The 246,165-nt window shown below is 37.0% G+C and overlaps 2 protein-coding genes and 1 non-coding gene across 4 annotated transcripts; 1 reads left to right on the top strand and 2 right to left on the bottom strand.

Moving 5' to 3' along the window:
• The first annotated feature begins 14,524 nt into the window (after positions 1-14,524).
• Positions 14,525-129,057, top strand: PTN (pleiotrophin). Of its 2 annotated transcripts, none has more exons than XM_002818493.5 (5): positions 14,525-14,892; positions 101,839-101,954; positions 103,134-103,307; positions 105,424-105,585; positions 128,323-129,057. In XM_002818493.5, exons 2-5 carry the CDS (start codon positions 101,840-101,842, stop codon positions 128,376-128,378), a joined length of 507 nt encoding a protein of 168 aa, XP_002818539.1. In that variant the 5' UTR covers positions 14,525-14,892; position 101,839; the 3' UTR covers positions 128,379-129,057. The 2 variants fall into 2 exon arrangements, with proteins under 2 accessions (XP_002818539.1, XP_009241544.1); XM_009243269.4 differs by having other exon boundaries at positions 14,554-14,892; positions 128,326-129,057.
• On the bottom strand, positions 69,328-69,403 carry LOC112134477 (small nucleolar RNA SNORD81). The gene has a single exon (XR_002915899.1). It is a non-coding gene; the product is annotated as a small nucleolar RNA SNORD81 (small nucleolar RNA).
• A 60,989-nt stretch (positions 129,058-190,046) lies between the features above and the next one.
• LOC100453945 (large ribosomal subunit protein eL18-like) lies at positions 190,047-190,794 on the bottom strand. The gene has a single exon (XM_054560781.1). The coding sequence runs from the start codon at positions 190,647-190,649 to the stop codon at positions 190,047-190,049; it is 603 nt and encodes a 200-aa protein (XP_054416756.1). The 5' UTR covers positions 190,650-190,794.
• Positions 190,795-246,165: the final 55,371 nt, after the last annotated feature.

Here is a 246,165-nt window from a genome sequence, read left to right as displayed (position 1 = left end):
TGCTTGTAGATGACATGATCCTATATCCAGAAAACCGCATTGTCTCAGCCCAAAAGCTCCTTAAGCTGATAAGTAACTTCAGCAAAGTAATCAATGTGCAAAAATCACATGCATTCCTATACACCAACAATTGATGAGCAGAGAGCCAAATCATGAATAAACTCCTAATCACAATCGCTACAAAAAGAAAATACCTAGGAATACAGCTAACAAGGGATGTGAAGGACCTCTTCAAGAACTACAAACCACTGCTCAAAGAAGTAAGAGAGGACAAAAACAAATGGAAAAACATAACATGCTCATGGACAGGGAGAATGAATATCATGGAAATGGCCATACTGCCAAAGTAATTTATGGAATCAATACTATTCCTATTAAACTACCATTGTTATTCTTCACAGAATTAGAAAAAAACTACTTTAAAATTAATATGGAACCAAAAAAGAGCCTGTATAGCCAAGACAATCCTAAGCAAGAAGAACAAAGCTGGGGGCATCATGCTACCTGACTTCAAACTACACTACAAGGCTTCAGTAACCAAAACAACATGGTACTGGTACCAAAACAGACACATAGACCAATGGAACAGAATAGAGATCTCAGAAATAAGACCACACATCTACACCATCTGATCTTTGACAAACCTGACCAAAGCAAGCAATGGAGAAATGATTCCCTATTTAATAAATGATGCTGTGAAAACTGGCTAGCCATATGGAGAAAATTGAATTCCTTACACCTTATACAAAAATTAACTCAAGATGGTTTAAAGACTTAAATGTAAAACCCCAAACGATAAAAATCCTAGAAAAAAATCTAGGCAATACCATTCAGTACATAGGCATGGGCAAAAATTTCATGACAAAAACATCAAAAGCAATTGCAATGAAAGCAAAAATTGAGAAATGGGATCTAAGTAAACTAAAGAGCTTCTGCACAGCAAAATAAACTATCATCAGAGTCAACAAACAACCTATGGAATGGGAGAAAATTTTTGCAATCTATACGTCTGACAAAGGTCTAATATCCAGAATCTACAAGAAACCTAAACAAATTTACAAGAAAAAACCCAAACAACCAAAGTGAGCAAAGGACATGAACAGACACTTCTCAAAAGAAGACGTTTATGTGGCCAACAAACATGAAAAAATCCTCAGCATCACTGATCATTAGAGAAATGCAAATCAAAACCACAATGAGAAACCATCTCACACCAGTCAGAATGGTGACTATTCAAATGTCAAGAAATAAAACATGCTGACAAGGCTGTGGAGAAATACGAACGCTTTTACACTATTAGTGGGAATGAAAATTAGCTTAACCATTGCAGGAGACAGTGTGGCGATTCCTCAAAGATCTAGAACCAGAAATACCATTCAACCCAGCAATCCTATTACTGGGTATATGCCCAAAGAAATATAAATCATTGAATTATAAAGATACACACATGCATATGTTGATTGCAGCACTATTCACAATAGCAAAGATGTGGAATCAACCCAAACGGCCATCAATGATAGACTGAATAAAGAAAATATGGTACATATATACCATGTAATACTAGGCAGCCATAAAAAGGAATGAGATTATGTCCTTTGGAGAGACATGGATGGAGCTGAAAGCCATTATCTTCAGCAAACTAACATAGGAAGAGAAAACCAAGCACCACATGTTCTCACTTATAAGTGGGAACTGAACAATGAGAACACCAGGATGCGGGGAGGGAAACAACACACACTGGGGTCCTGTCCAGGTGGTGGGAGGAGGGGGAGCATCAAGATAAATAGCTAGTGTATATGGGGCTTAATATCTAGGTGATGGGTTGATAGGTGTGACAAACCACCATGGCACACACTTACCTATGTAACAAACCTGCATGTCCTGCACATGTATCCTGAAACAAATAAAATAAAATAAAATGAAATAATATAAAATAATAGAAGACAATAAAGTACAATAAAATAAAGGGGTATAAATAGAACCGCCAATGGCCCATATGCTGTAGACTCTGGGCACACTGCCTATGGGTTATCCCTGCTCCACAAGGAGCAGCACTGGTTCAAAAAGAGTTGCTTTCTCTCACCACTGGCTAGCCCCTGAGTTTTTCCTGGGTGAAGCCAAGAACCCTCTTAGGCTAAGCCCCAATTTTGGGGCTCACTTGCTCTGCTTCATTGAGGCTTCATCTTTTCCTTCTACTCTATCTACGCAATGCAGCCAGAATGCGACATTTTACAAATGCAAATCTGATATATAGTATTCTCTGGCTTAAAGATATCAAAGCATTCCTATAAACATAAAATTAAGTCAACTTTCTTAATAATACTGGCAAGATCCATGCTTATCTTTTCAGATTCATCCCCTACAATCTCTTGCTATGCATGTTATATAATGAAAAAAATGGCAAATCTATAAGAAGGAGTTAGTTGTCTTGTTTCAGTTTTGATTACTTTTTCACACATATGCTAAGATAGAAAGGAACATATATGCATATATATATATGTATATATATATAGACTTCTTTCAATTCATCCTTTCATTTTCTTATCTAATTTTCCACTGTAATCTCTATCAGTGTCAGCTGAAGATGTCAATCCATTCAATATAAACCAATTAGTCAGCAAGGTAATATGAGTGCTAAGAATTTAACTTCTTATAACAATTATTATTCATTTGCAGTTTGAAAAAAATGCAAAAATCTGAAAATTATATGCCAGAATGTATTATGACAAGATTTAGACATGAGAACAGGTTGTAATTAAATGAGGTATTTACAATACTTTTAATTTTCAATATACCAAGACTCACATTGCATACTGGATATGTACTATATTCATCTGAATTCTTGGAAAGCTTTTTTCAAACTATTCAGAATTAAAATAAACAAGTTGCAAATTGTGCATGCTCTGTTTTCAAGAGAAGAAAGCCTCAACACAAACTGAATGTGAATGGACACTGAAAGGTAACCACTCAGAAAGCAGCTGATTGGGGCACTCAATTACCACTAAATAATTCAGCATCTCTAATGGAAATCAGATCCAATGTTTCCCCAGTGAAGGAACAGCCTTTCTCAGTTACCCAATGCTCAGCTAGCTACTCAAGAGCTTTAGAGAAAAACAATAAAGTAAAAGGTAAGAAATATTTTAATGGTATTCACATTCTCTTGGGTGCTTTCCTGGCAAGAAATTCCCAACTTCCTAGCAGCTGCTGCCATTATGGGCAGATGTGGAAAGTGAGAGAAAGAAATCAATATTTAAATCTGAAACAGCCAGAAAGTTCAAGGAGGGGTGCCAGTATTAACTGGTTTGTGTATGTGTTTGGCCTTTCAAAAAAACCCAGTCTTAAGAGGAGAGAAGACATTTTAAGTAAACAACTCATTAGGAATCACACAGCAAGGTTTGGTTAGCTCATTACAAACACATTTAATTTAAGGAAGAATATTCATGTGAGACTTTTGTCTAGAAACTTCAATAATAGAATGAACTGTTGCATAAAGTAATGCATTTTTTTTTTCTCTCTCTCTCTCAAAACAGGAAGAGAATATTGATTTCCCAGTCTTGGCCACCAGCCCCACCTCATCTCACTGTAAGTATTGAGATGAATGAATTTATGTCTCTAAAAGCACTAAGCAATCTTCAAGAGAGTACTGCTTTATAAATAAAAAAGCTTTATTATTATTGGGTAGAAATGTTAGTGAGAAAGTTGGAACTCTTATCAAAGGGTGTTGGTGCCCCGACATTTGCTGTCAGCTCTGAAAAGGTGGCTGTGAAATTCATTGTATCCAATTCTGGTTGGCTTGGGGCCCAGCATACAGTGGGATTTCTGGCCAATGGCCCCATGCAGTGGGATGGCTGGCGCCTGGCCCAGGGATTAGAGTGCTTTCATTTCTTTGTCTCATTGATATTAGTCACAGAATCTCCCTTTTCATTTACAACCCAACACCCACCCCCACCCCACGCCACCCCATGCAGGTGGGGGACAAGGGGGTGCAGAAGCAGAAGTTGCTGCAAACTCTGAGCTTTTGTACCCCAACAGAAAAGAAGAAAATGTCCATTTCCAACTCAGCTATCCAACATCTGTATGTATTTCGTTATGCATATTTACCAGGAAGTGGATAGTCTGTTATGTCCTTGAAAGAAGAAGTGCCCTAAAGATATAAGATACTGCAAGTTAACCTTGGATAAACAAGGTATTCAGTATCTTATGGCTTCTTTTTATTTCTCCCTCTCTCTTCCTTTCTCCTCTTTCACCCTCCCTGATGAACTAGTGACTATTTTGAAATTTCATCTCAAAGAACAATTTGGTGAACATAATTTGTGGGCACATTTTCTTCAATTCCTAGATATGTGTGTGTGTGTTTATGTGTGTGGGCGTGTGTGTGTACTCTTTGGAAAAAGCCATATATATCATTTGTTGATAACTTTCCTTCGTGTCTTTCCTTTACATGTGCATGTGTGATTGTGTATTTGTGTGCATGTATGTGGTATATGCTTTGTAAAATCCATCAGTAATAATATGCCCTAGAGCCACATTCTGCTTGAGTCTTGGAAAATGCTCTGCTGAGTTCCATAGGATAAACTTTGGTCTTGAATAATAATAATCTTGTCTGAGATATTTATGCTCAGAAACTGAAAGTAATTTCCAAAATAAAACCAAGAACATGAATTCCTAAATAGCAACTGATCTAAAAATAAACCACAGAGCTCCAATACATCATAACACAGTGACCAAGCTTTCATCTCTTTGCATAATTCCCTTAAAAATCAATTTATATAAAAATAGAAATATTAATGCTTTAAATAAGGTCCAAGTTGAATACATGTAGATAACCTTGCTCCTTTTCATTATATTACAGAATTGCCATTAGTGAGAAATCTGTTAATTCCAGGTACAAAATACTCCCATTTTCTGGAACCAGCTGAGAGGTAGCGGGAAAGAGGGAGAGAAGAACCCTTAGATACCGCATAAATGCCCTGATGAAAAGTTGTCATCCTCTTCATTAGAGGATTAAACTTCAGCTTCTTCAGCTATGTAGTAGGAATACTGATATCTAACCTTACAGGGCTCATGATGTGCATTAAATTATAAAATGTATGTGAAAGACTTTGCAAAATTTACATTATTCAGAGAAGGCAGTGGTGTTGTAGTACTTGAAGATGTCAATATTTAAGGGAGTGTGTTCCTGCGACTATATCTTTAAGGGCTTCTATGTTCCTAAAATTGTAATAAAATGTCTAGTTTCATACTTAGAACAGCAGGAATTTTTAATATTGCCAGTCCGGTCATATTTTAGAGTAAAGAAAATGAAGGTCAAGAGCCATTAGTGATTTATCCAAAGTCAGAAAACAACTCAACAGCGGATCAAGGGAATCCTACTTCAGCTGATTTTTAACTCCAGATTCTTGTATCTGCATGCATTTCAAAGGACAACTCACTGTTTGTTTTTTTAAATAGTGATCTCTGAGAGAGGTAGTGCCATATTGGGCAGCTCAGTGTGGCCAAGTAATCCTAGAAAGGCTTTATAGTTTAGGGAGACCTTGACTAAAGGGTAGCGTTTAGGTACATGTGGCGGATCAGGAAAGCCCTTATAGGTATGGAAAATAGTAAGAATCTATGAGGCCTGAAAAAGCATGTTGTGTACAGAGGCCACTGGGGAGAGTTTCCTGGCTATGAGAAATAATGCACTGGAGATTGTACAAAAAACATGTGCATTAGTAAAGGCCAAATTTTAGATAATGCCTTTCAAGTAAATTTTGCCTAATGCTATAAATGTTTATATTTTTGAAAGAAAGACTGACAGGTTCTTAACAGATTTCTTTTCTTTTATGCTGACTCCATGCTTTATACATCTGCCAAATTAATCTTCCTAAATAGAACTTGCATTGTGTCAGTCTGTATTGGAATACTCCCAAGTCACTGCAATGTCCATAATAAAACAAAATTCAAGATCTGCCGCAAGGTAAACTTCACCCCACCTCACGTTTGCTTCTTGATCTGATCCTTTTGCTTCAGCCAAAATGTTCTATGAACCATTTCCAGAACTTCTCCTGGACTTCTGGGGCTTCCTAGTCTAGAATAATAGACATCCCTGACTCCATTCATCACATTTTTTCTAAACCCATTTTTCAAAACCCAGTATAAACTCTTCCATTTCTATTGAGTCTTCTTTCATTTTCCCTAATCTTTACTTTGAAGCTTTTTCTTTGGACCAAGAAAACAATCTATCACTGTAAACTCATATGCATTTGTCAGTAGAGCCATGTATGTAATCTCTTTGAGGACAGAGCACATGCTGTCCTGGATGAGCTAGTCCTGAAGCAGAATCTCAGTGGGCTGACTGGCCAGGCACTTACACACTGCAGACATCCTTCCTGGTTGATACCAATTGAATATCTGTTAATAATAGGAGTTCAGAATCTACTTTGAGAAATGAACAAATAAAATCGATTTCTTAAAATGAAGAAACTACTTTCGAAAGTCTCTGGATTTAACTTTTCCTTAACAGAATGTATGTTTAAAGGATTTGTTACTTCACAACATACTTTTTTTTTTTTTTTCTCTCACATGAATGAAGTTCCAACTTAACGCAGTATCTGGCCCAGAATTTAATGTGGTATTTTTAAAGATTCTTTTTAATTTGATAAGTGACAATACAGTGTTTGTTAATTACCAAGCAGCATTATAAACATGTTAAATGTTTAATTTTTAGCAAACTTACGGGACAAGGAATGTTATTATCCTTACTTTACAAATGTTTACCCAAGGCACAGAGGGGTTAAGTAACATACCAAAAGTCACACAGATAGTGTAAGTAAAAGGCCTAGGCTTTGAAATCAGCCAATCTGACTACACAGTCAATTTTATTTTATTTTTTTAGAGACAGGGTCTTGCTATGTTGCCCAGGCTGGCCTTAAACACCCGGACTCAAGCAATCCTACCTCGGCATCCCCAGTGGCTGGGACTACAGTCTTGGGCCATAGTGTCCAGCTTATTTTATTTCTTAAATAAATTTTATTGAGATACAGTCAGGAATTTTAGTTATACATAATAAAATGTACCCATTTTAAGTGTACAGTTTGATGACTTTTGACAAGTGTATATTCCATGTAGTCACCACGTTAGTAGACTATTTGGTAGTTGTATCAATTTCTCTCCCCCTCCCCAGCTTACAGTCCCAGGCAACCACTGATCTATGTTTTGCCGGTACAAACCCTTAGGTTTGCTTTCTCTAGAAATTCTTATAATGAAATCAGCATATACAGTATATGCTCATAAGAGTCTGGCTTGTTTTTCTCTGTGCAGTGTTTTTGAAGTTAATCCGTATTTTTTCATTTATCAGTAGGTTATTCTTTCACTGATGAATAATATCTCATTGAATGGCTCTACTAAATTTTAATAATACATTCATCAATTGATGGATTCCTAATTTGGAACTATTATGAATAAAGATGCTATGGGCATCTATGTAAAAACCTCTGTTTGGGACACATATTTCTCTAGAGCAAATACTTAAGAGTGAATAGTCTAACATCTCTAGGAAAATCTAATCATATGGTAGGTGGATGTTTAATTTATAAGAAGCTGTCAAATGGTTTTCCAAAGTGGCTGTACTATTTTACATTCCTACCAACACTTGGGATTTCCAGTCCTTTTAATTTTAGCTCTTTGAGTAGGTGTGTAGGTGGCAGCTCATTGAGGTTTTAGTTTGCTTTTCTTTGACAGGGCAAATGAAGGAATGCATTTCTCATATGCTTATTGGCATTTACATGTTTTCTTTTGCAAAGTGTCTATTGAGATCTTTTGCCTATTTTTTGTTGGATTGATTGGTTTCTGATTATTGGGTTATGTTTGTTAGACATGTATTATGAGAATATTTGCATTCTCTGGATTGCCTTATTATGATTATTAATTAATTAATGTATTTCTTTTTTTTTTTTGACACAAGGTTTTGCTTTGTCCCTCAGATTGGAGTGCAGTGGTGTGATCATAGCTCACTACAGCTTTGAACTCCTTGGCTCAACTGACCCTCCCACCTCACCCTTCCTAGCAGCTTGGACTACAGGCATGTACCACAACACCCAGCTAATTTTTTCAAAAAATTATTTTTTTGTAGAGATGAGGTCTCGCTGTGTTGCCCAGGCTGGCCTCCAATTCTCAGCCTCAAGTGATCTTCCCGCCTTGGACTCCCAGAGTGCTGGGATTACAGGCGTGAACCACTGTGCCTGGCCTATTATGTTTAATGATGGCTTTCAAAGAGCAAAATTTTAATTTATCAATATTTTACTAACAGTTTGTACTTTTTACATGCTAGCTAAGAAATCTTTGCCTACCCCAAAATAACAAAGATTTTCTCTTATTATATTGTAGAAATGTTATAGCATTTGCTTTTATGTTTAGGCCTTTAATTCATTTTGAGTTAATTTTTTTCTATGATCTCAGAGTTTATGTCTTTCCATATAGTCACATCATTTGCTGGACAACCTATCCTTTCCCCATTGAAAAATGTTTGATTCTATTTGTGAACTGACCATTGTTTCCCATTGTTCTATAAGTCTATCTTTATGCCAGTACTGTACAATAATCTTGATCATTGTAGGTTTATAGTGAGACCAAGTAGAGTCCTCTGGCTTTTTTATTTCAAAAATGGTTTGCCTAGTCTATGTCCTTCACACTTCCATATAAATTTTGGTTTCAGGTTGTCAATTTCTATAAAGGCACTTATTGGAATTTGGCTTTAATGATATTTAATCTATAGATAAATATACAAAGAATGTATGTCATAACAATCTTAAATTTTCAAATTGCTGAATATGATGAATCTCTCTATTTAGGTGTTCTATAAGTTATCTCAGAAATGTTCTGTGGTTTTCAATGAATAAGGCTTGAAAATATTTTGCTAAAGTTATCCCTAAGTATTTCTTTCTTTCTTTCTTTTTTCTTTTTCTTTTTTTTTTTGAGACACAGCCTCACTCTGTCGCCAGGCTAGAGTGCAGTGGCACGATCTCGGCTCACTGCAACCTCTGCCTCCCAGGTTCAACCAACTCTTCTGCCTCAGCTTCCCGAATAGCTGGGACTACAAGCAGGTGCCACCATGCCCACCTAATTTTTGTATTTTTAGTAGAGACGGTGTTTCACCATGTTGGCCAGGATGGTTTCAATCTCTTGATCTCGTGATCTGCCCACCTCAGCCTCCCAAAATCCTGGGATTACAGGCATAAGCCACCAAGTATTTCATACTTTTGATAATTGTTCATCGTTAGAAATATAAATAAAATTGATCTTTGTAATATTAACTTGTATCCACGTAGCATCATAAATTAGTTCTAGAAGCTTTTCTGTGCATTTTTGATTGATGTCTATGTATATACTCAAGTTATCTGAAAATAAAGCCAACTGTGCCCTTCCTTCTCATTTTTTTTCTTTTTCTGGACTTATTTTATTGGCTAAGATTTCTCATGCAATATAGAATAAAAGTGGTAAGAGTGGCCATTCTTGGCTTTTTCTTGATTTTAGGTGGAAAGTATCCTTTAGCTTTCTATGGATATCTTATCAGAACAAGAGTAGTCATTCATATTCTTAAGTTGATGAATTTTAAATTATGAATGGATGTTGAATTCTGTCAGATGCTTTTCCTATATATATTAATATATTCCCTTTTCCCCCTGCTTAATCTGTAAATATGAATTTTATTTTTTACATGTAAAACCTAACTTACTCTCCTGAAATAAATATCTAATATGACACACAGTATTATACTTTTTATACATTAATTGCATTGATACGATATTTGTTAAAGACTTTTGCATCTATGTTCATTTTATATTTTGCTCTGTATATTTTGTTTTCTTGTAATGTGTGATCAAACTTCTTTTGATATTTCAGGTCTAATTTTCTGTGTAAGTCTGAATAAGGTCATTGTCCAAGACCTGCTCTTTCAGAACCTTGATTTTAGAAGTTCTCGACAAAAAATACAAGACTGAGGGTCTTAAGTCAAGCTGCTTAGATGCATAAGACACTGATAAAGTCAAAATTTATAACTTTTTAGGGAGAAATTGTAGCAGGCATTGTTTGCTTCCCAAATTCTGTTTGCCTCTTCCTTGTGCTGACATAGTCTGTATGGCTATGTGACTAGAGAAGCTGACCTATTCTGCACTAGAATTTGGGTCTATTTTAAACCTTTAAAGCCAAATATGATTGGAGCTCCTTGAAACCATATTGAAGAGCATTGGGCTGCAAATTTGTAAATGCAGAGTCAAAAGATAGAAAGACTTCAGTTCTTGAAGACTTGGAAGCATTGACTTTATCAATTTGTGTTGTTTGTGAGATAAATTCCTAAAATTTCTAAGCCATTTTTATTTGCTTTATGTTTTTTAATAAAAAATCATAATTATTATAAAATATATCTAATATAGAAGTAAAATTTGTAATCTTGTCACAGCAGTAAAAAACAAAGTAAAAGGTTTGTTTTTATTACCTTTCAAATATTTCAGAGACGGGGAGAGAGATGTATTAATGGGGCTTCTAGAACGCTGTGGAAGTTTGATGAACTGTCCTTTTACATTCTAGGGATATTGAAGAACCTGGAGTGGTAATCAAGACTCTAAACATCCTGTCAAGTAGGCAATCCAAGAGACAAGCCGACAAATTTTTCATCAGGTTCCTTCACCTTTTTAAACTTCATGCTGATCACACTTCTCCTTGCATTTGCCACTGCAAAATCAGCAGCCTCATTTTCAAAATACCCTTAGGAGATGTTATAATTTCTGTGATTTCAAATCACCTTGCATTAGTTATATTTTGGCCTGGTAACACTCATGCAAGGGGCATGTTCATTACACCTGGAGAGGCTGAGAACTGACATTAGCAAGCCAAAGTCACTGCTGACAGGAGCTTGTGTGGGCAGAGAAAGTGCTAAAGGGCAAGTTTGGAGTTAATTATTTCGCACAAGAAACAGGAACAAGGGGAAGACTTTTGGGGAGCGGGTTAGTGCAGTAGCCTCCTACTGGGCTCTCTGCTTCCACCCTCATCCTCCTGTGCTCTATTCAACACAGCAGAGAGGACGTTTTAAATCAGAGTCAGGTTTAGTCACTCTTCATGGCTTCCCACTTCATTCAGAGCAAAAATGAAAATCTTTACAGTGGACAAAGGTCTTAGGTGATCTGGCCCGTTACTTCCCTTAATGCTTGCCTCCTCGCACTGAGTTCCTGCCATGGTGACCTCCTTTTCTTCCCCAAAAGACTTGGGGCAAGGTCAGACCTCAGAGTCTTTGCCTTTGTTGATACCTTGGCCTACAGGCTCTTCCCCCAAATATTTACTTGGCCAGCATCCTCAATTCTTTTAAGTCTTCTGTCAAATATCATCCCAAGGAGACTTTTCTCCCCCAAATTGACACTTTATCTTCCATCATTGCCTTATTTTTTCATGTTACTTATCACATCTATTAAAAAATTTTAATTGACACATTAAGAACAACAACATAGGGCTGGATGCGGTGGCTCACGCCTGTAATCCCAGCAGTTTGTGAGGCTGAGGTGGGTGGATCACCTGAGGTCGGGAGTTTGAGACCAGACAAACCAACATGGAGAAACCCCATCTTTACTAAAAATACAAAATTAGCCAGGTATGGTGGTGCCTGCCTGTAATCCCAGCTACTCGGGAGGCTGTAGCAGGAGAATTGCTTGAACCTGGGTGAGCCGAGATCATGCCTTTGCACTCCAGCCTGGGCAACAAGAGTGAAACTCCATCTCAAAAGAAAGAAAGAAAGAACAACAACATAGGCTATCTGAGAGTAGGGATTGTCAACAGTTTTTCTTCATGGCTCTATTAAGCTAAAGACTTAAGTTCTTAAAGAATATTAGCCTAATGAATGAAATAACTTGGACTCCGGAATCAACAGACCCTTGACTATGCCCTAGGATGAAGTTTGGATTTGAAATTGAGTATTTCACTGTGGATTAAAAAACATTCTACTTCAACTTTGATGAAAATGCTGGATTGAATTAAATTATGACTAATCTCAATCTCATAAATTTCTATTTATTAAAAAAAAACACCTCTCTTTAATCTGTCTTTGCATTTTTAAAATACCATGGTGAATAACATTTGGTTTTCTTAACCTCAGCCCTGTTAACATTTTGGGCCAAATAATTCTTTGCTGTGGAGATGCCAGAGGCGGTTAAACCAGAGCAACTCCATCTTGAATAGGGGCTGGGTAAAATAAGGCTGAGACCTACTGGGCTTCATTCCCAGGAGGTTAGGCATTCTAAGTCACAGGATGACATAGGAGATTGGCACAAGATACAGGTCATAAGGAACTTGCTGATAAAACAGCTTGTTGTAAAGAAGGCGGCCAAAACCCACCAAAACAAAGACGGCCACAGAGTGATCTCTGGTCGTCCTCTCTGCTCATTATATGCTAATTATAACACATTAGCATGCCAAAAGTCACTCCCACCTGCACCAGGACAGTTTACAAATGCCATGGCAATGTCAGGAAGTTACCACATATGGTCTAAAAAGGGGAAGAACCCTCAGTTCCGGGAGCTGCCAACCCCTTTCCAGGAAAATTCATGAATAACCTACACCTTGTTTAGCATACAATCAGGAAATGACCAAAAAGATGGACAGCCAGAAGCCACTGGGCTGCTTTGCCTATGGAGTAGCTAGCTATTCTTTATTCCTTTACTTCTCTAATAAACTTGCTTTCACTTTACTCTATGGACTTGCCCTGAATTCTTTCTTGCAACTGAGATCCAAGGTGTAGGTCGCCCCTACCCTTGCGGCAACCAAGACTATCTCCAGACATTATCCACTTTTCCTGGAGGGCAAAACAGCTCCCAATTGATAATCACTGATGTATGTAATTTTAGTATATACCCATCTGAATAAAGGGTGATATTTTTGATGTAACATATGTAATTGAGTAGAAATCATGGGAATCTCATGCTTACTTTATCAACCCTATGGAGAACACCTCAATCAAGCCAGCATTGTTCACCTAACTGGTAGCTAGCTGTATGTTACATTCGTATATGTTAAGATAAAGCTGAAGAACAGAAAGAAAATGGATAGCTCTTTGTTCAATGCCTTAGAAACTTTGCCCCTATGGAGTGTTAATAGAATGCTGAGACACCTTTTTCAGTAAAGGGACTGGGAAAACTGCTAATAAAAATAATACTGTGCATTCCTCCACACTTTATGCAGGTGAAATCCGATTAAAACAAACTCTGCTTGCTTCATACGGAAGTGGAATCACAAAAGGAAAACAGGTAACCTGAAGCCTGTGTGTAGGAGAAAGGAACGCAGCTTCCTTATTTAGTTATTTCATTTGAGAATTGTATGTGGTATATGTATGAAGAGTTTGGGAAGGGGGATAAACTGCAGGTGTGTAAGTGCATCTCTGATGCCATTCCTTTTGAAAAGCTTGATTGACTGCTTGATTGAGTTTGTAGAGCCACGTCTTTGGTTCCAGCTAACTTGTCCAAGGGACATTTCTACAGGTAGCAGTCAATATAAGAGCCCCAAGTCCCTAAAAACTACTTGCCACAAGACGATGCTTCTAATCTGGGGGTTTAAGGATAGTTCTAAGTAAACAAGTTGCTTAATAAATATTTGTCAAATTGAAATGAAGGGATGTAACCTCAGAACTATGAAAAATGCGAGTCTATTTTACAACCAGTTTGGGATGGATGCCATCAAATGATAAGCTGACCAGTAAAAGTAGGTAAAAGGAGCTAGCCAAGGAGCAGGAAAAGCTGATAAGTGGCAGAAAATCTCGAAATTTACATTTCGAAAATGTTTGGGTGAATTTGTGTAATACATCTTAATCCTTTTACACAATACTTTTATCTCATCTATATCATAAATATTTACCTATGCATTGCCTTAGTGTCTTTCCTCTATTGAATGAAATGAAAATTCCAGAGACACAAAGCCCAGCCTCCAAGTTTTACAAACCTCAGAGTTTGAGCTACATTGACGAATCCTCTAAATTCTTGGGTGTCAAAGGCATGTTACTAAATAGGTTGCTAAAGTCACCAAGGAAACCGAAAAAGGAAAGAGTTCTCCCTAAAGGTAAGTAGCACTTAATTGGGAACTTTGAGACGTCTGCCACTCTTTGTGACAATTGAGAAAAACTACTTTGTACATTTTGTGCTTTGCAGGTGAGATGTGACTGACAGCTGGGTAACTGCCTCTGTGTGTAGGGAGGGCTTTCGTGGGTGGAAGAAGAGGCTGGTTTGAAGAGAGTGCTTTTCCATTCTGAATATCATTAAAGAATTGTGAGGGGCCAAAAATGTAACTAAAATGCCATAAATTGTCCATTTAAAATATCCTATTTGGCAAAGTGGCTTTGCACTCATCTGAAGAATAGATCATGGGTGGAGTTTGGAAAAGAAATGTTGTGTTTCGTCTCTGCTAAAAACAAAACAAGGTATCATCTCATGGCCTCTTGGTTCAAATCCTGTTTCTTGCTCCGCGGGGAGAGACTGCCCCTGGAGTATTCAGCTTTTAATAAGCTTCCCAATCAGCTCTCGAGTGCAAAGCGCTCTCCCTCCCTCGCCCAGCCTGCGTCCTCCTGGCCCGCTCCTCTTATCCCTCCCATTCTCCATTTCCCTTCCGTTCCCTCCCTGTCAGGGCGTAATTGAGTCAAAGGCAGGATCAGGTTCCCCGCCTTCCAATCCAAAAATCCCGCCAAGAGAGCCCCAGAGCAGAGGAAAATCCAAAGTAGAGAGAGGGGAAGAAAGAGACCAGTGAGTCATCCGTCCAGAAGGCGGGGAGAGCAGCAGCCGCCCAAGCAGGAGCTGCAGCGAGCCGGGTACCTGGACTCAGCAGTAGCAACCTCGCCCCTTGCAACAAAGGCAGACTGAGCGCCAGAGAGGACGTTTGCAACTCAAAGTAAGTGAGAGGAATGTACGATTTCTCGGAGGGCTCTTCGATCGAGTTTGCTTTCACCCTGTGCCACTTTTCTGGGTGCCAGCAGATGATGGTGGTAGGGGTGAGAGAGGCTGCCTGGTGTCTTTGCTGATAGGACTGCTTTCAAAACTGACTTGCTCCAGAGGCCAAGGGAGGCATATTTTTGGGATTTCAGGTTAGGTTAGTTCGGGTGTGCTTAGATAAGTGAAATGAAAGAAGTTTTTGTGATGTTAAGCATGCATTTGGACCGTGTTCCAGCTACTAGCTGGAGAGCCAGACAGGGTGGGCTGGGGAGTGCATCTTTGCTTTTTGTAAAACCTGGAGCTTTAGTAGGTGTGTCTCTGGCTGGGTAGGTGGAAAGAAAGTAAGGCAGCCTGAACAAGCAGCTCTCATTTTCCCAGCCTCTCTCTGATTCTCTGATTGCCCCAGGCCCGCCAGCCCATGACTCTTAGCTGGCATTTCTAGGTAAGCTGTGGCGTCTTGTTTCTCCCAGTGCTAGCTGACATGGAACGTCTCTCACAGGACTACTGGCACCCGTCTTCCCACCTGACAGCCCAGGAATGGTTCCAGAAATGGTTAAGTCCAAAGTTTAGAAGACACACCTGGAGTCCCATCTCTCATTTGAATGCAAATTTAAAGAACTGCCCTGTACATAGTCCCTTAAACTTTTAATTTGACCCACATAAATTTAGGATATATTTGTTACTAATTTACTAGATATTTAGAGTTTCTGAGTTGTTGTTTCTAATAAGTTAAGAAAATATTTTTTGAGAGGAATATATTCAACTCCTTTCTTAATAGATGGAAAGTGAAACCTCCTCTCTCCTCTCCATACACACACACCCCTTTCTCCATGACATAACATGACACAACACACACACACTTACAGGAAGACACACATGCAGTTTATATACACTCTAGTGTTAACTCACCCTTGTGTCTGTTAAGAGCTGCTTTGTAAGTTTGGGGACACATTCAGAAAATAGGAGGGGTAGGGGCCTAAGAGGAGAAAATGTTAAAGCTCCAGTCCTTGAGCATCTCTCATTTTAAGAGTTATTAGGCATTTTGCTTTAGCAGCTTGAGAAAGGGGTGATGTGTGTGTGTGTGTGTGTGCGTGTGCATGTGTGTGTGTGTGTGTGTGCTGGAGAGAGGGGTCTGGGAGGAGATTCAGGAATTACCAAAAAGAGCTTTTGAACTAATAACATAATGAAACAATTTTATGATCCTAGGCAAATGTGGAATTGATGAAACAGCAGGGCCCATTTTAGCCCCTTAATTATCTGGGAATGCATTGATATGTAGAATTATTGAAAGTTAATGACAATGAAACAAAAGAGAAGTCTCCCAACACAGAAAATAAGGCTGTATTTTCCATCTTCATTATGTTTCCTTTTAAGTAAATTATGCACTTTAAAGGCCAAGTCATTTAAAAAATATCGTCCAGTTAAATTCAGAGGAAATTAAAATGAATATTTTTTTCTTCCTTTGGGACATGAGTTATTTCAGACTGGCAATATTTGTACTTTTTCATTTAAATTAGAAGATGAGATTTTAAAAAATTATATTATTTAAAAAAAACCTCTAATGCCATTATTTTGTGCTTTAAGAAACTTGGGGCTTACGTTCTCTAGTTGTACTTTAAATAAATAGAAGGTGATCTTTTTTCTGCCACTGCTCATTGGTTCCCTTTAGGACATCTTTTTCTGCATTTAGTGAAAAACCACTATAAGGAACTCCCACCTGAAGCCACATATAACAGCATTAGGTGCTGTGTTCCAGCTGTTTGCTTCTGGTTGCAAATGCATTATGTTCTCAAAGGTAGAGCTTGAGATAAATAAAAGTACTATTAGATACATGACTTTTTAATTATGACTTTAAATGAGATATTATAGATAATTAGAGTAATAAGGTATACCTAACTATATTTATAGTCTAATGTATTATATGTATTATATATAATTCTCTGTTTTTTTTAGACCTCTTTGCATGAGATCATGAGATTTGGTTTAATAAATGTATTAATTTATTGATATTTTCCATGTGCCTTATTTGGGCTTCACATATAGCAACACATAACAAGTTCTACATTTCTTTTTAATGAGCATTTTCATTTTTTAAAAAAATTTCGGTCAAGCCAATGGCCTGGTTTAAAATTTCATAAAAACCTAGTTGTTGAAAACAACAGAGAGAAATAAGATCCCCAGATAGTTGAATCACTTTTTTTAGTAAAATCAATCTTAGATATCAAATATTTTAACTTTAAATGTTTTATTTTTCCTTTGAAGATATTTTTGCTTTCTCACTTACATGGCATTCTCACATGAATTCTGATCATATTCCTATTTGTGATGTGGCGTTTTTAATTACTATTCAAAAATTTCCCACAAAACTGAGTTTACCCGGCTTGTTGAAAATGGTGTGATAAATTTTACAAGAGATTGAGGGCCTGAAGTCAGAATTCAGAATACAAATTCCAGTTCTCTAAACAATTATGCTTTTTAATATGGCAGCATAATGATATGGGGAGTTGTTCTTGACTTCTCTCCGGAAGGAGGTGTCCAGACTGAGACCACCCAATGTGATGAGTGCAAACGTCCTCCACACCTGAGTGCACCTCAGCCCAATTTGAGATGTGCTTTTCTCTGGAGCATGAGGCTGAGTGGGAGCCCTCCAATGGCTTTTGTTTCATGGCTTTGCTAGTGATGTTGAGTTGGGCTTCTCCATAAGGGTGAGGAATGTTTTTTTCTCTGGCTTCTGTTCTAAATGAATAATCGAAGAGTTTTTGCCTCCTTCTGGCACAAGGTCATGTCACTGCTGTGGGAGGGGAAGTAAAATGATACTCAGATATGAACTTTCTTTTTATGAGCTGGGCTTGCTTTTTTCCATCCAGAGTCAATTGGCTTAAGTGGAATTTGGGCCATGGCCTCATGGAAAGTTGTTTTTCCTTCTGATGTTTATGGACAATTCAAGTTTCCACCCACTGGGCTCTTTTTCCATCCACTTCAAGCCAGTCTAGTGTGTGGCATAGTTTTCATGGTGTCATTACAATATTTCTAGATTGTAAAATATAACAAGCCTCTTTTTCTTTCTATTTTGGCATTTAGTAAATAAGAAATTAAAACAGTAGCTTAAAAGGGTAGCTATGATGAAACATTATCAGACGGTATTATAAATATGGTAATATTGTGGACTTAATTATGTAGATCACATTCACCACAAATCCCTATTTCTTCAGGGTGGACAAGGAATACAATGACTCCTTCACATTTGAGATATTTTTAGGAATAAAATTTAATTCATTTTTCTAGGCTTTATTTATTGAACCATTTTTTCATAGTGGGTTTAGATAAAGTGATATCTCAAACAGAAAAAAATCATATCCAGTTCTCTAAAAATAGAATTGTTAGATTTTTTTTTTTAACTTCACACATGGTGTAACAAAAAATCAAGTGCTGTATATTAATCTTGAAAAAAGTGAGTCATAGTAACTGATAATTGGGCTCTTAATTCTAAGAATTGCTCTTAGCAAAAGCTAAAACATCATTTTAAAGCACAAATAGCATTCTGTGTGTCTAACCCTTTGCTCCCTTTTCTTCCTGCTTTTACATTTACCTATTTCTCCCCCCCTTTTCTCTCATTTCTCCATTAATTCGGTTGCCACTATTTCCCACCCAAGGTCCCAGAACGTCTTGCCCAATTCCCTCTTGCTATGATGGCATACATTTCTCTATGTACGGATGTACCAGGAATGCCTGCCCACATGTTGGCATTCTTGGAAGCTTGGATCTTCCTAGCTGATGTTTTCAACACTAGTGCCCTCTCTACTGATTCAATGGCATTTTTCCCCCATTTTTTTTTTCTTTTGATTCAAGACCATGGCTAAGGGTCAGGCAACATTTTTATCACTGCAATGTTGACCTCATTCTCTTCTCAGTTTCCCAACATCAATGTAGCGGCGCAGCTGGAGTTACTCATCTCCATCACATCCTCCCGGGGTCCTACTCCAACAATACAATTTTTCTTGCTCCTATGGCCAGCCAATTTAACAATATTTATTGTACATATGTTGGATGCCTAATACTACATTGTGCTGGACAATGTAGCATGTTTAAGAAATAGAACATGGTGTCTGTCTCCATGGTTTCACAGTATCTAATACTTTGTGTTTGGTCAGTGGTGTGAACTTGTGAAATTCTTTATTAGAAATGTATTTAAAGGAGATCTCAATTAAAATCCATTATAGCCTCACCCATCTCTGGAAAAGATGCTTTAAAAGTCACAGGTTGCTAATCCCAACCTTTTATGATTATCTCGTACTGTAACCTCCTTGATATGTTATTGTCTTAATGTTTTCCTAATTTCTTTGGGCACTCCTTTTTTCACGTTTTGTTTTGCTTTTTCTTTTCTTGTCTTCCGAATGTGTACATTTATTTCCAAATATTTCAGTTCCCCGTCTTCCTCTCTCCTCTCCAAATGCTTTAGTATTGTCACAACTCTTCTTTGAGCTTTAACTCCTTCACAAGGAAAATTCTCAAATCTGAAGATAATTGAAGGAAGATTCTCTCTAATGAGCTCTAGACTCACATTTTTAATATTTTTTCAATGAATACTGAAGGAAATCATTCAGGCACAATTTTATTTGGAGGAGAAGATTGAAGTAAAGGACTTCTTGTTATTTTATTTTTATCCCTACCAGACTTTTACGGATAGTGACTGACATACTATATGGTAGGTAGTGTGATGAGGGACACAGGACAAATAAATATGTCTTCAAGCAGCTAATGATCTACTCAATACATATGTAAGAACATTAAAACACTAATTACTACAACACAGATTAGAGGAAGATATGTACAATTGTTGCCCTAAGCAGTTCTAATGACAAAGGGATCACATTTTTATGAGAAAAAGGAAAGTGGAGCTCACAAAAGACTAAATGGTACGCAACATCTATTTCAAAAGCATTATGTCTGTTTGTTCCTTTAATGCTGTTTATTCTGGAAGAGAAATTGAACTCCTAATTCCTTTGTGTTTTCATTTCACATTTGCCACATAACGTAGCAGAAACAAATTATTGGAAGTGACATCTTAAGAATTCAGACTGAGTTTATTTAGAGTCACTATAATTTTTAAGACATGGCACTCCCTGTAGATGTCCTTTTCAGGAAAATTTATATGAGAAGAGAAGAGTGTCCTTTAATGAAAACATATACATGAAGGGAAAGAAGGCAAATCCTTGTACTTCAGCTGTGGAATTTGGGTGAAATCTTGAGTCAGAAATTGAAGGCACCAAAGGTTTTCCAAGGCAAATGCCCCCTCTAGGTGGAACTATATTTCTTCCCTTCTTTTGTCTTCGAAGTCTCCCCATCACCCCTTATAGTGACTTCAGCTCCTCCTTTCTCACCATTTGACACCAGCCCCACCCTGTCCAACCTGTGCACCCTATTAAGGCAAGGGCTGTCTCTCATTCTCTCAAGAACCCTAGCGTATTTAGCATAGAACCATTGAAGATGGCAAATGAGTGAGAAAATAAATAGGCAGCTCTAAATGCCATTCATTCTCTTTGCCCATGTTGTTCCACCCACCTTGACCATCTGTGTTCTATGCCTAATCCCCTTGCCTTACCAAACAACCTGGTGCCAATTTCCTGTTTAAGCCCAAGCATTCCCATTCTCAACTTTGAACTTCCAGAAACTTCTCCCACTCTCTTTCCTTCACTCCCTTCATTCCAAATGTCATATAGGCTTGCCAGTTCTCTAGAGTGTCTTCCTAATCATATTTCACCTTGATAATTTTAAACTTTTCATAGTTTCTGATTCAAGACTACCTCCAGAATGGAGAAAACCTTACTTACCTCTTCTTTAACAAACCATATTATTCAAAGTGACAAAGCTAGTCATTTGAAGCATTATTTTCATTATAACTTCTATGTAGCTATAAGGCCTTTTTTTCAGAATGTTTCACATTTATTTTTTCATCATATTTTTGTAACTCTACTCAGGTAGATTGAGTGGGATTTTTAAAAAATAGATACAGAAATGCAGGCTTAGAGAAGTTAAGGGGGCCATATTCAATGATATACAGATATGAAAACAAAAGTCTTAAAATTCCTAGTTTGAGTTATTCCTCTGTAATATAATGCCATCTCTTTCTTAGGCTAATAAATAGATTTTATCTCCCATTTGTCTCTCATGTCAAACTCCAAATCCAATGTATGTACAGTTAGAGGTCAAACAACCTATGGCAGCAGATCCCTGTCTTCAATGTTTATCAGATTAACTAGCGTCATGTGTAGGTTCCAGCTGCCTGGAGCCCATCTTCAGAGGTTCTGATTTAAGAGGTGGAATCAAGGAGCCTGGACATATGACAGGGCATATGGATACAGATGATACATTAGAAGCAGTAGCCTTAACGGGTCAATACTTGAGCTCCAAGGTCCAAAATATTGAGGTATAAACCACTACACTTCTTAGTAGCTCTGTGGCCATGAGCAAATATTGTGGTCTTCCTTACTTCAATGTTTTCATCTCTAACATGGGAGCACATACTTACCTTCCAGGATTGACGTCTGAGTAGTAATTGAGAAAATCAATGTGAAGTACTGAACATAGAGTCTGATTGCTGGGAGTGTTTGAGCAGGATGGTGAAAATGATGATCATGGTGAAGCAGCACCAGATGCAAGTCCTCCCTTCTTCCCGCTCCTGAATTGCTTTTCTTTCTCATGCCCACTTGGCATCTGCAACAAACATACAAGCAAAATCCTAGGTGGAATTCCATGCTTCTTGAAAGGCCTCGCCCCTCCACATGCTCATACCATTTTCTTCCTTCTCTCTAAATGCAGATTGAAAATCCTTTCTTCTGGAAGGAAACATACGGAACATGTGATCATGCTCAAGGCCTGGGAGTTGGGCAGGCAAAGTCTCCAATACAGAATCTTTGACCTTATCCATTCCCGTAAGGTCTAGGAGAGCATTTTGCATACAGGAGACTCCCAATCCAAGAGACAGGCACCTTATTGCTGACCTTAGTGATGCTCATAACCACATTCTTTCTGACCCCTGCTGATAGAGGCTTCAGTCCAGGGAAGGAGTTAAGGTTTGGAGTCAGGAACCAGCGTCTCACCACAGTCCACCTGTTGTTTGGTATGGGCTGCTGAATGCGTCACTGAATCTCCTGGAATCTTAGGTTTTTTAGCTCTAAGTGGGAAATGATGATGATGATACTTGTTTTGCCAACCTCATAGGTTGGTGGTAAAGGTCAGTGGTCACGACGCAACATCTTTAAGCTCTAAACTGTTATACTGAACGTGAACTGAACTTAATAAAGTCAGTGGGGCAAGTTCTGCCTTTCTGGTTCCCCAATCCTGCTATTGTCATTGTCATTTTCTTAGGACACCCAGAGATTGCCTAAGTTGCTTGAAGGTAAGTTTGACTGACAAAGTGAGGAGGAGGTAAGATGTGTGACAGGAATGAAGAAAAAGAAATAAGTCATACTGAAAAAAAAAAAAGCGAGAAGACATCTTAAGTGAGGCTAAAATGAAACAGGCATGCTTTCTTTTACCTCAGATTATGTTATAGTTCCTTCTGAAGTGTCTTAAAAGCTACATGTCACATTTTTTTAATTGGTTATTCTCACTAAATATAAGCCTTAGTAATTGGCTAGCAGCAGTTCATTTACGTGATAGCTGGATAACTGTGCTTCTCAAACTTTCATGTTCATACCAGTCACCCAGGGTTCTTGCCAAAATTCAGTAGGTCTCCAATGAAATCTCAGAGTCTGCTTTTCTGCCAAGCTCCCAGGTGACTGTAGTACTGCTAGCTTGGCGACCTCTCTTTGAGTAGCAAGCCACAACAGTTTAATTCAACAAACTTGAGGGAACAGGAGACAAATCAGAACGCTCCAGTCATGATGTCCATAGCTTAATAAAAATGATGAGCATCATTGTCAGTATGTTATATGCAAAAGCCTCTAAAACTTACATCTTTGTGACCAAATAATATTTACCATGTATGATTATTTATGAAAGAAAATTGCGAACGCCTCCTGATTTGCTATTGACTTCACTGAAGTTCCCTTAGGTGTAAAAAGCCCCTGGCCAGATGTTGCACTTGGGCCTCCTTACCAGTGGTTCTGCTGGGGTCTTTCTTGGAGAGGGTGTAAGTGATCCAAATGTTGCCTTCTTCATTTGCTTTAAAAACTAATGAAAAGTGTTTAGAAAACTTCGTTCTTAATATGAAAAAGATATATGTAATTTGTTTACTTAGTGTTAGAGTCTTCCCTTCTTTCACATTTTAACATCTATAACTGCATTAGACTCTTTCCTTCCATACCACAATGGAACTAGACCAGGAATCATCCATCTTTGTGACTTCCTTGAAGACATTGGGGCTGCCCAGAGAAACAGCCAGGGCTTTTTGCTTCAGAGTCCAGATTTAATTAATAAGGAACATATTGTAGTAACAGTCTTAGGTAACACAGAAAATCTTCACTCAGGGTAAAACAAATAGAAGCTATCTTAGTCTGTTTTGTGTTGCTATAAAGGAATACCTGAGGCTGGGTTATGCATAAAGAAAAAAGGTTTATTTGGCTCATGATTCTGCTGGCTGAAAGTTTCCAGACTGGGCATCTAGTGAAGGCCTCAGATGGCATCCACTCATGGTGGAAGGTGAAAGGGAGCAGGCATCACACAGAAAGAGAGGAAGCAAGAAAGACAGGAAAGTCCCAGACTCTTTTTAACAATCAGCTCCCAGGGGAACTAAGAGTGGGAACTCACTTACCCACCCTCCCAAACCCCACCAGGGAGGGCATTAATCTACTCATGAGGGAATCTACTCCCATGATCCAAACTCTTCCCATCCGGCGCCACCTCCAACATTGGGAAATCAAATTTCAACAGAAGGTTTGGTGGGGACAAACGTCCAAACTATAGCAGAAACCATATAAAACTTTAGAACAGTGTTTTCATAATGGTTTTCTTATTTGATGTGAATATGGCTTTTTTCAAGACCTAGCCATGGGATCTTTATGCCCAGTAGCAGAATTATCTCTGAGGTTTTAACATATGGTGGCCTTAATTTGTGAGCTGATGAACACCAGATTGTTGGCTTAAAAAACATACTTTGCATCTTGAAAGAACTGGATTTCAAGGGTCAAGTCAGCTCCTCAAAAAATATTTATTACAAAAAAAAATTGCCCTCTCTGTGCAATGTATTTCTTTAGATATGTTCCAGGGAATTCAAATGAGCAAGCTGCTAGAGGAGAGAAAACAGGTAGTTTATTAGATTATTTTTAACAAGTGTCTGTGCTTAAATCTTGAAACAATAAAATAAAGCCTTTCTTCCCATTATCTTTTCTTATTTACAATATACATTTCATTATTGAATAATGTTTCTGGAAATATGCAGAATCTCAAATATAGCTCAGTGCAGGTCAAATGTGTGAAAAGTTTGATTAATTTTAACCATGTGAAAAATAATGAAATATTGTTTTTTTTCCATTATGATGTTTCTTATTAGGAAAACACAAATGTACCTGAAGAAACACATTATTTTTCCCGTTCCAGAAAAATACATGTTCGTGGTACAAGATATTCAAATTTTATAAAAAAGAAAACTTACTTATAATTCTTAAAATAGGCACCACTGTTAGCACCCTGATATACCTTTACAGTTTTTCTGACGTAACTTTTAAAAGTAGTTAGATGCATAATTGGGTGTCCTGCTTTTTAACAGTGTTACTGATGCATGCAATATGTTTTAACAGCTATGCACATGTTAACATGTGCACTTGATTCTACCAAATGAGCCAATTAAGATGGAAATTCAATTTATTTAGCTTGGTATGGGTAAATTAGAATCATAAAAAATGCTAAGTAAATTAATGTTATGAATGCTCATAAAAGAGCCAGCACTGGAAAAATGCAAGCAAACAAACATCTCATAAAGCAACAAACAAATAAAAGTCTTTGTCCCTGCAGATGTGCTGTTTAGATGGGAACAAATAATCCTGGAGAACTCAGTGTGTGCCAATTAAAGGTCAAGCTGAGTACACAAGGTCTTTCTTTCTTACCCTAAAGGACCCTTCCATATATCCAAGGGTAAAAGTCTCCCCAGGGAAGACACAGATGCCTGGTCCCACCCAGGTTGGATCTAACCCCTTAGCTCCTCTCAAGAGCCTGAGAAGCTTTGGAGTTGCTGTGGGGCCCAAGGGAGTGGGCCTGATGCACTGCAGGTGGGTAAACTGCAAGATCAGCAAACCTCTTTGATGCGTGTCACTCCAGGGCTTGGCATCCTTCAGGGAGTTATTTGCTCTGTTATTATTTGGAATGACTAGTGAACAATTGGCTCGAGTTTAAAGTGAGTCAGATCAAATTTGGGTTTGACCACCACATTCCCGATCGCAGAGGAGGAGTGAAAGTCAAATGCGTTTAGTATCTGTGCCAGTATTGGGATTCCCACCAACTTTGGCCTGAAGTGATTTTTAGCCTTTTTAAATTGTGGCTTTAGTCTGATGGTTAGGGAATGACAGTTTGCCTTCTGATACGTGATATCTGGGGATTTGAAGATGTACTTGAAGGCTGTAATAAATGAATTTGGTTTGGAGAAGCAGATTAGAAGCAATTCAGCAGGAATAAGGCGGTAGATGTGGATTTCTACCAATTTCTCTCTAAACAGACAGATCCACATTTCCTAAAAGCAGGCTGACTCTGTGGGTTTCTAATGTCTCATCCAGTGACATTCTTTCACAAGATGTTAAATGGAAGCCCTTTATGTCAAAGGCAGCAAGACCAATAAGACAAAAGAAACAGCATTGGACTTGAACTGAGGCTTTAGAGAAAACATACAAGAATCCCATAGATAGAAGCCCCATTCCTGGACAGAGGAACTTCAGACCTCACAGAAAATTCTATTAGATAGCATTGAGGCTTCTGCCACTAAAAAGGAAGTATTGAGCATGCCATAGGGTCCTCATGGCCCATTTGGCTGTCATGGTGTATCCTAAGGAGATTCCTCTAGGGTGGATTTGCCTTCTTTGTTTTCCACATCTCCTCGGCTCCAGATGCCTCTTGCCATAAAAGTCCCATGAAATAACTCCAGCTCTGTGGAGCAAACCTGGTCCTCTTCTTGTTTTTCTCAGAGGGAGTGTTTCAAGACAAAGCAATATCTGCTGTTTTAGTGAAGAGTTCCTTCCCAAAACAGGGCCTGAGGAATCTTGGGTACAGAGCCCGGAGTTGGACAATCTGGTCCCTGAAGCCAACTCTTCCATAAACCTTTCTACTGTCTAACGCATTGTTTTCATTTATGTCCTCCCCACCTTTAGTGGCGGATCATAAAAGCAGGAGACTGAAATGTGCTTTTGGTGGGCTGGAGCACATCAGGGTTCTTTCAGCCAGGGCTTTGCTGCACATGTGCCTTCTAGATTTGGGGGCTGGTTTTCTGCCTTGATTGCTATTTGCTGTAATGTGTGATGTTCAACATTCTGTTTCAGTTCAGAAAAAAGTTTAGGTTGGGTATTTCTCTTCTTTTTCTCCTTCTCCTTCTCCCCCTTCTCTTTCTCCTCCTCCTCCTCCTCTTTCTCCTTCTCCTTCTCCTTCTTCTTCTTCTTCTTCTTCATTTTTTTTGAGACAGGGTCTTGCTGTGTTGCCCAGGCTGGAGTGCAGTGGCACGATCTCAGCTCACTGCAACCTCCACCTCCTGAGTTCAACAATTCTTTTGCCTCAGTCTCCCAAGCAGCTGGGATTACAGGCGCATGTTACCACACCTGGCTAATTTTTGTATTTTTAGTAGAGACGGGGTTTCACCATGTTGGCTAGCCTGGTCTCAAACTCCTGAGCTCAGGTGATCCACCCACCTCAGCCTCCCAAAAGGCTGGGATTACAGGTGTGAGCCACCGCACCTGATCAACTGGCATTATTTTCATTTGGAGGTTTCCATAAGAAGCTACTTCAATTGCTAATCTTGCATCACTGTCTTTTATATTTAAAGGAAGCCACTGTATTAATTTTGAGTTTCACTGGCTATGTTTCTTGTTGCTGAACCTCATTGTTTGTTCCTACGATTGCGTCTAGGTCTTTCACTTTACCCATTCCTGAATATGCATTGAGTATGGATATTCCTGAAAATGATTGCGTACCCACTATATGCCAGTTGCATATAGTACTCAATCCATGCTTATTGTTGCATAGAATTGGAGTAACTTTTTACTAGTTTCTATTCCTCTCTTGTCCCATGTCTGGACCTCCAGAAACTCTGGCAAGGATTAATATTAACTGGATGCCATAGTGCAAAATTGTGACATAAGTAATCATTTTCTTTCGCATCTGCAGCTTTTTTCTTCTGCTCTGTCCTTTGTACTTAGGTGATGATTCCATCATCAACGCTCAGGTACCTGGAGCCAAGCTCCTGCAGTTGTCCGAAGGCATACCTTGTCCTCTACCTTCACCCTGGACAGTGGGGTCCCTAACTTCCCTTGCTGTGTTCTGAGGACCCATGGCAATAAGTCAAAATCAAGACCTGCCAGCACCTCTAAGACGTTGTTCCTGGGAACTACCAAGAGCAAGGAGACTTGCTCCCTTATCACCAACTAGTTCTAGAAGCTGAAGGCCTTGCTTTCTGTTCTTATTATTTCTCATCATTTAAAATTTCTGAGCACAATTCACCAGCATTAATAATACTGTCATAATAGCTAATACTTATTGGAGTGCTTTCTATACAGTGGACAGTTCAATACTAGAACTTTACATTCAGTGCTGGGTTAAATGCTCCCAACAGCCCTATGGGGTAAAGACTATTTTTCTTACTAAATGAGGGAACTATGTCTCAGAAGTAACTTGTCCAAGATCAAAAGCTAGTAAAAAATAGAACTGAGGGTGTAGTCCAAATATTTCTAGCCACAAAATTCTTAAACGTCGTACTTTTCTACCTCCATTCCCCTATTCAATGTCAAGGGTCCAGTGAGTATTTGAAGATATTTTGGTTCACGATTCCTTTCTTCCCTCTAGCCAGTATCCAGGAATATTTCTTCACACTATGTTACTTATTTCTACCTCCTTATGATCAAGAGATTACCATGTCTTGGATAAGGAATGCTGCTGTTAGATTACCCTCCTTGATTGCATATGATTGCCCATTGTTTCATTCCCATTGTTTTCTCAAACACCAGTTGGCCTGGCATGGCGTTTCAACATGCCTGCGCTGAGGAAAGGGACTGCTGGGAGTACAAGCAGGAGGGTGTCTAGGAGCTGCTCAGTCTGTTTCTCCAGCCTGCCATCACCTGACTAAATTGTTTGTTGGATTGCTGTGTTCTGTCCCTGGGGGAGGCCACAATGCCGGGTTTGTTTGTGTTGAGAGTCTCTGGCTTTGATTAGCAGCTAGCTCCAGTGCAGCTGAACATACAATAGGGACCAAAGGATGGGAAAAAAAATCCTGCTACAGTTTCCCATTGGAAAGCATTCACTGTCAAGCTTGGACATCCAACAGTGGGACACAGATGAACAGAGGCTGGGAAAGGTTAGGTGATGGATTCTCCATGCCCTGCAGCCTGTTGTGTGTGATAGGTCATTCCTTTACATGAGCCTTGAGCCTCTATTTCTCTAAAATGTCTTTTATGATTCAGGTTTGAGACTGGTATTGATGTAGTTTGACAAGGGGAAAAACCTAGAAAGCTGCAAAGCATGAAGGAACCCCAGGATTACAAGAGCTAGGGTAAAAGCAGTGATCTATCTTAAAGGGCTAGTCACACGGTAAAAATTTTTAAAAGGGTCTTTAATCTGGCAGTATGGAAGAAGTTAAAATAACTATAGCTATAATTCTACAGCTGAAACAGGGAAGTAAGACATTTTTATTTTATAATATGGTTAGTGATTTCCTTACCAAACTGAGAATATAATTTTTATTTCTTCTCACTGAATTAAAGATTCACACCCATCATCCAGTAGCTGAATAACAAGGTGTCCCCCTGAAGTCAAGAGCATCTCATATATCCTTAGAGGGCTGCTTCAGTTGTCAGGATTTTTAATCAATAGAACATCTGTTTGAGACACTGGGCATGTTCCAACAAGACACTGTCCATGATCCTGACCTGTAGGCATCTTAGTTTCATCCTCATAAAAGGGACAAAGCAGACTTAGAGCTAGAAAATCAATCAAATGTAAAATGAAATGATAAAAGAGTGGTTTGGTGGTTTTTTTTCAGAGAAGGAAGACATTCTGGTCTGGAGTGGAAAAGGGTGGCTGCATGTAAAGAACAGGATTTTCTTTTCTTTTTCTTTTAGAGATGGGGTCTTGCTATATTGCCCAGGCTGGTCTTGAACTCCTGGCTTCAAGCGATTCTCCTCCTGTTGCATCCCAAAGTTCTGGGAAAGGGTAGGATTTTCAAAGGCAGGGTTGCATTGTGTATGGCAGAAAGACGTGGGGAAAGCATCCCAGGTAACACATGAAGAAAGAGGAAAGCCAAAGAGATGATCCAAGGCAAGACCTCAGAGACAGAAAACGGAGGGGCCTGATTTGTGCAAAGAGTGAGTGGCCAAGAGTGGAAGCAAGGGTTAGAAAAAAAATGTTAGGAATGATAGCAAGACGCTTCAAGTGAAAGCTAAGCTGCCTGAATTATATCAAATTAGATAGTAAGGAATCACTGAAGGTTCTCCACAACAGAGAAGAAAAGAATTGGTAAAAGTAAGGCATAAAAATATTATTTTTAAAGAAGTAACAGATCAGAGGTGGAGAGAATCAGTTAGGTTTTAAAAAGTAATGCTTTGTGTACCACCCCTTACCCCACCCCTTGATCCTTTTACATTCTGGAAATCCTGTGTATACTTCAATGGTTTGCTTAAATACCGTCACCTCCGAGAAAATTTTACCTTTATTGCCCTAGTTAAAATGATTACTTACCCCTTTCTCTGTTACACAACTTTCTATGGTTTCCTTTTATAGTCATTCATGATTCATTCATTCATTCATGTGTTCATTTAAAAATATGCAATGCACACAATGAGCTGGGCTCTATGTTAAGTATCAGGAATACAGAGATGAATACGACACAGTCCCTGTTTTTGAATAGGACAGTCTAACTGGGGGGAGCAGGCAGGCACATGAACAGCTAATCAGTGCAATTTCATTCAGTGCAATGAACTAGATATGCATTTGTAAAAACCAATTGGAGAGACATTTTAGTCAGCTGAGGGTGGATTCAGGGGAGGCTTCCAGGAGGTGGTGTCTCCTAACTTGTGTTTAAAGATTGAAAAATATAAGGAAGAAAGTGTGAGTTCTGGTAGAGGCAACTGTGTGAATGCTTACTCATTCTTACATAACAGTTACTTTAAATGACTATCTCTCCCCACTTCACTATAGATCTCTTAGCCAATACTTTATACAATAACACATGAATGAATAAATAAATGAATTGCTGATGCCTTGGTGTAAGTAGGTAGTTAAGACCGATTCTTTCTGGACATACCATGAGGTAAAATAAAGGCTATCTGTAGTCTAGACATTATAATGGGAGGTGAGTACATGAAGGGTGAGTAAAAAATGAGATGTTGACATTGATCAATTTGGGAGAATTCTAGTGCCATTGATAGAAAGGGGAAATCTAGGGGAAGAGCTGATTTGGGGCAAGAGAGTGTTGCAAGCCTGAAGAAATTGTGGAGAGACAGGATTATCCTAAGAACTGGGCATGAACTAGGTGCAGGCGTCTGAGGTCTCTGAACTGTGGACACCCTCGATGCCTGGGACGCCTTTTAATGAGAAGTAGCCTCAGGCTTGTAGCACTTGGTAATTGGTGACTGGGCTACCATCTAAGCTGTAAATTTCTAGTCTCATTACTGTACCTTCTTCCTCCTGAGCATTCACAACATACTTTCACTAGAAAATGTGGTAAGGCCATATTAACAATTTTTATTTTCTGAGAAACGTTTTTTATTACTTTGCTTCTTACTTTAAATGTTCCTTGGATGCATCAGCTCTCAAGAAAACTCTATAATCACGTCTAGACATTTCACATGCACATGGAACGGTTTGAGGCCATGTCTTCCAAGAGGCCAATTGGCTGAGGAGAGGCTTCTGTAATTTCAGTAACTGCATTTTAGATTTGCACTGATTCACTCATGCAGAAATGCCAGCTTTTTTCTTGAAACTGCTCATTTTCCTATGCTCAAATCAATGACCTTCTGCCAATCATATATGGAGTCATTATTTCTGCAGCCAGTGGAAAAGGTAGTTACTCATGAAACTCAACCCCAGGGTGACAGTGAAAGCCAGATTGTTATGGCTTGGTAAATATTGATTAAAATATGTGGAGAAAAACAAAATGCTGGGCTTCTATCAGAGGCAGAAACAGTCTCTTATGCTCCTTGTTGAAAGGGCCCCTGTCCTGGGTGGGTGTTTTGTGATGGTGATGTTTCTTCTTGCTGTCCATAGTCAACACCTCCTCCTCCTCCACGTGCCCTGCTGGGATGTGAAGACACTCCCTTACTTTTCTATATTTTCTTTATCTCACTCCAGGGATCCTTCTTTTTAGGGAGGGCAGAATCAGTGGTAAATGGATCATTTTCAGTTTTCTTCCTTTAAAATTATTTTTTCAGCTTTGCTAAAAGAAAAGAATGCTCAGGAAGTAAATATTGTCTGGTTTCCAATCCCCAGTTTAATTATCAGTCAGAAGAGACAGGAAATGTCCTGGGAACAGAATCAGACAAGTTCTTTTCTAAGAAAGCCATTTAACACAGGGCATATTATATTTAATGTTGTTCCAGATTCAGATTTAGTCAGCAATTCCTGGTCCAGATAATTTGGGGCCTGGGAGGGTAAAATCTTGCAATTTCACTGAAGCTTTGCCTTATCTGTTTCCTTTGACCAATCAGGAAGCTACTGCAGGATGAGCCTATTACAGTACAATTAAAACTCTTTTATCTGCAGATAACCCAATTGATATTTCGTACTCTGTTTCATACTCTGAAACAATTCATACTCTGTTTTGGCTTTCCATTAACAGCTGACATCCATGTAATATTTTACTATTCACAAATTGCCTTCCTATATCTCATCTCATTTTATCCTCTAAACAATTCTGTGAGATCCATTTTAGTATTATTACCCTCTCCATAGATGAGAAGGAGGAGGTTCCCAGAATGGAGACTTCTCCAAGATTTCTTCAAAAAGGGAGCGTGACAGTTGCCTCACTGACCTTACAGGATCTTTGGAGGGAATTATCATAGCTTGTGAAAGTATTTTGCAAAAAAATTTTTTTAAAGTTGGTGTTTTGTTATTTTCTGTGTGTAGATTATTTGGCTTAAAACATCAGCTTACACAATCGTAGAACATTGTCTCTTACAGAACAGTTTACCTGTTCTTTAGAATCTCATGGGGCTGTGGTCTCAAAGCGCCCCATACTTTATCTATGAATCAGAATTTTTAGATGAGGGCTTAGGAAGGTTAATTTGTATTTCTTTTTTTTTTTTTTTAGAAACAGGGTCTCACTGTGCTACCCAGGTTGGAGTGCAGTTGCTATTCACAGGCATAATCATTGCACACTACAGCTTGAGCCCAGGAATTCACTCCTGGGCTCAGGCGATCCTTCTTTCTCCACGTTCCGAGTAGCTGAGACTATAGGCATGCACCACAGTGCCCAGCTTAAGAATGTTAATTTTTAGCAAGGCCACAAGACTACTTTCAGACCCACTAAAGTTTGAGAACCATTTTGTGTGTGTGTAATATATTTGGCATGTATCTATTGAAAATATGACCTACTATGGCACTAGCAGTCTTCCAGAATTTGTTGGAATATAATAGATTCTATGTTCTAGACAAGCCTCTACAATTGGTTAATTTTGTATTAAATCACCTGAATTTTTCAGGCTTCTATTTCTTCATTTGTAAAACAAGGGACCTACACTAAAAGATCTCTAAGATCCCGCTAATTTCTTTGATTCAGTGTCTATGCTTTTCCTAAATTACGATCTGTGTATTCTCTTCTCTCTCTCCATGGAATCCTCTTAGGTGTTTAAGTTGGTGGCTCTGCAGCATCAGTTTCACCTAAGAACTCATTAGACATGCAAATTCTCAGCTAGTACCCCAGACTCTGAGGGTAGGGCCAGCAATCTGGCCCTTTAATAAGCCCTCATGGTGATTCTAATACATGATCAAGTTTGAGACCATTGTGATAATCCTGATTAGTAAATTCAAGCATATAACTACACAATTATAACATTTTGTTTTCTTAAACTTAGGCTATGGCTATGACTAAATATCTACTGCTGTCTGTCTCACAGGGAAAGACATTAAGAAAGCAAAATCCCTCTTTGTTTTTCATATGTGACTTCCAAGGGTAAAAACTCAACTTTCCATGTTTTGAAAGTAGCTTCTCTCATACATTAAGGTATTCAGACATCATTTGAAAGTCTGGCAAAGAAATGAAGTTTTAAATTACTGACAGTCTTCACTTTACCATAGTAAAATTAATTCACACCAGTCTCCCAACAACATAATTTATTAATGTATTAACTAGAAGTATATAAAATACTTAAACTGCATAAATACAAATTTCACTGCTAGCTGCTCAATCTACAAATCACGACATACATAACAAATTTGCTTTATAGTTGGTGACCCATCACATCCCTTCTTTCATAGTCTGTCTGTAATTGGTCACTGTGAATCTGTTATTCACTTTAGACACAGGCAACAAACCATGTTTGTTGCCTCCTTGTCTCACAATGATAAATTCACAAGATGTTTTTCAAAAATTGGTAACCCAAAGAAGAAATTGGCCAGCAAAGATGAAAGTACAGGCAAGAAATAAGAAATAATTTAACCCTGGAAGTGAAACTCAAATCAAACATAAGTGGAGTAACAGAAGTAACTGAAGGTGGGAACATTGATGCTGCTGCCACTTGAGTGCCACTTGAGAGACTCTCCATGTGTGGCCAAAGGCACTTAGTAAAGGCAAATTAATAGCTGTAAATAAGGAAATCGGATATGACTAAGAGGATGAAGGTGTCCTGAGGGAATTGATGCTGTAACTCACTTTAATGGATTCTTGGATTTATTTTATGACACTGAAAGAGTGAAGAATAAATGAAGATTTGGAAGCTAATCCAAATCTAGAAAGGTGTATGATGATTTGCCAAGGCACGGAAAAATGCTTACTCTGTATTGTAATGTGTACTATGAAAAAAGAAAAGCAAGCCGTTCTAATGACTCTTGATAAATACTTTGCAAAACCAAACACTTTACATCTCAATATTTCTAATGTTTTATGTGGCAGTATACTAAATAAATATCAATTTTACTATATTTTAATTTTTCTATACATTTATAATTAACAGAGTTTTTAATGATAGGTCATAGAAAAAAACATAATTTTCCTATTGATAATTAAGGTTGATCTTAAAACAAGGTCAGTTTTATGGTCCTAAACTACTATGCATAGCAAGAACTGCCTGTGTATCTCAAGTTTCAAATATAAACACTTTGAAAGCAAATGTATTACTCCAGAACTCATATGTCACTCCTAAAAAATAACTATATGAACTGATATGTTTTATATTTTTAAAATGGGCTATAGATGTCACCAGTTGAAAACATCCATCCATTGCTTCCCTCAATCAAATATTTATTGAATGCCCACATGTTTTTCTTTTAAGCCCTGATAGCACAGGAGTAAACACCTATTAGGTACCTGCTTTCACTGAGCTTTCATTCTCAATTAAGGAAAAGCAAATAAGTAGGCAAAATTTCAGCAAGTAGTAAGGAAGAAAATAAAAGAGGATAATGACTTAGAAAATGAGTCTTTGTATGAGGGAAAGAGGGGTGGTTTAGGAAGGAGAGTGCCAGGGAAGACCTCTAAGCTTCAACTAAACATGTTTCTGTTCCTGGGCTGAGATAAAATAACTGTTTCAGTGATTAAGTCCAAAGTTCTTACTTTGTAACTTATTGTACAATGTATTTTTGAAAATTAAATATCAATATTAAACATTTTTTTTACTTATCCTAGTCACATATGGCCTATTTTAAGTAAAACAAATTTTCAAAGCCAATAATTAATTTATAAATAGAACATTAATTCTAGGCTATGGTAACTTTCCATAATTTAAGCATTAAACAATATTTCATTTTTGCTGATTACATATGTTTAAATCTGGAGCCACATATTTGAATTCCAAAGGCTGTGGCCATAGCGCTACTGAGAAATGATTATTAAATAGTGTTGTGACAAGAAGAAGAAATTATTTCTGGTAGTGATTAAACAGAAGAAAAGCCACCCAATCTTCATATCAAGCAAAAATCACATTGTCATGGAAAAATTATAAACCTATATATAAAATATCTTTGAACATCTACCATCTAAGAACGTGGCATCAATTATAAACACTATTAGTGCCAGAAGAAATATTGCCACTAATTTTGCAATTAACACATGAGCATGAATAAAGACATTGGATTACCTTTTTTAGGTAATGAAATATGAACTGTGAGAGGGAGAAGTCAATATAAAAGATGTGGTTAAAAACGGTATTAAAGCCAAAGAAAGATGCAAACCATATTTGGTGTAAAGGATTTTATTCTTTGAAAACAAACATCTCTTTGATTCTTAGCCAAGCTGTGAGCAGGTATAATGCCTTCCCGTAAGCCAGTTTGACAACTGGTATTAACCTCAGAGCTTAGAGGAGAGAGTACGTGGTGAACATGCAGGGTCTTTGCTTGTTTAGCTGTGCATTTGTTATATAATTCAGTACCACCTGGAGCATGAAAACAAGCTTGGCAATAGCAAGGGAGCCCTAATAGCTGTTGGGTCGTTTCCTTAACTGTCCATTAGCCTGGATGCTCTGAATGGGACACCTGTGGACACAAAGTACATTGTTGAATATTCATTATACAGCCACAGCACAGTTGACCTCAAAGCTTACTTTGAGTCTGTGAAAAATAAAGCCAGAAGTTATAACACAGAGGGTTCTTCCAATCCCAGCTTGCTCGGCAAGATGAATAACCACCATATCAAGATGTGTGAAGAGGAATGACAAGGTATCTTGTGGGGCAGGTTGACAATGAGCTGCAGGACTAGAGAAGGCAGAGCAGGTTTCCATAAGGCAACTGCTGTTAGGAATAAAATTCAATTGACAAGCCAGTGTCAGAAAATCACGAGAAAGCGTATAATGCAAACTTGGAAAAAAATCCCCAAACCTATTATGTTATAAAAGTTCATTTTTCTCTATTCCGTATTTGGAGTCCTTTTTTAAAAAAAAATTCTAAATTTTGCTTTAGCTTTCTTTCTCCTATCTAAACAGATTCCCAGGGAATGTTTCCCGTTTTTATTTCTGTCAACAATAGCTTTAAGTTTGCCATGGAGCAAAAGTGCTCCAAATCTCTATAATAAATGCAAGTCACTGCATACTTGATTGTGCAAGGAAGAGTATTAAACTCTAAGAGGAAAACAGAGTACTAAATTTCCTAGAAATGTGAAATGATCCAGTTATAGCTGCACTACAGTAGATGAGCTAGTTAGAAAATGGAGTCTTCATTTTGAAGTTGACACTAAAATGTTCTGCTTTAGAGAAAGATTTTATAGTCCTATGTGTGGGTCTTACTCTTTCCATCAGGAAGGTAAGAAGTAAGTGTGAGCATTGGGAAGAGAGAGTGCCTGTGAGTGTGTGGGCGAATTATGGTGAAAGATGAGTAGAAACAGAAAAAATTAGAAGACTTTTATTCTCCCATGGTATAAAGGTATAAGATAATAATCACACAATTAAGGATACTCAATGATTGTCATTTAAATATGAATGCATATATGTATGTCTTCCAAACTAGCAGATACATATCGTGCAAGGGAATTTTGGAGCTAGAAAGAGAGAGAGATTTGTTTTCTGCCTTTTTGAATATCCTGGGAACATGGACATACAGACATGTGGCCTCTTAATTAGCAGAATACATGTGGAGGGGATTACCTAGGAGTATTGAGTATGGACTGAAAAACTGACCTAGACCATGTAAGACTCCCTTTGGCGCTTGGATGTTACACTATAAGCTACTTGAATGCTATCCTAAATGTACAAGACCATAAGGTCAAGGAGTCCCAGCAAAGTTGTATGAAGCTGGAGTGCAGGTACCCGCCCAGCGCATTCTGGCAAAAGTACTCAGGTCTTGCCCCCAGCTTCTGGGTCTCCAAGCCTTGGCAGTTTGTCCGGCTTCTTATCTGTACAGGTTTGAATACCCTTTGTGGACACACAGAGACATTCTGAGATCCTGATAAAATGGAAAACAAAACCCCACAGGGGAGACATCCTGGGTTTTCCATTTCAATGACTATAGAGGAAGCTGAATGGCTAAAAAACCATCTGCCAGCTGAACGAAGAGGACTGTGGTCTTGGTGAAATGACAAAGAGATGTTCGCTTTCAGCCCCTTGGAGTGCCTTGATTCAATGTCAAGTTTTAAGGAACGACTCCCCAAAGAACTCTCAGGTTGTGGGTATTAAATTAATGCCCTTTTTGGAGACTTAAGCTTTCTGAGAACAAATGGAAGAAAGTAAAAGATTACCCTTTGTAATATCTCACATTTACTAAGCCAGAGATTGATAAAGGCTTTATCTGTATGACTCAATTAGTTCTCACAAGAATTCTGTAAAGTGTGGAAACTAATTAATCCCATTTTACTGATGAGGAATTTGAGGCTGAGGGGTGTTAAGTAAACTGCAGAAGGTCTTTGGGTTTCAAATACAAACACTTTGAAAGCAATTATTTCCTATTACTCCAGAACTCAAGTAGTCAGCGATGATGCGGTGTCTGTTGAACTAGAGAGCTTAGGTCTTTTTAGGTGGACAAAAAGTAGAGAGTGGTGGATAAAGTAGAGAGAAAGATAGATGGATCAGAAAAACGTATCCCTACAGTAATTTAAAAAGGAAGAGACACGACAGCAGTCACTAAAATGCCAGAAAGCAGACAAAGAATCTTGATGTTGGTGATGGTGGTGGGGAGGGAGAGTTTATTCTACTTATTGAGGGCAATGCTTACTGCTTTTACATACCTTATCTCACTTGAGGCACTACTATTCCATTTACAAATAAGGAAACTGAAGTCTCAGGTAGGTTAAGTAGATTTCTCAATGATTTCAGCCAGTAATTAGCAAAGGCTGGATTTGAACTTAGGTTGTCTGACTCCAAAATCAATGTTGTGTTTACAGCTTCACGGTGAATGAAGGCAGACACCCAGAAAGATGGGGAAGGAGGATCATATCATTCAGATAATGCATGTAGTCATTTGTTCATTCACGTATTCGTTCGCAGCATACACATTTACTTGTCTCATCTTTCAAAGTCCTGGAAATACAAAGTTAAGTGAAACTTAGAGCCTACCATTTATTTTCTTAAAATTATATACGATGAGCACAAATATATAAAAAAGTTAATACTTAATGTGGAGCCACAGATGATAAAATGCTGTATGAAAGAATCTGAAGGATTCTCCCTGACTTTTCTGCTCTTTGAAGTCTCTACAATTAGGGCCAGCATGAGAGAGATGAAGTGCTGAAATACCTGGTTCATTCACAGCCTTTTCTTCAATGTGCTCTCGGCCACTAGATTACTCCTTTGTTTATCTATTTTTAAGACGAGTCTCACACTGTTGCCCAGGCTGGAGTGCAGTGGCATGATCTCAGCTCACTGCAACCTCTGCCACCTAGGTTCAAGCAATTCTCCTGCCTCAGCCTCCCAAGTAGCTGGGATTACAGGCATGTGCCACCATGCCCAGCTGATTTTTTAAATTTTCAGTAGAGATGAGGTTTCACTATATTGGTCAGGCTGGTCTCAAAATCCTGGCCTCAAATAATCCACCCACCCTGGCCTCCCAAAGTGCTGAGCTTGTAGGCCTCAACCACTGTGCCTGGCCATGATTACTCTTGTGAAGAAAGGGTCAAGTCTATCTTGTCTAGAAAATTTTCTTTCAGCCCTGTTGCCTACCTGGCCACCCACTCCTTGAACTCCCAGAGTACTTACTCATCCTGAACCTCACTCACCTGTCTTTGGTCACTCATGCCTCAGTTGATGCATCTTCCTGCAAAGACTATAAACTAAAATATTTGAGAGAGGGACGACGCCTTCCCCCACCCCCTGAAAAATAAAACCAGAGTTCTCTACAATGCAGTATTGTTTGCATATTGAATGCCCCACATATAATTATCATTTAAGTACAGGATTCTTTCCAGAAGGCCCTATACAATTCAGAGGCAGAAAGAAAATAAACACACGATCAAAATAAATACAACAAATGCTGTAGGATGAGAACATTTTACAGTTTCTGGGATGAAAAGGAACTCAGTAAAGTTCCAAAGTCTATAGGATTTCCCAAAGATGGCACTCGCCGGTATGTGGTCAGGAGATGTGAAGTATAGGGGTTGCCATATGGGGGATCTCTAGGATTCCTCCCACACTCTTTACCCACATACACCCACTTCTCAGTTAGAAAATTTAAAGGAGAAGTCATTATGATTTTGGAGGTGCTTAGGCATTTATAAAATTCTTGATATTAAAATTTAACTTTCACTAGCCACATAGGAAAAAAACCTAAAAATCATATTCTGATTTCTGCACCAAGGATACCCAGAGGTGGAGTGAAGAAAGCCCTCCATGGCTGGAGGCAACTCCCAGGAGCAGAGAAAGCAGAGCCTCAATCTGAATGGCCAGCCTCTGCTCTTCCCGACTTACTCAGGCCGATTTTCATCAAGCCTGACATATGGAGTGATAGATTCACAAACACAGCCTCATAAACACTCTAGGTGACTGATGTAATTTCTGATTAAGATTGCATGCATTTGTGGAAATGAGAGAGATGGGAAGAGAAAGAGAGAGACCACCAACCTGAGAGAACCCCACCTCCAATGGAGAGGCCGGGCTTGGGGACAGACAAAGCAGTTAATTGTGAGCAGTTCCACTAAGGGGCCTGGGAAACTCCAGCACTGAGGGGTGGCTGTGACCCATTTGGCACAGGCGCCACTGCCTTGCGTATTTCCACATCTTAGACAGTCAAACACCTGGGTTACCTCATGAGTGCAGCCCTGTTCTTAGAGATTTATGATGTTCACCAAACCCGGCAGCTGGCTAATTTGCTGGAAAGGTAATGCTCTGGCAGCCCAGTCTGCAACCCAATGCTCCCCAGGAGGGCTTTCCTCTCCTGCTTATGCTCTTGCTGAATTGCCTGGCCATTTTCTGCAGAAAGGAAAGTAATCTTCACTCTCTTTTGGGACGGCTCGATCTTCTGGTATCTGGCATGGGTCATTTTCAAAATCTGCCGCCTCCTGTTTGAAAGGCATGAGGCCCCTGTTATTAATGAAAGGTGACCTTGGCCTGCCTTTATAAAGTTCTCTTCCATTACACCACTTGACAGATGCAATCATGAAAAATGCTTCAGTCTGAATTTCTCAGGAACACTTGTTAGGCCTCCAAAGAGACTTTCTTGTAAGACTTATGTTCCCTGAATATGGACGACGCCCTCAAGATCAAAATTCTCAGGGTAGAAAATGAGGTGTAGGATTTGCACCTTGCTCCAAGTTTGCACAGAAATGAATGGAGAGACTGAGAATGGAGCTGAGGCAGTTTGAGTTCAGGGTCCTCAGAATTTTGATTTCTAACAAGTTCCCAGGTGACCATGATACTGATCGTCTGGGAAAAGTATTTCAGACCTGAAGAGAGAATCTTGGAATGAGCTGCCTCGAGAGCAACAACGGCCTTAAGAGATGATTCTATTCAGAGGTTTACTGACTATATTCAGTGGAGCCTGCGGATTCTGAGGAGGTGCCTCAGGGTAGATGCAGCAGGCAAGAGGAGATCACCCAGTTAGCACAAGAAATGATCAGAGCAGATATTTTTTATCAGATGTGTATTTTGGAGTTTTAGACATGGTTTTATTTGATAGGAGGTTTTTGCTACTTAAAATAAATTGAGGCTACCAATCTAGTACAGTGCATTTTATTTTCAATATGCAAATCCAGAGGCAGAGGCAGAGACTTAGGATCACAGAACTGCATACCGAGGCCATCCCAGCATGTAATGCCACCTCCCATCAGCTATACCATGGGATACTTTTACTACATTCTAGTGTCCCAGCTCCAAAGCCGCCCTTCTATACTCTACCCTGGAGTGCTGGGGATGTGACCCTGCAGAGCACATTTCTGTTTCTCAGTTGGCTCCACAGCAGGCTGTCAGTAAGGGGTGTGAGAGGGAAGCCCAGAGTCACTAGGTGGTTTAAGATCCTGGGTGTTCGAATCCAGCTAGATCTCCCCTTTCCACATTTCAGGAACTCCCTTTCCAAACAATGTCCCAACTTGCCCATGAGAGAATTGATGAAACTGTGACTTCAACTTAATTTGTAATTCTGCAACACACACACTTAAATGCTGTGCTTGCTGTTCAATAATACCAGCCCAGAGGTTACAAGAGATGAGATTCATTTAAGGCTACCACGTAAGTCCTCATCTGTGGTTTGTGATAAGAATTTGGACATGAACTTGCACTTTTTTTTTTCTGTAAGTGTTCTGGGACATTCAGGAGAATCCATCCCACACCACAGTCCTCACAGTCATCATTACTTTCGTAATGGTCAAGGACAGCAGCCATCTGGGCTCTTAAGGCACTTTCTTCAGTAAGTAATTTATCACAATCAACTACAGGTGTTCATTTGATTAATGGTGATACCATTGCATGGCATAATTATTAGCATCCTATTTTGCATTGGCAAGGAGCCCATCACCGTTCAAGCCCAAGAACACAGCCAAACCAATCCCTCTATCCTATCTATGAGCGTCTGATTCCTGACCTTGTGCTGGCTACCAATTTCTATGTGTCAGGATCAGCCAAGAAATACACCACGTCAATTACTTTAACAGAGAGAATGAACATGAATAATAGTTAACAATGTCTAAAGTTATTAATTATGTAACTGAAATAAAACATGGGGGAGTCATCTAGTATCACAAAGCAACATGGGCCGGGTGCGGTGGCTCACATCTGTAATCCCAGCACTTTGGGAGGCCGAGGTGGGCGGATCATGAGGTCAGGAGTTTGAGACCAGCCTGGCCAACATGTTGAAAGCCCGTCTATACTAAAAATACAAAAATTAGCTGAGTGCAGTAGTGGGTGCCTGTAATCCCAGCTACTTGGGAAGCTGAGGCAGGAAAATTGTTTGAACCTGGGAGTCGGAGGTTGTGGTGAGTCGAGATCACACCATTGCTTGCACTTCAGCATGGGCGAGAGGGCGAGATTCTGTCTAAAAAAAAAAAAACAAAAAACAAAACAAAACAAAAAAAAGCATCACGTAAAAGGCTGGGTTTGGACCTGAGAGATAATACCATAAAAATAGGCATAATGTATACGGCACATCTGTGTATACAATTTCCCTTGACTTCTAAGCCCATCCAGTCTCCTGAGAGTCTGTTATTGTGGCACTTTTCACTTGCTTCTGCCATGTAAACTTTGCATTGTGCTACACATATTTTTATATATATCTACCTTCCATCAGTTGCTGGTACCTCATTGGTGATCTTATTCGTCTTTGCCATATGCTGTAGTACGTGGAACAAAGTAAGTTAATACATGCAGAAAAGAACAATGATCCATGATACTGCTAAGGCCACTTTAATGAATGGAGTACTCAATGTATGCCCTATTCTGGAAAGCCTGTCTTGGGGTTGTGTCTTTTAGGGTACTATAGTGCCTTCTGGAAATTTTAGCAATGCTTCATAGTTTAACACTGAGCCACAATGACTCTAAAAATAGATATTTTCTTCTGCCTTTCTAATGAGATTTTCTAGTCTCTCTCATCACTCAGCAGCTGAATAATAGAATTATAGATGAAAATATAATAAATAATACATAAAATAAAATAAAATAGGTGAGATTATCTTCTGCTTTCCAAATGTGATTTCTCAGACCCTTCTCAGAAACCAGCACCTGATGAAAAAGGTTGAATAATAAACCTATGTCTGGCCCAGTCTAGTTGGTCTGTGCATGGTGAACATCCAATTCTGAGGAGATATTAAATTCCAAGGAGGTATACATTCTTTTGAATTTCTAAGTGGATTAAATGAAGCTTATCGGTACAACAGGTAGGATATCTGTAGTACATTAGCTCTTATAACCTTGTAGAAGATAAGCGAGGACCTTGCCTCATGATTTTCAAATTAGTTACTCGTGTGAGTTGAAATTTTAAAAACTTAGTGTGAATTTATTTAATCCTTTGATAGTTATGAAAGTGTTGGCTGGGAGCAGAATTTGATAATAAGGGAAAGAGTGAGTATAGGTCAATTTTTTAAAGTTGCAAACAATAACGTTTCCTCCAGCTATTATAGTTTAAACAGTGAGAGATCGATTAAGGGGGAGAGCTAGCTCCCACAATTACTGGGATAGCTGAATGAATAAATTCAAAGCTGGACTTCTGGGAATAGCTCCTAAAAACACACTGCAGAGCCACAGTCCTCACCTGCAAGCCGGATGCCACACACCGTGCCTGTGTCCCCGCATGACTCAGTTCCCTTATGAACGCATCTGAATGGCAATTCCCTAAGTCATCTGCAAAACAGTTGTGAGTGAGGCTGGGAAATGTAGTTGTTATTTCTTTTTAAAAGTTTGTTTCGTTTTCTGCTTTTTGCTTTTCCCTTTCTGCTTGCTGGAAGAGAGTTGGAGTGGATATTGAGCAAGCCGAGACACGATATATATTTGGAGGTGGGGAAATCAGAAGGCCCTCAGTGAAATGTCTCTCTGGAGACACATGTGGGGAGTGAGGGCTGCCAAGAGGGCTCAGATTCAACAAGATGGGTGGGGGGGGGGGGGGACCCGAAGGGAGATAAAGGAATCTACTAAAAAACCTGTAGGAAGTACCTAGAAGTATTTTGTAACAATACCACATTATAAAGAACACCTGGCAGAGTATATAAAATATTAAATATCACAGTATAAAATTATTTTACAGTTTTCATTACATTTAGTCTTTTTTCTTTTTTGTTTGACTATCACAAGAACACTATGTGGCAGGTAAAGAGTAGTAAATTAGTCTGAATTAGTTTTAATATCACCTAATTCATTCACTACCCAATTTGTATGTTTTATACATTTGTTGTATAGGTAGTTGTTTTAAACTGGAGTGTAACTTTATTGAAAATTTAAGAGTTTTCAATTTTTTTATTTTAAAAAGTGGCATTTTCTAGCCTTTTTCTTACTTTTTTGTCTATTTTTCGACCAGGTGTTGAAAATCTCTCCAGTGGTTAATAGCTTCACATTTTTCAATAAATATGAGAGAGGGGTGGAGGAATGATAAAAAAAAAAATTTAATGGCAACAATTTTCCAAAAGATAAATATTTAAGCTGAATTGGAAAGCTGAGAAAGTGTAGCTTAGAACCTGTGGAGATTGCAAGTATGCATCAGGTGAACGGGCGGAATAAACCACCCAGCAAATTGTCAACAGGCATAGTGTGTCTTTGTGCATCTTCTATTTCTCATTTTAGTAGGCTGCCGCTGCTTAGTTCCTTGTCTCATTTACCTGCTCTCTGTCACTGGTAGAAAAGGAGGTAAAGTACAATTAAGCAAAGCTGTTCTAAGAAATGTGCAGCGCGGATGGATTCATTTGAATGCCTCATTGCTGCACAGTCTAATTTATATTCATTTTCACTGGAAAATGATTACAACTGTATAATTAAAAAATTGGCTTTGCTATTGGCACTCAAAATTGACAGCAATTAATATCTTGTCCTTTAAATGTGGAGACATCACAGTTCTCTCATTGGCAATGTCAGGTAGGTTTTATGGATTCATTAGGGATTAGGAGTTGCCACCTGTGTCTTAAAACCAAGTCTATCAACTTTGTATGACATGGTCCATTGATGATATATGGGCATACCTCATTCTGTTGGGCTTCGCTTAATTGTGCTTCTCAGAGATTGCATATTTTACAAATGGAAGATCTGTGGTAACCCTGCATTGAGCAAGTCTATCGGCACCATTTTCCAAAAGCATATGCTCGCTTTGTGTCTCTGTGTCATATTTTAGTAATTGATACCATATTTCAAAATTTTTATTACTATTATGTCCTTATGGTGATCTGTGATCTGTGATCTTGCTGTTAGTGTTGTAATTATTTTGGGATATCATGAACTACACCTGTATAAGATGACGAACTTAAAATAGATAAATGTTGTGTGTGTTCTGACTATTCCATTGATAGGTCATTTCCCTGTCTCTCTTCCTCTTATTGAGCCTCCTTATTTGTTGAGACAAAATATTGAAATTAGGCCAACTAGTAACCCAACGATGGGACAGTGGCCTCTAATTGTTCAAATAAAAGGAAGAGTTGAACATCTCTCATTTTAAATTAAAAGCTAGAAATGACTACTCTTAGTGGGGAAGGGCATATCAGAAGCCAAGATAGGCCAAAAGCAAGGCCTTTCATGCCAAACAGCCAAATTGTGAATGCAAAGGAAAGGTGCTTGAAGAAGATTAAAAATGCTACCCCAGTAAATACATGAATAAAAGCAAAATAGCCTCATTGTTGATATGGAGAAAGTTTGAGTGTTCTGGATACAAGATCAAACCAATCACAACATTTTTTTCAATTCAAAGCCTAACTCAGAGAAAGGCCTTAACTCTCTTCAATTCTTTTTTTTTTTTTTGAAATGGAGTCTCCCTCTGTCACCCAGGCTGGTGTGCGGTGGCATGATCTCAGCTCACTGCAACCTCTGCCTCCCAGGGTCAAGCAATTCTCATGCCTCAGCCTCTCGAGTAGCTGGGGTTACAGGTGTGTACCACCATGCCCAGTTAATTCTTGTATTTTTAGTAGAGAGGAGGTTTTGCCATGTTGACCAGTTTGGTTTTGAACTTCTGACCTCAAGTGATCCACTCACATTGGCCTCCCAAGGTGCTGGGATTACAGGCTTGAGACACTGTGCCCGGCCTCTTCAGTTCTATGAAGGCAGAGAGAAGAGAAGAAGCTACCGAAGAAAAGTTTTAAGCCAGCAGAGATTGGTTCATGAGGTTTAAGGAAAGTAACCATCTCCATAATATAAAAGTGCAAATGAAGCAGCAAATGCTGATGTAGAAGCTGCAGCAAGTTATCCAGAAGATCCAGTTAAGATCATTGATAAAGGTGACTACACTAAATAACACATTTTCAATGTAAATGAAACAGACTTCTATTAGATGGCCTGCGGTGGTGACTCATGCGTATAATCCCTGCACTTTGGGAGGCTGAGACAGGCGGATCATGAGGTCAGGAGATTGAGACCATCCTGGCCAACATGGTGAAACCCTGTCTCTACTAAAAATACAAAAAAAGAAAAATTAGCTGGTCATGGTGGTGCGTGCCTGTAATCCCAGCTACTCAGGAGGCTGAGGCAGGAGAATCCCTTAAACTAGGGAGTTGGAGGTTGCAGTGAGCCGAGATCACACCACTGCACTCCAGCCTGGTGACAGAATGAGACCGTCTGAAAGAAAAAAAACAAACAAAAAAAACATGGTAACTTGAAGTTGAAGCCACTGCTCACTGACCATTCTGAAAATACTAGGGCCCTTAAGAATTATGCTGAACCTACTCTGCCTGTGCTCTATCAAAGGAACAACAAAGCCTGGATGATGGCACATCTGTTTATAGCGTGGTTTACTGAATATTTTAAACTCACTGTTGAGATCCACTACTGAGAAAAACTATCCCTATCAAAATATTATTGCTCATTGACAATGCACCTGGTCACCCAAGAGCTCTGATGGAAATGTATCAGGATTTTATTAATGTTTCCATGCCTGCTAATACGACATTCATTCTGAAGCCTATGGATCAAAGGGTCATTTCAACTTTCAAGTTATACGTAAGAAATACATTTTGCAAGGCAATAGCTGCCATAGATGGTGATTCCTTTGATGGATCTGAGCAAAGCAAATTTAAAACCTTCTGGAAAGGATTCATCATTCTAGATGCCATTAAAAACATTCCTGATTCATGGGAGGAGGTCAAAATAACATTAGCAAAAGTTTGGAAGAAGTGGATTCCAACCTTCAAGAATAAATTTAAGGGGCTCACGACTTCAGTACAGGAAGCAATTGCAGATGTGGAAATAACAAAATAACTAGAATTAGAAGTGGAGCCTGAAAATATTGCTGAGTTGCTGCAATCTCATGATCAAACTTGAACAGATGAGGAGTTGCTTCTTATGGCTGAGCAAAGAATGTGGTTTCTTGAGATGGAACCTTCTCTTGGTGGAGATGTGAGCATTGTTGAAATGACAACAAAGTATTTAGAATATTAATAAACCTAGGTGATAAAGCAGTGGGAAAGTTTGAGAGGAGTCGCTTCGATTTTGAAGGAAGTTCTCCTGTGGGTAAAATGTTATCAAACACCATCACATGAGACAGAGAAATCATTCATGAAAGAGTGAATTGATGTGACAAACTTCATTGTTGTCTTATTTTAAGAAATTGCCACAGTCACCCCAGACTTCAGCAACCAACTGCCCTAATCACTCAGCAGCCATCAACATCTAGGCAAGACCCTCTGCTAGCAAAATGATCATGTCTCATTGAAGGCTTAGATGCTCATTAGCACATATTAGCAATACAATATTTTAAAATTAAGATAAATACTTTTTTAAGACATACTGCTATTGCACACTTAATAGGCTACAGTGTAGTGTAAACATAAATTTTGTATGCACTGGGGAACCAAAAAAATTGTATGACTTGCTTTATTGCGGTGTTCACTTTAATTGCAGTGGTCTGGAACCCAACGTGCAGTATCCCCAAGGTATGGCTGTACATCAGTTTCCTCGGCCATTCCAGTCCTCCGGGTCACAGAGAAATTGTATCTAACCCTCACTCTTTACTGTGCTCTAGGATCTATTTCAGTATGTACTTTGCATCCTGTCTTTCTTATTTTTTCTTTCAGTCCCAGCATCAAATGATCATTTGAACTGGTAGAATAAGTGAACCTCTTAGGTTTAGAGGTAACTTAATTTTCATCTGGGCCTGTCAGGGGTCAAAATGTCAGTCTCAGACAATTTAGGGAAACCAAGTAAGTTTAGGGTTATCTGATTGATTCAAATCTTCCTGTCCCTGCTTAATATTTACAATCCCTAGAATAGTGTTTATGCCCCGGGGAACTTACTGAGAGCCAGTGTGCTGGGGGGAGATGGAGACATGAAGACTGGATCAAGAGCATCTTGTCCTTGGTCATCATCTGCCTGCCATAAAGGTTTAATCCTCACCACCTCTTAGGATATAGACTGTGATTATTACCAGATCACCCTACCATGATATTAATATCTGTCACAAAAATTCACCTTACCAAGCTCTGAACCCCAACACCCAATAGCAGCCTGGCAGAATCTACCACGAAAAAGAAAGAAAGTAGATGGATAATCCCTCAAGCAGTTTCAAAAAGTTTTAGTCATCCAAATTGAGAAACTAGTCACCACTGTAGTTTGTATATATGTATGTATGTACATTTGTATTTCTGTGACATAGTGATGTTAAATAGCAGGATTCATTCTGTACTGATTTTTCTTTTCCTATTGGTAAGTCCAGTTTTCCTATAACCTTTCTTCCTTTGGATGGCTAGGCAAAACCATAATTTAGTACTCAAGAGAGGGCGGAGCACAGGAAAAGAGAATAAAATTCATGACTTTTGAGTAACAATTCATGGCTTTTCAGGGCATAAAATTTAAAAAGATAATAAACAATGAATTGGCTCAGTGAGAAGTAGTTATTCCTCTCTCTGGGCTAGACAAAGATTCAGGCTGTAAGAAAATCAAGTCAGAAAGAGTAAGATTGCAAGGACATAGGTGTGTCTCTCAGTAGGGATCCTGTACCCTTCCCTTTGAATAAAAGAGGACAGCAAATAGAATCCTAGGTGCTTTAGAGATTTCATGAACAGATGAAGCTGTTTCTCCCTTCCAAAGAACAAAGAAAATCTTGTAATATCCTTTCCCTCTCACTCATGGCATTTAGCGTGGAACAAGCACAGGAGTAGAAGCAGCTGTGGAAGGGGTTGGAAACGGAGTACAAGGGTACATTCTGCCTCAGGCTCTGCCCTTCATCAGTGACTTTGGGCAAATTACTTAGTCTACCTTTCTATTGGGCAGGGTTGTTGGTATTGGTTTGTGTTTGTTAAAGCACACTATCAACTTGAATCTCAGAATCATAAGCCATATTACATACAGAAAACAACAAAATAGATTACTCACATTAAATATATGTATGTGTATACATATCTGTGGATGTAATGTATATTTATTAAATACATATATATAGTCATAGACATATTTAGTTTGAGTTCTTAATTATGGAGTGAATTTTAATGAGCTGTTTGTGGTCAGAAATAAAAATTTAAAAAATGAATTGTTGGAATAGAAATCAACGTGACTAAGCCAGCTCTTCATCCAACTAGAGGCATTCTTAAATCAAGTTTAGGTGGCCTTTTCATTAAAAAATTTGTGTAATGATTTCTTCTATTATAGCAAACATATATTGAATTACTCTCAGGTACCAGGTTTGGAAACTCAATGGTAACTTTACTAGTACAATATGAATAGGTACCTTTCTGAGTTGCCCTAAAAAGAAACTTAGTTTGTCAGGAACCAAACAGCTGTCAGATGCTGTGCTTCAGTGGGCCCAGCATGATGAAGAGTCAATGAGGAGGGACAAGAATAAGAATAAACTTTCATGGAGGCTGAAACTGTCCATAGGGAAGATAAAATGTCAACATGAACCAAAGCCCAAACTTTAAATTCGTTATTCAAAGTAGCTGCCACATATGCCACTGATACCTAATTGAATTTCAGTTTCTCTACTGAGCATTGACTGCTTCTGGCATGTATGGAAAATTGGCACTCTTCAAAGGGTTGCTAGTGGACCTCAAACCCATTATTTTCATATGAGGAATGCGAGGCACTGGCAGGTGAACTAACCACCCAAGATTGTGTGCCAGGGAATAGGAAAGCCAGCACTAAAGGTGGATATCCCTGTTTCTAGTGCAGTGATTTTCCCACCACATTTAGTCCTGGCTACCTAATAATAGGTTGCTCTCATGACATACTAACATGAATGTGATCTTTCCAAAACAGTAAGTCAGATTTTATTTTGAAGATATATTTAGCTCAAGGGTTGTCATATTTAGTGATGTAAAGATAAATTCTAGCAAGGAGGTAAATAAATTGTGAATACATTTCCAAATCTGCTGGAAGATGAAAACTCAGCTATTTTTGTTATCCTTGGTTCAGATTTTTCTGTTTCTACAAAAAAAAAATTTGGTGAGTTGAGCTGTGTTGGCTTTGGCATTTTTTCAAAGGGTTTCTTTCATTTTGCAGAAGACCTCATTTATTCCTAGCTCTCCCTGCTCCCAGGGGGTTGGAAACTCAGCCAGGGCATTTGATTTATATAATTAGCCTTTCGTGAGTATGGATGGCCTCTCACTCCAGCATGAAGTGAGGTGAATTTGAGGAAAAACACTCTTCCTTTATCCTTCTTTCTACCCTCCCTCCCAACTCTCATTCTCATTTGTAACCCGATTTACCAGAGAAAGCAATGATTCTGCAATCCAATGTGATCTCACCCTGTCAAAGCTTTCAACCAGAGAGACTTAGAGCCCATCAATTTCATAATAATGGGTGAATAATGACAGTCCCCTTGGTATTGCTCTCACCCAAATCCCCATTTAAAGAGGGCGACTGGAAGGACAAAGGCTAGTGTTTCAGGAAGGGCAGATTTAGGATAGATCAGCCATGGAAATCAGCATTGGCTCACATGTCCAGGACCTAATGAGAATCTGGCAGTGGCCCAAAATGAGTTGAATCCACTTTGCCTCTGCATTCTAGTCCCTTTTTGGGTTCTTTTCATGAGAATCTGTAGAATTATAAGGGGAGGAGGTAAGGAAGCAGTGCAGGGAGCGGGCGCTCACAGGAGTATTTGCTACAGATTCATCTCCAGTTCCCTTCTTATTATAGTGACAATGGATAGAATCTCTGATTATTCTATGAGGAATTCTTCCACACTTATTTCTATGTCCTATTTTGTAATTTGTGGAGATGCTCAAGTTCCCTGCTCCAGGTCGTGGTAACTCTGTATACTTGAAGTCCATAAGGTTGCCACTTGATTTGAGCTCATTTCAATTCGCCAATTTGACTGTCAGCCTCTTTATCTTTTTCCAATGGTAATACATCATCTTCTTCATGCATTTTCTTATATTCTCGAAATCTGACAGTCCTAGAAAATATAGTCAGAGACTGTCAGTAGAGATGAAATAAGAGGAAGAATGCAAAAAGTTATTTAGGACTAATGCCACATATCCTGATGAGATAATTTAAAAATCTATTTGAAAGTAGCTGGAATATGTCAATGAGGAAGTAGGGGAACTTTATTTTCTGCAAGAACAATCTTTATGCAGCCCTAATGGTGTAGATGATGTCCTTTTGGTAAAAGGAGAATAGTTTGAAAGGTGATAGAAACGGCTTCTTGCCCCACCATATTTGATCTGAAGCATATGGTGGTTACTCTGATTCATACAGAATGAAAATGCCTTGGTGTACTAATCTCAGAGCCAGCATTCATATGATAAAGACAAAATAGGTTTTCAGATATGATTAATAGGTTAAAGAAAGTTTACATCTTGTGGAGGAGGAAGATGGTGAATGCTATAGAATTATTGAGCTCTACTTAGTTTTGACGTTGATCTGAATTTAGTGCTGATTTTTATATTTTAATCTCTAACATTCTCAAACTGAGAGGATATACTCTGTGTGTGTCAGCTTCTGTGTTGTTACCAACTTGGTTGAACGTGAGGACATTGGCTAGTCTGATTTGCATCACTTTCTTATGTTGTGGTTTAGTTCTGAGCACATCGAATTGCCCAGCCATGCTTGTTAAAATACAGACTAACTGCATGACTAGTCTAAATAATATAGCCACTATAACTTTCTCTCTGCTATGTAAAATAATTTCCTTTAGATGAGTGTTGGACTTTATGGGAGTCCTCAGTTCCCAACTCTTAGCAAATGTCTTTTTTCTGTCAGCTCCCAAACAGCGCCACCAGGATGCTTAAAGAAGACAAGCTCAGAGGTTCTGTGGCTTTTCCTTTTGCTTCTCCTCTAGGTGCATACCTTTGTTTTAAGAAGATGTAAAACAGGTAGTAGGAATTCATTTTTGAAACTATTAACCCCTTATATATAACTCAGTTTGGAGAGATGTGCTATGCTGCTTTTCATCTTCTGAGTTTTTATTTTTGAGAACTTGCAGCTTGCATTCCACATGAACTTCCTTACTTCTCTCCATTTCTTTCCTTGGCATTCCTTCTGTTTTGCCCTCCCTGTTTTTTAGTTCTCTTTTTAGGCAATAAAGCTTTCTTCTTCATCTCCTGCTTATTGATGAATGAGTTTCATTCATCTTTTTCTCTCTCTTTTTTTGATGGGGAGGGGGAGCGGGGTGGTCTATGAATAGCTATAGACTTTGCCTGCTCCCATTTTTCCACTTAGCTATTCAGTTCCATGGAGACAGAAAGTGGAAGAGAGCAGCAGGGTGGGAGGCACCAGGGTCAGAGGTCAAGAGTGGCCACCTTTTGAATTAAAGTTTCTGGTTTGCACTGTGGATAACATATTGTAACCCAAAGTAACTGTGCAAGTACTTGGCTCAAAGCAAAGGGAAGGAGGAGAAAAAAGAAGGGAAAGATCAGAGGAAAGGAGAATAATGCAAATCTTGGGGTCAGTTAACAATATTTGCAGTGTTTTTTAAGATAGTGGTTGGTAACTCCGTATGGGAGTCATTATTCTTTGAACCACGCTGCATATCTTCCCAAGGGTTGGACTTGAAGTACATTGTGCAGTCTAGGTACAGAAGATTGCAGCTTTCCCACCTTATATGCAACTTTATTTAAAACAATTTAATTATGTGGCAAACTATTCTGCAATATCAAATCTTTTTTTGTGTTGGGGGGAATGCAACATATGCAATTTATTGTCACTTCTTACAGACTTTTCAAGACCAGCACTGAAGAGGCTATTAGTATCCTTTTGGGCGTTATATATGAACTTAAGCTTAGCTGGTTTAGTTTCTTAGTGGTTGTCTCAGAGTTAAATTGCAAGAGATTCTATAGAAATAGTCAACAAATTAAATTTGTTTGCTTTTTCATTTGTGCTGTTTAACACCCTAAATATAATTTTGATGAGAATTGGATTAACCTCAGAATCAAATTATGATTTTCCTACTGACTTTTTAAGGGGTTACTTTCCATTTTATTTGTCTTTATGCCAATAACACAGACATCTACAGTGTTTAATAACTGTGTGTAGAAATGGTAAATGATGAACACAAAAAAATTTATGAGTTTTTTTATATCTTAAGCATTTTTATATGCTAGGATAGTACTTGGTTTATATCAAATAATCTTAATGCAAATTGAGAGTCATACTAAGATAAGTCTCATGTGATTAGCCTTCTAGTTTTGTCTGGGGGAAAGGATTCCATTATAATAATAATTATAATCTGACTGAATCCCAAAATACAATGGTTCAACCTGAGTCTACAATAAAATAAAAGGATATTACATAGAAGAGTTCTTTCCAAATTGTATAGCTCATCAGAATTACCTGGGAAATAAAATTTTTTCTTGCTGGGTCTCATAACTGGTGATTCAGATGTGGAACTTATTTGTAAACTACTGTCACAGGGAATAAATCTTGCAAGTAAACTCTTCAAGTCTGAAACACATAGTGGAATTCAGAGCCATATACAGTAAAATTCCATTACGACAGCAACAATGAAAAATACAGTGAGAATGTTGTAAAACAAAACATTTTCATGTCTCATGCAGCTGGCTCATAGAAACAGTGCCTTATTGATATGATTACAATAAATACTATACAATGAATAAACATGAACATCAAATACTTTCTTTTTGAGACCATACAAGCAATAGTTATTGTTTGATGAAGGAACTAAATTGCATACAGTTTACATTGAGAATAGGGAAAGCAGAGCTGAACTGATAGACTTTTGAGTTATTTTGAGCTATTTATGCAACTGTGTTCTACCATTAAATGGCGCATCCTATATGTTCCAATTACCTCCCTACAGAAGAAAATGAGACAATTCAAATGTAAATGCCTTAAAATTATAAAAGCAGCGGATAAGTATAAGATGGAGTCCACTATTACATTGTTCTTAACAAAATTTCACTACAATAACAGCACTAACAATATTGGACAACTTCTGACATTCCTTGTCAAAAATCTTAACCTGGAAAACATACCCAGAGAGTGGAGAGTGGAGGAGGGCACTGATAGTTCCATAAAAGTCCTTGTGATATTTGGTATAAGTTGGTAATAAACCCAATTCTTTTGCATCCATTTCTGAATTCCTTTCTTCATTGCTTTGTCTAATCTATCCTTCTGATTTTTTTTTTCATTGAATTTTGGCTGATTGCTAGAACTGCTTATTTTTATTTTAAAAGCAACCACATTCTTCCTTTTACCAGTAGTTAAATATTATGTTACCATACTGACAAGGTTCATGCAACTTGGAAACTAGAACTTAGAGGACATGGTATGTTGCCTCTGTTTTGTTTCTTACTAGCTGTGTCAAATTCTTGATGGCATTTAGCTTCTCTGAGGATTACGTTTCATGTCTGGAAGATGGGGATAATACAAGCTGTCCTGTGTGCTTCACAAAACGGTTGAGATCAAATATGATAATATGCACAACATCTTTTTAAGTCACAAATTACTATATAAATAAAGTGACTTACTAGGGTTTACTTTCTTTCTTTACTCAACTGATTTCTTTTAAACTTCCAGATAATTTTTACTTTATACAGAAATAACTGTTAATGCTATTGATTTCATGAAAAGAATGCTTTTAAGATTTAATGTTGAAAAAACAATAACAAAAATAGTCAGTTACTAGAAGTCTTAAGGAACATATACTAACATTTTAATTAGTATTCTGAATTTTTGACACACAAGAGTAAAGAGGTTCACGGTTACCTCTACCTAGCTAGATCTTTGTCTTCAGATGCCAAGATACATTTTAAAATTTTTACATTAATCAAAAAGCAAACAAAACAGGATAAAACATGATTTTTCTACTGAGTTCAAAGAGTAAGCAAACTGTTAGCATGTTTGATTTTTTGTTTGTTTGTTTTAATCTGAGTTCCTAGAGTCCTGCTCATTCTGTGTCTATAAAGGAGCTCATTGATACTTTCCATGGGAATCCAACATTTAAGCTTCTGTTCTGCATGGTGTTCTGCACTGGGTAGGCTTGCTATACATTTTTTTTTGACTTAATATACGCAATTTCTCAGCTTGTCTTGGCATCCTAGGGCAAAGCTATGGACGCTTTGAGTTGTTGCTATACTATCTGAATTGACCAATATAGCTCATTAATCCTCTCTCTTAAAACATCTAGTCCAATCTTTACATGAACTGGTTCACCTGTCATAGTTGTTCACGATGTCAACTCTCACAGCTGTCTCCTTCCTGATGGATTTGTGAGCATTTACGGTAAGGTGCTATGAGCAGCCTACCCTGTCTACCATCTCCAGTGGTCTTTACACTGCCTTTGGGTTGCACGTGGTCACTTAGGGCCCTCTCTTTCCTGCATTCTCCCCATATCAGTCTTTCCCTATAGTCCTGCTTTAGTTTCTTATGCAACTCTATTCCCCACATTGCCTATTTTATTTTTCACTCTGACACATATTGCAAATTGTTTAGGAGACTCTAGTTATGTATGGATGTTGTTAGCAGAAGCTACGTTGTACTAAATACCATACTATACTCTTTATACGTTTTATCTCTGGAACCTAGGCCTGACTTCTTTGTAATTACCCAAACTATCCTTTAAGAGGCTGTTTGGACAGCATTAAGAATGGGGAATGAATGAGAATTCAGCTTAAGGTAGAGGTGGAAGGATGAAAACATAAAAGAGCTCATCCCCAATAAGATGGCAAGAATAGGTCAAATGAACTTTGCACCATATTCAGAATGAGATTTTGAAAATGGAAACTTCAGCTGGGCAAGGTAATACTCAGAAATTGGAGTTAATGATTCTTTGGGGCTGAAGCAGGGTGGAGTCAGGGGAAAATCAAAGCTCTGTGAAGAGAATTTGAGACATAGAGAAGATATGCCTTTGTGTTGTTACTAGGGGAGTTTGTTCTGCAAACCCCTATATTGTTTGGGAGACCCGCTGTGCTGAGTAGTCTGCCAGTTCCAAGCACCTCTTTGTCTCTGCTATCAAATTAGCTAATATCTGCTCATGTCTTCCAGGTTTGGCAGGCTTTACTGTGTCTGAAAACCTCCCTAACCCACCCCTGCCTCCCAAGGAAGAGTTAGGTTCTTGATCCTGTCTCTTTCCATGATGCCCCAATATCCTCTCTGTTACTGTCAGCTTGTTTGTCAGTTTCTTCCACCAGGATGTGATCTTTGAGGGCAGGTACTGCACTGTGTTTTGCTCTGTCTCTGGTCCCTAGCACCTGGGCTGATACCTACAAAGCACTTGATAAATATCCATAAGAATGAATGCATGAAGAACTAAGAGAAAATTAAGTTCATTTGAAATAGCTGATGAATTTTCATGCTTCTCAAATTATGCTGCTAGAATCAACGACCTGTGCCTTAGGCCCTAAGGCCACTCTGATGGTCACAAAATTCTGAGTCAAATGGGGTAAAAGATATAAAAATGTTTAAGTTGTGAATTTTAATGTAATACCAATGTTCTATCCATCTACCTGTTCATCTATTTATCATCTGTCTACCCACCGAGAAAGAAAGATTAGTGTTGTAAAGAGAGAAGTGACATTGCTCCCATGGCAGGCAGCCACTTCATCTTGGGCTTTTCTTCCTCATGGGCTTAGCCCAAAGACTTGGGATGAAAGCCCATAGGCTTTCCATGAAAGAATTTTAAACCTAGACCCAATGAAGGGGACTTTTGAGTATTTGGCATGTATGAGGATTTGGATCTTCCCTGGCCTTTTAAATGAGTAATGCCTCTTACCTGGGGGCTACCATGATTCTAGGGTCAGGACAGGGTCTCTGGCAAAAGAGTCAGATCTTAATTCTTTAGGGCTGATTCTCAAGCACAGAACAAAAACCAGGAGTGTACAATCAGAAAAGACAAAGATGTTTGTCTCTTTCACAAGGGCAGGCATAGGGGTGAGGAGTCAGGAAACGGTCTCTCTTGAAGGTTAAAGCTTGTACATTTGATGGAAGTGTGTCTTTCATATCAGAGCATGGTTTTTAGCACTTTCTGCCTCCTCTTTGGAAATAACTGCCCCTCAAATTTGGTGGTGTCATGAGGAAGTCTTCTTTTTATTGTGCACTGTGCCATTAAATGGTCTCAGAGGGGCATACCATGGGGACCCTATGGGGAGTAGTGCAGCACAGCGTACTTCAAGCCCTAGCTCTGTTCCTTATGAACCTGGCCTAATGACTGGATCTTTCTAAAACTCAGTTTCCCCGTTTGTAAAATGGGGACTAACAGTCATCCCCTAATGGAGTTATAGTAAAATTAACTGAGATACAAGCATATAAAACATTTAGTATTATGCCTGGAGCCAAAAAGAATAACCACCACCATCGACAACAACAAAATCCAATTAATGTTAGCTATGATAGTTGAGAGTTTTGTTGTAGTTAGACAACATTCATTTTAGGCACCGGATGCCTAAATGATGTGACCTCGGGAACTACCAAAGGCTGGAGGTAGGGCTAGGCATATTAGTGATGAACAGTATTCTGGCTGTGAATACGATGTGCCCATGGAAACGTAGCATGGGTCCATAGAGGAAGTGTGTAGGAATGCTGAGTGCAATTTTTCATTAAACCCCAGGGGTAACGAATATTTTCTTTGCTATCGGTACTTAATAAAACACTCTTTAGAGTGTTCAGTTGCTTCCAATTACTCCAAAGCTCACCAAGTCTTACCTGGAACTGATTCTCACAATGAGTCTAGCCCCGGCTTGGTGCTATTAACCAGGCCTAAAGCCATGTAATTTCTCCGAATCCCTGGCTATATTATAGATCTTGCTCCATTTCTTTGCTCGCAAGCTGAATTTTGGATAAGAAACCAAAACAGTTACTTTTTTTGAAATTCCTGGCAGGAAACCCTAACCCCTGCAGAGAGGTGATGCCAAGAGCAAAGGGAGTTGACAGAGTTGGATGCTTCCTGCTATTTTGGGCAGGAAGGCAGGAAATAGTCCTGCTTTACAATAATTATAGGCAACAGAGCTAGGAATAAAGTAGAGCCTCTATGGAAACAATCTGTTCTCAATACGGTGTGCTGAGCCACCAAGAGTGTGCACAGAATTTTGACCAGATCTCACTGTGTCTCAGTGACTAGCCACCCAGTGCCCATGCATTTTTTAACATGAATTATAAGAGGCTTATAACTCTTTAGTTATTTTTATGTTAAAACCTGTGGAAGGATCAGAAAATCTGCAAAAAAATAAATTTCCACATTAGAGAAGCTACTATACTAAATAGCTTGGAGTCATTTTTTCTGTTTAATATTTAATCAGAAACTCAGTAAACTTTTGGACAGTTTCAGGTCAATATTTGGCTAAGTTAAAAGAAAAAGAAAATCTAAAGCATATTTACTGAACTAATGAATACAGAGTTGAGGATTAGTTCAATCAAAATTTAATCAAAATTTGGATTAACACAAACCTCAGGACTGTCAAAAATTCAAGATTAGAAACAATAATGTTTTTACACTTAAGAATCCTTACAGGCTCTTAAAGTTGCGTGTGGATCTATGTTTTATCAATTCTTGTTCCTTAATCCTTGACCCAGGTACTTTATGTTGGAACTTAGTAGGACAGCTTCTGGTCCCTGTTCTTGCAGAGTGAGCTATTTCTGACACGTGAACAATAAGAGATAGATGTGGAACAAGCTTGTGACAGGGTTAGTGGGTGCAGACAGTAAATGACACCTGGGAACATTCCCCATTCCTGCCCACCATGGGAAAGCTTCTAGCCCCTTGGATATCCCCTTGATCTAACTTATCAGCTCTTCTAGATATCTTCTATTTGCACCTCCAGCTCTCCTCTCCTACCACCTTTATTCTGCTCTATCAGGAGGCTGACCTTCATGGAAAAATCAATAGATTCGTTTGCCGTCTGCCTTCTGCTTTGCTTTGGCCAATAGAGGAACTGTCGGGAATTCAAAGTGTTGGATAAGAATGCGCTTGGGCTATTTATTTCTCTCCCTCATTGCCTGTTTTGTTGTTATTGTTGTGAGTATTTACAGGTTGTTCCTCAGGCTGCTCTCTCCTTCTCTCTGTAGATTCTGACAATGACCCCTTCTAGTTTCCACCTCAGATCTAAAGGTGGTAAATCTTTTTCTGTTGCTCATCTCAGTATGTTCCAACATCTCTCCTTGGTGTTCCTTAACTCAGCTCATGCAATTTTAAATAATGCGTTCATGAAATTATCCTCAATGCATCCACTTGAGTATGCCATCTGCCTCTTGCTGGGACTCTTCTTCCAGTGCTGCTATGTAAAACTTCCATTCTGTTTAGACAGGTTTACTCACAGTGTCTTAGATATCCACAGTGGCTTCGCCACCTCCACATATGTAATGGCCTATACCCCTTTATCCCACAGACCATACCCAAACCAAATTTAACTATGCTTATGTGAGCAAAATGATGGTACAGATTTTTTGGAGAAAAAAAAGATCATGTACTATTTTATAACATGTCTTATTTTTAAAAGTATTTTAGTCAACATTATTTTATCTGTCCATATCTTATGCAAGCTTGTTTGGGCAAAGTCTGTTTCTTTCCATTTTATGAATTTCCCTGTGGCATCAACCTCTTTGCCACGCACACTGGAAAATGTATTTGCTGATTTAAATTAGCTCTGATTTGGAATACTTTTTGAATCTTTTGTGCATTCAAGTAAGCATAAAATAGCTCCACTTTCCACACTATAACAAACTTCCCAGACAACTACAAGCATAACCTATATCTACATAGGACTTCTTAGGCCATCCAATCTGCTTCGATTTGGGGGGTTTGGTGGAGAGCCAGGAATGTTAGGATCAGCTCCGATCCTCAGAAAAATAATGGAGCCTCTGTGTTTCACTAGTGTGCAATTATGGACTAAGTGGTGTGGTGCCTGGTATTGCTAAGCCAGAAATTATACAGAGTCCCCTCTGTTTCAACAAGCTTCAACTTATGCAGTGTGAAATCAGAGTTCTACTCTCCACCCCCTGCCACCACAGAAATCCCCAAACAATTGGCCACAATATAAATAGGGTGAGGGTTTTATTTTTAATCAGTTGTTTTTTAATAGAGCCTAGAAGGGAATATTCATTGGAATGGCAGATAATATCAAAGTGATCTCCTGGCATCTGGCAATTGGTAGAGATGTGAGCTCCAAAACCAAGTTGTCTCTACTCTTTCTCCTGCCTTCACTCTTGTTTCCCATTCCCTTAACTCTCTTCTTCCTTTGTCAACCTTTCTATTTATACATTAGTGTTTTAATATGTCTACCTGAATTTTTCTTGGTTTTGGAATTTCTCCAGGAGTATGGTATTTTGATCTTTTACCTCTCACAGTTTTTCTTGATTGCTTACAGAAGTATTTATTATCATGATTATTATAAATGATGATAATGGCAATATGGTTTACAACTTATCAGATAATTTCACATACGTTTATCTCACTTGCTACAATTCTACCTGAAATAGAGGACAGATTCTTTTAATACTTAAAGAGATGGAGATTCAGCAAGATCTGATGATTTGCTTTGGAATTTTCATTAAGTAAGTGAGAAAGAACTCTGAGACCAAAGGAATGAAATTTTCCAATTAAACTCTACTGCCTCTCTGAGGCATCATGCTACCCAGGCTTTTGAATCTTGTTCACTAATCAGTCAAGGTACTAGTGACCCTTCAAGTGACCCTTCTTTTCTGCTTCATTTCAAGCAGAAAAAGAGGTGGGAGCAGGGGCTGAGGCAGCTGACACTTCCCTAGCTAGGTTCAAGTTTCTTCATCCGTTTGCTCCAGAGCTTTCTGGAGGGCAAAGCTCCATTTAACATACTTATTGGCACTGGTGAAGTGGAAAAAATTAGTATATGAAGTACTGGCCAATACAAATATAATGTGAGCCACATACGTAATCTTAATTTTTTTAAAACCACGTGAAAAAAAGGAAAAATAAACAGATGAAATTAATTCTAACAATTTATTTTATTTAATCCAATATATACAAAATATTTTTTGCCATCTAACTCAATATAAACTTGTGAATGATATACTTTATATTCATTTTTTTCATACTGCTTTTGAAATTCAATGTGTATTTTACACTTACACCATGTCTCCATTCGGACTAGCCACATTTTAAGTATTCACCAGTCACATGGGACTAGTGCCTATTTCATTTAAAAATGAGGCTCTAGAACAGACGAGAAATTTCATCTTGGCCAGGCAGCAATTGGTAAGGTACTCCTAGCTCACATCCCCGTCCTCGATATTTCAGCAGAGCTACAATGGTGTCTGCCTTGAGAATATCAGATATATAATCAATATCAGATATATAATCAAAAGATTCATATGAAAGTCCAAGCAATAAAAAAAGAATACTTTGAATAATATCTACTATACTTCAAGCTCCACAAAGGCCAGGACTGAGCCTGTGTTACTCATTGTTCTACGTGTAATGACTGATTGAATGAATAAGTATGTTTGAGATATTTTTACATTCTTTTTCTGTTCATAGAATCTCTAAAATCTGATGTGTACTTCACACTTATAGTACATTTCCAGTCTGACTACTTACATTTCATGGGCTTAATAGCCACAAGTGGCTAGTGACTACTGTGTTAGACAGGAGAGATCTAGATTGTTGGGATACAAGATTGACTCTGTCATCAACATAAGTCACCAGATGGGTGACCCAGGGCAAGTTATTTTATTTCTTTTTTATTGTTTGCCAAACTCTCTGAAAGCATGAGTTCCAACTTAAAATTCTGTTAGCCACTTTATATAAAAAAAGAAAAACAAAACAGCAGTGATATCTGACGCCCATACCTAATCCCACACCCACTTAAAACAGCCATCTTTATTACTATTTCAAATAATTTGGCTAATAGAAATGGCATACATCTTCATTTGCCTTCTACGTATTTCTCCAAATGTACAAATACACATGCCACAAGGATACGTAGTTAGAAGTACTGAGGGGAGTTCAAGACACAATATATACTGGGCTTTTCAGTAACTGCAAGTTGGCCTGTTTTCTGGTGGCTGAGGTGGTTGGCGGAGAAACTTGCTAACAGGCCAGACTCTCTTGGTGGGGCATGAGATGGCCTGGTAGGGAGTAGGTGATTCTAATTTGGCTTTTGACTAGATACTTGACTGCCAAGCAAAGCAGACAGAGTCTAAATTTTAAAAGGAAACTTAAATGTCAGGACCAAGGCTATTGTCTATCATGATGCAAATTGTGCTCTGCACAAGGCTGCCCAAGCCAGAGAGAGAGTCGGGAGAACTTCTCTGTATGATGCCCAGTGTACTCCTGTGTGGGCTTGTGTTCACCTGGAGGAAGAGGTGCCTTCTGAAATTTTGTTCAAGGGCACTTCATGGGCCATCACCAGCCCTACTAAGGACCTAAGCAGACTGTATTCAACACCCGAGCTATGGCTAGAATGAAGAACTCCCCATCCAGCTAAGCTGCAAAAAATAACAACAACAATAATAAAAAGAAATCAGCTTGCAACTAAGGTCTAAAATATAGAAGCCTTTATATATCTAAATTTTTCCTAAATGAGTATTAGTCCTTTCTAGGAAGTAAAATAAAAGGGGAAAAAGACGGTGAAACTCTGTAAATACGTGTATAAGAACAGACTCAAGATACACTTGTAATACTCCGTCAACATTTTTTGCTTGCACGATATATCAAAACTTTTTTTCCTTCAATTTTAAATAATTCCATTTAAAAAGAGAGGTCATAGCACAGACAGTCTTTAGGGCAGTGGAACGTCTCTGTATGATGCTATAATGGTGGATACATTCTACATTTGTCCAAATCCATAGAATGTGCGACACCAAGAATGAACCCTAATGTAAATATGGACTTTGAGTGATGATGTGTCAACGAAAGTTCATTAATTATAACATATGTACCACTCTGGTGGGAGATGCTGATCATGGGGGAGGTTATGCATGTGCGGCGGCAGGGAGTATACAGGAAATCTCTATTTCCCACTCTGTTTTGCAGTGAACCTAAAACTGTGCTAGAAATAAAGTCTATTTTTAAAAAAAGTAAAGTCAGGACATGAGTTTGCCATCTTTATGATGCTGAGTATGGTAGAATCATCCACAGCTTCACATTCCAAGATAAAATATTTCTGTCTTCCTCAGCACCCTGCACAAGTAACTCCACTCTAATTACTAGCATTTCAAGTATGCTAGCCCAGAAACTTTGTCAATTGTATGAGGAATAACTTTTAAAGGTATTTAGGGGTGTTTGCTTTTTAAATTCTTCCTCAGTATAGTTATACTGCTTGGGAGGTGGAAGGATGGCTGCCCCCATATGTACACACACTAGCTTCAATCACCTGTGTCTCATCCCTTCAGTCAGGAAGTAGGAGCTAGTTTCACTCCATCTATTTATGGATTCTACCTTTTCTCTTTCATCTCTCAGCTTCACTGTTGAGCAGTTTTAGGCCTAAGCCAATTCAGGTGTTCAGCTCCATCACAAGACCCAACTTATGGTAACCAATTTAGAAGACCAGGAGTGGTTTGAGTAAAGGAAAGCCTTGTGGCTTGTTACATTTTGATAAGAATGCAAAATGGTAAGTGTCATGAGATGGCAACTATGTAAAAATGAATGAATATGCATGTGGGTAAAGGATAGAAGGTAATTAGAAATTAAAACAATTCTGATAGGGTGTTAGGACTAAAGATTCAGTTATTTTCTTTTTCAAGTTTCTAAAATACTGTGTTATTTCACATTTCGATTACTTTTTTTCCTTTCGGAAAATGACCCCACCAACATGGCAAAACTCACCCGCCCACTTGACCCTAAATGGAATACAGTCAGCCCTCCCTTTCTGTGCGTTCCACGTGGGTGAATTTCAGCCAACCCTGAATTGAAAATATTCAGGAGAGAAAAACAGACGGTTGCATCTGTACTGAACATGTACAGTCTTTTGTTCTTGTCATTATTCCCTGAACAATACAGTATAGCAGCCATTTACATGGCGTTCACATTGTATGAGGCATTTGTATTAGTCTGTTCTCATGCTGCTAATAAAGACTTACCTGAGACTGGGTAATTTATAAAGGAAAGAGGTTTAATGGACTCACAGTTCCACATGGCTGGAGAGGCCTCACAATTATGGCAGAAGATGAAGGAAGAGCAAAGGGACGTCTTACGTGGTGGCAGGCAGGAGGGCGTATGCAGGGGAACTCTCCTTTATAAAACTATCAGATCTCATGAGACTTATTCACTACCGTGAGAACAGCACAGGAAAAACCCTCCCCCAAGATTCACTTACCTCCCACCAGGTCCCTCCCATAACATGGGAATTACTACAATTCAAGGTGAGATTTGTGTGGGGACACAGGGCCAAATCCTATCAGTATTATAAATAATCTAGAAATGATTAAAGTATGCAGACGATGTGTGTGGGTTATATGCAAATACTATACTGGTTTATATCAGGGACTTGAACATTCATGGATTTTGGTTTCCACGGGGCTCCTGGAACCAATCCCCCACCAATAACAAGGTATGGCCATAGTTTACATCAGTGGCAATGAACATAAAGTAGCAAAATTCATGTGCATTTTTATTGGTTCAGGGCAGGCAAAGACTGACGGTTTCTCATACTTTATCAGAATCCTAGTTTTATTCTGCAGACACAAGGGAACACAGAGACTGAATGCCATTGGGTTACTAGAGGAGGATGCCAAAGGATCTAATTCTAATAAAGGTGAGGGGTTGAAACCCTAGCCAAGTTACATCTACTTCTCAAGTATGTCGAAAGAACCCACAGTCATTCTAATTTCACTGCCTCTGGCTAGAAATTTATGTTTCAGCAATTCAGATGGGACACTCAATTCAGAGTATGGCATTTTCATAGTATATGAAGCGCTTACGTCAGAGGACATAAGTGTTGCCTCAGGCTCACTTGGGTACTCTGAGTGTCTGACCACATCTGGGATGTCATTGGGGACGTCAACTGGCACTTGATACTCAAGTCAATACTGGTGGTCAAGGACAATGAGAGACCCATAGGCAGTGGTCACTAAAGCTGTAGATGCCCAGCCTGTGAGGTACAGGTGCCCAGCTGCCTTCATGTGAACAAAGAGAGATTTGATGAAGATGTGAGCCCTGCTCTACATTTAATTCTCAACTTTCATAAAGACTTTTGGATATTTAATAATATCAATCTCATAGAAGGAGAGAGCAGAATAGTGTTTACTGGAAGCAGAAAAGGGTAGGGGGAAGAAAGAGATAGCCAAAGGTAGGCTAAGAAATACAAAATACAGCTAGATAGGAGGAATAAGTTTGAGTGTTCTATAGCACTATAGGGTAACTATAATTAGCAATTTATTGTATATTTTCAAATAGCTAGAAGAGTGGATTTTAAATGTTCCCAACATAAAGAAATGAAAAATAAGGTAATAAATATGCTAATTACCCTGATTTGATAATTTGTTGTATACATGTATACAAATATCACATTGTACCCGATGGATATGTACAGTTATATGTCTATAGTAATAATAATAAAAGCAAAAAAGAAAAAAAAATTATAATGTTGCTTTGATACAATTAGACTGATGTACAGTTTCAATCAAATTATTTTGTGAAATGAAAATGACTTTAGTGCCATTTTTTCTGACAATAAACATGTAGTATAAAATATAGCATTTATAAAATGTATAAAATTTTGAAAAGTATTTTTAAATGCCCCACATTCCACAAATAACTTCTTTCAAAAAATGGGCATATTGCATGTGTGTGTGTGTGAATGTGTGTGTATACATATGTACTTTTTTTAAACAAAATGGGTTTGTAATATACAGACAGAATCAACAACTTCTTATGGGAATAAATATATATCACAATTTTTGTGCAAAACTATTAGTCATATTTTATAGATGTATTTAATGAATCCCATATTGGTTACTGACAATTTTTCATCATTCAGCTTCAATCATTTTGAAACCATAGTTCAAACTTTTACAAAACCAGTTTGAATATTGCTTAAAAAATATCTTTAAAATGTTCCACATTGTGTGATGAAGAGAAACGTTTGATGTGGGGTAAAAAACACTTATTTCAAGTAAAAATATATGTTATTTTTAATTTTTTTGAAATTGGAAGAGAATAGGAAAGCGGAACATAACCCCATGTTTTGCTGAAACATTTTAAGTCAGCCCTGAAAATAAAATGTGGTTTTGAGGGAAGTCAAAAGCCCTTGAATGTCATCTACTGGCCACCCCAGCTCACCTCTAAATTCTTGAAGTTGGTTTTGAGTCAGTCACATGTTCTGTGTATTTATTTCTTGCACTATAAGAAGAGATAATAATAATAATTTGTCTACTCTACTTGGTTATAGTAAGGTCTAGGTGATACAATGAATGTGGTAATACATTGGACACTCAAAAGCATTACTTACATATTATTAATATAACCATTATTTATTTATAATTCCATATGATCAGATGATCAGAGGAATTTGATGAACCTACTACTATTGATATTTTCTTGCAAATGTGTTTGCAGGAAATTTATCATATTTTTTACAGATAAAGCAAGCTCATTTTCAAGTTAACCAGAAGACCCATTAAAGTCTTAATCACAGGTTAACCCTTGTTTCCTAAAAGTATTTAGAACACCATTTGTTTTTATTGCAATATGATGTGGTTTGGCTGTGTCCCCACCAAAATCTCATCTTGAATTCCCACATGTTGTGGGAGGGACCTGGTGGGAGGTAATTGAATCATGGGGGCAGGTCTTCCCCATGCTGTTCTCATGATAGTGAATAAGCCTCAAGAGATCTGACAGTTTTAAAAGGGGGAGTTTCCCTGTAGGAGCTCTCTCTTTTTGGCTGCTGCCGTCCATGTAGGACGTGATTTGCTCCTCCTTGCCTTCCACCATGATGATGAGGATTCCCCAGCCATGTGGAACTGTAAGTCCAATTAAACCTCTTTGTTTTGTAAATTGCCTGGTCTCCAGTATGTCTTTATCAGCAGCATGAAAATAGACTAATACACCATATAACAAATTGCTATAAATGTAATGACTTAAAACAATTCTTATGATTAACTCACAGTTATGTAAATCAGAAGTTCAGGTATGATGTGATTGAGTTCTCTGCTTAGGGTCTTGAAACTGAAATCAAGATGGTGGTTGAACTGTGCTTCTTTCTGGAAATTTTGCAGAACAGCAAACTTACAAGCTGATTCAGATCATCAGCCATGTTTAGTTTGCTGCAGTTGCAAGAATGAAGTCCCTCTTTCCTTGCCGTCAGCTGTGGGCCACTTAGCTCATAGAGACCATCCTTGCCACGTGATCCTTCCATCTCAAAGCCAGCAGAATTTCCTTGGGCCAGCTCCCTCTCGCAGTTGAAATTTCTGACTTTCTCTGTCTCTGACCGCAAGACTCAGATTTAATGGCCTCATGTAATTAGGTCAGGGCCACCTAGATAATATCCCTATTTTAAGGTTGACTGATTTGGAAACTTAATGTCATCTGTGAAATCCCTTTACAGCAACACTTGGATTCGTGGTTGCTCGATCGATAAGCGAAGTCGTGTGTTCTTGGGAGTATCTTTTAATTCTGCCTAACAAACACCTGAAAGCCAAAGTTCTCTTCCAATGATTCACAGGACTGCTCTTTCCCTTTGATAAAAAAGAAACCCTCCAGTGTAAAAGTCATTTGAAAGATAAAGTGCTAGGGTGCTGAGAGATCACATTTCAATACCAAGGCTCTAATTTCATGACAATAGCTATCTTCCCTTCTTTTATTAATCTTGAGAATATGTTTAGAAATCAAATATACCAAGTTTGAATCTTGCTTTTACCACTTCTCCTGAGTTGAGTGACATGCTGAACCTGTTTGATTCTCTTTTCCATCTGTAAATGGTAATAATACTACCTACTTTGCAAGGTGATTGCGACTATTAAATAAGACTATGTGTGCATATAAACACATCTTACCATAGCACCTGCATATTAAGTGCAAAATAAATAGTAATCTTAACATTATTTCAGTGGGGAGGTTTATATTATTATCCAGTGTGGAGGCTTTTGTTATTATCTGATTTGAAATATTCTCCTGGTGTTTTAAAATTAAATCCACCGTCCAGCAGAAGGTATGATTTTGCCCCTGTTGTACTTTTACTGAAAATCTTTTCCCCTAATAATATCATTATTAATGAATATGTTATGTATAACTTTAGTTTTCTTGAGGAATAATAGGTCTAAAGTTTTCAAACTTCAAATAAAAGGCTTCTTCCCCCCAAATAAATGTTATTTTCCATCTCTACACTTGATCTTAGCCAAAAGACTGAGAAGCAATTTTTTTTCCATCTCTATGCAAATATTTATTCTTTGATTGTAAGGTCCTAATGCTAAATTTAAAAAACACATTTAGCTTTAGATAAAATTCAGTAACTACATCTGATGATAAAAATCTGTGCTGTTTTCATTGGAGGCCCCTGGAATGTGGTCAGATATCCTTTAAAGCATAAACAATAATTACAAATTGCATTTAACATATTAGGAAACTGGGTGGGCAAGGTGTGTTTCATGTCTCCGGAGAACTGAGGGACAAAATTGAGATGAAAACCAGGCAGAGCTCCTGAGTTACTCTCATTATTTTACCAAATGTTTGGCCAGGAAAATGAGGCAGTATAACCAATTCAGAACTTTGTTGCATCATAAAATTTTTGAAAGCCAATATATCCAAACAATTAACTCATCTGAGCAAATTATTCAGGGCAACAGCTTGTTTATTAAACAATTCATTTATTAAGACTCACTTTAAGACCTTCACCTCACTAAACTATTATAATGTGAACTTTGCTGAATCCTAATCAGTTCCCTGCTTTGAAAGATTCAACTTATACCACTTGAGACCTGACCCCACAGCCCTGGAAATATCCTATTTTACCTATTCCTTCTGAGACACTAAGATGTAGTCAAGATTATCCTCTTTGCTGCTGTGGTAGGTTTAATAAAATTAGCTTTGCTTAGTCAATAGATTTTTCTGGTTGGTTTTCTAGGGGAACTCAACTGTTGAAAGTAATTATCATATATGTCTTTTATGATCTGGAAAAAACATTATTAAAGAAAATAAGTCATCTAATAGCGCCCCCCCCAGCTTCAGAATGAACTGTACTATAGACATTTTGGAGCACATACAATGTAAGCCCTTTTTTTTCTTTATTCTTTCTTGACACAATATCAGATCTTTTATTGTCATCAAGTAATCAGAGAGAGAGTTCAAACTGAGGTGAGATCATCATGTATTTGTAAGACTTTTATATGGAACATTTTGTCATGTTGAATATAGGCACTGTTACACGTTCATGAAAACCTTCAAGTTTTTAGTCTAGGTTCTTTATGGATGAGGGTCGTATAGTATATTTTATATGTCCACAGAATCTTGTATATAACAGAACTAAACAAATTCTGGTTGTTGGATTAGGAGTTTAGGGACCAATTTAAGGTCACTCCCTTTTTAAAATTCTCTGAAAAAAAAAAAGCATATTTTGTCTTACTTATTTCACATCCTGGGTGACCCTAAGCAGAAAGGAACTCCATGTCATACCAACAATAGCTGACAAGCTTTAAATATACATAGTGATCAGGTTTGGGCCACTTAAATTACTTTTTACAAGTCCTCTGGAAATAGAAGTTATTTGAAAGCAGCACTATAAGTAGAGGTTAGCAACTACTTTCATAAATTGTGCATGTGAAATGCCAAAGGAGGCAGCAGAAACTTTTTACTAACCAAACAGCAAATATTACATCATTTGGGGGAACAAGCCTCGTTTATTCAATGTGCTGCTTTGTAAACATAGCACAGAGATTTCAATCTATGAAATGGGATAGCTGATGATTACTTTCATGAAGCACGAATGAGAGTTTTTACATAATAAATAGAATAATTAGGACTCAAATCAAGTTAAGTTCTTATCTGGCTTTGGTATTAACTATCTGTGTGGTTGGGAGTAAGTTATGCAATCTATTAAATCTTCAATTTTATAGTCCATTAACTGCAAATTAACAATGCCTGCCATGTTTATCTCACAGTGATTTTGTAGAATTGAGCAAGATAGAATCATAGCAGTTGGGGGCTGAAAAGTAGTTAAGGCTTATTTAGTCCAACTAAGTATGGAAACATGCTTTGAAGAAGAAAGTTTAGTACCATATATATGGTAACTTCTGATTTTTAACTCATTCTGAAACTATTCTTCCAAATATTTATGTATTTTCCCAGTCGAGGTGCTTGTCTCTACATTTGCATCACTCAGCCTGGTACCTGGTATTTATTATGCATTCACACTATAAATTTGTTCAGTCTAAATGAATAATTAAGTAAAAAGGAAATTATTTATCTTCGATGGATAGACTGGCTCACTTTTCTCCTGTTTTCCTCTTACGTGTGTTAATTTGGTTTACATATACATAAGTTGGATGTGATGTTCTTATTCTACCCCTCTGGGGTATTATGATAATTGGGGTGAAAATAGGAATTGATCATAAGAAAGATCTCTTACTGGAAGCTGGTAACATGAGTTGCTATCGAGATTTTCTAAAAGTGTAATGAAACAGTAGACCAGAGGGAGCAAGTAACCATGAATAGTGGGGTTTCTTTAGAGAGCTAAGGGTTCATGCCTTTATGTACTAATTTTTTCAACTATCAAACCTTGCAGGTATAGTCTTATAAAACGTATTGCAATACTTTCCCCTATTGCCTTATAAATGCCTTATAATGCCTTATAAATATACCTCAATGACTTTATCTATCTTAATATCAATATTGTGAAGTCTGTGGGTGCTTCTATTAGGGTAAACTGAGTTATTGGGAGTTATTTGACTCCACCCTAAATGACTCTAAACGAGGTGCATATGAGTTTTAAAAAATAATTTCCCCATGTTTTCTTTTATTTTGATTGGATACCAATATACTTGGCTGTAGCATTTATTTTCCTTCCTTCTATTTCCTATGTATGTGAAAACCAGATAACCAAGACTGTAGAATATACATAAAATTCAAAAGATAATGATTGATATTCTAAGAGTATCAGCCACATGCTATTGTTTCATTGGGTTTGGCTGGTCAGTCTTTTAAAATGCATTCACTTATTTACCATTTGCCATGTGCCTAGGCACTTTACTGGAGACAGGGGTAGAAAGATGATATAGGACACATATTTCTAGATACACGCAGTTGCTGGATTTACACTCCAGTTAAACAAAGATGTTATTATATGGTCTAAAGGAAATACTGTGATCTAGGTTAGCAACTACTTTATTTTTATTTTTATTTTTGAGATGGAGTCTCACTCTGTTGCCTAGGCTGGCGTGCAATCATGCCATCTCGGTTCACTGCAACCTCCACCTCCCAGGTTCAAGTGATTCTCCTGCCTCAGCCTCTTGAGTAGCTGGGACTACAGGCACACGCCACCATGTCTGGCTAATTTTTGTATTTTTAGTAGAGACGAGGTTTTACCATGTTGGCCAGGCTGGTCTCGAACTCCTAACCTCAGGTGATCCGCCCACCTTGGCCTCTCAAAGTGCTGGGATTACAGGCGTGGTCTACCGCGCCTGGCTTAGGTTAGCAACTACTTTAAATTCAGTTAAAATTTGCAACTGCAAGGTAATAGTCTCTAATCTATTTGAGTGTTAGTTCCTGCTTCATAGTCACATCAGATACATTATATTATAATTAGAGTTAATTCTGTATCCTATTATCTATGTATGGGTTGCTAGGAATTCAACCTCATTTCTCACTGAGAAAAATTAAGTGAAATTTAGTGTATAGAATCCAGCTCAATATAAGGAAGAACTTTCTACCAATTTGAGGTTCTCAAAAATGGAATGTACTGATTTGCTCATTAGCTTTGCTTTTTTATGTATACTTATCATTTATATATATATATTAAACTTGTAGTCAGGTAATACCGTCAGTGTATCCTATGAACCAATGTGAAACAAGTTACTTTCTAATATTTATTTAAGTTTTTGACTTAAATGTATTCAAATGCAGGATTTTAAAGTTATTCTTAGATGTTAATTTATTTCAAGTCAGTATTTACTTCATTGAGAATATAGTTAATATTGATTCTCTCACCAATGTAATTCCACATTTATTCCAATTTTATGTTCCTGCTTGAACTAGAATCCTTTTGATGTTTTTATTCTAATTATTAAGTGAAGGAGGGAATCTTCTATCAATTTCTTGTAGCCACCTCTCCAAGTTGACTTCTCCAGAATGTAGTCATCTAACAGTGTATGTACCTCATAATATTATTGCCTAACGAAAACACCATTATCTTAGTGGTATATTTTCAGGGTATTTGTCAAATAATTTCCTGAAACCAAGATACTCTATGGCAATAACATCACTATTATTAACCACTTTCTCACAGAACTAAATGAGGTTTATTTGGCATGATCAAACCATTTTGATCTTTTAGTTACTCTTTGATAAATTTCCATGGTAGTTTTAGCTTTTAGGCTAATTATTTCTGAGAAGGAGAGAGGTCAGTGAGCGGGAGCATTTGATGCTTCCAAGGAAAGAAAGTTAAAAAAAAAGAAAGAAAAATAAAAGACCTCTTCCTTTTTGACATGGTAACTGTGCAGAACTTCAGAAGACCGGGAAGGGTCTTCCTGAAGGGACAGGAAGCAATCGATTCGTACATACCATTATAAAATCTGATGCTCGGCCGGGCGCGGTGGCTCACGCTTGTAATCCCAGCACTTTGGGAGGCCGAGGCGGGCGGATCACGAAGTTGGGAGATCGAGACCACGGTGAAACCCTGTCTCTACTAAAAAATACAAAAAATTAGCCGGGTGTGTTGGCGGGCTCCTGTAGTCCCAGCTACTCGGAGAGGCTGAGGCAGGAGAATGGCGTGAACCTGGGAGGCGGAGCTTGCAGTGAGCCGAGATCGCGCCACTGCACTCCAGCCTGTGCGACAGAGACTCTGTCTCAAAAAAAAAAAAAAAAAAAAAAAAAATCTGATGCTCATTTTCACATTCATTTATCAACACTGCATGCATTAAATCATTAGGTAGAAGGAGATTGAGTAGGACTATGTGTATGAGGGAGGAGGATGGTGAAAATGAGGTCCAAATGACCATGTTAGAAGAAAAGAAAAGTGGGCTTTTAGAGGATACAGTGAGTGATCAGAATCACCGTGCCTGATTTTAGCATTTCTAATTTCTAATAAGTCACCTTTCTTTCTTTCTTTTGGCATATTTTTTAGTAGCAAATCTTACACCATTGCGAAAAGTATGGTGAAGAATGCAAATAATGTAGCAGAGTGGATGAGGATGGGTATCCTTATCAAACTATAAGGCCACTTGAAGTTTTAAACTAACCTCATGTAATGTTCTAGTTTCGGAAGATGTCACTAGGTCTCTAATGAAATAAGTTTGCCAGGCTTCTAACAAGATTTTTCTCTTTCCCAAAGCAACACTCTGAATAATCAATGAAGCCTTTCCTTGATTTCTTTTCTCGTTTTTTTCTTTTTTTCAGTTCTTCTTTATTTTTTTAGTCAATGAGCTCAGCCCTAAATGAAAGCTGGAGTTGTATGAACTGAATCGGCTGGAAATAGTAGCTGAAAGGCGTGCAAATCAAAGCTGGCAAGTTCAGCTCTTCCGTTCTTGAAGGAGTAGCTAACTTCAATCCAAATGGCTTCCTGGGCAATTGTTCGATTATTCTAGGGTTTTGTTCCTCGTATGGAACCAGGCATTAATAACCTATTTTTTGCCAGCTAAACGAAGAAAATACACATCTCATCTTTACCTTGCTGTGCCTTAGTACCCATGTGGACACTTCCTAGCAGTGTGGGAACTGTGTGGGATGGGATTTTACATCATTTGTGGAGTGGAGGTGGGAGTGGAGGGGGTAGCCTTCAGGCTCTTTGATATTTCCTGCTCCACTCTAGTCTAGCACACGACCTAAATTACAGACAGCGGAGAAACTAGGAGCTCTGGAAATCAAGTGGCCTCATCCTTATTCACTTTGGTACCTATGCTAAGGGCCAGGACTTCTAATATTTTTGTGGGAGATACATATGTCTCCATACACACACATACAAACCTACATTTTCTGGAGTAGAAATTATTTGCAATTTTGCTTTTGGAAATTATTTGCCTCCAATTAATTTATTTTTAGATCATCACTAAGTATATTGAAAAATCCTTGCAAAGAGAGAAAATCTAATCTAAAGATGACTTTTAAATATAGCAAACTTTCTGATTGTTAAATGTCATACTTTATTAATGTGATGCTTTGTTGTGTACCCATTTTTAATCACATTATTAATTCAACTCTTGGTATTTTCTTGTTTTAGTTACATCATTTTTTTTCTTTATATCTCAAATATTTTTAATGGCCTCCAAAAAGCCTAAGGGGCTGGCTGCTCTGACTATCATGGCTGATGGACATGATGAGGGAGCAAGTTCCTGACTCTCTGTTCTGCTTCTCTGCTACTGCTTGTACACCTACCTCCTCATTTTCTAGTTCAGAATAATAATCAGTCTTCTATTTAAAAATAATAAATTAAAGTCATCTATTTGTATAAGATTATGCTACAATATTAAAAACTCTCTGGATATATCGTATATACACATTAGCTAAGAAACAGGACCTTACTGTCATGGTATGCATTTCATTCTGTTGAGGTTTTACATAGCTCATACTTTTGTAAGAATACATAGCTTCTCTAAAAACAAAAGTGATAGCTCTCTTCTACCACGCAGTTAATGTTATGACAGGCAGAAAATTAAATACAGACTTTCTGAATGTTGTAATCACTGATATTTTCTATTCACATGAGCTTCTAGAACATTTAAAGCCAAATGTAGAGTAAGTCATTATAAATAGATTTGAGTACACACAGGTTTTATGTTTTGACCTTACTGTTTAATTTTGTGATTGAGAGCACAGGTGTAGTTTGGTGTTAAGCAGGCCTGAGTTCAAACCCTGTTTATAACACTTTGTAATCTTAGGCAAGTTACTTAAATTCTCTAACTCACATTTTCCTCACCTGTAAAACTGAAATAATATTGTTACTTTCTAAAGTTATTGTGAAAATAAAAGATATAAAGCTCTTAGCACAGGCAAAGTCTTTCATACATATTGGTTATTAAATGTTCCTATTCTTATTTCCCTTGGTCTTTATTTATTTTTTTTTTTACTTTTAAATTGTTCTAGAGTGCATATATATCTTTAAAAGTGTCTTAAACACTTATTTGAAGAAGTTGGGCCATAAATAAATTAAATAAGTCATCAAGCAACTAATTACCAAACATTGAATTTTTTTATTCTTAAAGAAATTGTGGTTTAGAAGAGTTTCTCAAACTTTCATGTGCAGAAATAAGAGTTCAGCTGGGGATCTTAATCTCATCAAAATGGAAATTCTCATTCAAAAGTGCTGGAGTAAGGCTTGAGAGTCTGCATTTCTAACAAGCACCTGGGTGAGGCCCACACTACTGGCCCTGAGAGTAGCCTTGCACAGCAAGAGGTTCTGAAGAGAGGTGTAGATATCATCCTTAGAGCTTTATAAAAGCACACAGTAGCTGATTTTCTTCCTTGAGCTCCTTGAATCATAAATGAAAGCAATGAGATGGTCTCTTATTTCTTACTCTTTTATGAGTAAAAGCTTTATCACTTTAACCAAAATCTGAAACAATCACATAGGATTCTATTTCTAAGTTTCTTTTGAGTGATACCAGCCCCCTTAGTTGGCACTTGGTTCCTTGACATTGGACAGTCTTTTCCTTTATGTTCTATGAGCTCTTGAAGACTTTCATTAGGTCACGTGGCATATTTATTAGGCTGTTCTAACATAACTTGGCTGAATAACACAGGCTATCCAGTAGTCAAGAAATAGTCTCTAAACCAATGTTATCTTAAATGAATGATTATTTCTGAACAGCTATATGATATTTTAACTTCACAATTTCATTAAAACTCCTCTCATTAAGGTTATTAGTGACTTTTTATTGCTAATCCCTAGGGATCACCTCTCTGAAGAATTTGGCCTTGGTCTTCATTCTTATTTTTTTGAAAATTTCCTTTTTTTTTTTGAGACAAAGCCATGCTCTGTTGCCCAGGCTGGAGTGCAGTGGCACGATCTCAGCTCACTGCAGCCTCTGCCTCCCAAGTTTAACTGATTCTTGGGCCTCAGCCTCCCAAGTAGCTGGGATTACAGGCGCGTGCCACCACACTCAGCATTTTTTTTTTTTTTTTTTTTTTTTGTATTTTTAGTAGAGACAGGGTTTTGCCATGTTGGTCAGGCTGGTCTTGAGCTCCTGGCCTCAAGTGATCCACCTGCCTCGGCCTCCCAAATTGCTGGGATTACAGGCATGAGCCACCACGCACAGCCCCAGTTTGCATGGATTCTGTTTGCTCTCTTTGCTTGTGTCTTATTTCTCCTCTGGCTGCTACCCCTAAGTCCCCTAATTCACTTATATAACTAAAATTCTCGCCTCTTGCTTACTTCTTCAGTCCTTACTCTATGTCTTCTTATTCGGTAGTCTCCTTGGGCAATACTAAATCCTCCTACTTACTCAAATATATTTTAACAATGCTTTAATTTCTATCTCCAGACTAGAGCTCTCTTCCAGAGCCATTATCTACCAACTATTTCAATCCAGATGTCCTACTGGCATCTTAAATTAAATGTATCCAAACAGAACTTTACTACCTTTCCTTAACTTTACTTACTTATGTAAGCCATAATTATTACTATTAAAAGTAGGGAGAGTAAAAGAACGTAAGTAATTAGATTTTCTAAGAATTAAATCACATTTAACATATGTCAGATGCTTAGACTATTTTCCTTAGTATAGCTCATAGCATGCATTACTTAGGGAGCCGTTTATGAACCCATATTCTGTATGTTGACAATTTATCTCTGGATTGAGGATCAGAAATCTGGGAGATATCCTAGATTTCTCCTTTCATCAAATATTCAATTAATTTGATAAGTCCAATAAGTTTATCTCCTAAAAAATTTAACTTATTTTCTTCTCAGCAACTTTTTTCAAAGTCACAGTTTAAGTCTGTAATGTTTGACCTGTACTAAGTCAAGTGGCCCTCTGTCAGCCCCTCTGGCTTTAGCCTCATCAACCTCCAGTCACTCTGCTTATTGCCTGCTGAGTGTTCTTTCAGAAATTCACATCTAATAGTGGCCTTTCTTTGTTCAAAATTCTTCATGGATCCATATTTCTTAAAATATAGCGTCACTAAATTTTTTACGTAACCCTTGTATATGACAAGCAAGAAACATAAGCTTAGTCTTTTCTATCTCTATAGCTTATTTCTTATTTCCAATTTTTCTCATGGATGCTCCAGCAATATTTAACTAATTGTTGACGTCTGAAATAGATCGCACTTACTCAAATCTACATCTTTTCCTGAAGGTCCTTCCTCTTCTAACTTAATCTGCTATATTAGACTAAACTCAAAATTATGCTCCTCTGGAAGCTTTTCTTAAATTCTATGAACATACTTGGGTAATTATTAAATTCCAATGTAAAAGAAAATTTAATACAGCAGTTTTCTAATTTTAGTGAATCTTAATTTCATCAGGAAATAATATTGAGTTTGATCAAATATTTTTCCTCTGACTGATTAGATGACCATGCGGTTTTTCTCCATTATTTCAGTATTGTATTAAAGTGGTAAAATACATGGACATTCAATTGTTAAATCAACCTTGCATCCTAGAGTAAACATCACTAGCTATGATTTATTAGCTTTAGGTTTGTATTTGTTGGACTTGGTTTAGTAATATTTTTAAAAGATTTTAATGTTTATGTTTATTAGGATATTGGTATATAATTTCTTGTAATATGTTTTCAGGTTTTGGTAACAGGTCAGGTTCATTCATACTGACTTTTTTCTACTCATGTGAATTTCTCAGTTTGTTTTTAAACTTCAGGTTATGATTCTGGATTGATCTGTTTATTTTATTATTATTATTGTTATTGTTTTGAGATGGAGTCTCACTTTGTCACCCAGGCTGGAGTGCAATGGTGTGATCTCGGCTCACTGCAACCTCTGCCTCCCAGGTTCAAGCAATTCTCCTGCTTCTGCCTCCCGAGTAGCTGGGATTACAGGTGTGCGCCACCATGCCCGGCTAAGTTCTTGTAATTTTAGTAGAGATGGGGTGTCACCATGTTGGCTAGGTTGGTTTCAAGCTCCGACCTCAAGTGATCCACCTGCTTTGGCCTCCCAAAGTGCTGGGATTACAGTTGTGAGCCACCCTGCCCGGCCAAGTTAATCCTTGTATTTTGAAAGTTTGTTGTTTGCAAATCCATTCGGTATTGTTATGTTTTTCAGATCAATATAAACCTCTCTAATTATAAAATAACCCTCTTTATTTTGTAAATTCTATTTTGAAGTCGAAATTGACTAATACTGTTAGAGCCACACCATCTTTCTCATGACTATTTCTGTGAAATAACTTCTCCCATCCTTTCAGATTCAACCTTTTAGAAAATATATATATTTAAAATAGATCTCTTCTAGATAGCATACAATTGGGTCTTGCTTGTTTATCTAATTTGACAATCTTGCTTTCTGATTAGTAGTCATTTTTTAAAAAATGAATTTGTGTTTAATATTTTAGTTTAGGTCATGCAACATGCTACTGCATCTATCTATCTGTCTGTCTGTCTATTTATCTATCTATCTATCTATCTATCTATCTATCTATCTATCTAGATACATATTTTTTGCCTGGGCATGGTGGCTTATGCTTGTAATCCAAGCACTTTGGGAGGCTTAGCCAGAAGGATCACTTGAACCCAGGAATTTGAGACCAGCTTCAGCAGCATAGTGGTACCTTATCTATATGAAAAATAGAAAAATTAGCCAAGTGTGGTGACATGTGCCTGTAGTCCCAGCTACTTGAGAGGCTGAGGTGGGAGGATTGTTTGAACCTGGAAGGTTAAGGCTGCAGTGAGCCATGATCGTGCCACTGCACTCCATCCTGGGTGGCAGAGTGAGACCTTGTCTCAAAAAAATTTTTTTTCTTGCTTGGGATAACATTGTTTGACTATACTACAATTTATTCATCAATTTACCTGTTGATAGACATTTTGGTTATTACCATTTTTGGCTATTACAAATAAAGCAAGCTGCTATAAACATTTGTGTATGCCTTAGTGCAGACCTAAGTTTTCATTTTTCATGGGAAAAGTGGCTGGGTTGTATGATAGGTGTATTTTAATATCCTTAAGGAAAATCTAAAATGTGTTCAATAGTGGTTGCAATGATTTTATGGTCCTACCAGTAAAGTATGAGAGTTAAAGTTCCACATTTTTGCCAACACTTGGTTTGGTCAGTCTGTAAATTTTGGTTAGTTGAGTGGGCTCCATAGTGGTATCATATTGAAGAGTTTTCCTAATAGTGCTGGGCATCTTTTCATGTGCTCATTTGCCATCTGTGTATCTTCTTTGATAAAGTGTCCAGTTTTTTTGCCCATAGTCTTTATTAAGTGTTCTTATGACTATTGAGTTGTAAATATTCTTTATGTGTTATAGATAAAATTCATTTGACAGATACATATTTTGTAAACATATAGTTGTATAATTTATATATGTGTACTCACCTTGAATCCTGTAACCCTTTACTAAACTCACTTATCAATTCTGGTAGTTTTTTTGAGTGGTTCCATTGAATTGTAAATAGAATACTATTTCATTAAGGCTCTGATATTTCTAAGTATCAGACTGAGAAAACTGGTACAGCTTTTCAGACACAATCAAACTTTACTGAGTAAATATTTTTTGTGATCTTTTTTTTTTCTGTTAAAAGCAATAATTGTGAAGCAAGTTCACTGTGCACTGGTGTACATCCTAGGAGAGGACTCTAAAGACTTCACCAATACCATGCACCAGTATTAGTTAACTTGCATGAGTCTGGTGAAACAAAACACTCACACAAGTGAAGCAAAGCAACTATATTACTCACAGATAGGCAGCAAGGGACAATAGAAGCCTGGAATCAATGGCAAGGCAGGTCCCCAACCTCATGAAAACTGCCCAAGGCAGGTGAAGTCTTGTGTACATGTGCCCCATATCACACTGCAGCTGAGGGGCCCTCAAAACCCATTTCACCCTGGTTTTATATCCGGGGTAACCGGAATTTCCGAGCTAAAGCATTGCAGGACATCCTCTTCTAAGAGGGATGAGAACAGAGCCTGAACTGTTCTAATAGTTTCTCTTTATCTCAGGATGTTGCATTCGCAGCACATTCTGCAGTTGCCCTTGAACTACAATAGAGAAAGGAGGAAGAGCTGAGTCTCTAGGGTCGTTCAGGAACTTGTCTTGCAATAATCAATTCTTTTTCTGGCACAAATTTAATAGTCTGTAACAGATCAGTTAACAAATTTAGGTCTGTCTTCAAAATTCTCACTTCCCAGATGGACAATTTCATTGGGTGTTTGACCTTTGTAGGAGAGGTTTTTCTCTGAGTTGGGGCTTGATGCTGACCTGCAACATTTCTGCCTCACACACATAACCAAGATCAGCCACACAGTAGATATTTGTTACTTCCTCCCAAATACATAATAATGTGGGACACTCTTCATTTGCTTAGTTGTACGGCAGTAAATTTGAAAACCTGCATGCTGTTTTGTTAATTATGTTTTTAATTGAGTCACTTCATCTGAACAAATAAAGCCACCAGTTATTAGAAATGCCATCTGAAGTCAGTAGCTAAGAAAGCTATACTGAGTTGTTTCAGAAGTGTATGAACATGTGGTAGAATCATGACAGAAATACCTTTTCATTTGAAGCTGAGATCTATACATTTTTAAATGTGGTTTCTTACTGAGTTAGGTTGAACGATTATGGATTTGTGTTTTTAGTCAACATGGGGCATTTATTTGCAACTTGCCAATACTAGAGAGTCTTGCCTTCAGAACCTAATTCAGTTTGCCAATACAATTTTTTTTTTTTTTAAAAAAGATTTACTGCCAAAAGTTGAGAAGTGTCCTTTTAATTTCCCACAAGAGATTTTGGCAAGAATATTATCATAAACACTTTGCTTTTAGTTACAGCATTTTTATATCTCGCACAAAGACGTGGTATATAATCTTATTGTCTGAATCCTCTTAATGAGCCTGTAATCTTGTAGGGTTTCTAATATCACATATAATTCCCATCTGTATCTCCCTCATAACTTGGGATATTATCTTTCATATAGTAGGTGGCCTACGAAATAGTTGCTGATACTAATGATAATTCTGGGGCTTCAGCTCATCTATACCATACTTTCTTCTTTTATTACAAAACTGACCTATATACTTCACACTGGTCTCTTGATTTCTCACCTGAAACTTTGGATTATTCTATTTCTTCCATTGGAAATGCTTTCCATTCTAGATTTACTTATCAAAGTCTAAACCATCTTAAAAGGGGGCATTATCACCTTCTGTGCGAAGCTGCTTCTGACATTTTTTGGGGGAGATATACACTTCTTCACATCCCCTCTCTTCCTCAAAGAACCACAAGGGCTACCATTGATGGAGAACTGAATACATGTCTCACAGGATGCCAGGCATTTTATATGTTATCTCACTGTACTCTTCAAACAAATTATAAGTGTGCATATGAAAACTCTGTGTTTCCATAGATGAGGACACTGACAGTAAAAGAAATTGACTACTTTGCCTACATATAAGAAGTGATGAAGCCAGTGTGAAAAATTCTGACTTCAAAACCTTTTCTCTTTCCACCATATTAAAATAGGCCTCCAATGCCTTATGATTTTCTATCATAAATTCTTCATGATTATAATCATACTTGTTAGGCTATGTGTTTGATCTTTGATGACAAGATGAAATCATTTCAGACTTTACAAAGTATAGAATAGTTAACTATAAAATTTCTATTTTTAAATATAATTTCACGAATATTTTTTGAGTACCTAATGTGAGCAAGGCATCTTTCATACTAATAATAGATTTCATATTTACATCACCATCTGTGAGGCATTTTTCCTATTCTATCTTTTAAAAAAATACTGTTCTGATGAGAACACATGGACACAGGGAGGGGAACATCACACACCAGGGCCTGTCAGGGGGTGGGGGCCTAGGGGAGGGACAACATTAGGAGAAATACCTAATGTAGGTGACGGGTTGATGGGTGCAGCAAAGCAGCATGGCACATATGTACCTATGTAACAAAACTGCATGTTCTGCACATGTACCCCAGAACTTAAAGTATATTAAAAAAATACTGTTCTGTGTCACTATTGTATCTCCTAACTAGATAGACCTTGGTATTGGGTAGACCAGTGGACTTTAAATGTATTTTCTTTTTTTGACAAATGGACTTTTACAAGGAAGTCAGTGAGTAGTGAAGGAGGAGCTGCTCTAGGCACAGCTGGGGTAAGGAGGGGGCGCTATTGGGTGTGGCAGGGAGGTCAGGGCACCTTCTCAGGCCCCTCTTAATGCCTTGCTGCAGCCTTTGGTGCTTCCTTGTGGAAACACTAGTGCTCTGTTGATAAAAATAATGAAATGAAAATAAGAAAATAAGAGGCTATTTGTGTGTGTGTGTGTGTGTGTGTGCTTCTGAAATTTTGAGCCCTTAGTGCTTATTCTGGACTCCTAATTATAGTACTTTTGTAATAAACAAATAAGCAAAAGTGAGCTGAAGTACCTAAAACACCCACAAAACTGATAAAAATAAAGACAAAACAGGACAATAACCACAGAACTATGCAAAGGATATCTTGACGAACTCTTGAATATGGCGGCTGACCCCTTGGTGGTAACTTAGGGTTTTAGTCATGTTCATACAACTCACAGCCTTTTCCCCTCTCCGTGGTCTTTCCTTGTCTCTTCTCCAGACTACTTAATGACTCTGTCTCTATTCCTTTCCCCCTCACAACTCCCAGGATTAACTTATTTCCACTGTCTTCTTTTGAGGTCCATCCACTGTTCCTTGTTACTGTGTACTCTAGACTCTACACATTTGTCACTGAATATTTTATAAATGCCACCTCCACACATTTGCTTACATGGTCCTTCTACTTGATTTTTCATGAAATCTGATGGTTTCATAAGTATTTGGTAGTTCCTCCTGCGTTCATTCTCCTTCCTGCTGCCTTGTCCCTTCGACTTCCGCCATGTTGGTAAATTTCCTGCAGCGTCCCCAGCCATGCTGAACTGTGAGTGAGTTAAACCTTTTTCCTTTATAAATTACCCAGTCTCAGGCAGTTCTTTATAGCAGTGTGAAAACAGGCTAATACAACATCCAACATTAATTCATGCTAAGGAAAAAGTAAAGCCCAGTAAGGGAACAGAGATGTGTAGGTGGGTGTTATTTTAGATACCATAGTCAGTTATTATATTGGCTACCAAGGCCATTTTTCTTCTTTATTTTATTCATTTATTTAACAAATATATAAATGAAATCTATGTGTCAACACTGTTCTAAACCTTACAAATGAATAACAGAGAGATAATGTTCTCTCCCTTAAAGGATGTATTGATTACTGAAGGAAGATGAATACAAGTGTTTGTGTATACACACACACACAATTATATACACACAAACACAATCACAATCACACATGCCTGCACAGAAAATTACATTATTATCCAAAGGCTTTTGATAGAACTTCATCAGTAGACAGTATTCTAAATGTCAGTTATACTAATAGGACTTCAAGCGTCCATGACTTGTGTTACCGGTAGTTTTTCTCAGATGAGAATTTACTTATTGGCTAGTGTATGTGAACCAATCAAACAGCTAGTAAGGAACTATAGTGGACTTTCAGTATCTACCTTTCAGGACAGCTTTGTTATTCTCTACTTCCTTTATGTATTACAATTATAATGTGGGACTTTATTTTATTTCTAGTTTTGTTTTTTTAGAGAGAAATAACTCCTTAAAAGAAAGTCAGTTGCTAGCATTGGTAATCAAATAGGAGAAACTGAAGAGATTTAAAGACATGATAGTTACTAAATATAACGGTCTGGATGGCTCATGTCATTTCCTTTTCAGTTTTATATGCCACATTTTATGAAATCAATAATATGCCACGTGCACATTCAGGGTTGTGAATGAGGAGGGTCCGTGGGATGGATGTGGCACAATGTGCTCCAGAGATGGAGATACTGTTATCCTGGCAAAGGCTTTGCTGAGGGCGAAAGCCTTGAGCTAAACCTTGGACAGTGATGAGGATTTGCCAGGAAAGGGGATTGGGAAAGAATTTCTAATCACACAGGATAGCATGAGCAAAAGATCAGTTGATTAAAATGTTTTTGGGTTTAAATAATTATAAGTACCTTTTTCTGGCTAAAGATACATAGATCGGGTGCAGGAGTGGAAAAGACAGACTGAAAGGTGCCTCCAAGAAGGAAAGCTTTTAGATAGTCTAGACATCTTGGTCTCAGCAGATTGTGGTTTAGAAGAAAATAAGAAAGACAACAGGAAGATGAATTACGAAGATAGTACAATAATCTGGTAAAAAGAAGAACTGGATTGCATTTTTACCCAAGGAACATTCAGTGTTTGGCATGCTGGTATCGGGAAATTATATCCACTGTGTCCATTTATTGACTTTGTATAATTAAAGATGAAGGGGCAAAAGGGCTGCAATTGAAGTTAGAAAAGCTTATTGAGAAAAGATATTATGGGTCTGCTGTGTGCCAGGAACTGTGTTGCTTAATTTTCATACGTAATCTCTAATCCCAAAACTTTGTGGGGAAGATATTATACCCACATCTATTGCTAAGAAAAATAAGTTTCAGAGAAAGTAAATGTATTGCTTCACATTCCCTAGCCAGAGTTGGGATTCTCACTCAGCTCTGACTTGGTCTAAAACTCTTATTTGCTCCCCTATACCACGTTGCAGCAGATAGACATGAAAAGGATTAGGAGGAAACTAAACAATTCTATGATTCTCAAAGTCAGTCTCCAGCTTTTTTCAATTATAATAAATTAAAGCAGTAAAGGAATAATACAAACAGCCAAGTCCTCTTTGAACTTATTGGGCTCCCCAGAATAATTGAACAAACATACCTTTACTATCACAGTTATATTATAAAGAGAAAACCCAGTGTATTTCCTTCGAATACTTGTTTTGGTTGATTTATTTGTTTCTTTCTTATGCCTGTGTGCTTCTGTGTAATTAGAGATGAATTTGAAGTAGAAGACAGTTTTCATGAAGCCTACTCATCCTTGTAAAGATTAATAGGGAGCAGAGGTGATAAGCCTCCATGCTTTTAGTCAAAACGGATTTTCTACTATATTACCAGGTCAGAACACATGGGAAAAGAACACTTTGTGATATCATGTTTAAATTTAAAAAGGGTCATTATGTTTCTTGGGAAATGTAAACATTTCTTGATTTGTTTGTTTTTAATTCTGAAATTATATGACATTGGATATTAATACAGATTATGAATTGGTACGATTTCAGGTTTGATCAGATTGCCTGCTAGTGAGCCAATAACAGTGAGAAATTGTTTGATGTTGGTCAAAGCTAGGAAGATTATGTGGATGCAGAGTGGGGAAAACAATATCAATCAGGAGAAATGGATGGCTAACTACCGAATTCTAGCAGAATGTTAAAAGCTTGGAGGCCTTCTAGTCTTAGAAGAGAATAACGAGGAAGGAAAAGTGATAATTTGGAGTCCATGATGCAAAATATTTTCAGTAGAGATACCTTACCTCACTTGCTCTTTCTTAGCCATAGGATGAAGCCATCCATAACCCCCTACCTAAATAGTCCTCCTTGGATCACTCTTTATGATATCATTTTTAATTTTCTTGTCACAAATTTACCACAATCAGAAATTACCTTGTGTATGAATCTCTTTACTCGTCTATTTTTTTCCATGTTATTTTCTAGCTTGCCCACTAAATATAAGCATCGTGTGGTCAAGAATCTTGTCTGTGTTGTTCAACTCCTTATTTTTATTGCCTAGAATAATGTATGCCACAAAGGCTGCAACTCTTACAAAGTTTTTGAATAATTTAGTAAATGGATACACTATTTGTAATGATCCAAATATCATTTAATATTACCATGAGTCAATATTTGTAAAGTGCTTAAAACAGATCCTTGAATATGGTAAGTACTATAAATAAATTTGTTAACTAAATGAATACTATACTTTCCTAAACTAAAATAAAATTATTTCTGGTGAATAAGAAGACAAGCATTTGACTATATGACTAAAATAATCAGGACATTTATTAATATCTAATACCTTATAAAAGAACTTCTAGCTGTAAGTGGTTTTGTTCACTTTATAGAGAACTTCAGGGAAGTTAAATCTTTGGCCTTAACTGAATCCCTGTCTTAAAATTAATTGACAATCAAAAAAGGGAAATGCAAAATAATTGCCCTTCCCTTGTACTTCATGACATTCTGTACTTCTTATGAGAGGACAGTGAATTATAATTGGCTATTTACTTGTCACTGATGCTTTATTGGAGTGCAAGCTTCATGAGAACAAGCCAAAACATCTGTCTTATCACTTGTCACTGTTGTGTCTTGAGAATACCACCCAGTGGCTGGCATAGGGTAGGTGCCTCCAAAATGTTTAATGAAATAATGTGTTAATTTGGGGTGGAAAGAGGTGTCAGGATAGTTTTGGAAACTTCCTGAATCTTCACATAAAAATAGATGGAGCAGCTGGGCACGGTGGCTCACACCTGTAATCCTAGCACTTTGGGAGGCAAAAGTGGGAGGATCAAAAGGTCAGGAGATCGAGACCACCCTGGCCAACATGGCAAAACCCCATCTCTAATAAGAATACAAAAATTAGCTGGGCAGGGTGGCGCGCACTTGTAATCCCAACTACTTGGGAGGCTGAGGCAGGAGAATCGCTTGAACCTAGGAGGTGGAGGTTGCAGTGAGCAGAGGTCATGCCACTGGACTCCAGCCTGGTAACAGAGCGAGATTCCATCTCAAAAAAAAAAAAAAAAAAAAAAAGGTGAAGCAGTTTGACAGATAGCAAGACCAAAACCCATGGTCAAGATTTAAAGCAAAAATCAGGATAAATTTTTCTCTGACAAACGTGACAGTAAAAGTGGATGGGAGCAAACCACTGGTAACCACAAGACATGCATGCTATTGGTATTTGAACAAAACAAGATAGGGAGAAGCAACATCAGACAGATCTGACAGGGGAGAACCCAAAACAGCTCACACAAGTGCACCGTAGATCATGGTGAGCCAATGTGAGAATAAAAGCTGACCCACCAGGACTCCCTTCTGGGGCAGGAACTCACTGTAAGGATAAACTGCTGTGAAAAAATCAAAATTGATCAAGAGACCAACAATAAAAACAAAAGAGAAAGAGAAAGACTAGATAAAAGAAGAGAACAGAACCTGAAAATCTCAGAAAGATAGATACCATGTTTCCACCATCATATGAAAGAACAGAAGAACAGATTTTGTGAAATTAGAAAAGCTATGTGAACATAAATATGAACAAGAGAAATGTATTGAGGTCAAATCTCATACAAAGTAACTTAAAAGGAGAGAATGAACAGAAAAAGGGGAAGACCATTATTTATATGGCCAATTCAAGAATTTCTGAATATGCTCAAGAAACAGAACAACAAAAATCTTTGTAACCTACTGTTTCAAAATCAGTTAGAAAACACTAAGAAAACAATATAAAATATAAAAGAGCATCACAAATTATAATTAGAAAACTCAGCAATGAGGTGACAGTACTAGGAAAGAATTAAGGGGAAATAAGAGACAAGAGAGACCCTCTCATATTGTTTTATATTGTTTTATACTCAGAAAAGGAAAGAGAAGTGATACAAAAGGCAGGTAGCCCAGCGCCTAGGAACCAGACCTGAAACCAAGGAACCAGATCTGAAACCAGGCCTGGGCCTGCCTGACCTAAGCCTGGTAGTTAAAATTCCACCCCTGACCTAGCAACTGTTGTTATCTATAGATTCCAGACATTGTATGGAAGGACATTGTGAAACCTCCCGTTCTGTTCTGTTTCACTCTGACCATCGGTGCTCACAGCCCCTGTCACGTACCCCCTGGCTTGCTCAGTCGATCACGACCCTCTCACGTGGACCCCCTAAGAGTTGTGAGCCCTTAAAAGGGACAGAAGTTGAGCACCTGAGGAACTCGGATTTTAAGACACTAGGCTGCTGATGCTCCCAGCTGATTAAAGCCACTCCCTTCATTATCTCGGTGTCTGAAGGGTTTTGTCCGCGGCTGGTCCTGCTACATTTCTTGGTTCCCTGATCGGCAAGCGAGGTGAGTAATGGAAGGTCCAGGCAGCTCCTTAGGTGACTTTAGCCTGCCCTGTGGAACATCCCTGCGGGGGACTCCAACCAGCCGGAGCGATGTGGATCCTGAGAGCGCTTCTGGGTAGGCATTTGCCCCGGTGGGACGCCTCGCCAGAGCCGTGTGTGGCAGGCCCCCGTAGAGGATCAACACAGTGGCTGAACACTGGGAAGGAACTGGCACTTGGCACTTGGAGTCCGGACGTCTAAAACTTTGTAAGACTAGTCTTTCGAACTTGCCCACTCATTTGAGTGGAAGCGTGGCCTGATCACCCACGGCGTGCCTTTATGGGCTCTTTGGTTTTTATTTTTGTTTTGACTTGGTTTGAATTGCTTGACAGGATTGATCTTGGGAACTTGCCTACTCCATTCGAGCGGAAGCGTGGCCTGATCACCCACGGCGTGCCTGTATTGGCACTTTGGTTTTTGTTTTTAACTTGACTTAGATTGTTTGATACTTTGGTTTTGGTTTTGACCTGGCCTGGATTTCTTGATACTCTGATTTTGGTTTTGATTCTGGTTTGGCGTAAACTGTAAAAGTGTGTGTGTGCCCTTTTTACCCGTTCTTTGTTTTGTAGTGTGCTTGTGGTGTGAGCGTGGTGTTTTGTCTCAAGGAGACATGGGTCAGGTACCAAGTAAGCCCACCCCACTAGGAACTATGTTGAAAAATTTCAAGAAAGGATTTAAGGGAGATTACGGTGTTACTGTGATACCAGGAAAACTTAGAACTTTGTGTGAAATAGACTGGCCAGCATTTGAGGTGGGTTGGCCATCAGAAGGAAGCCTAGACAGGTCCCTTGTTTCAGAGGTATGGCACAAGGTAACCTGTAAGCCAAGGCACACAGACCAGTTTCCATACATAGACAGTTACAGCTGGTTTTAGATCCCCTTCCCCTCGACAGTAGTTAAGAGAACAGCGCAAGCAGCTGGCAGAGGCAAGGAAAGACCAGCAGAGAGAAAGACAGGAAAGAGAGAGAAAAAGAGGGAAAGAGAGAGAGGAAAAGACAGACAGGAAGAGACAGAGAGACAAAGAAGGAGTCAAGAAAAGAGAAAGAGGCAGAAAGAGAGGAAGAGACAGAGGCAAAAGGAAAGTCAGTGAGAGAGAGACAGAAAGTCAAAGAGAGAAAGAACAAGAGAAAGAGAGAAATATACAAGTTTAAGAAAAAAACAATATACCCGATTCCTTTAAAAGCCAAGGCAAATTTAAAACCTATAATTGATAATTAAAGGTATTCTCAGTAACCCTGTAACACTCTAATACCACTTTGTTGTCAGTGTAAACAAGGGCGTATCCCGAAAGCATTGAGGCCTTCCTATCAGAAAATCCTAAACCCAGTAACCTGTGGATGGCCCAGATGCGTTCAATCTGCAGCGGCAGCTGCTTTGCTAACAGAAAAAAAAAAAAAAAAAAAAAAGGGCATCTATACCAATTCTAAGTTAATTTAGACTAAACAAGGTCTTATTAATAGCAAGGGATAATTGAAATCCCAAACTTACAAGGTTTTCAACAAAAGTAAAGTTTGCTAAAAGTTAACAGTGTAACATTTATTACAGTAACTTATAATCTTGTGGCCTTAGACAGTCTAGTCCATGGACATAAAGAAAGTTCGCTTTAAAAAAAAAAAAAAAGAATGGTTATCTTCAAAAAAAAAAAAAGGGAAAAAAAGACGGGAGGCAGAATTTATGTAAAAAGAGTGTTATATGGTAATTTCTTGTCCTGAAATAAATTAACTGGTTGTTTTAAAAAAAATGTTTGTAGTAAGTCAGAAAGTTGAGACATGTCGAAGAATTGTCGGCTAAAGTTGTGAAAGAAAAAAAGTTATAAAAAAATTTATGCAAAAAATGTTGTATAATTTAAAAGTAATAAGGCCTCCTGAGTACTATTGAAGAAACAGTTTATGTGCAAGGTGTATAAGGAAAGTAAAATATACCTTTGGTAAAAGGATTATAAGGAGGCATAAGAATGTGGATTTTTACCTACATTAAAAAGTTAAAAAAAACATTATTTTGAAAGTTTAAGCAAGTTTTAAAACGTTAATTGTAAAGAAAATTCTGTGTGTAAACATATTAGCAAAAGTTAAAAAAGGTATCATCCAGTTTTTCTGTGAACTGGACATTAAAGTAAAAATGCAACAGGTTTTTCTTAAAGCACCAATCTCCTCTTTAACAAAAATTATAAAAGGTTAAAAAGAGTCTATAAAATCTTACTTATGATCAAACATTAAAAATTAGATAAATATGTCTACAAAGTTTTATTAAAATTAAGTTTAACATTAATAACACACTAATATAAAGGTAAAATTTAGCTTATCTAGTATAAAAATCATACAAAAAGCATTGTTAAATGTAAAATGGTATTTGGCTTTCTTTGGTCTAAAAACCAATAAAAATAGGTGCTAAAAGAAACATTCATTTCACAAGAAGATCGTAAAAGTTAAAAAGTTAAAACAAACTTTGGCAATTAAGACAGCATACCAAGATGCAAATGCCTGGTTGGAACGGATCAAACATTCCATCCGCACGTTAAACAAAAGCAATTGTTATGCTTGTGCACATGGCAGGCCAGAGGCCCTGATTGTCCCCCTTCCACTAATGTGGTCCTCCAGTCCACCAGGCAGGGGCTGCATGGTAGCTCTTTTCCAGGATTCTACAGCCTGGATTAATAAGTCTTGCCAAGCTCTCTCTGCTATATCCCAAAGTCTGGCATCCTGCGGGTCAGCCCCCGAGGGCCATCCAGCCTCCGTTTCCCAACACTAAGTTCACTTCGTGTCTCTCACGACAGGGAGGAAACTTAGCATTCCTTGGAGACCTGAAGGGATGTGATGAGCTTAAGAATTTTCACGAGCTTATCAATCAGTCAGCCGTTGTTCATCCCCAAGCAGATGTGTGGTGATATTGTGGTGGACCTTTACTGGGCACTCTACCAAATAACTGGATGGCACTTATACTTTAGTCCAACTGGCTATCCCTTTCACCCTGGCATTTCATCAACCAGAAGGAGAAAAAAAATAAGACATCATAAAGCGAGAGAAGCCCCTTATAGGTCTTTCTATTCTCACGTCCATTTAGACGCAGTTGGAGTCCCACGAGGAATACCAGATCAATTTAAAGCTTGAAATCAAATAGCTACAGGATTTAGGTCAGTATTTTAGTACGTGACAGTTAATAAAAATATAAATTAGATAAACTACATCTATTACAACCAACAGCAACAAGCTTTTCATGAGTTAAAAGAAAAACTCAGGTCCGCCCCAGCCCTGGGGCTACCTGACTTGACAAAACTTTTTACACTCTATGTGTCAAAAAAAAAAAATGGCAGTTGGAGTTTTAACCCAGACTGTAAGGCCCTGGCCAAGGCCAGTGGCCTATCTCTCAAAACAACTAGACAGGGCTTCCAAAGCCTGGCCCCCATGTCTGAGGGCCCTGGCAGCAACGACCCTGTTAGCATAAGAAGGAGATAAGCTAACTCTTAGGCAAAACCTAAACATAAAGTCCCCCCATCCTGTGGTGACTTTAATAAATACCAAAGGACATCATTAGCTAATGAATACTAGACTAACTAGATACCAAAGCTTGCTCTGTGAAAATCCCTGCATAACCATTGAAGTTTGCAACACCCTAAACTCCGCCACCTTACTCCTGGTATCAGAGAGCCCAGTTGAACATAACTGTGTAGAGGTATTGGACTCAGTTTATTCTAGTGGGCCCAACCTTCAAGACCATCCTTAAACATCAGTAGACTGAGAGCTGTATGTGAATGGGAGCAGCTTCACCAACCCCTGCAAAGTGACTCTGAAGAAGACGACAAGCCCTGCTCCAGTCACACCCGGAAGCTGACTGGTCCGCGCATGGCCGAAGCATGAGGAAACTCATCGTGGGACTCATTTTCCTTAAAATTTGGACTTGCACAGTAAGGACTTCAACTGACCTTCCTCAGACTGAGAGCTGTTCCCAGTATCTACGTCAAGTCACTGAGGTAGGATAAAAGATTGCTACAGTCCTATTATTTTATGGTTATTATAAGTGTACCAGGACTCTAAAAGAAACTTGTTTGCATAATGCTATTCTATCCAAGGTATGTAGCGCAGTCTCTAAATGTTATGTTTGTGGAGGAACTGTAACAGGAGATCAATGGCCATAAGAAGCCTGAGAATTAGTGCCTACAGACCCAGTTCCTGTTGAATTCCCAGCCCTAAAGAATCACCCTGATCATTTCTAGGTTCTAAAAGTCTCAATTGTTGGACAATATTGCATAGCTAGAAAAAGGAAAGAATTCACTCATTCTGTAGGATGACTTAGTTGCCTAGGACAAAAACTGTGTAATAGTACCACAAAAACAGTTACATGGTGGAGTTCAAACCACACAGATAAAAATCCATTCAGTAAATTTCCAAAGTTGCAGACCGTTTAAGCCCACCCAGAATCCCACCGGGACTGGACAGCCCCCACTAGGCTATACTGGATATGTGGACATAGAACCTACGCTAAGCTGCCTGACCAGTGGTCAGGTAGTTGTGTTATTGGCACTATTAAACCATCTTTCTTCCTACTACCCATAAAAACAGGTGAACTCCTGGGCTTCCCTGTCTATGCTTCCTGCAAAAAGAAAAGCATAGCTATAAAAAAATTGAAAAATAATGAATAGCCCCCTAAGTGAATCATACAATATTATAGGCCTGGTACTTAGGCACAAGATGTCTCATGGGGATACCAGACCCCCATTTACATGCTCAACTGAATCATATGGTTGCAAGCTGTTTTAGAAATCATCACTAATAAAACCGGTCGAGACTTGACTATTCTGGCCCAGCAAGAAACTCAGATAAGAAATGCTATCTATCAAAATAGATTGGCTCTCGACTACTTGCTAGCAGCTGAAAGAGAGGTCTATAAGAAATTTAACCTTACTAATTACTGTCTACACATAGATAATCAAAGGCAAGTAGTTAAAGACATAGTTAAAAATATGACAAAACTGGCACATGTGCCTGTAGAAGTGTAGCACAGATTCGACCCTGAAGCCATGTTTAGAAGGTGGTTCCCAGCACTAAGAAAATTTAAAACTCTTATAATAAGAGTTATAATAGTAATAGGAACCTGCTTACTGCTCCCTTGTTTGCTACCTGTACTTCTTCAAATGATAAAAAGCTTCATCGCTACCTTGGTTCACCAAAATGCTTCAGCACAAGTGTACTCTATGAATCACTATCAATCTATTGCACAAGAAGACATAAGTAGCAAAAATAAGAGTGAGAACTCCAACTAATAAAAAGTGAGAGTCTTGAAGGGGGGAAATGAGGGATGAGAGAGACCCTCTCATATTGTTTTATACTCAGAAAAGGAAAGAGAAGCGAAAAAAAAGGCAGGTAGCCCAGCGCCTAGGAACCAGACCTGAAACCAAGGAACCAGATCTGAAACCAGGCCTGGGCCTGCCTGACCTAAGCCTGGTAGTTAAAATTCCACCCCTGACCTAGCAACTGTTGTTATCTACAGATTCCAGACATTGTATGGAAGGACATTGTGAAACCTCCCGTTCTGTTCTGTTTCACTCTGACCATCGGTGCTCACAGCCCCTGTCACTTACCCCCTGGCTTGCTCAGTTGATCACGACCCTCTCACGTGGATCCCCTTAGAGTTGTGAGCCGTTAAAAGGGACAGAAGTTGAGCACCTGAGGAGATCGGATTTTAAGACGCTAGGTTGCTGATGCTCCCAGCTGATTAAAGCCACTCCCTTCACTATCTTGGTGTCTGAAGGGTTTTGTCTGCAGCTCCTCCTGCTACAGTAACCTACTGTTTCAAAATGAGTTAGAAAACACTAAGAAAACAATATAAAATGTAAAAGAGCATCACAAATTATAATTAGAAAACTCAGCAATTAGATGACAAAACTAGGAAAGAATTAGAATTATAAGAAATCTATTTTAGAAATGAAGACTAAATTAGAAGGGACACAAGATTGAATAAACACAAGTAATACCTTCAGATAAATTGAAGATAAAAAAGCAATTGCTTTTAAATAAAAAATATAAAAAGGATTTGAGATAAAATGACAAATATTGAAAATAAGCAAAGCAAAGATCTCATTACTGTCTGAAAATATTTAACCAAAATGAAAAACACCTAGTTATTTTTCAGGAAAATTGTTGTACTTTACAGAAAAAAATCCCTTGGGCATCTCAGCTAAAACAATACTATATTTATAAGGGAAAGTAAAATAGATTCTGAATAGTCATAGAAACTCTTCCACAAGGCATGTCGTAGAAACTAGAACTCTTTTTCCCCAAAACCAGCCATAGAACCTAAAGATATTACTCTAACTTCCCTACACCTTTCTGTGTAAAAACTGGCCATAAAGAAATTATCTGACTTACTTTGTTTGAGTATAAATCATAAGATCTCCATTCCAGAGAGAGTGCTGCCCCACATGCAGAGAAAGCAAAGGTACACAGAGAGAGAACAAGAAGACTCTAAACAGGCAGTCTTTGCTGGGTTTCATCATTCAGCTTGTTGTTAGCACTAGATTATACCTTTTGCGTAATCATACTTCTACACAGCTGTCCATATTTTGTTGAGCCTAGGCATAAAAATAGATAGTTTTCTCCTGAATCTTTGGGTCTTTATTCTGAATGCTCCCATGTCATGTAAAAATATGATCAAATAAATTTATATGCCATTTCTCCTATTTATTTACCTTTTCTCAGTGATTTTTAGGTAACCTTCACAGGGCAAAGGGGAAATTTTCCCTTGGCCCCTGTAAGTATGTAATGACGAAAATGTCTGATTACATAGATGTCAAGCAACTATAAAAATGAGAGCCAAAAGGAGATCACCTATGTAAAATCATTTTAACTGCTTTTAAAATTCGTAAATGGTGGGTTTAGTATTAATATTATTATCATAAGACTAATGTTTATGTAATATAAGATAATCAAATCATTAATTTTATATTTAGTTCTATCATTTCCTTTGTCCTTTCCTCACTCTGCTCACAGAAAATGGGCTGGAAATAAAGACAAACTCATTGAAGCTGAGCATCCCTAGTGCCCAGATTTTGGTCTTAAAATATCATTTATTATTATCAAAATAAACAAACAAAGATTCTTGAAGGATAGACCTGGAAAATCTTGATATACCAGAGAGCATGGAACTTATAAAAGGTTATAAGGCTAGTGTTAAAATAATTCACAAGACAACTTAATTTAGTGAAGCTTACACAGGCCAAAGATGGGACAATTAGAGCTGCAATAAAGATAAAAAGAATGTGATGGCTTAAAACCTATCAAATATGAATAAATGCATGAATTTATAATAACCTTAAAAAAAGAAAAACTGATTGGCCATATTTTAATGATAGTGGAGAGCAAATTCATAACCTTGAAAACTAGATAAATGGAAAGAATCAAGCATTTATCCTATATATCTTTATGAACTTTAAACAGCTGAACAAAATATTAGATGAAGGAAAACATTTCTATATGGAATTATGTTAAGCATTGTATGAAAATGAAAGACTAGAATGAGAATATCACAATTTTGCAACCCCCATCCATACTTATTAAGTACCAATGGCTGTTAACATCACAAAAGAGCAAAACCCAAATATTTTGTAGCTCCTGGTGAAAGAACGCAATGTTATTTACATTCTTACCAAAGGGATAGCACCTGAGTCTGATTAAGCCTCTGCATCCAGCTGCCAATTTGCAGCTGAAGAGAATATTGAATTGCACCATGAATTTGCAATCATCAAAATCTGGAATATGGGATACTAATGATTAAGTGGCCTGGGTTTTGTAAAAGTAAAAAGCAAGAAAAAGAAAGTGATGGAGGGTAACCCTGTATAGTAAAAGCAAATTGAAAGAGGTATCAGTTTAAAAATAAAATAAAATAAAATAAAATTAGACAAGTCAAGGGAAGCACCCTTGAATAAAACCTTCAAATAATACAAATAAATAATTACTATATGAGTTACTTTTGGAGGGATGAGACTGTCATTGGGATGGGAAACATGTAAAGCCTTCTCACGTGACTGGAAAAATCTTACAATAATTTGCTAAGCTCTTTAGTGGGTTTGTGTGGTTTTTCTATAACTTGTGTTTTGTTTTACAATAAAGAGGTCAGAAAATTACTATTTCACGAGAGTTTATGCAACTGAATCACACAATATCTAGAACAATCTGGCAACGTGAAACAAGTAATGCAGAAGCATCACAAATCATTTACTGTCATATGAGACTACTCTCAAAACTGATTGTTTCCAGCACTTCTTTGGTAAATTACACATCCCCAGGTATTGACAAAGGGCAGAGACAATCTTTTATTATGACTATTCATTCCTCTGTTTAATGCCATGTTTTGCTGGTATTTTTCACTAGCCAAAAGTGTTATGAGTAGTAGCTATTTTAAAATCTTAGGTACTTTAAATAAAAAGTGGGAGGTGTAATAGTTTTATTACATGAAGGGTATAATATGTAGTTGCAAAGTGAGATGTTTTTTCTCATTTCATACAAGTTTAATTGCATTTACATATTTCCTGATTATCAACATTGCAACATTGGACCTCTTGACTTCAGCGAACTCAAAAGAAATACCGGGGATGAAGGTCCTTGAGTTCTTATTAAGCTTCCAAGAAGTAAAGGCAGATTTAATTTGTGTCCTGATAAGGCTGAACACAACTTCAGTTGGTCTCAGTTAAATCGTGTCTCTCTCTCTGTCCCTTTTTGTTTGTTTTGTTTTGCTTTTGGATAATACTAGATAAAGCATAATGCTTTTTTTTTTTTAATAAAAAAGCACTTCTTTGTAGTAAGTAATAAGAGTAAAGGGGTACACTAATTTTATTCAGCAACTAATACTATATTTCTTAATATTCTGGTTATCTCTATGTCTGTATCTTGTAATCTTCATGAGAAGTCTCTCAAGTAATTGTTACAACCACCCCCATTTTGCAGATGTCAAAACAGTTCAATCCGCTGTGATTTGGTAATTTGTTCAAGGACACTCAAAAAGTAGGTGGTATAGCTGAAGTTTAGGCCAAAGCTTTTGCCTCCAGATCCTGTATTAATCCCCCAAATAGTTCGCTAAAGTACAGTTTCCAGCATCCTTTCCCTGTATTTAGATATTACCATCTAATATTTAGATATTACCATCTTGAAAATTCTAGATCTCCTTAAAATACTAAGGAAAAGGGGAGCTCTCTTTTCCTAATCAGCTATTTATCCAGAAAAGAGATTGAGATTTAATAGATAAACACATTCCCCTAAAGTTGATTTCTTTAATGTCTTTTAATCATTGAGTTTCAGATTTCATTGAGATAACAATAATTTCCAGGCACCCAGCACCCAAATATGGTAGTCTTCAAATTAATTGTTAATATGCAGCTAAGTCTATTAGGGCAAGTACAAGAATGATGGCAGTAGAAAAAGGGGGTGAGAAATAAGTAAATTATTCAAAAGAATGGAGTCAATTTAGTAAGGCTTTATTCTTGCACTATTTTATTTTCCCCAGATTAAAAAAATATGCCACGATCCTGGTCACTTCCTTAGAATCAATGTTTTTGCCTCTGCTCTCATTTGGCACTCAGTCTGTTGGAGAACAGGTAGGGTTAAACTTCATACAGGAAGAGCTTTTGCCCTCACTTGCTGCTAAGGACAAATAAACAATCCACTATGCAAATATCACTAGCAAGGGGAACTGTTATCTATCCATATACTAATTACTCAACTATTTACTACAACAGCAAGGCACCAGCAGGCCAGTTGGGTATTGTTTTGGGCATACCTGAATTTTTGGATAAATTTAATCATTGCATTTTTAAAACTCCTTACTCTCTTCTTTCAAACAACCTTTATTCATTTTCTCTACCCAGAAACATCTAAGCTCTCAAAATATAGGCTTAAGTAGAATGATGAGCAAAATAGAAGGAAGGGGAGAAGAGGTTGAGAAGAACAATGTTCTTCAATTCAAAGCTGTTGTTGAACACGTATTGTACACAGGTGACCCACTGTACACATGGACTTGTGTGCATTTTTTTCTTGGAAGATTTAAGTGCTGAAATCCAGCATTTACTCAATTCTTAATATTCTGAATTATTCTAAATTAACATTAGAGGCAGATAGAGTGTATTTCCATTCTACTCTCTCTCCAACTCCCATCCAGTACTTATCTTTCCTTCTTTCCAGTCAGCTCGTATTTCAGTTATAATGACTTGTTTAGTAGACCATTCTATACTAAAAATTTTATCTGATTTGGAAATTCTGGCCTGCGTGTTTTTTTCCTTGAAATCAGTGAATAGAACTGGATTAAGAGAAATCTTTTTGAAAATAATGATGAAAACAAGAGTTTAACAATATAAAACTAGAAATGCTGAGGTTAAAACTTGCCAGTGATAGCACCTTGCCATGGATAACTCTGTGTGTGCATGTGTGTGTATATGTGTGTTATTGTATTATTTATGGAAGGTAGAGTCTTTCTATTTCTGCCAAGTTATCATATTTCTCCAGTGGGATCTGAGGTGCTTCTGGCCTCTCTTCCTGTTGTATGTATCGTAGGACTATGGAGGAGCATCCCATGGCTTGGGCAGAAAGTTCTCTCAAGAGTTCTGCGTTCTCCATGGGAATTTCCAGATTCTCACAGTAATCTAATTCTCAACAACCTAAATACTTCTGATATTTGTAAGTAATTGTTGAAAATGCAGGTAAATTTTAACTTGGAAAGAAATATATTGTAATTTAAAAGTTCTGAATCAAAAAAGTAATTTGCCCTTTTAAACAATTGAAATGAAAAGTTTCTGCCAAAGCGGCAGAAAGAAGGCTTTCAGACAGCCTCTGGGGAAAGAAAGCTCAAGGACTTCCACTTTGGTTTACTTTACACTTAATAATTTTAAATGACATTCGAGTACATTATGAAAGATATAGTAGCACTGATGTGCCAGTGCCCAACTCAAAGAACTGTGAAAAGACTTGCAAACCTGTGAGTCTAGACTGGCTTCTTTTATCATTCACACCCAATTAAAAGCACAGGAAAAGCCTCAGAATCAGTAGAAACTTTTCTGTGTGACCATTCATGAGGTATTAGGTTGGTGCAAAAGCAACTGCGATTTTTACTTTAAGGGCAAAAACCGTGATTACTTTTGCACCAATCTGATATAATAAGAATTTAGCCTCAGGAGGAAGAACAAAGCACCTTATCTTATATTGCAGAAAGTGCTGGAGATGGTGAGTAGCTAATCTAGGCTTGTGATTCAGGGAAAAAACTAAAGGTTCAAAATATTAATTTTAATTGATAAGTGAAATATGCTTCATCCATATGTTGGAATCCAAAGTCATCAATTTTAAAAAACAACACTAATTTACATTCCCACCAGCAGTGTAAATGCATTCTTATTTCTGCACAGTCTTGCCAGAATCTATTGTTTCTTGACTTTTTAATAATTGCCATTCTGACTGGCGTGAGATGGTATCTCATTGTGGTTTTGATTTGCATTTCTCTAATGATCAGTGATGTTGAGCTTTTTTTCATGTTTGTTGGCTGCAGAAATGTCTTTTGAAAAGTGTCTGTCATATCCTTTGCCCACTTTTTGATGGGGTTGTTTGTTTTGTTTTTTTTTTTATAAATTTGTTTAAGTTCCTTGTAAATTCTGGAAATTAGTTCAACCATTGTGGAAGACAGTGTGGTGATTCCTCAAGGATCTAGAACCAGAAATACCATTTGATCCAGCCATCCCATTACTGAGTATATACCCAAAGGAATATGAATTATTTTAATATAAAGACACAGACACACGTATGTTTATTGCAGCACTATTACAATAGCAAAGTCATTGAACCAACCCAAAAGCCCATTAATGATAGACTGGATAAAGAAAATTTGGTACACATATACCATGGAATACTAGGCAACCATAACAAGGAATGAGATCATGTCCTTTGCAGGGACATGGGTGAAGCTGGAAGCCATTGTCCACAGCAAACTAACACAGGAACAGGAAACCAAACACCACATGTTCTCACTCATAACTGGGAGTTGAACATTGAGAAGACGTGGACACAGGGAGGGGAACATCACACACCAGGACCTGTTGAGGGGTGCGGGGTGAGGGGAAGGAACTTAGAGGACCAGTCAATAGGTGCAGCAAACCATCATGGCACATGTATACCTGTGTAACAAACCTGCACATTCTGCACATGTATCCTGGAACTTAAAGTAAAATTAAAAATAAATAAATAAAAAAAACACTAATAAGAGACAGCATATCCAATGCCACAGAAAAGGAGAAAAATTCACTGGCAAGGATATCATCTCATAGATATTTTTCAATGAGGAAAATAAATTAGAGACCAGAATAATCTCAACCCCTTATATACATGAAACGTTTTATTGTTCACACTAAAGAGAATGTTAAAACACCTAAACTAATCTATTACTACCTCTGGAAAAAAAATTATCAGCCTATGATCATAGGTCATTACAACCATTTTTACATGAAGTATAACACACCACTAACACAGCAGATGGAGCTCAATAACTGCCAGGCAAGTTGCTGCAGCCATGATATGGTGTAGCCATTGGGAAGTGGGTCGTCCTGGAGCTTGGACTGAGACTTTCTCAAGGGTGTTTTGGCCAAGTGACCATATTGACACTAGGCTGTCACAGGTGGCTTCAAGTTCTAGGAGAGTCTTTCTAATGATATCTTGGGATTTCTGATTCACATCAAATGTGAGCATTTCCTATTATGAGTGAGTGTAAAGACTTCACCATATCCTAAGATTAGAGGATTTTTAGCACATGTGAGTTTATCATTGTGTTTGATATGTATCACAGGTGTGCTAGCTCTACTTCTGGGATTCACTCTTTATTAGATCAATAAATAATGGAATAATGATAAGATGATAGTGATGATTATGACAATGATTTTAAAAAGGTCAGAGATGTTGGTTGTTGTGTATGCATCTAATTAGAAACGGTAAACATATACTTGTATAGGTAATTCATTCATCATGTCTACTCAAATTGGTCTTGTGTACAGCAATATCATTGCTGTGGTTGTTTCTAATATTGTCAGGAATTTTGAAGATGGCTGTAGTTGTCGATATTACCAAGTGATGCTATCAGCAAGACAGTAGGACTGTGTTCAAATGCATGCCTTCAAAGTTCTTTTGCTTCCATAATTTCTGAGTCATACTTAGCAAATGGTTGTGAAGTCTTAAGTGAAGAACTGTTGCGTTTTGTCAGTGAATACGTGATTGATTGCAGAAGAGCACTTATTTCAATGGCTGTTGGTGAGAATAGATAAAATTCTACCCAAGATAATTGATATGAATCTTCCTGAAATCTAACATTCCAGAAATGGAAAGTGGAGCCTTTTCATCAAGGAGTTCAATGAGTCTTCCTCTCTGACTTAGGTTAATGCCACCTTCTTCTCTTTCTCTCTTTATTCCTAGAATGCAGGCTCAACAGTACCAGCAGCAGCGTCGAAAATTTGCAGCTGCCTTCTTGGCATTCATTTTCATACTGGCAGCTGTGGATACTGCTGAAGCAGGGAAGAAAGAGAAACCAGGTAAGCAGTAGGGTTCTGAAGGCAAGATGCCTCATTGATGAATGTCCATCTAGCCTAATTACCTGCTTTTCCTTCCTCTCTTCTACTCTGCCTCTCTCCCTTCCTATTTCTCTATTCCTTCAATCTTCCCTTTTTAAAAATAATTACTTAGAGGAACCTAAGAAATATCCTGTCTTATTTTTCTCCCATTGTATGTCCTGGATTGCATGACGATGATGATCATTAATATAATGATCAAATTAGCAGCTACTATGTATAGAACATTGACCGGTAATCAGGTGCTTTATTATTTACCTCTCTACCTCAAAAAAAAAATGCACTGCAACTTGTTTTTCTCCTTAATTTCAGATTTACAGAGGAGGAAACTGAGGCACAGAGAAGATAAAGCACCTTCTCTGTGCCACTCTCAAAGTCATAAGTAGGCTGTGGAACTGACAGTCTGTTTAAATCTGTGATCCACCATATTTGTATGATGTCATTCCTTCTACAAGACAGAGAAAGGAATAACAACTTGCATTGAAATGGCTCATTTGCTCACTCTGTCACCAGGCTGCAGTACAGTGGTGCGATCTCAACTCAATGTATCCTCTGTATCCCGTTTCAAGTGATTCTCCTGCCTCAGCTTCCCGAGTAGCTGGGGTTGCAGGCATGCACCACCACGCCCAGCTAATTTTTGTATTTTTAGTAGAGTTGGGGTTTCACCATGTTAGCCAGGATGGTCTCGATCTTTTGACCTTGTGATCTGCCTGCTTCGACCTCCCAAAGTGCTGGGATTACAGGCATGAGCCACTTCGCCCAGCTGACAACTGTTATTTCTAATAGAATATTTTCTCCATTTTTAGGAGAACTATTTTTGACCATCTCTTCTTTTATAGAAATGTTTGCTTCTAAAAGGAGATGCCACTAAATCACTTAGCACAGTCTCTGGCACATAGTAAGAGGGAGTTTAATTAACATTAGTTTATCTTTTTTCTCAGTTTTCTTTCTCTCTTCTCTTGATTATTCATTGGTTCAATAATTTGGTTAATATTCATCATGTTTCTATTATTCATTAGACAATAAGGATACAGATTAAAAAAACACAGATCCTGCAATTAAGGTGCTCAGGAATGAACTTGGTTATATCTGGAAGTTAAGGAGTTTTCTGTATGTTGATTAGGTTTTCTTCCTTTCATTCAGAAAAAAAAGTGAAGAAGTCTGACTGTGGAGAATGGCAGTGGAGTGTGTGTGTGCCCACCAGTGGAGACTGTGGGCTGGGCACGCGGGAGGGCACTCGGACTGGAGCTGAGTGCAAGCAAACCATGAAGACCCAGAGATGTAAGATCCCCTGCAACTGGAAGAAGCAATTTGGAGGTAAGCCTCATGCTAATGAGTTAATCTCCTACTCTGAGATAATTCTCAAATTTTTCCACCAAATGTCTTTTTAAGGATAAGTACTTTTTATTTTAAATAACTTTATCTTACCAGACACAAAGTGACCAGACATCTTTCCCAACCCCAGTGTTTCTCAACTTTGACACTGGTCCCATTTCAGGCCAGGCAATTATTTGTTGTGGAGGCTGTCTTGTGCATTTTAGGGTATTTAGCAGCATCCCTGGCTTCTACTCGCTAGTTTCCGGTAGCATTCCTCACCCACTCCAGATGTGAAAACTAAAAATGTCTCCAAATATCTATGGCCAAATGTCCCCTGGTGGTCAAAATCATTCCTGGTTGGGAATCACTGCCTTTCCAAAGGGACATAAAATATATCCTTGATTCTTCTGAATAATGTTAATTGATCTGTCTTCTCTCTCTTTTCTTCTATTTTTAAGTTCCTTTGATTTTTTCCTTTCCCCTTTTCTTATTTATTCTCCTCCTTCTCCATGTTTCTCCCTGTCACTTTCAGACCTTCTCTCTCATTTGATCCCTCCCCATCCTCCACACAGGTTCACAGATTCACTTACTGAGTTCAGCAGGGCTGCTCACAGCCACGTTTCATAAATCTTTCTCCCACTGACTGGAGTCAGTCTTATGCTGGCCTGATCTATCTATCTGAGACAGGATCTCTCAACACTTTCAACTTTATATCCAGTACTGGACCCTCAAATAACCTCTTTCTTCCACAATCCAGACTTTTTGTCTTTCTTAGCCATGGTGGGACATGATGCCTGAAATGTCCTATCTGTGTTCTATGGAAATGCACTGTGGCCCATAGACAAGTGAGGAAGGATAATGGATGTATACATGTGTGTCTTTTTCTCCCTCTGTAATCTTTGGGGTATTTTTTATTTGAATGGAGATAGACAAGTTCTGTAAAAGTGTGATGGAGAACAGGTACATTTGGTCTTAAATTGTATATGGGCACCTTAAAAACCCACTTACAAGAAGTTTAAAAGGTCTATCTTAAAGACTTACATTGAGAATATTAAATAACTCTCAAACTCAACAGTAAACAACAAAACAACAACAACAACAAGAAACAAACAAAACCTAACAGTTCAATAAGAAAGTGGGGAAAAAACATTAACAGACATTTTACTAAAGAGGATACATAGGCAACAAATGAACTCCTGAAAATATATTCAGCATCTTTTCCTTATTAGGGAACTAGAAATTGAAACTGTAATGAGATATCACTCTACATCTATCAAAGTGGCTAGAATAAAAAATAGTGACAAGACGAAATGCTAGTGAGGGTGCCGGGAAACCAGATCCCTCCTATGTTGCCAGTGGAAATTGTAAGGTGGTACAGCCACAGTGGAAAAAGAGTATTGCAGTTTTTTACAAAATGAAACATGCATTTACCATGTAACACAGCAGTTTCTTGGTAATTTATCTCAGAGAAATGAAAACTGATGTTTCCACAAAAACCTATACATGAACTTATATAGCAGTTCTATTTGTAGTAACCCAAGGCTGGTAACACCTCGGATGTCCTTCAGCTGATGAATGGTTAAACAAACGGGGGTACATTGGGACCATGGAATACTACTCAGCAGTAGGAAGAAACAGACTGTTGATGCACATGACTTGGATGGATCTTCAGGACATTATGCTAAATAAAAAAGAAAGCTAATCTCAGAAGTTTACATATTGTAGAATTCCATTTACGCAACATTTTTAAGCTAGTAAAATGATAGAGCTAGAGAACAGAAAAGGAGTTGCCAGGGATTAAGGAGGTGGGGAAGGAGGAAGGTAGCTAGGCCATGACTATAAAGAATGACCCACTGTTGCATTGGGATTGCATATTAATAGTGTATATTAATGTATATTAATGATGTATATTGATGGTGATTGTATGCATCTACACATGTGATAGAATTGAACAGAACTCAATACACATGCATACACTCTGTATTATTTCTTATAGCTGCACATGAATCTATAATTATTTCAATAAAAAATGTTACAAACAAAAGTGTGCCTTTATTATCCTGGAAGTACAATAGGATCTTTCAAGGATTTCTGTTTGGTTCTACCCTGCCTTTAGCGGAGTGCAAATACCAGTTCCAGGCCTGGGGAGAATGTGACCTAAACACGGCCCTGAAGACCAGAACTGGAAGTCTGAAGCGAGCCCTGCACAATGCTGAATGCCAGAAGACTGTCACCATCTCCAAGCCCTGTGGCAAACTGACCAAGCCCAAACCTCAAGGTAAGTCCTTGCCATTATACCACAATTTTAATGGATTGATGGACTCAGGCAAGATCTGGAAAACCCACATTTTCCAGAAGGAAATATTAGGTGAATTACCTGAAGAGAGTGACTGAAAAAGTCCCCTACACTGAGAATCACAAAAATACTTTGAAGCAGGCAGTCTGTGAGTGCAAACTGAAGTCCTCTGCATAGATGAGGGGATTGGTACAGTCTCCTAACCCAAACAAATAACATAGCAAAAGAAGCCAGCAAAGACAGTTGTGTGATGACCATATGTTCCAAACTCTTAATTGGAACTGTATCCTGACAAGAAAAACAAACTCAGAATGTTTATGAAGGAGACAATTTTAAATCAAACTTCTCCCAGATTATCTGAAATACAGTTTTCACAAAATCAGGAAAATTATTTTACATTTTCCCTTTATTCACTGCATAACTTAATGGGTTCTGCATTTCTTTGCAGAGCCTTTGTATTTTTTGAGTTCAATTTGATTACCAACTACATTCATCACAGAATTTTTAAATGACAGAGATCTGTATCTCCCAGAAAGTCAGGCTCTGCTCTCTTTCTGGAGAAGGTAAAAACAATCATTATGGCCATTAATTCATACATACAAGGATCCCAACTGAGGGAAATAAACTCTTTTATCATGGATGTTATGGTCTGAATTGTGCTTTCCCAAATTCATATGCTGAAGTTTTAACCCCCAGTACCTCACAATGTCACTGTATTGGAGACAGGGTCTTTAAAGAGGTAATTGAGATAAAATGCAGTCACAAGGGTAGGCCCTAATCCAGTGTGGCTGGTGTCTTTATAAGAAGGGAAATTAGGACACAGAAATACATAGAAGACTGCGTGAAGACAGAGGGAGAAGAATGCCATCTACAAGCCACAGGGAGAACTTTCAGAAGAAATCAGCCCTACAGATGCCTTGATCTTAGGCTTGTAACTTCCAGAACTGCAAGACAGTAAATAAATAAATTTCTGTTGTTTAAGCCACCAACTCTGTGGTACTTTGTTATAGCAGCTGTAGCCAACTAATACAATGGGCCTCAATGAACTCTAAATTCAAATACCTTCTTGGCCTCTACTCATGTATTTTAACTCTAAGGTGGTCCTGAAAATCCATACTGCCAGAGAAATTGTAAGGAGAGATTCAGAAAAATGACCATGTAAGAAATGCTCATAATAAATAAAAATAGAAAAAAAAATCTGCAGAAGCTGAGGAAGATTGGCTGGTTTCCTGCTAGTTGCCAGAAAGGACTTTATTTTTCACAGGGCTGGCTTTTTGGCCACTGCTGGAGTTGTCCATAGAAATGGTTATCTCCAACTTCAGGATGGCCAGGTACAGGCTGGACCAGCAGATGGTGAATCTAGGGTTCAGGCTGCCCTTTCCAGATCACGGAAATTTCTGCCTATTGTCATATGGTTTTTGGAAGGCATGAAGCAGGGCTGGAGTGATTGCAGTGAGTACTTATGCCGACTTCCCAAATGTCATTTGTCCAGAGGCAACCACAGAAATCTAAGCAAAATCAGTGCCATATCTACTAAGTGAAACATTTCCAAAAATGGCGGAACTCAGAGTTACTGTCGTCAAAATAATTTATTTTTAATCCAGCTGTAGAACCAAAACATTCAGCATAAATACAGAATTGAAAGGACAAGAAATTAAAGAAGCTTCCACATTCTAGCACAGTGATGCTCAACCTGGGCTTCACATTAGAATATTCTGTGGGAACTTGCAAAACTCCCAGTGCCCAAGTATAGCACAGACTAACCCAATCAGCATCAGTAGTTTAAAAATTGTAAATGCATCTCCGAAGGTTTCACGATGCAGCCAAAATTGAGAACTACTGCTCTAGTATGGAATCCATTGACAAGAGACCACACACATACGCATACGCATACACATGTAACACACACACACACACACGTGCACTATCCTGTTCTTTCCTATGGGAAAGAGAAAATTCAACTTAATAATAGGGGAGAAAAAGTGGAGACATGATTAGGTGGAAGATGGTGGGGCTGGGTGAACACATGAAATGTTGAAAAGTTTGGAATAAATGGAACACAGCAGGGAACATGATTAAGAGAGAACCCTAAAGGATATTTAGGAAATAAGTGAAGTCTTCCTTTTACCTGAACTGGTGTATATTTCACCTTTATACAGTATCTCATCTAATAACATGTAATGAAGGTTAAGTTTGTTTCAGGCTTTCAGCTTGAAAAAATGACACTAAAAATATTTCAAGTGGGTAGACATTCTGTAATATTCATACATAAATAAATTATGGTATATAATTAATTGATATAATTAATTGAAAATGTGATTACTATGAGTGATTCTATGTTTCAAACTACCAGTTATGCAATTTACAGGTCAGTAACATTCATCCTTCCCTTTGTGTATAACACACCTTTGTTAAAACTAACCAATCTTTTCCATCTCAGCAGTGGAGAGTTTTATAAATGCTGTTTTGGCACTGAGACACTCTGCAAAAAGAATGATTTCTCTTTTTTTTGATACAGAGTCTCACTCTGTCACCCATGCTGGAGGGCAGTGAGGTGATCTCAGCCCACTGCGATCTCCATCTCCTGGGTTCAAGTGATTCTCCTGCCTTGGCCTCCCGAGTAGCTGGGATTATGGGCAGGCGCCCGGCTAATTTTTCTGTCTTTTTTAGTAGAGACAGCATTTCATCATGTTGGTCAGGCTGGTCTTGAACTCCAGACCTCAAATGATACACCCACCTTGGCCTCCCAAAGTGCTGGGATTACAGGTGTGAGCCACCGTGCCTGGAAAAAAGAATATTCTTATTGTAGGAGTTGAACCAGGGAGATGTGTCAGATATAAAATCTTTGTAGGGGACACAGACACACTCACACACACATACACATTCCATGGCATATTTTTCCTAGTTTAAACCGAAATGTAACGAGTGGCATTTGTAAGTTGTATTTATTTTTGTACTATTTTTCTCAAATAAACTTGGATAGATATTATAGCTTTTCCTTTGCATGTCTCTAACTTCAAGATAGCTCACATTCTACTAATCAATGGGAAAGCAAATAGTAATGAATGGAATCTATGCTATCATTATCATTATTCAGTTTCTACTCTATTCATTGCTCTAGGTGTTTTCCATATAGTAACTTATAAAGTCCCATATATCCTTGCAGGTGGGTATAATTATAAAGGAAACTGAGGAACACTGGTTAATTTATTTGACTGGGGGTATATCTCTAATAAATGACAGTGCCAAGATTGGTCTAACTCTAAATTCATGTTATCTTTTGTATTCTGCTTATTTCTCACCTAAATCACAAAGGGGTATGAACTAACCTCCATGGATTTTAATTTCCTTTGAAATAGGAGAAGACGAACATTGTCTTTTTTCTTTTTAATTTTTGTGGATATATGGTAGGTGTATATATTTATGGGGTACATGAGATGTTTTGATACAGGCCTGCAGTATGAAATAAGCATATTATGGAGAATGCATTGTCTATCCCCTCAAGCATTTATCCTTGGAGTAACAAACAACCTAATCACACTCTTTGCATTATTTTAAAATGTACACTTATTATTGACTATATAGTCACCCTGTTGTGCTATCAAATAGTAGGTCTTATTCATTCTTTCTATTTTTTTGTACCCATTAACCATCCCAATCACCCATCACTACCCTTCCTAGCCTCTGGTAACCATCCTTCTACTCTCTATGTCCTTGAGTTTGTTTTGATTTTAGATCCCACAAATAAGTGAGGACATGCAATGTTTCTCTTTCTGTGCCTGTCTTATTTTACTTAACCTAATGATCTCCATTTCTATCCATGTTGTTGCAAATGACTGAATCTCATTCATTTTAATGGCTGAATTGTACTCCATTATGTATTTGTACCACATTTTCTTTATCTGTTCATCCGTTGATGGCCACTTAGGTTGCTTCCAAATCTTAGCTATCATAAACAGTGCTGCAACAAACATAGGAGTACAGACATTTTTTCAATATACTGATTTCCTTTATTTTGGGTGGAAGCTGCAGTAGTCATTTAACTAAACTTTTCTCAAAATGATGCATTTATAAATTATTTTCTTCCTTCAGGAAAGAGTACATCATCAACATTTTTTCTTACATTAATTCAATATGTGAAGGAGATAGAGAGAAGTAGGGAACTCACTAATTTTGAATTGGACACTGGGGTAGGAGCTCCTAGTCATTTAATTTAAGCCTTAAGGCAACTTTAAGCATACATTTTATTTATCCTACTTTATATATGAAAAAGCATAGGCTTAGAAATGTTAAGCAACTCACTTGAGGTTTCACAGCTTGCAAGCAGTGCAACCAGATTCAAATTTAAAGTCAGACTGATACCAAAGACCCACTGCCTTTTCAACTGCACAATGCTGCTTCTTGGTATTGTAAATCCGTGCAGCGCTGGTCGTATTTATTAGATGAATCTTTATGTCTAGAAGGTTTAAAGGGTTGAGCTTCTGGGGACCTTGCCTAATGTCTGATCTAATATCCACATAACAAATGAGAACAGAGAAAATCAATGACTTATCCATGTCCATTTTGTTTTCTGGTAGTGGAGTCAGTTCCAGGTTTTGTTCTCTTTTGATGTCATTTTTCTGCCTTATTTCAAACATGAGAATTATAGGAAAGGGAATTTTTATAGTGATCAGTAAAGGGCATTGCAGTCATGAGGAAAATCAGTAGTTTTCAAAATATGAGTTTAATTACAGTCATGTGTCACTTAACAACAGGGATATGTTCTAAGAAATGTATCCTTAGGTGATTTCATTCTCGTGTGAACATCATAGGGTGCAAACAACAGGGATATGTTCTAAGAAATGTATCCTTAGGTGATTTCATTCTCGTGTGAACATCATAGGGTGCACTTATGCAAGTGTAGATGTGTAGCCTACTGTGCTCTTAGGCTGTAAGGTATAGCTGATTGCTCCTAGGCTGCAAATCTATACAGCATGTTACTGTACTGAATACTGTAGGTTATTGTAACACAATGATAGGTATTTGTGTATCTAAACATGTCTAATTATTGAAAAGATATAGTAAAAATATGATGTAAAAGAAAAAATGGTACATCTCTGTAGGGCACTTACCGTGAATGGAGCTTGCAGGACTGGAAGTTGCTCTGGGTGAGTCACTGAACGAACAGTGAGTGAATGTGAAGGCGTAGGACATTAGTGTACAATACCATAGACTCTATAAACATTGTACACTTAAGCTACACTAAATTTATGAGAAGATATTTTTCTTTCTCCAACAATAAATGAACCTTAGCTTACGGTAACTATTTTAGTTTATAAACTTTTAAATTTTTTTTAACTTTTGACTCTTTTAAAGTAACACTTAAAGTTCAAACACATTGCATAGCTATAACAAATATATTCTTTCCTTATATCTTTATTCCATAAGCGTTTTTAATTTTTAAAAACATTTTGTTAAAACTAAGACACACACACATTAGCCTAGGTCTACACAGGGTCAGGATCATCAACATCACTGTCTTCCACCTCCACATCTTGTCCCACTGGAAGGTCTTCAGGGACAGTAACACAATGCCTCCTCCTGGAATACCTCCAGAAGGACTTGTCTGAAGCTGTTTTACAGTTAAATTTATTTTTTTAGTAAGAAGAAGGAATACACTCTAAAATAATGATTAAAAGTATTATATAGTAAATACATAAACCAGTAACATAGTCATTTATTATCACTGTCAAGTATTATGACTATACATAATTGTCTGTGTTACACTTTTATAAGACTAGCAGTGCAGTAAGTTTATTTGCATCTGCATTACCACGGACATGTGAGTAATGCGTCGCCTTCCAATGTTAATCAGTGATAGGAATTCCTCAACTCCACTGTAACCTAATGGGAACACAGTTCTATATGTGGTCCATCATTGGTTGAAACATTGCTATGTGGTGCGTAACTGTATTACGTATAATCTAGTCACTCAGCTCATCGTCAGAAAGTGCCTTCTTTTCCTGTCTTTATCATTCTAATCAAACATATGATCAGGATCTGTTTTGTTTGTTTGATTTTTGTTTGTTTTTCATTTTAGAGAACTTCTTTACTTAGTTCCTGACCACTTTTGTTTTGGGAAATGGCCATGGATTAATATGCAAACCACTTGGTTTCAGTGTGAAAATCATACTCTTTACATTTTAGAATGAAACATAAAGATGTTGGCAAATCTGTGAATACCCAACATTAAATTGCGGAAAGGCTGGAGAATATCTTTGCTATTTGATTGGTAATAATAAGGCTAAAAGATTAAGTGACTTGGTTAGGAGGCTTAATATCGAGAGTTGCTATACAAACACCAGGGAATTACTAAATATCCTGCAGAGTTTGGTTAAAAATTGCCTTAAAATTCATCATAGTCCATTCTAACAGCATTACTTCTTGAGGTATAGAAGCAATCCTTCCTATTGCTATGTCAATGTTGTACAGATTCCACACTCTAGCCTCAGTCTGCAATTTTGATGATACTAGATATGAAGTTGGAAACCCCTGTTTGAAGATTCTCTTGGGTTGGAATCCCACTTAATCTGAAGAGATCATTCTCAGCAAACTATCGTAAGGACAAAAAAACCAAACATCGCATGTTCTCACTCATAGATGGGAATTGAACAATGAGAACACTTGGACACAGGAAGGGGGACATCACACACCAGGGCCTGTTGTGGGGTGGGGGGAAGGGGGAGGGATAGCATTAGGAGATACACCTAATGTAAACGACGAGTTAATGGGTGCAGCACACCAACAAGGCACATGTATGCATATGTAACAAACCTGCACGTTGTGCATATGTACCCTAGAACTTAAAGTATAATAAAAAGAAATCTGAAGAGACCTTTTAGCTATCCACTTTGATATTATATACTAAGAAGCAGAGAGAATATTCATGCTCTTATGCAGAAATAAGAATTGAAATGTGCACATCTGGAATTTAGCTTTCCCAGAGATGGAGGCAGCATTACCCTGGGAAAGGTTCATTGCTTGACTGAAAGATTGTAGCAGAATTTGCTTAATGATTACCAGAGTCTGGCAGGGATAAATAGGTGAACAATTGTGTTAGACACTTGAGATTTTAATTTCTTAAGAAAAGAGATTGAGTTTCATTAATATAGATTAATTAAATTAGTTAAAACATTGTATCTGTCAAAAGCTTTTAGATACAGCGAGATCTACTCTAGCTCGTTAAGCAGAAGAGGTCTATTCAGGGGTATTACATAGTTCAAAGAATCTCCAGGAGGGCCAAAGATCTGGCTTGGATACTGCAAGACCAGGAATAATGCAGCCAAAGTCAACAGATCCGGGAGAAATATCTGCTCACACCACATGTCAGTGATCTATCAGAAACCTTTCTGCTGCAATTACTGTCTGTTCAGCACATATAGTGCTTAGAACTGAACACTGGAAAGTCCGCCACAGGTGACCCTTCAAAACCAGTCACTTCTACCCCCTTTCTTGAGGGACTATCCAATCTCCCCACATTTGGCCCCTGCTTCTAGTTGGTCACTTCTACCTCCACATCTCATTTAAGCGTGTATGCTTAATAGAAATTTGGTCACATGGAAAATCCTGCTGTGAAGGAGCCTGGAAAATGAGTATTTAACTCTCTAGATTCTACCTCTAAACACAAGAAGGGAAGCTTCAAGGGTCTTGCATGGCATGTAGTGAGAAAATCTACCACAGTGTGCAAGAATGTCAGAATGTGGTGGGGTGTATCGTTAGACTTACCCCTCTCTCCTGTGGGGCTAGATGATGCATTGATGATACTCCATGGGGAAAAAATTGCCAAGGGTAATCTTACATTAGAACTGTTGAGTACACCATTGTACAGAGAGTTGGGTCTCTCCTCATTGGAATTACCAGTCACTTTTTATTTTCTGTGGGAATAATTGATCTGCAAACAAGAAAGAAAGTTGGAAAATAGAGTCTGTCTCTGCTAATGGCTTTGTATAAACTGTCAGAGCAGGCCAGGCACAGTGGCTCACACCTGTAATCCCAGCACTTTGGGAGGCTGAGGTGGGCGGATCACAAGGTCAAGAGATCGAGACCATCCTGACCAACATGGTGAAACCCCATCTCTACTAAAAATACAAAAATTAGATGGGCGTGGTGGTGCATGCCTGTAGTCCCAGCTACTTGGGAGGCTGAGGCAGGAGAATTGCTTGAACCCAGGAGGCAGAGGTTGCAGTGAGTCAAGATCGTGCCACTGCACTCTAGCCTGGCGACAGAGAACTCTTCAGAGGTCAAATAACTCTTCTCCAAGCTGCACGTGTTTTTCAGTGGTCCCCTTAGATGACGGCTCACTATGGAATTAGAAGATGGCAAGAACAAGCATCCCTGCCTGGATGGACCCGTCTGTGGGGGTGCTGTGGCTCTATAGGCAGTCCTGTCTGTGTGGGTCAGGGGATGGTGTAGCCCATGGAGCAGGCTTCTGGTATTTGTCACTGGAGTGCAGAGCCAAGCTGAAGCAGGGGCTGGGGCTTGTGTGGGAGGCTCAAGTGAGAGCTGAGAGGTTTCTTCAGGCCACAGGTGATATTGCCTAATGATCATCTTGGAACATTCTAGTATCTTGGGTTATTGTTCACCTGGCAATTATTAGTTGTTGCTTTTTAAATCAGATGCATAAATGAAGGGTGTTGTGAAGCCCTTTTTAGTACAGATAAGCCAGCCACCAAGTTTATCTGGAAAAGGGGAATTCTCAGATTGTTTCTGGGACAGGCAGAGATGGGTACACAGGGAGAGATGTCTATGCTACAGTTGAGTCAGGGAATGAATGTCAGTCCCTCCTGCTGTCCATACCAAGCCACACGCTGCTGTTACCAGATCCTTGTTCAATTTTCCTGCTCTCGATAACCTCAATTCTTTTTCTTTCTTCCCAGCTATTTCTAAAAGTTTTGCCATCTTGCTGCTCTTTTTTGGAAAGCTGCCTACCCCTCTCTTATGTTTGACAATTCATCTTTAAAGATCAAAAGAACAGAAACTGTTTAAGTGCAAGACTCAACTGTGTGCAGGACACAGCTTTTGGCAGCTGATTATTAAATGGGAAAAAAGGGGTCAGGAAAGTGATATTCCCAGCATTCTCAATTCTCTCCCCAGCTAAATAGATTCTTTTGTTAGTTCTTTTAAAGATAAAAGAAGTTCCCCCCAACATTTCTGTCTATGTTCTGGGCTCTGACATCCCTCAGGAGTGAGCATGGCAACACTGTATGGATGGGCTTTGCTAGGCTGGGAGACTTTTAACTGTGTTGAGAGAGGTGAGGGGGCAGAATCCCACACAGTCTAGCCTGGGACTGGCTCCCTCCCCTCGAAGGCCGCCTGAAGAGGTTGATGATTACTGCCCTTGTACTTGGTCAGAAGAGACAGCATGGGGTACCCTGTGGGAATTCTGTTCCCCTTGATCAGAGGAAAACACTTGTACTCCGTTGGGTCTCAAGTTTTTATTTCTTTTTTATTCTGCTTGTGAAAACATCTTTCAACACCTATGTTTTATTTTCCATCCGTGATACTGTACTAGAAGTGGGGAGATCTAATTCTGTCCTTTTCTTAGTAGAATGATACCTATTTTGTCTTCTCTAAATTAGAGTTGACAGTGAATATACCATAGGATTGTTATAAAGCAAAATGAAGCACTATAAGTAAGAGTGCTTGGTAATATGCAGTATTTTAAAGACTATTTCCTTTCTTCCAAATGAATTTCTTGAAGTAGGTGTTTTACCCTCAGCACCTTTTCAGGCAAAAGGAGAATTATGGTGATTACAACAATAGTGATTATAGTTTATATTTGTGGAGAACCTAGTGTGTTTTGGGTAAAGTTTAGTGCATTGCTCACACAGGTTGTCATTTAATATTCACAAAACTCTGTAAAATAGTTACTATTATATTTTTACATACAAGGAAACTGAGGATATAGAGAATTTAGATAATGATATGGCTCTGTTTCCCGACACAAATCTCATCTCCAATTGTAACTCCTAGGTGTTGAAGGAGGGACCTGGTGGGAGGTGATTGTATGATGGGGATGGTTTCCCTCTTGCTGTTCTCCTGATAGCGAGTGAGTTCTCACGAGAGTTGATGGTTTTAAAGTGTGTGGCATTTCCTTGCTCTTGCTGTCTCTCCTGCTGCCATGTAAAATGTACCTTGTTTTCCCTTCGCCTTCAGCCATGATTGTAAGTTTCCTGAGACCTCTCCCGCCATGCAGAACTGTGAGTCAATTAAACCTCTTTTGTTTATATATTACCCAGTCTCAGGTAGTGTCTTTATAGCAGTGTGAAAATGAACTAATACATATACCTAACACAAGGTTATACCACTAATATGCAGAGGACTTAAATGCAAGGCAGTCGACTCTAGAGCTCCTGCAGCATGCACAGCTCCTTCCTCTGTGTCATTCCATACAGGTATCTCAGTTTCTTACCTAAGAAAGTGAATGAATTTTAGACCCGCCCTGACTCCTTAGCAGGCTGTCTTGCTCATGTATCTTCCTGGCTGGACACTTGCCTGATCCTTTCTCTAGCCATTGCTTACAAGCTCTGCCCCAGCCATACCAAACTCCCAAACTCCAGGAGACGGCAGACTGGGCCATAATTTCTTATGTGTCCGTTTCTTTTCATCTGTAGTTCTTGAAACCTGGAACTGTTTTCCTTCTTCTATTCTTTCATACATTTCTACTGTTCTTTCAGCAAATATTTTAGCGAGCAAGTGCTATGTGCTCTAATTAGCACCAGGGATAAATTAATGACTTTACTGGTCTTACAGTGTAGTAGGAGAAGCAGAGGGATAAATTCCAGTGTACCACATAGAGTGGCAAATGCTATGAGACAGAGAAGTGGAGAGTCCTTTAGCATTGTTTCTAATGTATTCATGTTTTTATAAAATCTATTAAGAGCCTGCAATGGAGCACACAGTATGTTAAGTGCTAGTGACATTAGACAGACACGGTTCCTTCCCTCTGACTGCTGTGTTCTACTGGTGGTGGTGGTGGGTAGACAATGAAGGAAAAAGAGAAATAAATAATAACTAAATCAGTAAATGCCTCTTGGCATAAGTGACCTTAAAAACTAGACAGAACCAAGTGATAGAGTGATGGGAAAGGAGTACGTGAGATAGAGTAATCGGGGAAAGCCTCTTGGACAAGGTAACTTTTGAATTTGGTTTGGAAGAGAGAGAAGGGGCTAGCCATACTGGTGTTCTAAACGAAACAAGGGGAAGTTCAAAGTCCTTCAGGTCAAAAAGAGCTTGTTTTGCTCAACGACTAGAAAAGGGATCAGTGTTAAAACTTGCCAGACTTCCCTTCCCAAATATTAAGTCACGGTCTCCTCTGAGAGGACGTGTCACTCCTGTGATAAGGCATCCATTATGCTGAACCGAGGGCATGTTTCCCTCTCCTAACAGGCAAACTCTTCGTACACTACATCTTATTCACTTTTGAAAATTACATCTTATAGTCCCTAGCCCATGAGAAAACTCAAGGAAGAATACTGACTTGAATGAATGAATGATGTGTCCAACTAAATTGTTCTGGTCTAGCTCACTAGGCTACATCATTCACACTGGCTTCAAAAATGTGTAGAGAAATCACTGAAGGCACAGTGAGCTCACTTGGAATCAGAGTCATTTGTGTGTTTTACTCCCCTCCTTATTGAAGAATTTTTGGTCCTAATTGCTGGGGCAGCTGTGAGAACTAGCAGCTATAAATATTTGTAGGTTTACTTCAAACTGTGTGTCTGCTTTCATCTCCCTGGGCACATTCCATGCTCAGAGGGTCATTAGCTGTGTCCTCACAAAACAGCTATAGAGTAATTAGTACTAAGGAAGGCTGCGTATTAGTTATTGGGTTTCGGGACCTCCTTTTTGCTTCCTGAAGCTTTTGCATTTCTGTCTTCTAACTTCCGAATTGAGGCTTTCTGCTTGTGTTTTAAGTTGTACCTGTTGTTATTTATTGAGTATTGTAAAAGTATATCCTATTTATTGAGTATTTATGATATGACAGGCGTTATACTAAGCTGTTACCCTGTATTGTCTCACTCAAGCCGCATGGCAGCCTAAAGTAGTTTTATTTGTATTTTACAAAATAACACACTAAGGTTGCAACTTGCACAAAGTTACCCAGACAGTGAATGATCAGACTTGAACTTGAAGTCAGGACAGTCTGTTTCCAGAGTTTTTTTCCATTGTACCAGTGCTTCCCAAACCAAGTGATCACTGCCGGATCTCTTTAGGTATTCTAAAAGCAATTAATAATTTGTTTTTTGTTTCCATGATAATCCTAAACATTCATATAAGCATATTCAGAGTTATTTATGACTGTTTGAGCCCTGTTGGATAATTTCCGGCCTGAGCTTGTCTTTGTATAAAAATTACTCTGAAAACAAATGATCACTCTTAGTGCTGCATTTTCAATCTAGGGTTCTTTAAAGCAGCTATGTTCCTTGAGAGTAAGGGTGAACAGCAAGGTGACTTGTTAACCCAGAGCTCTCCCAGGCTGGGCCCTGGCCTGGATTCATGATTGTCTTCCCTCCGCTATGAGATTCCTAGCAATTCTGGTGCTTCACCACGATTTGAGGGATGGCTGTCCTGGTAACTGGAACTGCTGGTGGGGACACTTGGCACACTCCCAGTCCGCTCTGCTTCTCACTGATGCAAACCTACAGGGAAATCAGAGCAGGCTTGTTGTTGCTCAGTGCACAGAGGCCATGAAAATAAAATAATAAGGACTTTTTCTAGAGTAGTAAACAATATTTGTAGAAGAACTCATCAGGAATCCAAAGAGCAAGAAGGAAGTAAAATTGTTCTAGCGTCCTAGTGTTCGTGCATGCAGGCGGCAAGGCCCACAGATATTGATGGCAGGTTAACACATTCATGGCCCTTTCTCTTGCTAGGCTTTCAAAAATTATTTTTACTCTTACAGAAAATAGAAAAAAACATTTTCAGATCTTCACCTAGATGTACAAGAGTAATAAATTAAGCTGCTCTGAAGGCTGCTGTCTAAAAATATGTAAAGTATAGAGAAAGATCTTCAGATCTACCTTTTGCTGCTGCTGCTATAGACAGATTGCTGGTCTTTTGGGGCAGAAGAAGTCACGTGGTGGGGAATAGCTCACCTGCTTACACCTGGGAGGACATGTTTGAAGGGGGGTGAAAGAATTAATGCAGTAAGATTTGTGAAATCACTGGTGAGCATAAAACCTTATATTGCTTAGCACCTAAGTTACGTATTTAAATGACTTAAAATTTAAAAATTAATTTAATTCTGGAGGACAAATTTAAAAATAACAATACACTAACATCCTATTTTTCACCTCTACAGCTAATGAGGATGCTCTGAAGGATAGACAAAAATGAAATATAGTCTGAAATCGAATTCATGGATGCATTAGTCTGCTAGGGCTGTCATGACAAAGTACCATAGACTCAGTAGATTAAATACAACTTTATTTTCTCATAGTTCTGGAGTCTGAAAGTCTGAGATCAAGGTATTGTCAGGGTTGGTGCCCTATGAGGCCCTTCTCCCTGGTTTATAGACAGCTGTCTTTTCCTTGTGTCCTCACTATATGTGTCTGTGTTCAAATTTCCTCTTCTTGTAAATGCACCAGTCATATTGGATTAGGGTCTATCTGAATGCCCTCATTTTAATTTAATTGCCTCTGTAAAGACTCTATCTCTAAAATATGTTCTCACTCTGAGATACAAGGGTTAGGAGTTCAGTTTGAATTTTCAGGAGGGATGCAAGTCAGGCCATAATAACTGATTCTATTTAACTATATCTATATCTATAATTTTTTGAACCAAAAGAAAGATTTATTTGGTAATGAATAGGAAAAACATTTATGGGACTGTACCTACCAAAATTTTAAATATACTGGAGTTCAAACTTTGCCCTTTTTTCACAGATTATAATTTGATTTCCTAGTGGTACTGGCTATATTATATTAGAGTAAACATTAGATATGATCATAGAAAATAATGATTAGCTAAGTGTGAACTACTTACTACTGTTTATAATACTACATTTCATTTCTAATTTACAATAGTTTATAATAAGGCAAATTTTCTACCTCTGCCCTCAATATTGCAGAAATAAGCTCCTCATTGTTGCAGAAATAAGCTCTTAAATATTTAAATGTCATATTAGAGATAAATCGTTCTTTTGTGTTTAGGTATAGAGGTCGGTAAATCTGTGGTGTGGGATGGTCACTGTCAAGAAGTGTAAAATCTTGAGAGTGGTCTACAGATTGAGGAAGGGCAGAGGCTTTTGCTAAACAAAAGAAACTCAGCATTAATTCCACATCTGTGGTTTTCTCTCTCTCTGTCTGTGTATGTGTATGTGTGTCTGTAAATAACAAATAAGGACGGTATACATGTTTTGAGCTAAAACTAGGAGTTTAAGTGACAATTTTCTACTTGGTATACATGTGTGTATGGGTCAGATCAGGGACTGATCCCAACATGTTCACATGTGGCTGATTCCCCCACCCCTGACTCTACTGTATAAAGAAAGTGCATCCTAAACGGGCCCTTTATGATTTGGAGAAGCTATAGATATCTCAATTCCTTCTTATAAAGAAGGGAAAATGGAGAGACAGGAGTGGGGAGAGTTTGAAAAGATGGTAGAGAGGAGTGTTTGGGTGAAGGGAGATGGATTCGTCTACTGATGCAACTGGTGAGTTGATTTGAAAAATAACTGACATGTTGGGGACTTTTATTAATTTTGTTCTGCATGGTTGATGAAGTAATTTCATCTTCACTAAAACTTCTATTAAATCTACTTTATTCACTAGTGCTTTCATAGCTAAACTTTCTATTTTTAGGAGATGCAGTTAAATGCTGAGTCACCTCCCAAAGTGAGTGGGGACAAAACAGGTTCCTGAAATTGTCTAGATGTGTTTAGTCTGCATCTAGACACAAATATATGTACTATATTTTATTCACATATACTTGATATCAGAAAGCAAATGAGTGCAGAAGAGCAGATAGTTGAGCAGGAGTAGAAGGTATTGCTATGAAATAGAGTTGATGAATGAAGAGGAAGGTGGACAGTGAGAGAAAGAAGAGGTGTGGATGAAGCAAAGTATCAGCATGTGGGTAGCACTGAGGGGCAGTATGCATGTACACATGTTTTCCACACATATCATAGAAGTAAATGCATTGAGTCCACAAAAGAGGAAATGAAGCAAGTGATGCTACAAAATAGGAAATCAAAGAAGAAACAACAAAATTATTGCATAGGCATTGGACTGAACTATATCTGTGAATAATACATTAAGCAAATGTTTAAAAGATTATACTTTTGATTTTTAACAGAAATATGTTTCTGTATTTTGCCACTTAATTTATGCTACTCAAATTTAAACTGAAATATTTGGAAATTGAATGAATAGTGCCATGTTAGGCAGCCTAGCCAACCAGTACCTGGATTTTAGTTCCTGAATCACTGAGCTGTATGTTCACAATTCGACAAGCCTTGTTATCAGTTCTGAGGCATAGCTGACATGGGGCGAGGGATTAGGTAGTTCTAGATGACTAGGCAGTTAATTCTTAAGCACAGGTGAGTTACTTTAAATAGGTTCACAAAGCATTAAAAGGATCTTGGTGATATCCAGGCTTTTGAACATATTTACATTGCGATAGTACCGTTTGACAGGGATATGATCCTTTTTCTGTAATAAGTCCTTGTGATTTATTGAACAAGTCTCCAAAAGTGAACTTTCAGTGGTCTTGATGGTATGCCTCCAGCTGTTCCTTTTCAGCTGTCTCTCTTGACCTCTGCAATGTGCATTTCTGAATGACTTTAGCTTCTTTTAGCTAAAGTGAATTCTATCTCTTAGAAGGTGCACATTTTGTATTTCTATTCTAATCAATACTTCCTCCCACTGCTTTAATGACCCAAAGACACTTTAAGTCAGCAGCAAACAGGGCCTGAGTCACTTTAGTTAAAATCTTGGCTCCCCTCAATCTGAAATCATTTCATCTCCTAATTTCCTTTTTAGTTTTTCTGTGTACACAGCAGGCCATCTGAAAATAAGTAATCAAAGCAAGACCTTTTACTGAGAATATGAGATAAGCTTATTTCAGAATTCTCAACTTTCTTACTTCTTGAAAAACATCCCCCCTTAAGGTCTTTGAAAAATCTTTAAATAGATGTCTTTCTCTTAAGGTCCACTTCTAATCTGATTTCTCCCAGATTTTCTTAATATTGAAAGTGGAGAGTTGATGTTTACTTATACCAACTACATGGCAATTCTATTTCCAAAGGGCCTATGAAAAGATGGAAAACAGATGATGCTTGTTGTTTGATTATTTGCCTTTCAAGAGTAACTTTGCTGTGACAGACTCATATAAATTGCTGATAAGAATTTAAATTACTACTTCCTTTCAAAAAATAAATATCTAGAGTTTTTAAAAAGTCCTGCCGTTGGATCCAGTACATCCTTTTCTAATAATCTATACTAAGGCAAAATTTAAGCATTCAATGATTTGTGAACAAAATCAGCATTGCATCATTTTTTATAATAACAAGAGGTCAGAACTATTGAACTGATGTACAAAAGATGAAAGGTTACAAAATATATGGAGTAGGATAATATAAAGGAATGTTACTTGGTCACGTTTCAAAGTATATGCAATGGCATGGAAAATAGATACAATTGAATTTTTAGCATAAAATACTATAACAACTGTCCATATATTCCTAAGTAAAGTCATAGAAAGAAAACATAAATAGAACTCATTGTTAAAAGTGTTGTTTCTACATTGTGAAGTTATGAGTAATTTCTCTCTCTCTGTGTGTGTGTGTGTGTATGTGTATATATATATATCTGTATGTCTGTGTGTGTGTGTGTTTCTTTGGTTTTTATATGAGTCTGTAATACTTTTTAAATGAGACAAGTAATTAATATTTTTTAAGAAGAATGAAATAACCCCGAGAGGAGAAACCCTCCTTTTCCTTCAGGGTAAATCTACTGTAGGTATACTCTTTCTTTCTAGTAATTCATTCTCCTTGTGGCTGCTCTGTTTTTCACAACACATGTCTCTGGATTGTAGTAGTAAATTAGCAACAAGAAAACTAGGTCTCAAAACCATAAAAATAGCTGCCACATACCCATGATCTTTAATATAAATATGTACTTTAAAGCACTTTACAATTTTGAAAGACTTTCCCATAAAGCCACCTTGAAAGTGTTGTTTGTAATGTCAGCTGTGTGAAGGCAGAGTTTTGTCTTGTTCACCTTTATGCCCTAGCATCTAAAACAGTGGAGATGGAGTGCATATTTGCTGAATCAATAAATTAATGTGTTTTGAATATTAGTGGTGAGATGAGATTGCAGAGGACATAATCTCACATGATACTAACAATGGTACTCTGAGGAGGATATAGGTTTTATTATCCCCAGTTTATAGGAAACAGAGGCAGAATGATTGATTTGCACAAGATCACAGAGCTGGTAAGTGGCAAATATCTATTTGAACCAATTCTCTAGATTAGGGCTTAGTTCATAGTATGATTCTAACAAAACTTCATGATGTTTTCATCATCTCACTGTACGTAAAGGCCATGGTGTCACTTAATACATTAGCATTTATCAAGATTTTGTTTTCTATTCGGCATAGAAAAAAACACATGGGCTCAGAACTTATTGTAACATGGCTCATATTAATTTCTACTCATTCTTCTCACTGCATTTACTGTGTTAGCCCATTCACATGCTGCTATGAAGAAATGCCCAGAACTGGGTAATTTATAAAGAAAAGAGGTTTAATTCCCTCACAGTTCCACAAAGCTGGTGAGACCTCAGGAAACATACAATCATGGTGGAAGGCACCTCTTCACAGGGTGGCAGGAAAGAGAATGAGTGCAAGCAGGGGAGATGCCGACACTTAGAAAACGATCAACTCTCATAAGACTCGTTCACTGTCAGAGAATAGCATGGGGGAAATTGCCGCCATGATCCGATTACCTCCATCTGGTCCTGCCCTTGACACATGGGGATTATGGGGATTACAATTCAAGGTGAGATTTGGGTGGGGACAAAGTGTCAAACTATATCACTGTCTGTCTTCTTTCTTATCAGGAGTTGTTATGCATTGAAAGAATTTCCTTGGATAAATTCTGAGTTTTCTAGATAGAATATGGTGAATGTGGCCCTTTGGATCCTGTGATTCATAGCAATATAAGAAGCCTGAATCCTTTCTAGAGTACTTTTTCTTAGTAAAGCCTTAGGACTTTCTGAACACTCTCAAACATATCTTAAAACAATGTAGTTATATTTTAAAAAACTCCACAAAGTTACAAAAATACACACCTACTATTTTTTCTCATCTCTGTATCCCAATTATTATGAGTACTATCCTCTATCAACTCAAAAACTGGCCAAAGAAAGGATGAAAGTTTGAAAACCCAGGAAGTTAAAATCTACCCAAGGCACTGCTGTGAGATTCCGGTGTAGTGATGTCCTGGTAGGAACAGAACAAGTCACCTTTCAGGCAGGTGCCCTTTACTGTCACGTGTTGACAATGGCTCATTCTCTGTTTACATCCATTTCTGCTTTGCAGCCTCAATCCAGGCAGGGACAAGGGACATGTGGCCCAGGGTGTTATTTGATGTGTGGTGTATGTGTACTTCCTTCTCTTGATTTGGCTCTGTTCAATGTGAACTAAAGTGCCCTACTGTTCACATCAGGGTAGGAATCCTATTGGCTCTCAGAACCTTCTAGAGTAGCCGCTATATGACTTCAATAAAAAAGCACTTGGCTTTAACTAATTATAGCCCTGCTCCAGGCTAATTTGTGACCCACATCTCTTAGTAAACATTTCTCTCACTCTAACCTTGAAAGGCAACTAAACTGTGACAGTTTTACCCACAGAGTTTAATCAGGTCTCTATTCTAAAGACAAAGTGTTAAGAAACCTGGATAAATTTCTTATACGTATGTTTGTAAACTTTCTTCTTCATAAAATATTTGTCTTTAAAGATAGACTGAAATTTGTCAAGATTCTAATCGGATTTACACTCCTTACTTTCCTTGAGAAATACTCTTTTCTATATAGTAATGGGTTGAACTATTTCCCATTCAAGTATTCATTTATCCACTCTGCATGCAACAAGTATTTCATGAGTGCTCGTTGTGTCCCAGACACAGAATATACAGATGCAAAATACAGGTGGGGTCTCTATTGTCATAGGAAAGGAAAAACACACACTAAATAATTAGAGACAAAATTAATAGTTCAATTCTAATTTTGGAAAAATCAATGAGAGGCACAATGAGAGTGTCTGTGCATGGAATCTGCTTATCTGAGAGCTCTTGGAGGGCTTCCCTGAGAAAATGCAGCTGAGGCTAAGATTTTAAGGATGACTAGGTGCTGACTGTGCAAATTGGGGTAGTAGGAGAAGGAACACTCAAGCCAAGAGGAAATAATATGAAAAGGATAAGATGGAAAGAAGCAAAGAAAATTCAAAGAACCTTCATAAGGAAGATGGGTGGATCCATGTTATGGACCCATTTATTTTCACTAAAGCTTTACTAATCAGCTTTTATACACAAGGCCCTGTGCCATGGGGCTGGAGGTACAACAGAGAGTAGAAACTGCACCCTCTCACAGCTTGTATTTTGGTGGCAATTACAATGCTAGGGATAGGTGCTCTAACAAAAGCAGGAAAGAGAAACAACTTCTAACTCAGACTGAGAGGTCAGCAAACTAGAAGTGATGTCAATGCTGGTACCTGAAGGATGGGAGGCATTAATGAGACAAAGGTCGTAGTGGAAGTGTGGGGTTGATGAAATGAAGAGTGAATTTGAAGGCCAGAGACTAGAGAGAAAAAACAGACAAACAGAAAAGATGTACCTGGGGAACTAAAATAAGCATAAGTATGAAGATGGAAGTAAAGAGGGGCAATGTGAATGTTTCAGTTTCTTCATCTGTTACATAAGGGAGTTGGACCATGTTCTTTCTAGGTCATAGATTTTGTGATACTATTTTAAACCCCTCATGTATACTAGGTAAAGATCGAGAGGTTGTTAATAAGTTTTTGAGGCCACAGAGATAAGCAGTGACAAAGCTCATTTAGTCTGTCAGTTGAATGTACATAAAAGTCACAAAAAACTGCTTTTGATTGGAAGAAATATTACTGACCTGATTTTTTTTCACAAAAATTTGAACACTTTGTTACGTAAGCAACTAAACTGACCTTATTGCAAATATGAATTCTTCCCTCCCTCCACTACTTTTTACTGAAGACTCTTCATTTTTCTCTTTAGATTGAGCCCAGAGTGGACTCAAGTTCTGCAGGGTGTCCGGGCAGTGCCATGATGACTTGCCACTTGTGTCAGAAGAATAAGTTGATTGACATTGTGCAGATTTAATAAGCAAATGGTTGATTTCCTGGTATTTAGCAAGTTGTCAATTAATGAATAAAACACCAATGTCAGGTTCAGGGTTACCTAAGAATGTGCTCTTGCCTTTACCAAGAAGAATTTGGTGACAGGTTCCTATTCCCAAAGTGTTCTTTGAAATGGACAACCTTACATTAGCAGATAAAATAATGTCCAATGTTCAGAATAATTTTAAGTTTTATGAAACTTTTATACAAGAACCTGATTAGTATGTCATCTGCTCAGACTTATGTATGAAATAGGAACATGTTAGCCAAAATATGAAAATTGCTACTTAGATATCCACTCTACTGGAGACCTAGAAGATAACAAGTTCCTGACAGTTTTCCGGGAAGGGACATGAGGAAACTGAGACAGGGAAAACCAGAGTTAGGTCTCTGGTTTTCAATGTAGTTGAAATCCTACATTGTTCTCTGAAGATGCCATCCTAATATATAGCTGTTGCCTAAAATGTTGACCAAAAATTGGGAATTATTACATTTTCAGACACTGAATAATTTTTCAGAAATTACACGTAATGTCTCCTTTCACCTAAAAGGTATCTTTCACTTGGAAATTCTGGTCATTACACCTCTCATAGGGTGAAAGAAAGATATTTGAGAAAACAAACAAAACTAGAGAGAGTGAAAGGTTAAATTTCTTTAGTATAGAAATGGGGCAAACTTGGGAAGGCATGAATGGAATGAATACAATTATGGACAACAATTTAGCCTGGGTTTAGAAACTGCTGACCCAATTGCATATGGTGTACCCTTGAAGTTTCAGTAAAGCAAGATTAGGACAATTACATTGAACAGAAGTACTACTAGTGTGTAATGGACTTTGGAACCTACTTGAAGAGGTCATGAAAATAGTACATAGAAATGGAAAAGTTTCCAGCTCTACTTAGGTATGAGCTGAGAAATATACATTATTTCTGGTTGGCATCATATCGTATCTTCTGTCATCATAAGTCTTACGGTCCTCTTGGACACAGGCTGTATGCTCCAGTGAACAATGACCTCATCCCTGTTGGTCATTGTTTTTGTCCCAGTGACCCTATGTTGCTTAGCACATTCATTGACCTGCTCAATCAATATGTCTTGATGATGATTAAGGATTTTAATTATACAGGGTAATGATTTCTTGTTCTTGCTCTATTATCACACTAATGATAAATGCTAACCTTAATTGAGCACATGCTATTGTATCATGTTCTGTTCTCAGTAGATTTTATAGAACAAGTTTAATTTGGATATAAACCCTATGGTTACTATCATATGCTATGGTACTTTTCATATGCCTATTTAAAGATGAATAATCTAAGAAACAAATACATTAATTAACTTTCTCAGTGTCTCACAGTAACTTAATGATGTGGCCTGGATTTAAACTTCAGCAGTCTGACTCCAGAGTCTGTACTTAACCAGTATATTTTTGCCACTACTATGGACCAAATTGGAGAAGTGGCTCAGAAATATTTATCAATATCCCCTCACCTGCTAGCCCAGTGATTCTGACCATTTTTGTCTTTGGAGCCAAATTAGATGTGTTCTATTCTACATTGCATTATCCTGTTAGGAAAAGAGAAGTGGAAAGATGGCTGAATGGAAAAGAATTGAGTCTTTTGATTGAAATCCTCAATGTTTTACTTTCCTACAGCCTATGTTGACACATTCCATTTGTTTTACCCCAAACTGGGAGTTCCTGTAGGCAAAGCTCCAGAGAGAGTACATATGGTTTATAGCTGGTTCTTCCTATATAGATAGCTGGCCAAATATATAAGCAGAGGGCCTACCTGGAGTGGAACCACTTTGGAATTGTTTGCTCAGAAAATATGTTACTAAAGAGTCCCACGGAAAGGGAATGGGGGAAATGAGGTGCCAAGCAGAGCTCTCACAGCTTTCCATTGAGCAGTGACCTGGGTAATTTACTAAGAGATGTCTGCTGTATTTCTATTTTCTAAGCAGGACCCCAAGTCAGTATCTTGCCTATCCAACAAAGGCAACCAGTAAGATAACAGGGATTTATAGAATTAACACAGAAGCAGGCTATGTTCCTCCTGCCTACTTTCACAGACACTCTTTTGGCAAAAGCAGACAGACAGACAGACAGACACACACACACACACATGCACACACACATAGTTTTTTCTCAATTTGCCAAGAGAACTACCAAGAGCAGGCAACTTGTGTATCAATCTGATTTTTTCATTCCTGGTCAATTATTAGAAATGTGGCTATTTCTTCCCTGCAATTTAGTAACTTGACATTTTTCTCTTTCTCTCTTTCTCTCTCTCTTTTTTGTAATCACAGCAGAATCTAAGAAGAAGAAAAAAGAAGGCAAGAAACAGGAGAAGATGCTGGATTAAAAGATGTCACCTGTGGAACATAAAAAGGACATCAGCAAACAGGATCAGTTAACTATTGCATTTATATGTACCGTAGGCTTTGTATTCAAAAATTATCTATAGCTAAGTGCACAATAAGCAAGAACAAAAAGAAAAGAACATTTTTGTAGTAGCGTTTTTTAAATGTATACCATAGTACCACTAGGGGCTTATAATAAAGGACTGTAATCTTGTTTAGGAAGTTGACTTATAGTACATGATAAATGATAGACAGTTGAGGTAAGTTTTTTGAAGTTATGTGACATTTTACATTAAATTTTTTTTTACATTTTTTGGCCAGCAATTTAAATGTTATGACTATGTAAACTACTTCTCTTCTTAGGTAATTTTTTTCACCTAGACTTTTTTCCAAATTGAGAAAAATATATACTAAACAAAATAGCAATAAAACATAATCACTCTATTTGAAGAAAATATCTTGTTTTCTGCCAATAGATTTTTTAAAATGTAGTCAGCAAAATGGGGGTGGGGAAGCAGAGCATGTTCTAGTTCAGTGTTGACTTTTTTTTTTTTTTAAAGAAAAGCATTAAAACATAAAATTCTTTCACTTTGGCGGAAGCATTTGTTTTCTTGATGAAATTATTTTTCCATCTGAGGAAAGAAATACTAGGAAAATAAATCAAGGTGATGCTGAAAAAAAGTTGTTTGTGTGTTCAATAATGTGATTTTGTAACCCTACTCCCCTTTAGTCTTTTATACTCCCCCAGTCAACTTATTAGCACAGAGAAATTGTCATACAAATTAGCTAAGTCACTCTTGGGCATAAAGTTCACACAGTTTTTTTTTTTTTTTGTATTTTCTATCAGTAATTAATAGGTTAAATCGGTACTACTGAATTCAACAAAAATTTCACAATAGTCTAGGGTTTAGTGGAGCAGGAAAATGCTCTTATAGTGGATATATTTGGGCTAGCACCAGTCCAAATCAGGATCACTGTAATGATGTGCAAAATGGTAGTTTGGGCTTAGTTTCCATAAACCAAAAATTTTCACTTTGTTACATGCCATGAGTGCCAAAGGCTATCTGTACAACTTCCTTATCTGTTGGCCTCTAAGCCCAATTTTTAAGTAAACAAGTCTGTTCTCCTATTATTCAGGGAATAATAGAAAATTCTCTGGGATTATCTTTAAAGTATTTCTCTTGACAGACTCTTTAATTCTAAAGTGATAAGACTCAATAAACAAACACCTATCTACCAAGATAATTGCTAAGTCCGTTTTGGGACATGATGATTTCAGGCTACCCTGGGCTATCTATAAAATATATAATTACATGCTGGTCTAATGATGCAGCCAAAGGGTCTTAGCAGCTAAACTACTTTTGCCATCTAGCCTAAGACTCCACTTGAGCTAGAAATGTTGAGCAGATCCATTTCTCCCCTCTACATCAAAGCCAACTGTCAGTGGGGAATAGAAAAAAAGGATGAACTTCCAGGCATTTTATGGACTGGTGCTTAATAAAAAGAGTGCCTAGTAAAGTGCAAATGATAGAAACATGAATAATAAATGTAGTCCTTTTACAAGCTGACCTTAATTGGAAAAAGTACTCATGGGGACGGATGGAAGAGAAGAAAGAAAGGCAGCGTCTTGAGTGGATTTTTTGACAGCGAAGTTCCAAAGGGATGGGATGATGGAAGAGCCTGTTGCAAATTTTGATAGCCTCTCAGCTAACATTGCTCCTCTAAGACATTTAGCCAAAAACAGCAGCCCATGAATCAGTAATGAGTTAAGGTGAACTAGAACTAAATCTCCCAAGGGAAAAGCAGTCCTGTAAGTAACTGGCATACTCCTTTATTCACAGGGCATGGCAGGAAACCAAAAGTGAAAGATTTCTCTGCTGTGTCAACTATGATACTTAGCAAACCCTAGAATAGCTCCCTGATTCTCCCCTAAAGCAAAGATTGGTATGCTAAGCTCCCTTATATAGAGTGTGAAATTCAACATCCCTTAAGTCTCAAGAATTATTCTACCCCAGTCTCAGCTTTAAACATCTTGTTAAGTCACACTGAAGTGTTGAAACATAAATGCGAAAGGACAAGCTCTCCAAATCTCTGATTCTCACAAACAGGAAAAAATAGATCGTCATCGGGCACTTCACAGTGTTCTTGAGCAAGCTCTCTGTTCTGGGCTTTATACACTTCACCCTAAAGTTCATTAAGCCTTGAAGAAGGGAAGGAAAACGTAAAGAAGTCGTCTGTGTTCCTTTAAATGGCCTTAGGGGGAAGACAAACTTTCTGTCCAATAATTGAGAGGGTAAAAAGCAACTTTACCAAGACGCAGGCAAAAAGAAATCTTCTCTGATGAGAAAGTGTCCTTATTCAGCTCAGAGTTGGTATCCCTCACACTTGTTCTCTGATAGACTTTCTTTTTTTTTTTTTTTTGTAAGTTAAAATGATATATACATATTTATTTATTTTGAAGAATTGGCTCACACCATTGTGGAGGCTAAGGAGTCCATGATCTGCCATCTAGACTTTCTAATTTATTCAGGATATATGAATGCTGTCATATTCTCCTATATATAGGTTGTCAAGAAGAGGATCTTGGATAGACATTTTGACTTCATATATTCCTGGAATGACATATTAACATCTTGTTAACTTAGTAGAAGTGAAACTCAACCAGAGTTTAAAGCTCTAAATATTTTTAAAGAGAATTTCTCCTAAATTGGGTGGATGGGAAGATGTGGATATGAAAAAAATGGAATAATTATGCTTGACCGTGAGAAATCTTACTGAGAAAGAAAAGGCTATAGTTCTTTTCCATTGAGGAGACAGATACTTCTTTAAGAATAAGAGATACAGATTCTGTAACATCTATTGGCTCCATAATTCTGAAACTCTTAAATTAATTATTCTACAATTTCCTTAAGTGAAGAACAGAGGTAAATAGGCTATAGAAAGCACTGAAAAAGGAAACAGAAAATACTGTCTTTTGCAAATTGAATTATTTAAAAATAGTTTCCAAATATAAAAATTAGAACTTTATCTACATTGAGTCATGGGGTTTTCTAATAAAGTGAAGCAAAGGGACTTTCTTTTCATTAACCTCTCCAAAAATAATAAGGCAGATCAATATCCTTGGATATAGAATATCAAAGCATTCAAACCACTTTTTAAACAGTGATAAGAGCCTTGGAATATATTAATATAAGAAGAAAAGGGCATAATGTTATTCTAAGCATCCAGCAAGGAATGCCTGTTTCAAAACTTGCAGACTGTAATTCTACCAGAAATAAAAGATATGGAGCATTTTTAATCAGAGGAAAACATGTCTTACCCTTAGAAACTCACCCGTCCTTTACTATTTCTGTTCTTCCCAATCCTTTGTTCTTCTAAGCAGAGAAACAAAAGTAAAAAAGCGTCATCCTGTTGGGGTCACAAGTAAAATAATGTAATTCATAAGCATTTCAGTACAAATGAGAAAAGCAGACCTACTTTAAAAACTATTATTATTTAAAAAGAAAAATAAAGAATTAGCTCCCAACATTTAATTTTTGTAAAGCGATTTTTTTTAAAAAAGAACAAAACCATAACAGGCAGAACATTGATGTATTTCTTACCCATGTATCTATTACAATGATTGTATTAAGTTACTCATGGGGTTGGCTAAAGGGGTTTATATGTAGATTGTCACTTCATATTTTCTTTTGTTCTTTGAAAATGTGCATGGAAGCCATATTATACCTTATTAGAGAATGAAAACATGAAAAATCTTGACCATCCTATCCCTCAACTCCTGGGATGACTTAGAGAACGTATAGAGATTGTATCCACACATTCAACTTGCTCTTAGTGGAGATACAGATTTTACATAAGATAAATAATCACACAGAATAATTTTTTCCGTTTTTTGATTGTTTGATTGTCAGATCCATCAAACATAGGGCAAAGCTTCAAGTATCTTTGTTTATGAGATTCTTGGATAATTACATGAATGCATCCCTTACTGTGAATAATCAACAGATTGAAATATTTCCAATGAATGACACGAATTTTAGACATCTAAATCCTAAAAATTGCATGCGTTTAAGGAAGTCATTTTTGCCTGATAATCTTTCTGTTTAAAAAAAAAGGTACCACACTATTTTTTAAAGAACATGATAAATGTAAATTTAGCTGCTCTTGAAGACTTATTCCTGTCACCATGAATATCAGGTTATTATTTTTTGTTATCGTGGCAGTTGTAGTTGTAAATATTTTCTCATGTGTTCCTCATGGATCATAGGATTGAATGAATACTGCACCAGGATATAACCCTGAACTCAATTTGAGGGAGAACAAAACTAGCAACAAGACCCTTCACCAACATACAAAAAAAGAATGTATCTTCTTTTAAATTTTGTCTCTTAATGAAGATGGAATAAAGTATATACTACTCTCTGAGCTATTGGATAGTATCACGTGGTGACTTTTATAAAGAAATATACAATTAAATTTCAGGATTAAGCAAACATTTTTTTCCTGGCCTTTTAGAAAAAATAATCTTTGCTGTCCTTATCCTTGGAGTTGTCAGATATACTCAAGCATTATCTGTTATTTCTACATCAGCAACTGCTGGTATTATGAGCAATCTCTGCCTTTTTCAACCTACATTTTATCTCACTTGTATTTCACATGTTGAATCGATATGAAGGAGCACTACTAAGCATTGTTCATTTTGAGAACAGATAGAAATTATTAGTTATCATAATAAAATTTCTCTAATAGAAAAATGTACCATCATTGTTTGTAAATTAGCATTTTTGTTTTAATGCCATACCATTGAAAAATGAACATTTTTTAATATCTTAGAGATAGAAGGTCCATATATAACCTACAAAATGGAGAAACTTCCCTATGAAAATTATTTTGTAATAATACACCCTATTTTGAAAAATACCTTTCTATAAGGCTGGATACATTATAATATTATAGCATTAAAAAGTAAGATAAAGTTACAAATACTAAAAGGGCCTGACTAGTCCTTCTGTTTATTAATTATTTCAGTGGTACAATCAACATATTCAATTAATTACAATTATCTTCATAATGTAATGTTAGGCATGCTGGGAAGAAAACAAATAAAATTTAGAATTCCTAGCTTTCAAACTCACTTATTTGTAGATCCTGAATATACAAAGATTTTTTTAAATTAAAAGAAAGCATTTGTAATGTAAAATAATAGAAATATAAGGTTAGTAATTATTAAGATTGGACAAGACCCAAGAATTTCAAAGAAATCACTGGGCTGGAGTAGTTAGAGAATTCATAAAGAATTCAGGGTTGATATTTCCCTTGAAGGATGGACTGGATTTGGTGGAAGATAAAAGGGGCATTTTAAGAGTAAAGATATGAAAAAGATGCAGTTATATATGTTAGCAGCATACAACATTTATTTAGTATAGCTAAGCTGATTTACTTAAAGTTTAAGCTGGTTTCTTTACAACACTTTCTACCATCATGTAAAATAGAATTTGGCATTGACAGGCAGCATCCCTACAACATACACATGCAGACATACACACACACACACACACACACACACACACACACACACACACACACACACATGCATAAATGATTAATGAAATACAAGTTTTGGAAAATAATATTTCTCAATGCTATGTGCTATGTACACTGACATTTTTCCTCTCTTGTATTTCATTTTCTTAAAGTTGGTTACAATCCATTAAATTTAATTTATGATCTACATATGGATCAAAATCTCTACTTGAGTTGTTTTTTCTTACAGACACTTGACTTTTAGTCAGACTTTATCTCTTATGCAAGAATTGGTGTAGATACTGATTTCAGGACACCTTTCCTTTAGGGAAAGAAATATACTGGTGCAACCTCTGCCCAGTGGAAGGACCTTTCTTTTCCACTGCTTTACAGAATCATCCTTAGTGAGACCAAGTTATGTGGGCAAGAACCTAGAGTTTTTCTTTCCTTGTCCATTGGGCAGAAGGAATCCCCAAAGGCGCCATAGAAGTGGGAGAGAGGAGAACAGCAGTCCAGCAGGAATTGATCATTCCTCTTATTAAACCTTCTAAGTCTGCTTGTGACCAGATATATATATGTTATTTATTTCTTCTAGTGGATGGGTGTTGCTAGACATACCCTAAATATGGCCAGAGAGCTCATAATATGCCAAAATCATGCTGGCCAAGTCAGATCACATGAGTATCTGATGTCCTGTGGATAGTAATTCAGTTTCTAGACTTAAAAGCAATCTGGAGTTATTCATCAAAAAGAGAATAGTTACTAGAGAGGTGGTGTTAAATGCCTTCCATCTGCCCATACAGATCCACTCTGCACCATCTACATTCTGCTTCCACGTCCCCTGACCCAGGTGAATTTCATCAAGGGCCCCCCTTGCCCTCTACTTCCAGTTGGCTCTAGCAAGTGAAGAGTATCACAAGGGAACAGAAGAACGGAGGGAAGAGAACTTTGGTTCCATAGCTGTATCTCTTAAGTTCTTGGTACCTATCGGGAAGAGTCTCTCTTCTTCTCTTCTCTCCCCTTCTCTTCCCTTCCCTTCCCTTCCCTTCCCTTCTCTCCCCTCCCCTCCCCTCCCCCCTCCCCCTTCCCCTCCCCTCCCCCCTCCCCCTTCCCTCCCCTCCGCTCCTCTTCTCTCTCTCTGTCTCCCTCTCATCCTGATTGTATTTCTAGTATCTTCTCCCTCCTTACACTTCTTTGTGCACAGAAGAAGTAAACAGCACTCCTGGTTACTGCTGTTTCTGGGCATCACATTTATAAATAGCCCTTTGATTAAACTCTTTATTTGAGCATGCCATCTATTACCTGCTAGGACTGTGACTGACATAGGAGTGTGATTTACTTTGAAACTCTAAAATATTCTGCTAATTATCTTTTTGGGGGGCTTTCCGGTAAAAGTGAAGTACCATGCCTACCAAGGAAAAGAAATCCTTCCTCATGTGGTGTGCTTTTAAGATTAGCAAGCCCACATCAACTCAGAGCTAATTGCCCCCTCCTGGCCTGATTAGCAGAGTTTCTCCACTTCCTGCTAGGATAAAAGAGCTGATTTTGATGGAAACTTCAGTTGAACTTCTAGCATTCTAGATTCCAAGCTTTGCAGAATCATTGGATCTGCCAGGTCACACAAGACAAGAGGAAAATCTACTTTTACCAACTGGAGTGCCTGCTTCTGATTTGGGACTCATTCAAATGTGTAGCTTTTCAGATACAGGTAAGTAGGGCAATTAAGACCTCAAATACTGCATATGTTCCCTCCAAAATCCAAGGGGGCCTATGAGATAATGTACTTTCTTTCCATTGTTAGGGTTTGTAAAGTCCATAATTTGTTCTTCATTTTGAAGGGGATATCTTCACAAGTCCCCACTCATTGTACCCAGGAAAATTTACTATGGTGACTGATATTGTGGGTGATAGCACAAACTTTGAATATACAAATGAAACTTTTCCATTTAAAGGAACTGAATTGCAGGAAGATACTTCTTTAACACCCAATCCTACAAACTTTATATTACATCTGAGTATAATACCAGATATACTCCTAGATTTACCTTGTGGTCAGCAGGGGGATGAAGATCTTCATGACAGTTAAGGAAGATTAGATGAGGAAGATGCATAATCATGAATCAGCATACTTCAGAAATGCTCTTTGAAAAGGGTAGCCATAAGTATATGAGAAAAGACCTACTAGCAAAATATTTAGAATTTATAAAGACGTTTCAGTATTCATCTAGGGGAAGAAAGCATCAAAGATCTATAACAGAATCATAATGTTCGTCCTGGAGAGCAAATTACTATGGTTCTTCACTTTGGGTGTGTTACTTTTGCCATTACTTAAAAGAGAAATACCAAAACCCGCAATTGCTTTTGCACCAACCAAATAAATATGAAGTTCTGTTGACTATTGTGAAACAGTCTTCATTTGTAACACGCTTCTTTATTTTTGCGAGATTTAACTCCTGCCATTTGCACATTATCTTACCAATCCAATCTAGAATATTTATTCTTTCCAACTTAAGTCATAGCAGCATGCTGCTGTAAATGCTGTAAAACTTTACAATATCTGGAGGTATGTTGAGGGAGCCGATGAATTAGATTGTGACATGGAGTCAAAACATTAGTGTTTTCTGTGTCTAGGGTAAAAGTGAAGTACCATGCCCACCAAGAAAAAGAAATCCTTCCTCATGTGGTGTGCTTTTAAGATTAACAAGCCCGCATCAACTCAGAATTAATTGCCCCCTCCTGGCCTGATTAGCAGAGTTTCTCCACTTCCAGCTAGGATAAAAGAGCTTATTTTGATGGAAACTTCAGTTGAATTTCTAGCATTCTAGATTTCAAGCTTTCCAGACCAAAAGAGAATAACCAATAATGGAAGTTCTGATTTATTTAGAGAATCATCACTCTATTGTCTCATAGCAGAGATGAAGGGAGAGATTCTGAGGTGTACTCAGGAGAAGAATGGGCAAGATGTGAATAATTGCTCTTACCTAGCATGCCTGAAATCTTTGACTGCCTTGCCTTTATATTGAGGTTGAATCTCTCTGGCCATCTAAGGTATTTTTTTTAGTAATATTTGGGTTCGGTTTTCATCAATTAAAAATGAGGAAACTTGACTAGAGGTAGAAAATAGAATTCAGACTTTATGGTGAATTCATCCTTATCAAGAAATTATAACATATCCCAAATAAGATTCCATCCTCTTAGAAATTTCATTCTCCAAAATCTACTTGAACAAATACAATTCTATGTTAATTATATAGATTATGGTGATTAATTCCTGAAAATCTCTTTGGGTATATTTCCTTTTCCAAATTCTGATTATGCATTTCACCCCATAGACTACTATTACTAGTTTAAATTCATTAACTAATCCATGCTTTCCTTTAGTCAACATGTTTATTAAATGCTCAGCACTTTATAGATTCTGGGAATGCAGGAAAGAACAAAATTGACAAAAATCCGTGTTCATGGAATTTACATTTCTGTGGGGGAACACAGAAGACAGTAATGCTTTGTTTATCTACTGCTGCATAACAAACCACCTAATGGTTTAAAACAGCAATCATCTTATTACTCCCTGATTCTCCCAGTGGTTTGACCAGACTTCTTGTGGTGGTTCTTTTGCTTTATGAAATGTCAGCTTGAGGGGCAGGGAGGTCTCCATCACATGTCTAACTTCTTTGTGGAAATAGTTGAAAATTGAACGCAGGTGGGATACTGAATGGCTAGGTCTCTTTCTTTCTCCATGTAGTCTCTTCCCACATGGCATCATCTCTCTCTCCATGGTCTATATGCCAGGGTAACCAACCATTTTATGTAGCAGCATAGAACTCTCTAAAGCACACAATTGGAAGCCACCAAGCCTTCTTCAGGTTTAGGCCAGGAACTGACCCCACACTATTTCTGCCACATTTTAATAATTAAATCGAGTCCCAGGTCCAGCCTAGATTTTAGGAGAGGTGACTACATAAGAAAGTGAATCTTGGGAGGTATAGTTAATCAGAGGACAAGTTTTGGAACAAAGTATCCAAAAAAGTAAAATGTATGTTGGATGGTGGTAAATACAATAGAAAGAAAGCAGTGAAGAGTAATGCATAGTGTTGGGCAAGGGTTGGAATTTTAAATGCAGTAACCAGGCAAGGCCTCCTGAAGCAGACAAATGCCAGTGATCAAAAGCCTGGCGGAGGCAAGGGAGCAACTCATGCAGTTACCTGGAGAAAAGAACATTTCAAGCAGAGAGAGCCATGAGGGCAGCGAGTGCAAAAGCTGTGAGATGGAAGTTTCTAGCAAATTCCAGGAATAACAAGGAGCTGGTGAATGAAGTAAAGAAAGCAAAGGAAAAAAGGAGGAAGAGATCATCAGAGCAATGAGAAATGAGGCCCCATCGAGGTTTGGGTGCTAGAGGAATCATTTTATTTTTCTTGTGAGAGACACTCCTTCCTCATGCAAGGGACGCAAAGTAGTAATGTTGATGAGAGGTTTGGTGGTTCAGGTTTTCTGGTTCCTAAAATCCTTACTAATAAAACTCCTAAACAGCTTATATCCCATTATTATCCTCAAGATTCATGTAAGATATGTGTCAATTCACCTTATCAAATTTAGCAAGCAACATGATTCATTTCTGAGTTTGGTTTTCATCAACCTCCATCCTATGACAGCTGTCAAAAGAAAGGCATAGGGCATGGTGACAGGAAGGCTCTAGATTTTAGTCCATGCCTCAAGTTGAAAATTTTAACATTGAGCACATCATTTTCTTGTTTAATTTATCCATGTATTGCAACAACTACTAGTTCAGAAGAATTTTACCCTTAGTATCCCAGGCAGTCCAGTCAATAGCGTTATTTACCGGCTCTCCACTATATATCAATAGCCTCTTAATTTCTCAGCTTAAAATATTAATATCAGTCCTATGGCTTTTTTATGACATATTAACTCAATAATTAATTCCATTCTCCACCCTTATGCTTTTGCATTCAGCATTTTTTGACTGCAAGCAATAGAAACTGCTATTCTCAAACTGAAGTTTGTGTGTGTGTGTGTGTGTATAAAGAATTTTCCTAAAAGGATATTAGGTGGCTCACAGAATTGAGTAGAGAGCCGAAGGAGGGATAGAAGATCAGGAACATTGAGAAAGATAAAAGACACATGTACTTTGAGCATCTCAGCATCTCAAGAATTTCTCACATGACTCAGTTCCAATCAGTTTTGGTCCCTGTGTGTCTTTGCATTCTTGGGATATTCCTCCTGAGAAAGCAACTCTGGTTGGCCTAACTTGGACTGTGTGGCACCCCTGTTGTCAAAACTTGATGGTCTTCATATTGCCAGCTGTATTGGTCTGTTTCTCACGCTGCTAATAAAGACATACCCGAGACTGGGTGATTCATAAAGGAAAGATGTTTAATGGACTCGCACCACATGGCTAGGGAGGCCTCACAATCATGGCAGAAGGCAAAGGAGAAGCAAAGGCACTTCTTACATGTCAGAAGGCAAGAGAGCATGTGCAGGCGAACTCCCTTTTATGAAACCATCAGATCTCATGAGACTTATTCACTATCATGAGAACAGCATGGGAAAACTCACCCCCATGATTCAATTACCTCCCACCAGGTCCCTCCCACAATACGTGGGGATTATTACAATAAAGGTGATATTTGGGTGGGGACACAGAGCCAAACCAATCAGCAGCCCATCAGAATCAGACAGAAATGGATTAAGTAGGGCAGTTATTCAAAGAAAGCACACTTGTAGAAATAAAAATGAAATATTAAAAATGAAGTATTAACATATTAAACATTAAATTATTTTAAATATTCAATATTAAAATATTGAACAATAAGAAATAGTGGAAAGTACACATTGACATGAGTCAATGTCTGTCCTGTACAGAAATGTGAATGCAAAGAAAAGGAGCTTATTAGGCAATGAAGAGTTATTAGTATTTCTACTAAGACTGAAGTGAGTGACAGTATTTACACTTGAAGAATTTTAGTCTGTCACCTGGAAGTGGCTTATAATATAAATTTGAATAGTGAAGCACTTAAGATGGGAAGGCAATTTAGGAAGTTATTGGAATTTTCCAACTGAGAAATAATGAAAGCCATTTGGATTTGTCATAGATTTTTCCTCTGGCCACCCAATTATTTTCTCACTCGGTTATTGCTTTTTCTCTGCTTCCATCACTGTTGCCATACTATTTTCTTTGTGATCCAAGGAGATCTGACTTAATAACACATTTTGCTTCATGCATTGGGGGCCTAACGTCATACAAAGTGGATACTGCTCAGAGAGTAAAGCCGATTTCGAGAGCTGACAAGTTGTCATAAACTTCCTGGTGTCCTGCTTCCATATCCCTCCATTCCCATTAACATAAATCAGGTCACCCAGACTAGAAGACTCAGTCACAGTATAAGCTTTTTGAACCATCCTCTCCTCAGTTATTTAAAATGATCTGATTTAATGGAAAATTCAGCATCAAGCCAGTCTTACTTCTGTCATGCTCACATTGTGCCCCAGGTATAAGAATTAGGGTCATGTGTTATACCTGAGAGAGTTTCCAGCTTATTACCCTTTTCTACTCTGTCTTTAATTAACTTTCTTATATTCAGCCCAGTAGTCTTTTTTTTTTTTTTTTTTTTGAGAAGGAGTTTTGCTGTGTCGCCAGGCTAGAGTGCAGAGGCACGATCTCAGCTCACTGCAACCTCCTACTCCCTGGTTGAAACTCAGCCCAGTATTCTAATCCTTGTAAGACTGGACTCTGTTTTTTCTTTTAATTCTCCTCCCCTCAGGTACCGTCACCAGCTCAGGGGCAGGTTTATTCTGAATCCCTTACCAGTTCTGGACAGACTTGTGTGATGCAAATTTTATCTCCAGGTTTTAAGGTATATCTCTGCTGTATTTTTGCCTGATCTTAAATACCTGCTGCCATGTCCTCTGGGTTACATTTTACTTCTTGCTGGACTTCCTTGATATCAGCTTCTGGGCAACTTCTGGCTACTACTCCTCTATCTTCTAGGTGCTGGGTTCTGGGTTCTGTCTGCTCTGCTGGTCTTTCCTCCTACAGTACTGTCTGAAACTCCGTCTCCTCCCTCCTAGCCTACCTTTCTTTTCCTTCCTTTTGGCAACTTTCATCCCTTTGTAGAGCTCCCTACTTCCAGATATAAGCTGTTCTGAATCTTCCCTAACTGCTTGAATTTATCTCCTTCATCTTCAGTTGTGTGCTGAGATAGGGAATTTATTTTAATGGAATGAAAATGGACAAAAGAGAGAGTAAAGAAAAACAGAAAAAAGAGATGTAAAAATTATTAATCTTGTCCACACATGCAACAATAGGAACCATTTACCTAAGAATCCTAGAGATACATAATACTAATTAATAGCTGGAGTTCAATGGAGACTTTTGGAGAACTAATTTGATAGAGAGGGGGTGGGACTTGCTAAAACCAAACTACTAGTTGTAACGTAGGAGTTCTGAGCAGTTTTTGCTCCATGACCCGCTTTGGCAGTCTGGAGAAACCTACATACCCTTTCACAGAATAGTGTTTTTAAATGCTGGAGCTAAATTATATTGGATTATAAATTATTTCAATGACATTGAAATAGAGTTGTCACCATATTAAGAAAACAAATTTTTGATAAGGAAATATTTTGCTTCACTATTAACACATGAAATGACAGGGTCTAGAATTACTGAAAGTAGTGATACATACAGATGGTACTTTTATATATATTTGTGAAAACTGTAACAAGATAATCTGCAACTTCTAGGTATGAAAAAAATAAAAAATACCGTCGTGGTTTATTATCCACTTTTGCAATGGAAGAAAATGTTGAATCTCAGTTTAGTTAGAGATGAGTGAAAATAAGCATGTTTCTCCCCCCTGCTTAAGTTATGTGCCCCAAATTCATTTCAGGTACCCATTAATTAAGAGCCCTGTTCTAATGAAGGCCACAAGCATAGGCAAGACTAGAGAGGTGTAATGCATCTATGTCAATTGCACACTGTAGTGGTCCTACTCACTACGTTTTCAGACAAGGGCCTGCCTTTTTTTCCCCAAAAACTAGCCTGTCTTCCATGCCAGGCTCCAAATATACCACTTTCTTTTCTCCTTAGTGCTGTTGGTTCTTCTGTCCTCTTTGCCCTAGATTAACCACAGTGTTTTGTTCCGATTCTTTTTTTTTTTTTTTTTTTTGAGATGGAGTTTCCCACTGTCACCCAGGTTGGCGTACAATGGCACAATCTCAGCTCACTGCAACCTCCGCCTCCAGAGTTCAAGCAATTATCCTGCCTCAGCCTCCTGAGTAGCTAGGATTACAGGTGTGTGCCACCATAACTGGCTAAGTTTTGTACTTTTAGTAGAGATGGAGTTTTGCCATGTTGGCCAGGCTGGTCTTGAACTCCTGACCTCAAGTGATCCACCTGCCTCGGCCTCCGAAAGTGCTGGGATTACAGGCTCTTCCAATTCTTTAGCCAGTTTCCTTTATACTCATTATTCTGTGTTATATATTAATTTAGTTGTCAACAATTTTGTGCTCTAAAAGGGTATGTTAAAATCTCTGTTCAGGCTAGATTTCATAATCCAATCCCCATCTGACAATTCTTACACTTTACCATCTAATTGCTTAATTCTCAATTCTTAATTCTCAGTTGAACATTTCTCATGTTCAACCTTTTTAATATATAGAAAGTTAGTTACAATTATATATTATGCACATTTGCAGATGTGACAACTTCTGGTGAGTGGACATTAATAATAGTAAATAATAATATTTAAAAATACTTTTCCTTTCCTATAAATCAAATTCTATAATAAATTTCAAAAATATAGAACACTTTGAAAACAATAATAATAATAACTTTATTGAGTGCCTACTAGATTCAAAATTCTGTTATAAGTACTTATTGTGGATTATCTCCTTAATTCTAATAACAATTCTGAGATATGAGGGCTAATAAAAGCTTCATTTTATAGTTAAGAAAACTAACATGCAGAGAGGTTAAGTAACATGTCCGAAGACACTCACAACAGAACATAGGAATTTTATCAATAATAACATCTGAGTTGCTTTTCCACCCACCGTTATGTGAAATAAAAATTATATAAACTCAAAGCTATGTAAATATATACTATAGTAATTAACCATATTTAAATCAAGACCACTGGACTCCATTCTGCTATTCACATATAAATTATTAGGTTGAATAACAGCTATAAAACACAGAATAAGAAAATGAATCTTCCAATGCCCTTAAGTAGGTAATATGTACAAATATCAACCTTCAATTGTATCTGTGCAGTAACTTCCACATTAGTATGCCTTAATGCATACATTAATAGCAGCTACGAATTTTGCCATATTATATTTTCTGTTGTACTTTTTGTTTGTACTTTGTTATAAACATGTTTATATTCTAGTTTTTAAATATAAAGGAATTGTCTTCACTTCAATGATAAGGCAAAAATCATGAATTATTTTACAATAAAATAACAATGATTACTTGTTTTATTAGGTTAATTCAAGGATTGGAGACTAGGGAAACAAGATAAAGAAAAACTACCTACAAATTATAAATGAGAATTAGATTCTTAGTGGAAGCTCTGCCCTTGTTTCTTTCTCTTTTTTTATTCATTTCTTTTTAATGGATCTATCAAAATCAAAGTATATTAGGAAAAACCTGATAACTCCTCAATATTTTCTTGAGATAATGTTAATATTTTTATGCATATTCTTCCAAAATATTCCTCGTGTACACATACATTCAGTGGCTCTGAAGTATGCACCCAACTCGGATTGGAGCGGGACATTCTGCGAGATCCAGCCAAGTCATCCCTGTTCACACTGATTCACATCTTAAATATGAATCTATCTTCTCTGCTACCCTCATTATTCAAGGGCTCATAGAATTCCTGGTTTATTGACAATGCTTGTAATATTGCCTCAAAAAACGGACACAATTCTCAGCAAAAACCAACAGGCACTACAATGGGTGAATCACCACAGGATTCAATAGTCCTAAAATATATACCATTGTCTGAAGCTGTTCATCCAATAGAAGCTTGTAATCACTTTTTAAAAGCTTAGTTAAGGTGTACACTTAGGGAATATACCTGTGGAGTTTTAGCACAGAATTCTAGGACATTTAAGGTGCCAGGTTTAGCAAATAAAATACAAGATGCCCAGTTGAATTTCAATGTTAGATAAATAACAAATGGCTGTTTTAGTATAAGTATGTCCTCATTGTTACATGGAACATATTTATACTAAAAAATTGTTCATTGAGTTTTCCCAGCACCATTTATTAAATAGGGAATCCTTTCCCCATTGCTTGTTTTTCTCAAGTTTGTCAAAGATCAGATGGTTGTAGATATGCGGCATTATTTCTGAGGGCTCTGTTCTGTTCCATTGATCTATATCTCTGTTTTGGTAGCAGTACCATGCTGTTTTGGTTACTGTAGCCTTGTAGTATAGTTTGAAGTCAGGTAGCGTGATGCCTACAGCTTTGTTCTTTTGGCTTAGGATTGACTTGGCAATGCAGGCTCTTTTTTGGTTCCATATGAACTTTAAAGTAGTTTTTTCCAATTCTGTGACAAAAGTCATTGGTAGCTTGATGGGGATGGCATTGAATCTATAAATTACCTTGGACAGTATGGCCATTTTCACGATATTGATTCTTCCTACCCGTGAGCATGGAATGTTCTTCCATTTGTTTGTATCGTCTTTTATTTCCTTGAGCAGTGTTTTGTAGTTCTCCTTGAAGAGGTCCTTCATACCCCTTGTAAGTTGGAGTCCTAGGTATTTGATTCTCTTTGAAGCAATTGTGAATGGGAGTTCACTCATGATTTGGCTCTCTGTTTCTCTTTTATTGGTGTATAAGAATGCTTGTGATTTTTGTACATTGATTTTGTATCCTGAGACTTTGCTGAAGTTGCTTATCAGCTTAAGGAGATTTTGGGCTGAGACAATGGGGTTTTCTAGATATACAATCATGTCATCTGCAAACAGGGACAATTTGACTTCCTCTTTTCCTAATTGAATACCCTTTATTTCCTTCTCCTGCCTAATTGCCCTGGCCAGCACTTCCAAGACTATGTTGAATAGGAGTGGTGAGAGAGGGCATCCCTGTCTTGTGCCAGTTTTCAAAGGGAATACTTCCAGTTTTTGCCTATTTAATATTATATTGGCTGTGGATTTGTCATAGATAGCTCTTATTATTTTGAGATACATCCCATCAATACCTAATTTATTGAGAGTTTTTAGCATGAAGGGTTGTTGAATTTTGTCAAAGGCCTTTTCTGCATCTATTGAGATAATCATGTGGTTTTTGTCTTTGGTTCTGTTTCTATGCTGGATTACATTTATTGATTTGCGTATATTGAACCAGCCTTGCATCCCAGGGATGAAGCCCACTTGATCATGGTGGATAAGCTTTTTCATGTGCTGCTGGATTTGGTTTGCCAGTATTTTATTGAGGATTTTTGCATCAATGTTCATCAAGGATATTGGTCTAAAATTCTCTTTTTTTGTTGTGTCTCTGCCAGGCTTTGGTATCAGGATGATGCTGGCTAGCCATATGTAGAAAGCTGAAACTGGATCCCTTCCTTACAGCTTATACAAAAATTAATTCAAGATGGATTAAAGACTTACATGTTAGACCTAAAACCATAAAAATCCTAGAAGAAAACCTAGGCATTACCATTCAGGACATAGGCATGGGCAAGGACTTCATGTCTAAAACACCAAAAGCAATGGCAACAAAAGCCAAAATTGACAAATGGGATCTAATTAAACTAAAGAGCTTCTGCACAGCAAAGAAAAGTACCATTAGAGTGAACAGGAAACCTACAAAATGGGAGAAAATTTTTACAACCTACTCATCTGACAAAGGGCTAATATCCAGAATCTACAATGAACTCAAAAAAAAAACACAAACAACCCCATCAAAAAGTGGGCGAAGGATATGAACAGACACTTCTCAAAGGAAGACATTTATGCAGCCAAAAAACACATGAAAAAATGCTCACCATCACTGGCCATCAGAGAAATGCAAATCAAAACCACAATGAGATACCATCTCACACCAGTTAGAATGGCAATCATTAAAAAGTCAGGAAACAACAGGTGCTGGAGAGGATGTGGAGAAATAGGAACACTTTTACACTGTTGGTGGGACTATAAACTAGTTCAACCATTGTGGAAGTCAGTGTGGCGATTCCTCAGGGATCTAGAACTAGAAATACCATTTGACCCAGCCATCCCATTACTGGGTGTATACCCAAAGGTTTATAAATCATGCTGCTATAAAGACACATGCACACATATGTTTATTGTGGCACTATTCACAATAGCAAAGACTTGGAACCAACCCAAATGTCCAACAACGATAGACTGGATTAAGAAAATGTGGCACATACACACCATGGAATACTATGCAGCCATAAAAAATGATGAGTTCATGTCCTTTGTAGGGACATGGATGAAACTGGAAACCATCATTCTCGGCAAACTATCGCAAGGACAAAAAAACCAAACATTGCATGTTCTCACTCATGGATGGGAATTGAACAATGAGAACACATGGACACAGTAAGGGGAACATCACACTCTGGGGACTGTTGTGGGATGGGGGAGGGGGGAGGGATAGCATTTGGAGATATATCTAATGCTAAATGACGAGTTAATGGGTGCAGCACACGAACATGGCACATGTATACATATGTAACAAACCTGCACATTGTGCACATATACCCTAAAACTTAAAGTATAATAATAATAAAATAAAAAATTATTCATTGATTACCTAAAATGTAAACTTAACTGTGCATCCTGCATTTTGCTTGGCAACCATGGGATATAGTGTATAAATTGAAACCACCATCTTTATATGGTGCTGTGCCTCTATGGTGGCTGAGAAAATGCACTGCTCAGATACTCTGCTAAGGGGAACATGATGTAATACTGGATAAGCAAGATTTCAATGACTTGCGGAAACTTTCTTGGGACAAAGGATTTAACATCCTGGCAAGAGTCCCAGGAACCAAACTCACTGTTAGAGTGGCTCTTAGAATCCTGTAGAAAGCAAGGATTCAGTTCACAACGAGTGAAGCAAAAACGTCAGAGTTTTCAAGACAGATAATAAAGAAAAATATTGAGAAGCTTAGAGAAGTACGAAGCTGAAATCAATATGGTATGTGAGACCAGACAAGCCACAGAGGATCATGTTATGCTTTGGGCCCATGGGACGTGCCATTCACCAAGGCCATCATGAATGCACTGGTAAGAGGAACCAGCTTCACTGCAAAATTCAGTGACTGCTCATGCTTAAAAGCCAACAGCCAGGAGGATGCAGTTACCTAATGATGAGGAAAGCCCAAGGGGAAACCAATTGGACTCTACCTTCAGAGAATTTAGGAAATGGTTAATGGAACCTGGTGTGCTTAGCAGCAAAATTGTAAGGTAAGCCAGGTGATATCAGAGACATTGAATGTCTACAACCAGAAAAAGTTATGAATAGAAGAGCTGGGGGCACTTGTCCCTCAAAATAGTTATGATTCCTTGTTCAGTTCCTAAATCTGAGCTAATTTTTATATTTGGAACCCAATGACTGAAAACATGTTCAGGCCACTCGACTCACTTGAAGGAAATACTTTGCAACACTGTGGCAAGAAAAGACCAGGATGATCCCTTTAGTTTTTCCTCCATTGGATCTATGGGCACTTAAAAGGGTGACCATCATCATGGCCCCTTGCTTGAGTTGGGGCTTGTAGGAACAAGTAAAAACTGGTGCCCTGGATAAAGTCTGTGTCACAGATGGGCCATTGCATCTGCAGACCCACCCAGAGGTCATTTTCTGAGTCCCACAGCAGAGAGTTAAAATGAATATCCTTAGCAGTTGGAGTAATCCCTACATTGAATTCTTGGGCTCAAGTAAACACTACCATAGGAAACCTCTGAAACTGCCCTCCCACCACCATCAATACAGCTGATCAAAACCAGAGTTATATTCTCAAAGGGAATCATAAAGAGTATTGCCACCATTGTAATCCTGAAGGATGTGGTAGTGGTTCCTACCTCTCTTTATTTTGACAGTCTGCCCCACTCCCTGTTGCAAAATAAAAGGACTTTGAACAATTATTGTAGTAGACTGCAAGAAATCCACATTGAAGCTGCAGTGCCATACCTAGGGTCATTGTAGAGCAGATGAATGAGGCCGCATGTATATTGCAGGCAGCCACTGATTTGACAAAAGTGTTCTTTTTGATTCCAATTAGGAAACAAATTAGAAAGAGTTTGGATTTGTGGAACATATACTATTCGTTTATAGTTTTGCCACCGGACTATGTAAATTCTCCCATTCTCTGTTATAGTCTGAAGGAGATTTGGACTCCCTGGGCATCCCATAGAATATCAAGCCAATCTTTTATATCAGTGATATTGAGGAAACTAGGCAGGATGAACAAGAGGTGGCTAGCAAGTGGGAAACCTGCTAAGACACTTATATTCCAGAAAGTTGGAGATATACCCTATGAAAATTCAAGAAACTGCAACTTCAATGAAGTTTTTAAAGATCCAATAGTAAGGGGCTTGCCAGGATATCGATCATTCTAAAGTGAAACAAATTATTTCATCTTGCATCTGCTACCACACACACACACACACACACACAAAAAAAAAGAAAGAGAAAGACATGGTACGCCTCTTGGGTTATGGAAAATATGCATATTCCACCTAGCAGTTACTGTTCAGGTCCACATATCTAAGCCCTACTTATTAGAAAAGGGCTTAGTAACAGGTCCAGGGTGTAATGCACATGGCCCTGAAGCTTGGGCATTATAATCTTGCAGATGCTATGGCAGTGCAAATGTATGTCTAGAGTGAGAAAAGATGCAGTAAGCACCTGTGGAAAACTCTAAGGAAAGAATTACAAGACAGGCCCTTGAGATTCTGAAGCAAGGAAATTCTTGCAAATTTGTCATATAAAATTTACGTCCTCATTGATAAAGTATGGAAGTTTCCATTACTCCTTTATTTTGTCAATGCTTGGTGTTGTCAAACTTTTAAATTTTCTTAAGTTATGAATATAAACTTGACTTTAAAAAATATTATTTTATACAATTCACATAGAAAAATAGAAAATAAACTTATTATCCACACATCTTTGTCTCTTGTAGATGGCAGTCTTTTATTAGATTGAGGAAAAGTAGCTAAGGTCCAAGATTCCTTCCACTCAAATAATAGTTGTTTTAATGAGGGGAATAACATTTTTATGATATGGAAGGAAAGAAACTTCAGAAGTTTTTATAACCTTTGCACTAATTGATACTTTATAATTGTTTCTTTTCCCATAGTGTATGATTATTCCTACCCCAGATTCCTTGAAATATACAATATCCCAATTCTTGAGATTAGTTGCTAGGTAGTAAAATGGAAAAAAGAAAATAAAAGAAGAAAAAGGAAAGAAAAGAAAGAGAGAGAGGAAGGAAGGAAGGAGAGAGGAAAGAAAGAAAAAGAAAAAGAAAGAAGAAAGAAAGAAAAGAAAGAGACAAAAAAGGAAGGAAGAAAGGAAGGAGGAAAGAAAGAAAAAGAGAAAGAAAGAAGAAAGAAAGGAAAGAGGAAAGAAAGAAAAAGAAAAAGAAAGAAGAAAGAAAAAAGAAGGAAGGAAAAAGAAAAAGGAAGAAAAAGAAAGAGTAAGAAAGAAAAGGAAAGAAAGGAAGGGAGAGAAAGAGAAAAGAAGAAAAAGAAAGAGGAAGGAAGGAAAAAAAGCAAGCAAGAAAGCAAGCAAGCAAGAAAGAAGGAAAGAAAGAAACTTAGGTAACTGAGTTGTTTGGCATTGAAGACACTCAAGCCTATTGAGGATTACTTGCCCCTTGCCCCAAGTATTTGGTTATGTCTATGAGATATGTAAGTCTGGAGGATGCTAGAACATCTGAAGAAAGTAAAAATTATATTCACATATTAAATGAGATAATAGATAAATGACCATATTCTTTACCTTTCCTTTTAATGCCTGTTTTTATATTGAACAACCATTATTTGTGGCTGAGATTCTTCTACTTTGCGGGAATCTCTCTTCTCTAAAGCAGAAGTCATAGACATTCCCCCAGGCTCTCATGGACCATGTTACCAATGACACTTTAATTAAGGAGCACACAGATTCTGTCTATGTGTGGGATAAGGTTAGTTTAGTCTGAGGAAGTAGATATTAATCTCTACATAAGACAGAAAATTAATTTCATATCGAAGTGATTATTCTTGCTTGCAATATCATTTTTTCATTACAAAATGACACTAGTTTGGGAAAATTGTTTATAACATGTATTGATCACTTTTACTCTATTGTCTACTGTTTAGTGTTGGTAATATGTCTATGGTTCTCAAAAGGAAATCATGTCATTCACAAGAGTCATAAAAATGTTTTCTTTGACATCCACCTTAAACTCAGTTCCTTTATTGGCTGTCATGAACTCTGCTTTCTAATTCATAACTGTTTCTCTTTTCAGGCTTATTTTAAGTTACCACATTTCAATTTCTATTTCAATATCTGTTCAGTTAGGTACATTTGTTTATTACCTATTGTCAGTAGTTGGATTCTGAAGGACATAGTTTCCAAGAATTGGAAAGTATATTTTAAAAAGAAATAGATTACTTTCTGAAAGTTAACCTACAAAGTCAGTGCTCAGTAAGTCTCATGCAAATGCAACTGACAAAGAAGCATGGCTGTTAGATCAGGGAATTGAGTGGCATAAGATTGATGTCACAATGTTGTCCTACAGGGATGTTCCAATTAGAACTAGGAGCAAGGAGGGTGTGAGAGGGAGGTGAGAAAGATGGCTAGGACACAGAAAGGGGAGTTGCAGTAGTCCACACTGCAGTGCAAGCATGAGGAGGTGCAGGAGAGGGAGACACTTAAGTCAAACTCCTACCACATTCATATCTACTGACACGCCAGCACCGATTTCAAGGAGAATATATCCATACCACATACAGGAAGAAAATCAATACCATGTCAAAGTTAGTGTTACAGCCCAAGATGCAGTTATTTTCATAATTAATACATGGAGATCATTATTTTCCTAAGTCAGCTCTACAACATGGTTAATGTAAGCCCACACTGCCATATGTGGTCAATATGAATTGCTGATAATTCAGTCTTTGAGCTAGCCGGGGTCAGTTCTTGAGCCACGGAATATGAGCCAATGTAATGCTACCCCAGAGGTTGATTTCTCATGTGCAGACTGCTTTTTCCAAGTAATAATGATATGTTATGTAACTGTTTTTGAAATTTCTACAGTTGATATAGGTCATTAAAATTATCAGACTAGAAAGTACTTTATATTAAATCATTTAAGATATCATCAACTTTATGATAATACAGTACATATTCATAGAAATATTTCCATCTTTTTTCTGATATCTGTTGAGGTGAATAGAATTACACGCAAGTGAGGAAACACATCAAATTTAAATCACAAGGAAATCTCATTCCCAGTAAGTGGCCTATGAAACAAACTTCAATAATCTGCTGAAAGAAGCCTCTTCTCATATTTTATGGGAATAGAGAGAAAAGAGAGACTTCAAGATAATTAGGGAGAGAAGAGTTCTTACATATCAAGCAAAATCTTCAAGACTGAAATGGCACTTCTCACAGTACTCATATGAACTGCATAAAGGTTCATAGAAAACGTGTGAATGGATTGTGTCATTATCATCACAGTATTAGGCTATGTTCTGGCTACTTAAGAGATCAGTTTGAGAAAGCAAATTCAATAGGGGAGAGATACGGAACATGTAGCAAAGGAAGACTTATTTTCCTTCTGCCATCCTGTTGCATAATGGGTTCGTTTTTAGTGATCCCCAATACAAACTAAGCATAGTAAGTATTATTAAGGAATAAAATATCTGGGTAATGTGAAAAAATATGACACATGTTATTTCTATCAATACCTTGACTAGTTGGATAAAATCCACAGCAATTTGTATTAGCCCTCTGGGTTAATACAAGATTTTTCCAGAAAAATCTCTTACATATTTTTCTTATCCAAGAACACAAATCAAACTGTCCTATTTTATTTATGTAAATTATTATTTATTTAAATAATATTTCAACGTATTGCCAAATGAGTGTCTATACACACTCACACACACACACACACACACACACACAGAGACACATTTGGCTGCCTCAAAGAACAAAGCATGACCTATATTGCTGTCTTAGTCAGCTCAGGCTGTTGTAACAAATTTCCATAGACTGAATGGCTTAAACAACAAATATTTATTACTGATTGTTCTGGAGGCAGGAAAGTGCAAGACAAAGATTCTGGTGGAGTTTTGCTATATCACTAATATCTCTCTTCTGCAATTGCTTTTTAATGTTAATTGCAGGTTGTTTTGAACCCCATAATATCATTACTGCAAGAGGTACCCCCTTACCTGAAGTAGTTGAGAATGGTGTCTGTGCAACCGTGGTTCAGTTAAACTCTCAGCTTCATTTGGTAATTGTAGTGATTGTAGTCAGTGTCTTTTCACCAAACCTGATTTTGTATTTACACAAATTAAGTAAAACTTTAGTAGGATGTCCATGTATATCAGTTCTAGGGATACTAGGATCAACTAGCCAGTACCAAAATTTTCTGCCAAGAAAACTCTTCCTATTACTGATGTTGCCTCTGCTTCTCACCCCAGGATTCATATATTTCTTGTTTGGGCTAAATTAGTGCCTCCATATGGCTCATGACACCCAGGAACCACATTGCCCTCATTGAAATCAGACTACCCAGTCTGATAGCAACAAGTCTCACCACCAAACTTGGCCTATAGAGAATAGTCACAACAATATGCCAAGACTCCTCTCACTAATGTATTTCATACACCCCTAAGGTGGCTTATGATTTGACCAAATCCAAACATGTATTAATTGTGAGGTCCAATTCTAAAAAGAATCAAGTTTTCAAGGATCAATTTGATTAATTAATTTGCCCATTTGTTATTTTTGTGTGTTTATACCTACCACATACTAGGCACTTTTCTAGGTCCTGAGGATAAAGCACTGAACAAAACAGATAAAATACCCGGGTAAATTTATTCTAGGGGATTTTAATACATAGTGGATCTTAGGGTGTAATGTGGTTTCTGGGGTAGAAAGAAGAGACTGTGGCAGTCAGGTAGCACCAGGATTCTTTTAAATGGTGATAATTAGTGTTATGTTATTGAAGTAGAAATCTAGATTCCAGTAATTCATTCAGAAGATGAATCATTTATATAGAAGACACTTGCAGAGTCTAGAATGATAAAATCTGCATTTTCCCAACAGAAACCTTCACACCTCAAAATCAGAATCATGCTTAATTGAAATTTAGACCTTTCTCTTCATTTTCTTTTTTAGGCTATTTAAAAGAAAAAAAAATAATGCAGAACATGATTTTTGTTACAAAACAGAAGGTACTTCACACAACAAAATGTACTCATGTTCTCTTCTCCCTGCTGATCTCGGTATATAGAAATTCCATTTATAATCAGTCTTAGTCACAATATTTTTTTTTCTCCAGAGTTAGGAGTGTTTATATTTGTGTCTTTTCAGTTCCTACTAAAAATTCACTTTTTTCCCCAATCCATTTGTCCTAATATTAATTTCTCTTATTCTCCTTTCATTGCATCATTGCCAAAACGTGAAATTGGGGAAACTAGAGTGTTAAAAATACTTTTCTACTTTTCCATCTTTTGATGTGCTTCAGCCCCAAATAACTAAACAAATAATTTAGTTCCACGAAGTATAGAACAGAATAGCTGGGGGAAAAGAGTAATTATTAAGTGGTCCTGGGAAACTCAATTTACTATTCTGAAAAAAAAAGGGACTGTTAAAGTTATATCCCCATCTCATATCTTAAATTATAATAAATGTTAGATCAATGAAAATCTTAAACCAGAATGATGTAGAGGGGATGGGGATAAATAAAAGTGCATTTACTAGAAAGGTGATATCTGAAGATTTCCTCACTATTGCTTATTCTGCTAGTGTAGATCTCTCCTGCTTCCACTTTATAAGCCCAGTATTCAGCAAATTATACTGCCATTATGAATGCTTTGACTGGGTAGATACATATATGCATAAATTTTTAGGGGTATAGGTATGTACTATTAATATAGATGACAAAATGTGGCTGAGTTTACGTTCTAAATTCTAACACTATGGAACAGCAAAGTATATACAGAGGCAGGAGCTAGAGACAGAAGGAACCACACAACTATGTGCTTCAGAAATAATTCTTGATAAAGGTTTTCTCGTTTGTATTAGATTCCCATGATGGCTGCAGCAAATTCCCACAAAACTGGTGGCTTAAAACAACACGTTTATTCACTTGGAGTTCCAGAGGTCCCAAATCAGTCTTACTGATTTTAAATCACGGTGTCACCAGTGCTGTGTCCTTTCTGGAGTATCTTAGTTGGCTTGTAAAGAATAGAAATTTGGGCCGGGTGCAGTGGCTCATACCTGTAATCCCAGCACTTTGGGAGGCCGAGGCAGGGGGATCACCTGAGGTCAGGAGTTTGAGACCAGCCTGGCCCACATGGTGAAACCCCATCTCTACTAAAAATACAAAAATTAGCCGGGCATGGTGGCAGGCGCCCGTAATCCCAGCTACTCGGGAGGCTGAGTCAGGAGAATTGCTTGAACCCCGAAGACGGAGGTTGCAGTGAGCCAAGATCATGCCACTGCACTCCAGCCTGGGTGACAGAGTGAGACCTTGTCTCAAAACAAACAAACAAACAAATAAACAAAAAAAAAAGAAATTTATTTTCTCACAATTCTGGAGGCTGAGACATCCAAAAACAAGGCACCGGCAGATTCAGTGTCTGGCGAGGGCTGGTCTCTGCTTCCATGATGATGCCTCTTGCTGTGTTCTCACGTGGTACGTGGTAGAAGGGACAAGGACAAAAAGGACTCAAGGGAACTAGTTAGTCATGGAGCCCTCATGAGTTAGTCACCTCCTAAGGGACCTACCTCTTAAAACTATGACATTGGGTCTTAGGTTCCAACATACGAATTTTGAGGGGACACATGCATTCAACCATACAGTGGAGGCTCTATAGGACTATCTGTTCCTTGCCTTTTCTGGCTTCGAGGTGATGCCTGCAGCCCTTGGCTTATGGCCTCTTTCCTGCAATTGTTTCACCAGCTTCTGCTTTCATTGTCACATCTCCTCTCCTGACTCTGATGCTGCTGCCTCCCTCTTTCACTTATAAGAACCTTTGTCATTAACCTGAATCCACCCAATTAATCTAGAATAACCTCACAGTCTCAAGATCCTCGACTTAATCAAGTTTGCAAAGTTCCTTTTGCCATGTAAGGGAGCATGTATACAGGTTCTGAGGATTAGGATGCAAACCTCTTTGAGGGGGCAATTATTTTGCCAACAGCACAAATTAAATACAGAAAGAAACATAGTAAATATAACACAATGCACCCATTGATCATAACGGAATATAATATGACAAAATTTAGATCAAATTTACCAGAAATTTCAATAAAAATAAATGGTTTTTATAACCCAATTCTAGAATTGGCATGCAAATCAAAACTCAGCTCTGTTCTATATAAGAGATACACTTAAATTATAGCATTTCCAAAATGTTAGTACTAAAGGAGTGAACAAAGATTTGATAGAAACAGGGAAATAATAAGAGTTTTCAATCTTGACAACAAAGTAGAATTAACATTAAAAAGTATTAAAAAGACAAAGTCTGACACATTTTAAATGCTAAAAACTGCGCTCCACAATATATATTCAATGCTAAAAGTCACTTTTCAAAACACCACAGACATAATGGTTATGAATACTTATGTGCCAAATAATAGAACAACTGCAATATCAAACTGACACAACATGAGACAAAAAGGATTTCTAAAAACCCATTAATAATATGGGATTTAACACATCATTGTCAATATAAAAGAAGCCAAGTAGACAAAAATTAATGTGGATATAAAAATGATCTAAATAACACAGTCAGTAAAGTAGAATTTTTCAGACATTTAACAAACATTACATTCTGACGATAGAGAATATATTTTCTCAAACACACCTGAAACATTTCTAAAAATTGACTGTGTATCAAGAATCATCGTTAGTTTTCGCAAAGTGGAAATATTTCGTGTGATTGCAATGCAACACAAATAGAAGTCAAATATAAAATCAATAATCAAAAAAATCTGTCTACTTGGAAATTCAACTGTTTTTCATAATAGAAATGTTTAATACTTGGAACTGAATAATTGTTATAACACTAACACTTATAACTTACTTATGTTACAACAGTAACATTTATATTGTTGTAACACTCGCACTTATAACAATAAATGTGAGAAGTAGCTATAGCATTCTTTTTAAATTTTATTTTAATGGACTTAGGGGATACAAGTGCAGTTTTATTACATGGATAATTTGCATAATGGTGAACTCTGGGCTTTTAGTGTAAACATCACTCAAATAATGTATGCTGTACCCACTAGGTAAGAAATTCAACTTTTTATTAAATAACTCTTGAGGGAAAGAATACAGATGTCATAAATTTATTTACAAAAATAATGACAATGAGAATCCTATATATCAGAAGCTACGGGAAACTTGTAAAGCCATAACCAAAAGAAAATGCATAACATTGTAGAATTATAGCAATAAAAGTAAAAATAAATGAAGCATCAATATTTAATAAAGAAAAGGAAATCAAAGGAAAGCACAAGGAAGAAAAATGAAAGAATAAAAGAGTAGAGAACAGAAAAACTTTAAATCAAATTAATATTCTATTAAAAATAATCAAAATAGACAAATCACTAGCTAACAACCTAACTTTAAAAAAAGGAGAAAACAAATTTGCAAAATGAGAAATGGCATGGGGCAGGAAATCCACTTCTGTCATGGCTGAACAAGCCTGTACAGGACTAACCCTACATGAGATAACAACTACAAGCCAAGAACAGATGACAAAACAGAATTATTTGAAGGCATTTGAGAGTCAACACAGAGGTTTGGGAGGAAAGTCAACGCTTCAATATTTGAAAGAAAAACAAGGCACAGGTTAGTTCTTCATTTCTTATGCTTTTCAGCTTTTGGGTATATCAGTCTTCACCATGCAGAAAGACATAATCTCTGTTGGAAAAGCAGCAGTTGTTTAAAACTAGGAAATTCAGGGAAACCACAGCCAATGGATAATAATGGTAGAATGCTAGAAAGGAGAGAACCAAAGAGAGTGATTCCCAAGATTTGTACAAATCTCTCCCCAGATATCTGACGGACACTTGCCTCTCACATATATTGGTAGACTCAAAACAGCCCGTCAAAAATGTCAAATAACTGTACTAAGATGTCAAATGGCATGCAAGACTTGGCAGTTTGGGTCTGATCAAGATAATTGGCTTCTAAAGTATATGAACAAAAAGCTACTCATTGGGAGAATATTACAGAATATAGTCATAACCCTTATAGTGCCCAGAAAAAGATTGTTTAAATTATTTAATATTCAAAGAAGGGAAAAAATTACTCATTCACAAAAGATCATCAACAGACAAGAATATTCAAATATTGGAATTAGCACTACACAGATTTGAAAGCAATTACAACTAAACTCATGGTTATAAAGGAAATCATGGTTAACAATGAAATAGACTTTAGAAAATGTAATTTTTAAATGCTATTATTAAAATAAAAATGTTACTCTATGGGATTAACAAAAAAGTGAAGATAGAGCAAAGAGTATACTAGATCAATAGCAATTAACTAAGCTGAAAATGTTAAGCAAAAAATGGTTGAAAACAACCTCAAAACCTGTAGGATAACAACAAAAGTCTAACATATATGTAATTGAAGTTCTAGAAAGAGAAGAGAGAAAAAAGACTGAAGGGAAAATGTTTCAATTGCTGTAAAATTTTGCTATTTAGTGTAAAATATATTTTTGTGTGATTTATTGTTCTAATTTTAGAAGGTTAGTAAACAAACCCAAACAAGATACAGATGAATGAAATCACTAAGTACATGACAGTAAAACTAGTGAAACCCAACACAGAAAGAACACCTTGATACCAGCCAAAGGAAAATAACATGTTATATCCAGGGAATAACTATTCAAATAGCCACTGGCTTCTTGTCTGACTTTATGAAGGCCAAAAGATAGTGGAAAACATTTTCAATATGCTGACAGAAAAAAAGATGCAGAATATTATTATGAGCAAAAACGTTCTTCAAGAATTAAAGTTAAACATTTTCAAGTGGTGGGTAGACAGAAAGAAACAGAGAAAGACATACACATACGCGCGTGCGCGCACACACACACACACCCCCCACAGAGATAGAAACACAGAATGAATTTGTCTCCCACAGAATTTCATCATAAGATATGCTAAAGAAAATACTTTGGGATGAAGTAGAATGATATCAGATCAAAATCTGGACCTTCAGGAAGAAATAAAAAGCACTGGAAATGATAAATACTGGAGGGAATATAAAAGACTACTATTCTTCATATTTTAAAAGCATGTTCTGTTTAAAACAACAAAAAATATTGTCTATTTAGTCTATAATATATGTATATGTAATGCATATGAAAACTATAGCATGAAGTAGGATTGATACTTGCTTTCTATAAAGGAAAAAATGGTAAACATTTTGGTATTTCAGAGCATATGGTCTCTGTCACTCTTGGTGAACTCTGCCATGTACTATGAAAAGTCTCAGGAGATACATAAATGAATGAGCAGTGTTCTAAAAAAGCCTTATATGTTGCAGCCAATTCAGGGAATACGGATTAGATATACTTTTCCCTAATCCTCCTGCTAAGTAAACTGAACAAATCTGAACATGATACATAGAACAAATGTAAAAATACCCTGAAAAGTGGAGAGAAGCCAAATTTCAGGACTTGAAGAACAACACAGTGGTGAGCTCTGTGGGTTTTCTATTTTTCTTTTTTTTGTATATCCCAGACTTGAAGCTGAAGAAGCCAACAACCAGGATGGGTACAGACAAAAAAAGGAAAGAAGGAAAGGAAAGGAAATGACAGGACAGGACGGGACAGGACGGGACAGGACAGGACAGGAAAGGAAAGGAAGAGAGCAAAAGTATGCTTTATATAGCCAAAGGACCAGGAGCAGGACAGCCTAATGAAACAGAAAACATTTAGACAATAGCTGGTTTACTCCAGCCAAACACCACTGAAAACACTCTGATCCCACCCCTGACCCACACCAGCAAATGTGGACTGAGAAGCCCAGACTTGTGTGCTTGCAAGACTGCAACAAAGCACCCCAACCTGTCCCATAAGTGTTCTAGAACCAATAAGTGGATCCAGGAATGTCCCAGGATACAAGATAAATATACACAAATTTATTATATCTATATAGTAGCAGCAAACATATATAATGTATATATACACGTACACCATCATACATACACAAATTAAAAATATGATATTGTTTGCAATGACTCAGCAAATCTTTATTAGATTGATATCTTTATTATGCAAATAATAAAGCAAATCTTTATTAGATTGATTCCACAAATCTTTATTAGATTCATTTCATTCTTAGATGTAAATCTAACAGAGAATATACAAGACATATGCTGCAAACTGTAAAATAATGATGAAAAAATAAAAGATCTAAATAAATAGAAAAACATACTGTGTTCATGGAATAGACAACTGAATAAAGTAAAAATATTAATTCTTTTTGAATTGATATACAGGTTTAATGAAATTTCTATCAAACTCCCTGCAAGAGTTTTTGTAGATATATGCAAGATTATCTTCATACTTATATGGAAAGGCAAATAAACTAGAATAGCTATTTTTTTTCCTGGAAAAGATAATAAAATGCGAAGAATCACTCTACCCAATTTCAAGATGTATTATTTATCTACAATAATCAGGACTGTACAGTATTGGTAGATAGACATATAGATCAATGGAACAGAAAACCCAGAAATAAACTCACAAAAACATGCCCAATTTGTTTTATATATATAAGACCTTCATTAAAATATAAGTAAAATTGTACAGTTTATTCATTTAAAGTGTATAATTCAATATTGTGGGTTTTTTTTAAAAAATATTCACAGGGTTGTGAAATTGCTAATACAACACATTTTAGAACATTTTCAACTGCCAGGAGCGGTGGCTCATGCCTGTAATCCTAGCACTTTAGGAGGCTGAGGCAGGTAGATCATCTGAGGTCAGTTCGAGAGCAGCCTGGCCAACATAGCGAAAGCCCGTTTCTACTAAAAATACAAATATTAGCCAGGCCTGGTGGTGGGTGCTTATAATCTCAACTACTCGGGAGGTTGAGGCAAGAGAATCGCTTGAACCCGGGGACAAAGGTTGCAGTGAGACGAGATCACGCCACTTCACTCCAGCCTAGGTGACAGTAAGACGCTGTCTCAAAAAAACCAACAAACAACAACGAAAAAACCCATTTTCATCACCCCAAAATCATGAAAGCACATACCTATTAGCAGTCATTCCTCAATTACCCCAAATATCCCTCCCCTCCCCACCATGAATAATCACTAATCTAATTTATTATCTGTAGATTTGCCTAGTCAGGATATTTTATATAAATGGAATCCTATAATATAGAAATTAACATATAGAAAATGTGATTTTTAAAAGATATAGGTGTGGATATTTTAAATTTCCCTCCAAGCCCTGCTTTTGCTCTATCCCATAAGTTTTGATATGACGTGTTTTCATTTTCTTTTTTTTTTTTTTTTCTTTTATTGTAATTATTATTATTATTATTATTATTATTATTATACTTTAGGTTTTATGGTACATGTGCCCAATGTGCAGGTAAGTTACATATGTATACGTGTGCCATGCTGGTGCACTGCACCCACCAACTCGTCATCTAGCATTAGGTATATCTCCCAATGTTATTCCTCCCCCCTCCCCCCAACGCACAACAGTCCCTGAAGTGTGATGTTCCCCTTCCTGTGTCCATGTGTTCTCATTGTTCAATTCCCACCTATGAGTGAGAATATGCGGTGTTTGGTTTTTTGTTCTTGCGATAGTTTACTGAGAATGATGATTTCCAATTTCATCCATGTCCCTACAAAGGACATGAACTCATCATTTCTTATGGCTGCATAGTATTCCATGGTGTAGATGTGCCACATTTTCTTAATCCAGTCTATCATTGTTGGACATTTGGGTTGGTTCCAAGTCTTTGCTATTGTGAATAATGCGGCAATAAACATACGCGTGCATGTGTCTTTATAGCAGCATGATTTATACTCCTTTGGGTATATACCCAGTAATGGGATGGCTGGGTCGAATGGAATTTCTAGTTCTAGATCCCTGAGGAATCGCCACACTGACTTCCACAAGGGTTGAACTAGTTTACAGTCCCACCAACAGTGTAAAAGTGTTCCTATTTCTCCACATCCTCTCCAGCACCTGTTGTTTCCTGACTTTTTAATGATCGCCATTCTAACTGGTGTGAGATGGTATCTCATTGTGGTTTTGATTTGCATTTCTCTGATGGCCAGTGATGGTGAGCATTTTTTCATGTGTCTTTTGGCTGCATAAATGTCTTCTTTTGAGAAGTGTCTGTTCATGTCCTTCGCCCACTTTTTGATGGGGTTGTTTGTTTTTTTCTTGTAAATTTGTTGGAGTTCATTGTAGATTCTGGATATTAGCCCTTTGTCAGATGAGTAGGTTGCAAAAATTTTCTCCCATTTTGTAGGTTGCCTGTTCACTCTGATGGTAGTTTCCTTTGCTGTGCAGAAGCTCTTTAGTTTAATTAGATCCCATTTGTCAATTTTGGCTTTTGTTGCCATTGCTTTTGGTGTTTTAGACATGAAGTCCTTGCCCATGCCTATGTCCTGAATGGTAATGCCTAGGTTTTCTTCTAGGGTTTTTATGGTTTTAGGTCTAACATTTAAGTCTTTAATCCATCTTGAATTGATTTTTGTATAAGGTGTAAGGAAGGGATCCAGTTTCAGCTTTCTACATATGGCTAGCCAGTTTTCCCAGCACCATTTATTAAATAGGGAATCCTTTCCCCATTTCTTGTTTTTCTCAGGTTTGTCAAAGATCAGATGGTTGTAGATATGTGGCATTATTTCTGACGGCTCTGTTCTGTTCCATTGATCTATATCTCTGTTTTGGTACCAGTACCATGCTGTTTTGGTTACTGTAGCCTTGTAGTATAGTTTGAAGTCAGGTAGCGTGATGCCTCCAGCTTTGTTCTTTTGGCTTAGGATTGACTTGGCGATGCGGGCTCTTTTTTGGTTCCATATGAACTTTAAAGTAGTTTTTTCCAATTCTGTGAAGAAAGTCATTGGTAGCTTGATGGGGATGGCATTGAATCTGTAAATTACCTTGGGAAGGATGGCCATTTTCATGATATTGATTCTTCCTACCCATGAGCATGGAATGTTCTTCCATTTGTTTGTATCCTCTTTTATTTCCTTGAACAGTGGTTTGTAGTTCTCCTTGAAGAGGTCTTTCACATCCCTTGTAAGTTGGATTCCTAGGTATTTTATTCTCTTTGAAGCAATTGTGAATGGGAGTTCACTCATGATTTGGCTCTCTGTTTGTCTGTTATTGATGTATAAGAATGCTTGTGATTTTTGCACATTGATTTTGTATCCTGAGACTTTGCTGAAGTTGCTTATCAGCTTAAGGAGATTTTGGGCTGAGACAATGGGGTTTTCTAGATATACTATCATGTCATCTGCAAACAGGGACAATTTGACTTCCTCTTTTCCTAATTGAATACCCTTGATTTCCTTCTCCTGCCTAATTGCCCTGGCCAGAACTTCCAACACTATGTTGAATAGAAGTGGCGAGAGAGGGCATCCCTGTCTTGTGCCAGTTTTCAAAGGGAATGCTTTCAGTTTTTGCCCATTCAGTATGATATTGGCTGTGGGTTTGTCATAAATAGCTCTTATTATTTTGAGATACGTCCCATCAATTCCTAATTTATTGAGAGTTTTTAGCATGAAGGGTTGTTGAATTTTGTCAAAGGCCTTTTCTGCATCTATTGAGATAATCATGTGGTTTTTGTCTTTGGTTCTGTTTATATGCTGGATTACATTTATTGATTTGCGTATATTGAACCAGCCTTGCATCCCAGGGATGAAGCCCACTTGATCATGGTGGATAAGCTTTTTGATGTGCTGCTGGATTCTGTTTGCCAGTATTTTATTGAGGATTTTTGCATCAATGTTCATCAAGGATATTGGTCTAAAATTCTCTTTTTTTGTTGTGTCTCTGCCAGGCTTTGGTATCAGGATGATGCTGGCCTCATAAAATGAGTTAGGGAGGATTCCCTCTTTTTCTATTGATTGGAATAGTTTCAGAAGGAATGGTACCAGCTCCTCCTTGTACCTCTGGTAGAATTCGGCTGTGAACCCATCTGTTCCTGGACTTTTTTTGGTTGGTAAGCTATTGATTATTGCCATAATTTCAGCTCCTGTTATTGGTCTATTCAGAGATTGAACTTCTTCTTGGTTTAGTCTTGGGAGGGTGTATGTGTTGAGGAATTTATCCATTTCTTCTAGATTTTCTAGTTTATTTGCATAGAGGTGTTTGTAATATTCTCTGATGGTAGTTTGTATTTCTGTGGGATCGGTGGTGATATCTCCTTTATCATTTTTTATTGCATCTATTTGATTCTTCTCTCTTTTTTTCTTTATTAATCTTGCTAGCGGTCTATCAATTTTGTTGTTCCTTTCAAAAAACCAGCTCCTGGATTCATTTATTTTTTGAAGGGTTTTTTGTGTCTCTATTTCCTTCAGTTCTGCTCTGATTTTAGTTATTTCTTGCCTTCTGCTAGCTTTTGAATGTGTTTGCTCTTGCTTTTCTAGTTCTTTTAATTGTGATGTTAGGGTGTCAATTTTGGATCTTTCCTGCTTTCTCTTGTGGGCATTTAGTGCTATAAATTTCCCTCTACACACTGCTTTGAATGCATCCCAGAGATTCTGGTATGTTGTGTCTTGGTTCTCGTTGGTTTCAAAGAACATCTTTATTTCTGCCTTCATTTCGTTATGTACCCAGTAGTCATTCAGGAGCAGGTTGTTCAGTTTCCATGTAGTTGAGCGGTTTTGAGTGAGATTCTTAATCCTGAGTTCTAGCTTGATTGCACTGTGATCTGAGAGACAGTTTGTTACAATTTCTGTTCTTTTACATTTATTGAGGAGAGCTTTACTTCCAAGGATATGGTCAATTTTGGAATAGGTGTGGTGTGGTGCTGAAAAAAATGTATATTCTGTTGATTTGGGGTGGAGAGTTCTGTAGATGTCTATTAGGTCTGCTTGGTGCAGAGCTGAGTTCAATTCCTGGGTATCCTTGTTGACTTTCTGTCTCGTTGATCTGTCTAATGTTGACAGTGGGGTGTTAAAGTCTCCCATTATTAATGTGTGGGAGTCTAAGTCTCTTTGTAGGTCACTCAGGACTTGCTTTATGAATCTGGGTGCTCCTGTATTGGGTGCATATATATTTAGGATAGTTAGCTCTTCTTGTTGAATTAATCCCTTTACCATTATGTAATGGCCTTCTTTGTCTCTTTTGATCTTTGTTGGTTTAAAGTCTGTTTTATCAGAGACTAGGATTGCAACCCCTGCCTTTTTTTGTTTTCCATTTGCTTGGTAGATCTTCCTCCATCCTTTTATTTTGAACTTATGTGTGTCTCTGTACGTGAGATGGGTTTCCTGAATACAGCACACTGATGGGTCTTGAGTCTTTATCCAATTTGCCAGTCTGTGTCTTTTAATTGGACCATTTAGTCCATTTACATTTAAAGTTAATATTGTTATGTGTGAATTTGATCCTGTCATTATGTTGTTAGCTCGATGTTTTGCTCGTTAGTTGATGCAGTCTCTTCCTAGTCTCAATGGTCTTTACATTTCGGTATGATTTTGCAGTGGCTGGTACCGGTTGTGCCTTTCCATGTTTAGCACTTCCTTCAAGAGCTCTTTTAGGGCAGGCCTGGTGGTGACAAAATCTCTCAGCATTTGCTTGTCTGTAAAGTATTTTATTTCTCCTTCACTTATGAAGCTTAGTTTGGCAGGATATGAAATTCTGGGTTGAAAATTCTTTTCTTTAAGAATGTTGAATATTGGCCCCCACTCTCTTCTGGCTTGTAGGGTTTCTGCCGAGAGATCTGCTGTTAGTCTGATGGGCTTCCCTTTGATGGTAACCCGTCCTTTCTCTCTGGCTGCCCTTAACATTTTTTCCTTCATTTCAACTTTGGTGAATCTGACAATTATGTGTCTTGGAGTTGCTCTTCTCGAAGAGTATCTTTGTGGCGTTCTCTGTATTTCCTGAATCTGAATGTTGGCCTGCCTTGCTAGATTGGGGAAGTTCTCCTGGATAATATCCTGCAGAGTGTTTTCCAACTTGTTTCCATTCTCCCCATCACTTTCAGGTACACCAATCAGACGTAGATTTGGTCTTTTCACATAGTCCCACATTTCTTGGAGGCTTTGCTCGTTTCTTTTTATTCTTTTTTCTCTAAACTTCCCTTCTCGCTTCATTTCATTCATTTCATCTTCCAGGGCTGATACCCTTTCTTCCATTTGATCGCATCGGCTCCTGAGGCTTCTGCATTCTTCACGTAGTTCTCGAGCCTTGGTTTTCAGCTCCATCAGCTCCTTTAAGCACTTCTCTGTATTGGTTATTCTAGTTATACATTCTTCTAAATTTTTTTCAAAGTTTTCAACTTCTTTGCCTTTGGATTGAATATCCTCCCGTAGCTCGGAGTAATTTGATCGTCTGAAGCCTTCTTCTCTCAGCTCGTCAAAGTCATTCTCCGTCCAGCTTTGTTCCGTTGCTGGTGAGGAACTGCGTTCCTTTGGAGGAGGAGAGGTACTCTGGTTTTTAGAGTTTCCAGTTTTTCTGCTCTGTTTTTTCCCCATCTTTGTGGTTTTATCTACTTTTGGTCTTTGATGATGGTGATGTACAGGTGGGTTTTTGGTGTGGATGTCCTTTCTGTTAGTTTTCCTTCTAACAGACAGAACCCTCAGCTGCAGGTCTGTTGGAGTACCTGGCCGGCCGTGTGAGGTGTCAGTCTGCCCCTGCTGGGGGGTGCCTCCCAGTTAGGCTGCTCGGGGGTCAGGGGTCAGGGACCCACTTGAGGAGGCAGTCAGCCCGTTCTCAGATCTCCAGCTGCGTGCTGGGAGAACCACTGCTCTCCTCACAGCTGTCAGACAGGGACATTTAAGTCTGCAGAGGTTACTGCTGTCTTTTTGTTTGTCTGTGCCCTGCCCCCAGAGGTGGAGCCTACAGAGGCAGGCAGGCCTCCTTGAGCTGTGGTGGGCTCCACCCAGTTCAAGCTTCCAGGCTGCTTTGTTTACCTAAGCGAGCCTGGGCAATGGCGGGCGCCCCTCCCCCAGCCTCGCTGCCGACTTGCTGCTTGATCTCAGACTGCTGTGCTAGCGATCAGCGAGACTCCGTGGGCGTAGGACCCTCTGAGCCAGGTGCGGGCTATACTCTCCTGGGGCACCGTTTCCTAAGCCCGTCGGAAAAGCACAGTATTCGGGTGGGAGTGGCCCGATTTTCCAGGTGCCGTCTGTCACCTCTGGAAGGGGAACTCCCTGACCCCTTGCGCTTCCCGAGTGAGGCAATGCCTCGCCCCTGCTTCGGCTGGCGCGCGGTGCGCTCACCCACTGACCTGCGCCCACTGTCTGGCACTCCCTAGTGAGATGAACACGGTACCTCAGATGGAAATGCAGAAATCACCCGTCTTCTGCGTCGCTCGCGCTGGGAGCTGTAGACCGGAGCTGTTCCTATTCGGCCATCTTGGCTCCTCCCCCCGTGTTTTCATTTTCATTCTTTCAAAAGCATTTTCTAATTTTCCTTGCGATTTATTTGACTCATTGGTTATTCAGGAGTGTTATTTAAGTTTCACGTATTTGTAAATTCCCTGAATTTCTTTCTGATATTGATTTCTTATTTAATTCCATTGAGTGAAGAGAACATTTTTGTATGATTTCAGTGCTGTTAAATTTACTGAGGCTTGCTTTATGCCCTAGTAGAAGGTCTATCTTGGAGAAGGTCTATCTTATGTGCACATAAGATGATGTTCTGCTGTTGTTGAAAGAAATATTCTATAGATCTTGTTTAGGGTTAGTTGGTACATAGCGTTATTCAGTCTTCTATTTCCTTATTCATTTTCTGTCTAGTTTTTCTATCCATTATTGAAAGTAGGGTATTGAAGTTTCTGAGTATTACTGTTAATTGTTTATTTTTCCCTCCAGTCCTGTCAGTTTTGCTTCATATATTTGGAAGCTCTGTTGGGCAGCGTGTATGTGTTCATAATTGTTTTATCTTCCTGATGGATGATCCTTTTATGGCTATACACAGTATCTCTTTTCTCTAATAACACTTTGCTTTTGAAAATCTGTTTTTTTCTGATATTGGTATGGTCTCTTCAGGGTTGCTATGATTGGTCTTTGTATGGTTATACTACATACATTTTCATCCTTTTGCTTTCAAATCTTTGTATCTTTGGACAGAAAATGTGTTTCCTGCAGGCAATGTATAGTTGGGTTTTGTTTGCTGTTGTTGTTGTTTTTGAGACGGAGTCTCGCTCTGTCGCCCAGGCTGGAGTGCAGTGGCCTGATCTCGGCAAGCTCCGCCTCCCGGGTTCACACTATTCTCCTGCCTCAGCCTCCCGAGTAGCTGGGACTACAGGCGCCCGCAACCACGCCTGGCTAATTTTTTTTTTTTTTTTTTGTATTTTTAGTAGAGATGGGGTTTCACCGTGTTAGCCAGGGATGGTCTCGATCTGCTGACCTCGTGATCCACCCACCTCGGCCTCCCAAAGTGCTGGGATTACAGGCGTGAGCCACCACGCCTGGCCGGGTTTTGTGTTTTTAATCAGACATATGTATTATCATTGGATTGTTTAATCTATTCACATTTAATGTTATTGATAAAGTTGTATTTATGTCTCTCATTTTACTATTTATTTTCTATGTGTTTTACTTTTTGTTCCTCTATCCCTCCTTCCCTGCTTTCTTTCGCACTAAGGGAATATTTATTGTGTAATTTTAAAATTTATTTAATGATCTTTAAGCTATATTTTAAAAGTTATTTTCTTTATTGTTACTTTAGGGCTTATCACATACATCTTAGCTTCTCAGAATTTACTCTCAGATTTATAGTATCTTAATTCCAATTAGATATATAAACATTACTCCTATATAGCTCTATTCCCTTTTCACAATTTTTGTGATATTATTGTTGTGTATAGCATACCTTTATAGTTTACAAACCCCAAAGTATATTGCTTTAACTATTACTATGTACGATTTTATATCATTTAAGAAAGGTAAAACAAGGAAGAAGAGCAAGTATATATGTATAAGCTTTTTACTACCAGCCTTCTTATTTACTATTTGTTGTTTTATTTATTTGGTCTTGTGGATTCAAATTACCATTTGGTTTTATTACTTTCTTCCATAGAGCTTTGTTCTTGCAAACTAATTCTGTGCTATTGTCAAATACATTACATTTCTATTTGTAATATTCTCCACAATACAAATATATATATGTACTTCTATGCAATTGCTTTTTGAATCAGTAAAGAGAAATAAAAAGAGACCTCTGCATTTATGCTGCCTTTTAAGTTACATAATCATCTTTACCAGTGCTGTTTTTTTCTGTGTATTTGAATTACTGTCTGGCGTCATGTGCTTTCAGCTTGAAGAATTTCCATTAATATTTATTAAAAGATACACCTGCTAGAAACTAATTCTCTCAGTTGTTTATCCAGGATTATCTTTATTTTGCTTTCATTTGTGATAGTTTTGCTAGCTATAAGACTGTTGATTGACAATTTTTTATTTTAGTACTTTATATCTGTTTTCCTACTGCCTTTTGCTCTCCATTGTTTCTGATGTTAATTTTATTAGGCTTCCTTGCATGTAACAAGTCATTTTTCTTTTGTTGCTTTCAAGATTTTCTCTTTGACTTTCGACAATTTTGTTATAATATCTGGGTCTGAATTTCTTTGTGTTTATCCTATTTCTAATATCTAGACTATATAAAGAACTTTCAAAAGTAAACACTCAAAAAACAAACTATCTGATTAGCAACGGGCAAAAGAAATGAATGGGCCGGGCTTTGTGGATCACGCCTGTAATCCCAGCACTTTGGGAGGCCGAGGCGGGTGGATCATGAGGTCAGGGTATCAAAACCATCCTAACTAACACGGGGAAACCCCCGTCTCTACTAAAAATAAAAAAAAATTAGCCAGGCGTGGTTGCGGGCGCCTGTAGTCCCAGCTACTAGGGAGGCTGAGGCAGGAGAATGGTGTGAACCCGGGAGGTGGAGCTTGCAGTGAGCCGAGATCGCACCACTGCACTCCAGCCTGGGCAACACAGCGAGACTCCGCCCCTCCCCCCGCAACAAAAAAAAAAAAAAAAGAAATGAATGAATGGACATTTCACTTAAGAGGATGAGACATAAGCACATAAAAATATTCAACATCACTAGCCGTTAGAGAAATTTGAATTAAAAACACAATGATATATCACTCTGCACATATCAGAATGGATAAAATAAAAATAGTTGTAATCCTAAATGCTAGTAAGAATGCAGAGAAGCTGGGTCACTCATATGTTGTTGATGAAAATTTAAAATATTACAGCCACTCTGGAAAACAATTAGGCAGCTGGTTAAAAAACTAGACATGCAGCTATCATTCAATCCAGCAATTGTATTTCTAGGTATTTATTATACAGAAATGAAGATTTAGGTTCACACAAAAACCTGTATGTAAATGCTCATAGGTGCTTCATTTGTAACTGGGAACAATTCAGATGTCCTTCAACAGGTGAATGGTTAAACAAATCGTTGTACCCACAGCACAAAATACTGTTCAGCAATAAGGAATAATGAACTATTTTTACCTGCAACAACCTGCATGAATCTCCAGAGAGTTATGCTGGGGGAAAATGTCCAGTGGCAAAAGTTTACATACCATATAAGTGTATTTATATTTCATTCTAGAAAAGACAAAAATTATAGAAAAAGAAAGCAGATTATAACATGAATGGATATGGAAAGGATAGCAGCATATGGGAACTGGGCAAGATTACAGAAGGGAAACATGAGGGATCTTTGTTGTGACAGAAATATTCTCCATTTTGACTGTTAATGTCAATATGTTGTTTGTTCTATTCTACTATGGATTTGCACATGTTGCCATTGGGTAAACCAAGGTAAGTGGTGCATGGAACTTCCTTGGATAATTTCGTAAAACTTCATGTGAATCTAAAATTATATAAAAATAAAAGTTCTATTTAATAGAAAGCATTTCTTTTTTAATTTTTTTTTAAATAGAAGGTGGGCCAGTTATATGGAGCAAAACGAAGAAGTAAATACAGAATTAAATTTCCGTATTTAATTAATTAAAATTAATTAATGAAAAGCTATTGTTAAATCAATAGCTAAATCTGGGTTAAGTGTTATATCAGTGCTCTTAGTACTCTTGCAACTTTTCTAAGGTTTTACAATTATTTCTCAATATAAGAATTAAAAATAGCCAAAAGAAAAAACCAAAATAGAAGAGCAAAGAGATGTTGATAAAGCAAAAAAACTAGCTCCGTATACAAGCTCATTGTCAGGAACACGGAATTATGCAGAGAAGAGAAGGAAAATAGCATTAGAAAGTATTTTGATAGATTGTGCAGTGTTTTGACTTGTGGACTGAGGAGCTTGGATATCATGCACTAAACAGTAGAATGTTATCAAATAATTTTAAGCATGTAAATGACATGATCAAAGTGGAACTTTGAGAAACATTGATCTAGCAGTGGCGTGAAAAGGAAGAGATATCAGGTCAGAGAATAATGCAGGTGGGAATGCAAACTGCCTAGCAGTGTAGTCAGAGGCAAGAAATTATGTGAGTGAACACTGTAAACAAATAGAAAAGCTTTTATGGTGTGTAAAAATCAATCTCGTGTACAAAATAGGAGAGCAACTAGCTTGAACAGCTACTGATATAAAAATAAATAATTAAAATCCTAGGGATTTTAAATGAAAACAAGTTCAATATGAACCAGGAATATCAAAAGACTCCTAAAAAATCCAATACTAGAGTCTTGGTTGATTTCAGTAGAAATGCATTGTCTGTGTAAGAATGATAAAATTCCACCATATTTTACCTTTATCAGACAAAAACCTAAATAAAGTGCAAAGTTCTTGCAGCACATTTTAAATAAGTATTTTGTTGCTTTTACTTTGTCTGTAGTTTTGAGTTTATAAAAGAAATATAGGGTATTGGGAAATCATGACCTGACTTTTAACAAGCATTGTAAACATGACTTTCACATTCTGAGATCGAAGAGTGGGGAGACAGAAAGAGAAGATGATTGGTACTAACAAGAGATTGAATTTACTTCAGATTGCAGTATGTGTTAAGGAAGCTCTGAGATAAGGTTGACAGATGAGGAAGACGTCTTACGTATTTTCATGATGCAATTATTCCTGCAGTTACCTCCACAGGGAAGTTACTTGCTTGAAAAATTTTATCCACTTTGGGAAGCCACTTGCTTAGACAGTCATCCCAGCTCTTGGTCTCTCAATCTATTTTGGGAGACACAACTCCCATGTATGCGTGATGGGCTGTCCTACTCATCTTTTTTTGTTTTCTGTCTTCCTCAACTGATTTGACAAATGGTCCTGTTTATCAGTTTAGATAACTTTCTTCTGGCAATAGCTTTGCCAGCCACTGATATTTTAACCTCAGAACATTCCTGGTTAATGTCTTCTCTGCTACCATCTTAAGTTCTGTATAATATATACATACTGAATAATACGATTAATTTATAGTTATAATATTTACATTAAATTATCGGTTTTCATAGAAATCATAAACCAAAGTGTGTCATTATACAATTTAGTGCCTATAAGGGGAGAACCATTAATGGTAGTTTTTCTCAAAACAACATACATTTCTGTGATCATTGTACCAATATACCCCAGGGATTCAGGCTCAAATTTCAGTGTCAGGTATCATTCACCCTTTTCCCTCATCATTGTTATCCATTTTTCATGAATTTTTTGGTAATAATGTAATTTCTATAAGATTTAAAATATACAATGTCTCTCATCATCAAAAATGTGTTTTTGGGGAGCTTTCTTACTTACTTAAGGTAAACTTACCTGCTTATAATAATGTAAAATTTTCTTAACTTTAAAAACTGGCATAAAAGTGATGAACACTAGAGTCTGGGTTCTTCAGTAATTGGATGGTTGACACGACTGGAAAAGTCAACAAAAGAAGTTAGTTGGAAACAAAGATGAATAGGAAAATTTCAATTCTAGTCAGATGGTTATCAAAAACCGTGATGAAGGCCGCACGTGGTGGCTCACACCTGTAATCCCAGCACTTTGGGAGGCCGAGGCTGGCAGATCACCTGAGGTCAGGAGTTTGATACCAGCCTGGCGAACATGGCGAAACACGATCTCTAACCAAAAATACAAAAATTAGCCAGGTGTAGTGGTGTGCGCCTGTAATCCCAGCTACTCGGGAGGCTGAGGCAGGAGAATCACTTGAACCCAGGAGGTGGAGGTTGCAGTGAGCCAAAATCGTGCCACTGTACTCCAGCCTGGGCAACAGAGTGAGACTCTGTCTCAAAAAACAAAAACAAAAACCAAAACAAAAGAAAACCCATGATGAAATGTCTTAGTGAGGTCACTTGAGTCAGCATTTCAAGACATAATTAAAGAATAGCTTCTCACTTCAACCTCAAACCTCCATTATCCTCAGTGTTCATGGTTGACTCAAGAATAGGGATCTCATAGAATATTTCTGCATTCTAACTCTAATGAAATTGCATTAGTATGCTTCTCTTAAAATTCCTATTTGCTCCTCTGGTAAAATTTTCCCATGTTACTTTGTAGCATCACTATCATAGGACTTACATATTAACCCACATATATTGGTTTATGTGTTTATCTTTCTCCTAATTCAGGCATCTCTTAAGTGGAGCATATTTTTATTACTCAAGTGTTTGTAACATATTTTGTAATTTGGGTCAATAAAATACTGAAAGAGAAAATATTTCTAAATAAATAGCAAAAACAATTTTATATGTTATTTAATTACATAAACATCATATCTCAGAACGATTCATTTGTTTACATATTCTCTAAAAGAAATACACATATTGTGGGAATTAGTGTTTCCCTATGATTTTTTTGTTTCTTTTTATTTTGGCTTATAGAAATTGATAAGAACAATATGAGAAACTCCCATACATCTTTTATACAGATTCACCCATGATTTAAATGCTGTCTCATTTGTTTCATCATTATCTATCTATCTATCTGTCTATCTATCTATCTATTATCTATCTATCTCTCATCTATCGATATCTGTTCTTAAGGTCTTTTTCTCCATCTCAGGGATATTTTAAAAAACAAAACAAAACAAAACAATTTTTGAATTTTTTCTTCCTGAGATTGTCTCAGCTTTCTTCTCTGGGAATTCCCAATGGTTAAATTTTGGAAATTTTGAGTGGTATAGTTCATATCTTTTCACTTTTGTCTCATATTTCCATCTTTTAGTTCTAATTTCATCTCTATATTCTAGAAAATGTCAAGGACTATGTTTTACATTGTATGATATTAATGAATTTCTTAATGTTGTGCCAAACTTGCGTTCCTGGAACAAATCAGATTTGGTTTTCTTAATGTAGTGCTGAATCTGTAAATATTTTATTTTATATGTTTGCATTGAAATTCATAAATTAATCTGTATTTTCTTTACTTTTATTCTCTTTACTAGATTGACTTCATAACTTCATTAAAAAGTTGAGAAAATGTCTTCATTTTCAGTAGTCTGGAAAAATTTATACAGAGTATTGAAAGCTTTAGTAGAATTTTTATGTGAATTCATCTGAACAAGGTGCTAAAATGCCTACAAAGTTGAGTAGTTTTCCAAGAATTTTACTGATTTCTTCTATCTACTTTGGTCTGTTTAATCTTCCTCTATCTGATGGAGTCGATTTTTGTGCTCACTTTGTTCACATGTACTCTAATGGAGTCAATTTTGTAAACATATATTTATTTAGGAAATTATCCGTTTCATCTGAGGTTCAAAATATTTGCATAGAATAGGCCCTTGTGGTAATTTTTAAAATTAATATTATTTTTAATTGACAAATCATATGTATATACATTCGTGAGGTACAATGTGATGCTTAGATATATGTGCACACTGTGGGATGATTAAATCAAATTAATTAACATGGTCAATAATAATGTATTACATATTTTAAAAGAACTAAGACACTTAATTTTAAAAGTCTGACCATAAAAATGATAGGTAAACAAGGTGATAAGCGTGTTAATTGCCTTGTGGTAATTTTTAAATTACCTCATGTTAATGCTTAAATTAAAATAGATTTTTGTGGTAATTTTTAATTTCTTGTTTCACTGGATATTTCCTTCTTATAATTTCTGAATTTGTTCATTTGTGCTCTTTCCTCATTTCTTCTTGGTCAAGTTAGCTAATAAATTGCCTATATTTGTAAAAAATAACTTATGTGACTTGGCTTACTGTTTTACTATCACAATAATTTTTGCTTTTAACTTTTTTTAACCTTGTTTCTCATGTTTTCTTCTGATTTAATTTGTTGTTAGTTTACTAGATTATTGAGCTGCTATTTAACTTTACTAGATTATTATTATTATTATTTATTTTTTTTATTATACTTTAAATTCTGGCGTACATGTGCACAAATTGCAGGTTTGTTACATATGTATACATGTGCCATGTTGGTGTGCTGCTTTACTAGATTATTGAGCTACTATTTATTTATACATATTCTTTCATTTTTACTAATAAAAGTGTTTTATGTATTTAATTTTCTTCTGATCATGGCTTAAAATATATTCAATAAATTCTGATAGGTAGTGTTTCTCTTGTCATTTATTTTTAAAGAAATTCTGTACTTTTTGTTTTCCCTTGTCACCAAAGGGTTGTTTAATAGGAGATTAAAATTTTTTGTTAATAATTTTTGATTTTATTGAATTGTGATAGGAGAATACTATATCTCTAGTTTACAAAATTTTCTGACTTTTTATTGTGAACTTTGATTTTGAACTTTATGTTTGATCATTTTTGTGAATTTGTGTATTGTAGGGTGTACATTTTGATACATATCCATATGTAGGTTGTTTATGTTCTTTAGTTTTTCTGTCTTCTTTTTATTTATTGACCAATTGCTCTGTTTTGTACTGAGAATGGTACATTAGCCTCTCATTATTTTATTTCTAATTATGTCATATTGAATATCCTATAGTTTTTGCTTCACGAAAGTGGTTGATATGTTGTTTAGTGCCTAGAGATTTGTAGGCATTATATCTTCATTGTGACTTGTGGTGTTTAGCATTAAAAAGTACTCTCTCTGTCACAACTGATGTACATTGGCTAAAATTCTACACTTTCTGATTTCAGCATTGCACCCCTTATTTTCTCATTGCTACTGCTATTATATCATTCATCTTTGGTCTTTCTAAATCATTTTGTCTAACATATACAGCATACAGTTATTTCTTGTTTTGTGTAATAAATTGAAAAATTTTTTACTAGGTGAGTTAAGCTATTCACATTTATTAGTATGATTAATATGATTTGACTCAGTCTGCCATACATTTTATAATTGTTTGTATTATACTTGCTATCTTCCTTTTACTACAAGATATATATTCTTTCCTCTTTGATTTGTAAGAAAAATAAGGCATCTAGGAAGGTTTGCATTTTTTTTCTAGTGGTCACTTTTATACTTATTTTTGTTTCTTAAATTTTTTATTTTTAATTTTTGTGGGTACATAGTGAGTATATGTATTTATGGGGTACATGAAATGTTTTGATGCACCCATGCAATGTGAAATAATCACATCATGGAGAATGGGGTATCATCCATCCCTTCAAGCACTTATCCTTTGTGTTACAAACAATCCAATTACACTCTTCTGTTATTTAAAAATGTACAATTAAGTTATTAATGTATTAATGTAACAATTAAGTTATTATTGACTATAGTCACCCTGTAGTGGTATCAGATAGTGGGTTGTATTCATTCCTTTGAACTATTTTTGTTTTTTACCCATTAGCCATCCTTACTTCCCCCTCATACCCTCACTACATTTCCCAGTCTCTGGTATCCATCCTTCTACTCTCTACATCCATGAGTTCAATTGTTTTGATTTCTAGATCCCAGAAATAGGTGAGTACATGCGATGTTTGTCTTTCTGTGCCTGGCCTATCTCACTTAATATGATGACCTCCAGTTCCTATCCATGTTGTTGCAAATGACAGGATCTCATTCATTTTTATGGCTGATTAATACTCCATTGTGTATATGTATCACATTTTCCTTATCCATTCATCTGTTAATGGACACTTAGGTTGCTTCCAAATTGTAGCTATTGTGGATAGTGCTACAACAAACATGAGAGGGCAGATATTTTTGATACACTGATTTCCTTTCTTTTGGGTATGTACCCAGCAGTGGGATTGCTGGATCACATGGTACCTTTATTTTTAGTTTTTTGAGGAAACTCCAAACTGTTCTCCATTGTTGTACTAATCAATATTCTCACCAACAGTGTACAAGAGTTCTCTTTTCTCCACACCCTTGCCAATACTTGTTATTGCTTGTCTTTTGGATATAAACCATTTTAACTGGGGTGAGATGATATCTCATTGTAGTTTTGATTTGCATTTCTGCAAATCAGTGATTAATAATTGAGATGGTGAGTAATTATTGGTGTGATGATCAATAATTTTGAATATCTTTCCATATGCCTGTTTGCCATTTGTATATTTTCTTTTGAGAAATGTCTATTCAAATCTTTTGCCCATTTTCTAAAATGGGATTATTAGATTTTTTTTTTTTTTTTTTGCTATAACATTATCTAAGCACCTTATATATTCTGGTTATTAGCTCTTGTCAGATGAGTAGTTTGCAAATATTTTATCCTATTCTGTGTGTTGTCTCTTCACTTTGTTGGTTGTATACTTTGGTGTACAATCTTTTTAACTTGATGTGATCACATTTGTTCATTTGTGCTTTGATTGCCTGTGCTCGTGGTGTATTACTTAAGAATTTTTTGCCCAGACCAATGTCTTAGAGTGTTTTCCCAATGTTTTCTTTTTCTTTTTCTTTCTTTCTTTCTCTTTCTTTCTTTCTTTCTTTCTCTTTCTCTCTCTCTCTTCCTTCCTTTCATTCTTTCTTTCTTTTTTAATTAATTAATTTATTTATTTATTTTAGACAGAGTCTCTCTCTGTCACCCAGGCTGGAGGGCTGGAGTGCAGTGGCATGATCTCGGTTCACTGCAACCTCCGCCTCCCGAGTTCGAGCAATTCTCCTGCCTCAGCCTCCTGAGTAGCAGGGATTACAGGTGCCCACCACCATGCCTGGCTAATTTTTGTATTTTTAATAGAGACAGGGTTTCACCATGTTGGCCAGGCTGGTCTCGAACTCCTGACCTCAGGTGATCCACCTGTCTCGGCCTCCCAAAGTGCTGGGATTACAGGCATGAGCCACCACACCCAGCCGGCTCCCCAATATTTTCTTGTAGTAGTTTAATAGTTTGAGATCTTAGATATAAGTCTTTAACCGATTTTCAAATATGATGAATGATAGGCTTATAGTTTCATTCTTCTGCATATAGATATACAGTTTTCCCAGCATCATTTTTAATATTTTTTATATGGTAACTCTATTTTTTTTTCTTTATTCCTTCTTAAAAAGAAAAAAACTGGGATATGTATGCAGAACGTGCAGATTTGTTACAGAGGATACATGTGCCATGGTGGTTTGCGGAACCTATTGACCTGTCCTCTAAGTTCCCTCCCCTCACTCCCTATGCCTCAACAGGCCCTGGTGTGTGTTGTTCCCCTCTCTGTGTCCGTGTCTTCTCAATGTTCGACTCCCACTTATGAGTGAGAACATGAGTTGTTTGGTTTTCTGTTTCTGTGTTAGTTTGCTGAGGATGATGGCTTCCAGTTTCATCCATGTCCCTGCAAAGAACATAGTCTCATTCCTTTTTATATCTGCATAGTATTCCATGGTGTATATGTACCACATTTTCTTTATCCAGTCTATCAGTAATGGGCATTTGGGTTGGTTCCATGTCTTTGCTATTGCAAATAGTGCTGCAATCAACATACGTCTAGCAGCATTAATTGAAGAGACTGTCTTTTCCTCAGTGTATGTTCTGGATACCTTTGTCAAAAGTGAGTTTACTGTAAGTGTGTGGATTTATTTTGGGGTTCTTTACTCTGTTCCAATGGTCTATATGTTCATTTATATGCCAGTATCATGGTGTCTGAGTTACTATAGCTCCGTAGTATAATTTGAAGTCAGGAAATGTGATTCCTCCAGTTTTGCTTTTGTGCTTAGGATAGCTGTGGCTATTCTGAGTCCTTTTTCATTCCATAAAATTTTAGAATTTTTTTTCTATTTCTGTGAAGAATGTCATATTTTGATAAGGACTGCATTGAATCTGTAGACTGCTTTGGGTGGTATGGACACTTTAACAATGTTTATTCTTCCAATCCATGAACATGAAATATCTTTCCTTTTCTAGTGTCCTCTTCAATTTATTTCATTAGTGTTTTATAGTTTTTATTGTGGAGATCTTTTACTTCTTTGGTCACGTTACTTGTTAGATATTTAATCTCATGTGTGGCTATTGTAAATAAGATTACTTTTTAATTATTTTTCATATTGTTTACTGTTGGCATATAGAAATGCTACTGATTTTTCTATGTTAATTTTATATTCTTCAACATTGCTAAATTTGTCAGTTCAAAGAGTTTTTTTTTTGAAGTCTTTAGGTTTTTTCAAATAAAAGATTTCATAGTCTGCAAATAAGGATAATTTGACTTTTTCCATTTCAATTTGGATACTCTTTCTTTCTTTCTCTTGCCTTATTGCTTTAGCTGGGACTTCCAGTACTATGTTGAATAACAGCAGTGACAGTGGTTATCCTTGTTGTGTAGCAGATCTTAAAGGAAAGACTTTCAATTTTTTTCCCTACTTGGTATGATGCCATCTGTGGCTCTGACATGTATGGCTTTTATTATGTTGAGGTACATTCCTTCTATATCTATTTTTTAGGGTTTTTATGATGAAAGAAAGTTGTATTTTATCAAATGCTTTTTCAGCATTAATTGAAATAATCATATGGTTTTTATCCTTCATTCTGTTGATATGATGTATCATATTGCTTGATTTGTGTATGTTGAACCATCCTTGCATCCCAGGGACAAATTCCACTTGGTCATGATAAATGTTCTTTCTGATGTATTGTTGAATTTGGTTTGCTCATATTTTGTTGAGGATTTTTGCATCAATATTCTTCAGATATCTTGGCTTGGATTTTTTCTTTTTTTGATGTATATTTGTCTGGTTTTGGTGTCAAGGTAATACTGACCTTGCAGAATGAGTTTGGAAGTATTTACCTTCTCTATTTTTCAGAGTAGTTTGGGTAGGAATGGTTTTAGTTCTTCTTTAAATGTTTGGTAGACTTCAGCAGCAAAGCCATCAGGTCCTGGGCTTTTCTTTACTGGGAGACTTTTTATTATGGCTTCAATTCACTTACTTGTTATTGATCTGTTCAGGTTTTGGATTTCTTCCTGGTTCAATCTTGGTAGGCTGTATGTGTTTAGTAATTTTTCTATTTCTCCTAGATTTTCCAATTTATTGGCAAATTGTTGCTCATAGTAGCTACTAATGATCCTTTGAATTTCTCCAGTATTAGTTGTAATGTCTCTTTTTGCATTTATGATCTTATTTATTTGGATTTTCTCTCTTTTTTGTCTTAGCCAGTCTGGTTAAATTTTTGTCAATTGTGTTTAACTTTTCAAAAAACAGCTTTTTGTTTCCTTGATCTTTTGTATTGTTTTCTTTACTTTAATGTCATTTATTTCTGCTCTCATCTTTATTATTTATTTTCTTCTACTAATTTTGGATTTGGTTTGTTCTTGCTTTTCTAGTTCTTTAATATGCATTGTTAGATTTTTATTTGAAGTTTCTCCTCTTTTTTAATGTAGGCACTTATAGCTATAAACTTCATTTTTAGTACTGCTTTTGTTGTATCCCACTAGTTTTGGTGTGTTATGTTTTCATTATAATTTATTTCAAGAAATTTTTCAATTTCCTTCTTAATGTCTTCATTGGCCCACTAGTCATTCAGAAGTATATTGTCTAATTTCCATTTCAGGGTAGTGGGCTCCCTTCTGGCCCAAGGCAAGTCCAGAAATGCCATCCGAGAGTCAAGCCCTAGAATCAGTTACCTCAAAGACCTGCTTGGTGCTCTACCCACTGTGATGGACCCAGTACTTGAAGCCAGCAAGTCTTAGAGAGGCACCCAAGACCCCTGGTGTAGAACCTGGATACTGCTGCTTTTAATTCAAGGCCCAAGGGCTCTTCAGTTAGCAGGTGATGGATATTGCCAAGACTGTGTCCTTCCCTTCAAGGTGGTAGGTTTTATTCCGGCCCAGGATGTATCTAGAAATGTCATCTTGGAGCTAGGGCTTAGAACGGGAGCCTCACAGCTCTGGCTGCTGTCCTATTCTGCTGTGGCTAATCTGGTACCCAAAATTCTAGAAAAAGTCCTCCCCACTCTTCCTTCTCCTCTTCTAAAGCAGAGGAATGGGGTCTCTTTGGAGCCACAAGTTGTGCAGCTAGGGTTAGGTGAGGGGTGACATCAGAATGCCCTTAGTTGCCCTAGCTAGTGTCTCAGTAGGTCGTGTACCCCCACCCCCCACCCCCAGTCCACTGTCTCTGGGCCCAGTTTAGACCTAGGATTCACCTAAGAGTTGCAGTCTTTGTGACCTGTACTGCCTTTTAAGTTTACTTAGAGACCCAGAGCCCTTTCACCCTTGGTGGCAAGGTTTGTGGTAACTCAAGTTTGGACCCCTGGGATCAGCAATTCCCCTCTAGCTAAGGCTGATTTAAATGTGCCCTCCAGGGGAGGGCGTCAGCTGAATTTGATCCAGTTTTCCTTTCTGCTCCAATATTAATATGATAGCACTGAGTTCAATGCCTCACATTGCTGTGCTCTCCCTCCCCCAGCACCCAGAGACACTCTGGGCACCACCCGCAATTGCCAGGGGTTGTGGTAGAGTGGTGTCAGCGATTCAAGGCTGTTTTTTCTACCTCTTTAGTGCCTTTTTCAGTGATACAAAGTTAAAAGCAGATATTGCTTTCAATTTGATTTTTGATTCTTATGAAGGTGCTTTGCTTATTTGGATAACTGTTAAATTGGTGTCCTTTTAGGTGGCATAACGGGTGGAGCCTTCTGTTCCACTATCTTTACTCCATCTCTCCACGTTTGAGCATAATCTTGATCAAATTATGCTGAGGAATGCTATTGTGTAGTTTTCTTTTTTCTTTTAAAATACTATTTATCGATTAAATATTAGGAAACTGAAGTAGCCTCCAATATAATCTTAGATGTGTTTTTAAAAATATAATTATCTGTTATATTAAAAAAAATTTCTATAGAGAGATGCATGCAGCCAATTCTTATTATTTGTGGTATTCATGTGCTGTAAAGGTGCCATCGATACTGAATTAGTGGATACTAAGCCATTGCTCCCAGAAGAATTATAGAGACACGTTACTGTGAGCCTCTGTTCACAATATTTTCATCAATCAATCTATAAATAACCTTGTTTTATGTTTGTTTCTGTTTAAAGACACCTTCTTCGATATGGATTGTGATTCATTAACATTGAACTCAGATTCAATGATTACTACAGCTCACGCTTGAACAAAGAATATCTAACACACATATTTTCTCCAGAAGGCACATCAAAACTTCTTGTGCTTAAGAACACGAGACAGCAAGCAGTTCAGCACTATACTAGGGGACCATTTAAACAGTGAATTCACCAAGAAAAAACTCAATCAGGTGAAAAATGTAGCTCTAAATATGCTGTGAAAAAGGACATGTTTTTATTAGCAGAGATAAAACATGAAAGCAAAGCACCACCTTTTTCTACCACAGTTGGGAACTTTATGTTGGGCCACCCAAACTTTTCACTACATTGAGCATGCACATCTATGAATGACTGTGAAAGTGCTGCAATTATTTATTTTCAGGTTACAAATAAATTTTAGGGAGTAGACAAATTCGCACACACAGAGTTTGTGAATGAGGATCGACCATATATGCGGTCAGTTTGCCCTGTAAACTGTAGATCCTCAAGCAATAGAAAATTAGTTTTTATCCCAAGGCGGGCAGATCACGAAATCAGGAGATTGAGACCATCCTGGCTAACATGGTGAAACCCTATCTCCACTAAAAATACAAAAAATTAGCCGGGTGTGGTTGCAGGCATCTGTAGTCCCAGCTACTTGGGAGGCTGAGGCAGGAGAATAGCAAGAACCCTGGGAGGCATAGCTTGCAGTGAGCCGAGATCGCGCCACTGCACTCCAGCCTGGGCGACAGAGTGAGACTCCGTCTCAAAAACAAAAACAAAAACAAAAACAAAACAAAACCAAAAAAAAAAAGAAAAAAAAGAAAATTAGTTTTTACCTAAATAACTTTAAAATATATTTTTCTTTATTGTCTTAACCTGAGGTCTTTAAACAGAATAGAACATTGTGATTACCTAGAGAACAAAAACAAGCAAATATTTCAAACAAAAAAATAATGATATCAGGACATATCTTTGAACAATTGAACTAGAACAATGTGGCTTTGGGCCAGGAATTAGTAGCTGTAAATACAATTTTGTTACTTACAATATTGGTTTAGAACAAATGGGGTTTTGTGTCATTCAGGGATGTTGGGTGGGCGTACTGATTGAGCAAACGTCTAACTATACAAGTACACATTGCAATTAGTAAAGTAGATATAAGCCCAGCACTATAGTCAAAGAATATCACCCTGTCCATATCTATTGTATACTGAAAATAAAAAGTGTAATTCCCTTGGGGAACATTTGTCTTCCATGCAATTGCTTTGTTCTCTCCCAGTTTATGAAGCAGAGTTTGAAGAATATATATGATGCAATGAATTATGCCTGGAATAACCAATGTCCTCCCAATCGAGTGCACTCTTACAGTCTTAGACATTATAGTCAGTTTAGCTTGGAGATTGTTACAATTAAACTTGTTCTAGAATGTTCTACCCTTGTCTATTTACCAGGATTCAGTACTGAATACGTTTGCCTTTCTTGCCAAGGTTCCTGGACCAGCCTGCATTGTATGATTTTCCCTTCTTGAAACAGAAAATAATACTGACACCAGAATAGAGGTACAGAAAGGGAAGAGTGGAATAATAAAAATTTTGCTGTTGACTTCACATTTTTGTCTTTAGATTAAAGTTGTGGGACACATATATATTGTAAAGTTGTATTTGGTTCTGTGACCTATAATTTGGAAGTAACTCAACTCCTGAAAAATACATGCAAAAAATGACAATAATTTCTTTTTTTCATTCTTTGTGATGTCAATCCCATTACCTCACAAGGTAAGGAAACTTTTGCTCTGATCCTTGGTGAGGCTCCATGTTGGATGATTAATATGTTTTCTTTTTATAAAGCCAAGCAAATGTATTTTCTTTGTACAGTCTTCAATGGATTTGGGAATAGTGTCACAAGAAAACTTGCATTAACATCCAAGCTGTTGTAATTCTTGTGTGACTTTGAACTTAACCTCAATGAACCTAAGTTTTTCTATAAGCAAAAATAGTGACAATAATATTACCTCTCCTAAGCAATTCCTGAGAAATAATCTATGGAAAGCAATTAGCACTACTTGTGATAGCTAGTAGGTGTTTAAAAAGTATTAGTTAGCATAGTTATTATTAGCTTTTTATATTATATTGTTTTCTGGATTTAAAACTATGTATTTCAACAGTGAAGACAGTATTCTAAATGTCCTTCATCTGGCAATCTTCTGGTTAAAGAGCATTTTTTGTGTGAGAGACCTTGCTCATCTATGGAGGCAGAGACCGTTTTAATTTTTTTTTTGCTTTATCCTTAACATCTGACACATATGTAGGCACCCATATGGTGAATGGCCAGGTAAGGTAATGACTGGATCAATATATAAATCAATATCAATCAACTGAATTGAATATAAATCAATTTATAGAGGTTTAATAGAAAAGTATAAATATTTAGCAGAATTTCAATTTAGTTCTGCTAAATATTTATACTTTCCTATTAAACTCTGTTTTTTCTAATGAATTCCAGCACCTCTTCTTCAGGCGATACTTAGAAGTGCCCCAACTACCCCATCAAATCTGTTGGTTACTTCACATTCATGCATTTTACTTCTTCAGGGGCCTCTTTCCTAAGAAAACATGTTAAATGAAGAATCGTCAGCTTCAAAATATAGACAAGATGTATTTAAGTAATGGAGGGAAAGGCTTGATGGCTCTCCAATCTAAAGTGTGTCCAATATATGTAATTTTTAATTATGGGGTAATAAAATATTAAGAAGAAATTCCATGTAATTTTCATAGTTATATATCAACCTCTCACACCATAGGGTGAATTGATTCATTTTTCATTTACGTCCATGTTCTGATTAAATAATTGAACACGCCCTTCTCTGAAACACCAGAACAACCCATATCTCTTGGTAACCCCCTAATAATCATGTTCCTTTCACATCAGTTTCTTCAGGCAACAGAGTATTTCCCTACATGGATATCACTCCTACTTTATTGGTAAAGCTATAGGAAAGGAAGGAAAAGAGAAAGAAAAACACAGAGCAAAATATCAACAACCCACATTTATTGAATCAACATATCTGTAGAGGGAATCATAAATAAATTATAATGCTTTCTCCATATAATTCTGATGATCAGTCATAATCATGAAGCTTTCTTTGGGAGCCTTCTAAAATGTATCCAGAGCCACATCAAGGCCTCCAACACTTCCTGAAAATTCAGATTCTGGGGTACATCTGATAACTACACTGAAGAATTGAGAGATTTCATGAGAAAAATATTGCAAAGGAATACAAGAACTCTCAGTGTTTAGTAAACATCATCAAGGCTTCTAGACCAGCTCAGTTCAACAGAAATATAATGTGAGCCACCAAAGAGAGTAACCTATAATTTAAAAATTTCTAGTAGCCACTTTAAAAAAAATAACAAGTAACAGGTGAAATAAATTTTAGTAATATATTTAACCCAATATATCTAGAGTATTATGTTTTCATATTAAAGTATAATTTTTACATAATCTTTTTCATATTTAATCTTTGAAATTTCATGTGTATTTTACACTTACTGCTGATCTCAATTCAGACTAGATCTTAAGTATTCAGGAGCAACATGTGGCTTGTTGGCTGTATCGGAAAGCACAGCTCTAGAGACAGGTAAATGATTAGAAGTAAAGCCTAATAAGCACAGTATAGAACACAGCATTATTTAAATTTTCACTATGCACCTCAATCCTCCATCCCCAACATTTGAATTGTTTTAGGAAAATATTCTACAGAAAAGTAAAACTCAAAACCAAACATGCTTGAGTAAATTAGAATTTGAGAATGTTCAGACAGTCCCATTGCTTTTCGGCAAGCGTCCTCTCTCTCACAATCCCTGTATCTTAGCCACAGGTGTTGGATGTAGCCCAAGTTGAGAATCCCAGCTGTTTCACAGGGGCTCTGGCAAGTTGACAGCTGCTTTATTACCAGAGCTTGAAATTGAGGCCAATAAACTTAGCACACAGGGACCTGAAGTCCGGTTTGCGGAGACAAGGCCACCATCATGTGGAACCTGACGGAACTGCAGTAAGATTCACGTTCCCATTGCATGGCGAAGACTCAAATGACCTAAGTCATCCCCACTGGGACAACACTTCAAGAATGCCTAATTAACATACCTAAGAAACGTGCAAAACCTTGGAGATCCAGAGAAGGTTCAGAGAGGGCCAATTCCTATTTCAAAAGAAACAAAAGACAGACTGAAATAGCTAAATCATGCAAGGTCAAAATCAATAAAAATCATAAAATGTAAAATGAGGACTTACACACATCTGCCTGCTGAAACAAAGGCTCACTGAATAAGAGTTCAAATACAATATTGGGTTAAATCTACGATTTTGATTGGAAAACTTTTAAAAAATCCTTATTGTAAGAGGAGATAGATTTTAAAATAAAGTACTATAGGATGATGCGTTTATCTTTTTGAAGAATAGGCCAGTATAGTATATTATTAGGAAGGTTTGAAATAACAAGATGTATTTTGAATGGCAACTTGCTTTGGCAATATTAAGGAATTTAGACTGTTTCTATGCCAGTTCTATATAGTCGGTCTTCTGGTTTCATAACACCCTTACATTGTACATGTGTAACACAATGAGAACGTTTCAAAATATTCAAACATAAAAGATAGGCACACATTATTGTGAAGTTGATAAAATGGTCAGGGTGTGTCTGTTGACGAAAATGAAAGACCATCACGTAATACTAAAAAACATGGTACCTGCCAGGCGTGGTGGCTCGCGCCTGTAATCCCAGCACTTTGGGAGGCCGAGATGGGCTGATCACGAGGTCAGGAGATTGAGACCATCCTGGCTAACACGGTGAAACCCCGTCTCTACCAAAAATACAAAAAATTAGCCAGGCGTGGTGGCGGGCACCTGTAGTCCCAGCAACTCGGGAGGCTGAGGCAGGAGAATGGCGTGAACCCGGGAGGTGGAGCTTGCAGTGAGCCGAGATCGTGCCTCTGCACTCCAGCCTGGGCGACAGAGAGAGACTCCATCTCAAAACAACAACAACAAAAACAAACAAACAAACAAAAAAAGTGGAACCACAAAGAATATTAGCGTGTTTTCACTGTATCTTCCACTGAAAGACCTGTGTTTTCCTTTCTCAGAAACAAGATCCCCAAGCACATGATATTTGCTCCCTGAAAACTTCAGGGTGTATTATTAACCCTGTGTTTTCTGAGCCTGTAGAAAAGATGATGTGAGCAGGAGCCAATATGGGTTTATTAATTAAGAATACGTAAGAACAAATTATTCTGTTTTGAAAGGGTTGACATGTAGGGTATGATGATTTCTACACAGCATTTAACTAAAGGTTACTCTTGTTTCTTGGTTAATAATATGGCGAAGTATTGTCTGGATTACCGTCCTACAAATTTGAGCAATTTTTCCAGACAAGTTTAGTTCTTTTTGTACTCAGGGGCATTTCTAACAGAATATTTGTAACCTCTCTGATTTATCTTGTCCTTTTAATATTATAGCAATGACATGACTTAATGCTTAGAAAACATGGTTATCAAATTTGCAGATGACATAAAATTCGGAGGCTAGCTAATATGATAGATGTCACAATCAAATTTTAAAATGATTGTGCAGGCTTAATACAAAATGATGACATTTAACAAAGATAAATGATCTTGCATTTTAGTTAGAACAATAAATTTTATAACTAGATTGGGAAGACCTTTCTTTGAAGAAATTTATATAAAAATAATCTGAAACTTTTGTTTATCACAAAATACAAGTTTGGTAACACCCACACAATTTTAGTTTACTAAGATGGATTTCTGGGGTCCAAACCAAATTTGGTGATAATCCCCCTGAACTATGTCTTTAACTGACAACATTGTATTAATTTCAGGGCCACATTTTGAGGGAGAAACTGACAAATTAAATGGTATATGGAGAAAGAATTTTGAGATTTATAGTGCTGTCGAAGCCACTTATAAAAAGATGCTTTTAAAGAAAATGTAGTTATTTTCAGGACAGCATAGTGTTTATGTTCATAAATTATGAAATAAAAGAGATCTGAGTTTAAGTCCCAGAACAGCCATGAACCCTGGCAATCTGACCTTGGGTAAGGCGTTTAATGTTTTTCAGCCTCAGTTTCTGCATCTATAAATTGTTTATAATAATGATGACAAAGAGGATATATGCTAGCAGAAGTTAGATTTTAAAGAGACACTGCAAAGTAGGTATATTCCATTTAGCTTTGTGTGATAAAACCACTGGAGGAAAGGGAATTTTGTTTAGTATATTGTAATAATTTGAATTACCCAATTGAGTAGTTGAGTTAATCCATTAAATCACCCAAATTATCTGTATAGGTAATGAGCTCTTGGCCACTTGAATAGCCACTGAAGCTATTCAAAGGTGTCTCAGTTAAGAGCTTGCAGGGGATTTCTGCTGTTAGTTGGAGGTTTGAGGATACATATGACAATATTTATGACCAGTAATTTTCATGAGGAAGTTGCACAACGAAGAGACAAGCAGGTGACCCGCCTCTGAGTCTCTGAGTCTAATGAAAATAGACACACACCTTCAAACAATTACATTACAATGTGTTAACGAATAAGCGTGGAGCACTAAAACAGAACAAAGGAAGAGCACCTGCGATAGCCACAGTTTACCTGTCTGGTAGGATTTCTTTAGCTCCATTGCTCATTTTTGTTCTTATTTGGAATGTCACCCTTTAGAATGAAAACAACAGAAAACCTTCAAAGTATTTATCGTCCTGCAACACATTCTCTTCTCCCAAATCTTATTCTGGCATTCCATACATTTCTTTCTCCCCCAAACCCTTCCTGGGCTCTTCCTCTTTAAGTTTCCCCATCTCATATTCATAAAGAAGTAGAAGGAACAACAAAAATGCAAAAATTCTTCCCTACATCCTGTTTTATCTCAAGGCCTACATTTTTTCTTAATAGACCAAATGTCACTGTTTGCTTAGGAGTAGGAAACAGCCATTTTGGGCCTATAATGGAGATCTAAAATCTTCTCTTTTGCCAACAGTTTTTTTCTAGTTATGTGACGTTAATACAGTTTTATTTTCCTGGCTGATTTCTGAGCTTAGATTTTGACTGGACTTGAATATTCTACAGCTGCTTCGCTTCTTTGGAAAAAACACAACCAGTTTTCTAGCTTTATGCCCAGGTTATATGGGTATCCAGTCCTATCCTGTCTCTCGGACTGCTACTCCTCTAGGTGTTCAGTCATAGGGGCCACACCATAACATTCCATTTTGGAAGGGACAGAGGGAAATTATCTGTTTCTCTTAACGTAACCATTTAATTTATTGTTTTGGGGGGATATTTTTGAAGAGGGTGACTTGGCTGCTGATATCTCTCTCTGTAAAAAACATATTTCTAGCATTTGAGAGCACTCTGCATTTGCATGCAAAACAAGAGCTCACCTCTTTGTACAGCCAAGTGGGATTGCTATAGACTTAGGATGCTGCTGCTTAAAACGGATTTTTACCTAAGCCGTATCATATCTTGTTTTTCCACTTCTTCCTTTGACTGCTGAATCCATTCCACATTCAGTGTACAGATTGACTTGGTAATAAAGATAGATAATCAATCACTAAGCTGGCAGAAAGACAAGGAAGGCATCCCGGCAGAGCCATCTGATCCCTGAGAAGAGAAGGATGTATGGAAGTTGGTGGCTGGCCAGAAGGAAACATTCCCTTGAGCATGAAACAGTTAGGGACATTTTTCTCTTTGTACAGTTCATATTATCAGTCTACATTTGAATCCTTGAAGTATTACAAGAGTTCCTGCACAGTAATTTACCTTCCAGATATTTTGGTTATTTTTGTTTCAATCTTGGTTTAATTTCTAGGTTTATTTTCTAAGTTATCAAAGCTTATTGCATGATAATGTCTGCATTTTGCAATTTATCAAAGCTTTTTTTATTTTTTGAGCAAAAGAGGTGTTTTTTTTTTTTTGTATGATCAGTCTTTGCCAACATACCAAGGACTCGTAAATAAATGTTCCTTAATTTTCATTACTTAATATGACTAAAGGAGATGGGTAGTGCGAAGAGGAATTGGATAATTTTAAGCCGTGGCTAACACAAAAACCATAACCAAATTGAATAATTCTGTAGGTGCACTAACCAGTTTACAGAATAATGTAACTAAAACAGCATAAACCTGGGGAAGACATGCTACAGCCCTTTTAGTTTCTGAATTCTCCTTGTTTCTCTAGTAAATTTTCTGTTAATTCACCTGGGGTTTCCGAATACACAGTTTTACTGCATTCAAATGGCTATTGAGTTTGCTTTGTTGTTTCCTGACACTATAGCAGTAGTGCAAGTAAAATCAGATTTTGTTGTTTTCAACATAGCTAGATTTTCTATTTTTAACATTTTCTTTTTCTTTTCTTTTCTTTTTTTTTCATCATCCAAAATCTTTAATAAGAGGATAGGATCTATAGTTTTTGTAGCCTCGGCTGGCCAGTCGGCCTCTGGTGCGCTCGAACTTCCGGCCCTTGGAGCGGATGTATGGTTTGGTGTGGCTGTGCGGGGTTCCCGGTGCCTTGCCAAAATGCCGGTACACCTCTCGGCCCTTGCGAGGACCAGAGAGCAGGACGGTGCCACAGCCTTTGGGGGCGTCAGGGGCCAGCTGGTCAAAAGTGAGGATCTTGCCCCCGGCCCCGAGGATGCCGCTGCTGGCCCGACTGGTCATGCGCAGTGCACACACCTTCAGTTTGGGCACCTCCTGAACCCGTACGTCATCTGTTATGGTCCCCACAGCCACAGCCTTTCTGTTTTCCCGGTCAGGAAGCTTTATCTTACGGATCATCCGGTAAAGGGACAGAGGTGGTCCGTTGGTGCGACTCATGAACAACCTCTTCAGCACAACCTGGTTGAATGTGGAGTTGTTCCCTCTGACCAGAAACCTGTACAGTTTGACCAACAGCCTCAGGTAGACCAATATCCTGGCTCTGGGGCTCCTTGCGCTGAACCTATCAGTCCTTGTTGTGGGGATGTCAACTCCCATGATGGCGCCTTCTGTTTTGTGTGTTACTATTTTTTCCCTTGAGCACGGATAGGAGTTTCTCTTTTGCCCTGTAACTAAAAGAAAAAAGTTACATAGATTAAAGTGTGGATTTCTTTTCACTGAGTTAATCTGGCATGTGATGATCCCCCTTCATTTTTACATTTTTTTAATGTTTTATTTTTAGTTATTATGGGTACATAGTAGATATATATATTTACGTGGTACATGTGATGTTTTGATATAGGCATACAGTGTGTAAAAATCACATCAGGGTAATTGGGGCAACTATCGCCTCAAGTATTTATCATTTCTTTGTGATAGGAACATTACAATTCTACTCTTTTAGGTATTTATAAATATGTAGTAAATTACTGTTGACTGCAGTCACTCAGTTGTGCTACCAAATACTATAACTTTAGTTTTGCACCCAGTAATCATCCCCACTCCCCGAGTCCTTTTCCCCTACTACCCTTCCCAGTCTTTGGTAACTATCATTCTACTCTCTATCTCCATGAGTTCAATTGTTTTAATTTTTAGCTCCCACAAATAAGTGAGAACATGTGAAGTGTGTGTTTCTGTGCCTGGCTTTTTTTCACTTCACACAATATCCTCTAGTCTCATCCATGTTGTTGCAAATAACAGGATTTTATTCTTTTTATTGCTGAACAATAGTCCATTGTGGATAAAGACTGTATTTTGTTTATCATTCATCTGTCGATGGACACTTAAGTTGATTCCAAATCTTGGCTATTGTGAAAGTGCTGCAATGAACATGAGAGTGCAGATATCTCTTCAATATATTGATTTTATTTTGGGGGGATATATACCTAGAAGTGAGAATCCTGGATCACATGATAGTTCTATTTTTAGTTGTTTTGAGGAACCTCCATAGTGTTCTCCATAGAGAACATTTATGTTTTTCTTTTCTTTCTTTTTTGAAACGGAGTTTCACTCTTTCACCCTGGAGTGAAAGTGGTGTGCAGTGCAGTGCAGTGCAGGCTGGAGTGCAGTGGTGTGATCTCGGCTCACTGCTACCTCTGCCTCCCCGGATTCAAGCGATTCTCCTGCCTCAGCCTCCAGAGTAGCTGGGATTATAGGTGCCCGCTGCCACACCCTGCTAATTTTTGTATTTTTAGTAGAGATGGGGTTTCACCATGTTGGCCAGGCTGGTCTCAAACTCCTGACCTCAGGTGATCTACCCACCTCTGCCTCCCAAAGTGCTAGGATTACAGGTGTGAGGCACCACACCCAGACACATTTATATTTTTCTAATTGTTTGTTTGATTTTTAGCTAAGGAAATAGCAATTGTGTTTTTTTATTATTGTTTTAGACTCCATTCTTTTTTGCATATTGAGGAACAACTGTTATCCTTAGTTTGCATTTTTCTTATTTCTTCTCATTATCTGTTGTGTTCTTCATTGTTTTCTCTTTCCCTCTGGCTTATGCGCAACTTGTCAAGTTTGACCAGTATGTCACCAACTCAATATTCTACAATGCCAATTCTGCTTCTTATTGCTGCCAAAGAAGATTGATATTTGTCTTTTCAGCTGTGTTTTCAATTTCTATGAAATTATTTCTTATCCCACGTGTCTCTCATCCATTGTACCTTGTTATATCCTTGAACTAGCCTTTGCTCTCTTTTTGGTTTTCTTACTTGTTTCATAAAAGTATTTTTATTTAATTTCAGAGAAGTAGACTGCTTTGTAGTTGTGTGTGTGTGTGTTTCAGGATGCACATAAATTTGTAGAGGTTACTCTTTCTATAAAATTCTCTAAGTTGAAATCCACTTTTAAAAACCTCAATATTTTTATAGACTCCATGCAATAGTAGATATTTAAATTTTCCATTCCTTCATCTAGAAATAAGAGTTATTAGGCCGGGCGCCGTGGCTCACGCCCGTAATCCCAGCACTTTGGGAGGCCGAGACGGGCGGATCACGAGGTCAGGAGACCGAGACCATCCTGGCTAACACCGTGAAACCCCGTCTCTACTAAAAATACAAAAAATTAGCCGGGCGTCTTGGCGGGCGCCTGTAGTCCCAGCTACTCAGGAGGCTGAGGCGGGAGAATGGCGTGAACCCGGGAGGCGGAGCTTGCAGTGAGCCGAGATCGCACCACCGCACTCAAGCCTAGGGGATAGAGCGAGACTCCGTCTCAAAAAAAAAAAAAAGAAATAAGAGTTATTTTCCAGACACATTTTTTTTCCAGGTACAAAATGCCTTCTCTCTATCTTATCTCTAAAAGGCATTTTTTTTTTTTTTTTTTTTTTTTTTTGCTTCATAGTTGGAAGCCTGAAGTTTCAAACTCTGTTCCAAGTGCCTAACGGAATTTTATAATAATAATAGCTAACATATACATAGCGTTCACCATATTCTAGGCATTGTTCCAAGACTTTACATATTTTCATTCATTTGATCCTCCCAAAAGCCCTATTAGGTAGATACTAATATTTTCCCTATTTTACAGATAAGAAAATTTAGGAATAAGGAGTCCCAGTAACCTTTGGATACCACATGGCTGGTAAGTGGGAGAGCCAGGATCATAACCCAGGATGTTTTGGCCTTAGACTCTACCTCCTTATCTTACTACCTCCTTAGACTCTACCTCCTTATCTTAGACTCTACCTCCTTATCTTACTACCTCCTTACTATCTTACTATAACTTGTCTACTGTAGCTTATGTTCTTGTGTGTGTTTGTTTTCCATATTGGAGGTTCATAAACTTTTTGGATCTCAGTTATCTCAATGAAAAAACAAACGAAGTACTCACTAATGTGCATTCCAAATTTTGCATACAGTCTTATATGATCTTGTATACTATAGATCTCTGGTTCCCCTGGGTTTAGATTCTCTGCTCTAATGGATCAAGTGCACTCTGAACACCCCAATGCCAGGGCTGTTCCTGATGCTCTTGAAGATTCCTCAAAATATGTCATCCATATTCCCCTTACATCCAGATTAATTGTTTTCTGGAAATTGTATCCCACTAGCTGAAAGAGAGATCTTGCCCAGATAAGATGGTGAATGACAGTCAAATAGCCTGGAAACAAAGTACTCATGAGATAAGGAAATTTTTGACTCACTTTCTGGGGATTATTGATTCAAGGGGGTAAACAAGGTGACAGCGTATTAACGTTCTCTCAGATTACTCAGAAAATCTTGTATTCTTTCTAGTAATTTTGTGGCAGTTTGTAACAAGTCATATGTTTCATTAATTACAACAACAGTGGGAAAAATCTGTGGTTTCAGTTTTACTGTGTTGTGAATGTGTACACTGTTTCTCATGATCTCATAAACATATTAGTAGAAATGAAGGCAATCACTGCTCACAAGAAAGAATCCAGGTTTCAAGGGGCCTAGAGCTTTTGCAATCTTAAGGATCATTTTAGGTTTGAATACCAAATTATGAGTATCAATTAGGTATAAAAGTGAATATTTATTTAGAAAGAGAAAGGAATCACAGCAATTAAGCATTAAAAAGCTGACAACGATTGATTAAATAATCATTATTTTTCATTATGGAGGTTGATGTCAGCCTTCTGCTTGTCAGTTTTTGACGTTTCTGGTTAAACGAGTCATGCAACATCTATGTTTACTGCTCATTCATCTTGCAAGTAGAAACATTGAGTATAGACATTTGTATATGTACCATATATCAGCTAGGCACTCACAGGGTATAAATGTTATAATGCAAGTTATATTTTTTCTTTTTACACTGAGCAAAGAACCATAGGTAGCAATAAAGCCATTTGTTCAATAGAACTATATGATCATAAAATTTTAGAGCAAAGATGGATATAGTAGAGTGGATATGACTATATCAGTGATGTTTTTGATTTCAGTATGAGTGAAAGAATGTTAAACACTGTCATCAAAAGAAAAAGTGGATTGTTTAGTATTACAACTAGGCTAAGTTAGATATCAAGTAATCCAGATACAAGTTTATTGCTATAAGATGAACTTTTTAGTTTTTTTATGTTTAGTTTTGAAAGTAATTTTAACATTTGCATTATGATGAGAATTTTTGCTGATTCAAAGCTATGACCTTACTTGATTTATATTTTAAAATATACTATTTACCATCAAAATACTTGAAGATGTTATTTCTTTTAATTATAAATAATAGAACTAAATATCAAAATTTCAAGATAAAACTTTAAAAGACAGATGTTTTATGGAGCACAGATGTATTTCTGATTTGTAGAACTAGTGACTTTTACAGCTGTCCTTCAGTCTTTTTCCATTTAAAAGTTGTCAGGAAAACAAGTTTAAATTGTAAAAAAAATGTAATAAAAGACAGGCAAACCCCAAGCCTTTACTTTGGCTTTGTTTCTGTATATTCTTCCATATTAATACTTTCTTACATCTATTTTCTATAAAATAAATGAAAAAATCTGGTGTATGGACAAAACAGAAGTCAAGCATCCAATATTACAAGAAAATTCAGCTCCATCCTTCTTCTGTCAGTTAAATTTCTTCTTGTCCCCATTTTCAAAGCACTGACAGTAAGTACAGGACAAAGAGCTATGGTAGTTCAGACACTTTAGAAAAAGTTCTTGTTATTTCACTATCTCTTCCCATTAAAGCTACTGTAATTCTCAGCTATTCTACAGCTAAACGACAGAAGGCAGCGGTAGTTTAAAGCAATTTTAGAAGATTTAGTAGCAGTTGGTGTTTAGCAATTGGTCTCACACTGGTCTTTGAAATGCCAAAAGTAAAGCTCCAAGAAAATAAATAATTCCTTCTGTTTTTTAACTGAATAAATATTTATTGTGAATCTTAGTGATGTTATGGGAGATTCAAAAGAAATATTACAGGTGTTTAGAGGCTCGTTAGAAAAAAGACACATAGGAAACCAAAGTTAACCATTCAAGATTTCAGTCGGGTGCAGTAGCTTACTCCTTTAATTCCAGTACTTCGGGAGGCCAAGACAAGTGGATTGCTTGAGTTCAGGAGTTCGGGACCAGCCTGGACAATATGGTGAAATCCTGTCTCTACTAAAAATACAAAAAGTAGCCGGGCATGGTGGCGCATGCCTGTAGTATCAGCTACTCGGGAGGCTGAGGCAGGAGAATCACTGGAGCCCAGGAGGTGGAGGTTGTAATAAGCTGAGATTGCACCACTGCAATCCAGCCTGGGCAACAGAGGGAGACTCCGTCTAAAAAAAAAAAAATCCAAGATTTCATTCATTAAATGTGTATTTCATGAAGGACACTGTACAAGGTTGGGAATGCAATGATGGAAAAAGACAAACTGCCAGCCCTTGAGTCTCATGGTCTGATGGAGATTAATAAAGACCCTGACCTCAAGGTGGGGCTGATTGTGAGAAGGGATGGGTCAAGAGCTCTATTCACATTTGGTTACTAGGGAGTGAAAATGGGTGTGCACCAGGAGTGATAAGAATGAGGTCTTCAAAGCAGGAATTTCTGCTGAGACTTTGAAAGGTCTAAGTGACATGTTTGGTATAGCTTGATGATGGAAATTTCAATGCCAGAATAGAGTCTGGATTTGAGCTGAAAATAAGGACCTTTTCTAGTTTTGAGTAGAGGAAAATAACATTAAGATATTGAGGACATACATTTTGATACTCCAAAATCCATTAAAACACATTAGGTGAATATGGCAAGTCAAGTCATCAATAACATTCTTTTTCAAAGTTTCTTTTGTGAGGAGAATTACACTTGACAAAGGGAAAAGGCTTAAAAGCTTACAAAATAGAATTCACAACTTTAAGGTCAATAATTCTACATTCAGCAGTCAACTAAAATTTGAGACAGTACTATCATATGCCAGGCACTTGCCAGTACACAATAGTAAACAAAATAAAGGGGGGTCTTCTCTCATGGAGTTCAGGAGTCTAGTAAAGTTAACCGCTATTTATGTGCTATGCTAAGCAACTGATAATGCATTTTAATTACCATTGAGGGTAAAGCACCATTATTTCTGTTTTACACAAGAGGTTAAGAAGCTTGCCTATCATCTTACAGCTAGAGACAAAGGTAAAGGTTTTTAATATTATAGTATGCTATCTACAGCAGAGCTGTGGCTTCAGAAATTTACTAGTACACATTTAATTCCCTTTAACTGGGTTATTTTTAAAGGCTATTTAAAAGCAGAAAATTGTTAACCATGGTTTCTCTTCCAGCAGTGGCATGGGAAGGGGCAGCAGGGTTTATGGAGGAGTTTTTGAATATATTACATATACATATATACACACGCATATATATGTATATATATGAATAAATTTCAAAACTCTATGTCTTTTGAGAATTTGATTATGTCTAGGTGAACATATCTTTTAATATATTTGGGGTTCTCTGGGCCTCATGGAATCAGATATTAATTTCTCCAGATTTGGAAAGTTTTCTTTAGATACACTTTCCGCCTCTTTCTATGTTCTTTCTGAAATACCCAACACATGTATATAGTTTCTCTTGACAGTGTCTTATAGTTTCTTCATTATTTTTTATTTTTAGTTTTTGTTCCTCTTACTGAGTAATTTCAAATGACCTATCTCAAGTTCATTGATTCTTTCTTTTTGAGAGTCTACTGTTGAAGATCTTAATGGAATTTCCTAGTTTACCTATTGTGTTCTCTAGCTCCAGAATTTAATGATTTCTATCTCTTTGTTTTACTTCTCATTTTGTTTACGTATTGTTTTTCTGACGTCATGTAGTTCTCTATATGTATTCTCTTGCAGCTCATTGAGCTTTTTCAGTAGGATTATTTTGAATTATTTGTCAGGCAGTCTCTACATCTCCATTTTTAGAGTTGGTTACTGATGGTTTGTTATGTTTCTTTGACGGTGTTACATTTTGTTGATCATTCATGATTCTTATGATCATGCGTTACTGTCTGTACATCTGAAAAAGTGGGTACTTATTCCAGTGTTTACAGGTTGCCTTCAGTAGAGAAAACCCTTCATCAGTCAGCTTATTCAGAGATTCTGTTCACACAATATGGTGTGATCAATGGCCAGGCTAGCCTGTCACCTGGTTTGTAGCAGTGAATTTAGAGCCTATATGTTAAGAGCCAGCCTGAAGTGAAGATTTACAGGTGCTTGAGCCTGACCTGGATGGATTCTAAGTCTTCAGATACCAGCCTGGAGTACGAGGCTGTGGGGATCTGCCTATTACTGAGTTTTACTGAGGTGGGGCTTGTGTTGGGGTAAGAGGAAAATCTGGTTCTCATTTCATTCTCCTTTCCCATGCAATAGGCATCTGAGCCATGCTGCCTGGGATGAGTGAAAGAATAATGTGGGAAATGAGAAACTGTTTTTATTCCCTTCAATCAGTCTTTTCTTATTTATTTGTTACACCCAGATGCTATAATCTTTCACTTGGTTTTCTTAGCTCTTGTGAAGGTATTATTTTGTGTTGATAGTTGTTCGAATTGATATTTTTGTGAAGTGCTGAGTACTGGACTATCCTATTCTACCACCTTGCAGACATCATTACTTATCTTGGTGTCACATAGCTCTATCAGACATCTGAGGTCCTGTTAGAGGCAGGTTTCTCATTCACGTGAAGGTGTCTGAAAAACCCTTATGCAGACTGTTGCGTGCCACTATTTTCCCTCTTCAGATGGGTTAAGGATGCCCTACTTTCAAGTCATCCTGGAGTAGCATCTGCCACAGCTGGCCCCTTCACACATGTTTGATGCTCCACAGGGTACACCAGCCTAGGCAGAGTCTACAGGGGAAAAGCCAAACTGCTCCTGGAAGAAGTGCTTGCTAGCTTTAATTCTGGAACTGTCCTCTATCTATTTATCTATCTAAATACTTAGTAGCTTAATTCTGGAACTGTCCTCTACCTATTTATCTATCTATCCATCCATCATATATCTCTTTACTAAATATTAGTAATAAGATTAACTTTTATTGAATTTAATAAGCTTCTGTGCCTTTTCATAAAAATAATATTTTATATTGAAACTAAATGTATTTTAACTTGAAGAGTTTGCTTTAATATCTAATGGGCACAAAGAAATTTGTTTAACTTACTTTTTTTTAATATTATCTGATTTACCAGATATCTGCATGTTCATGACCTACTTTTCTTCTCAAATGAAAACAGCTTCATTGTATTTATTATGACGTATGTTTATTGTAAAAGTTCAAACTATAAAAATATGAATAATAAAAAACTGCCTGAAGCCCACCAATCAGTTATTAATTTATGATAGTAATAAATATCTAATACATGAGTGTGCATACACATTTATACATATTTAAAACTATAGTAGTTATATTTTGTAACCTGTTTTATACACTGTCTTTTTAATTCAAAACTATGTTACATAAGACATTTAATGTCAGATGATAGAGATTTACATTGTCATTTTCAATGACCATAGAGAAATGTATTGTTTAAAATATTTAAATAAGCTGATCTTATACTTTAATTTTCAAAATGAGACAACTTGAGAGTGAAAGGGAACCCTATTTACAGTCATCATGAAACAAGAGCCATGAACTGGAATTGTCCTAGGAAAACCAGGATACATGACTGCATTCTATTCAACCAATTCCATAATGCTGGACATTCAAATTGTTTCTAGTTCTTGAAACAATTTGAATTTGATGAATTATCTGCATATTATCTGCAAATTTGCATGCTTATCTGATCAGCAATTGAGGAAATGTACCTGTATGTGACTTCTGAGTCAAAGGATATATACAACTAAAACATTGGTAAATGTTTCCAAAATACTTTTCAAAGGTTTATGCATATTTATACTCCCATTAAAAGTACCAGGGAGGATATTTCCCTCACTTTATCTTCAAAGTAGATAAATCAGTTTTCTTAATCTTTGCCAAATTGATAGGTAAAAAGTAATATCTTGTTTCTAATTTTTATGTTTTGTTTTTGATTAGTAAATATTTTCTTTTTTTTTTACTATTTAGTGCCAATTTTTATGTATATGGCAATGTATGAGTAATAAGGGGTTAAAAGAGAGAGAAAGAGAAGGTGTCATCTGTTTTATACTTCACCCATTTTTCTTTCTAACATACTTTTTTTTGGTTTTCGTTGATTATAGGAATTTTTGTGTAAATGGATATTTATCCTTTTATAATTTAGTATTATAATTTTTAAGTACATAGGCTTTGGAATCAATCCAAGCTTAGTGCAAACTGTAGTGCAAGAATTACTAGCTCTAGGACTTTGAACAAGCTTACTGAGATTTATATATCTTTCATTTGTAAAATAGGAATACAGAGTTATTGAAATGATTAAATTAAATGATGCCTATAAATGATAAAAAAATTTATAAAATAATAATGATAATAAAGGTAACTACTAAATTCACTGTTATCAAAATTATATTGCAGGTGTATATTTCCATTTTGTCAGTAGCACCTTAAATTTTTTAAGCTACTTATGTCATTCAAAATTTCTTGCTCTTCTTTTAAACGGCAGGATGTTCAACATTTTTCTTTATATTTTCTTACCTTAGATGTCATGTCTTATAGAGGACACCACTAATAAGAAAATCATTATCTATATTTTCTTCTGAAGTCTTTATGTTATGATTTTTGCATTTGGAGTCACCTGAAATTTAATTTGCTATTGTAAGTAAGATAGAGCTACAGTTTATTCTTTTTTTTGCCCTAGATGACTACCCAGTTGCCCCAGCCACTGTTGAAAAGTCAGTTGCCTTTCTCATATTTGAACTAACAGTTTTGTCATATACTAAGTTATATTTGAGTCTATTTCTGAACTCTCTGCCCATCAGTTTATTTACTTCTGTTCAATTGCCATACATTCTCCATCTCATTCTACTGCTCGTATTGCAATCTCCCTCCACACTTCTGTATGCTTTCCAACTGTACCAGACTCTAATTTCCCAAATATGTCTTCCTATATTTCACACTTTCATACCTAATACTGTCAATTTGCCTTAAGAGTGTTCTACTCCCTTCCAACACATAGTTATCATGTAGCTTTTTGGCGTCTTCGAAGCTTCAGTACAAGCATCACTTCTACTAAGCAGTCTTTCCTTAGGATCTAGTCATGTTTTGTTATCCTTTTCCTGTACTCTCATGGAACCATATCAATATTTCTACCAGGATAGTTTTCACATGGTAATCCTTGATTTACACACATTGATTGTATGTCTTCTCCCCTAGAAAGTGTCCAGAGACTGTGCCTTATTCAACTTGTATCCCCAGTGCCTGAAGCATAGGAGATGTCCAATAAATATATTTCTATGAATGAGTAATTTTGGTTTATTAAATGTTGTAAAATGTTCAGTTAAAGGAAAACATGTTGTTCCCTTTAATAATTCAAAGCAGTTTCAACCAAAGGCCTGAACCGCATAGTAAATTATAGAAACAAGAGAAGTGAGCAAAAGTTCCACTTTTGTTAATTTTGCTACAGTTGGAAGAAGAAGTGGGTGATTTCATGGCCAAAAGTAACATCTTTCTAGTAAGGAACAAGCAAACAAACACACACACACACACACACACACACTGGCATACATAAACATACATACATATATATGTATGTGTATATATATATTCATATATATCTGTGTATATATATGAATGATATATGCTCAGGGGAATATGTATATTCATATATACATGAATGAGCTATGCTCAGGGGAAAGGAGCAGGAACAAGGTGCATCTGTCCACTTTATTTTACTTTTTTGTTTTTGTTATTGGCCCTGAAAACAAAATTTAGATATTGGAGCAAAGAATATGAATTTGATGAAAAATTTTATACTATTTTAATGGGGAACAAATGGAAAAATTTGTTTCCCATTAGGGAACACAGAGGGTCATTTGACTTCAGAGGCATATGGCATTGTGGAGTAGTAAAAGCTCTTCTATGTCCCTGGTGATGGAATGAAGTAGACAAGGCCTGAAGGGTTTTTGCGCCATAATCATTTCTTGGAATAGTGAAGCTTTCACAGCCAAACAGAACAGAACAAAAATAAAAAAATTGTGTCTAAGTCAAAGAAGTTACAATCCAAAATTATTTCTGATTCTGAGTACATAATTCTTTTGTTCAACAAATATTTAACTCCATATTACATGCCCCAAACTGAAAATACAGCAAAGAGCACAGCAAGGTCCCTACCCTCATTGAGAATACAGAGTTCCCTGTGTTTAGTCTGGTGAGGAGAAACGTGTTAATGGTGGTCTAAACTAAAAGTCAGAGTAGGTAGAGGATAAATCATGTGTATATTTATATTTTCCCTTGGTCTTTCTATACTATAATGAACAAGTTATTAAATGACTTGTGCTTTCATGATTACTTATTTTCCAAAAACATTTATTACTGTTTTCTTCCCATTTTATATCTCCATCCTGTACTGTACATGTCCATTCCCTAGTAAGGGCTACTGATATTATAGATCTGGCTGCTCAGAGAGACCCGGGGCCTTCTCTAAAGTGGTTCTCAAACCCTGGTATAGATAAGAATATGTTATGGGGTTTTGAAAATGGGCTTCTCCTCTGAGTATTCTGATGCAGTAGGTCTGAAATGGAATTCTGTCTTCTAAGGGTACCCCAAGTTGAGAACCACCACTCTGTGGAATTGAATAAGTATACTTAGTGATTATAGATGACATCATTACTTAGAAAATGAGGTGGTGGTGTTTGAAGAAAAGTAATTTTTTATTACCTCTGCATTTTATATACAATATATATAATTTTGACCATCAACAGCTAGTAATAGCTATCATCCCCAGGTAGTCAGACCTAGAAATGGATGGCGTCTGGTTCAATAGCTATATTTTAAGGTCTGATCCATCAGGGTATAAGTGGTATGCTGAGTTTTATATATGTTCCACTCTCCATCCTATTTAAAGAGCCATTAAATCATTAACAACCAAATGAATCATGCCAATGATGTCATGCCTTTTCCCGCATGTGTGTATACCTTTACTCTTGCCTGACTGGCAAATCTCTCTCTCTCTCTTTCTCTCTCACACACACACACACACACACACCCCAATGTGCTCATGCATACTCACACAGGCACAAAATTATCCTATCTTTAGATTTTTGTTGGACTCTTCTCTTTTGTAAAACAATCAGCATAACAACTGAAAAAAGAATTTGAAAGAAAGAAATATTTTTCTTCCTTTTCTCCTCTCTGGCTACCTCCCAGCAAACTAAACTATGCAGTTCTGGATTCTGTCTGACACATCTTAACTACTGACATTTAGCAGATGCTTCTCCAAGAAATGGGGGAGGGTGAAGGTGAAGCAGGGGTGTGATATAAGTAATTAGACTAACGATGTCTCAATTATCAAGATGTTCCCACAGTGTCCCCTTCTGTTAGCAAATCTGGAGCAGGAAGCCTGTCTTTAGGAAAGGAAAGGTTGAGTAAAAAGATACATTAATTTGAAAGTTAGAGGTTCTAAGTTTAGTATTTATACCCCACAAAAGGGCAGATAATTGCAACCTTTAATCTATATAAGATCACTAAACTGGTAAAAGTTAGTTTATAATAGCCTCCTCACCTCCAGCCCTTTGCCATGGCTGAGAGGATAATATGATTGTCTCCACTGATGTTAATGTTAACTGATTCACCTCCTTCTTTCTCTGTGGGCCTCACTAAGTAGTTATTCTTTGGTAGAGCACAAAGAAGTCCAGATTATGCTGCTCAGGTCAAAAATTTAGTGTATTCTGTTCATTTAAGAGTAACTGTACCCTCAAGATTGGGTTGCATCACTGTAACGTAAAAATTAGAAACGTTGGCTGGGCTTTTCAACATATCACATATAAACTTGAGAGTAATTAGTTCCTTACCATTATCCACTATTTGGATTTGGAAAGAGAGAGAATAAGTACTCAGCAAGAGAGAGCAAGCATGTAAAAAGCCAAAGTGGAGGCAAAATATATTTTAAATTCAATAATGCATGCCAGTCCAGGCCTGTTCCTGGAGTCTTGCTGAATCCTTTACTTGTTGTCTAGGAAATCTTTCTATATACATGGGCAAGATTTTGAAATGGGCAAAAGAGATTGCTGGATATCATTTCAGTGAAATGCTGAAACCTCCAAGGATTGTCTGATCCTATAGAGGTGTCTGCCTTCATTTTATTCTGTTTTTAACTAGGCTATTTCACAATGCTGACAAGAAGTTAACCTGTAGAAATCCAATAGCAATGCAAATGATTCCTGTCCATAGAAATCCAGATTATGTCTGGTGGAATGCAATTGATTATCAATCTGTGGATATTAAATATGAAACAGTTTTATTAGTTTTTGCATCCATTGTAAATGTTTCAGCATTTCTAATAAGACTGAGTGTGTGATACTTTGAGTGCCTTTTTGAAATAGTTATAGCATCTATGATTTCTCTTATTAATTAATGAGTTACATAAAATCTTCCATGTGTTTAAATCTGTGTGTGATATTTATATGTGTTATTAAGAATTGTCCTTTGTCATCCTTTTAGTGAATGCCACTTTAATTTAGTTAGAAGAAATTTGTTCGTTGTAGCACCAAAGGGTTCTAACTATTGCATACAGTACCTTTCTTGCTTGCTTTTTTTATTTGTCTGTTTTGTTTCTTTTTAACTTAGACAATCTACTTGACAAAACAAACCATCATGAGAAGGTGGTTTTGACACTTTAAGCTTAGAATAAATTGAAGTGTGTCTATAAAAACATGAAATATTCTTTTTGAAAGTACCATATAAATGTTAGTGCCTATTGCTAATGAACAGAATTGAATGGTATTAAGAGAAAAGTTATTAAGCTTCAGTGATACTCCTTCATATTGTATGTAACCACCACAGGTATTGCTTTCTTTTTTTTAAGTCAATGGTTTTGTTTCATTGTCTTTAAATAGTACTAGAGACTGCAAAATTCTAATTTTTGATGACTTCTTCTCCAGCATTTTTTATTCATGTTCAAACCTCCTGTTATAACATTACCTAGTGACAGAACAATTATAATTTCTAAGATTGTAGTTTGTTTCGTTTTATCTTGGTTTTTGGTGCCTTAGTTTCCAAAGTAAATTATCTAAAAGACTTCACTCCAAGAAGTGTTACAGATGCTGTCATGCATTGTGCTATGTGTCCATTTTGTTAGTTTCAAAGTCTGACTTCTCCTGACCTCATCCTAAGATTATGTGCTCTATCCCATTTACAGTCCTAACTACTGGATGTAATGAGTATAATTCCAGCAATCTGGCAGTGCCACAGTAGAAAACATTGATGAGTCTGAATTTGATGCATGAAGGCTCTAGAGACTCTGTTGTTTTGGTATTTTAAGATCAAAACACCTCTTAAGAGAGATTATTCTTCCTTATCTGAAACTGAGGGAAGAGTCTGGAATGGAATCACTGAAGTTCAACATAAATGAAATGTAACACATTTTAATTAATAGTATTACCAGACAAACTTTTTAAAGAGAGTAGCAAGACAAGTCCATAGAGCAATGCATTTTCCTTGTGTCTTTTTATCAAGTGTTGACCTCTGTGCTAGTGAGAATTCTAAAATGCACCCTAAATTCTCATCTGAACATACATGCCAGGTGTAATCTTCTCGGCTTCACTGTTGTTGGGACCAATGAACATAACAGGATACTAGGCCATTGATTAGGCTATTAATCAGTTGGCTTTGAGCTAATCAAAAGGGAGATTGTCCTGGGTGGGCCTAACCTGATCAGGTAACCCTTTTAAAAGAAGGTCACACACTGGAATCTCTCTCCCACTCCTTTAGAAGAAAACAAATGTGGTGAACTGCCTCTGGTGAGCTCCAAGTGGCTAAGACCTGAGGCAGCTTCTAGGAGCTGAGGGCACTCCTTGGCTGACAGCAAGAAAGCAGGGGCTTCCGTCCTACAACCACAAGAAATTGATTTCTGCCAGCAACATACCTGAGTTGGAAGAGCACCTTGAACTCCAGATGAAAATGCAGTCCTACCAACATGTCAATTTCAAACTTGTGAGGCCTTGAGCAGGGGACTCAGTTATGTGTGCCCTGCCTTCTGACCTGCAAAAACTGTAAGGTAATAGATAGGTGTTGTTTTAAGCCAGTGAGTTTGGGCTAACTTTTTACACAGCAAGAGAAAACTAATGCAACCACTCTTCCGAAGTGGTCATTACAGACCTTGAAGGATATGTTGGTGTAAACTCCGGTTTCCTCAGAAAACGATATGTAGGGGCTCTTCAGAGAGAAGCCACGGGAAGCCAATTCAGTAGAGTGGAACGCAGCTTGTTAAGGATGCCCTGAGGAATTTGAACACAGATGCACTCTCTAGCTTGGCAAGGTGAGTCTCCCCTGAAGTGGAGCTTCTCATGCATGCAAAACTGGGAGAGGAACCATTTTCTTCCCACAATTTGTTGTGGGTTGCTCCTTTTGTAAAATACAATAAACATAAATGAATACAAAATTTGTAAAACTTTTTAAGAGGACATTCAAAATATAAACTCCAATTTTTTGTCATTCAGCAGATACAGATTTACTCTGTGAAGTTGCCATGCCACATTTCAAATGCTTGCTCTCCATGTTGGTACTTATCTCCTTTGAGACCAGTTACGAACAGCAGACCAACCCAATATGTGAATCGCATTCTAAGGAGCACTGCTTGGAGAGGCACCAAATTCCTTCCACCAATGCCCTCTCTGCTTCTATGCCTGGAATGTACATCTAGTGTTCAGCAAAGATAACTTGCTGTGTTTGAGAGGACCATGCCTAATTATAGGTATTTTCTATTTTGGAGCTAGCTGGTCATTTTTTAGTTCAGTGTAGATACTCCCCTACACTTGCAATCAAAAATATAAATGGTAGCTCCAACTCCACTTTTTAATAGCCATGTGATCCTATAAAGTTATTTATGCTTCCCAAACCTCCTTTTTTTTCTTCTTTGTAAAATGGCATTAATATCAGTAACATATCTCTTATGGTTGTGAAGATTAATGAGGTAGCAGGTATTTATGTGTTTTGCAAGCTGTTAAGCACTTTACACATGCATGCATTAATAGTATTTCTATTCTTAGAGTTTATCTCAATAACTCATTCCAGCATGCTCTGCACAGAGATTGGGAAATGAGAAAAATCTGGCCATGCACTCTAAACAACTTGATTTTACTGTTACTAACAATTTCTGGGAATCACTGAGAACCCTGTGTGTGTAAATGGCAGATACTGTAAAGATCTCTTTGTTACATTAATAACAGGCTTCTCTGAAACTCTTGTTTATGTGTAGAATGTTTCTAATTAATAACATAAGCGGGAATAATGGTCATTGAATTCCATCCTCTAATCATGGCCTCCATTCTGCAGCTATTCTCACGGGTATATGAGGCAGGCAGGACTTGTTGTATTCAAAGAACATCTGCAATACTCTGTCTAGTACCATCAGCAGGCATTGTGGCATCTTAACATTACAACTTCTAGAAATGGAACAGGGAGAGGAAGACAGCCACATCAGGCTTACAACAGGAACCCCAGCTCTGCCCATCAGTAACAGGAATTTGCTTGGTCAGATTGCTCCGGCAATGCATTTATTTTAGACATAAATGCAAAAACGATTTTAGATTATTACTCATAAGGTTAAAATACTTTCTTCTGTGTGGTTACCTTCAACTTTTTACCTTTAAAAGAATCACTTTAAAGTAGATTTATTACATGATAGTCTCGTTTCACTTAGAGAATTAAAAGGCAGAGACAGTATTATGATGTCCTAGCTGGTTTTTTTTTTTTTTTTTTTTTTGCCACTGGATAGAAATCGAATTATCTCTTCAAATATATTTTCCAGTTCACTATCCCATTGCCTATTTCTTTTAATCTTTATGAGTGAACCTACAAAAACAAAATCCCTCAGAGAGGAGGCAAATCCCTGTGGCTAACACTCCATGAGTCACTTTGAATATTTGTTATGACCTCAGTATCATACTATATCCATGCCTTCTGTATGATCTAAACCTTGTCTTACAGAGTCATTAAGAAAATTGAGTATGTTTTGAGTGTGGCGGAGGCCTAGAAATAATATATTTTGTTTAATGAGAAAGCACATTCCTTAGACACAGTGGCTGCAATTTGTGAGACCTACAATTCATTAAACAGTCCAAGTGGGCACATTCTTGTGCAAAGACCAACGGAATGTTTCTTATTGGTCAGAACAGCTGAATTTCTGCTGCTGATAGTGACATCTTCCAGAATATATCTGCAAGGAAATGTCCTTCTAAATTACAACCTAGTAGGCAATAAATTCTGTAGTAGACTAAATATAAACAGAATTCAGGAAAATGGTGAAATAGGAAAAAAATATTAATGATAAGAAAAAAGTGAGAGATGAAATTTTAAGGGTAAATTTCTGTGTATATTGTGTGGTGAGGGGGAAGAACAAAGAACCCAGAGATTCTCTAGATTCTCTCAGCTTTTCTGAACTCTATGTATCTTTCTCAAATCAGAACTTCTCTTCCTGACCTAACTCAAATTATTTTATTTTGCTCAGAATTTCATTTCATTCGAGTGATAACTCTATTAAGAACAAACGGGACAATGATGACTAGAGATACAGTTCAACAAGCCCAGTTGGACAAGAGCTCTTAACTCTGTTGCCTAAAATACATTCATTGGAATCCTGGAATACTCTTTAAACACTATTGCTGTATTAATAATGATATTATAATCCAAGACATACTTCTAGCAAGCACTTTCTGTAAGTTTTAGAAAAGTCTTCTAAACAATACGTCTTGTCAATATGTGATTGCTGCTACTGTGAAATAAAGACTGGGCAGAGTGAGAAGCCAAGGAAATGCAAAATTATAGCCACATTCTTATGTAGGCTACGACTCTAGTCTGCTATCCATGGAGCTGAATCGGGATGAGAAAGGAGAAACCAGTAACAGGGCTTTTCAAGGTGATACCAAGAACACATCAAAATGGTAAGAAAAGCCAAAGCATAGATAGAAACAAAAATTTCAAGTAAGAAAGCTATCTGGGGCTGGGCGTGGTGGCTCACGGCTGTAATCCCAGCACTTTGGGAGGCCAAGGAGAGTGGATCACTTGAAGTCAGAAGTTCAAGACCATCTTGGCCAACATGGTAAAACCCTGTCTCTACTAAAAAAAAAAAAAAAAAAAAAAAAAAATTAGCTGGCCATGGTGGCACATGCCTATAATCCCAGCTACTCAGGAGGCTACAAGAATCACTTGAACTGGGAAGGCAGAGGCTGCAATGAGCTGAAATCGTGCCACTGTCCTCCAGCCTGGGTGACAGAGTGAGACTCTGTCTAAAAAAAAAAAAAAGGAGAGAAAGATATCTGGTTTAGATGTAAATACCTTGAGAATTCAGCTAAAAATGTTATTTTAATTAAACTGTTTGTTCTGATTCTCCTCCCTTCATTGCATTAATCTGTTTTCTGGTCCAAAGTATTCCAGGGCCAGAAGAATAAGACCTATGTGAGTACGGGCATATCGGAGGAGCATTTGATTAAAGTTAGTGATTGTAGACAGAAACTTGGGGGTAATTATCTGCAAATAGGTTCTTTGATCCAGGCATACTTTTTCAAGTTTAAACCTTGTGAATGCTTCCTATTTCATTTTTGTTTTGATTCTGAAGATCCCAGTAATTCACTGATGTATTAGTCTCAAATTCCTCTACATTTGTTGACATTGCTCTCAAGTCTCTGATTCTTGGTTTGCAGTTATCTGCAACCTTTAATTGTCAGTTTTGTTCTGACCCTGGGTTTTCTATCACCTGCTCTAATTTTCTTGTTTTTATTTTTTTGGTACGCTGGGACTACATTCTTGACTCTTTTCATCTATGTTGCATTAAGAAGCCCAAATAGCTTCAGCTCTTTATGCTAACCTCTCTCTATTGTCTTACCTGGAACTGTATAAAAATATCAATAGCTTCTGCCAGCTTTTAGTTTCAGCAAGACTTCAGGTTCTGCCTGGGGACACTATAATAATAATGATAAGATATTCTTGTTAATCATTTTGGTGAGGCAGTGCAAATAAAGTGTATAAAACTCTCCAGGGGAAAAGCAAATTGTAATAACCAGGGGCATTTGTTTATTAAATGGAAGAAATAAAATAATTAGGAGGAAAGATTTGACACATACATAGAAATGGGTTGTTATAATATTTTTGATACATAAAATTTATATCGTTGTGAAAGGTCTGAAAACAAAATATGATGAATTGTTGGCAGGAAGATATCACTGAAGAAAATACATTACAACTCTTGGGAATAAGTTACATAGACACCATTTTTCTTGATGAAAGGAATGATTTGTCATGATTTGTGTTTTAAAATGGAGTAGTTTGTGTGTGGTGGAGGGGATGAGAAGCCCCTTTCAATAAAAATTTATAGGTGATGTTCTGATAATGATTAGTAGCGTGCAAGGTAAAATAATATTCTACATGAGAGATTTTATAATGTAACTTTTCACCAGATCCACTGAAATATCATTTATATAAAACAAAATTTACTGATTTTAAGCATGCAGTTAGATGGATTTTGTAATGGAATACAGGCCTGTAATCAGATCCAAAGTCATAACGTAGAACTATTACTTGTAAGTTTTTCACACATGCCCTTTATTAAGTTACAGAAGTTCTCTTCTAATTCTAATTTGCTGAAAGTTTAAAATTTTATTTTTAATTTTTTTCTGGGTACTCAGTAGGTTTATATATTTATGGAGTACGTGAGATATTTTGGTAGAGGCATGCAATGTATAATAATCACATCATGGAAAACTGGCTATCCATCCCCTCAAGCATTTATACTTTGTGTTACAAACAATCCAATTATACTCTTAGTTATTTTTAATGTACAATTAAATTATTACTCAATTTAATACGTTGTGTTATCAAATACTTAAGAAATGGATGTTGATTTGGTAGGCTGAGGCAGGAGGATAATGTGAGCCCCAGAAGTTGAGACTTCAGTGAGCCGTATTCACACTACTGCACTCCAGCCTGGGTGACAAAGTGAGACACTCTCTCAAAATAAAAACAACAACAACAACAACAACAAAAAAGAAATGGAAGTTGAATTTGGTCAAAAGTATTTCTGCATGGAAATTATTATATGTAACTTGGTTTTTTGTTTGTTTTTTTTTTGGCTTATTAATATGGTGATTTGCATTGACAGATCCTCTGATAAACCAGTCTTGCATTCCCAGGATAAATTCCACTTGATCATGATGTATTGTCTTTTTAAAAATATGTCATTGAGCTCAATTTTCTTGAAGTTTCTTTAGATTTTTAGTATTTACACTCATGAGGGATATTGGTCTGTGCTTTTCCTGTAATGTCTTAAACTGGTTTTAGAATCAGGGTAATGTTATTTTTATAGAATGAGTTGGAAAGTGATATGAATTGAACTTTTGTGTTCTCACAAAATTTATTTGTTGAAGTCCTAACTCCCAGTGTGATGGTATTTACAGATGGGGCTGTAGGGAGGTAATTAAGGTCAGAGTGAGGTCAGAAGGATTAGCACCCTCATGATAGGATCAGTGCCCTTATAAGAAAACACATGGGGGAATTTGCTTTCTTTCTTCTCTTCCTTTCTGTGTGTCCAGAGGTCTTGTGGGCACACAGAGATGGCAACTACTTATGACTCAAGAGAAGAGAACTCAGAATGAATCCTATATTACTCACATCTTAACCTTAGACTACCTAGCCTTCAGAACTCTGAGAAATAAATTTCTGTTGTTTAAGCCATTCAGTCTTGGTATTTTTATACGGCAATCAAAGCAGACTAAGGCAGGAAGCATTTCTTTTATTTAAATTTTCTTCAAGAGTTGGTGTATAATGGGTATTATTTATTTGAAATGTTTGATTTTCTTCTCCAGTGAAGCTATCTGTATCTGAAGTTTTTCTTGTGAGAAGTTTTTTTTTTCCCCTACAAATCTAACTTAATAAATTGATATCAATATATTAACATTATTTATTTATGTATTCACTTATCAGTGAGCACTTATACTTTGTGACTTTCAAGAAATTTATTTGTTCATTGTATCTAGGTAACTGAATGTATGGTGTTAAGGTTGTAAAAATATATTTTCTTATCATTCTTTTAGTATCTGTAGACTCTTCAATGATGTCACTTCTAATTCATGATATTTCTAACTTATGTTTTCTCCCTTTTTTTCCCTAATAAGTATGACTGAATGTTTATCACATTTATTACTCATTCTAAGAACGAATTTTTGGCTTCATTTATTTTTTGCTTTTGTCTTTTCTATTTTATTGATTGTCACTCCAGTACTTATTCTTTCCTTTCTACCACAAATTTGAGTTTAATTTGCTCTTCTTTTTCTAGTTTCTTAAAATAAAGGTGAGGTCATTAATTTGGTACCTTTATAGTATTTAATGCCCTAAATTCTCCTCTCATTAATAAGTACTGCTTTAGTGGCATCTTACAAATTTTGGTACATTGTATTTTAATTTTTATTTTATTAAATATTTTTGACCCTCTCTCAATTTCTTGTTTTATCTATGAATTATTTAGTTTCCAAAATTTGAGGATTTTTCAAATATCTGACTGTTATTGATTTCTAATTTAATTTTCTTGTTATCAGATGTCATTGTATACATTAGCCCTTTAAACTTTATGGATAGAATATAGTCCATCTTTGTAAATGTTCTCTGTGGTTTCAGAAAGAATGTGTATTCTTCCGTTTCTGGTAGTGTGTTTTATAGCTCAATTAGGTTAAGTAGGTTGGTAGCACTGTTCAAGTTCTGTAGATCCTTAATAATTTTCTGTGTGCATTTAATGTCAATTATAGGGGGATACTGAAATATCCGACAGTACTTCTAGATTTGTCTATTTCTTCCTGTTTGATCAGTTTTTATATTATGTACTTTAAAGTTGCATTATTAGGTACACGAATATTTGGGATTGTGAGGTCCAATTCATAAAATTATACCTTTAACATTATGTAAAACCTTCTTTTTCTCTTCTTCCCTGGTAATATTCTTTGATCTGAAATATACTTTCTATATTTATATAACCAGTGTAACTTTCATTTTATTAGAGATAGCATGGCATAGTCTTTACATTCATTTACTTATTTTATTTTTGTCTTTTATTTGAAGTGCATTGTTTTTTGCAGAAAGAATATAATTGGGTCTTGCTTTTTGTTCCATTCGAAAGTTACTGCCTTTGAATTGGCAGAGTTACACCATTTATATTTAATGTAATTATTTATAAGATTAGATTTTTAAAGACTATTATCCTACTATTTGTTTTCTATTTATTCCATCTGATCTTTGTTTACTTTCCATTTTTTCTTGACTTTGAGTGGATTATATGAATATTTGTATTATTCCATTTTATCTCTTTAATTGGTTTATTAGCTATAATTTATTTTGCATTTTTAGTGTCCATAGTTTGTGTCTATGATTTAACACAATCTATTTTCAAATAATATTCATGTGTTGTGTAAGAATATTATAGTAATACATTCCAATTTCTCCCTTCCTGATGTTTGTGCTCTTCTAGTCATATACTAAGCCAAACACTGCATTGTCATTCTTTTTTTCCCCATTTTTTGACTGTTATTTTAGACTTAGGAGATACATGTTCAGATTTGTTACATGGGTAAATTGCTTGATGCTGTTACAAATTATCCCATCACCAAGGTAGTGAGCACAGTACTTGATAGGTAGTTTTTCAAGCCATGCCCCTCTCCTACCCCCTCCTCAAGTCATTTCCAGTGTCTCTCGTACCCATCTTTATGTCCATTTGCACTCAATGTTTAGCTCCTGCTGGTAAGTGAAAACATGTGGTATTTGGTTTTCGTTCTGGCATTAGTTTACTGTGGACAATAGCTGCCAGCTGCAGCCATGTTGCTGCAAAGGAGGTGATTTTTTTTTTTTAATGGCTGTGTAGTATTGCATGGTGTATGTACCACATTTTATTTATCCAGTTCACTCTTGATGGGCATCTAGGTGGATTCCATGTCTTTGCTGTTGTGAACAGTGTTGCAAGGAACATATGAGTGCATATGTCTTTTTGGTAGAACAATTTATTTTCCTTTGAGTATATACTCAGTGGTGGTATTGCTGGGTCAAATGGTGGTTCTGTTTTAAGTTCTTTGAGAAATCTCCATACTTCTTTCCACAGTGGCTGAACTAATTTACATCCTAATCAGCAGTATATAAGTATTCCCTTTTCTCTACAACCCCACCAGCATCTGCTTTTTTTTTTAACTTTTTTATAGTAGCCATTCTGACTTATGTGTGAGATGGTATTTCACTGTGGTTTTGATTTGCATTTCTCCAATGATTAGTGATGTTGAGCATTTTTTTCATACTTGTTGGCTGCATGTATGCCTTCTTTTGAGACATGTCTGTTCATGTACTTTGCCCATTTTTAAAATATTGTTTTTCTTGTTGAATTATTTAAGTTCCCTATAGTTTCTAGATATTAGACCTTTGTCAAATGCATAGTTTGTGAATATTTTCTCTCATTCTGTAGGTTTTTTGTTTAATCGTGATAGTTTCTTTTGCTGTGAAAGCTCTTCGGTTTAGACTGCATTTGCCAGTTTTTGTTTTTGTTACAGTTGCTTTTGAGGACTTAGTCATATATTGTTTCCCAAGGCTGATGTTCAGAGTGGTATTTCCTAGACTTTTTTATGGGGTTTTTATAGTTTTAGGTTTTACATCTAAGTCTTTAATCCATCTTGAGTTAATTTTTGTATATGGTGAAAGGAAGGGGTCTAGTTTCAATCTTCTGTATATGGTTTGTCAGTTATCCTAGAAACATTTATTGAATAAAGTCCTTTCCCCGTTGCTTGTTTTTGTGAGCTTTGTTGAAGATCAGATGATTGTAGGTATGTGGCCTTATTTTTGGTCTCTCTATTCTGTTACACTCGTCTGTGTTTGTACCAGTACTATACTGTAGCCTTGTAGCATAGTTTGAAGTTGGGTAACATGATGACTCCAGATTTGTTCTTTTTGCTTAGTATTGCTTTGATTATTCAGGCTCTTTTTTTTTTTTGGTTCCATATGAATTTTAAAATATTTTTTTCTAGTTCTGTGAAGAATATCATTGGTAGTTTGAGAGGAATGGCATTGAATCTGTAAATTGCTTTGGTCAGTATAGCCATTTTAATGATATTAATTCTTCTGATCCATAAGAATGGAATGCTTTTCCATTTGTTTGTGTCATCTCTGATTATTTTGAGCAGTGCTCACTGTAGAGATCTTTTACCTCCCTGATTACCCATATTTCTAGAAATTTTATTCTTTTTGTGGCAATTCTGAATAGGATTGTGTTCCTGATTAGGCTCTTGGTTTGGCTGTTGTTGGTGTATAGGGATGCTACTGATTTGAGAATGTTGATTTTGTATCCTGAAACTTTGCTGTAGTTGTTTATCAGCTGAAGGAGCTTTTGGGTGAACACTATGAGATTTTCTAAATATAGAATCATGTCATCTGCAAACAGCAATAGTTTGAGTTTCTATCTTTCTCTTTGGATGTCCTTTAGTTTTTTCTCTTGCCTGATTGTTCTGGCCAGGACTTACTATATGGAATAGAAGTAGTGAGAGAGGGCATCCTTCTCTTGTGCCAGTTTTCAAGGGGAATATTTCCAGCTTTTGCCCATTCAGCATGATGTTGGCTGTGGATTTGTCACAGATGGCTCTTATTATTTTGAGGTATGTTCATTCAATACCTAGATTATAAAGAGTTTTTAAAATGAAGGGATGTTGAATTTTATCAAAAGCCTTTTTTGCATCTCTTGAGATAATCATGTGGTCTTTGTCTTTAGTTCTGTTTATGTGATAGATCACATTTATTGATTTTCATATGTTGAACCAACCTTCTATCACAGGGATAAAGCCTACTTGATTGTGGTGGATTAGCTTTTTGATATGCTACTGGATTCAGTTTGCCAGCATTTTGTTGAGTCTTTTTGCATCAATGTTCCTAAAAAATATTGGCCTGAAAATTTCTTTTTGTTGTGTCTCTGCCAGGTTTTGGTTTCAGGATGAGGCTGGCCTCATAGAATGAGTTGGAGAGGAGTCCCTACTTCTCAATTTTTGGAATAGTTTCAGTAGGAATGGTACCAGTTCTTCTTTGTGTATCTGGTAGAATTCAGCTGTGAATACATCTTTTACTGGGCTTTTTTTTTCATTGTTAGGTATTTATTACTGATTTAATTTAAGAGCTCATTATTGGTATGTTCAGGGAGTCAATTTCTTCTTGGTTCAGTCTTGGGAGTGTTTATGTGTCTAGGAACTTAACCATCTCTTCTAGGTTTTCTAGTTTGTGTGTATAGATGTGTTCATAGCATTATCTGATGGTTGTTTGTATCTCTGTGGTATCAGTGGTAACATCCCATTTGTCGTTTATTTAGATCTTATCTCTTTTCTTATTTATTAGTCTAGCTAGCACCCTATCTATCTGATTAATATTTTAAAAAAATAACTCCCGGATTCATTTGAATGGTTTTTCATATCTTGAGCTCCTTCAGTTCAGCTCGGATTTTGGTTATTTCTTGTCTTCTGCTAGCTTTGGAGTTGATTTGCTCTAGTTGTGATGTTAAGTTGTTAATTTGAGATCTTTCTGACTTTTTGATGTGAGCATTTAGTGCTATAATTTTTTCTCTTAACACTGCCTTATCTGTGTCCCAGAGATTCTGGTATGTTATATCTTTGTTCTCATTAGTTTCTAAGAACTTGTTGATTTTGGGCTCAATTTTATTATTTGCACAAAAGTCATTTAGGAGCACGTTGTTTAATTTCCATGTAGTTGCATGGTTTTGAGCAATTTTTAAGTCTTGATTTCTATTTTTATTGTGTTGTGGTCCAAGGGTGTGTTTGGTATGATTTCAGTTATTTTGCATTGGCTCAGGGTTGTTTTATGTCTGATTGTGTGGTTGATTTCAGAGTATGTGCCATGTGAGGATGAAAAGAAAGCATAATCTTTTTTTTGTTGTTGTTGTTTTGTTTTTTTGTTTTTTTTTTTGGTGGAGGGTTCTGCAGTAGTCTATCAGATCCTTTTTGTCCAATGTTGAATTCAGGTACTGAATATCTTTGTTAATTTTCTGCCTCTGATCTGTTTAATACTGGCAATGGAGTGTTGAAGTCTCCCACTATTACCATGTGGGCATCTAATTATCTTTGTAGGCCTCTAAGAGCTTGCTCTATGAATCTGGTTGCTCCTTTGTTGGGTGCATGTATATTTAGGATAGTTAGATCTTCTCATTGAATTGAATCCTTTACCATTATGTAATGTTCTTTTTTGTCTTTTTTTTTTTATCTTTGCTGGTTTAAAGTCTATTTTGTCTGAAATTAGGATTGCAACTCCTGCTTTTGCTGATTTCCATTTGCGTGGTAGGTTTTCCTCCATCCCTTTATTTTGAGCCTATGAGTATGTGAATGTGAGATGGATCTCTTGAAGACAGAATACCACTGGGTCTTGTTTTTTTTTTTTTTTTTTTTTTTTTTGTCTAGCTTGCCACTCTGTGGCTTTTAAATGGGCCATTTAGCATGTTTACTTTCTTTTTTTTTTATATTTATAAGAATAGCAGATGTTTATTGAAAGAATTATCACTATTTCCTGTGAAACAATTTCATGACTCCAGTTTTATAACATCAGAGGCTATTAAAGACAGTCTGATGACTAAAAACAACCTGACAATATGGGCATCTTTTAAATTTTATATTAAATGGAAAAAACAATCAAGAAAGGAAGTCTCGCTGAGGGTACAGGGCTTCAATGAAATTTAGTCTTAAGGGATTTATTTTCAACAGCTACTAATTAATCCTAATTACTCAGCTACTTAAAGCTGTTTTTTACTTCAATTTTCTTCCAAGTAAGACCTAACACAGGACACACCATCTATGAAAAAAGATTTCTAAGTCCAGGGTGACACTTTCCTTTCTAACAGAATTCTTTGTCTTACATATTGCCCTCTAATCGAGGCTATATAAAATGAGATTTTCATATTTTCCTCTCAACTAAAAAGAGCATATATATTTTTATTCTACACAGGAGCAATTCTATATAACCAGGATGTCTGTGGCTAAAATTATTGCCTCTTTATATTCCTCAGGAATATTCAGGGTACTAAAACTGTAAGTGAATAAATGTGATTAGACAAGAAACCAAATAATAAGAATGAGCAATACACAGTAGTTTAGTGATGTATATTTCAAAAGCACTGGGTTGGGTTTTTTGTGGGTTTTTTGTTTTGTTCTGTTCTGTTTTGTTTTTGAGACAGAATCTTGCTCCGTGGCCTAGGCTGCAGTGCAGAGTTGTGATCATAGCTCACTGTAACAGTGAACTCCTGGGCTCAAGTGATCCTCCCACCTCAGCCTCCTGAGTACCTAGGACTACATGTGTATGCAACTATTACTGATTAGAGCTGAGTTTCTGATGGAGACGAGAGAAGAAATGGCAGTACAGAGAGGTCCATGAGTTGAGAGACACATAAACTAGTAATTGAGGAATGCAGAGTAAGCACTGCCCTTGGGGAATAGCCAGGTTTCCATTGGAACAAGAATGTGAAGAAAACACATTCATTCAAGACCAGCCTGACCAACATGGCGAAACCCCGTCTCTACTAAAAATACACAAAATTAGCTGGTCGTGGTGGCAGGCACCTGTAATCCCAGCTACTTGGGAGGCTGAGGCAGGAGAATCACTTGAACCCAGGAGGCAGAGGTTGCAGTGAGCCGATATCGCACCATTGCCATTGCACTCCAGCCTGGGTGACAAGAGCAAAACTCCATCTCATAAATAAATAAATAAATACATACATACATAAAGCCAGGTGCAGTGGCGCACGCCTGTAATCCCGGCACTTTGGGAGGCTGAGGCAGACAGATCTCCTGAGGTCAGGAGTTTGAGATCAGCCTGGCCAACTTTCAAGGTTAGTGTTGATATATATTGATTTGATCCTGTCATTGTGTTGTTTGTGTGGTTGTTTTATAGTGTCAATGGTCTGTGTACTTAAGTGTGTTTTTGTATTGGTTGATAACTATCTTTCCTTTCCATTTTGCTGCCCAGTGAGAGGGTACTGGATGGGTATCCCACATAACAGTCTGGTCACTTTCTTAGGGGTGCTACAGTATGCTGGGGGTCCATTCCACTTTGTAGTCACCTTGGATTTTCCAACACCTGAAGGTATCAACAGTGAAGGCTGCAAAAGAGCAAAGATGGTGTCCCACCCCTCCCTCTGGAGCTTCATCCCAGGGAAGTCTGAAACTGCTGCCAGCTGGAAAATACTGGTGTGGGTGGCTAGATACCCTGGTTGGGAGTTCCCACTGAGTGTGGAGGAATAGATAGGGGTCCTGTGTAACAAGGCAGTCTGGCCACTTTTTCCATAGGGTGGCTGCACCAGAGGCAACAATGGTTATGGATAGGAGCTCCATCTCAGGGAAGTGTAATGCTGCCACACCAGTAGCTGGCTGGAGTTGCAAGTCAGTGGGTCTTATCCTGTGAAATGTTGTGGAAGCAGGACCTGCAGATCCTTGCTGCTCAACCCCCTGGATTCAACCCCTTGCCTAAGGGTAAGCACAGGGGTCTAACCCTGCTTTGCTGGAGTTGCATCCACTTTTGTTGGGAAGCCTGAATATGTACAGCTTCTGGGGCTCTGCATGTGCCTGATTAGCTGCTCAGCCAAAACTCCACATAGCTCACCTGTCAGATTGCAGGTCCGGTGGAGTGGGTTCATGAGGGGATCTCCTGACCCAAGGGTTGCAAAAATCCATGGGAGAAGCGTGTGTCCCTGGGATTGCTCACTCACTCACCACTTCCCTAGGCAGGGAGGCTCTCCTGGCTCCATGTTACTCCTGGGTAGGTGGTCATTTTGCCTTGCTTTTCTTTGTTCTCTGTGGGTAGAATTGTTTGCTTGATGCATTCCAATGCATGTACCTGGATGTTTCAGTTGAAAGTACTGTATTTACTCACCCCTTCTATTTCTCTCTATGAGAATGGTGCATACCAGCTGCTTGTAGTCAGCCATTTTGGCCCATCCCCATGTCTAATCTTTTAATCTTACCCAGTGTGTTTTTCACTCATACATTGTAGTTTTCATCTTTAAGATTTTGATTTGGGGTTTTTGCTATCTTCTATGTCTGAAAATTTGTGAACACATTGTAGTTTTTATCTCTAATAAGTAGTTTAATAATAATGCTAGTAGTAGTGATAATAACTCTTTTAATGTACTGGTCTGTTAATTCTAACGTTTGCTTGAGCTCTGTTTTTGTTTCAATTAATTGATTTATATCCTTGCTCTATGTCATATTTCCTAGTTTTTTTTTGCATGCCTGGTATTTTTTGGTTGGAGGAAAACGTTGAGAATTTTACCTTATTGGGTGCTAGGTATTTTGGTGTTTTCATAAATATTATTAATATTTAACTTTGTTCTGGAGTTAACTTTGTTGCTTGGAGATAGTTTGATCCTTTTGGTTATAACCTTTATGATTTTTTTTTGTACGGAGACTCACTCTGTCGCCCAGGCTGGAGTGCAGTGGTGTGATCTCGGCTCACTGCAACCTCTGCCTCCCGGGTTCAAGCGATTCTCCTGCCTTAGCCTCTCGAGTAGCTGGGACTACAGGCACGTGCCACCATGCCCAGCTAATTTCTGTATTTTTAGTAGAGATGGGTTTCCCCATGTTGGCCGGGATGGTCTTGATCTCTTGACCTCATGATCCACCTGCTTCAACCTCCCAAAGTGCTGGGATTACAGGCGTGAGCCACCGCGCCTACCCAACCTTTACAATTTTTTAAATGAGACCAGAGCAATGCTCAAACTACTTTTCCTTAATGAGAAAAGTGCCTTCATGTATGCTACACAATGGTTTATAAATAATAATTTTTCAGCCTGTCTGGAAGGAACAAGCACTATTCTCTGCCCTGTATGAACACTGAACATTCTCACCTCTTATGCTTTTAAGTGCTTTACAGTGGTTCTTTCCTTGGTCTCAGTTATTTTATCACATGCATGTGTTGATCAGTATTCAGTTGAATAGTCCAGGGGGACCCTCTGTAGATTTCCAGTGTTACCTCTGTACCACTCTCTTTTCTCTGTTACTCTGTCCTGAAAAATCTTCCTAGATTCTGAGTTCTGCTTTCTCAACTCAGCAAGTCTGTTAGGATTTTTCTGTGTTCCTCCTCTCTGTGCCTGGGAATTCTTTCAAGGTAGTAATATGTGCAATCACTGGGTTCACAATATTTGTTCCATTTCTCTGGAAACTGTCCTTTGCTGCCTGATGTCTAGTTTTTTTCAAAACATCATTTTGTGTATTTTATCCATTTTTTTTGCTTGCTGCCAGTGGGAGATTGGAATCCAATCTTTTTACTACATTTTGACCAGGTACGCATATGCTAAACTTCCTGTAATCTCTGACTGGATAATCTTTCTGGCTCAGATTGGTAAGATTTCCTAGATGAGCCAGAATATGAAGTTGGAGAGAGGAAAAGGACAGGAGAGGGTCAAGAATTCCACGCATTTAAAGCAGAAAAACAGAAGAACATAAGAGGTAGAGATATGTGGTATAGTACCACAAATCAACAGAACTCGAGGTGTTTTGCTGATGTGTACATAATTTAATTTAGCACTTGACAGCATTGTTTTCCAGACAGAAAGAATCACAAATGTGATTTGTAATTTGAATCTGGAAAATAATTTCTTGGATAAGTGATGAGAAAAAGCACCAAGGTATTTCCAAGGTGAAGATAGTACAAAATAAGAAACTGATGTACTTGATTTCTGAGATACCAATCTTTTGAAAAGCCCTTCATAGAGTAGGGCACTTAGTTTATCCAGCTCTAAATTTAAGGCAGAGTGGGTGGAAGGGATGAACTTCATGATTGATTATCAAATAGCCTGTATATCTCAGTTTTCTATAACTCTAAGATAAGTTACACTTTATATGCAGTGAGATTGAAAATAACTATTTATTTTTATTAATTATGCCAATAATGTACAGATTTTAAAATATTTTCACTGTTTGATTATGAGTTGGAATGGCTAAAATAGTTTTATTGGAGCCCTAATTGACATAATCAGCAGAGTTGGAACTAAGCCACCTGTGAGCTTGTGTAAGCAATGCGATGGGCCTTTTACTCTTCATATTTTGGTTTGGAGTCAATGTAAATATGTAAAGGAGAAGCCATACCTGGAAAATCCTTCTGATTATAGAAATGCCCTACTATGGCAATTCGCTGCTATTACACATGCCAGGGTCCAAATTAACCATGCTCATTCTGTCTTTAATCAGAATTTTTGTTGACTCATGTCTAAAGATCATGGCTATTAGGAGCCCAACTTCAATTTTTGCAAAACACAGACTTGCATTTAAATGCCCAGTTAAAGTATGACACATTTTAAATAATAAGTTGTACTTTAAAATTTTATTATTATCTGCTATTTCTTAGGTAATTGAAGATTATTTGGATTAAATCTTAAGCATGTATATTCACAGTATTACATAACATAACAAAAAAGAAAATTAAATATTTTTGAGCTTATCAGCACTTGATTTGACTCTTGCATGTAGTGTCAAGTCCGTTTGTACATTTTTCTGTAAGTAAAATTCTTGAGAATATAACGTGTTTAAGCTTTTTAAAATGTACCATTATAATTGATCATTATATTTTAAGGTTATATATTTTTTTGTTTCCCATACTGTTGTATACTGTTGCAGCTCTTTGCGATGTAATTTTTGATGAATAAGATATCAACTAGTTGAAATACTACTCTCAGTTACATGATCATCTGCCTATATTTAGCACTGACTTATTTTTCAAGTTTTCACTGTTGCATAAAACATTATGAGTAACATTATGTGAGTATCTTTATGTCATTTAATTATTTCCTTGAGATTAGTTTAGTGCACTTCCTGTCCTTTGTCCAGTAACATAGTATAACCTCAACAACAATATTACTTTTCCTTATACATGTGACCTTTACAAAATGTCCCTAGTTGACCTTACCAGCCTTGTCTTACGGATTTCTCTCCCTTGACCTTATTTTTCCGTCACATCAAACTCTTCCCTGCTCCAAGATTATAGCTCTGCACCTGGTGAAAGCACACTATGTGATACCATGCAGTAGTATAAAACAAGATCGATCTGTCATCTGTCTATCCATCTAATGCAAAAGAAAGATAATGTTGAAAGGAAAAAATAAATGATTTCAAACATTTATATTCTAATACCATTTATATAAATTAAATACCACTTAGAGATTGCTTTTTAATCATTAGGAAGGACTGTTAAGAAAAATTATTGTAAACTTAGAAATAAGGAAAAAGGATGACAGCATGACCTTCATTGTCATGCTATGCTAATAAACTTGCTTAAGAATTTACTTGCTCTAAGGACATATGCTTTTGCTGGACTTGCCACTGATTAGCAGCAAACAAATTACAACTCTTTAGAGTTAGATGTTAATTTGTAGGAAGCTAATTACATGGCAATGATTTTTTCCATAAAAGAAGATAAATCTAAAGGTTTTACATTTTCTATCTGTAAGATGAACTAGTTTGGGATTTAGTTGCGTAATCTTATTTCAGCATTATTTATTTTTGCTTTCCCTGAATGTATATGATATATATTCTGTTTATTATGTTTCTTTGAGTCAGGTTTGTCATCCTCCTAATTTCCTCATTAAATGATTAATGAGTTAAATACAATTTTAGCATATGTTCATTTTAACATAAAAAATGTACATAAACTATACACAAAAATAGCATCACCAATAAATGTATTAAATATGCATTTGACTTTAGAATATGCATATTTATAAAGTATATAAAATATTAGAGTATGGTTCTCTTAGGGGATGGAAATAGAAAACATTTTTAAAAATATTATTCTACAGGCTATTAATTCCACAAAAAGATTTCCATAGAATAATAATCCCAAAAGGTAAAATACCAAGTTACCAAAGTCAGAAATGATTACTATTTTATAGCACTTGTTTGAGTTTATAAAACAATTTTTATGTCAAAAGGATAACTGTAAGGAAAATAATTGTATTAAAACAGCTGTTTAATTTTGTGTCATAGGACACTTTTTAAACAATTTAGTTCAAGACTTTTTTGTTTGTTTTAATTTAACATTCCTTTACATATCTTATTTTAGGGATCATATGTTGAGAACCGATGCAGTGATAAATAATTTAATCATTTTAGCTTGATAGTAACATGATATTTATTTTCTAAATGTAAATTTTTAATATGTATTAGATATTCTATTTCCAATAATGAGGAAGTAGCTTAAATCATACTAATACACCTGCAGGAAACAAGTATAAATTCTTGACAAAATATTTTATCTAACTATTAAAAGGCAAGCATAGCATAAAAGCAGGCAGGAACAAGAGAGGCGTCAACTATGAAAAAAAAATGTACTACATCGAGTGATATTCACAGGTAAATGGCTTTTTGTCTGAGGGCAATTCCAGCTGCCTTAGAAGGAGGTAACAAGAACTCAGAGCAAACCATAGCCTTACTGGCTTGAAGATTTGGGAGGCATAGTTTGTGACTTCCAGAGCCACTGGAAAATTAGGAGGAAAGTCTGGAAAAGGAGAGTATCACATTAAATCTGTGTAAATATTCCACCTTATTTATTTATTTATTTTTTAGTGCATGCATTAGGGAGACACCAACAGTAAACAGCAACAGCTAGAAGTCTGAAGAACTGAATAGAGATTTCAGCCGCCACTTACCATGGAGGAAACACACCAAGGGGTCTAAGTTTAGCTAAGTTAACTGGCTGCTAAACTAAAACAAAAGTCAACACTTTTCAAAGAAAACAAACTCAAATCCAGAGTTTTTACAATGTATTATCCATAATGCGCAGTAGCCAGTAAAAAATTACTAAATATTTAAAGAAACAGAAGAAAAAATATAACCTATATTACAAAGAAAACATAGTTGGTAGTAATCAAAGATGAGACAACACAGGTAATAGAATAGCAGGCAAGGATTTTAATGCAACTGTTATAAAGGTTATGAGGACTTAAAATTTAAAAAGATCTTAACAAAAATATATTGTATATTTCAAAATAACTAGCAGCAGAATTGGAATGTTCCTAACACAAAGAAATGATACATGCTTGAGGTGATGCATACCCCAATTACCGTGACTTGATCATTACGCATTGTGTGCTTTTATCAAACTATCACATGTACTCCATAAATAATAGAGGTACTATATATCCATAGTAACGCAAATAAAAAGCTTAAAAAGGAGGCCAGGAGCGGTGGCTCACGCCTGTAATCCCAGCACTTTGGGATGCCGCGGCGGGTGGATCACAAGGTCAGGAGTTCAAGACCAACCTGGCTACAATGGTGAAACCCTGTCTAAAAAAAAAAAAAAAATTGCAAAAATTAGCCAGGTGTGGTGGTGGGCGCCTGTAATCTCAGCTACTCGAGAGGCTGAGGCAGAGAATTGCTTGAACCCAGGAGACTGAGGTTGCAGTGAGCTGAGATGGTGCCACTGCACTCCAGCCTGGGCAACAGAGTGAGACTCAGTCTCAAAAAAAAAACTTAAAAATAAAAATGATCTTAATGAATAAAAAATGGGAAATTCAGCAGTGAAATTAAAACTATATGAAACAAACAGATGGAAATTACAGATCTTAAAATTATAATAATATCTAAAATAAATCTTTATTATATATGGCTTAAAACAGGTTAGAGATTTCAGATGTCTGTCTTGCTAATTGGTAACTGGTAAGAAATTATATGTGGTATCTTAAGAGGAAGAAAAGAAGAGGAGAAATAGGCTTTGGAGCACATATTATAATTTGATTCTGCATATTCAGGAGAAATTGCTAATAGAAAATCTGAATTATGAGGTTAGAAGCTCAGGAAGAAGCCCAGCATTTGAATTACACGTTGACTAGCTCATCATTTAGTATGCAGATTGTATTTGAATGTATACAACTGAATACGATCACCTAAAGAATGTTTGTCATCTAAATATAAAAAAGATAGGAGATAATCAGTTGAATAACACCAAATGTGTGTATTATATATATATGTATATATGTATGTATATATATATGCTTCTTAAAGCATATATATATACTTCTTAAAATGTTATACATATGCGCACTAAAAATAATTTGTTGTAAATCCATTGACATATTCAAAGTGACAAGATTTCTTTTTGCCATATATTTCTATATTATCATCATTTATAATATTTGTTTTTTGTTCTTGTGACAAATTTCTCTGCAATTTTAGCTCTGATTTTACACTTAAATGTGTTTGGTGTTCACCAACAATTACTTCTTACCATAGTTTCTATATTCATCTTTTGATTGTCTGGAATTTATTCTTAAATCATTCTAGAGGGTATTTTTGTTCCTTTGTTTTCTATTGATGTATGTTGCATTCTGTGACTTGAATTGTCCTGCAAATTTCTTGTGTTGCTACTTAATCTGCAATGTGGCAGTATTTAAAGATGGTGCTTTAAGAGGTGATTGAATCATTAAGACTGCTCTCATAGATAGATTAATACACTCATGGATTAATGAATTAATGGGTTGATGGATTAATGGTTTATGGGAATGGAACTGGGGAAGAGGATAGGAGACCTGAGCTAGCACACTCAGCCCCCTTTCCATGTGATGCTCTGCACCACCTCAAGACTCTGCAGTCTCCACCAGTAAGAAGCCTTTCATTAGATGAGATCCCTCAATCTTGGACTTCTCAGCCTCCATCACTGTAAGAAATAAATTCTTTTTCTTTACGCATTACCCAGTTTGAGCTACTCTGTTATTAACAACAGAAAACAAACTGAGATATTGAATTTCTTTAGTCCTTGTATTTTTTAGACAGTCTGCTTAATGCTTTTCTACTTTAATGATAGCTTGGATGGAGATCAAACACTTGGATCCAGTGTTTTGATGTTGAGAGGCACGTGTTGCCCTGAATTTTCTGTCTTTAGAAATTACTGGAAATTTTGCCAGAAAACCTATTAATACCTTTCCATCTTTTAGGGACTAAATATTATTTCCAGCCTGTCTTCTTAAGGATCTTTCTCTATTAAAGTTTTCCTGGCACTTCTTGGGATCATTCATTGGTAGAGCAAACTTTATTTTTTTTCAAGAAATTAATCATTAATTATACTATTTTTTTCCCTTTTTACTAGTTCTGTTGTCTTCATGGACACTGGATATATTTTATGTTGTCCCTTCTTCTTGTACTTCCCTTATGTTCCTGCTTTTTAATTTATCTCCTTTCCTTTTTATTTTCCCATTATTTTCTTCATGCTGTTTTCTATATATTCTTGATTGTGGTTTCCAGTAATGTCTCTTTTTTTTCCCTCCTAATGTGATTCCATTTCTATAACAAGTACAATTTATCTCGTTTATTTCCCAAGCCCCCCAAGCTTTGGAAGCTAAATGTTTATCTCCTTTTTGCATTTCTTATTTAAGAGCCTGCATGAGTGACTTGAGTCCTTTTTTACCTTAGGCAATGGATTCTTTTGTTTCTTAATTTTTAACGTTTTAAAAAAAGTCATTATTTTAAACAATTTTTTTTTCAATTTACAAAAAACCAATGGTACTTTTCTGACAACTAGAAATGTACTTCATTTGGGGGATATATTTCTTTTTTTTTTTTTACCTGGAGTGTGACCGGCCCATAATCATCTATTTTTGGTTTTTACTAATCTCTCAATAGATACTGTTCTTGATGGAGAATAGTAATTCAATGGTGGAGAACAGGAAGATATAGGCATCTTGGATCTTCCTTGATTGCCTTTGAACATACTTTCATTCATGTTGCTGCAGATGCAAGGCCTGCCCCAGGCTAGAAAGAAGTCACTGCAGTGAAGCCTTTCATATAATAGGTATTTTTCGTGGTTATATAGCATTGATTTGTCGTTGACTGACCAAGATTGGAAACCTCAGAACTTCCTGACTCTCACTTATTGTCCTACATTTTGTCACAGTTATTAGCCTACTTTTTATAAAGATATTATGTCTGCAGGTTTAGTGTTTGTTTCTCTGCTTCTTCTGCCAGTGTGGAATGAAGAACTGGTCTGCTCTTTTAATAAAAGAATAAATGACTTAGCATTTATTCCTATAGCATTCATTCAATAAATATTTATTAATCATAGAATGTCACTTTTATGGTACAAAAATGGCACAGCAACTTGCTGGCACAGTGAGAACTTTCTCACTCTGGAACCCCAAATCCCCACCTCCTGCTCAGCTTTGTAATTATGCTGAAGGATTTGGTGAGAATGCACTCCATGCAGATGTCATAATCAATTCAAAATCTATGAGACTGAGCTCGTTGTGTATAAAAATCAGCAAAAAGTCCAACAAAACAGGGATAATCGAGTGTGTTATACACTAGTTGAAATTGGCTGAGGCCTGCCCTGTGTCCTGTCTTGGTTTCTTCCAACAACCAGGTCTGATTTTTACTGTCCTCAGCAACTCTGCACTGTGGTTTATACTAGCATTTGTCTTCTGACTTCGTTTTCTGTTAAAAGCTGTAGGCTCTGATCTGGTGCCCAGCTTCTTCCCTGCAAGCAGGTGCTGCTACCTGATTCTGATCCAAACACAATATGAAGCTTCTTTCTTCCACAATTCCTTTTTCACTCTACATCTTTTGAAGAAAAGAAGAAATACAAGATTTCATTGTTGTTGTTTGTTTTCATTTTTTCAAAAAAACTGTTTCATGTGGTTCCCAGGAAAGTGTAAAACGTCAAGTTGATCACCTGCCTCTAGATTTTCTAGCAGGAATTTACCTTGGAATTTATCACATTTCTGAGTTTGATTGTGTCAGTGTAGCAGAGCTGGTCAGGTTTGGTGATGCTGACTCATGCTCACAAATTTCACACAAAATACAAAAGTTGAATGCTGATTTACTGAATTTCACTGGAAATTATGGCAATAAAGAGACAGAATGTTTATATCTCCCTAGTTGGTGCATTCTTTTTTTTCTTGTGAGCAGGCTTCATATAAAGGCAACTTATTAGAAGATAACCTGGTGAGCATGAATCAGAATAAAATTATTTAGTATGATGTCAAGAACGTTTAGTGGTGTCAGACCTAATGCCTTGGTGCTTCCATCTCTAGCATAGGACACCATCTACCAGGAAGGCAGAATGCCTGTAATATCCTGAGTCTTCCAACACTGTCAGAGCTGAAACAATTTTAGCCAACAATTGCATCCAATTCTTTTTCCCCATGCTTCTTCAGTAGGAAAAAGAACAAAAACTGTTTTAATTTGGTTCATGCATCTTATAATTTCTCATATTCTTTGTTTTCCTTCCTCCTGGCATGTGGCATGATTGCACATCCTCATCTTGTCGAAGTTAAGTATTATCATGTGATTTGCTTTGACCAGTTAGTTGAGAGTGGAAGCCATTAAGAGCCAGCATGTGGTTTGCAACATTCTCTTTATCTTGCCAAAGTGATTAGTGAAGATTCCATTAACCTGTTTCTCTAAGTGAGGATGAGCAGGAGAAGAGCCACCATCAACCCAAAATTATAAGCAAAATATAAAACTTTTGTATTTTTAAATCACTAACATTTGGGGACTGTTTGCTACCATGGCAAAATCTGGTTCATGCCGACTGATAGAGCTCCTAGTACACTGATCTAGGGAGTGCTATGAAACAATTTCAATATGTGGTATTGACTTAATGGGTTAAATGGTAGATAGTAAGGACAATTTATTACAGACTAAAAGGGTAAGAGTCCTTGTTATGGAATGGCTAAATACTTGGTAAAAGGGGCAACTACAGAAACTTAGCAGGCAGTATGAGACATTCATATATGCTCTAGGCCCATAGTTAGGTTGAGAAAGACAGAGAGGCAAGGAGAAGAGAAAGCAAAAAATATTCAAAGTGAGAATTGTGACTCAAAAGAAACGGGTGTGGTCATTGCTCATAGAGCCAACTGCAATAAAATAGAGAAGCCAAAAATATGTTTGAGAGAATTGTGCTGTCAAAAGAATCAACATTCAAAACTAAAATAGACCATGACTGAGACTTAAAAAGATCCTGGGGCTCCCAACCATCTACAGGCAAGAAGTGAGCTGAGGGAATTGCTCAGGTTCCAAGAAGAACATCTTGCTGATGTCCGATTCAGATATAGCCAAGGAGGCTTATGTAAAAAGAGAAGAATCACATAGCATGTGGATCCAGGGAGAAAATTTGACAAGTTAATGATTCCCAAAGAGGAGAATCAAGGACTATTCAAAAATCATATCCTACCAACTTATGGGGGAATCCTCAAAATGTCTTTTCAGAAGCTTTTCAAGATTTCTATAGATAAGTCTCTGTTATGTGGGACCATATAGATAAGTCTCTGCTATGTGGCTCCCATTCTTCTTCTAGAATATTTACTGCAATTGTCTGTCATGCTTTCCTTATTATATTTAGGATTTTGGAAGAGTCCATAGGTCTTAAAATCAAGAAGATTCACATCCAGAACTAATATCAAGATATTATACAAGTCTATCCTCATTCTTTAATCCTGGGTTGTAAAATTGATGCCATGACTGGAAAGACTTTTGGATTGCTTCCCTTGGTGGAGGTGGAGGACATGTTTTATATATGGGAAAAATAGAGAGCTAAATGTTTTCTTACCAGAAGTCTAGACTGTGGAAGTCATTAGAACTGTTTGCAGATATTTTATTTCTCACCCTGCTGCAAACCTGAGAGAACTGGAATCCTTCTATCTTTGATGATAGCCATGGCCATTAGGCTTGGCTTTGGTTAATGAATTATGAGTAGACATAATTTGTGTGACTTCCAGAAAAAAATTATTTAATAGCAAGTACATGTTTTGTTATGTTCCTCTCTCCCCGGTGAATGGCAAAGTCCCAGATGGTGGAAGCTCCGCCATCTTGAGTTCCTGTGTGACTGAGGTGAGATGAGCATGTTGCATGAGCAACAAGTAAAACAAGCAATGTTTTAGCCACTTGAATTTTGGAAGTGTTTTTACTGTGGCACAACATAATACAGCCTGAATGTTCTAACTTCAAACTAGATAGAATCAAATAAAAGAAATATTGTAGCACATTTTCCTCAAGATTTCTGGAATCCCAAACAAAATATTAGCAAAGGAAACTCAGTATTTACCAAAAATGCACTATAAAAAAGTTAGATGCATCTCAGGAATGCAATGGTGTTTTAATATAAGAAAATGTGTAAATTTAATTCACTGAATTAATAGATAACTGGAAATAACCACCTCCTCATCTCAATAGACACAGAATAAATAACTGATAAAATTCAAGAGCCATTCACAGTAAAACTCTCAATAAACTAGAAACAGAAGGAAACTAACTTAATCTGATACAAGAAAACAACAAAAAATTCTTCAACAGGCACAATTATAAATGGGAAACACAAATTATTTTCTTTAGATTTAGAAATAAGACAGGCATTCCCACTTTTACTACTTCTATTTAATCCTATATTAAAAGTCCTAGAATTTGGAGTGAGATATTTATCCAAAATATTTATCTAAGCTATTTAGCCTAAAATAAGGGCATAAGAAGAAAGGAAGAAATAAAAGTGTTATTTGCATATAAACTTGTTTTCATAGAAAATTTAAAATACCTAGAGATGAGTCAATAGAATTTAAGCAAGATTGCTAAATTTAAGCAAGATTGATATTTGTGTGTGAGATAAACACACAAATATCAATTCATATCCAGTCACCAGCAACAAATAATTAGAAAGCATAACAACAAATATAAAAGATACCACCATTTATAACAGCAATAAAAACTACAAGAATAAATCCACCAAATGATGTTCAAGATGTGCACATTAAAATTATATAACTTGATGGAAGAGCATTAAAATTACTTAAATGGAAGGAGTGATATTATATGTTAATGAATAATAAAATCTAGTATTGTAGTGATGGTAGCTCCCTCAAAGTGATCTATAGATTAAATACATCTTCAATGAAAATCCCAACAAAGACATTTTATGAAAATTGACCATTTAATTATAAAATGTTTATGGTGCACAGGGGACCTCAGTAGTTAAGATAATCTAAAAAAGTGTGAAGAGAGGAAAACTTGCCCTAACAGATATAAAGACGTAAAACAATAGGGAACAAGAGATTGAAGTATCAAGAATGGATAGGAATGTTGATGAATATAAGTGAAAAAGCAATAACCGACCCAACCACAGTTGGAAATGAGGTATATCTCAGAGATACATTGCCAGCCAAAGGAGAAATGTAGGCTTAGTTAATGCGTGTGGTATCTATACACATGGAAAAAAGTGAAAATAGATACTGCAGTATGGCATACTGAAACATCAGCCCCAAAGGGACAAAACCATTTAATGTCAAAACCATAACACATCTAAAAGAAAATGCATGAAGTAAGAATAGACAAGTATATTAAATAAAATGTAAGTATTAGCTTTAAGTGAAAATTGATAATTTAGACTGTATTAAAATTAAGGGATTATCTTTATGAAAAGGCATCTTAAAGAAAGGTGGAAATGTAAGCTGTAAGTTAAGAGAAGCTATTGCTATACATAAAGTTGAAACAAAATTAGTATTGTTATCATTACTGATAATAACAATAAGAGATATTCAGAATAAAGAGAAGAAAATGAGTAACACTGGAAATACTGACAATGGCTATGAGTAAATATAATACAAAGAAAAACTTGTATAATCAATAAATTGAGAAGATTATCATCTCTGGAAATCCAGTAATCTAGAAATACAAATCACAATCTCAATACAATAGTATTTTACAACTATTTTTTTTTGTCAAAAATCAAGATATCTGAAAATCCCAGATATTCCAAAGGGTATGAATGAATGAAATCTTAGATGTTAGGGTGAGAGTGTCAATTGTTGTGACCCAGTTTGAAGGACTAGTTTGCATTACCTTTGGAAGTTGAACATTCACATATTCTGTGATGCAGAACTTCTACTCCTCTGTGTTGCCAAGAGAATTTTAGGATATATGGTCCAGGATGTGTGCATAAGAATTCATAATTTCCATGTTCATAATAACAAAACTCTGGTAAAAGAAGTGTTCATTGCGATAAATGAGTATAAATTCATATAGTCACCAAACAGAATGTTATACAGTATTTGAAATGAATGAACTCCAATTACATATAACAACAGAGAAATTTTAGTTCTATAATGCTAAGTGAATAAAAGCAAGCATTAAGAACATAAAACATGTTGTTTATGTAAAGTTCCAAGACTAGCAATAAAACAAGATATGTATGTAAATTATGATGTTTAAAAAAGGCCAAAATACAATAAACTTAAAATTTAGGATGAGGGAGATATGAGATGTGTTATGGGAGGAATACACAGGTAGATAGATATGATATTGATAACACTTTAGTTTTTAGTTTGGGCAATATATTTATAGGTATTCACTATTAATAAGTAAAAATTTAAAAAATTCAAATAAAATCAAGAGATCTATGAATGGACCATTAAAAATAAACATGGAACAAGGACTATATTTACTATATTTGACCTAATCCTGTGCATCTGTTTGTGTATTTATGTTTAAAAAATAATTACAAATATATTATACACACACATGCACACACACACATAATATTCAATTCCTGTAAAGGTTAAAACAGTAAGGTCTTGGCCAACTCTCCTGACTCTTCTTTCAGCTGCCCAGCTCCCCAAAAGCAGTACGCAGTTTTCTTTTCTGAAAAGTCTTTTCCTCATTATTCATCTTCTTTTCTGCTTTCAAAATTGTGTTGCAGTCTCCTCTATTGTTTACCTTGTCTTCCATTCCCTTTATCCTGTGGGTTAACACTGAAAAAAAAGTCCTTCTACTATTCTTTTATTGGGATTTTCAGAAGATGACATACTTTCTATGTCTATTCAGTGATTTTTAACCATGTAAGTCTAAAACATGTTTAGGTGACTCCAAGCCAGTCCCTGCTTTAGAGGAGGTTGGAATATATTCTTCATAGACATTTCTTGTCCTGTGTGAGTGTGTGTGTGTGTGTGTGTGTGTGTGTGTGTGTGTGTGTGTGTGTGTAGGTAGGTAGAATCATACAATAAATAAATAAATACAATAAAATATAAATGATGGCATAAATGAGCAAGTCATGTTTATTTTATAAAGTGAAAAAGAAAACTGATGGATTATCTAATATATTTTGGACACATTGAGATTTACACTTCTGTCTGACTTTGAGGTTGCATTAAAAATATATACACAAATGCGAAATAAATGGGGAATATAAATCTATACAATAAAAAATGAAAGAAATAATAAGCCACCCGACTTAACTATGAAAAACATTAGCAGGCTTATAATGTTATTAATGTGGAATGACTATAAATGAGTATTTTAATAAAAACATTTTTTGAAATAGAGTCACTGTGAGTGCGGGTTAGTGGTTGATATAAGAAATAAGTTCTCATTTTCCATTGTAGGAGATAAATGGAAAATCAGACATAATAATGTGGCTTATTTGAAAATAAGGCTCTAAATACTAGAAGGTCCTATAAGCTTCCTCAAGAAGCAGAATATTTGAGCATGTGGGGAAAGCAGGAGAAAACTGGAATTCATTTTAATGTCTCATATATTTTTAGGTTTATTTCATTAAAATATTTGCTTATGTCTTGGAATGGCTTGAGAGCCAGAGTCCCTTGTAGAGATATTTTTAGCTCTCAGGAAGTTCCTCTTTCTCATGGTTTTGAAAAACTTTGTCACCCATCATAAGGCCTATAGTGCTCATACTTTTACTTCTTGAATACATACAAACAATTTCAAAAGTTATTTATTAATCAACTAGGAAGAGGCAATGGTGCAAGGTATACATTTTGAAATATGGATATAAAATGGATATGAGATACGGAACTATGGGTATAAGTACACTCCAAATAAATCCAGACATAATCAACTGGCCATGGATTCACAGGAAAAAAAATGCATGACAAAGTACTATATAAACAGCTAAATGTTATAAATTTTGTAAAACATAAAGTCTCTTTACTTTTTATGTACAGCTGTATATTACTTATACAAGGGTACAAAGAATGTAAAGAGAAGCTTTAAAAACCACAAAGAACTTAAATACACGTGTATATATATATATATATATATTTACACATACATGCACACATATACAGGGTAAGAAAGAACCATTCCTAGTCACAAACATTCACATCCATATGTGTGTGTATATACATATATATGCATGTTTTATGTGCATTGATAGTCAAATACAATGAAGAAAAGAGAATTATTTCATAGTACATATAAATGTATTGTTATTGTTAAACTCAGACTTGTAGACAAATGAACAGAAACTCATTTTAAATCCCACATACGGTTTGAATATATTTATAAATATCACAGGCTAACACACACACACATAGGTACAGAAATAAAAAAAGTGGTCTGCCCTTAAAACTATTAAAATATTAATACTTACGGATATGTGATGATAACTAGGCATGAGTGACTTGATCAATAGATGGAATGAGGAAATATCTACACATCAAAGCAGTAGGGTAGGAGAGAATGAAATTAGAAAGATTTACAAAAAATAACAGTGACATTAAAATGTTTAAGGTACCATCAGAAATTAGAAGTGTTCTGTGTACAAACTAATCTTACATCTCTAGATATATGGAAGTGTTTTTTTAATGTCTGTTTACTTTTTTTAGCTTATAAAAATGTGTGAGTCCCAATCTGGGAAGTTGTGAAATAACAATCAAGAATAATATTTGGTGTCAGAATGGTGTTGTCCAGCACTGAGATTTCCTTTAAAGAATTAACCTAACAGTGTAGAACTTAGCGAAACCGAAGTGTGAATTTTCAGTATTAGAAGACTGAAGATTTAAGGCATGTCTAGGATTGAAGATTTAAGGCAGAAATAATCAGAAATCGCCAGGGAACACTTTTTGTTGTTGTTATTTTCAGTGCATTTTCACTGATTCTTATCAACATATTGCTCCTTTGTCCTTTCTGCTCTTTTGACAGAGAATATCTGCAATTGCTTGTAATATAGGTATTTTCCAGTATACATGATGTAAATTAAAAACATGTGCACACTGAGGAATAAGAGTTTTGTATCCATCGTCCTGTTGTGTAGTCTTGAAATAACAATTTTGCTTTGTTTCTTAATCTATAATACTGAGGACCTTAAAAAGTACCTTTTAAACTCAGGTGTTAAAATTTCACAAGGTATTTGTTACCTAAAATATGTAGATTACTTTCTTTCTGAAATTCCTTAAGAGGGAAGGTAGATAGATGGGAGCTTAATATCCATGCTATGAATCATGATGCCTTCTCACCAGGAACAATATTGCAGCTGTAGTTAAAAGTTGTTTACATGAAGCTCATATGTGGACTTCAGATAAATTAGCCATTTTCAATGGGGATAACATCAATTCTTAAAAGATACTTTGTGGGAGTAATCATGGTTGTCACAATATTTTAGGTGCTACTGGCATTTGGAAGGGCTTAGGAGTATTAGACTGTTAGACATTTAAATGGTTAAAAAAGGAAAGAAAACTTGCTTTTAGCAGAAGCCAACTCATGTAAATAGAAAAAATTTACAAGATTGTTCACTATTTTAGAATATTACTGACAGAAATATTACTTATAATATTTGGTTCACTAATACACAACCCTGTATCACTCAACAATTTTAACCACATAGTTCAGTGACTTGACATAGAACTTCAAATCTCTGACTACTTGATTATGTTTTTCTGTGTAGTTCATCCTAATTTTATGTCATGAAATGCAAATTGTTTTATTATAAATTACTTTCCTTTGGCTAGACTCCAATTATCCAAGTATTTTAAAACATAATTTAAATTTATTAAAACTCACCAAATATGTTTAAATCCAAAATCAAAAGACCTGAACTTCCAAAAGCATTGTTAAGAATTTGAAAAGGCAAACCATAGACTGAAAGAAAATATCCATAATATGTATATCTGATTTGTATCCAGAATAAATAAAGAATTTTTACTTCTCAATAAGGAGAATATATACACCAATGAAAAATTTAAAATCCAACAAAGATACACACAGATACTTTGCTAAAGAGGATACAAATAGCCAACAGGCAAAATACGTTTAATATCTTTAGTCATTAGATAAATACAAGTTAAAATCACGACAAAGTAAGATGACACAGTAAAATGGCTATCATTGAAAAGACTGACAAGGTCAAGTGTTAGTGATGAACTAGTGCTCCTGAAGCTTTTACCAATTGGTGGGAATGCAAAATGGCACAGCCATTGTGGAAAACTGTTTGGCAATTTCTTATAAAGTTAAACCTATTCTTTTCATATGAACTTGAAATCTTACACCTAAACATTTTTTTCCAAGTGAAATACATCATGTGTCCCCACAACAACTTGTACACAAACATTCATAGCAGCTTTAATAATAGCAACTCCAAAGTGGGGAAACAAAAGCAAACCCAAATTCCCATAACAGGTAAATTATACATAAATTGAAGGATATCCATGTAATTTAATATTATTCGACAATGGATGGTATTTGAACCAAGAAAATGGGACACATTACTGAAACAATCACTTGGATGAATTTCAAAACATGCTCTGTTAAAGAAGCTAGACACAAAACAGTTCAAATTATTTCTGTGTATATGAAATAACTGAAAATACAAAACTCATTTACAGTGATAGAAAGCGGGTTAGTGGTTGCCTCGGGCTGTTTATGGGAATGGTGATGAGCTGAAGGGAGCAAGAAGGAATGTTTTGAGCATCAATATATTTGATTCTAAAATAGTTTAACTTTAAAACTATTAAAGCAGGATATAGTTCAGCTTTTTTTTTCTAGATGTCACAAATAAGTTGTAACCCGACAGTACCAATAGCTTGCTCTTGCTGACTTGCTTGTTTGTCCTTATATATACCATGTGCTTATTATCATCAAAGTTACCTCGAAGTTTATGGCTTTATTTTTTGTTGCACACATTATTTCCATATATTGACATGGTCTCTGCCTTCACAATTACCAACACATGGCCAACCATAGAGCTCTGAAATCTGACTTGAAACTCATCTCCTTTCAAAAGATTTCTTCAATTAACCTCTCCTTTCTGGAGCCTTTATTCAACATGACCCAGGATTTAAGAAATAATCCTTAATTTATGCTGCAGGATTTTAACATACCTACTGATTTTTTTTTTATGTTACATCTAGGACTTGTGTTGTGTTTTGTCACTATTATCTATACTGTTAGGACTCAATAAACAATTATCTACTCAGTCATTGAAAAATAATATATCTCTACCAGAAATAGTGTGTGCATATATACATATATATATATGCACACACACACCATTTCTGTAATATATATGTACGTATGTATATAGTAGTTCTGATATATACACATACAATTTCTGTAATATTTATGTGTATATATATACTACTTCTGTTGCATGTATATTTGTGTGTATATATATATATATAGTTTGAGACTATATATATATCTTTCTTGAAAAGAGTTAGTGTACTTTTTTTAATCTTGTATGTCCTTGAAAATGTGTGCTATTAAACTGTATGTTTTGCCAAACTCAGATAGATAGATTTCTTCTGGAATATTGTCCAATTTTCTTTTCTCTCTTTGCCATCTCTTGGGTCAGTGATAGATGGCTGAGTTTTGCTTCCTTAAATCCCAAATCCCAACTGAAGGTATTGCTTCACTACACTGTCAAATGCCTCAATGTCTCAATGCTATTATACATATTTCATAACTTCCTAGGTTTACACATACTTCTATTCCTCGTCTTATATTTAGTAACCTCTGAAGTATCTGCATGATTCTCTTTGGGGCAGTTTCTCTCCCATTTTCAATTTTCTTTCTATTGTCTACCTATGTACTATGAGAATTCCCCCCCCATCCCCCGCCCAGAAAATTGCTTCTGTGTAGAAGATCCTGCTATCTTGGGTAAAATGGTCAGAAAGTACAAACTGCAATCTGGTCCTTTATAAACGGAGATCTAATTACCCAGCTGGCTCCAGAGAATACAAACATTTTCACTCTGGACAGTACTTATCTGTTTTTTGCAAGTACATCACTTTGGAAAGCTACTTGCTCAGCTAATCTGTAACTGTCATGGAAATGTAATTTTTCCCTCCTCCAAACCAATAACAGGCACCTGGTAAGACTGCCTTATGCACCCATGCATTCAAGTCTAACTGTTTCCATGGAAACCTTTAAAATCCCATGCAAGGTTCCCAGCATCTTGCCATATTTCCCTTTTCTTTATGCTACTCTCTCTATCCATTTCTTTAGTGTCCTTGCATGCGATTACAGCACTCTGCCACTACTCTGTAATAGATTTCTTTTCCATTCTTGCCCTTGTCAGTGATTCATTCTTGCCGCGTTAGGAGGGCAGAGACTAGGGCTTATTCACATGTGTAGCCTCTTCAGTACTTAGCCCGGCATCTTAGACTTAATGGGTATGCAAAGCATATTTGTTGAGCTGCATTAGATTAAGAGCTTATTGTCTTAATCAGTTTTACTGATTAAAACATGCTCATTAAGAACTTCTTCAGCAGAATGATTGGAAAGATAAAATGAGCCTGCTGACTGAATATAGTGTTTAAACCACCAATTTAGATATTTCCAAACTAAATTTAAATTTTCAGTCAGTTCTCCCTCAGATCTTAAAGTCTGTACAATGTAGAAAGGAAGGAAAGCAAATTAATATTGATTGAGAAGCTATTAAATAATATTTTAATTTCCATTTCTCTGTGAATTAAGTATTGTTATCCACTACTTACAGATAATAAACTTAAGGTCACAGTATTGAATAACTTTTCAGAGAGACCACACAACCAGTAAATGATGGAGTGCTTTTTCATCCAACATATTGGGTGTTCCCCTTGTTTCCTTTTAGGCTTACTTTTATGAATTTAAACATAGGGATCTTCAATCTGAAAATAGTGAAGGTCAATTATAATAACAAAGCACCTCCCTGTGAGCCATACGGTGAGAACTCACAATTATGCAAAACATTGTCCAAGAAGCATAATTTAAAGGCAAAGCAAACAATTAAAAAAAACTAAAACCATTAGTCACAACAAAAAAGGCAATTCTGATGTTGGTAAGGATATGGAGAAAAGGGAACTTTTACACACTATTTGTGGGTAGGTAAATGAGTACAATCTGTGTGGAAAACAGTATGGACATTTCTCAAAGAACTGAAAACAGAACTACCATTTGATCCAGCAATCCCACCACTGGGTGTTCACCTAAAGGAAAATAAATTACTATATTTTTAAAAAGTACCTACACTTGTATGTTTATTGCAACACTTATTCACAATGGTAAAATCATGGAATCAGCCTAAATGTCCCTCAACAGATTATTGGATAAAGAAAATGTGGTGTACATATATTACACCATGGAATATTACTCAGCCATAAAAAAGGATGAAATCATGTCTTTTACAGTGACATGGATGGAACGGGAGGCCATTATCCTAGGTGAAATAACAAAAATAGAAAGCAGAAAGTCAAATACTGTATGATCTCACTTACAATTGGAAACTAAGCAATGTACACAAGGACATACAGAGGGAATAATAGACATTAAAGGCCCCCAAAATGGGAAGGTGGGAGGGGGTGAAGGATGAGAAATTACCTATAGAGTACAATGTAACAATGTACACTACTTGTACATTGTGCCCATAGTGTACCCATCACACTAAAAGCCTAGACCTCAACACTATGCAATATATATATGTAACAAGACTGTACTTGTACCCCCTAAATCCATAAAAAAAATTAAAATAAACAAGTTCTGGAAAAAAGAAGCAGTTGTTGAAAATTCTACACTTTACCTGTGTTGAGGTGGGTGTGAATGCTTGGGATCATTGGTTTAGACATTTGATCCAATAAGGAAACCAATGGCACACAGAGAGGATGCTGAAAATGAGGAGATATGCAGGCAGCTAAAAGTAGAGAAGTCAGGAGGTATAATAAAAGCTGACTGAAGAATTAGGTATGTATACTATCCTAGACATGTTAGATCAGGGAAGAAGAGCTTTAAATGGTTCAAAAGTCTTGAAAGTCATGATCTCACTACAATAAAGTATACATAATATTTATAATAATTATTCTGAATTATTTAAAAAATGGACATCCTAAATAGCAAAAAATGATTAATAAAACAAGAAAGTATTGAGGGAAAATAAAGTTTTTTAAAATTATACTTTAAGTTCTGGGATACATGTACAGAACATGCAGGTTTGTTACATAGGTATACACATGCCATAGTGGTTTGCTGCACCCATCAACCTGTCACCTACGTTAGGTATTTCTCCTAATGCTATTCCTCCCCTAGCCCCCTACCTCCCGACAGGCCCCAGTGTGTGATGTTCTCTTCTCTGTGTCCATGTGTTCTCATTGTTCAACTCCCACTTATGAGTGAGAACATGCGGTGTTTGGCTTTCTGCTTCCGTGTTAGTTTGCTGAGAATGATGGTTTCCAGCTTATCCATATACCTGCAAAGGACATGAACTCATCCTTTTTTATGGCTGCGTAGTATTCCATGGTGTATATGTGCCACATTTTCTTTATTCAGTCTATCATTGATGGGCATTTGGGTTGGTTCCAAGTCTTTGGTATTGTGAATAGTGCTGCAATAAACATATGTGTGCATGTGTCTTTATAGTAGAATGATTTATAATCCTTTGGACATATACCCAGTGATGGGATTGCTGGGTCAAATGGTATTTCTGGTTCTAGATCCTTGAGGAATCGCCATACTGTCTTCCACAATGGTTGAACCAATTTACACACCCAGCAATAGTGTAAAAGTGTTCCTATTTCTCTACATCCTCTCCAGCATCTGTTGTTTCCTGACTTTTTAATGATTGCCATTTTAACTGGAGTGAGATGGTGTCTTATTGTGGTTTTGATTTGCATTTCTCTAATGACCAGTGATGATGAGCTTTCTTTCATACGTTTCTTGGCCACATAAATGACTTTTTTGAGAAGTTTCTGTTCATGTCCTTTGCCCACTTTTTGATGGGGTGGTTTGTTTTTTCTTGTAAATTTATTTAAGTTCCTTGTAGATTCTGGATATTTGCCCTTTGTCAGATCAGTAGATTGCAAAAATTTTCTCCCATTCTGTAGGTTGCCTGTTCACTCTGATAACAGTTTCTTTTGCTATGCAGAAGCTCTTTAGTTTAATTAGATCCCATTTGTCAATTTTGGCTTTTGTTGCCCTTGCTTTTGGTATTTTGGTCTTGAAGACCTTGCCCATGCCTATGTCCTGAATGGTATTGCCTAGGTTTTCTTCTAGGGTTTTTATGGTTTTAGGTCTAACATTTAAGTCTTTAATCCATCTTGAGTTAATTTTTGTATAAGTTGTAAGGAAGGGTTCCAGTTTCAGTTTTCTGCATATGGCTAGCCAGTTTTCCCAACATCATTTATTAAATAGGTAATCTTTCCCCATTGCTTGTATTTGTCAGGTTTGTCAAAGATCAGATGGTTGCAGATGTGTGGTGTTATTTCTGGGGCCTCTGTTCTGTTCCATTGGTCTATATGTCTGTTTTGGTGCAAGTACCATGCTGTTTTGGTTACTGTAGCCTTGTAGTATAGTTTAAGGTCAGGTAGTGTGATGCCTCCAGCTTTGTTCTTTTTGCTTAGGATTGTCTTGCCTATATGGGCTCTTTTTTGGTTCCATGTGAAATTTAAAGTAGTTTTTTTCGAATTCTATGAAGAAAGTCAATGGTAGCTTGATGGGAATAGCATTGAATCTATAAATTACTTTGGGCAGTATGGCCATTTTCATGATATTGATTCTTCCTATCCATGAGCATGGAATGTTTTACCATTTGCGTCCTCTCTTATTTCCTTGAGAAGTAGTTTGTAGTTCTCCTTGAAGAGGTCCTTCACATCCCTTGTAAGTTGTATTACTAGGTATTTTAATCTCTTTGTAGCAATTGTGAATGGGAGTTCACTCATGATTTGGCTCTCTGTCTATTATTGGTGTATAGGAATGCTTGTGATTTTTGCACATTGATTTTGTGTCCTTAGACTTTGCTGAAGTTGCTTATCAACTTAAGGAGATTTTGGGCTGAGGCAATGGGGTTTTCTAAATTTACAATCATGCCATCTGCAAACAGAGACAATTTGACTTCCTCTTATTCTATTTGAATACCCTTTATTTCTTCCTCTTGCCTGATTGCCCTGGCCAGAACTTCCAATTCTGTGTTGAATAGGAGTGGTGAGAGAGGGCATCCTTGTCTTGTGCTGGTTTTCAAAGGGAATGCTTCCAGATTTTGCCCATTCAGTATGATATTGGCTGTTGGTTTGTCATAAATAGCTCTTAATATTTTGATATACATTCCATCAATACCTAGCTTATTGAGAGTTGTTAGCGTGAAGGGGTGTTGAATTTTATTGAAGGCCTTTTCTGCATCTATTGAGATAATTGTCATTGGTTATGTTTATGTGATGGATTATGTTTATTGATTTGTGTATGTTGAACCAGCCTTGCATCCCAGAGATGAAGCCGACTTGGTTGTGGTGGATAAGCTTTTTGATGTGCTGCTGGATTCGGTTTGCCAGTATTTTTTTGATGATTTTTGCATTGATGTTCATCAGGGATATTGGCCTGAAATTTTCTTTTTTTGATGTGTCTCTGCCAGGTTTTGGTTTCAGGATAATGCTGGCTTTATAAAATGAGTTAGGGAGGAGTACCTCTTTTCCTGTTGTTTGCAATAGTTTCAGGAGGAATGGTACCAGCTCCTCTTTGTACCTCTGGCAGAATTCGGCTGTGAAGCCATCTCTTCCTGGGCTTTTTTTTTTTTTTTTTTTTGGTTGCTAGGCTATTAATTATTGCCTCAATTTCAGACCTTGTTATTGGTCTATTCAGGGATTCGACTTCTTCGTGATTTAGTCTTGGGAGGGTGTATATGTCCAGGAATTTATCCATTTCTTCTAGATGTTCTGGTTTATTTGCGTAGAGGTGTTTATAGTATTCTCTGATGTTAGTTTTTATTTCTGTGGGATCAGTGGTGATCTCCCCTTTATCATTTTTATTGTGTCTATTTGATTCTTCTCTCTCTTCTTCTTTAGTAGTCTGGCTAGCAGTCTATCTATTTTGTTAATCTTTTCAAAAATCCAGCTCCTGGATTCATTGATTTTTTGAAGGGTTTTTCATGTCTCTATCTCCTTCAGTTCTGCTCTGATTTTAGTTATTTCTTGTCTTCTTCTAACTTTTAAATATGTTTGCTCTTGCTTCTCTAGTTTTTCTAATTGTGATGTTAGGGTGAAGCTTAGTTTGGCTGGATATGAAATTTTGGGTTGAAAATTCTTTAAAAATGTTGAATATTGGCCCCCACTCCCTTCTGGCTTGTAAGGTTTCTGCAGAAAGATCCATTGTTAGTCTGATGGGCTTCCCTTTGTGGGTAACCTGACCTGTCTCTCTGGCTGCCCTTAACATTTTTTCTTTCATTTCAACCTTGGTGAATCCGACAATTATGGGTCTTGGGGTTGCTATTCTCGAGGATTATCTTTGTGGTGTTCTCTGTATTTCTTGAATTTGAATGTTGGCCTGTCTTCCTAGGTCGGGGAAGTTCTCCTGGATGATATCTTGAAGAGTGTTTTCAACTTGGTTCCATTCTCTTCATCACTTTCTGGTACACCAATCAAACGTAGGTTTGGTCTTTTCACATAGTTCCATATTTCTTGGAGGCTTTGTTTGTTCCTTTTCATTCTTTTTTTCTCTGATTTTGTCACACTTTATTTCGTTAAGTTGGTCTTCAATCTCTGATATCATTTCTTCCACTTGATCTATTCAGCTTGTGTATGCTTCACCAAGTTCTCACGCTGTGTTTTTCAGCTCTGTCAGATCATTTATGTTCTTCTCTAAATTGGTTATTCTGGTGAGCAATTCCTCTAACCTTTTATCAAGGTTCTTAGTGTCCTTGCATTGGGTTAGAACATGCTCCTTTAGCTTGGAGGACTTTGTTACTACCTGCCTTCTGAAGCCTACTTCTGTCAGTTCGTCAAACTCATTCTCCATCCAGTTTCGTTCCCTTGCTGGTGAGGAATTGTGATCCTTTGGAGGAGAAGAGGTGTTCTGGTTTTTGGAATATTTAGCCTTTTTTCACTGGTTTTTCCTCATCTTCATGGGTTTATCTGCCTTTGGTCTTTGATGTTGATGACCTTCAGATGGGGTTTTTGTGTTGACGTCTTTTTCGTTGATGTTAATTCTATTCCTTTCTGTTGTTAGTTTTCCTTCTAACAGTCAGGTCCCTCTACTGCAGGTCTGCTGGAGTTCGCTGGAGGTCCACTCCAGACCCTGTTTGCCTGGATATCACCAGCGGAGGCTGCAGAACTGCAAAGATTGCTGCCTTTTCCTTCCTCTGGAAGCTTCTTCCCAGAGGGGCATTTGCCAGTTGCCAGCCAGAACTGTCCTGTATGAGGAGTCTGTCGACCCCTGCTGGGAGGTGTCTCCAAATCAGGAGGCACAGGTGTCAGGGGCCAACCTGAGGAGGCAGTCTGTCTCTTAGCAGAGCTTGAGCATTGTGCTGGGAGATCCACTGCTGTCTTTATAGCCGGCAGGTAGGAACATTTAACTCTGCTGAAGCTGCGCCCACAGCTGCCCTTTCCCCCAGGTACTCTGTCCTAGGGAGATGGGAATTTTATCTATAAGCCCCTGACTGGGGTGGCTGCCTTTCTTTCAGAGATGCCCTACCCAGAGAGGAGGAATCTAAAGAGGCAGCCTGGCTGCAGCGGCTTTGTTTACACTGTGAGGGGAAAACCGCCTACTTAAGCCTCAGTAATGGTGGATGCCCGACCCCCACCAAGATCCAGCATCCCAGGTCGACTTCAAACTGCCATACTGGCAGTGAGAATTTCAAGCCAGTGTATCTTAGCTTGCTGGGCTCTGTGGAGGTAGGGTCCGCTGAGCTACACCACTTGGCTCCCTGGCTTCAGCCCCCTTTCCAGGGGAGTGAACGGTTCTGTCTTGCTGGTGTTCCAGGTGCCACTGGGGTATGAAAAAAAGCTCCTGCAGCTAGCTCAGTGTCAGCCCAAATGGCTGTCCAGTTTCGTGCTTGAAAACCAGGGTCCTGGTGGTGTAGGCACCCAAGGGAATCTCCTGGTCTGCAGGTTTTGAAGACCATGGGAAAAGCTTAGTATCTGGGCCGGAATGTACCATTTCTCACGGTGCTTCCCTTGGCTAGGGGAGTGAATTCCTTGACCCCTTGCCCTTCCCGGGTACGGCAACGCCCCACCCTGCTTCTGCTTGCTCTCTGTGGGCTGCACACACTGTCTACCCAGTGCCAGTGAGATGAGCCAGGTACCTCAGTTAGAAATGCAGAAATCACTCGTGTTCTGCGTTGATTTGGCTGGGGGCTGCTCACCGGAGCTGTTCCTATCCAGCCATCTTGCCCAGGTCCTCTGGAAAATAAAGTTTTCAATAGCATGTTCCTTCCTTCATTTTGTGTCAACTAGTCATTATGTCCATATTGAAGGTCAGCACTTGGGGCAGGCACTGGGAACATAACAGTGAATGCATAGAGGTTAGACTTCTAATGGAGAAAACAGAAATTGTAGAATACATCACTAAAATAAATAAGAAATTACAATAGCTTCCATGAAGGGAAAATGGAGGAT

Source organism: Pongo abelii, chromosome 6 (genome assembly GCF_028885655.2).
Source record: "Pongo abelii isolate AG06213 chromosome 6, NHGRI_mPonAbe1-v2.0_pri, whole genome shotgun sequence".
In the NCBI taxonomy this organism is placed as follows: Eukaryota; Metazoa; Chordata; class Mammalia; order Primates; family Hominidae; genus Pongo; species Pongo abelii.
This window is presented reverse-complemented; position numbering and strand designations above follow the sequence as displayed.

What these genes read in the sequence shown, in the direction of transcription:
- PTN (XM_002818493.5), top strand. Translation starts at nt 101,840, where the DNA reads ATGCAGGCTCAACAGTACCAGCAGCAGCGTCGAAAATTTGCAGCTGCC. An exon ending in AGGGAAGAAAGAGAAACCAG is followed by an intron (nt 101,955 to 103,133) that starts GTAAGCAGTAGG and finishes CCTTTCATTCAG; the next exon opens with AAAAAAAAGTGAAGAAGTCT. An exon ending in CTGGAAGAAGCAATTTGGAG is followed by an intron (nt 103,308 to 105,423) that starts GTAAGCCTCATG and finishes CCCTGCCTTTAG; the next exon opens with CGGAGTGCAAATACCAGTTC.
- LOC100453945 (XM_054560781.1), bottom strand. Translation starts at nt 190,649, where the DNA reads ATGGGAGTTGACATCCCCACAACAAGGACTGATAGGTTCAGCGCAAGG.